At 40.0% G+C, this 288,358-nt stretch overlaps 14 protein-coding genes, 1 long non-coding RNA gene and 1 other non-coding gene across 27 annotated transcripts in view; 8 read left to right on the plus strand and 8 right to left on the minus strand.

Moving 5' to 3' along the window:
- Window positions 1-2,380, minus strand: part of gatad1 (GATA zinc finger domain containing 1) — a 3,784-nt gene extending 1,404 nt beyond the window's left edge. The window contains exons 1-2 of the mRNA XM_037795257.1: window positions 1,900-2,380; window positions 1-7 (exon numbers count right to left, since the gene is read on the minus strand). The exon at window positions 1-7 is cut by the window's left edge and continues 116 nt beyond it. Coding sequence (XP_037651185.1) covers window positions 1-7; window positions 1,900-2,076 — 184 coding nt within the window. The 5' untranslated portion in view covers window positions 2,077-2,380. The remainder of the gene's footprint in view (window positions 8-1,899) is intronic.
- A 1,871-nt stretch (window positions 2,381-4,251) lies between these two features.
- On the plus strand, window positions 4,252-7,570 carry chrac1 (chromatin accessibility complex subunit 1). Its single transcript, XM_037795262.1, has 3 exons — window positions 4,252-4,474; window positions 4,666-4,792; window positions 6,526-7,570. The coding sequence occupies exons 1-3, from the start codon at window positions 4,313-4,315 to the stop codon at window positions 6,606-6,608; spliced, it is 372 nt and encodes a 123-aa protein (XP_037651190.1). The 5' UTR covers window positions 4,252-4,312; the 3' UTR covers window positions 6,609-7,570.
- A 50-nt stretch (window positions 7,571-7,620) lies between these two features.
- si:ch211-57n23.1 lies at window positions 7,621-12,106 on the minus strand. Of its 4 annotated transcripts, none has more exons than XM_037795260.1 (4): window positions 11,967-12,106; window positions 11,379-11,556; window positions 9,356-9,914; window positions 7,621-8,153 (listed from the first exon to the last, which is right to left on the minus strand). In XM_037795260.1, exons 3-4 carry the CDS (start codon window positions 9,901-9,903, stop codon window positions 8,012-8,014), a joined length of 690 nt encoding a protein of 229 aa, XP_037651188.1. In that variant the 5' UTR covers window positions 9,904-9,914; window positions 11,379-11,556; window positions 11,967-12,106; the 3' UTR covers window positions 7,621-8,011. The 4 variants fall into 4 exon arrangements, with proteins under 4 accessions (XP_037651188.1, XP_037651189.1, XP_037651186.1 ...); XM_037795261.1 differs by having other exon boundaries at window positions 9,356-9,910; window positions 11,379-11,656; window positions 11,967-12,075; XM_037795258.1 differs by having other exon boundaries at window positions 11,379-11,656; window positions 11,967-12,074.
- Window positions 12,107-15,998: 3,892 nt separating this feature from the next.
- Window positions 15,999-33,470, plus strand: pip4p2 (phosphatidylinositol-4,5-bisphosphate 4-phosphatase 2). 5 transcript variants are annotated; one of them, XM_037795305.1, is made up of 8 exons: window positions 15,999-16,366; window positions 24,727-24,851; window positions 25,896-26,002; window positions 26,221-26,344; window positions 27,297-27,371; window positions 27,935-27,987; window positions 30,918-31,008; window positions 31,975-33,470. In XM_037795305.1, exons 1-8 carry the CDS (start codon window positions 16,261-16,263, stop codon window positions 32,116-32,118), a joined length of 825 nt encoding a protein of 274 aa, XP_037651233.1. In that variant the 5' UTR covers window positions 15,999-16,260; the 3' UTR covers window positions 32,119-33,470. The 5 variants fall into 5 exon arrangements, with proteins under 5 accessions (XP_037651233.1, XP_037651235.1, XP_037651236.1 ...); XM_037795303.1 differs by having other exon boundaries at window positions 16,009-16,366; window positions 24,703-24,851; XM_037795307.1 differs by lacking the exon at window positions 30,918-31,008 and having other exon boundaries at window positions 16,000-16,366; window positions 24,703-24,851.
- A 1,559-nt stretch (window positions 33,471-35,029) lies between these two features.
- LOC119503941 lies at window positions 35,030-37,484 on the plus strand. Its single transcript, XR_005210419.1, has 3 exons — window positions 35,030-35,299; window positions 35,549-35,550; window positions 36,576-37,484. It is a non-coding gene; the product is annotated as an uncharacterized LOC119503941 (long non-coding RNA).
- necab1 (N-terminal EF-hand calcium binding protein 1) lies at window positions 36,079-72,825 on the minus strand. Its single transcript, XM_037795986.1, has 13 exons — window positions 72,625-72,825; window positions 69,289-69,313; window positions 64,417-64,525; window positions 60,266-60,291; window positions 59,864-59,961; window positions 52,177-52,313; window positions 47,214-47,335; window positions 44,378-44,454; window positions 43,177-43,224; window positions 41,121-41,233; window positions 39,643-39,720; window positions 38,139-38,230; window positions 36,079-36,657 (listed from the first exon to the last, which is right to left on the minus strand). The coding sequence occupies exons 1-13, from the start codon at window positions 72,709-72,711 to the stop codon at window positions 36,629-36,631; spliced, it is 1,041 nt and encodes a 346-aa protein (XP_037651914.1). The 5' UTR covers window positions 72,712-72,825; the 3' UTR covers window positions 36,079-36,628.
- Window positions 72,826-76,467: 3,642 nt separating this feature from the next.
- tmem64 (transmembrane protein 64) lies at window positions 76,468-88,610 on the plus strand. Its single transcript, XM_037795613.1, has 3 exons — window positions 76,468-77,960; window positions 87,001-87,156; window positions 88,040-88,610. Exons 1-3 carry the CDS (start codon window positions 77,247-77,249, stop codon window positions 88,229-88,231), a joined length of 1,062 nt encoding a protein of 353 aa, XP_037651541.1. The 5' UTR covers window positions 76,468-77,246; the 3' UTR covers window positions 88,232-88,610.
- A 7,769-nt stretch (window positions 88,611-96,379) lies between these two features.
- tdp2b (tyrosyl-DNA phosphodiesterase 2b) lies at window positions 96,380-99,526 on the minus strand. Its single transcript, XM_037794036.1, has 7 exons — window positions 99,235-99,526; window positions 98,341-98,462; window positions 98,071-98,214; window positions 97,836-97,927; window positions 97,389-97,507; window positions 97,123-97,293; window positions 96,380-96,955 (listed from the first exon to the last, which is right to left on the minus strand). Exons 1-7 carry the CDS (start codon window positions 99,379-99,381, stop codon window positions 96,674-96,676), a joined length of 1,077 nt encoding a protein of 358 aa, XP_037649964.1. The 5' UTR covers window positions 99,382-99,526; the 3' UTR covers window positions 96,380-96,673.
- A 164-nt stretch (window positions 99,527-99,690) lies between these two features.
- acot13 (acyl-CoA thioesterase 13) lies at window positions 99,691-101,587 on the plus strand. Its single transcript, XM_037794039.1, has 3 exons — window positions 99,691-99,851; window positions 99,929-100,113; window positions 101,135-101,587. The coding sequence occupies exons 1-3, from the start codon at window positions 99,768-99,770 to the stop codon at window positions 101,292-101,294; spliced, it is 429 nt and encodes a 142-aa protein (XP_037649967.1). The 5' UTR covers window positions 99,691-99,767; the 3' UTR covers window positions 101,295-101,587.
- Window positions 101,588-101,591: 4 nt separating this feature from the next.
- On the minus strand, window positions 101,592-105,894 carry c15h6orf62 (chromosome 15 C6orf62 homolog). The gene is made up of 5 exons (XM_037794038.1): window positions 104,229-105,894; window positions 103,901-104,077; window positions 103,685-103,810; window positions 103,041-103,175; window positions 101,592-102,933 (listed from the first exon to the last, which is right to left on the minus strand). Exons 1-5 carry the CDS (start codon window positions 104,355-104,357, stop codon window positions 102,808-102,810), a joined length of 693 nt encoding a protein of 230 aa, XP_037649966.1. The 5' UTR covers window positions 104,358-105,894; the 3' UTR covers window positions 101,592-102,807.
- A 1,164-nt stretch (window positions 105,895-107,058) lies between these two features.
- gmnn (geminin DNA replication inhibitor) lies at window positions 107,059-112,933 on the plus strand. The gene is made up of 7 exons (XM_037794037.1): window positions 107,059-107,141; window positions 109,246-109,322; window positions 110,710-110,811; window positions 110,898-111,051; window positions 111,154-111,236; window positions 111,666-111,776; window positions 112,027-112,933. Exons 2-7 carry the CDS (start codon window positions 109,266-109,268, stop codon window positions 112,222-112,224), a joined length of 705 nt encoding a protein of 234 aa, XP_037649965.1. The 5' UTR covers window positions 107,059-107,141; window positions 109,246-109,265; the 3' UTR covers window positions 112,225-112,933.
- A 1,611-nt stretch (window positions 112,934-114,544) lies between these two features.
- ripor2 (RHO family interacting cell polarization regulator 2) lies at window positions 114,545-190,730 on the minus strand. Of its 4 annotated transcripts, none has more exons than XM_037794924.1 (23): window positions 190,594-190,730; window positions 143,802-143,922; window positions 139,074-139,229; window positions 138,634-138,712; window positions 137,396-137,419; window positions 136,865-136,918; window positions 127,342-127,491; window positions 126,919-126,982; window positions 126,511-126,554; window positions 126,130-126,255; window positions 125,195-125,343; window positions 124,269-124,398; window positions 123,684-123,830; window positions 121,852-122,613; window positions 121,015-121,199; window positions 120,496-120,658; window positions 120,253-120,385; window positions 119,490-119,651; window positions 119,049-119,222; window positions 118,572-118,771; window positions 118,357-118,440; window positions 117,969-118,059; window positions 114,545-117,228 (listed from the first exon to the last, which is right to left on the minus strand). In XM_037794924.1, exons 1-23 carry the CDS (start codon window positions 190,652-190,654, stop codon window positions 117,128-117,130), a joined length of 3,360 nt encoding a protein of 1,119 aa, XP_037650852.1. In that variant the 5' UTR covers window positions 190,655-190,730; the 3' UTR covers window positions 114,545-117,127. The 4 variants fall into 4 exon arrangements, with proteins under 4 accessions (XP_037650852.1, XP_037650850.1, XP_037650849.1 ...); XM_037794922.1 differs by lacking the exon at window positions 190,594-190,730 and adding an exon at window positions 183,752-184,106 and having other exon boundaries at window positions 123,684-123,827; XM_037794921.1 differs by lacking the exon at window positions 190,594-190,730 and adding an exon at window positions 183,752-184,106.
- A 6,605-nt stretch (window positions 190,731-197,335) lies between these two features.
- Window positions 197,336-197,407, plus strand: trnat-cgu. The gene has a single exon. It is a non-coding gene; the product is annotated as a tRNA-Thr (tRNA).
- Window positions 197,408-203,707: 6,300 nt separating this feature from the next.
- Window positions 203,708-223,462, minus strand: si:dkeyp-120h9.1 (uncharacterized protein LOC566469 homolog). Of its 2 annotated transcripts, none has more exons than XM_037795147.1 (12): window positions 223,181-223,462; window positions 220,599-220,821; window positions 217,569-217,744; window positions 215,881-216,023; window positions 213,926-214,051; window positions 212,934-213,078; window positions 212,457-212,580; window positions 209,937-210,040; window positions 209,704-209,800; window positions 209,417-209,566; window positions 208,083-208,266; window positions 203,708-206,650 (listed from the first exon to the last, which is right to left on the minus strand). In XM_037795147.1, the coding sequence occupies exons 2-12, from the start codon at window positions 220,725-220,727 to the stop codon at window positions 206,556-206,558; spliced, it is 1,473 nt and encodes a 490-aa protein (XP_037651075.1). In that variant the 5' UTR covers window positions 220,728-220,821; window positions 223,181-223,462; the 3' UTR covers window positions 203,708-206,555. The 2 variants fall into 2 exon arrangements, with proteins under 2 accessions (XP_037651075.1, XP_037651074.1); XM_037795146.1 differs by having other exon boundaries at window positions 223,137-223,462.
- Window positions 223,463-228,153: 4,691 nt separating this feature from the next.
- stmn2b (stathmin 2b) lies at window positions 228,154-239,701 on the plus strand. Its single transcript, XM_037795264.1, has 5 exons — window positions 228,154-228,329; window positions 235,403-235,498; window positions 235,583-235,755; window positions 236,374-236,565; window positions 237,960-239,701. Exons 1-5 carry the CDS (start codon window positions 228,311-228,313, stop codon window positions 238,017-238,019), a joined length of 540 nt encoding a protein of 179 aa, XP_037651192.1. The 5' UTR covers window positions 228,154-228,310; the 3' UTR covers window positions 238,020-239,701.
- A 3,031-nt stretch (window positions 239,702-242,732) lies between these two features.
- Window positions 242,733-246,327, minus strand: hey1 (hes-related family bHLH transcription factor with YRPW motif 1). Its single transcript, XM_037795265.1, has 5 exons — window positions 246,129-246,327; window positions 245,074-245,149; window positions 244,866-244,949; window positions 244,637-244,718; window positions 242,733-244,377 (listed from the first exon to the last, which is right to left on the minus strand). The coding sequence occupies exons 1-5, from the start codon at window positions 246,212-246,214 to the stop codon at window positions 243,710-243,712; spliced, it is 996 nt and encodes a 331-aa protein (XP_037651193.1). The 5' UTR covers window positions 246,215-246,327; the 3' UTR covers window positions 242,733-243,709.
- Between the last annotated feature and the right edge of the window lie 42,031 nt (window positions 246,328-288,358).

The raw sequence follows: 288,358 nt of genomic DNA on the forward strand, positions 1-288,358 counted from the left end.
GCTTGGACTGAGAGCAACACACACACACCAGGTATTTAAGCTGCAGTTCAGCACCATTTGCCGAGCTGCCTCCATTCACTGTTTATCAATAACAAAATTAATAAGGGCTGCAACTAATGATTATCAGGTAATTGATTAGTTACTTTGTCTATAAAATGTATGAAAAAAATAAAAACATTTTATCATAATATCATTCCAAGTGCTTGTTTTGACTGACCCATCATAAAAAACCCCAAATATATTCTATTTGCAATGATAAAACAGAGAAGGGTAGCAAATGTCCACATTCCTATTATGAGAATAAAGTCATAATATTAGTATATATATGTATAGTGGTATAGTAGTAGTAATTTTACAAGTTATTTTTTTTTCTCGTAAAGTTATGGCTTTATTCTCGTAATATTACGATTTTTTTTCTTGTAAAGTTATGGCTTTATTCTCGTAATATTCCGACTTTTTTCTCGTAAAGTTATGACTTTTTTTCTCGTAAAGTTGTGACTTTATTCTCGTAATATTCTGACTTTTTTCTCGTAAAGTTATGACTTTATTCTCGTAATATTACGACTTTTTTCTCGTAATGTTATGACTTTATTCTCGTAATATTCCGACTTTTTTCTCGTAATGTTATGACTTTATTCTCGTAATATTCCGACTTTTTTCTCGTAAAGTTATGACTTTTTTTCTCGTAAAGTTGTGACTTTATTCTCGTAATATTACGACTTTTTTCTCGTAAAGTTATGACTTTATTCTCGTAATATTACGACTTTTTTCTCGTAATGTTATGACTTTATTCTCGTAATATTCCGACTTTTTTCTCGTAAAGTTATGACTTTTTTTCTCGTAAAGTTGTGACTTTATTCTCGTAATATTCTGACTTTTTTCTCGTAAAGTTATGACTTTATTCTCGTAATATTACGACTTTTTTCTCGTAATGTTATGACTTTATTCTCGTAATATTCCGACTTTTTTCTCGTAATGTTATGACTTTATTCTCGTAATATTCCGACTTTTTTCTCGTAAAGTTATGACTTTTTTTCTCGTAAAGTTGTGACTTTATTCTCGTAATATTCCGACTTTTTTCTCATAAAGTTATGACTTTTTTTCTTGTAAAGTTGTGACTTTATTCTCGTAATATTCCGACTTTTTTCTCGTAAAGTTATGACTTTTTTCTCGTAAAGTTATGACTTTGTTCTCGTAATATTCCGACTTTTTTCTCGTAATGTTATGACTTTATTCTGGTAATATCGAGACTTTTTTTTCTCGTAAAGTTGTAACTTTATTCTGGTAATATTACGACTTTTTTTTCTTAAAGTTATGACTTTATCTGGTAATATTACGGCTTTTTTTCTAGTAAAGTTATGACTTTAATATTATGTCTTTTCCCTCACAAAGTTATGACTTTATTCTGGAAATCTCAGATTTTTCCCCCCCTCAATGTGGCCCCTACCTCACTGCAAATGTTTTGCAGCTCCAGACAGATTTTTATTTTTTTGCCTAAAATGTCTCTTTTGATAATAAAGGTTGCTGACCCCTGCTATAGCTGGAACAAGCAAATGTTAATTACCAAGATAGCTAATTTTCTGTTGATTGATTAATTGACTACTTGCTGTAGCCCTAGAATCTACCCTGAGCTTCAATGATTTTGTTAAATATATACAGACAATAGTCTTCCTAAAATGGAGCATCAACATTGTAATTGCAGAAAACATCCTCATCATAGCCCAGCAAAGGAATTTACATTATAATCCATTATGCTGCTATTCAGCTTGAGGAAGTACTTCTTCAAATTTACAAAACAATAGAGTTCACATACTGGTAGGTAGGTGAACTGTATGTGAGTGAGGGTAACCCACAAAGTATGTGTCTAATGCACATTTAAATACCCATTATATAACCAACCTGTTTCCCCCCTCCATTGCTGGGCTGGATGCTGGAGGACATGGAGGCTCCTGATGCTCCGCTGCAGCTCTTCCCTGTGCAGCTGTTGCAGAGGATCTCTCCCTGGTTGCCCTTCTTCCACATGGACGAGGAGTTCGTCTTGCAGACAGCACAGCACGGCTTCAGACCCAGCGGCATCGTTAATGCTCAGAGAGACGACACCAAGAAGTTAATATACAGAGCTGCTCAACAACGAGAGGATGGCTGCTCCTTCAGCTGCTGCTGAGCATCAACCAATAGATGTTTCCTTTCTGCAACAGAGACCTTGAACGCCTCGCTATGACATTCGATTACTTCAGATAATCACGACAGCTTCCTATTGCAACCTGAGTTGTTTATTTTTGCAGCCAAATCACCGCCATTGCTACAGATACAGTCCTTCTTCTTCTTTTTGCCTCTGTTGTTGACGTCGGCTCTTCTTCCGTGGTTGGTTGGTGATGTCAGTCAAGCACCACCTGCTGGACTGGAGGCATAAATAAACACAGCCTCCAGTCCTCCAGTGGTCCTGGTGTTACACTGAAATCTGTAACCAGACAAATCTGTGACCGCAGAGGAGCCAGCATCATGATGATGTCACCATTTGTGACAGTTGTGAGCCCACTGTACCTACTTTTCTTTTAGAGATATGTGAATATACCTTTAAAGTAAAACATATTTAAATACTGCCAAAAATTAACAATTTAGTTTTGTTTGTTTTCTGTCACATATTTATGACATATTACACAGGTCACAGGTAATGATGAACTCATATGTTGCTGGCTCACACAAAACACACAAAAGTAAATTGTTAATTTTTCTTTTTAATTATTCTAATATTTTTACTTTAAATATATACTCACAAAATTCTAAAAGAAAAGCAAAATATAGGTTCAGTTGGGTCACGTTTTCTGACGACAGCCGTCAGAAATAGTGACCTCCTGCACATTATTTTAGGATAGCATTCCTATAAGTAGAAGGGTATAAATATATGTATGTATACATCCATTTCTGGACGCATATGTACATTTATACACATTTATGTATACTGTATATTTGTTTTATCAACTTGTCCTACCATTTTACCACTTCTATTATTATTGATATGTTCTGGGATGTTCTGCTTTAGCAGTTACCATATTTTTTACTTTATTTATATGCTTTTACTGTCTTGTGAAGCACTTTGTAACATCTGTTTTGAGAAGTGCTATATAAATAAATGTATTATTATTATTATTATTATGATTATGATTATGATTATGATTATGATTATGATTATTATTATTATTATTATTATTATGATTATTATTATTATTATTATTATTATGTTGCTGGCTCCTCTGCAGGCTTTGTCTCCTAGCTTGTGGTTGTTATGGCTGACTATAGTAAATACAAGTAAAATGTAAAGTAGTGGTAAACATATGAAAATAATGATACTATTTGATTTTTTTGGTGATACAGGTGTGGCAGCTGCCAATTCTCTGGTGCTTGCTGTTGTTTCCCTTTTCCCTGGTGTTTTTTTGGTTGAGTTGCTGAGTGATTAGAGGGTTATTCAGTTCACCTGTTGCGCAGGGTGTGGGGACTGGCTCTTAAATGATAGTTGAGAGCAGCTTGGTGCATTCCCCTCTTGGCCAATCAGGGTGTAACGACGCCCTTTCTGTAGGGCTTAAAAGAGGAGGGAAACTGCACACCCAGTGTCATTCTGATCTCTCCTTCACTCAATGCAACATGTGTTATCAGCTTTACCAGAAACTCTGGTCTGTTTTGGGCCCTTTTGGGATTCTGTGATCTTTGTGTTTTGTTTGTTGAGAGTGTTGACTCTCCTAGTTGGGGAAACAAGTTAAGTGCCACCCAATTAGGTTACCTGCACTGGGACGATTAGGTGCTATTTGTGCAACGATCTGGCTTGCCTTACAATAGCCTAACGCCTGTAGGCTGTATTTTTGTATTCTATTCATTTGTTGATTTTCAATGAAACCCTTTATACCCATTTCTTTTAGTGTATTTTATTTGGGAAAACTTTAAAGGAGGGTAAAAGGAAAAACACAAACCAATATTTCAGTTTCCTTAATTGTTTGTTAATATAGAGGCATTTGTTCATTATTGAAGAGGCATTTGTTCATTATTATTATTAAGAAGGCATTTTATTTTATATTATTATGTGGATGGGAACTGTTTTTCAGTCTTATGACTGAACAACTAAAGTCTGGGGAACTCAGTACCGCCACACAGGTAATAATTGAACGCAAAAAGTCGTTTTCACCTGAAGTGCCTCCACTCCAGCAGGTGGCGGTAATCCGTCAACCTCTATTAATGTGTAGAAGAAGAAGAAGAGCTACGTCACCGTTCACAACACCACCACAGAGTTCCGCTTGTTTCTGTCTGGCTCCTCGTCCTCATGAAGATGTCTCACAACACTCCCGACAAAGACGACCAAACGTCAACAACTAACAAGAAAACCATCTCCCTGCCGATCTCCAGAGTGAGGCTGATAATGAAGAGCTCTCCTGATGTCTCCAGCATCAACCAGGACGCTCTGTTTCTCACCACCAAGGCGACAGTAAGAGACAGTTTAATGATAACCATCACCGGTTCACTGAGCTCTGCTAACTTCATCTGCTGCTGCTAGCAGGGGTTAGCGAGCTGCATGCTGCTAGCTGCCAGGATTAACTGTATTAACTGTAACTGTGTCTGTTTGAGCTCAACTTCTCCTCTGCTGACTTGTGTTGTTGTGTTGTTGTGTTGTTGAAGGAGTTGTTTGTCCAGCACCTGACTCTGGCTTCATTCAACAACGGCTCCGGGAAAGAAACCAACTCTCTGTCATACAGCGACCTGGCTAGCACCGCAGAGGGGACGGACACCTTCCACTTTCTGACAGGTGAGACCCAGACACGACCTCACAGACCTCATAGACCATCCACAACCTCATAGACCAGCACAACCTCATAGAGCAGCACAACCTCATAGAGCAGGGGTCTCTAAGCAACCTGCAGCTCTAGAGCCACATGTGGTTCTTTAGCTCCTCTCCAGTGGCTCCCTGTGGATTTATACAAATGCAAATGAATAACTGTTTTTTGTTTACATTTTCATTTTCCCTTGTTGTAGGTCTATGACAGAGGTCAGCAATCTTCACTATCAAAAGAGCCATTTTAGGCAATTAATCTGTCCTGAGCCGCAAAACATTTGCAGTGAGGTAGGGGCCACATTGAGGGAAAAACAAATCTGAGATTTCGAGAATAGGGTCATTATATTACCAGAATAAAGTCATAACTTTATGAGAAAAAGTCATAATATTAAAGTCATATCTTTACGAGAAAAAAGTTGTAATATTACCAGAATAAAGTTATAACTTTACGAGAAAAAAGTCATAACTTTACGAGAAAAATGTCGTAATATTACGAGAATAAAGTCATAACTTAACGAGAAAAAAAGTTGTAATATTACGAGAATAAAGTCATAAGTTAACGAGAAAAAAAGTCGTAATATTACGAGAATAAAGTCATAACTTAACGAGAAAAAAAGTCGTAATATTACGAGAATAAAGTCATAACTTAACGAGAAAAAAAGTCGTAATATTACGAGAATAAAGTCATAACTTAACGAGAAAAAAAGTCGTAATATTACGAGAATAAAGTCATAACTTTACGAGAAAGAAATTCGTAATATTACAAGAATAAAATCATAATTACTAGAAAAAAATGTAATATTACGAGAATAAAGTCATAACTTAACGAGAAAAAAAGTCGTAATATTACGAGAATAAAGTCATAACTTAACGAGAAAAAAAGTCGTAATATTACGAGAATAAAGTCATAACTTAACGAGAAAAAAAGTCGTAATATTACGAGAATAAAGTCATAACTTAACGAGAAAAAAAGTCGTAATATTACGAGAATAAAGTAATAACTTTACGAGAAAGAAATTCGTAATATTACAAGAATAAAATCATAATTACTAGAAAAAAATGTAATATTACGAGAATAAAGTCATAACTTAACGAGAAAAAAAGTCGTAATACTACTAGAATAAAGTCATAACTTTACGAGAAAAAAAGAAAATAACTTGTAAAATTACTACTACTAAACTACTATACATATATATACTAATATTATGACTTTATTCTCATAATACTACGACTTTTTCTCTTAAACTTCTGACTTTATTCTCATCTTTTTTTCTCGAAATCTCAGATTCTTTTTTTCTCTCAATGTGGCCCTTATACTCCGTTGTACCATAGACCTACAACATGGGTCAGCAACCTGCAGCTCTGGAGCCACATGCGGCTCTTTAGCCCCTCTCCAGTGGCTCCTTGTGGATTTTTAAAATGGAAATGAATAACAGTTTTTTTGTTTACATTTTCATTTTATTTATCATTGTTGTAGGTCTATGGTATGACGGAGTATTAGGGCCACACTGAGGGAAAATAATAAATCTGAGATTTCGAGAATAAAGTAATAATATTATGAGAATAAAGTCATAGGTTTAGAAGAAAAAAGGTGTAATATTATGATAATAAAGTCACAAGTTTAAGAGGAAAAAAAGCCGTAGTATTATGAGAATAGTGACTGTAAGAACGAGTTTGACACGGTGTGGTATTCTCTTTTTTTATAGATATCCTGCCTAAGAAGATCTTGGCTCGAGATTACCTTAAATCTTTGGAGCAAATGCAAGAAGAGGACAACGTCGACTTTTAAAAAGGATACTGGCTGTGTTTCACGTCTGGACAGATGTTATCACGTCCTGTCATTCATTGAGAGCACTGGCAGAAGAGACACCCTAAACTTTCTCAGTGTTTTTAAATACATTGACAGAGTTCAGCTGTAGGGCTCGTGGAAAACGTTAGTGGACATGGAACAGAAAGTAAAGTCACGTAGGGCAAATGTGAAATCAAGTGAAGACTCAGAGAGTGTTCAAGGAACATAGAAGTTGTACTGTATGTCTAAGATAAATACTTGATGCCACAAATCTTGTAAATCTCGTAACAATGGCCTAAACAAAGCAGCCTTAGATGAATCATAATGCAACTCAAGATTTTAAACAGTTTAGGATTTCAGAACAATATTGCATTTGGCCTGTATTCCTAGACTATCTTTGGAGGTTTTCTGGTTGCATTGTCTCATAAATTTTGTGCTTGTTTTGCATGCACAACAATCAGGAGGAGTAAATTGTTTTTTCTTAACAACTTGCAGGCCTGTATGGGCTCACTCCATGTAACCAACCTAGACATAATGAGACTCCCTGCCACACAGCTGGTGCACAGATGTCTCAGCTCCTGAGTTATTATTGCCTTTAAAATATGATTGGGTGAACACTTTACTTTAGAGATGCTATCAGACATTGATTTCAGAGTGAAATATTGCTGATGTTATTGATTCTAAGTTACAGTTTTTTTAAAGCTATTTTCATGTTTGAGTAGTTTATCATAAATACTTGAAAGTTGTTTAATCAAAAGTACAAATACCTCTTCTTTTTTCTAGCTTAACTACAAAGCAACTGAACATGCTGCGTCTTTCCAAATGAAAATTCACACTCAGCCTAATAGATGTGAATATTTAAAGTGTATATAACAGCTGACCACCTTACAATGCATCATCCTCATGCTTTCACAAATTTAATGTTTAGATTTGATATTAAAATAAAGATTCATGCTGTCTAACATTCATGTTGCACCGCAGGTATTTTACAACACAACCTCGGAGAGGGACGTAATAAGAAAATGCAGTTTATTAATGTTGAATGAAGTGTTAAACAAGTCAGTTATTCTGTTCCAAGCTTCACAAGTGTCTTGCAGTTTTACTAGAGACTGTTAGCAGGGCCGTGAAATCTCCATGTGGAGCATGTCTTCAAACTGGAAATATAAAACGTGATTTAACAGCTTCACGTTCATCAAATTTCCCTGATAATGTGAGGTTTATTTATCTCTGCTAATTCCAGTTAACACATGTTACTTTTTGGTGCGTTGATGACTTAAGGTGCATATCAAGTTTTGTCCTCATACTACAGACTAATATAATCCTGAGCATGCATGCATTTGCTACATCGTTGTACAATACATGAATACTGTATATAAATATAAGGCGACCGTTCTTCGTCATTGTCACTGCTGGATGAGTTTGTTGAGCCGAAGCTGCATGTTAAGCAGAGTGTTCTCTAAAGAAGAAAAATGGTTCTCCAGGATGTTCGCCATGTGCTCTCTTCCAGCTATGGCGTCCCTGGTGTTGGCAAGATGCTCCTTCATGCTGAAATGGAGGACAAACCATGAGTAAATGCCTGAGACTTTTTGACACATTCACACACTACTTTGTAAATTCACAAGTATTGGGTCTGTTCTTTCACATCTAATAGAGAGAAAACACTGAATTGCATTTATTCTCTGCAACTGTTTTAGTGCCAGAGCCTCGTCTCAGCCAGATGTCCCGACAGATGAGTGTTGGAAAACACTTGGAATGACTCAGCTGCTTGTCTGGATCCTGTTTCCACTCTGTCTTTTCTGGCATTCAAGCAGCATTATGTTTAGGCCAAACAAGCAACACTGTTCCAGGGTTACTGACTGCCTCACTAACAGTGATTTAGGAATAATCCCACAGCTGGTGGTCTTGGATCAGTGTTTTCCAGAAACTAAATTAATTTTGTCTCTGTACAGTGAGGATTGTAGCTGTTTTGTGACTGATCACTGTAAAGTATGGTACTAAAGCATGTATATAAATATAAATATGTAACAACAGAAAGCCAAACCATTGATATATGTAAGCCTATCTGCTGCTATACCGTTAAATAAGAAATCAGGGGGTACATATTCATATTATTCCCACTTCTTCAGTCACTACATCCATCCACACCCTAATCATTTTCACACAATCCTTTAGGTTATTTAAACCTGCAGTACGCAGAATATTTTTGGCATCATTGGGCAAAAATTCCATAATAACCTTTCAGCACATTGTAATTCAAGTGTTCTGAGAGAAAACTAGACTTCTGTACCTCCTCATGGCTCTGTTTTCAGGCTTGTGGGCAGTGCTTGGTATTTCCTCAACTGATCACAACATGGCTGCTGTGTCAAACTTTCTCATTTTACAGCTAAATGGTACACTACCAAGATGTTTCTGAAAACATTTGAGGCGAGAAATAGGCATTACAGTAACAGAATATTGATTCATATTTGATCAGCGCTGCCTAGTTTGACCATTTGATCGGAGTTCGCGAGTGATTGACAGCCGACTCAGAGACGGCAGGCTCCAGCTCGGCTCTGATTGGTCTATGAAATCTTGCAGATGCCATTAGGAGCACCGGAGGACAGAGAGGCACATCTTTTTTTTCAGATTACCTGTCTTGTGCACTATTGTCAGGATATAGTGACTGTTTTATAAAAAATAACTTTTTTTAATCATATTTGCTCCAATTCTACCTACTGCTGCTTTAATCCATCAAATTGACTTCTCACCTTGTGAGGACCCCCTGCTCCTTCCCTTCTTTCCTTGTCTCCTCCAGAGACACAAACACCTTCTCCATGGTCTGCATAGTCTCCACCACACTCAGGTGGTCGGAGTGGACTCCCTGGACCTCCTCTCTGGCTTGGTGTTCGTAGGGGATCCCTCCTTCCTCCAGCCCGCTGGTGGTGGACACGGCCTGCAGGGCAGCCCTGTTCTGGAGAATAAGCAGACGGGACCTGGCGAACTCCTCGGGTCCGGCTATGTTTTCCCAGCAGATTGCAGAGGACGGTGGCAACCAGAAGCGCTGGGTGCAGTTGACTGGTTTTCTTGGGGTCTCCGTTATGAAGGGGCTGTCAGCGGGGAAGCTGTGGAGCAGGTGCAGAAGAGATGATCCAGAACCCCACTCCCAATCCTCGAGGTTTGGCTCCCCAGACTCTTGTTCAGGGGGGGGAATAGGAAGAGGCCCCGCTGCTCCTGCAACCTCTGCTGGGAAGCAGACCCCCAGCATGAGGGAGCAGGACAGACAGAGCACGGCCCTGCTCACTGCCCCCTGGAGCATCTCCAAACTGGCTGAAACACGAAGGCTTGATCAGACTTGTGGAGCAGTATTCATACTGACACACACCCACACACCCACACATACACACACACACTCAGCTGTAATGGCTGGAGAAGCCATTTGTTGGCATCATGACAGACCTTATCCACTACACATTTTTTCCACTGTGGTCTTTTCCTGTAACAAAGCTATTGTTTAGTTCACACAAAAGATCTCCTCTATCTGCATTTCCATACTGTTTTATAAAGCACAGATTATTAATGAGCCATAATGATATCTAATCTAAATCTAATAACAAAAAAAAATATGTACAATACCGTGCACTTTCTAGACAGACTATATTGTGCATGTGAAGGAGGAATGGAGATTTTGATCTGTTAGGACATTTAAACTTATTATTTATAAAGATAAGAATAACTGAGACCTTTCATTGGCATAAAGCTGTGTCAATACAGGCAAAATGCGATGTTATCTTCAAAATAAAAGTATAAATTATGTCATGTTTAATAAAAATTACAAATTACAATTACAAAATTACAGCTAAACATACTTATTAAACTGAAGTGTATTCAAGTGTGCTATTAGTATACTTCTTTTGAACTTAAAATAAGAGAGTATACCATCAGTTTACTTTTTATGTACTTATCAGAGATATACTTAACAAAAGTATACTTGGCTCATACTGACAAGTATCCTTAAAAGTCTAAGTGTACTTGGTTTATACAGAAAAGTATACAAGTCTAAATATACTTGGCTTATACTGACAAATATACAGAAAAGTCTAAGTATACTTGGCTTATACTGACAAGTATACAGAAAAGTCTAATTACACTTGGCTTATACTGACAAGTATACAGAAAAGTCTATTTGGCTTATAGGCCTATTTACTTAATCTTTTGATCAAGATATACTTAAGTATAGTATATTAAAGTGTGTGAGAGTTTGTAAAGGGATGTTTTGATATGAATTTACTTCAATTCATCAAGTTTTTGGATAATCTATTCACCATAGAGGCATGTGAGAGAACAACACATTTAATACAATTTTAAAATCTCATCACAAATCATCAAGTCAAATAGCAAAAAGAGCAAGTCTCTTTATGTAATACATAAATCAAGTACTATAAGTTAAAGTATACTAGGTATACTTTTATGAACTAAAAAGCAGAGATGCCCACAAGTCCAAGTCAGGTTTCAAGTCTTTGCTGCCACATGTTTCTCCATCAAGACCATTATTTTTTTCGGTACAGTAATGTGTACAACTCTAAAAGGCTGTTTTTATTTCTTCTTATATTTTATCTCAGGAACTCTCATTTTGGTGACTTCAAGGGTTGCCAGTTTCTAAAGTAAAGAAGCCTCACAGCTAATCAACAACTCCTGACCACTGCAACATCTTTAACTCATACAAACATCTTTTTCCTCAATACTTTGCATATCTTTAACTCATGTCTTGTAAATGTAATAATGTCTTCTTACCTTGCAAAGAAAACCCCGTAGACGAAGCAGTCAGTCTGTGTATGTGTGAGATCTCTGACGCTCCTCTGGTGCCTGAAGTCGTCGGAAAAACTGAGTCGTTGACTGTTTCCTGGGATGTGAATCACTATTCACTGGCCAGGAACAGCAGAGTCAGGAGCAAAGGCTTTTCCCTCAGAGTCTGTGGAGTAATTGAGGGAAACTTACCCCCAACAAATACACTTGTAGTCTGGCTGGAAATGTCTCCTCCTGACTTCTTACAAGTGCAAACACCAGACAGGCTGGAAAGAGAAAGGGTCTGCTGCAGAACCTTAATGCATACTTAAAAAAAATAAAGTGAAATGAAGTCTCTATGCATCATTGAAGTGATAATTTGCAGCTTTTTATCCTGTAAAGAACTCAAGTGAGTGAGAATGCAGTAGGTGTGATGCTCCTAGAATTTATGAGCCATTTTACAATGTCCTAAACAAAACCAGGCTTGAATTTTAAACTCTAAATGCTCTAAACATCATGCAATCATAGCTGTTCATTGTAGGCTAAACATCTTGTTATCCTGCTCTTGTTTTAAGAATAAACACAAAAGGTTTTTACCCCAAACTTGTTTTGTCCCAAAGATTAATTCACCCCATCTGTGTTGATTTAGTGAGTCCATTGAATGGCCAGGGAATGAATTATGCAGCCTGAGGCTTACACACTGACATAACCAGCAAGGAATGGGAAAGACGTATTTTGGCACAAACTATCGAGGGTGTAGTAATGTTGTAGGGGAGGAGTGAGCATGAGGCGAACACCATCAATCTTAAAAAAGATGTGCTTTTAATCTCAGGACAAACTGTAAAACTTAAGTTTTGTAACTCTAAAGAAAGGTGTCCTTACAAAAAATAAGTTTATTCAAGTGTGCTATTAGTATATTTCTTTTAAACTTGAAATAAGCTTTCAGTTTACTTTTTATGTACCTATCAGAGATACACTTAACAAAATTATACTTAAGTATCCTTAGCTTACACTGAAAAGTATACAGAAAAGTATTTTACTACGCTAACATTTAAAGTATATTTAAAGTGTACTTGTATAAATTAAAAAGTGGGCCAATTTATTCCGAGGAAGTATTGAAGTGGTACATTGATATTAGTATACTTTTTACATACAGTATACTTGGGAATATACTTGAACTACACTTAAGTTAACTTTGTAAAATAAACTTGAAGTATACTTCTTTTTTGTAAGGGTAGGGATGTAAAACACAGATCAGCCTCCGAGCCCTGTCCACACTTTGGTCTGGTCTACAGCTGGTGGTTGCAGCAGCCAGATGTTGTTTTTAAGTCCTGCTAATGATTTTTAAACCATTTGGCACAAACAAAGAGAAGAAGTTAAGGTTAACAGTTTTTTTCAGATGATGAAAATCCCTGTTTTCGGTTCAATTGTGAAATAAATCAGGTGGGAGAGACCAAAAAAAAATATTGTGTTGCATTTGAAATGAAAGAAATGACTCAGTGTGGTTAAGGTGCCAACTTTCAGATTCCTGAACAATTACACTGTTTGGCCAGTCAGGATATACAACACATCAAACACACCAAAGAAACCAGGCTCCATGACAACAGGCACAATCTAATGTAACACACAACAACACATATAAAAAGCCGTAAATGTACACTGATCTCATAATAATGTGAATTGTATGTAACTGCATTAGCAATATGCCATTAAAGCTAGCATAATTGTCTACTAAAGTCTATTTTATTTATATTCAGTAATTAAAATAAAGCATTTGCCGCAGAGGGCTTTATAATCTGTTCAACACATACACTCTTTTAAAACCCTTCAGGTGGAAAAAAACCCTCGTTAATTGGGAAGAAGAAGTGACCCTCCTCCAGGATGGAAAAACATGCAAAAGTTGTTTTTAAATGTGAATATAAAAGAACCAGTAAAACAGAAAAAAGAGCTGGTGTTCTCTCTGTATTGGAATAGGCCTTGAGAAGTGTATCTTATAAATAATAAAAAAGGCTTCAGGATTTCTACACCAGAATTGTATTCCCTCAAGTGTTGTCCAATCAATCCAGATGCATTTGCTCTGTAAGCAGACAAAATGTCTCTAAAGCTAAAAGTTTGCACTTCAGCCAGAGAGGCAATACTTCATTTGAAATCCAGTTTGCTGCAGTAAAGAAAAATAAATGTCAATGTTTAGATACTCTCTTTAGTATCCATAGGGTTTGCAAGATGAATCCGAGGGGTTGTGCAGAAAAAAAGTATTTCTGCAACACAAAATCATGTTTCAGACTTTAATCTTTGTTTTTTCTCTTGTAAACATAGAGCCTACAGTAGCACAGTGGTGGTCAAAGTGGGGTCCGGGGACCCCCAGGGGTCCCTAGCAAAAAGGGAAATCATTTATTTTCAATATAATTCCATCCATAAGTAACACAATGAATGTCACATGCAATATCATGCGCAATATTACTTTTCTATTTTAGTTTACTTATTTTACTGAATTTATCTGACTTTTATTGTTATTCTATTAGGCACTGGTGTTTATATTATTTCTTATACACATTATATTTATTACTCTGTTGTGTTTTTATTCTTATGTTGTAATTTTTGAGCTATCTCTGGCAAAAGAATTTCTTTTGGTATTAATAAGGTATCTTATGTTATGACTGTTTTGGATGCTCCAGGTTTCTTCCCACTAATCGGGGAGTTTTTCCTGGCCACAGCGCGCTTGGTGGATCTTGTTGGGTCTCTAAACTATAATGTACGGTCTAAGACCTGCTCTATATAAACTGGAAAAACAAAGTTTGGAAACTTGTGTTTGGTGGATTATTTCTCTGTTGTTACAATGCTAATGGTCATTGTATTTTACATCGTTGGAAAGCCTGTTTATTTACCTTCGCAATGATGTCCCACTTGTAAGGATCATGCATTTGTGGGATGAGCAGCACAGCTGATTATGTGGGTAGCGCCCAAGAAAAATTTGCCAAAATGCTCTAAACAGTGTATTCTCATAAGGCTACCAGGAAGCCTGCAATGACTACCCTTCGCCGTCAGGCCCGTTTGCGCTGGTGTCGACAACACAGACAATGGAACCTGAACATGTGGGGGAATGTCATGTTCAGTGATGAGTCCAGGTTCTGTCTGCCAAAGTTGGACGGCAGGGTCAAAGTATGGAGACGACGTGGAGACCGCTATGCTGATTGTTGAACCGATGGAGTAACAGCTTTTGGTGGGGGCAGTGTCATGGTGTGGGGCGGCATCTTCCTCACTGGCAAAACAAGGCTTGTCATCATTGAAGGCCATCTCAATGCAGTGAGATATCGGGATGAGATTCTGCAACCAGTGGCGATCCCATATCTCCACAATCTGGCACCTAACTTCATCCTCCAAGATGACAACGCTCGCCCCCACAGAGCCAGGGTTATCACAGACTACCTCCACAATGTGGGAGTAGAGAGAATGGAACGGCCTGCCAAGAGTCCACACCTCAACCCAATTCAACACTTGTGGGATCAGGTTGGGCGTGCTGTACGTGTTAGAGTGACCAACACAACCTCATTGGCTGAACTGCAACGAATCCTGGTTGAGGAATGGAATGCCATCCCACAGCAACGTGTGACCAGGTTGGTGACCAGCATGAGGAGGAGGTGCCAGGCTGTTGTGGCTGCGTATGGATCTTCCACCGCTACTGAGGCTCCTGTCGGTGTATTAAATGAATAAAGTGTAAAATAGCCAATATGCCTTGTTTGTTCCTTGTTACTGATAGAGAGTTCAATCATCCAATCCACCAAACAACTCAAAACAAGAGTCAACACCAACAGGAGAATACACTGTTTACCATTGACGGCGCATTTTGGCAAATTTTTCTTGGGCGCTACCCACATAATCAGCTGTGCTGCTCATCCCACAAATGCATGATCCTTACAAGTGGGACATCATTGCAAAGGTAAATAAACAGGCTTTCCAACGATGTAAAATACAATGACCATTAGCATTGTAACCACAGAGAAATAATCCACCAAACACAAGTTTCCAAACTTTGTTTTTCCAGTATATAAAGCGTCTTGAGATAACTTCTGTTGTGATTTGACGCAATACAAAAATAAATTGAATTGAATTGAATTGAATTAAATCTCAGATGTTTTCCCCTCAATGTGGCCCTAATACTCTGTAGTACATTTACACTTTGGCCCTCACTGCATTAGACTTATATACTATTTACTTAGACTATAAACTGTGTTACCTTCATCACAATGCTCAAATGTTTTGCGGCTCCAGACACATTTTTTTTTCTTTATTTTGACTAAAATGGCTCTTTTGATAGTAAAGGTTGCTGACCCCTGGTTTAAGGGACCACACAGTAATCCTACAGTGACATCTAGTGGAGATCACTGGGATTTGCTGCTTTATTGACTTCTCACTGTGTCCCTCCCTCCATCATTAAAAACACTGCTGTTGGAGTCCAGGCAGGATATTTATATATATATATATATATATATATATATATATATATATATATATATATATATATATATATTATTTATGAAAATATGGACTAGAATCCAAATAAACCGGTGCACGTGATTACAGACTATAGTGCATTTAGAATTTAGAATTTAGAATTTCTGGACATCCTTTTCGCATAAAAACATTCCATCACAGTAATGTTGTGTGTGCAGTATTAAGAACCCATCATGGTCTGGGTCATGGTGGTGAGGGGCGGGGATTATTGGGGATCACCACGGAGCTCCTCCTCCTCCAGGCTGCCGTCACCGGGGCTGCTGGACCGGAGCGACTCGGCAGCACCGACACCGACAACCGGCTCCTCCGCGCTGCTTCACTGGGTGAAGACTCGGTGCAGCGCCGCCGTCTCTGCGCGTCAATCCTCTCCGGCAACGACATGGCCTCCGACGGCATGGACGAGAGATCTCCTCTGCTGTCGGGTCCCAACTCGGAGAACGTGACCCCCACTGCTCCTCCGTACCTGCAGGACTCAAGTCCCCGAGGTAAACACACGACATGTAGGCTACAGAGAGAGAGAGGGACCCGCTGCTCTGCTCTGGCTGCACCGCCTGGCTGTTTGCTGAATCATTTTTGGGCGTATCGAGTTTGTGCGTAAATAAAAACTGCAGCGATGAAAAGAGGCAATCAATCTGCAGCTGAGGAGAAAAAGGTGGAGCTTGCACTGTGAGAAGTGGAGCAGTGGGTTAGAGAAGAGGGGCCTACAATAATAACAGCAATGTTTTTACTGCAGAAATATATAATAAACATCACGACTCACTTTGGGCCTGCAATGTTTTGGGTTGTTGATTTGTTGGAGTCGTGATGGCACAGTGAGGCCTCATTGGATGGATAGTGGGCTCTAATGTTGCTCTAATGTTGTTGAGAAATGACCCACTGCAAGATGAAGGCAGCCTTTTGTCCTACAGCTGCAAAAATCGACAAATAGGCCCAGATGTGTCCTTGTTTATTTTGTTTATTTGTTTTGCACAATTTAAGACTATACAACATAACAAAACATAACATAAAAAAATAAATGAATAATATACAGTGCAGGAAGAGGCAAAAAAACCCCATTGGGCTTATCTGAAGCCTCCACCTAGAGACAAGATTAATATAAAGGAATAATAAGTGGTCCTTCGTGGATGGGATCAAACCTACAGCATGGCATGATTTAAATGTCATAAATTAATGTGACATCTATAGCTGCCAGTTTTGCTCATTTGCATGGACTGTAAACACCAAATATTTATCCTTGATCTTGCAAAGACAATCTATTCTAGCATCTTCAATATACAGTACAAAACATGTAGCCAGGAGACTGACACAGTGTTCACGTTTTGCTTAGTATAGACAGATGAATGTAGGTTACACAGCACTGTAATGCATGCAGTTGCTGAATGACCTAGGCAATTACGACTCACTGGGGCCTGCAATGTTTTGGGTGTTGGTTTGTTGGAGTCGTGATGGCACATTGAGGCCTCATTGGATGGATAGTGGGCTCTAATGTTGTTGATTGACGGGGGATGAAATGATCCACTGCAAGATGAAGGCAGCCTTTTGTCCCACAACTGCAAAAATCTAGAAAAAGGCCCAGATGTGTGTCCTTCGTGGATGGGATCAAACCCACAGCATGGCATGATTTAAATGTCATAAATGTGACATATAGCTGGCAGTTTGCTCATTTGCATGGAAATTAGACTGTAATCACTGTAAAGTATGGTTCTAATGCATGAATATAAATATGCAACAACAGAAAGCCAAACCATTGATATTTGTAAGCCTATCTGCTGCTATACCATTAAATAAGAAATCAGGGGGTACATATTCATATTATTCACACTTCTCCAGTCAGTACTACTTATTTAAACCTGCAGTAGGCAGAATATTTTTGGCATCATTGGGCAAAAATTCCATAATAACCTTTCAGCATATTGTAATTAAAGTGTTCTGAGAGAAAACTAGGCTTCTGCACCTCCTCATGGCTCTGTTTTCAGGCTTTACAAAATCTAGCCCATGACGGGAGACTTTTTGCCAATCACAGGTCATTTCAGAGAGAGAGCTTTCCTATTGGCTGTGCTCTGGCTGGTGGGTGGTGCTTGGCATTTCCTCAACTGATCTCAATATGGCTGCCGTGTCAAACTTTATCATTTAACAGCTAAACAGAACACTACAAGATGTTTATGAAAACATTTGAGATGAGAAATAGGCATTACAGTAACAGAATATTGATTCATATTTGACATGTTTGATCTGCTGCTTTAATCTATCAAACTGACAATCGGTAAACACCAAATATTTTGAATCTTTGTTGCAGTTTGAATCTATTCTAGCATCTTCAATACAGTACAAAACATGTGCATGAACAAGCCAGGAGACTGACACAGTGTCCACATTTTGCTTAGTAAGACAGATGAATGTAGGTTACACAGCACTTTAATGCATGCTAGGGCTGAATGACCCAGGCAATTACAGCTCGTAAATCCTCAGTCCACTCAGCCTCTAGGAGCCTGACCTTTGCACTGAATTTAATCTGATTCTGAATTTATATGGTTGAAGATCAAATGCCATTTTGAAGCTGATGATGAGACACATGTTTTCTTTTTATTTTTTTGCTGGAGGATTTACTTGATAAAATGTTCCTTCTTAGTGTTTCTACAAAAACATCCAGATCAGACTCCCATATCAAAGGATTATGTTTTGTTTTAAGTAAATTTAGCTTCAGACACTGAGCACAAAGTTCCCTCTGGTTGTACCTTTTTGTTATGGGCTCATAAAACAACATTTTTTTGCCTCGGCACTAGGGCTGTGTATTGGCAAGAATCTGGCGATACGATATGTATCATGATTCAGGGGTAACGATTCGATATATTGCGATACTGTAGGCAAGGCGATATATTGCGATTTTTTTCAAATCAAATTTTAGGAAAACTGTCATAGTATAAAGAACACACCAGAAATACACCATTTTAGAATAGGCAAAAATAACACATTTGTACTGCATGCAAAAAACTACATGTGATTATCATAAAGTGGGCATATCTTGAGGTCAGAGGTCAAGGGACCCCTGTGAAAATGGCCATGCCAGTTTTTCTCACCAAAATAAAGCACAAATTTGGAGTGTTTTTTAACCTCCTTCGCGACAAGCTAGTATGACAAGGTTGGTAACAACGGATTCCTTCGGTTTTTCTAGTTTCATATAATGCCAGTAGCTTCACTCTAGCTTTAAAACTGAGCCTCTGAAAGACAGAATAGGTTTTGGGTCAGATGGCAGAATGTGGGATTTTTAAGAGGTTAATTAAAAATAGTGTTTTTGAGAATCGATACAGTATCACAACACATAATATCACAATACTTATGTGATATTTTCTTACACCCCTACTCGGCACACACTGGTTGATCTCCTTCAAATGAATGGATTCATTGACCGTGTAATACTCTTTACAGAGAATTTCAGGGCAAACGGCTAATATTGAGCAAACACAACGTCGAAAAATGAATATTTTGTTGTTGTGAAGCAGTCTTAATCTCACAGAGTTCATATTTCACCACCGGATTATTCATAAAGACTTTAACGCTGGACTGTAATAACCTGTGAAGTGACAGCCTGTTTGGATGTTACGGCACTGACTTAGGGAAAAGCCTAAATGAATGTCAGTATATTTCGTGGCCTAGTTTCACCTCCCTCCCTCTCAGCAGTCTGGATTACGGCTAATTCTGGTTTCTCTGGGTTTGTTGAGTACTCCATCAGCCAGTTTGTAAAATGGATTAATTAGTCAAAGAAGCCAAAACTGAGCTGTTTGTTTCCCTGAATGACTGGGACGTTGCTTTCAATAATAATAATCAGCTGCATTTAGGAAACTGTCACTGAAGAATTATGAGTCTTTTACCTGATGAATGTCCACCATCCGTTTTTATTCAGCTGTATCAGGTAGAGCTTCACTGTATTCACAGTGTGGTGGTGGTGATGGCGTTGGTGAGGGGCGGAGACCAATGACCTTGGCTGCAGCTGAATGATTAGACCTGCACTGTGCTTGATGTTTTTGCGCTTGAATGGCAGAATAAATTGACTGCAACAAAAGGCGTTGCAAGCCTGGATGGTATTTTAATCTTGACAGTGATGAATTAATTCTTTACCTTACATTCACTCAGAGGCAGTGCTTTGCTGACATAGAAAAATATGTTAAAATACACATTTTTTCCACATTTTAAACCCGAGATTGTGACAAGGTATTCAAGCAACGTCATGCAAGGGTGGGGACACTAATCTGCAACATTAAGCCTCATATTGTACAGTGGTGCTTGTCAGGGAAGAGCCAGTTCTCCAGGGTAACTGGGAAGGATGAGTCTAGTGATATTCTGAATATTTTTTTATTGTCAACAAATCCCATGAAAATACCAGAACCAACAATGAGTTGATTCTACTTACAAGTGTTGTCTGTTTAGCTAAAGCCGGATTTATATTTTTTCTTTTGTGCCATAGACCTTCAAAAAGTATTAGAAACACATCAGTGAGCCACACTGTTGCACTGAGTGACATGTTCCTTCATTACAGTCAACATGGCCACTGTAGTTTATTTTGAGTCATGAAAATACCGGCATTCATGTTAACATGATACAAATGTGTTTTATTATCAACGATATTAATTAACGCCATGATTACATATATAGCAGCAACACACATAGGTGAAAACTGCGTTGCTGCTATACCCCCAACCAGATTGGTCGATCATCACTGCATCGTACGTTTGCTGCACGGTAATTAATCAGAGCTACATCTGTCAAAATAAGGAGAAACTTCTGAGCAATTTCAAAAATATTTTGCTATATCATGATATTATTTTACTTACATATCGCAGGGCTACACAATATGATGATATATATTTATATATATTTATTTTTTTCTCTATAATTTCACTTAAAACTGTAAAGTTGATTTTGCACTCGAGTTCTTAAAATGAGAAAAATACTCAGTACTTTTCATTCGTCAAGTATTTAATCCACACAGGAGTAAACATAAATAGGCTGCTTATGTCATATAGACAGTTATTTATTAAATCACCAGACAATATGCTATATCGTGACATATATTGTAATTGAGATATGAAATTACCTACATCGTGATACTCCAAATGTGTATTAATCCGCAACTAAAAACACTATTCACTCCTGTGTGCTAGAAACTCTAGCTTTTTGAGGAAATATAATGATTAGTGGGAACTAATGAGCTGAGTGAAAAAGAAACTACTGAGATGGATTAATTCATTGTTGGTTTTAATCTTTCCATGGGGTTTGTTGACAATAAGAAAAATTATAGGGCCTTATCCTTTAACCCTTAAAGAGATTTTTTTTATTTCATGCCACATTTATTATGCAACAGGAAACAGAATAAAAAATACAAAACTTCCCTGAGGAGCTTGTGTCTCCATATTAGCTTCTCAGTCAGCCATTCTTCACCACAAACCACACAATCACACAGTCAGTGATGGCACCAGCCTGGCAGGACGTGATGGTGGCTGTAATGTATGTGGTGCCGCTGGGGGTTGTAGTAGAGTGTCTTCTCGTCTTACCGCTGGCTCCGAGGACAGCCAGTGAAAACCTATAGCTGCTATATTCAGTTTCAAACATGCATTAGGAGAACATGACAGCAGAGAGAGGAGCGAGTAGGAACAGGCCTCTCCTGAGATTGTGATTGAGACAACGCGGTTGGATAACAGAGAGAAGTGATGACTGTATTTCAATTCAAGGTGTAGAAGTAGAAAATGCATCACACAGTAGGAGTGTTCAGTCTTTGGCATGCTTTGATTGAATTTCTAGCCACGTTTGCCCGGTTGTAGACGGGATGCCCCATCTGTCCCTGTGGTGTCAACTGTCGAGTGTCTCTAAATCTTAGAGCCAGGCTCGTTTACCCGTCAACTCGTCCCATTATCTCATTTAGAGGGAAGGAAATTGGTGATTTGTCAGATTAGATGCCTCCTCTGTGTTTGGTAAGTAGACTTGGGTCAGGCTTAATAAATGTATCACAAGAGATACACTGTAGATATTCAAATTAAAAAGAAAATACCACTAATTTGTGAGGGGAAATGTCTTTTATTCTTTGATTTTTGGGTTGCTGGATTTTGTTTTTATAAATAATGCCTGACAATGACTGATATATTTGACTTCAGGACATCTCTGACGACATAAATGCTTTAAATCAAACATTTTAAATCGCAATACATATCAAATTGGCACCTCGTGATAGTATCGAATCGGGAGATAGGTGTATCATCCTAGTAACACAGTAGATGTACTGTGTTGCAGTTGTTGGTCATTTGGCTACATCAAATTAGTATTTACATTATCAATTAACCTGTTGATCATTTTCTCAATTAATTGAATAATTGTGTGGTCTATAAGAAAATATAAAAATACTGAAAAATTACCGTCATATTTTCTCTAAACCCGGATTGACACATTTGAATTGCTTGTTTTGTCCAAAAAACAGCCCAATACTTGTGAGAGATATTCCGTTTTTTTGGGAGCATTTTTGTATGAAAGAGACTTAACAATTGAATGACTATCAGAATTGTTGAAGGTTAATTTTCTGTCGATTGACAAATGCTTCCAGCTCTACATTTTTCCCATCGCTGCCTGAGCTGTGCAGTAAATATGTACTTGGGGTATTTGAAGAATGTAGGTAGTATAACTTCAAACACACACATTTCACATGACGTTGCCTCTAATTTAAATGAATAGAAGTAGGGCTGTCCTCGACCAAAGCAATTCTTAGTCGACCAACACTCGTACGATTTTGTTGATTAATTGATAATTTGATTTAATTGACAGATCTGTAAAACTGAGTTTCTCCACAAAGAATCACACAAAAGCACCACTTTAGATCTTGTGTTCACCAGAAATGTGCTCATAGATATCTTGGAAATAAGTCATTCAGCATGAAAAAAAGCATAAAAAACGACTAAAGAAATCTTATTTGACTAAGACCAGAACGACCGATTAGTCAACTAATCGACGAAGAGGGGGCAGCCCTACATAGAAGTAATAATTTGATGTCATTTTCTGTATTTTATATGCAAACGTTTTTTATTTAAAAAATGTGCAGAGTCATTGCTGTAAGATGATCAGATATTTTTTGGTCGTGTCTAGAAGGTAACAAAAACAAATTACAAAAACTGCTCGACGACCTATCCTAACCATTCAAGGTCAAAGTCTAACGTTATCCATCTCATGAGAGTTTCGCAACTTAAATGGTTTAGTGGAGATTTAAGTATCACACAGATTGTAAAGTATGCTCCACTTCTACAATAGTAGTAGTAGTAGTAGTAGTAGTAGTAGTAGTAGTAGTAGTAGTAGTAGTAGTAGTAGTGTCTGGTGCAAATCTATGGATTTATCAAAACCCTGAATAACGCATTGAATGTAGACCAGGTACACAAGGTTAATGTGGGATTAAACAGTACAGAGTTCAGTTGAGTGGCTACTGTAGTTAGTTCACAATAATTCTATCACACATTAAGAGAAAACGCTAATCACACACACACATAAAACATTAATCAGTGGCCTGGCTTTTCTTTGTTTCTCAGCCAAAAATAATTAGAAGCTTTTTAGCCAACTGAACAAGTCTAAAACCCCATATGTCCATAAAATGTGGGTAGGTGGGATCTTTACATGTTCCTTTAAGGTCACAAGAAGTTAGATACTGTAATACATGACGTATTTACTTCTATCCATGCATTTATGAATGCATTGTATTACATATTACTTACAAATGTAGCTCAAACATTACATTATATCATATTAATATGTCCTCAAATGCCACAGCCTCACAATAAGAAGACCAGCTCATATATTACATGTTAACTATGTCTCTACGTCACCAGTTTTGTACCTAAAAGGGCCCATTGTTTCTTTCTTAAACATACAGAGTGGTGCTCGGCCCCCTGACAAAGAGAGAAGAGTCACATGTTGAGCAGTCAGTGTTGAGTCGTACACAGCGGGCTGTCATGGGTTTGCGTACAGTATGTCCAGCAGTGTTTCCTGGCTGCCTACCATACACTAGGTTTAATAGTTAATGAGAGAGGTATTGAATAACGTTTGTATGTTACATGCATTTTTGAGAATCCTGAAAATGATTCCTATTGGTGAGAATTGTAAAACACGTTAGACAACAGCTCCGTTCTATAACTGTAGGTTGTTTTGGGATGCATCACATGTTTGTTTTTGTGTTGTATATAGTAGTGGGTAGCTTATTATAATATCATGGCTGCAACTAAAGATTATTTTCATTATCCGTTAATATGCTGATTATTAAAAGCAGCAAATTCTCACATTTTAGAAGCTGGAGCGTTCAAATGTTTGTCATTTTTGCTCATTCAAACTAAGCTCATTTTCTGTTGATTGACTATTTGATTCATGTTTCAGCTCTTTATGAAATGTTTTAACACACATTCAAAGAGTTTGGACTTTTGGACAGCAATCTTCTTTGTTGTTTTGTTTGAGATCAGAGTCCTACACTTACATTATATGACTTTGTTTTGGTTAGATCCTCATCAGAAATAAGATTTTGTTGTGTGTAATCTACAGAATGCACGGTCAGTTTATTTCCAAAACATATTACACTGTTTAATGTCTAATGTAATGTCTTATTCTTGACCTTGGAAATATCAGTTTGACACTCACTAGATGTCTTCCACATCTTTCAGCTGCATCTTGTTGCTTTTATCAAACAACGACACATTCTGACATTGAATTTAGTTCCTGTCTGAAGCTGTCTGAAGTGTTATCGATGCATGCGATTAACAGCTGGCCGTGTGTTGTGTGCTTTGCCCTGCTCCTCTTTTCAAAGCCGAACTACCTCCTCCCTACACAGCCATCGCCAGCCCTGACGCCGGCGGTGTGCCTGTCATCAACTGCCGCGTATGCCAGTCGCTCATAAACCTGGATGGAAAGCTGCATCAGCACGTGGTCAAGTGCACAGTCTGCAACGAAGCTACAGTAAGTGGATTCCGGCCGGTGCCGGCTTTTATAAATGATTGCTGGTGTTGAGTCGTAATAGTTCGACTGTCGAGTTGTGTGAAGACATTAAGTCTTCAGTTTTATTTGAGCTGCTCTCCTCTCCGGTATTCTCAGAATCAATCTACCATTCATCTCTTTGGCAATCTAATCACACATGCACACGCCTTTTCTGTATTATTGCATCTCTTTGCCTCATAAAATATGGATTTTTTTTCTGGGCAATCATGAGAGAAACCATTTGATCTGGACATTTGACTAATTTCATCTTGGCAATGTCCACCTTTTAGAGCCTCACCACATGTTGATGTAGACATCTGTCACATCGATCAGTCAGTCCAGTGATAAGATGCTCCGTATGACTTGAATGTGTCGCTTTGATCGAGCTGTCAGCGGAGGCAGCGAGGAGGATGAATGGCTGTCATCACAGGCGCTCGGGTGGGAAATGCCATTTCCACTGGCTGATGTTTGTGGTGCTTGTAATACATCAACACATCCAAATGATTTTCTGTTACACCGGACCTAAACAGTGTTTGGCCTTCAGTTGTTGCATCTTATTTCAGCTCAGGTTCCCCAAACACTGAAGACATAAATCTAAAGCTGGAGCTGGATCAACTTCTCTAAATAAACTAAACATTTCTCAATACAATTGCTTCTGAAAATGTATATTTATTGTAAGCCTTAGTCAAATTTGTCTGCACGTGTGTATTTATTTATGTATGCAGTTTGGTTCATATATATATCTAGACACAAACAGCACAGAGTGTTGCATACACAGGCGTTATAAATGACAAATACAGCATGTCAGATGACATACTATGGACATTTGAAGCTGTTGGGTGAACCAATATATATTTCATAGATTAAAGGCAAAGCTATTGATTTTGCGCGGTACTTTTTACACCCTGTTATGTCTGAAAGGCTCTGCTGTGTCACCTCTACACTGTTTTAAACCAGCTGCTCTCCTCTTTTATGGCTTCGTCTTTACGTTCTGTATTAAACTGATTTTGACATGTTGCCTTCCAGCCCATCAAGAACCCCCCGACAGGGAAGAAATATGTGAGGTGTCCCTGTAACTGCCTGCTCATCTGTAAAGACACGTCCAGGAGGATAGGATGTCCTCGACCGAACTGGTAGGCAGCAGGGAGTCAAGTTCACTACATTTCTTGTACGTTTACTTCTTTTCTGAAGCCAAATTTGAGGCTCGGATAAAATGTTGGCACAGGAAAAGTCAACTTCTAGAGGGCGAATCAAGCTCTTTCTATTGTTCTATTTCATCAAAAACGTTTGTAAATCCCATCTTGGATAGGTTGTAATCATAAACTCGTCCATCTCTCTGTTCCCTTGACAGCAGACGCATAATCAACCTGAGCCCGGTGATGGTGATCCCAGAGGAGCAACCCGCCCAGCCGGCGCTGCCCATCCAACCTGAGGGGATGAGGGTGGTTTGCGGTCACTGTGGCAACACCTTTCTTGTACGTAAACCCACCAAGACAGCCAATCTAACCAATCACAGAGTTGTTCATGCAGAATAGTGTTGCTGTGCTGTTCTTGATACGTGCATATTAATAATCTTGAGCGTATTCTTCAGCGTTTGGAGAGGGCATTTTCTACAGCAGTATAGTTGCACTGTTGTTCCGGGTGGTGTAGCTTATTCAAGTTTGTCCAAAGCACGCATAAGAGCTAATAAGATGTTCGTCTCCTGTTGATCTTTAATCCGTGTTGAAATGAAAACACAGTATGATGTTTGCATGCTGCATGTTTCCTTTCGTTGCCTGGCTCATTAACAATCCCACTTGATAGCAGTGTGGTTGCAGCCTTTTGCAGAGTATTCCCATCTTAAATAAAATTGTCTTCCTGCACCTAGTGTTTAAAATCAGTATTTTTGACACACATTCACTTTCATGGAGGTTTAAATACCTTATACCTCTACAGTATTTGTCATACTACATATTGCTATATTACATATTAAACTGGCAATCTTGAAGATTTTCTTTAAAAAATATGTTTTTAAGTCACTATCTATCGCTGAAAGAGAGGTAACCGATAGTGATTGAGCCTTTGGCCCACTGATGAAAGTATTACAATATATTTGCAGTATTATGAACTAGGTGTCTGTGGAGACATTCTCGGAAAAAAATGCTGTATTACAGTTTTCCTCCTTATTCAGGTTAGTCCATAGCACACATAAGAGCTAACAAGAGGTTCTTCTCCTGTGGATCTTTAATCTTTGTTGAAATGAAAACACAATATGACGATCAACCAGGACTGAAATCTTAAGGATTGCCACTTCAATAAAAGGAACTGCAAAGTGTCTCATTGAAGGAAGAAGGTGCAGTACCTGAGGTTTTGAGTCAGTATGACAAAATCAAAATCAGTGGTATTGTCCTCTTAACGTGTGCACGTTGTGGCTTGCGGCGTCTGTAGGGCAGCGAGGACGCCAGGTCATCCCAGCCAATGTCTGCCCTCCCCAGCGATGGCTCTCCTCCAGCACAACAAGAGGTTGAGAACGCTGGTCATACTGGTGGACATATTAACAACAGCCTAACCTGCTTCAGTTCAATCTGCGGCCTTATTTACACTGGTGATAATGTGACTTTGTACACATCTGGCTTTGAAGAGAGCTTCAGAATAAAATTGGCTTTAAGACGGTTTGGCCTGAATTTCTATTGAATTTTTCAAACCTCCTCTGAAGCCAGATGTCAAAGGTCACATATTAAACTTGTGTAAATAGGACCTTTAAATTATGCTGCTTGGTGATGGGATAAACATTTTTGGTGTAACCCTTAATGAAACTATAGTATATTTACAATCCTAACTAATATAGGAGTCATTTTAGATGCTAATTTAGCCTACCTTTTGATATTCTCTCCAATACAGACATAATAAATACATTTACAAGTAGCAAACCATCATAACTGATCATCTAAAATCACTCCCAGTAGGTCTTAGGTGTTGATTGTTTTATAGTCCAGTCGGATTATAGTGTGTCGTTAACATTTCTGTGTTCACATGTGCATGTGTAGATGCTAACAGTGCTTTTTTCTTCTTGTGTTTCCTCGCAGTGGATGGAGCTTCGCTTTAACACGCTAGCCAAGTGTCCCCACTGCAAAAAAATGTGAGTCCATCAAACTTCCATTTAACTCCGTACACAAAGGTGGAAACTTAAATTACCGTAGCAGTTTTCAAGTTCTAGCTCCAACTCAACTCCAGTAATTTACATTATAGCTGTAAGTAAATTGATTTTTGTCAAAGTTACATTAGTGTTGTCTGGTTTTACAGTTAAAGAGTGATTCAAAATGTTTGTGTCATAGTTATAATGTAACTTGAATGGGCTTAAAATGGTCTTTAAAAAAAAAGACATACTGTACATTAGAGGAGCTTTAAAACACTGAAATCATTGACTTTCCCCTTCTGCACTGGCTTCAACTCTGTCTCATGTAGGTTTGTGGTTTGGTATGATGCAGCTTGACATAGATGTAAATACTTAAGACTTTCAGCTCTCGTTGCTGGAGAAGTTTAGTTTAGCTTAGTTTATGGATGCTGAGCTTTAGAGGTCTGGACTTTGTAGTTCTTGGACGGAGAGGGGAGGTGATGGAGGCTAATCTCGACGTGTGACAGGAATTAGAGCCTGGCCTCAATACATGTAATGGTAACGATGTAGGAGGGTCACAAGATCGAGAGGTGACCCCATGATATGAGCTGTATCTACAGCGAGACGACAGACAGTCTGCATCAGAATAACATGCTCTTGTTTTTGCCTCAATCTCTGTTTCTTATCTCTGCGTCTGTCTTGTTCTATACCTCTATCTCTGTCTCTGTCTCTGTCTCTGTCTCTGTCTCTGTCTCTGTCTCTGTCTCTGTACCTCTTCTGCCATCTTTCCTTGCATTTTATTTCATATAACAATATCTCTATTTACATCTCTCTCTGTCTTTTTCTTTGTTCACATCTACCTATCTTTAGCTCCAGTCGTAGTAGTTGTTACTTGTGTCATGCACATATACAGGCTCCCAAGTCATTAAATATATTGCTGCAGTGTTGAAGCAATGTTCGTCCGAAAAAGAACATGACTCCAAAAAAATATTACATTTCAAACTAAGAAGTTTTTGTCTCCTCTCACAAAGTTTTACAAATAAAACGTGTGACAAAAATGTCTCTCTTCTGGAAACTCAACTGAACAACAAGTCTTTTATGATAATCCGTTTGTAAGAAGTCAGGAGTGATGAAGGGCCAGGGAGGGATTTGACGGGGATTTCCCCCTAATGGTCTATGTATCCTTGCCTCTTCTGAATTATTTTTATCCCCAGTGGGGACAAAATGTATCCGCCCTCATAGTGATTAATGCTACTTCACTAAAATAAAAATATGTCAAAAATGTAGTTAACTAAAGTACTGTAACATGAGAACAGGCTCTAGTGCAAACAACAAGAAAATCAGAAATGGACTTTCACTGTCAGTGTTCACGCTTGTGTGACAATAGAGATGACACCACGTCTAACGCGATGAACGTCTCCACCCTGAACAGTCTGCTGTTCATCTTAGTAAATAGACCGGGCGTTTCCTCCTTCTCTGCCTGCAGATTTTCAGAAATGTGGGTGAAAGAGGGGCGACACGCTGCAGATGTAGAAAAAGAAGACCGTCACCAAAGCAGACTGTTTTCTTAGTCTGACAACAAGGCATATACTGTAGCCTATTTATTTTTATGTTGACAGCACGTTGTGTTATTGCATTTTGAGATTATTGTCTAAGTATTGAAGTTTATATATGTGTCTTTGGCACGCCTGGCTGAGTGGCTCTATCCATGTTAAATCAGCATTCAACCTTTTGTTTGTTGAGTATGATCACATCCCTTAGCTACATGTGGAAAGGACAATGCAAGTTATGCAAATATCACACTACTTGATAAATTTAATTTTAAAAAATGGATTAAAATATTCCTGCAAATGCAGAGGTTCAGTTCAAATTCTGAAATTGTATTATTTAAGTTCCCAATTACTCTATAAATGTTACTTTAACAGCCTAACAGGCTTCATAATCTTTATAGGCCTACTAAAAATGTTTCAAAAACATCCCCCTTTGTGAATCTTTCACCTCAGTGTCTGTTTCTGTCTTTTTTGTTCTCTTTCTTTTTCTTTCAATCCTTATTTTCTGGAGTCATGTGAGGATTTTACCTTCATGCTTATGAGGAACTAATACGTTTTTAGTATAGTAGTACTACGCAGAGGAAAGTCTCCCAATCACACATGTGAAGTGTTGAAGTAGGGCTGTTTTCTGTTAGTCAGACTGATGTACGGTAGATCCAATCTCTTTGCCTGATTCCTTCTTGTTTTGCAAGCTGATGTTCAGAGCATAACTCTTTAAAAACCTCCTTTGAAAAGAGGTCTGCTCCATATATGGTCACAGGTCAAATGAATGAGATGGTCAGGCGGCACAAAAGTAAAAGGCGAGTCGAACAAAGACAAAACGTGAAAGAGATTTTTTAAGAAGTAGGAGAAGGTAAGAAATCAGGTGACCGGGCTCCCATTAAGCCATCTGAATACCAACGAATCCTGAAGAATGCTTGAGTCCCGTCACATGAGAGGCATGTGAGAGCAGAGAGGGGGAAGAAAGTAAAGAAATGGTGAAGCAAAAAAAAAAAGAAAAGAATATATAACTGATGCCAGCTTGGTGCTTAAGGGCAGTGTGTGTGTTGGTATGCAGTCTGGATGTTGGGAGCTGCACATGTGACCGGCCTCCGGCGCTTTCGTGCTTTCTTAAAAAGAGGAAGAGAGAGATTTTTTTGCAGCTGTAGAGTGAGATCACTGGGAAAATGGGATGAAGTCATATCAGTCAAAATGTTAACTATTTTAACTGTACCACAAGATGTTTTCACTGTTTTCTTTCAATCATGACTCAACCATTAAAAAAAATATAAGAAAAGATAGAATAATGAAATGTTGTTTCTCTCAGGACAAACAAACCTTTAAATAATCTTAAATGTATTCAGTATGTTTATGTCTTTCTGCCCTCTTAACAGCTCACTTTCTCTTCTCAATCTCTCTCTGCAGATCCTCTGTTGGTAGTGCGCTCCCTAGGAGGCGCTGTTGTGCTTATATAACTGTAGGAATGATCTGCATTTTCATCGGAGTGGGTTTAACAGTAAGTACTGTCTTTGTCTTGGTAAGAAACATTTATCCATTTGTTTCCCTTTGTGTTTATTTGGTGTAAAGCATTTTTTGTACACTGGGTGGCAGTCACCTCTAATGGGACTGTATTTATACCCATTTATACAGGGAGGGTATGATGCAGCCAGGCGTGTTGCATGCTGGGTGAAGCATACAGTTTTTGACCATGACCATGGCGTCGGCAGGTTGCGTAGCAGTGACTTTAATTGGGTTAAGCTTGTTACCTGGAATCAAGAAACTTTTTTTTATGTGTAAGCAATAAATGAAGCGCAAAACAGCAAAGGTATAAACGTCTGGGCATGTTGGCTTGTGCGCTAAATTTCGCCAACATAGCAGCACCACAGTGACTTATTGGAAGCCACTATATACGGCATATAGTGCTTTCAAAATAAAAGCTGCAAAGCGCTTCACAATGAAGTCATTTAGCTGGAAATGTCAAACAATAGAAATGACAAAAGAGAAATAACATTTTTAAAAAAAGCAAATTATCAGAAAAAAACAAGAGAATATCGGTTTGGTCATGTTTTAAACACAACATGAGCCTAATGATAAATTAAAAACAGAAGGAATAAATAGAGAGATATAAAGTGACAAATCTTGCGTAGCGGTTTTAGTGCAAAATACACTTTGTCCTGTTCAAACAAAAACTGTATTTTTTTTAACAAACAACCAGATATTTTTCAGTTTTTATATCAGTCACATCAGACTTTCACAACTTGGTATAATCATATTAGATTAATACTCACTTAATATTATTTTCATGGGATTACAGTACCTTATATCTTAATTTAAGGTTTCTGAGTGCATCCCTGATTGTTAGGATAAACTAAGGTCTTAATTTTATCAATCTCTCTCCTGCAAGATATTATGAATGCATAAATTAAATATTCTTGGTGTTAATATTCCACCCGCCTTCTCCACCTCTCCTCTGTGTTAACAGGTTGGTACTCGGGACTTTGCCAATCGTTACAACGCCACCTACGTGTCCTGGGCGTTCGCCTACCTTCTGGGTCTCATCTGTCTGATACGAGCCTGCTACTGGGGTGCTATCAAAGTCAGCTACCCGGAGAACAGCTTCGCCTAGAGCGGGCTCGGCACGGCTCGGTTCAGCTCGGTTCGGCGTGGCCCTGCACGGCTGGAAGAACAAACCCAACATTTAGTTTTTTTTTTCCATCTTGTTCACATTTCAAACCGGTCATGTTCAGCTGAGGGGAGCGTCTGCAGAGCGTCTCGACAGGAGTGTGTTGAAGACGCGTTGTGTGTGTTTGAAGAGGTGTATGTTGGAGGTGTGTCTAGTTATCTTTGTGTATGTCGATCAGTCCTCCTGCTAGTCCACAAGGACTCAAATCCTGCCCAGGTTTTGGCAAAATCCTCCAAAATCCAGAATGAAGAAATTAAAAAAAATGATTTTTCTCGATGAATGTCTAAATTTAGATTTAAAAATGCTAGTTCAGCAAACTGGTTGGATTTGGTTTTTCTGGACCAGTTTTGTTTTTTGATTTCTTTTGTTACAGACAAGACCAAAATGAGACGACCTCCTGAGAACAGTTTGCCCATTGCACTACGATTATATGCAATTGTATGTGTTGTTTTTGCTGCTAGTTTAACTCTGGCTACAGAAAGCTGCGTACCCATACTGTATTGTAACCATTCACCATGCCTGTGTACACTGACATAGTATTGCTGTATGATTTTAACTCTCGAAATGATCAACTTTTAAAAGAAATCCTTAAATACCCATGTGTGCCAACTTTGCTGCCCAGTATTAGTCAAGAAGAGCAAAAGATCAACAGGAGCTTGTTTTTTTGTTTTTTTTTATCAGTGTTAATTTTTGGTGCCATACAGCTTTTAACTCACTACAGCAATAACCTGTTTATTTGAGTTACTTTGAAGCGAACCTCCCTGTGTGTTTCACTGCGGTTTCGTTGCCTTCTCAATGGTGGAAAATGATCCCAAAACATGGTGACTCATGTTTGCATGTTGACTTGTTTATGCTCCGTCACTTTTTTCAGTTTCCAGCTGAAGCTTATGATGCTCCTGTCTTCGCTCCTTCTACCTGTGAGTTAGAATGTAAACCCTCCTCTTCCTCTTCTTCTTCCTCTTCCTCTTCCTCTTCTTCTTCCTCCCTCCGCTTGTAATCGCCGCTCTCTGACTTCCGGTGAACTCTGTGCTAGCTAGCATCGCTATAGGCCAACTCAGCATCCTGTCTCTTGACCTTGACCTGTGGGCACAGCTCAAACTTCTAACCTTGTTTTGAATGTGATGATGATGATGATGATGATGATGATGATGATGAAGCAGAAAATAATGTTAAAAAATACTCTTTGTACATAGTTCAAATTCAGTACTTGGAAACTGTAGTGAGAGGAGAAAGGAGACGATGGCTCGTGGGTCTTTTTAAAAATGATAATTTATCAATAAAATGCAAAAACTGCCTGTATTGTTCTGCTTGCTCATTGGCTGTGATGTTTCCGACTTATACCACATTTAAAGACATTCATATAAGGTTCAAGCTAACGGGATGTACTTAAGTCATTTTGAGATACTTCTACTTTATTACATTTCAGGGTGAAATTTTGTGCTTTTTTACAGCCAGTTATTTTTTATTTTAATTTCTTTATGAAAAACAAGACATTCTCATAAAACGCAATACATTACTATAGAATAAACTATCCAACAATATATAGAAAAGTATTAGCTACAACATTAAAATGTTGCAATGTGTCATTAATAATAATCCAATAAAATAGTATAACACTTTGAAAGGGGACAATTTTCCTGATAGTATATCTACTTTTGACACTTTAAGCTTCACTACATTTTGCTGACAGTGCTTAAGTTTATGGACGCTTAAATTTGCTTAAACAGTATTTTTTGTATTGTTGTATTAGTACTTTTACTTAAGCAAGGGATTCAAATACGTCTTCCACTCCTGTTAGGTCCCCAAAGGTCCAAATACATAAGAAGCTTTACAAATACAACATATTCCAAAAAACGTTTTAGTTCACTTTCGCACGTGTACTTGCATGACAAAACACTAGTGTGCTCTAAAACATATCATTATAAGCTAAATATTAGTCCTAATGGAAGTCTAGTGACCACAAGCATGGCTTTATTATTAGATTAATTATCCTGAACAGTGAACAGTGCTGTTGCTTTCCATGAGTCCCGAGATAATTTTCTCTTAATAATAAAATATCTGCTTCGAGAGGAAAATTTTGGCCTGGGTTTAAAAGACTTAAAAACTAGTTTAGTTTCTTAAGATTTTCATCATTATTACCCTAAAATGATCTCAAGGTTACAATCCAAATGTAACATGTTATAGAAAGCATACATGCTTTTAGGGTACATCATCTCTAAATCTAAAGAAATGCAGTAAAACCACAGTTTTTAATCATTTACACTTCATAAATAAGGCATTGTTTCCTATCATAGCTTAAGTATCAATAAACACAGTTCTACATGTAGTATGCTCCTGAATGTATGTTTCCCCTCTGAGATTTTAAAGGATCTGCAATCTGACTCCTGCTTCTTTGTGTTCATTAGTTATTTTGCAAGAAACAAAGTGGATCACATTTCATAACCAGCCTGAAGATTAATTTGAGATGTTTAGGGACCCCAGTATGCTACCATACCATTTTCAGAATAGGAAAAAAATTACACATTTATACCGCATGCAAAAAGCTGAATGCTTTTTTGCCCCAAACTGCATGTGATTATCATAAAGTGGGCATGTCTGTAAAGGGGAGACTCGTGGGTACGCATAGAACCCATTTTCATTCACATATCTTGAGGTCAGAGGTCAAGAGACCCCTTTGAAAATGGCCATGTCCGTTTTATAATTGATTTAATTTATAATTAATGTATGTTCAGATATTGTGTGCACACAGAATCTTAATCCACTGCTGCTCATTATAGTGTTGAAGTCCTTTCATCTATCTTCTTCCTGTTTGTCAGCACAGACAGAATAATAACCATCAGGATGTGGCTGAGACCGTACAGTCAATAAAAACAGATGCTTCATTTCCTTTCTTTCTTTAATGAGACCAGTAATCAATGAACTGAGTGGGTGCTCTGAACCACACAGGTGTTTTCACTCATGTTGCCTAATTAGACCTCTTCTTTGGACTGTTGATTAACTACTTATCATCATTCTGATTGGTTGACAGTGTTTTGTAGGTAATCAGGTAATTCCCAGCAGCTCTGGTGTACTCCAACCTGATGAGATATCCAATCAACCAGAAGAATCGATAACGCCTGTGTGGGTGAGACATTTTCCATCTAGTTGTTGTCTTACAGACTTACTGTTTTAATGTGATTACTTTGTTTATAATAACATGAAAGATGAATGATAAACCTGTTATACAACATATTTTGTTTATTAGTGGTCATATTTCCTGTCCAATTGAACAGCCAGAGTGATTCTCAGCAGCTTGTTCTTTTATAGCTGCAGTACTGCTATGTGTCCACATGGTGCTGCCATTAGCAAACATTTGATACAGCACTTTAGTCAGCTGTGTTTAAGGCTTTAAGTGTGTGTGCTACAGTCTTAAACCATAGATAGCAGGAGGTGAATACACACAGAGAGGAGCAGACCAACAACGACATGTTATTCTTGCCTCTATAATTACAAGTTAAATCACCTTCGTGACTCTGCAAACACACTAGTCGAATTAGAAATTAAAGCAGCAGTGGGTAGAAATGGAGCAAATATGATTAAAAAAAGTTATTTTTTATAAAACGGTCAGTATATCCTGACAGTAGTGTCAGTGTGCCTCTGTGTACTCCGGGGTTCTCCGGTGCTCCTAATGGCATCTGCAGGATTTCACAGACCGGAGGAAAACAACCTCCGGTCTGTGTTTTGCCCAATGATGCCAAAAATATTCTGCGTACTGCAGGTTTAAGTATTCATCCCTGATACTTTGTAAGGGCATAAATTTCACATTTGAATCACCCTAAAGCTCTAAACACTTGTTCCTTGATCCTTTGAGATATCGTGTAAGCACACAAATAGACAAACAAATCAATAACCAGGGGTAAAAACATGATACACAACAATAAATCGTCTTTATTTAGGATCATCTTATTTGACACATTAAATACAGAAACGACAGAATAATGGTTTAATGAGCTCCCCAGAGCTGCTACAATTGATACAATTATCTGTCCTTCCCTCTCGCTCTCTCTCTCTCTCTCTCTCACACACACACACACACACACACACAAACAAACACACAGCTCGCTTCAGCTCTCATGATCTACCCTGGGCTGCAGATGATGTCACGTCAAACACAGTGATGATGTCAGATCATCAGATGGGGTCTCCGTCTGATGAGGTCATTGCTTTTAGGACGCCAGAGCGTCGTCTATAGGGGTGTAAACAAACACGTACGCGTGGACTATTTCAGACTACAACCTAAAACTATGAAGGAACATGGAGGTCTTAAATACTAATCACCATGACTTCACGAGTTGTGTTGTGTTAATGTGTGTGTGTGTGTGTGTGTGCTGCTGTGGACTTCCTGCTGTGCTGACAGGCAGCTCTCTCTCTGCACCCACCATGGCCGATCTGTGAAGGGTGCTCGTCCAGTCGTTCAGTTGTTGTTGAGGACCCACCATGATGCTGAGGAGGAGACGCAGAAGAAGAAAAAAACTGACCCTCAAAAATGACCCCAATCAACGAGACACACTCTCCTCTGTGGCTGTGTGTGTGTATTTTGTGCGTCCATGTATAAGCTATGACAAATTGATTCAGCAGTGCCCTCTGCGCTGCTTGTGGCTGGTTATGAGAAGCGGGTAATGATGCTTGTGAGACAGAATTAAGATCAATTCGATGTAATAATGCAGGGAAAATAACACAAAGGCTATTGCGTGCTGGATAAAAGCAGACTTATTACTAATGAAAAGGAGGGAAAGTCTGACATGGTGGTGATTATCTGACTGTTTAATGGTCTTTTACATAATTAGCTTCGAAGCTAGATGCAATATTTATCTCGACCTAAAGAGCAAAACAAACAAAACAAAACAAACACAAATCCAGACAATAAAAAAAAACTCAATGCAGGATCCAACTTGCTTGTTTCCATAGCTTTCAACCACATCTCATGGCCTTCCTCTAGAGTTGCTCAGCTGTCATGGTGAATGACAAAAGTTAAACTCTAATTTTAAAGTTATATTATTTAATTTGATAGCATAAATTTCAAGTTGGGGCGGCGGCGGTGCAGTGGTTAGTACTTCCGCCTCACAGCAAGAGGGTTGCATGTTCAAATCTGGCTTGAAGCCCTTCATGTTCTCCCCGAGTTAGCGTGGGTTTTCTCCGGGTACTCAGGTTTCCTCCCACAGTCTTAAGACATGCATGTTAATTGTTGACTCTAAATTGCTCGTAGGTATGAATGTGAGCCTGAATGGTTGTCTGTCTCTATGTGTCAGCCCTGTGATAGTCTGGCGACCTGTCCACCATGAGCGCAGTGCAGAGTGGTGGCTGTGAGCTAGCCAGTGGGGCATGCTCACATGCACGAACATGCACGGAGAAGCTCTGATTACAACACACACACAGAGAGTGACTTCAATCTCTGCTCAGGTAGACATTACCCCTCTATATCTATAGACAATAGTTTTTTGCTTTTACAGTATATTAATGCTCTGAATAATGAATTTAGCACCTTTAAGTAAGTTGGACCTTGTGTTGAGATTTTCTGTTCTTTAATTCATTTTTCTGGTCAAACTGTTTCCAAGGTCGAGAATGAACCATCAAGCTCAAAATTTATCTAAATCATACATTCTTTACCTGCTTATTCCAGCATTTCCTTGAAGCTTCATCACATTTAGAAGGTGAAATACTCAAATCAAAGATCTCTCAGCAAAACTGTGGCATCGTGACTAGAGTTTAAAACCAAGTTATTTTGAGGGTTTGAGGGTCGTTTGTCTGCACAGCGTGTCTTTGTGATCGATGATGGACGAAAGGGCACCTAAAGGCTGAAGAGTTTACCCTTTAGAAGTGTAAGATCAGTCAGGTGAACGTTTTCTTGATCTAATTAGATGTGATAGGTGTGAGTGTGATGTGAGTGGAGAGTCAGACAGGAGCTCTCTAATGAAGGTTATTACCAGGAACCAGCATGGTGGTGATGCTCTCAGGAGTTTCCAGGAAGTCCACGTTGCCCCTCTGGAAGGTCTTACTGTAGTTGGTCTGCAGGTGGCTGTGCAGAGGAAACAGGAGGATTCAGAACGTGGATACGGTGCATGAAGATTTCTATTTATTCATGACACCATTCTGCTCGGCTATTTGCTATTAACATGCAACTAATTAAAACACCTGAAACAGAAAAAATGACCCTAATTCAATCAAGTTTATTTTTACTTCATACTTAACTTTCGTATCTTTAAGAGGCAATTTGACGCAAGCTGGTTTACAAACATAGAAACACACAAAAACCCTGAAACAACTCATTAGTACACACATAGAAGCAATCTAAAAATATAAAATTGTCGCACCAGTAATTCAATCTAATTTGACCAACCTTTCAAGCAGAGTTTGTATTTCTTATTGAAACACTTTAAGCACTTTCTCCATCAGTGTAAAGTCAGAAAATGCTGCCCGCCAGCTGGTTGAAAGACGTCGTGTTCTTTTTAAAACTGGAGAAAGTCTAAAAAGAGGAAAATATCTATAGATCCTATTTTTGACTAATAGTGGCCCTTCTGTGCAGAAATTTACGAATTTACGAATTTACTTCACCTCTCAGTGGTCTTAATGTTACAGCTGATCGGTGTATATCTCAGCATTTTATTCATTTCTGTGAAGAGAACTAAATTAAATTGTTATTTTTAAAGTTTGGATTATTATTTAAAATAAAAACCGGATAAGGGCGCGGTGAAGACCTGAACACAAGAGCCTTCCCTCTCTGCTAAACAGCCTTGTCCGCAGTAAAAACAACCAAAGAGCTAAAAGAAAAATGATGAAGTGTCAGGGAGAAGAAAATGAATTGTCAAAAAAATACCTATTAAGTATGTATGATTGTGAAAAAAATAAATAATACAGACAAAGAATTGTATTAAAAGTTCCTAAAATAACAGGAACTCATCTTTGATGAAATTTTCACAGGAAATAATCTGCTTAAAGCTCATCCAAATCACTCGTTTTACACAAACGTCCTGTAGTTATTGTGGTCACTATTTGGGTTAATAGTACAGTTTACCAGTTGTTCTGTACTGTTATTGTTATACATTGAATATAATGAAATATACATAAAATATGTCACTTATTCAGGGGTCGTCAGTTTACTAAATGATAGAAAAAGGAGTCCTCTGGTAAAGGTGTGGACTAGACTAATTAACAATGCTCAGACATGAATGTAAGTCATTAAGACTTAAACCAGATGAATTCTTACCACAGTATTAAGTCTCATTACCATTAATTCCTCTCTGTATCTCACCTCCCACTGTTGTAGTGACACTCTTGTTTTCCTCATCAGTTTCATTAAAGCCTTAGCGAGTACATCACTAAACACTGTGAACGCTCAGTGAGTTCAAGCTGAGAGAGGAACATAATTTGGGGTTTATTTAAGCCCACGGTGCATTAGTCACGATGCATATGGTGCAGGCGAATACTTACTTCTTCCACACGTTGTTGTGCTCCCAGAATTCATAGAGAATGAAGCGTGATTCATTCGCCAGCCGCTGAACTGCAATGCTGCCAAATGCAAAAACAGGAGAGAGCATGTCATGCAATCACTAATTAGTGTGCTACATCGTGTCCCTCAGCACATACAAGCCTCTCTGATTGTTTCCTGCACTCCAACTGTGAATCCACCAAATATTATATTTATGTGGCTTCATCCTCAAATTATGATCATATGGTGTTTTAATGTCAGTGGTTTTAGTCTCATTTTAACTTGAAAATAAGCAAACATGACTGAGTATTTAGGGAAATGGTTTGCGACAAAGCATGTAAATGTCAAATGCCAAAAATTCTTACAGCCATTTCACTGACGTTTCTATTTTAAAGTTTCATGATTTATTCAAAGTTGCTCTTAATCTCATGAAGAATTCTCAGTGAGATTATGATAGAAATGAACCATTCAGAGACTCGGCACTCCAGATTTGTGATGTAATTCATATTAAAAAGCCGCTCAAAGCTCTGAGCTACAGAAGGGATTATGTAATTCCACGCAGATTTGAGGCACAGAAAAAAAAGAAAATGGCACAGAAAATGACATTTTCCTGAACAAGATGCTGCAGATACAGTAAGTTGAATGTGTTGTTTCTGTAAATGAAACAATTCCTTAAGGATTACAGACATCTTGGTAGTTAAAAGGTCATTCCTTCTATCTTTGTTCTCAGAAATAAAATAAAGGACAATAATGCTTTAGACTATGATGATTCTCACATACATTTGACAACTGATCATCAATATTTGAATCTCACTCACGCTATTGAATAAGACTGAATAAGTTAATTCCTGACTTTAGGATCAGTACATTTGACAAAATCGTTGTAACGCATAGGTCCATTTAAAGGTACATTGTGTAACATCTGGCAGCATCTAGCAGTGAGGTTGCAGATTGCAACTCAATCCCATGTGCCAAGCATGCAGGGGAACTACGGTTGCTGACATGAAAACGCAAATGGCCCTCTCTAGAGCTGTTGTAAGAGTAGTGTAGGTCATTTGGAGCACAGCCAGTGTGTACAGTGTGTGTGTACGTGGGAAGTGAGTGGTGAAACAAGAGAGAGAGAGCGGCGGCGAATATGTGTGAGCGAACAAATGAGCGAGTGGAGCTTTGAGAATATCAGTGAATGTTCAGTGGAAGTTTGTGCAGAAATAAATGCTGCAGCTCCTCCAGACCAACAGAGGTTTCCCGTGTCTTGTTTCCCGGCAGCTGAGTGGACTGACGGGGGGGTTAACGGTTAACACCGTGGTTTGGGTGCCTTCAAATGGGGTCGTGTTTAGCGTGTTCACGAGAAAAGTCCATATGAACGCCCCCCTCTTGTGGTACCACAAGAGCAAAAATGTTAAAAGCTAGAAATGACACAAATATCATGCAGTAGCCTAAATCCCTGACACAAAGTGAACAAAGAGAAAAATAAACTGACTGTAGACATCCAGTCTGGGCGCAGGCACTGTCCATGTACTGCCTGAGAGCCAAGCGAAACTCCTCCAGCTCCTCCTCCAGCACCGAGAGCTGCCGCTGGACGATCAGGATGTGCTGTGAAGACAAAGTCAGAAGGTCAGGATTTGCCTCTGGTGGAGAGACGAAGAGAGAGAGAGTCTGACGGAGCTGGAGGACGTTCAGAAATCTTCTGGCAGGGTTTCACGTCGGCTCAGTGAGTTAACAGAGAACTGATGCAGAACTGTGAGGTGAACACTGGAACATTTAGCTGTTAAAAAATAAAAAATAAAAAATAAAGCATCTGAATGTTGTTGCACAAAGGTGTGAACGGCAGGAACAAGAAACAGGACGACCTGCCATAATCATGACAATCGAAAGCCTGCTAATCATTTCCTGTGGCTGACAGAGGTTGAGAGGCTGACGGGAACAGGAAGTGAATGTTCTGCCCGTTGGCCTATAGTGTGTGTGTGTGTGTGTGTGTGTGTGTGTGTGTGTGTGTGTGTGTGTGTGCGTGTGTACGTGTGTATGTGTGTGTGTGTGTGTGTGTGTGTGTGTCACATAAAACGCCTCAGGACTTTTTTCTCAGTGGCTAATTTGGAGAAACACACTCACACACACAATAGGGGACACACACATTCTTAGATGCGTGCAAACACACACACCAACACACACACAGTCCTTCTCTCAGCAGTACATTTATTCCCAGTGACAAACACCAATTACATATTGATTAATTCACCCACATGTCTGCACGCTGAGACATGACAGCTACATGTAATATTCATATGCGTGGTTTCTTTGTGCTGCTGTGATATGATATGTCTGGTATACATGTTGTAATACTACAGTAACTATTGATTTCATGTGAGATTAATGATTCAATATGAACTTTTCTCTCCTTTTCTTCTCTTTTTTTAATGGATATTTTCTCTTTTTCACACATCAAACTGAATCTGTTTGGTTTTTGGACTGGTGGCTGGAAAAAAATTAGAGATTTGAAGATCTAAATCTCGTCATTACTTACATTTTATAGACAAAACTATTAGAAATGAATCAAGAAATCAGATTAATCAGTGAATGAAAAATAATTGTTGGTTGCAGTTCTAGAAATTCACATTTCACATTTGAAATGAACAGTTTTCCTGCTTTTGTGTAAGAAGATGCAGTGGCTGAAAAATGATGTTTGTAGGAGCCATGTATTTTATTTGTGGTATTTTATTTTGTAAGGTTTAAGGTGCCTCCATCACCAGGGGGTGTAAGGTGTAGGCAGAGGCTGGCTTCAGGTAGCTCATATAAGCCACATGCCAGTTACCTCAGGTTCGGCTGATTAGGAAAAGCAAACAGTTTTGTGCTTAGGACATTGTGTGCGCTATTGTTCTTTATTGACTAGCGCCCCCCAGAAGTTGGCGCCTATAGGCAACAGCCTATATGGCCTTAAGGCAGCCCTGCTCCCTTCTACTATAAATGTCCTTCTTCCTCTTCATGTGTCCATGATGCAGACACTCATACTGAAGAGAAATCCTCCTGCGAGTGTTTGTGTTGGTCTGCTGTGTCGTCAGCTATAGAGAGTCTTTCAGCCGTGAAATGAGTGACATGAAGCTCGGGCAGAAATAATAGTCTCTCTTTGCTTTGGCATGTGGACGCTGAGGTTAAACCGGGGATGATGACATGCACATAAACACTTGCACACTGTGGATGCAAAAACACATACACACTGTACACAAGCACAATGAGTCATTTCAGTAGGTTTACACACATTATCATTTGTTTATACTGTAAATATATAATTTAGAACAGACACACTCAATCTTCCTGAATCCCCATCGTGCCTCCAAGTCTAATATTGAGCCTTTAACAGAGAGAGTAAAGATAAAGACAGATGGAGCAAAGGAAGAAGGGAATACGTTTCTGTCAAGTTTCTGTCAAGTGCTGTTGCTATGACAACCGCTGAGTGGTTATTATCTTTCAGTTAAACTCCACCATGTGAGAACACAGTGGTCACCGCAGAACAAACAGTATAGAAAAGTCAGAAAACGCACCGATTTGCTCTCCAACACCTCCTCTTCAACGGGCTCCAGACGGATCTCCTGCAGAACAAATATACAATGACATGATGCCCTGACTGTGAGACGCTGTGTGTTCAACAACACATGCTTCTGAACATTAGGCACAATTAAGGGCAGCAGAAATGCGATCCATATTTTAAAGAGGACCTATTATGCTTATTTTCAGGTGCATACTTGTATTTAGGGTTTCAACTAAACATGCTTTATTGTTCAAAAAACACTTTATTACGCTCTAACTAGCTTTGTCTGAGGGCGAGCCAAACTAGCCGCTAGGCAGGTATTATGCAAATATGTTACTTGGTGACATCACAATGTAACGGAAAAAGGCGGGACTTCAAGCAAGGTGTTTCAGGCAGTTCAGGAGCAGTGTTTCTGTCGGGGAGAGTAACTCCCTTTGGTGTGGACTTTGGGCTTTATAACTCTGCAGACCTTTTACATGCACCAAAAACTATATAACACACTAAAGGAAAGGGAAAAAGCACAAAAGCATAATAAGTCCTCTTTAATATTAAACACCGATTAGCTGCTTTGCAGACTTATTGTGTTTTTTTAACTTTCATCAACAACTTTTTGGTTTGTTATCCTTTAAAAAACCCTTGTCAATTGCTTTTGACATAGTGGAATTTTTCGCTATATGAAAACATCTAATAATGAATAATAATAAAGAAGTACAACAAGAAACAAATAAAGATTAGAAGACAGGATGAAAAAGTAAACATAACTTTCTTTGTGTAGTAGAAATATGTTTTTTTTTTTTATACTTTCCTCTCATTACAGTAATAATCTCACAGACACTCAGATTTAATTTGAGTCCCTTGTGGGATCCCAACCCCTACTTTGGGAACCCCTGATTTACCATTTATGTGTGCATAATCAATAAAGGATCCAACACACACAGATAGCTCTGAGAGTTTGTGTGCCGCCGATATTTCCCTTATAGGCTACATATGTGTATGTGTTCGTACGTGGGCGGGTGTTGTTGGGTTGAGTTAATTTGTTGAGTCAACTTGCCATAATTTGTGGTTAATTTGAAAAAAACGATGCAAAGACCAGATGGTCGGGATGGTGAGAGGAGACAGACGAAGATGAAAATAACAGAAGCAAAAAGAAGAGAAGAAGAAGGTGGCAGGAAGGAGAGGAGAGAACGGAAAAGGGTTGAAAGAAAGGAAGAAACCTTTTTTTCTAGACGGTCGATGAGCCTCTGCAGTCTGTTGACCTGGATTATCCACTGGCCGTCTTCATCATAACCACCTGGAGACACAGGCAAGATGAAGAGTAAACAACAAAGATGAAGGGATGAAAAGTGCTGCTGTATACATCGACTGTATTTTAAACACATTTTCCTCCATTGATTATTTGAGCTGAATACCTCTAAAATAGTGGCGGTGTCCCAGAAGGCATTGCAAGGTTTCCTTTCATGTAATGCAACGCACAAACACGACAATCAATAAAAAGCTTTGAGGCCTGTAATCGAAGTTTATGGAGTCTCTGCAGCTGTCACAAATCTCCCAGCAACCACGGCTGGTGTCATAATGGAAAACTGACTGTGTGCAAACAATAGTTAAATACATACAACAACCAGACTGGAAATAGAAATAACAGGAACAACTGCTGTGGTGAAATGTAGTGAAGAAGTGAATCTGATGATAAAGTTCATTTGTCTTATCATAATGTTTGCGCTCTGAAACCTGTTATTTCCAATGGCCATGACGGCTTTTCGCTGCATCGAGCAAAGCCCAACATTGGGCGCTGCACGCTGTGGCGAGCGAAGCTTAAACATGAGCTCAAACTGCGCTGCGACACGAGCATAGACTGCTCTCTTCCGCCGGGAAGCAACAGTTGGTGTAGCTGTGGAGCAGTTAGAATTGATGTTGACTTACATGCATGTATTTTCCATTTTGATGTGAGCATTGAATGCTCAAAGGGAGGAAATGCGCTGGAAAAATACAAACATGCCAAACCATTCCTAAGGCCCTGACAGGTGTCTCTCATTGCCCTTGAAGTCTATTTCAGTTTCTGTGTTGTATTCTGGGTCAAGAAACATGTAGTGCTTATTTGATGATGGTACCTTAAATGGACAGAAGTGTCAGACAGAGAAGACTGTGAGATGTACGATTGTATGCAAAGGTATAAATACTGCTAGAATAGAAACTGTGTATAAATAGTGTAGCTATTTCACTAAAAAAATTATTATTGCACAAGTATGCGGTGTTTACTGTTTGACAGTGTTTAGAGTTCTTGTAGCCCAGGGAAAGAAACTGTTATCTGTCTGATGGTGCGAGCTCTGATGGACCTGTAGCGCAACAGGTTAAATAGGTGATGTGCAGGATGGGAGGAGTCCTTGATAAAGTTTTTGGCTCTGTTGAGGCAGCGGGAACTGGAAATGTCCTCCAGGGAGGGCAGAGGGCAGCCAACAATCTTCTGGGCTGAGTTTATGACCCTCTGGAGATCTCTCTTGTCCACAGCTGAGCACCCGGGGTGTCACACTGTGATGCCATACGCCAGTATGCTCTCGATGGCAGAGCGATAGAAGGCCACCAACAGCTTTTGTCCCAGTTTGTTAGTGGACCAGGAGAGCTCCTCCGTGATGTGGATGCCCAAGAACTTGAAGGTCGGGACCCTTTCCATGCAGTCTCCGTGGATGTGGAGTGGGGCAGGGTCCGCCCTGTGTCTTCTGAAGTCAATGATGATTTCCATTGTTTTTGCTGTATTGAGAGCCAGGTTATTGTCTGCACACCATGCCGTCAGTCGCTGGACCTCGTCTCTGTAGGCCGTCTTGTCACCTTTCAAGATGAGCCCGACCACGGTGGTATCGTCTGTGAATTTGATGACCGTGTTTGAGGGTGGGATGGAGTTCAGTCATGGGTGACTCGGTCATAGAGTGCATAGAGTAGCGGGCTCAGCACACAGCCTTGAGGAGAGCCGGCGCTGAGTGAGAGGGAGGAGGATCTCTAAAAAGAGAGACTCAGTGCTCTCAGCCTTGAACATCCAATGTTGATGGTTGTGTGCCCACTTGCAAGTGTGTGATAAAACTCAAAATGACACTCTCTTGTTCTTGAGTCCTTATTTAACAGAAATTGCCTCCACAGTAGCTCTATTGTCGACCGGGTGGAAACAGTAGGGATTATACACACTGTTCAGTTCCAGAAACAAACTAAGATAACGAAAAGGAAAAGAAAGTGTGAAAATTAGCCATCTATCGGGAGAAATACGGGAGAATTGTGACCTCGGGAGGAATATATATATAGTGAACCAAGATAAATAACATTGAGTTAATCAGAGTTACCCTACATATCTCTCTAGAAAAGTCGTAATCGGATCAGTAAGAATAAAATTCAAAAAATGTACTCCATTTGCAATCATTTCTGTATTCATTCAGGTTTAATGCTTTTCGCACTGCCCAATATTGAAGAAGTATGTGTACTGTGTGCAGCCCTGCATGAGAGTGAGAGAGAGAGAGAGAGAGAGAGAGAGAGTGTGCCTGCAAACGACTCAATGCATCACAAGTCAAACCAGCATCAACAAACAAGCGGCAGGCCGGTGCACTTGTGCATCACAAACCAGGGAGCGCTTGGCTGATTATCTAACTGTAGCTGCTGGTGTGTGATGTATATCATAAAGGGAGTTACTCTTTGACTCACGATGAAAGTGTATTCACACTCACAGCACACGGTCATCTGAGATTGAGGCCTTACATCTCCCCAACCTGCACACCTTCCAAAAGAGCACCGGCAAAGTGCCAGAGCGTTCAATGGCTTTGGATCGACACACGGGAGCACATACTTCAATCTCTCGCTGTCTCTCACTCCAGTCTCTCTCACACACCTACACGACCTCCCTCCCCTCCTCCTGTGGAGACACACCGACTCTGGTCGAGCAGCTTTTTTTGCTGCTGGCAGCTATGAGACCACGTAACTCAAGAAAAGTGGAGCACTACATTATGAAACACAACAGGATGCACTGGTTATTTATACAAACTCAGCATTAGACAGCAGAACATATGAACCCACCTGAATTGACGAGACTGAGGAGAGGGTTGTTGGGAGAGAGGCTGCTGTTCCTCTGGAGCCTCCGATGGGAGCGACGACCGGACCACTGGATGGACAAAACCTCTGGCTTCAGCGGGCCCTGTCTGGAGACAAAACAGGGACATAATTATCAGACATCAAAATATTTAAGCATATTTTCTTTTAACATTGTTGCAATTGACCTTTCGCTAAGTCCCGCACCTCGAACGCAGACCGGCGAATCATAGCATCGGCCAGCTCTGACCAGGGCTCGGCAACCATCAGGCTCTTGCTCCGTAGACTCTCATGCAATCGTTTCAGATTTTCTTCATTTTCAGGCTGGTTTTGTGGATTTAAAGCTAGTCATGGTTAAACGTTTGCCTGGGGCAGGTGTGATAGTGATAACTCAGAGAGGTTGCAAGTAGATATACATTTCTAAAACGTTATTTTTCTACATAAAAACCTGTGAAGCTGACTGATTAGTAGAGCGCGTTAGCACATCATTAAATGGTGGTAAATGGACTTGCATTTATATAGCGCTTTTCTAGTCATCCGACCACTCAAAGCACTTTCTACTCACTCCATTCATACACTGATGGCAGAGGCTGCCATACAAGGTGCCAACTGCTCATCAGGATCTATTCTAAATACTCATTCACACACCGATGGAACTGCCTTCGGGAGCAATTTGGGTTAAGGGTTAAGTATCTTGCTCAAGGACACTTGAACATGTGCCGGGGATTGAACCACCAACCTTCCAATTGGTGGACGACCTGCTCCACCTCTGAGCCACAGCCGCCCCCACAACTAGCGTTAACACTATGCTACGCAAGCTACTGAAGGTATACTGAAGGTATACACATGCTGCTTTTGCTTTTTAATGAGGAACAGTTTTGTTTCTTAATTTCATTGTCTTCTGTCTCAATCGCCATGATGTGATGATTCACTTTTACACTCTTTAGGCCTTCTATCTTTATTTTTTAACCCGTTTTTGCTCCTGAAACAGTTTTATATCCGGATATATCCTTCAAATGCATATTGTAGACCCTTCTATCTGCCTCTCTCTGAAATATTTTTTTAGTTTTTCCAAAAATTAGATGATATTTATGTAGGGAGTGCAGTTAGTGACAGTGTGGGTTCTACGGTAGCTCCGACAGCTTGACGGAGTAGCAGCGGGGGCGGGGTTTAGCAAAGAGTCGACTGCATTACAATTAAAAGTCGTAGTAACATTGACATTAAATGACCTTTTGTTCTGTGTTTTTTTGTGGTGCACTGCACACACCACATAACAGATGGGTCTCACAACATTTTGTGGCTTGGATTTGGGCTCCGCTGACTCTTAAAATAAACAGAAAATGTGACTTTGTAATTTAATTAACTACATAAAATAGAACTGGAGTAGGAAGTAAAATTTGAGCAACTTATTGTATGAGCTCATTTATGCTACAAAAGTGAAAAAGAAGAGGGACAACTTGTAATTTTCTTTCATTTTTGTTTTGCAATTTAAGACGGCACCAGGTGAGCGGAGCACACAGCCTCATGAATAGATGTCTCAGCTTGAGCCTGAAGTCGTCCGGGCTCATGTTGTATTTGCATGTTGTGTTGGTCTGACGGTGATGCTAATGCCAGTGACAAGGTACATGCAGCTGCAGGGTGACATGGCCTAAGATTTAACTTCGAGCTGTCAAGTTGTTCGGCCCCTTATTTTGAGAAGACCTCAGGGTGTCTGTGGGGATGTGTGTGCGTGTGCAGGTGAATGCACACGTTTATATGTATGAGTTTTGTGCAAACGAAAGAGCAAGTTTTTCAGACTTCACATTGATATTTTTGTACATCTTCTTTACAATGTTTAATAGTTCATGTTTTAGGTAAATGTGTTGCCTAAACCTAACTGCAGATGTTACGGTAGTTTTGTTGCGTGGCGTACAAATGACAGGCCAAAAGCCTAAAATGTGTCTTCATGACACGCGGATTGTCCTTGTAATGTCGTGCTATTTATATTTCTTCCTGTTGCATTGAGAGTGGTATCAATTTTCTCATCTAACTCTCTAAATGTCAAACTATTCCTTTAATCCACTAGTCTTTATTCATTACTTGGCTTTTTACCTTTAACTATACAGTACATCTTATATAGAGTGAGGTAACTAATCTAAATGGGAAGTTCTGTGACTATGTGTTTTTCTTAAATACTAAAATCCCAATCAGCGTATTCAGAGTGATCTCCTTTTGTTAAGAAGACTGTGGTTGCTTCATATGACACCGCTTCCATAATAAGTATAATAGATTTCAAACGCTCCCTCCCACATCTGGGAGAAATGCAGTATAATTAATCCACTAGTCAAATGTGTGTGAGCTTGATGTATGGAGGAGGTGGCGGGTCCCTTTTGGTCTTCTAGTGAGTCATACTGTATTCTCGGCTATGCAGCAACTTTAATAGATAAAACCCGCCTGAGATCAGTAATAGGGGAAAGATCAGCAGCCTTTACATTGTCATGTTTCTTCCACAGCGTTCATGACAACTGAGAGGAAGGAAGAAGAGGTTAAGAGCTGAAGAGCAAACTGTGTGTAGTCATAATTAGCAGAGGGGCAACCAGATCCAGGACCGTTATGTCCATATTTCACCTATTAGGTTTCCAACACAGACTGGGATTTAAAGCCGGAAAATTATTACTGAAATAATGACAATGATGATGCAGATTAATGATGCATCGAAGAAAAATGAAGGTTATCTATTGGGCAAATAACAAGAAATTACCAAGAGGAAAGTTATACTATGTTTGCTCTGAGTCATACCGTGCATCCATGAATGTCAGCTCTTGTTTGTCCTCTTCACACATAAAAAAAACTGACCACAGAAATCAATTTAAAGCCACCAGAGAAACAGCCAGATCCTCTAGATAGCTTGGAAGAACAGAGTGATAGCATTCAGATGCAGAGGGGAATTAATTCAGAGACGGATACTGGAGGAGAAGAAGCTGCTTTGGGAGCTAGGGAGAAAGAAACATTTAGAGGAGGTGAGGAGAGGAGAGGAAAGGAAAGTGTTGGTGGAAGCCTCTCAGATGTCAATTATCCGAGCCCATCGTGTTCTGCCTCTGAGAATAAGTGCAAACATGGTGAGAAAAAGGGACACAACAATCCTTTTAAACTGAAAAACAAGTCAAACTGGAAGAGGTTGGCAGCAAATCAGTGCTCGGTTGTTGAAGCTGCAAAGAAAGTGTGAACACAGACAGGTGACAGGACGCAAAAAGAGCGTGCGTCATCGCCTGTCCTTTAAATAACCTATACCATGACCACATAACCTGCAGGGGAGAACCCACGTACATACTCTCACACACACACCGTATATGAAACCGCGTGCACTTGTGTACTGATGAGTCATCATCACTAATGAACCGAGCACGCCTGAATTGATCAAGTACTGCACACACACACAGGTTTAATCAACTGTCCTGACAGCCAGCGGGAGAGTGTTTATTATCCGTCAGTACATTTATAAACATGCTAATAATTAAATCATAACCACATTAAGGTCATATTCTAATTGTCGATCTGTCATGCAAATACCTTAAATCTTAGCATATGTTAGTTTAATTAGAGACAAAGCTGCGGGAACACATAATGTGATTAGCAGACTTAAATTATTCATCAGCGGCATTAGTCTGGTTTCCGTCAGTGTTTTGATCCACAAATAGCGGATGGCTTAAGGTAGTAAAAAAGTCATATTTTGCATATTTTAGGGCTGAAGAACACAGCAACATAGCGACATGACCCATGTTAAACCTGCATTAATTGATTTTTTTTAACAGTTGTGGGCAGCACAACAAGCTGTAAACACAACATTTGACATATTGAAGTTGATATGGCGAACACGTTAGCGAACAGTCCCCTATTTACACATGCAGCAGATGCAGAGCAACATTAGCATTGATTCGGAGTCGTATTTGTGTCTGCCTGATGAAGTCTGATATTCACTTTCCTTGCAGTTGTGCAACGGTTCACATGATATCTTACGAAGAGTTATCGTTCATAATTTTTTGTGCATTTTCCTACGAATGTCCGGCAACACGTGACACATGTGTCAATTTCCACTCCAGTCTTTTCAAAATAAACTTCCATCTTCAAAGGAAGTTAGTTCTTTAGCTGCTAATGCTCCACTATGTTCACAAGCTAGTTGCTCACTTTATCTGTTTGCCAGCTGCCTGCTGTGACTGGAAATGAGGCTGATGAGAGTGAGAGTGAGAGTGAACCAAAGTTGTGGGTTGTAAAATCAAAACAAAGTTGAAAGACACTAAAACGCTCTGTAAAGTTGAAGGGAACTGCAGAGTTGTTAATAATTCACGGTAGATTCGTCACTACGAATGTCACCTTTCATATTATAGAAAGTCAGTTCATTCATTCTTGATATAAAATATTGATAGGGGCAGCTTTAAAGTACCAGGTTGGTGATTCATCAATGTGAAAAGGTCCTTCTGTTTTCCTTCTGATATTTTGTGGTGCAGCAGGTTCTTATTTTCACCTGAAATGATTTACGACTATCCCCAATAACTTTTGATATACAGTACATGCATTTTGATTTCAGAACACAATCTTTCCATCTATTTGGTTGTGTTCTTTTGGCCTCCATGTTTTTACAATCTCTCTTCAAAGTCTTAACAATCCCTTCTTAATTTTCTTCCTCCATGTATATATTTCCCATAGGAAGGTTACATATAAATAAAGGATTATAGATAACTGCTGGAAGAGCGGGTAGTCTTGACAAATACAGGGTAGGAACCTGTGTTGTTGCACAGCACCTTGGATGAAAGCACCATTTAAATCTTAAATGTGGGATGTAAATTAGTGTGCGCGGTTTGGACAAAATTGGCGCACTTTAAATGTGAGAACTGTGATTATAGGTGCCACTGTACAATACAATTTGTCCGTGTTTTAAGGACTAATTGCATGTGTGAGAGAGATTTGTTCTTACTTCTCCTGGCGAGTTTGCTCGGCTGTGGTTTCCATGGCGCACTCGAGAGAGCTCTGGAGTGAATGAAGCTGATTGGTCGTCTCCTTCAGCAAGAAGCGGGTCACAAACTGCTCCAGGTGGGTGGACTCCTGATAATCCTGCCAATCAAGAGGAAGAAAGGGAGGTGGAGGAGTTAGAGTGGGAGGAATGATAAAAAGAAAGGGTGATAGAACAAGGAGAGCAGTGACAAGTTTTACACGCCAGTCAAGAGTCACTCGATGTCCAGACCTCCTCTGCTAATTAAAAGATGCCAGCAACATCATTCATTTAGGAAAGATGACATAAGACAGCTGCAGGAGAGGAGAAAAGAAGAGGAAGAAGAGCATGAACAATTATCTGCTGAAACCTGCCTCTTAAATTGAGTTTGATCAATCTTAAATGGATGATAAGACATCAGAACAATGCAAGTTAAATAGGGAAGAAAGAAACTCTAAATATATGCATGCATGCAGGGAGGGGAGATTTAAATGTGTCAGGCTGGTCTCATACACTGTTCGTAGCTAAACCTATGAAACGCAATGCACTGTAATTCGTGTATATCCCACAAAATGAATTTATATGTAATCCACATAATTGTGAATCAGGAACTATAAAGAGCGACAAACGTCACGGAGGAGGTTGGGCTGGATGAACACCACACTTTTGCCCAGGAGACCGGTGTTTGTGTCCCAGATGTGAAACCAGAAGCCATCGTTGATGTATTTGTCACGTAACGTACGTACTTAAGTTACGCCACTCCCAATTTAAGCCAAATCACAATCTTTTCCTAAACCTAAGTAGTTTTGTTGCCTAAACCAAAGGACGTTGTTTCCTGGGAAGTTTATTTTGGACATAAAAACAAAAGAAAAAGGATTTTTTTTTTGTAAGATATCATACAAACTGTTGCATGAGAATAAGTTGCAGGTGTACGTTATAATAACAGGTAAAAACGAGGAGGGAGTGTGAGTTTCTATTGCATTCATCCATTTTACTCTAGAAAAACATATAATTCATTCAGGTCATTAATGAATCATAGATGTGTCTGTGTGTCAAACTTGCCATCACAGTTACCCCTTTAAGAAATGTTATGAAATAGGAACTAAGAATAACAATATTTTTTGCAGAAAAGCAGATAAAAGGTATTATTACTGTATATAAGAAGTGGACGTAGTCACCGTGACGTCACCCATTGATTTATGGACTGCAGTTTTGATGCCTTGAGCTCGGCATTTGGTTGGTATTTGGCCGTTGCCATCTTGTTTTTTTTTCAACCAAGACTGCAACTAAGTGACACGAGAGGGCGGAGCTAAGTACAACTGACATTTTTAGGTGATCAAAATGTTACAATTAACTTTCATGAACTGAAAACACACTGTGAAAGGGTTAAAGCTGTAAGTAGAAAACACGAAAACAACTCCCAGACCGGACAACGCCGTGGTAGCGACCTGTCAATCACAAGGTAGCCACGCCTTAAAGCATCCTCTGCTTTATCCTCTATTTGACTCTAAATGGGACCATAATTTACTAAATGAACATCATACTGTATTGAAGAAGACTTGAAACTAGTGATTGAGATCATAAACTAATGTTTACAATGTTTACTGAGGTAATAAATCAAGTGAGAAGTAGGGTCCTTTTCTCATAGACTTCTATACAATCAGACTTCTTTTTGCAACCAGAGGAGTCGCCCCTGCTGGCTGTTAGAAAGAATGCACGTTGAAGGCACTTCAGCATTGGCTTCACCTCTCAGACCCGAAGGTGACCCACTGATCATAATGTTTTTCAATAAAAGAAATTTCACTGAGTTTCAATGACGGGGTCTTAAAGAATTGATTCTGGTGTTGTGTTTTTCATGTGAAAAACCATAGCTATACGCAACACATTTTCACTCCCAACTCGTCAAACACGGGTTGCTATACCACTGGCCTGATTGTGTTGAGTCATGTTTTAGATCGATGCAACAGGTATCTGCATAAATTTTGGTAGACGACGTGTTTACATAAGATAACAATAAAATAAGATAATCCTTTATGAGTCCCACAGCAGGGAAATTTGCAGGATTACAGTGCAAACAACAAGAGATACACGGTCGATGTTGAAAAAGATTTTAAACATAACATCAAAAACGTGAAACAGTCATTTGCACCGTCAATCAAGAAGTAATTTCCTCCACACTGAGTATTTCAGGCCGAGGAACAATGTGTAATTTTTTGAATCAAGGGTACATTTATTATTTGTTTTGTTTGCTCACAAAGCTGATGGGGAAAACAAAATCAAACTGAATGACATTTCGGAGAGGCGTCATTTGCGATGCCTGGATCGGAGCAGGAGGGCTGAGTGCTGTTTTCTAATCAAAGGAGAACGAATGATGCTCGGCACAAAAGGGTTTTTGCTGTTTGCACGCCGGCTCCCACAGTTATGAGCACTGCGGCTGTTTGTACACTCGACTAACAATGAGGGGTTTGAAGGGAAACGCTAATGCAAGTTAGATTAGAGAATGACTAATGTAGGAATGTGTGTGTGTGTGTGTGTGTGTCTGACAGAAAGAGAAAGAGGGGGGGAGACAGGAAATATATTTCAGTGGTTTTGTCTGTTGGTAATTACTGTTTTCAAAAGTACAATGAAGATGGCTTGATTTTAAAAGCTAGATTTGTTTATCAGACTGTGGAAGTGCACACACACACACATCCTAATTACAGTATGTTAAGTCTTCTCGCGACAGAGCTGAACTCTTCTCCAGAATACAGAGCAGATCATTAGACTTTTCCCATCGGTCCTATCCAAACGCACATCAGACTAAAGATTGAACAGCTTGTCCTAAAATGTGAGAATTAACAACCTTAACTCTGTTATAAAAAAATACCCCAAATCTCTGGTTTCTGCAGTGTTGCATTTGAAAAAATCCAGAATCGCTATCGGTCATAGGTATTGTTTGATCCCCTGACATTCTGACTATCAACACACACACGCACATTCACTCAGTGAGAGTGAGTCACGACAACACTGGTAAAGGTCACTCTCCTGTCTACCATCTGAGCATAGATTACCTCCTGTGATTTCTACCTTTGTGTGTGTGTGTGTCCACCTCACCAATCTGCAGTCATTTTAAACAGCTTAAGGTCTGCCAGATTTTTGCCTTTTTGCCTTTCCATTGATCTTTTATTTTCAGTCGTACAAAAGGTCAAATGAGTTCTTTGTTGGAGGCGAAGCGCTGCTGTCTATTATACACAGCAACGGGCTGCTATAAAGAAATAACAGACCGTAGAACGCCGTGATTGACCAATCACAATCGAGTATTCAACAAAGCTGTGTAATAATTATAATTGAAAACCTTTTACATTATGAAAAAAACGTATTCCACCCCTACAATATACTGTGCAACTTCCTCTTGCTGCAGGTGAGAAACACCTGAGATCTGCAAAGAAAGGTTTGGAGTCAACACTAAAGGAGGTTTGGTATGTGGAGCCTGTAAATAGCTTTGGCAGGAATATCTGTGCGAAATGAATCCCCGAGTGTCTCAGCACAGATATAGGTATAGGCCTACGTGCCTGGCTCTGATTCCGATGCACAATCTTGTTCCAGCTCCCCCGCACATGTGCATGGATGTTAGATGACATGGAAGCGCACACACACAATCAAGCACATTAGCTTGTGCATACGTAAGCTCGAAAAAATACACATCAATTATCTTCCAATGCAAAAACACAAAAGAGAAACACCTCAACAATGCACACACATGCAGCCAGCCCCCTCACTCCCACCCAGAGCCAGAGACCACCCACTCGAATACATGTACAGTCCAACAGAGACGGCCGAGGTTTAGTCTGTGACTAATTCAGCATCTGTTCTCCTCCTGGCTCAACCAATACCAGAGAAATGCAGCTCATCATACGTGTCTTTTCTCTCGTTTATGGTTCTATGACGCATTTTAAGGAAACAGAAATAATTTATGGCGTCACACACGCTTGGTATGGTTGAAAACTATGAATTAAGCTTCAGGGAGTAAACATCAGCAGTTCACAGTGTTGTGTTGTAATTTGATTTCAAAGTTATTGCCTTGGTCAATAAAGTCTCAATTCTGTCCAATTTGTGCAGAGTCATTCTTTTCATTTGACCTTAAATATCCATTTCATACTGTTGAGAGAACAAGAGAGTGTTAATGGAAAAAAACAAACTGATTTGTGGGATTGTTTTTCCTGTGTACTTCATGCGAGCTGACCGAAGGCTTTTAAAAGTCAACAACAAGAGACCGGGGTTGGTTGGCACAGTTTTCACTCTCTGCCATATTTCTCTGGCATAATTTATGTTAATATATTCTAACCAGCAGCAAATGAAAGGTTTAAGGTCGGAGTTATAACATAAATATGTTTTAATGTATACACATGTTTTCTAAAGTTAGGTGATTCATGATTAAATCACAGCGTTGGTTGGCACAATGTTGAAATGCTATAGTTACAAAAAGTGAAGCAATTTGAACATTTAATTTAAACAACAACCAGAAAACATGAACACTTAATAGAATAGCTGCCCATTTTTAACATTTTGAAGCAAATAATCACTAGGAGTGTCTAATTATTTTTGCCATTGAACTTAATAATAATAATTAAATAACGATATAAACATTGTTTTTATTATTTTATCTTTTAAAATAGTTTTTAATCTCTCAAAATACCCCAACAAAATATACATTAACAGTTACATTAATTGACACGTGCCAACCAACCTAGCTCACATTTGACCCAACCCATGTCAGCTACCATCATTCATTACATACTCTCAAATCTTTAATCAAAATATAGCTGATTCCTATGTCTATTAACTAGAATAACACATTTCCAATACCTTTATTTAACACAGTTTTATAATCTGTTTAGTTCACAGACCACTTTTTTACTTTCGATACTATAAAACCGAAGTGTTACGCTCACCAAAAAAGTGACTTTCAGATGTTTTAACACAGAAGAGGAGTTAAGGTTAACACATTTTGATGTTCCATTTTTGTTTCTGCGACCTTCAAAGCACCAGAAAATAGCTGTGCACCAACCAACCCTGGTCTCCATCTCATCCCTTTTTCGAATGCCAAAACCTTAAAATACACATCCATGCTGCCTCTGCTGCTCCTGTTCTTTGCTGTCTCACTACCCGCTCTCGACTATTCTCTTGGAGAACAGAAAACGATCTGAGGTGCAATTTGATTTTTGCACCTCATCATAGGTCGGCACAAGTTGAGCGTCTATGAAAGATTGCAAAGGGACGGCAGAAGTATCTGTATGTGTCATTTCCTTTGCAGAAATGAAGGCACATGTAGTTCACTTCTGTGTTCCTGCAGGTAAAACCTTTTTGAAATGTCAAGAAAAACACATTTCAATAATGTGCAACTCATTTAGCGGGCAATACGAAAACCTTACTTGGGTTTTGGCCATGTTGTATACTAAGTCCTAAAGGCATCCACGCAAATAAGCCACGCTCAGAGGTAGTGACGTAGAATAAAAAGCGAGAAAAGACGCTTATGGTGGGCGGGTGGAGAGGTGTAAGGGTCCAACAAACACACGACTTTGAAACAGGAGGCCAGTGTTTTGTTTTTTTAAGTCCCGTTAGTGACGTTTGTGACGTGTTTTCCGTGCTTATGTTACGTTGTTTTCGTACGTATTTTACTTAGTTTATGTACATATTTTAAGCCCAACCATGACATTTTTCCTAAACCTAACTAAGTGGTTTTGTTGCCTCAACCTAACTGCTGACGTTACTGTAGTTTTGACAAATGACACGCAAAAAGCAGCATAAAAATGATGCACAAAACAGCTAAAATGCCTGCCTGTGAGACTGGGTTGACTTCATAGTCTATGTTTGCTTATACGTATCTGTTAAAATCATGTATTATTTTATACATTTATTAAAAAAGTCTCCCCTCACTGCCGTCTTTTTTCTGTTCATTAAGTGTCCAAACATTTACCAGACCAAAAATCTTTATCTGCCATTGCAATTTATCTTTGTCACCTCAGTTTTTAGGTGTTGAAGTTGGATGTCATCATGTGTTAACCTCTCTCTGAGCAAATTAACAGTTTGACTCCCACTCTCTGTTTCTGAAGCAGCCAGAATGAGACGCGTCTGCTTCAGTGCAGATCTGAGGGGCGATTTAAGCATCGTAGCGCGTGTCATATGTGCCAGATGAGATACTGCAAAGACAGAGAGGGAGAAAGAAAGAGAAGCTCGGCCTGCAGATCTAATACGCCACCTGTCCTCCTCATCCTAACATTGTTCTCCCATTTTTCTTCATCATTTGTCCCTTCAGTCCTCTTTTTTTCTTCTGTCATCTGTGTCTCATGTTTGTCTTCCTCTCCTTCATCATCCCTCTTCTCCTCTCTGATAATCTAAAAGGTACTTCTACCACAGCTCTACAGTAAGATCGAGAGGACGTAAAGCTTTTTTTTTCCAAAAAGCATGATCAAAAGCGGTATTTGTTTGGTAAACCTATTAATTCCTCGTCTGTGTTGGCCTGAAGTACAAAAAAAATCATAACATGTTTTGTTCTGGGGGTTAATTAGTAGCATCCTGGCTCGTCCTTTCTGGCTATGTAATGGAAATCTGACTAATGGCAGATCTGAGGAAGCCCGTTGGGCAGCAGTGGAGCATGCTGGGAGAGACTGGAGAAGCAGCGTGGAGTTTAGGTCACGCTGTGAGTAAATCAAACATCTCTTATTATTATCATTATGAGCACTGCATGAGATGTCAAAGTGATGTTCACTGTGTGGAGGAGTGTGTGTGTGTGTATGAGGGATGCAAATTTTAGCAGATTGTTTTTCCACAATTTTCTTTCAGCGACCAGATTTACACAATTTGCCACAAACGTCACACCCCTTCTTTTCAGTCAGATCAAATGGAAACATGCACACATCGTACACCACCGCTAACCCACTCTTTACAGTTGAGTCAGGAGCTCCATCAAGGATAAATGTCTATAAATCCATTTAGAAATTAAATACAGTATATTGATTGGGGCTCATCAGACTCAGGATCTTTCTTAAGTATTTAAAAGTAATCTAGGTGGTTATTGTCTTTTAAGTGTGAAAGGAAACAGCCAAAGCAGCAAGATGTAGAAAAAAATGGAGCTGTGGATAGTTTTAAAGTTAGATATTTAGACATTCATGCTTGCTTCATGGTGCTGGGGATGACAATGTAGATTGGGCGGTCCACCACTTTGGGGTTGTGTCTAGAAGGGAGCCTGTAAAATGCGAAATCTGATCTGAGATCTGCAAAAACTTGCAAAAACTCTTTCTAGACTCGCTGCCCGACGACCTATCCTAACCTTAAATATTTAAGATCAATTAACCGTTTCCCCAACTTGCGGGTTCCCTTCTAGACATTACCCCACTTTGGTCCAGGCTGAAATATCTTAACAAAGATTTGATGATTTTGCCATGCCAAATTTTATAAAAATTTCATTGTCCCCAGATTTCCAATAACGTTGATTCCCTGACTTTTGTTCTAGAGCCATCAGTGGATTGACAGTTTGGGCTTTTAGTGAAATATCTTGACAACTATTGGATGGATTGTCATGAAATTTGGTGCACATATCGAGGGTGAACCCTTGTGACTGTAGCTTTGCGTTACAACCCTAGTGTGTCATGTTGAGAAAAGCAGGTTTATCTTTACAGTTTCATCATCTAACCTTCTTAGTTTTGTCCATCGCCTTCAGGATGGACATATTCAGATCTTCTAAGGCAGCAAGGACATTCTCATATTCACCGAGGTGCTGGGAGAAATACTCTTCACAGCACAAAGACAACAAAAAGAAAGAAACATTTGGTGAGTTAAACAACTCGGACAGGGCTGTAGGTGTTTTGTTAAAGCAACACTGTGCGACACCTACGTCACACAGCCTGTAGGGGTTTGGTCAAAGTGCATGCGACCACATCTTACATGGTTCTTTCCTTATATGCTGGGAAAAATGTCAAATAGCATTTGAGTCTAGGATGCTCCTAACTGTGAGGTAAAGCAAAATAAAGCTAGAACAATACAGCTCATTACTGATATTAAAAGTTGTTCTCATGTAGGTGAAGGGTCAACTTACCACAGAGTTCATCAGTGTCCACATTGCTGCAAAACAAAAAATGAGAGAACAGTTTCCAAGTTTAAAGGATGTGACAGATTCATCTTTCATCTCTGCAAAAACTTGTCCTGGACTATGATTTTATGAATCAGTGTATGTATGACAAATAGGAGCGAGCAAAGTATGTCATGAATAATAGAAAAATTGAGTTGTTTTTCCCCCCAAGAGGTGTGCGTTAGAGTCACAGGTTTGTGATTAATGTCCATGCATGAGAAATATAGCAAAGAGGTGAAGAGTGTTTCACATTTCAACATTTTATTTCTTGCTACAATGAAGGAGGCTGCATGGGAATTACATTGGTTTTTAACTCTATTCCACTGTAGCTGTAGCTGTTGTTCACAAGGGAGAAAGTGCAGAAGCGATCAATCAGTCTGAACAGGAGAAAACACTTAGAGCCACAGAGGACAGAGGAGGTGAACCAGGGGTCAGACACTAAACTGAGTAACTCAATAAAAGGCTGTTTCTTGTGTGGCTTGAAACTTGGCTGTTCTGAGGTACATTATCTACTAATGGACCAGGCACAGTCAAGTACTGAATACATTCAGTGTTCGACATCAACCTGAGCAGCCTGTCACACAGACCTTACGGCTCATTGACTCGGTCTTTAATCAATACAAGATTCAATTTGAGACTTCCAATTTACTTCCTAACTTTGCCATCTGTGAAATGAACACAGAGGGAGGCACATGTTTGTTTTGATTTAACATGGAGTCCACTGAAATTCTCAGTGATTTAGCACAGGGCGACGGTGGCTGCGATGATGACGACGATATGTCAGCTGAAGATGCAAATAATATACATTTGTTTGTTTATCTAATTATACTGTTGACATACATGTCATACTTTATATAGCACCACCATTGTTGACAAAGCTTTAGTGGCTAACTAAATCGCACATCTTACTCTCATAATGAGGATAACAAATGATATCATGGGTAATGAATCATTGGCTGTGATGTCTCATCTTTAACCCTTTGACTGCGGAAGCATTCAATCAGCGGTAATACTAAACTGTGGAATTAAACACCATGACTCCTGATCACATCAGCAATGAGAAACATGTTAAAGGGACAGTATGTAGGATTTGGTGGCATCTAGTAGTAGTTTCAAAAGATTTTTTATTTTATTGATTAATGCAGGCATATATTGTAATAATGTTTCAGCTTGTTCACCAACAATAATACATATTGTTTTTTAAAAGATGAGTAGAATTTTCATAGAATATTTTTGGCTTTTACACACTATTAACCTGGATGTATAGATATATGAAAAATGACAGTAAAAAAAGTTTATTTATTTGTTTGTCTTTATTGAAAGCAAGCAGTTTTCAGTTCAATTCCACCTGAAATCACACTCAGCAGACTGAAATATTGACCTCTGGTCTGAGATTGTTGTTACATTGACAATAAATGCTTATGTTTACTGACTTAATTGGAAGTGGATCAAAATTAGCAATAAACTTCCCAGCGTTGGTCTGTGGATATTCCCGGAACCTGTAACAGCGAGTGCCAAACTGAGTCCAACCAGAGGGACATCTCTTAGAAACACAGGGGTCACCTACAACAAAAGGGTCATGTTAGAAAGAAGAAGATGTAAAAGGATTCAGTCTTGGATTAGAAATACTTAAACTAACCCTGACTTGGTGGTCGGGACTCTCTGTGCGTGCAGCTCATTAATAATGACTGAATGAACATCCAAAACCAATGCAAGTCTATATAAGATATCCTTTTATGTCAGTCCTGCTTATGGATGAAAATAGCTGCCCAGCTGGAAGCACTGTGGAAATGGTAACCTAGTTCTACAAAATAGGAATATTTTTGTTGGCATGGCTGGTTTGTCTGTGAGCATTTGCTTCTATGTGCACACTTATAATCAAAATCCCTGCAGGTATTTGTAATGTTATTGTGTATTTAAGAGGCCAGCTGTTGTGTTCTGCAATCCTACCCAACGTGCACTTACCGTTCTCGTACTTCTTGTACTTGTAGCTTGAACATTTCCTTATTTGTTTTAGATCAAAATAAAATATACAGATTTTATTTTCAAATATTGGTTTATAAAGAAAAAAATTTAAAATAACAATGATTTTATGACTAATACTATACTAATCTGTGTAAAGATAAAATAGTAAAGAAAATACAACACGCTACATGGTTGCAGTTAACTGTATTCTCACTTCTAGGAATTTAACTCTCAGGGAGAACTTGCTGAAATAATAAGTTATATTAAGGACTTTTTAGTCATAAAACCAAACAAAAAACAGGTTATTTTCAGTGGTGGTGGTGATGTAAGATTTATTTTTTCTACATTTGTAAGACAAAACATAATAGCATAGGCAGCGTTACCACTGGGCTCCTTTAAACATGATTTTGATTCATTACGATTAGAAATGTGCACTGAAGACTCACGTAAGCAGGCTGTAATGATGGACAGATAAAAATACAATATGTTTTAAAATCAGGGCATGATTTACTACTTGTTTTTATATCTGTCTACAGTGACCAGCAGTAATAAAGAAAGAGAGTGAGTTTTGGAAAGTAAATGTCAGAATTAATGTTAAAACATGATAACAGCATCGCCTGGAACTGTTAAAATATATCGTTTTAAGATTCAATATCTTCAAAATATTCAAACAGTCTTACCTTTGTTGTGATGATCTGATAAGGTTGCACTTGCAGCAGCAGGTAGTGAGTTATTGAGGGAGAGGAGAGACAGTCTTTATGAACCTTCAGCTGCTGTGGCTCATAGCGTTTCATTCTTTGGCTGTAAAACACTGTTTAATTACACCAATGAAGCACATAACGCCATCGACACTCTGCCTTGTGTTAATAAAGTCGAACAAGACTCTTTGACTCAGATGACACAGATGGCAACTATCATCCTGCTGCTGCTACTATTCATCAGCAGCTGAATGAGGAAGATACTGACTATACTGAACTCACTAAGTGGATTCCTAACACTTCAGTTTCACCTACCTTTCTGCATGGACATCATATGTTTCCTAAAAATAACTCTGATAATGATGAACAGACTATTGAGTTGCATTATGGGAAATGTAGGATGTTTTTGGAGCTTGACCTATACTGGGGAAAAAAAGGATATTTTGTCCTCTGCTGCTTCGACTTTGACCATTCTTTTTTTTATAATAATTTGTTAAACTGTCTCTTGTAACAAACAAACAAAAATTAGGATAACCGCCTTGCGGTTGTACGCCTCTGTCAACCAGTCAAGTTGCAGTTTACATCCATGTCGGTAAAAAATGCATCACTTCATCATTTTATCCTATTAAACAGTTGTGTGAAGTTGTCATAGTTAGCATATACATTCTTGACCTTACCTTTGACCTTTCACCACCAAAATCCAAACAGGTCATCCTCGAGTCTGAGTGGACATTTGTTTTAAATTTAGAGTAATTTGCTCGAGGCGTTGTTGAGATATCACAAGAAAGGGACGGGTGTGAGTGACAGTGACCTTGACCTTTGACCACCAATATCAGCACCATCAAAAAGGTGATATGATCAGGACTGATGTGTATGATTCTCATTGCTGATCAGAAGGCATGGTGTTTAGTTTTGAGTTTTTTTCCACAAGCCATCATTATTATTGCAGTACATACAAGAATTATGTATATTATAAATAGTGGACTACGCTAAGGTTATGTTTATATTTGCTAGTATTCTTTCTTTAAGTAGACACATATTTTTGCTATATACAACAGATGCTCTTTGGCAGGTTTAGTGCACATGGGTAAAGAAGTTTAAGAACATTGTGGTGCTTGTAAGATGTAGAAAAGTCTGCATTACTTTGGATGGAAACAAGCATTGTATTGTGTCGTGTAATTAGAACATAAGGTCGGTAATGGACTGGTCTAAGATGTTTCCTTGGGATTAGAATAATCTGCTGTGTGTGATTTCCCTGCTTCCTGGATGTGTGAGTACACTGGGTTTTTCACTAGAAAGTTGTAATTCAAGTTAGAACAAAAGTTAAAACAAAGATACAAAAGGCTGAAAGCTGCCGTTACATCATCGTCACCTACCTCTCCTCCATCATCCATATCTCAACTCTGTCCTCCATGGAATAAAATACTGAATAGATAGAGCAATGAATTGACTTACTCTGTGTTGTGAGTGTCAATTGTGTGGAAGAGCTCCTTCAATTCCTCAGCCGTCAAGACTCCATCAGAGAAGTAGGATTTGAACTCATCGAAGGAGAGCTTTCCATCATCTGGGGACGGAGCACAAATGCAACTTGTCAACATGGCGTCAGGACAGCAACGTCCTTTCGAGGTTTCTAAAAGACTCCTTATTCAAGAGGCACCCCAGGTGAATTAGATTAAAAGAAAAAACTTAACTAATAGATATCATAATGAAACTTCCCCAGTTGATTACTTACATTAAGACAGTTATTTTTTTGTATTGCAAGTTTTCTGAAAATGTATGTTTAAATATGCAAATGAGACATTATCTAAACAAATTTGTGCTAACTTGCATACATTTCCATAACAGAAATCTGAACGTAGGATAAAGCCAGGTTCAAAATGATTGTTTCATTTTGTTGACATATTAGAGTCAAAGGTTTTTCCAAAGGGGATTTTGGATATCTCTTTTTATCACTACATAGATCAGAAAATACTGTGAAAAGCCATAAAAAAGTATATTTTTACCATGTTTGTAGGAATAAAATGTTCTATAAATCAGGCTATGAATGATTTATGAACAAACCCCTCTGTCTTGGAATATAGATAGGAATGAAACTGGAAAGTTTGGTGTATGTAAGTGATACTGAAGTGGAGATTTCTGGCTCAGAGTGAGAAAAAACTAATTTTGAGAAAACGGCCTTTAAAGATATGGATTGTAAAATTCACTACATTTTGAAGACACTACCGGTGAATGGGGTAAAATTGTTAACTAATAGATATCACCATGAAACTTCCCCAAACTGATTACTTACGTTAAGACAATTATCTTTTGTATGACAAGTTTTCTGAAATGTTATGTTTAAATATGCAAATAAGGCATTACTTAATGCTAACCTTTGATGAATTTAGGAGAAATCTACAGATGCAAATAGACAAAGTAGTAAAATAAACACCTAAATGTGTATGTTGGGTATTTTCTTTCCACTAGTCTGAAAGAAGACATGCTATGGAATAGCTCAAAATCAAAAAATTGATCAGTGCATGAAAGACAGTGTTTTTGCCTGAAGTGTCTCCTCTTAAATCAAAGACGTTTTGGTTCAAATGAGCGATCTGGTTTGTATCTGGACATAAAAAATGTAATGAAATGTATCACGTGGTGAAACGATTAGAAGGTGGTCAGTATAGCACAGATTTAATTCCTCATCATCCCATAAGAAAATAGGTGTAATAACTTTTATTAAGAATTAAAGTCCACCTCCTAAGCCGATGAAACTGCGGGTGATAACTAAGATAAGATGCAATATGTTATAAACTACAGGGGCTGAATCAAATTCCCTTCACAATGGAAAAGCAGTAATAAAACAAAATAACTCCACAGTGAAACATTCTTCCTTGTTTTTATTATTATTATTATTATTATTATTATTATTATTATAATAAACAACAAAGGGTCATCACTGTTTGTTCCATCAGACCAACTTGATGGTAATCTAAAAGAATCAGTCATTTTTAAGCTTTGAGGCTCTGCAATTATGCTTAGAATAATAAAAAAGGCCCAAGCTGTGTGAAATATTCATGAGGTGAAAATAAACAGAATTGCAAAATGAGGAGCCCCAAACTGAACATCCTGCAGCAAAATTAATACAATCAACCACAGACGATATATTCTTCCACACAGTTCTGGCCGCAGTAGTTTCTGTCTGTTTGCGTGTCGTGAGGTGGCTGATCTTTAAGTGTTCACTGTTGACCTGCTGCTCTGGAGGTCAATGTTCAGTCTGTCATGTCACATATGTGAGCAAGAGAGACGCACAAAGACAACGCACATAAATCAAGCACACAGTGAATCACTTGATGACATATAAGTGCTGCTGTTTGCAGTAAAATGTGGGATGGCTTCTTATCTTGCTGCATGACAAGACCTCTGATCATTCACAGCGAGGGACGGACATTTAATGAATAATGCAGCAAATCACGCCTTGTGAATAAGGATTTCTGATTAGCTATTATTGCGTGTAGAGAAAATAATTTTTGAAGTCATGCAGTGTCTCCAAACCTGATTTCCATTTGTTCCTTAACTAAAAAAACACTCAATTTGATGTGGTTTGACCGTGTGACACCAGCTTGTGTGAATATTCAGCATGATGTGTGAAAGTGTGTCTCAGAGGGGTTACAATTTACGACACGTGTTAACTTAACACAAAAAGATCCTGTCAGTGTGCTGTCGTACAAACACATGGTGGTCTCATCTCCAATCTGTATGACATACTATATATATATGTGCACTTTGAGGTTCCAAAATTAAATCAGCACATTGTTGTTTTTACCCTCCTTCTGTATGCAAATGAAAAGAGAAAACGATGGACCATTTTGAATTTGGGATTTCAGTTTTCATTACATAAAAACGTTCATCAGAGCGTGCTTAATGTGCCTAGCACAATCTTGCTTGGGCAGAGTGTGTGTCAAGATGAAATGATCCATAGAGGCATCTTGTCTCCCTCGGATAACATTTCTTACTGTGGTATTACAGTGTAACTATGCTTTTATTTGCATTTCAAGGCCATTAATGAAAAAATGATATATTTAAACTAGAAAATGCATTTCCTGCTGAAAATGCGTGGGAATGCTGACAGCTGAAATTAATGCAAAGCATTGCTGAAAATGCAAAAAATGTGAAATAACTTGCCTAAAAATATTAAAGCTCAAATGCATTGCACTGCACTGCTGAAAACCCTAGAAGATGAAATGTACAACTGGCAGAGTTGGAAGCTGAACTGCATTAGCTAAAGAAGCTAAAAGCTGAAATACATTGCTAGAAAAGCTGGAAGCTAGAGTGTAATACTGTCAAAAGTGGTAAATTAGAATTTTCCTGAATAGGCAGAAAGAAGAAATGCTTTGTATGTATATCACACAGATGAACTGCATTGATAAACACAAAGAGAGTGAGAGAGAGAGAGGAAGAGAGAGAGTAGTATTGGGTGAAATAAACCTTTAAAACTATAAGTGCTTGGACAGAAATTGTATTTTCACTGAATGAACCTTTGAAATGTATAAGTCGTTACACAGAAAGTGGTATTTGGGTGGAAAGTAGTAGTAGGAGTAGCAGTAACAGTAGTAGTAGTAGCAGAAGGAGCAGGAGCAGTAGTAGTAGTAGTAGTAGTAGTAGTAGTAGTAGTAGTAGTAGTGGTAGTAGTAGTAGTAGCAGTAGTAGTAGTAGTAAGAGTAGTAGTAGTAGTAGTAGTAGTAGTAGTAGGAACAGCAGCAGGAGCAGTAGTAGTAGTAGCAGTAGTAGTAGTAGTAGCAGAAGGAGCAGGAGCAGTAGTAGTAGTAGTAGTAGCGGTAGTAGTAGTAGTAGTAGTAAGAGTAGTAGTAGTAGTAGAGACAGTAGGAACAGCAGCAGGAGCAGTAGTAGTAGTAGTAGTAGTAGCGGTAGTAGTAGTAGTAGTAAGAGTAGTAGTAGTAGTAGTAGTAGTAGTAGTAGCGGTAGTAGTAGTAGCAGTAGTAGTAGTAGCGGTAGTAGTAGTAGTAGCAGTAGTAGTAGTAGTAGTAGTAGTAGATAAGATCGATACCACTCTCAGATTTATCTGTACATTAAATATGGAGCAGCCAGTGAGCTTAGCTTAGCATAAACACTGGAAAAAGGGGGAAACAGCTAGCCTGGCTCTGTCCAAAGATATGTATATATAAAAAAATATCTTTCTACCAGCACCTCTAAAACTCACTAATTAACTTGTTTGTTCAATCAGTGAAAAGTGTAAAAACGATAATTTGCCGTTTTACAGGGTGTTATATGCTGGACTATTTCTTGGCAGGGAACAGTTGCCAGGCAACCAGCGGAGGCTTCAGGAAGTTTCTGGTCCTGGCCAACAAATATGGTCCGACACATAACCTCCTGTGAAACTGTGAATTGTATTATTACACTTAAAAAAAAAAAAAATGACAGTTAAATTGTCAATCAGTCAGCTGCAGAGGTGTATTTTGTTGCACATGTTTTCAGTCTTTATGCTAAGATAAACTAACCAGCAGCTGGCGATAGTTCATATTTACTGTACAGACAATATGTGTGGTATCGATCTTCTCATCTAGGCAACAACAGTATATTTCCCAAAATGTCAAACTATTCTTTTAATTGATTCATAGAGGCAGAAAAAAAACGAAGTGCATCTACACTTTTATTTGTATTTCAGTGCTATAAATTGAATTATATATTAGTTATTTAGATAATGTATCCATACAGTAGGTGTACTGTATAAACAGAAACCTATATGTGATCTTTGTGATTCATTACAAATATAACATATTTAAAAATGTTATTACTGTAATTCAAAGGAATTTTATTTCATTTTTGACTGCACACAAACAGTCTGGTCAGACTGACTTGACTGAATAAATCAGACTCAGTAAATTATAATGCAAGGCCTGTGTGCTAAGATAGAGATTTCCCAGATTCAGACTCCTGCTATAGTAAACAACAAAATAAACTATGTATTTTTTTATGTTTATATTGCATATTATGATAATGCTGCACAAGATAGTGGAGGTGAAACGATAGCAGAATTTGCCGTAAACCTCATTAAGCGTGAACTGCCATGATAGAAATGTGTAACTGATACTTCTTTTTTTTTTTTACGACTTTCTTCCTTAATGCTCTGATACTGAACCTCAGTGGGCATGGTCAATATCCTGTTTCCATGGAAACTGAAAGAGTATCAGTAGAGAGACATGATCTGAATTTCATTGAGAAAGTAGGTTTTCACACACGAGAAAGAAAGGTTGAAGTAATGCCAGAGACAGCGGAGAGTGTGTCTGTGTGTGTGAGAGTCTGCAGGGAGCCCTTTGGTGCAATATTTACCGTTTTTATCAGCTCTCCGTAAAATCTGTAAAGAGAAAAGCAAAAAAGAGGGATGTCAAAAAGGGTTTCATATCATCAAAGTTAAAATAAGTGTGTGTGTGTGTGTGTGGGGAGGGATCATCGATCACACTCTCAAAAGCAGTGTGTCATTAAATTATTGATAGTGCTGTCCCAGAGTCCAGACGAGATGAAAGGCAGAGTGGCAATGACCACATCAGCTTTAAAAGGCTCCAACCACCTCGAAATAGCACTGCCTACTTTCTCTTCTTATCGAGTTTGTACTTGTGAAGAAGATTCTGAACCGTCTTTGAGTCTATTTACACATTATCACTATCTAACACTGAATGTGCAAAGATCTAAATTTTAAAATGCCATCCTTCCCTCTTTGGACTTTCCTAGCTTGGGGACTTCAGCTCTGTGTCACAAAGGGGGTAAAAATACTCGTGAAAAATATCCACCCACCTTCTTCTAGCTCTTGGCAGTCTGTCGTGTGTTCTGACTTACATAATTTGTTCTAATTTTCCTTCCTGCTAATCAGTCTTTGTCGCCTCTTCTGCTGTCCCCAAATTCCATCTGCCTCGATCTCAGTTCTACCTTTTACTCATCTCTTGTCCGTCTCTAATTTCTAGGGCTGTCCTCGACCAAAGACATTCTTAGTTGATTAACACTCATATGATTTTGTAATCGACAGATCTGTAAATCTGAGTTTCTCCACAAAGAATCACACAAAAGCACCACTTTCTTCAATCTTGTGTTTATCAGAGATGTGCTCATAAGTTTCTTGGAAAAAAGTCTTTCAGCATGAAAAAAGCAAAAAAAACAACAACTAATCAACTAAAGAAATCTTAGTCGATTCAGACCAAAATGACCAATTAGTCGACTACTTTATCTCTGCAAGGCAGGTGTATGCAACAGCAGTCTTGCCACCCAGGTCATTAAATACATACACAAATAAGGGAAAATGGAAAAAATACACAAAGTTAAAACAATCAATCATCACTTCTCCATGCCTTCGTATTAATAATTGATTAATGAAAACAGTTTTTAAGCACAACAAATGCAATGTTTCTGCTTCTCAAATGTGAGAATTTGATGATTTTCTTATCTCAAATTATAGTAAATTGAATATTTTTGGCTTTTGAGCTGCTGGTGTGACAGAACAAAGTTAAAACAAACATGTGGGATGACTTCTTATCTTGATGCATGACCTCAAAGACCTCAAATTGTTTACAGCGAGGGACGGACATTTAATGAATAATGAAGCATAGCACGCCATGCAAATAAGGAATTCTGAAGCGTGCCAAGAAAATAATTTTTAATGTCATGCAGGGTCTCCTGATTTCCATTTGTTCCTTAACTAAAAACACTCAATTTGATGTGGTTTGACCGTGTGATTCCAGCTTGAGTGAATATCTTGCATGATGTGTGAAAGTGTGTGTCAGCAGGGTTATAATTTACGACACGTGTTAACTTTACATGAAAAGAGTTAGTGTGCAGTCATACAAACAAATGGTGGTCTCAACTCCAATGTGTACAATATACTATATGTTATGTTTCTGCTTCTCAAATGTGAGAATTTGCTGATTTTTCTTGTCTCAAATTATAGTAAATTTCAGATTTTTGGTTTTTGGGCAGCTGGTCTGACAAAACAAGACAATCTATGACATCACCCTGGACTTTAAGATAATGCAATATGACTGTTTCATGTTTTTCTGATATTTTATAAACCAAACAATGAATCGACAGACTAATTATAGCCCTGCTTTTATCTGCTCTCCAAACTCTTCTACAGAGCATCTGCTCTTTCTGTTCGTATTAACTCATGTGTGACATTCATGCAAATTATATTATTGAAAATCAGTTATAAATTGTGGGCTGATTGGATTTGGTCATTCAGATACCAGCTCACACTGACAACTCCGGCTGGGTCTAATCATCTCATCATCTCATCCTAATTAATAATTTACATCTGATGAGTAAAAATGAATTAATTTAACCAAGAATAGAAGTCTGATGGTCCTTCTGGATTGTTTTCCCTCCCTGTATTGTCTGTTAACAAAGTGGACGTCTGGCACCACAGCAGCCTCAGAAATCACAAAGAAAAACACACATGGAGCACATCTAACCTGCTCCAGGATGAAATGACTGTTTGGAGTCAGCATGTGTGTTTTAATGACACACACACCCAACTGAGGAGATGGGAGATGTCAAGAAACAACAGAAGCAACACTCTGACGACCAACTCGCCTCTGAAGACAAGCAGAGGTTTTATTCCCTGCCAGAAGACAAAGAACCTGTTCAACATCAGTGAGACATTTGATGTTGTACGGCTTTCCACCTTTAATAAGTCGTGGCTCTCATGTGTGCATCCATCCTCCCCTGTCTCTCTCTCACACACTGAAGGCAGCCAACAGGTTTATAGTTGAGACAACACAAGCCAATGAAAGAGTGGAGGAATGAGGGAGGAATATAATGAGGTGGTGGGTACCCAGGCAGAATGCAGTTCCGTGATAGGAAACATCATTAGCTGTATACTGATGCATATAAGATGTGATTTTAATATTTAAATCCTCATCATCTGAGGGAGATCTATAAGTGTTGGGAATATGGTATTCTTCAACATTTTAAAAACATTTTAGATTCAAAAAGTTCTGAATATCAATATGTTTTTGCCTAATTGAGCTACTGTAGATTTGGCTGTGGAAGGTAACACCCTGGCTTTTATCAAACCATAAATATTTCATCAACTTGACCACTGACATAAAAATGGATTGCCAGCCTTTGAAATCCTTACATCATGAAGCCAAATTAAAGGTCAGCCTTGTCATATTAATTAATTGTATAAAACAAGAAAAAAACTCTGCACCATGCATGCATATTGGTGATCCAAAACATACAAATCATTGAAACATAAATTGGAAAATGAAAATGCATCTCTTTCTTATAATGCAATAATAAAAAAAAAATCTATAAAAAAAATATTTTTTCTGGCTATATATTGCTTGGAAAATTATAATATAGTCCTGCATTATGCTTAAGGTTTTTTGCAATAATTAAAAAAAATATCAAATAATAAAAAATCTATAAAAAAAATATGTTTTGGGTTAGAGATTGCTTGGAAAAATTATGATATAGACCTGCACTATGCTTAAGTTTTTGCATTAATTTAAAAAAAAAAAATCAAATAATAAAAAATCTATATAAAAAAAATGTTTTGGCTATAGATTGCTTGGAAAAAATTATAATATAGTCCTGCATTATGTTTAAGTTTTGCATTATTTAAAATGAAATACATTTGGTAATATAAATAATGATTAAAAAAATGTTTTTACTTACATCAATGAAAATCGACATTCCCTTCTTTAGCTCCATTTGAGCTGTTTGATCCTCAGACACAGACTGAACCTCCTCTGAGCAATCCATCTTTAGAAATGTGGCTTCAGTTGTGATCTGCGGAGGAATGTGTCGGCTTGAACCTCTTATCTGATGGCCAATGGTCAAAAAGAGCGACTCCTCAATGCAGTCAAGTCAGCTGGAATGAAACAACACAACTTCCGGATTAAAAGTTTCACAATTCATCCATTGAATGTTTCTTTCCACTCTCCTTTCACTAAACATGTTTTTTTGCTCAAACATGATTTCAAATGTTCGGAGGATACTTTTGCATTGCTTCTAAACACAGCGACCCTTTTTCTTGAATATATATGCTTTTATTTTGAAATAAAAAATCACTACACTTCCTGCCATATAGTGGCTGTCTCTGTCAGTCTTGACTCAGCTGCTGCTGCTATGGTGAGTCCAACCTGCATCTCCGTTGGAGCAAGCAAAGTGTCACACAAATGCAAATTTCCATTCCATTTGGTACATATATGCTAATTAACTTCCTCTGAATAGGCTACTCTATCAAGAAAAAGGCACAACTACAAGTCAAGTATACATCTCTGTAGGCCTATAAGGCAAGAATACTTAATTATAGGCAACTTTTTTTAAGTAGCCTATATCTCGATCAAAAGATTAAGTACAAGTTGGCCTATAAGCCAAGTATACCTATACTTTTCTGTATACTTGTCAGTATAAGCCAAGTATACTTAGACTTTTCTGTATACTTGTCAGTATGTGCCAAGTGTACTTAGACTTTTCTGTATACTTGTCAGTATGAGCCAAGTATACTTAGACTTTTCTGTAAACTTGTCAGTATGTGCCAAGTAGACTTTTCTGTATACTTGTCAGTATGAGCCAAGTATACTCAGACTTTTCTGTATACTTGTCAGTATAAGCCAAGTATACTCAGACTTTTCTGTGAACTTGTCAGTATGAGCCAAGTATACTTAGACTTTTCTGTATACTTGTCGGTATAAGCCAAGTATACTTAGACTTTTCTGTATACTTGTCAGTTTAAGCCAAGTATACTTAGACTTTTCTGTATACTTGTCAGTATGAGCCAAGTATACTTAGACTTTTCTGTATACTTATCAGTATTAGTATACTTAGACTTTTCTGTATACTTGTCAGTATGAGCCAAGTATACTTAGACTTTTCTGTATACTTATCAGTATTAGTATACTTAGACTTTTCTGTATACTTGTCAGTATGATCCAAGTATACTTAGACTTTTTTGTATACTTGTCAGTATGAGCCAAGTATACTTAGACTTTTCTGTATACTTGTCAGTATAAGCCAAGTATACTTATGTATACTTTTGTTAAGTTTATCTCTGATAAGTACATAAAAAGTAAACTGAAAGTATACTCTCTTATTTTAAGTTTAAAAGAAGTATACTGGTAGCACACTTCAATAAACTTATTTTTTGTAAGTGAGACCATTGAAAAATAGGTCTACTGTGACCGATAACATCACTGTAATCAATTAACTCTCAGTGCAGCCAAATGAGCAGCACGAATAGCATATGTGTGCCCAGATAGTAATACTATATATAGAAGTATAGAAGCTTTTGTTAAAAGATACAAAGGTAATTTCAGTTTGAATTAAACGAGTTGTCCTAATGTCCTCTCTGTGGCTTCAAACATGAAACGGTAGTCTTAAAAAACGTGATCAGTAATTTCTGACATATTTTTAAATTGAAAGGTATAAAACTAACTGTAAATCTTATAGCTTGGCCAGACTCTTAAGGGTTTCATTTCCAAATTGATATGTGCTGCTCCTTTAAATTGACCATAGTGGTTGGATTTTAGTTGACATGACATTTCTAGTTGGTCATTATTTATGTTCGTACTGATTTATTTCATCAAGATGTAACATCTACAGCACCATAACAGCATTACAAATAGCATTTTGCACTCCTTCATCAGTTTGGTAGAATAATATAGGAAAATACACTTCAGTGAGAAACACTAAAGAGACACACAAATAGCTTTGCTTGTGAAACAGTTTGTCCCCAGGTGTAATATACCCAATAAAACCTGATGAATTGGAAGTGTTAAATGTTTCCACATAAATAGAGTAATCTAACTCATAATTAAACCCTCCAAGGTATTTGGATTGGTTGTAAAACGGTGTAACAGTTCCATCTAGTGGAGTGTTAGGCTCCAACAGCACTGCAGTCAATCTCACCATATAAACAAACTATAACTACATGAGCATCTGTACATGTGAAGCATTTAATGTAATCTATGTCTAGCTACATCTAAATTCAAAATGAAAGCCTTTGAGAAAGTGGAGGCAACACAAAGTGTTTTGAGGACTACTACTACAAAAACAAACTTTCTTTACCCGCAGCTGGGTGAACGGTGGTAGATGTATGAATGCACTTATTGTCTGTTTCACTCCCCTCATTATGAATTTATGGTGAGCACGCCAAGCAGGAGATTACCTTCAGGCTACTATATATTATACTGTATGCTATACTCCATCTCATCCACTAAAAAACTGTAATGCTGCTTACAGAAGAAGTATAAACTTATTTAATCCCACCCCTTCTCCATAAATCAATTATTAATTATTAACCAGCTTCCTATTGAGCCTTACATGTATACTCTAATTAAATGTTCCTAAAAATGTCTAACTATAATTATTATTATTTATAATTATTCTAACTATAATTATTAACTTTAATCTGTGTCATACAGAAATATAAATTAATTACTGATATAATTATCCTTATCAAAATATACATTTGTTATCAATCCAGAATACCAATTCATTACTTATAATATAACTTAATCACAATACCAATTCATTACTTACATATTTAACTTAATCATATTGACTATTTGTTATCTTTTCTTATATGCGCAAATTATTATTTATAATATACAATTTATAATATACAATATGCACATACAATACAACATACAAAAGTCTTTTACAGTCTACAACTACACTGCACTCTGCACTTTAGACTATTTAAAAAAAAATCTCTACCTCAGTTCTCATCCCACATTATATTCCATATTTGACATGTCTTAATCCCCTGGTCTCTACTGTATATCTCCTATATTTTATTATTCAGCACTTTATCACTTTTTGCACTATATTCACTTCTTTAATAGTCCTGTATCACAGCTGTTAACCCGCACTATATTCACTTTTAACAGTTTTCTTCATCTTCTTGTATTTTTAAATCTGGTATATTTTTTTGTACTTTGTACTTTGCACTACTAATTTTTTTACTGCCTTTTTACTAACATGTTTTGCACTATGGAACTGTGATGCTGGAAACTTCCCTCGGGATCAATAAAGGTACTATCTATCTATCTATCTATCTACACTTATTAAACAGATGCATTAACATTAATGTTAATGTAGCTTGTAGAACTGGAGCTGTAATGATTTTCCAGACTGTTGGGTTGTTTACCTTTTAACAAAGCATCATATTATATTAATTTGTCATATGTTCTTATATGCGCAAACTATTATTTATAATATATAATTTATAAAATACATATGCACATGCAATACAACATACAAAAGTATTTTACTTAATGTATTACCACAGTCTACAACATGGCATTGTAGTAGTTTGTAATGCTTATTGTGGTAGAACAGTGGCTGACAGCAGAAACCATCATGTATAATTAGATAATTGATCCAAAACAAACTTGTAATTTGACAGTGAAACCCCACAAAGAAGGAAATCTCGCGATAACACACCGGAGCGCTCTGATTGGCTGAGAACAGTCAAATGGCCACGTCACGTGGTGCTGGGGGTCACTTGGCATTCTGGGACACAAACAGTGGGTCGGTATGAAGAAGGTATGAATATAGCTTTAACAGCTTTAACGGCGTCAACAGCAGCAGTTTCCACTGTGGAAGGAAGGCGACGAGAGAAAACAACAACCTGCAGCCGACACAGAGAGGAAGAGTGAATTTTGGACTCCTGCGTGTCGTTTTTGTCGCTGATGATGATGAAGAGGAGGAGGTTTAGTCTCTGAGATGCAACGGAGGGACTGATTTATGCTAGTGCGTTATAACGTTAGCTGGACGAGGCAATACTGGCTGCTGGAGTCATAAAAGTTGTTGCACCACTTTGGTCATCTCAGTGTGAAGAAGAGTTGGATTGTTTTGTTTTTTCCTCTCCATCCATTGAAGTCTACTCAACTGTCCTGAGCTTGAGAGGGGTGCACAACTTTGATTGAATATGGAGAGTGTGTCACACAGAGACTGCACAACTGTGTGTTTTATTCAGTCATTGGACTGGCACATGACCCAGCTAGTATACCCAAGATAAATGCATTCATGTAATGGCCAAGGAGAGTGACTGGATGGATTTCATGTGTGTGTCTCACTATATGGCTGCTCTCAGAGTTGCATAGCTATGGGTCACCACTGCTGAAGCCATTCAATTCATAGACCTTTGATATTGCTAGACATGGACTTGAGCTGGATGTAAAAAAAAGACTGTCTGAAAACCTGATTTGTCAACAGCTGTCTTCCAGGTGTGACAGGTCATCTGAGCCTTTGCTGTTGTTGGTCCCCTCAGAGCTTATTTGAGGGCCAACATGTCAATGTCAGGGTCCACGACTGTGCAGCTGTTCACCAAGCTTGTCAAGCACGCGGTGGGTAAAGCACAGATCCAGCTGAACCGCTGGCTGCAGAGGACTGCCACAGATGAGTGCGACAAAATCGACATCCTGATATGCAGCGCCTTTGACGAGACAGGGGCCAGCATTGGGAAGTCAGATGGAGACCCAGAGGTCATCAGTGACACGGGAGGAACGACCTTCAGCAACAGCAGTGGAGAGTTCAGACACCCGTGCTGCATCACCACCTTCTGCTTCAAGAGCGCCCTGCTGGCATGCATCCTGACCGCTGTGTGCTTCTCCTCGGTTGCACTGGTTCGCCAATACCTCAAGGACCTCCTGCTCTGGGTGGAGAGCCTGGACAGCCTCGTCGGGGCCATGCTGTTCATAGTTGGTTTGATTATCGTGTCGTTCCCGTGTGGATGGGGATATATTGTTCTTAATGTGGCAGCTGGCTACCTCTACGGCTTTGTGCTGGGCATGGGACTAGTTATGGTGGGAGTTTTAATAGGGACCTTTGTGGCACACCTGGTGTGCAAACGGCTATTGACTGACTGGGTGCTGAACAAGGTTGGAAACAGTGAACAGCTCAGTGCTGTCATACGAGTGGTGGAGGGAGGAAGCGGACTCAAAGTTGTGGCCTTAGCGAGACTCACCCCCATACCATTTGGGCTCCAAAATGCAGTTTTCTCGGTGAGTATGAAAACACTATTGCCAGCTTTTCCTTTTCCCTTTCACAGGACATTAGACAGTCATGTGGGGTCTACTGTAAACTCATATGGGTTTCAGCATAAAGGTCACAGCAATGAACCAGCCAGGAGGAGAGCTCATTAACCTACTGGAGGACGGTTCAACAAACCACTTGCAGTCATGAGAATCAAATCTGTGACCTTTTTGATTTTAGAAGGAAATGATTTTCTTATTGCTCGGCCATCCTACCACACAGGGGAAATCATAACCAGCTGGAAACCAGCCTCAAGGAAGAGACCGGGAGTAGCGTATGTAAATGTTTATCATTTTAGTTGTGATGAACGTCATACATTGAACAAAATAGGTGAACTGCTACTTCACTATTTCACCGTCTAATGGCAGGAAAGAAAATATAAGCCAGTCCGTAGAGAACGGAGACTGATTCCTCTTGTAGATAGAGGAAGCGCGCCCATGAAACGGATTCTATTGTTGCCTAAGGACATCAATTATTAGTTTAAACCATCAGTATCACATTTTTAAGTCTTAGTTTGGGGTTTCATATTTGGAGCAATAATGATCTAGTGATTTTTTTTCTGTAAGGTAAATCTGAAGTCATTGGTAAAGGCAACAAACACCATGTGACCTACATTATGAAGCTATTGCTTTCAGCTGCACTCCTACACTTAACCTGAGGCCCTTGACCTTCATATATGGCATGAATAATTTATACTCTCTGATAACCCTTCTCAGTCAACTCATTGATACCTCCAAATGGTAAAAGCCTTGAGGTGTTACTGTATTGTAGGAAATCAGCTGGGAGGTCATGCAACATGAAAAATGTTACGTCAGTCGTAATTGAATGATTAATGGAGCTGAGGGTGAACTTGATGTTATGTAGCCATTCAGTCTTAGATCTCCAGAGTATTTCAAGCCATACTGCTGCAACAAACTCTAATCACAGTCTCGCATCAGATTATACAATATCTAATATATAATATACCCAAATGCTTCGAAGCTTCGAGCGTTGCCATGGTAATCAGCCTCCAAATCACTCCTGAATGCTTTTTTTTTTGTTATATATAAGTATGTAATAATAATGTATAAATCCCAATATAGCCCATGAAGTAAGCAATAAACCCACAACATTATTCATTATTCACATTCAACATTAATTATTATTCTCAGACGGATGTCACTGTGTGTGTACAGTTGTGCAACAGCGGCACTGTACCGAAGCTTTGAATAATAATAATAATAAATTCAACTTATATAGCGCTTTTCACAAACTCAAAGATGCTTAATAATATTAATTAATAATCGAATACCTTCGAATATTTCTCACCAAAGCTTCCAAGCCAAAAATTTTTATTCGGGACAGTCCTAATCTCTCATATGGAGCTGGACGTGCCTCACTAGTGTCACATTTTCAGATTGATTCCCTTCACATAGTAGCCTAATTGTCTTACATTAGCCTGTCTCCTAAAAAATATTCACAGTGTTGTTTACACTAAATATATTAATAATAAGGCTGCAAAATTGAGAAAATATAGCTTAAATAGTTGAAACTTCAGTGTACTAGAGTACTAACACCAAAACAATATCATGTTTTTTACAATAGGAAACTGTGTCTCAAGTGGTTGCCTGCTTGTATCCTCTATAAAAAAAAAAATAAGTGCAGAGTTTCAGTTTGTTAATTTGCATGGCAGGTTGTAACGTATACTGGTATCAAGGTTTACCATGGTATGAAGGTTGAGGGTTATCATACTGTGTACATTTGCTTATCTACAATACCGAAAAAACGGGCATAGTGAGTGTGTGTCTGTAGGTTAAAGGTACAGACAGGAGCAGTCTGGCTGCACTGTCGCACACCTACAGTATATGTTATGTGTTAATAATCATTGGACATTATTTTAAAAGCTGATTTTATTTTTCATTTAGTATTTTAGCATGCTGTAGTGCTGCTAACATGTAAACTAACATGCTTTAGTTAACATGTTATAGTAATATGCTATTTTTTTATTTGGTTTATAATTCTGTTCTTATTCCTTTTCGGGGCATTATAACTGATAATAATAATAATAATAATAATAATAATAATAATAATAATAATAATAATAATAATAATAATGATTTCAGAGTCAGTGTGCAGGTGTTTTTCATCAATACCTATATGCAAGCACAAATTTTCTGATTTCAAATATAGGGCTGGTCAAATTGACTCTCAAACAGTATATTAGAATTACTAAAATATAACTAGCATAGAAATGTTTCCAAGGATGAAGTCTGCCAAAATTATATATATATATATATATATATATAATTAGACTTTAGCCTATTTAAATAACATCTCATTTCAAAAGCAGAAATCACATTTTAAAATTATTAAAAAGCCAGAAAGCAGCTGGATTAAAATGCAGTCAAAGTCCTCATCATGCCGTTTCATTTCATAGATTCTGTTTAAGTGAATAGCGACATTTCCATTCCCCCTAACTTAAGCTGTTTTGAATATTGCACCGTGTTTATGGAAAAAGAATCTGGCGAGGAGAGAATCAAAATAGTGTTGAAGGCAGAAACCAACAGTAACACAAACATCCAGAAGTGGATGGGAAGAGGGTTGCTTGAAAGGCATTCATAGCTTGAAGCATGAAGGAGTTGATGCTCAGGCCTGAGGCAGGAAAAGGACAAATAAGATGACGTAACTGTGAGATTCACAAGCACAGTAATTGCATGTTGCAAAACCAGTAAGTTTTCTGGGATGACTGATTTACTTAGACATTTCTCGGTTGATTGGGCATTTGGCTTTTGACAGCTCTATAGACGCATCACAACCACCCTACAATAAACACTCGCTATGTGAAACTCAAACTCAAAACATTCTCGAATGTGTCAGAGATGCATTGACCCATCTCTTGTACATTCTGAGGCCATAATTGGTAGAAGTTTTACATTTGATTTCATTATATTGGAAGCTGTTTCTAATGAGTTGTCAGCCTCCATATACCTTTATGGGGTGCAAAATATTTGAAACTTTGTTCAAAATGATGTAACCTAAGATAATAATACCCCATAGCGTCCTAAATTACTATAGAGTTGAGTCGACAACACTGACCTCTCTGTTGACAGTGTGAACTGAAATTAGAAATACAATTATTGTAGCTACCACATAAGCATTATTACAGGGAAATTGGATTGGGTGTCATTGCACGGGTGTAGATCAGATTCCTGTTATGAGTTATGATGCATTACTCTAATTGTAGTATGCTAGCATGTTGGGCTGCCTTTTCCAAAATGTTTTTGTCGTATGTTACTTTAAAGAGAACAATGTGTTCATTTGTAATGTATTTATTAAATAGTACAGTACAAACTAGGCATGTCTCCATATACCGGTATTGATAACCGTGACATTAAAAAATGAAATATTCATATTATGTAAATAATACACATATGAATATCGTGCAAATAATCCAGCACCTCGTAAATCACTTTATATATAACCTACAGTTATGGTTATAAACTCTCTCTCCAGTCTCTACCTCCCTACGCTTGTATTTTAAGTGTAATTCTTTTGCCAAAGCGCACAATAAACAAAGTTAAAGATGAATTCTACTGATAGCATTATTAGCTTTTTATAGCACGATAATGTCGAGACAGCCCTAGGATGAACAAACAGCTTAAGGACCCCGCTTCATGTTGGAAATGGTTTTGTCTTTACATTTTACCTTAATGACAGTTGCAGGGCTGCATTATTTTGCTGACCCATTCATATTTATACCATCTCAAACCCTTAGCCTCTCACACTCAACTATTTGCCAGGTGACGTCGGTCAACTCCCCGAGGGTTCAGGGCTTAAGACCTTAGGGGGGACATTGGGATTGGGCCTTGGTGACTTTCTTGCTAGATTTAGGGACATTTGGAGCCAGTGCTGCTCGCGACCTTCATTGGAAAAGAGTTGGCAACACGGGGCTGGGTTTTTCGGTTGGATAATTTTTACAATCTAGTGCACTCTTGCTAGTTTCTCAGCATTACCCACCCTACCTGTAAGGTGTTGGCGTCCCAACTCTATCTCTGTTTTAAATTTCGTGTAGTTGTTTTTTCATGCCGGTGTGATTCTTCTGTTTTAGTTCCAGGCTGTTCTCAGCAGTTCACCTGTAAAACAGGTTACGAACAGAACAGATGGTTCTCTTTTGCCTGACTGACTTAAACGGCTTCTGTTTGTCGTCTGTTCATACTTTGGGCTCCATGGTTGGGACATACATAGCTCTTTGTTCAAAGGTTGCGGTGTCTCACTTCAACAGTAGTTACAACATTGACCTTACTGTTCCACTCTGCAGACGTGAAAACGAGGTGTCAAAGTCAAAGGGACAGACCGTTTACACTGTGTTGCCCAGCTGCTGCCACTGTCACTGGCATTATTGGTGCTCCACAATCAGCTTGCCAGGGTCAAATTAAAAGGCTGGCTAATTGACAGCCTTGTAAAATACTGTTTTTGCTGCTGCTTGCTCTGGGTCATTATCTACTGGGGAAAACAAACAAAACACTTTTATGTAAAAGGATGGCTGCTACAAAAGTGGGTCATATTTGGTTGTATGCCAGTTTGAATTTGTCATATTACCCTTGGGTAGTTTCAACTTTTGACAGCTGTTTGTCTATGAAAATGCAGCTGTCTGTATTTGACTCATTGTCATGTCTTTTGAGATAGCTACCTTAGACATATTTTAGGTTTACAGATTTATAGACAGATTGTTTTCTTTTTACTAATGCACCTGCATTTTGGGCGAAGGTTTGTCCTCATTTGGTTCACTCTCACCGCTCTCATAGCGTCGAGCATTTAACAGCTACAGAGCCAGATATTTCCCTCAGGAGTTGGTAGAGACCAAAAACACTAATATAATAATTAATTACACTCATTGCTTTGTTGAATACTCAATTCTGATTGGTCAATTACGGTATTCTACGGTCTGTTATTTCTTTATAGCAGACCGCTGCTTTGAATAACAGATAGCGTTGCTATGGACGCAGTTCTGATCTTGAACTTTGGAGGACCATTTTTGTTTTGAATTTTTTTTAGACCCGTTTTGTCTTTTTTAGGAGGTACAGGGGGTCTTTCGGGGGAGATAGCAGGTCAACAGAAGATGTCACATAGAAGTGGTGTACATCATCTGAAAGCTGGGAACCTGAAGATTAATTAGATGAGATGTAGCACTGTGTGTCAAGTTGTTCTAGTCATAAATCATAAATCATAAAAAAATGAATTAGTTAATTAATTAAGATAAATTGTGAAAGTGTATAAGGGCTAAGAACATTGTGACAGAAGTATATGATAGCCATCGCCATGCTCTATTATGTCTCATAAGTTGTTGCAGCAATTTTTGGGTTGATAACATTTGTTACACAGATTTGGTACTACATTTAACTATTTTTTTTACCATTAGAGAATTGATAAATTATCAATAATCCTTCCAAAATACCACATTAACACACCAAGACCTTGAGTAACACCATAGAAAAGGTTTTGCTGTGATTTGGTATCAAATACTTTTGACATTTGGAGATTTCTGCAAGAATTGCATTTTTTGGCGATTAGATGGCGAGCACTTCTGTTCTGGAAACTGCCCAGAAACCCCGTTATTATCAATCTACCTAGAGAAGCCATCCATCCTCTGAATGCCCTAGGTCTCTAGTTTATGGTCGTGAAGTTTCAGGAGGCTGTGATTATCCTAGAGGTCACCACAGGTCATTTTATACAGTGACGTTGTGGTCTCACTACAATAAAGGGTTTCCTAGATTCATATGATACCAGTACCTTCATTCCAGCTCTAAAACTGAGCCTGCTACAGTCTCTGAAAAAGTAAAGTTGGCCGAGCCTTCAAGGAGTGGATGATGTTAAGTAAGTAGCCGTGTAATAAGCTGGATAATGTACAGGGAGCGGGTCATTGTTGTGAAATAAACTCCTTCAGGGCGATGCAAGACCCCTCCGCCCATCGCCCTGTCGGGTTTCATTTCACAATAATGACTGGCTCGCTTTACATTATCTCTTACGTAGCTCTACTGTAGCTGCTGGATGTGGAAATAAGCCACTGTTTTCTGACAACTTAAGAAGTATAATATGTCAATGTTGTGTCTCAACTAGTTTCTGTTGCCAACAAAATCAGTTATTGCAAGTTTAACAAGTAAACCATCATTCAAAGTCGGTGTGACTGGAGAAAATCAGGCTGTTGACTCCTCACACACAAACCTCAGTCTGATTTTTTTTATTTTTTTCCAGCTAGAGAAGTGTAGGTCACGTTACGTGAGGAGTTTAGCCGTTCCTGCCAGAAGGAAGCCAATAAGCTGAATCCCCCAGTTCGCCTTCCTCCTCTGCTACATTTTCACATCCCAGCCCGCAGGGGTTTCCAACCCAGCTCAGTCTCCTAACTGTACATCTTGTAATTCATCTGGTGGCTCGTTAGTAAGCCTAGCTAATATTGTATCTTATTCTCCTCAATAAAAGGTGAAAGTAACAGTGGGTGGGTACTTCTAGGCCCGTGCTGGCTCACGGTAGAGTTATGTGTTGTCTTCTCTGCCCTTGGTAAGCACTTTCTGTGGATGAGGCTACATTTCACCGTGCCCCCCTCGCTCCTTTCTGCTGAAGTGGATGGTGCTATATTATAGCGGGTAACCTAAAACGACACCAAGACTGCAGTAGTTAGCAAAACAATGGGACAGCTCAGGAAAAATGTTGTGAATCCTTTGTGTACGAAGTGGACACATTCAGGTCCCCATGTGTATTTTATTACATTTCATCACTGCTCGTTGGCCCGGCTCCATCCCTCACTGTCATAATGAGCTGATGAAGCGATTGGCGAATACCTCATGTGATTTATAGGACCATAACTACAGGCACACATGCTCGTGCAGCCTTTAATTACGCCCTGTACTTCACCCTTCGCTACAAAGGGTAAACCCTGTAGCAGCGTGTCCAGATAAAAAGGGCAACAGCATCATAGAAGCAATCCTGAAATTTACTATGCAATCAAGATACTTCCTGTTTTGTTTACAAGCACAAACTCAGACCTGCATTGCTGCTGCTCCGAATAAATCAGGTCAAGCCTAGGATGGGGTGTGTTTTTCACTTGAATTTGCAGATTATCTTGATACATGAGTTTGTAGAAGCGGGTAGGTGGTTCAGTGGGAATTCTCTGCGCGGTTATAAAAATACAGACCAGCCCTTCCCTGGTCGTATGTAAGACAGCTGCATACGCTACATGCCTGGGTGGGAAGAGACTTCAGAGGACACGTGCGTCACAAGTCAGGGATGACGGCTGAGAGAAAGAGAGTGCATTCCTTTTCTTCTTGTGCAGCTCTCATGGGCTCACATGTCATGTCTCAGAGATCAGCTGTAGGCGTTTTGATTGTGTTGACACATGGTGTGGACACATCAGTGCCTATCTCTCAAGGAGAAAGGCCTTTTACACGATTGTGTGGAGGAAAGAAATGCTCAACTGAACACACTGAGGATATACAACTTGACAACATTAGCTTGATTAACCGGGTTTTGATAATGTCAGCGTCCTATGAAGTGTAACTCAGGCTTTTATCAGTGTGTAATGTGATAACAGGGGAGGGTTTAGGATTTATCTCTGCGAGGAGACACGTGGGCTGGATCTATACCATAAATGCTTTCCAGCCCTGATAGCGTTTTGTCCCAGGCAGTGTCTTGCAGCAACACACCACGCCGCTATCAGCCACCGTGTAGTCACAGTACCAAGGTCACAAACTCACATATCGGCTTATGTCATCACTTAATCAAGGGATCAAGGGTGACAGCAAGGCAGACACTTGTTTATGTAGTGAGATATGTCGTAGTTCAATGTAGATACACAAGCTAGTACAAGGATCTTGCAGATTTTTGTGTGGTTCAAAATGAATACATTTGCAGCAACTTTTCTAAAAAATGACATTGTAGCTGCGATTTTTTTGTTTATTTTTTCCAAAAGTTGTGGTAGTTTAAGTCACAAAGAAAATATATATATATATATATATATATATATATATATATATATATATATATCAAAAACACTTGGAGACAAGAAAGTCATTCGGTTACAGGGCCCAACACTAACTTTTAGAAGTGGTAGCCACACTTACAAGCAGTCATCAGCTTTTGGTTGCCTGAAACTGAAAATATGGTTTCACAGTGATACTCTCACAACCCCTTTCCTTTACAGTGGTGTGCTTACGCTGTCTTGAACTACGGACCCGGTTTTGTTTACCACGCTTTGTGGATGTGACTTTTATTTTTGTAGGTTAGGGTTATCACCATTCATATCTATACAACCAATGTGTTTATGATTAAATTGTTTACAAGTTCTTCATAGATCTGGCTTCTTAATTTTGCTCTGAAAGTGCACCAGATTGATGCATTTAACTTTAAAATATAGGCTACAGAATTTTCTCTCTAAATTCATGATGTTTCCAAAGTCAATGAGTAATCCTGTTAAATCATTGTGATCTCAATATTGACCAAAATAATTGCGAAAAAAGCCCTAAAGTTTGCCATTTTTAGTCGCCTTATATTTTGAGTAATTAAGATATATAGCTTAAAAATGAAAATGTGACATAAAAGAATAAAAGCTTTATTACAGTTACCTAACACATTTTGTTGTAGTTTGTGTTTTTTATTCAACTTCAAATCTTTTGGCTCTTGATGAAACTTTTATTTTATTTTCTAATATTATTATCAAATTGAAATGCACAAAACAGTGATGTAGTTATTTAGCTTTAGTTTTAACTCTTTGAATATCAAGTATAACTTCTTAAATATTGTTTATATCTTGTTATTTTTCATTGTTGAAAGATAAACCTAAATATATTCAACAAGGGTTGTACGAGGACATTTCATTCAGTAGAAACGATGATGCAGGAAATGCTATTGAACATTAACCTTAGTCTTATATATGAATGTGTATGTATTGAATGAAATATATTTTCTCATGTCAATGTAGAAGTATAGTATAGTTTTTCCTTTTTTTTTTAAGTTTGTAAGCTGTTTCTCCATTTTAAGATCACAGACGTGTCCTTGCCAAACTACCTGGTGGCCTCCTCTGTGGGTCTGTTGCCCACTCAGCTTCTCAACTCCTACCTGGGCACCACACTTCGCACCATGGAGGACGTTATCGCTGAGCAGAGCGTCAGCGGCTACTTCGTGTTCAGCCTGCAGGTGAGCTGATGGTGATAAAACATTAAGTGTGAAGATGTCCTGAAACAAACCCTGGATTTGGTCTTTAAAACTCAGTGTTTAGAAGCTTGTCTTGGTTTGACCCTGAAAGTTAAGTGACATGTTTTGTTGGTGGATCAGTGCTTTTCCCTCTATTATATTGAAAATATATATATTGTCTACATAGCTTGTCAAGCCTTATCCTAGTGCACAAGCATTGACATCGGCCCCTCCCTAAAGTCTTTAATTACATAAACGTCCAGAGGAGGAATGCTGAGCCATGTAGATATGCCCACACCTCAGCTCACACAAAGGTCATATGAAGCTGTCACCACATCTCCAACACCTGTTCAGCTTCATTTAACCCTCACAAATGCTAATGCACCATGGGTTCCTTCCTAGTGCAACATTTGACAGGTTCACAGAGGTCACGGGTCAGTTTGAGATTAAGTAGGTATCAATGTCTTATGCAGAAGTGAAAGCTATTGCTCCAGATTGACAGCTGGCGTTAATCACACAGAAGCCTTTTTAACACTTGTGGTGGGAAACGCCATCTGGAAGAGCCCAGTTATCTCTGACTGTTTTTACCAACCACGATAAACATCATACATACGAACTAGGGCTGTCAAAGTTAATGCGATAATAACGTGTTTAGATAGATTGTGTACGCACGTATATCAGATGTTTATTGTCTCGCCTACGTGTACTTTTATTAGGAATGCATTATTCACAGTCGAGAAAATATTAAACACACCTCAGAATATAATGGAGTTCAGTTCACCACCACAACAAAAATTAAACCTCAAAAATTACTATAAAACTAAATAAACAAGAAATGACTGCTGTGTGCAGCTAACGCCGTGACTCTCTCCTCTGTCCTCTGCAGATCATCATCAGCATCGGCCTGATGTTCTACGTCGTGCACCGGGCGCAGGTAGAGCTCAACGCAGCCATCGCCGCCTGCCAGATGGAGCTGAAATCGTCGCACATGAACGGCTCCTCCACCAATCACAGCGGCTTCACCTACTGCAGCAAGAGGGCGACGGCCGGCGGTGGAAACTGCATCAATGTGGTGTGACCGCAAAACCGCCACACAAGGCAGTAGCTCGTACGACTTGGTCGCCGAATTGTAAGACTACAGAGCTTAAGGGAACCCGCTGAGTTTAGACACAGTCTGAAGGTGGCGTGGTTTATAATCTCCAACATCATATTCTGACCGCCTTTGTAAGGAAACCCTGAAAGCGTACGTCTTTAGTCGGTACAGTGTGAGACCACGCACCTTTTTGAAGAAACGGTGCTGATGGGATTTGTTTTGCGGTACATCATCTTGGGAGTTTTTTTTCTTCTTTTTATTAAGGTACTTCTTAACCTATTCTTAACTTAAGTTACTCTGTTACAAGAGATGTCAATGAACTGATGATGTTTAGAGGTATTAGAGGTGAGTGAGTGAGTCATTTCAAAACAATAGCTAGGCATTAACTGCCTGCTAACACTATGAATGTGCAATCTGGAGCTTTCTAGAGAACCAAGGAATTGTCTTTCCATTTCAGTGTCAAAAGAATGCCAACCTATGCACCTTTCTTTCATACTACATCTGTTCTGTTTAATCCTAAGAGATTTATGATCTGTCTACATCCAGTGCTAACTCACAGTACAAATAATAAGGGCCTTATTAATATTTTTGAAAGATTTGGCTTTTTAGTCCAGCTCATTTTTTAAAGTGTCTTATTTTTGGACTATGGAGAGAGAGGGATGGGGGGGGGGAGTTGGAGCTCTCACCGAGCAGTAACTGTGTGATTTCTGCTGGCTTACTACCACACCAGCTGAATTGGCCTCATCTGCCTGCAGATCTTTTTGGCACTTCTGCGGTTTTGATAAGAGCAGCTGGGGAGGAGGGCAGATTTCACAGCAGGAAACTCAGGAACGTTTCTGCCAGGAAAGTTGAAGTGCGGTGTGATCGGCTCCTCGGTAGCACAGCCACGTGTTCTGCTACAGAAAGATTCCCACACTGAGCTTAAACATGAGATGTCAAGCTTTCCTGTCAATGTTGAGAATTCATTTGATTTTACATTTTGATTTTGTTTTACTTTTTTTTTTATTTGGCTGTGAGATTATCCATTAACAACATAGTTTTTGCATAAGATGGTGGTTTTGACTATTCTGTGCAATACATCAAAGAACGGTGACTAAATGGCATGAATGTCATATTTCAGTGCTGAAACCAAACTAATCAGAAATGCTCTCACGCATCAAAGTAACACAAACCTGAGTTTATTTAAGGTTGTACTTATATTATAGACGAGTAAGCTAGATGAGATAAAGAGGCTGTTATTTTTCATGTGCCATAATTTGATGGAGCTTATCAGATGCCATGACACTGGCCCCACCTGAACTGAAGCTTCATGTGACTTATGACTGATTTTATTTTATTACTTAATGCTAGTAATTATAGAAATTATCTGTGAACATTTTTTTTTTGTGTTTTAGCTCTTAATAATACAACGAAGCTCTCATGCTGTAGGTTCTCTTGCACAGTCCACTACAAACATTATTTTCATACAGATAAGTTAAACTTGGAAGGGGTTTGGTTGGGCAAACGTTGAAACTGATGTGTCTCAGAAGCCGACAATCAAACACTACATGGACACTAAGTGATGAATGTGATAATATTTTTTATTTTTACATGAATTATTGTGATGCTGCTCCTCAGACAAAGTCTGGTTGAGGAATAATAAGGGCTCCTATATATAGAATATTCATCTCTATGTCCCTGTATTTGTAATACTGGCACAACTTTTTGTTTTTCATTTTAATATTTGTACTAATGTTTGTTTGTTTTCTTTCCTCAAAGCCAGATTTAATGTTCGCCCTACACATTCCATACTGTCAGTCCTGTTAAAAGAGTTATTTTCATGCTAAATGTTGGTTGAAAGGGCCCCTTCCTGTCTGAATTCAGCAATAATGTTTGAAAGTCAAAAGCAAAAAAAGATCCATTGCCAAGTGTTGGGAATAGCTGTTTACTTCCGATGTGAAAGAGCCGCTCGTAAAACATGTATTTTTCTTTCAAAAGTGAACAAAAAGTGCTTTTGAATTGTTAGTCGAGCCATGTTCCACTGTAAGATTGAGTATTAATATGTACAGGTCTGTGTTTCAGTGTTCAACCTGCCTGTTACCTCCCGCTGCCTCTGACGGACATTTCTGCGCTGCCAATGATGTGAAAGAGACACCAACGTCTGTGAGCAGAACAGCTTGTTCAGATTTGTAGCACCTTATTTGGTGAGTCCCTAAACCTGCTGATCGCTTATTGATGTTTAGCGATCATCAACCTCTCGCTCCTGTCACGTGAAAATCTTCTGAATCCAACCCAGACACATTTTACAGTTCCTTACTTGAATTGAAAGTTTACGTAAAGAGAGATGGGTACATTTCATGGCTGCAAGATTTATAAAATCTACTCACAACTCAGTTTCTCATTTTAAAAAAAATATTTTTTTTTACAGGTGTTGGATTTAGATTTTTTTTCTAAATACTAGGGCTGTCAAATGATGAAAGTAGTTTATCATGATTAATTGCAAATTAATCAAATTTTTTATCTTTTCAAAATGTACCTTAAAGGTACATGGAAGTATTCATTTGTCAAGTATTTAATACTCTTATCAACACACGAGTGGGAAAATATTCTTGTTTTATACGAATGTAAGTTTATATTTATTATTGGAAATCAATTAACAACACAAAACAATGACAAATATTGACCAGAAACCCTCACAGGTACTGCTTTTAGCATAAAAAAAATAATGCTCAAATCATAACATGGCAAACTCAAGCCCAACAGGCAACAACAGCGTCAGTGTGTCAGTGTGCTGACTTGACTGCTGTATCTTCAAACTGAGCCCGCTACAACCTCCGAAAGATCGATTGCGTCAATTTGTTAAAGAAATTAGTGGCGTTAAAACGTATTTGCATTAACACGTTACTATCGCGTTGACTTTTTACAGCCCTACTAAATACACAAGGCTTTCATCTGACAGCAGTGACATTTTTTTAGGGAATTGTCTTTACCCTCCAAACAAAGTGCGATTTGATGAAGCTGTTCTGCTCAGAAGTGAAAAAGACGTGGACGATATACCATGTTTAATGCAAAAATCAAATACATGAAACTTTGTCGGCCACAGTGGACACACTTCATAATATTTTAGTCTCTCAACGGGGATTTTGAAAACTTGAGAGGGAAAATGAGCAGTTTTACAGTAAAGGCATTGGTTCCTCCTAGGTGGGCTCTACTTAACTTAGATATAGTTATGCAACAACTGATTCCTAAGGGAAGTATATTTCATAGACACCCACACAAGACCTGAATCTGGGATGTAACTGCACACACAACTGGACTGTTAAAGAGGAGTACAGTGTGACGACATTAACTTAAAGGGTCACGTTAAGGGTCTCGTTTGGTGCTATGAAATGCAATACTTCCCATCTGTGTCAAGTGCATTACACATATACTGTATTTTGTAATACAGAGAATTTTACAGTGTATAAATATTGATATTTATCGCTGTACGATGCTTGTTCAGTGTTATTTATGAGAGAGAGAAAATAAAACCGGTCAGACTTTTACACAATTTTTGTTCCGTTTTTTTACTTGCTTAAAGTCTTTTTTATTACAAATATTTGAAAAACTCACTCTTTATGAAAATGTACAGATTTATAATCACTTATAGTTTTAATCCATGTTAATTTGCAGATAACCCAGTAATACATATTAATCAAACCTGATCTTCAAGGAATAATTCAACATTTTGGGATTTGTTTTCTGGCAGAGTTGGATGAGAAGATTGTTACAACTCATGTATGTACATTAAATATAAAGCTTCAGATAACAGCGATATCAGCAATGTTTACATGAGAGTGATATCAAACTTCTCATCTGACTCCGCCATAAAGCATAGAAGCGTATTTCCCAAAATGTCAAACTATTGCTTTAATGTTTTGTATCTAGTCCATTCCTCTTTTTGTTTAATAATTTACAACTCAGGATCCCTCATGTAATACTGAGTCAATCCCTGTCCTTGTTTGCCTTTTAATAAACTTCCTATCAACCTTGTTATTTAAAGGGTAACCTCGGTATTTTTCAACCTGGACCCTATTTTCCCATGTTTTTGTGTCTGACTGACTAATAGGGACAGCAATTTCTGATACTGGTCCAGTATTGAAGGAGAGTGCTGTAGACGGCAGCTGCTCACAGGCTGCAACATGGTGCTAATGGGGCAAGCTGGCGACGTCATTTAAGTCCAGTAAAAGTGCTTGTTTTTGCCATGACAGGCTCTGATTGTTATTATAAGTGTCTAACATTATGGAAAGAGTCTCTCGGTTGAATAGTGGAATACATCCGTGGTGGAAACACGAGTGTTTGTGTACAGAAAGCGTAGCTTAGTGTTATCTAAAAGATTTTCAGTGTCATGGCTGAATATTTAGATGATTTCCACAACGTGGATGAGGTATTTCTTTTGGCCAGAGTATACGGATATTCGCATTTCACAACACTTCACTTCTCCTTGAGCAGGACTTGGATACAGTAACAAACAGATTGGATCAAGCGAAAGGTAAGAAAAAGGTTTTTATTTCTTTGTAGGATCCTTTCCATAATGTTGTCAGACACTTAAATAACAATCTGAGCATGTCAGTGGAAAAAACAAGCACTTTGTGTTGTCCCCATTAGTCATTTAGCCACAAAAACATGGGAAAATACTGTAAGGTCCAGGTTGAAAAATACGTTACCCTTTAAGATAGCAGCCTAAAGTAACTGGTATCAGTGGGGAAACTGATCTCAACAGATGTTTTCCCAGAAATGTGTTGCTGATTACATTTCAGCTCCATACTATCTTTGTTGAGCTGCCACATATTTCATAAATTCCTTTCCCCTCCACATCATAACCTCTCCCAAATCCCAGCATGAATCCCCTTAATATTACCTGGCTTCATCCTCGACCCTTTCAGAGTGATGGGAGACGAAATGTTCTCGTTCAGAAGGTTTCCCCTTATCTTGCAAACCTCTAAATAACTGTCAGTCCTCAAATATGCAGCAGCAGCAGCACTGTACGGCCAGAAATAATGCTGGCTTCTGGGGCAGTTTGTCACAGCAATTTTGAAGGGAAGTGGTGATGGATGTGGCGGTGGTGATGCAGAGCACCGCTTATGCTTGCCCTTGCCTTGCCTGTGACAAGCTATCTGTACAGGGGGAGGTGGGTGTTTGTGTGGACAGTGTCTGACAGACATGGTCCAGATAGATCCTGCTTGTGAGCAGTATTGTGCCCATGTAACCACGCACACACTCACAACATACAGTGGGAAAGTTGCCCTCTGCTTGCACCCCAAATACAACAAAAAATACAAAAGCCCAGAGAGAGCCCAGCCACAGCCTATCAATCAAACCGTAGCAGACCACACTCCTGTTGCATTTTATTTCTCCATCTGTTACCAGGAGCTGCAGCACACAGATTTGTCTGCAGCTCTTCACACAACCCGCCGATCTCTTCCGGGCTCGGGTCAGATCTGTGTCCGATCCATCATCATCCAACCCTGCCTCAAAGGACAAACCTCATCCCAGAGCCTCTCCGCCAGCACACGGATACGTCCACACAAAACCAAGAACATTCATTTTGACGGGCCTCAAATGAAAGCCCTAGTTCTTACTGAGGGCTACGCTTTTGGAGGAAAGCTCCAAAAATACATCTGTGAGGCTGTTGGTGCTTGGAAAAAAACATCTCAGAGTGAAATTGTAAAAGAAAAAAAACGGGGTGAGGGAAATGATCTTGGAATACATCTACGCAGCCTTCCAGAGGGAAACCTATGGCGCGGATGTTAATGGATTTGTGAAGGAGGGAAACGCTGATGGGCCTCTGGCAGAGGGATCCCGCTCAAGGCAGATTGATAGATCACATGACCACTCTCTTGGCCAGACAGCTGTTGCCTCCATCTGTACCATATATGACCTGCTAATGCTCTCCTCCTTTATGCTGACATGCTCAGTACACAAATAGGGCAAAATAGTCCACCTCTGAAGGACCATGAGAAACAATTTTACTCAGATTTCTGACAATGCTCCGCTGCTCATCATCCTGTACTGGCTTGAAGCTGAAATCAGTTTATTGTTATTATACACCCTCGTCTCTGGCCATGCATGCTGACCCTTAAAGGAGCATTATGTAGGATTTGGTGGCATCTAGTGGTGAGGTTGCAGATTGCAACCAATGGAAACTTCTCCCGTATGCTAAGCATGTAGGAGAACTATGGTGGCCTACGCAAAAAACAGTTTTTGGTTTGTCCGTTCTGGGCTACTGTAGAAACATGGCGGCCGGCTCCGTGAAGAGAGGACCCGCTCCCAATGTAGATATAAACAGCTCATTCTAAGGTATCGAAAACCCAATGATTCATACTTTCAGGTGATTATACACTAATGAAAACATGTTTATTAATATTATATTCAATTTATGCCAATAGATCCCCCTAAATGTTACACACACAGTTCCTTTTATCTATTTTTATGAGTTAATTGCACTACGGTATTCTGGACTTTCACCAAAAGAAGTCTACCACTTTAACTAAATTTAATCCTAGGACTGAAACGATTATTTAATCGAAAAATTATTTGCAACTATTTTGCTTATTTTTTATTAATAATTTTTCATGTAAAAAAAGGTCAAAAAATGTCACTGGTTCCAGCTTCTCAAATGTTAGTATTTGCTGTAGGGCTGCAATTAACGATTATTCTCATTGTAAATTAATCTGTCGATAATTTTCTCGATTAATCGATTAGTTGTTTGGTCTATAAAATGTAAAAAAATGGTGATCAGTGTTTCCCAAAGCCCAAGATGACCTCCTCAAATGTCTTGTTTTGTCCACAACTAAAAGATATTCAGTTTACTGTCACAGAGGAATAAAGAAACCAGAAAATATTCACATTTAAGAAGCTGAAATCAGAGAATTTAGACTTTTTTTCTTTCAAAAATGACTCAAACCGATTAATCAATTGTCAAAATAATTGGCGATTAATTTAATAGTTGACAACTAATCGATTAATTATTGCAGCTCTAATTTGCTGCCTTTCTGTCGAATGTGAAGGTAAACTGAATATGATTGGGTTTTAAACTTTTAGTGGGACAAAATAAGACAATTTAAGACATCACTTGGGATTTAGGATTTTTTTTTTTAAAGTAATGATTATTTAAAAAAAATTAATATTATCTGGGTTTTTTCAGCCCTAATTAAAACTGAAAACTACCTACCAAATCTCGATTTGTTTTGCAGGTGCATACAAACCATGGGTCTTTCAGAAGGTTCAGCTCCAGAGAAAAAAAATAGAAAATTGTGTAGATTTGTGGCACAGTATGTTAAATTACCTGAGCTTGTATGACAAGAATCAGGCTCAGATTAAAAAAAGACAAACCTCATTCTTAAGGTTTATATGTTTTAGGCTTTAGGTGAACTCATTAATAGAGCTGGACAGACTTAGCTCATATGTCCTTGCTAATCAGGAACCAGTGGGACGGGGGACAAACGGGGGAGGGATGCCTGTTCTGATGACGCCTGCTCCCAGGGAAGAGTCACATCTGTGTCCTCTCCTAAGGTCAGCGCTTCTTCACTCTGTGCTGTAAAAACAGTGCTGTCTGCTCACATGGAAACACACTCTCAGATCTGAAGGGTGCATTACAGAGAGAGGTGAGGGACGCGTCTTGACAGTGTGATGGCAGAGACTGCGAGGAGGAGGTTACATATGGTTTGGGGTAAAACAGAGGTCATAATGCAGAATTGTAGATTCTAGGTGCTAGTTAATCTTTACATACAGTATCATTCTAATGGGCCTTTTCCACAGCACACATTTTACATGACAGCAGGAAAACCACAGGCGCATTAATAATATAAATAAGGGCTGCACTCATTTAAGCTTCACTGGTTTTGGACCCATGTTTCAGTGGGTTAAATTAGCTGCAAATGCATTAATAAATTATGTGTTTAAATCTTTGTGTGCAATTGTGATGAATTTGCTGTTGTGTAATGTTTCTGCAGCTATAGCTTAAAATACAATAATGTAGTGGTAAACAATGTATTTTTTTTGTGTAAATGACACTTTTTTTTAACAATTGCAATTCAACTCTGTAGTGCTCTCTAGTGGTCAGATGCCAATGCTACATATACACAGTGCAACAAACTGATATTTTAACATTTATTGGTGCTTTCTACATTTATTTGAGCAATTTTACAAAAAAGAAAAAAAAAAAAAAAAGCGGGGAGAGAAACTAAATCAAGAAACACATTAGAAGATAAAACTCATCGAATCAAGATATCAAATTTACAGGCAACCAGATGAGGTCAGAACATCTTCTTTCACAGAGAACATATTTCTGTGGTCTGAACCCAGCACTGAGGAAGTCTGCACTGGGACTGTAAAACACAACAAAACAAACTAGACCAGCTGATCTAAAACTTGAACTGGCCGCATTTTAGCTTGTTTTGTGCGTTTCTAAGCAGCGGAGAAGCTACAGTAGATTCCCCAGTGATCACTAGTGAAGCGCCCACAGTCCAGCTTCTCCAGACCCAGCAAGGCCATGTGGTCAGGGGCCAGGCGTGGGGCGCCTTCCTTGGTGGCCGGGCGCAGGTAGACCCGGTCGAAGCGGCAGCGACTGACGTAAGGAAGAGTCTTGTTGTTGTTGGCTTTGGTGTCCCATGTGTAGCGGCAGTGCTCTTGCTTTCCCAGTCGCTCCCACACATCGCTGACACTTGGGGGAAGACCCACCTTGGCAACCTGAGATGGAGCCCAAGGTACTAATTATTAAAGGAGGTACACTGTGTGAGTGCATGTATGGGGATAATTGATAACCAAAAATGTAAGTGTTAACACCATGCAGACTTTACTTGGGGAGTGGATTACCTTTTGAGCCATCACACATGATGTACAGACAAGTGACTGACCTCAGAGTCCCTCAGGTTTGTGTCCCCTCCAAACAGGACGGTGACATCGTCAGGCGCCTCTCTCATCCTCTGCATCACCACTCGCAGCTGTTTCATGCGTTCCGGTGCGCTAGCTTTACAGCTCTCGAGGTGGGACGTAATAAGACACAGCTTCTGGCCTTTGAACGTCACCTGATCTCAAAAAGAAAAAAATCCAACTTTGTATCAACTAAGGTGAGCCGAACATGGCGTTAAGCATTTGGAATGAACTCTTCGTGTGCACAAACCTGAGCTACAAGCAGATTCCTCATCATTTGAGTCGTGGGGTACGTTACTATCTGGCTCTCCAAAAATTTGACCCGCGTCTTCTTCAGCAACATCCCAGTGAAGTAACCGTCTTCACCACCTGGTCAAGTTAAGAGGAGAGTTTATACTGCTGAGATCAGCCACAGTGTATTACTTTTAGTTTTAACATTTAAAGTGAAAATACCTACATCATAGGTCTTTTCCACAGCAAACATTTTGACTTGTCATAGTAGGAAAAGCCCAGGTGTTACTAACAACATAAACAATGGCTCTGTTCTATTGAAGTGTCCCAGTGAGCCAGCATGCACAATACCAGAACCCTGAAACTGAAGCAGCTAGATGGAATTCAGTCATTATTAACTGTGTTATTTACACCTGTGCTTTTTCTACTGTGACATGTCAAAAGGTATTTAGTGAGCATACTGTACCTTCAATGAATAGGTAGCTGACAGCCCGTTTCTTCAAGTACTGGACGTAAGGTGGGATGAGCTCCTGCAGGAACACCACGTCAGGAGTGTATCTACATGAAGACAAGATTCATTTTTCAAATATAATCTGCATCTTACACTTGATATCAACAGAGTTTAAGAAGTTTGGGTTACCTGTCACAAAAAATATCAAATGATGCCAACAAAGTGTAACAGTGTATATACACAATCTTACAAGGCTAAGAAGGAGCACAGGCCTCTGGCGCGCTCTCCAAGGTCGTCTGTATCAAGTCCATCCACGTTCCAGGAGATCAGTGACAGTTTATTGTCGTCTTCTTCTGAGGGCTTGGAGGCTGGACTGTCTCCAGTCAAATCTATACTGGAAATTTTTAAGAGACTGTTAATTAATTTGTAAATGTAGTCTGGCTATAACAGGAAGAGTAGTGGCTAAATCTCACCACACACACAGTAACTTGGACAAAAGGAGGGAAGACAGTAGACTTACCAGTCTGCTGGAGGTTTTTCCTCAACTTTCTGCCTCTTTGTTTTATGGGTGGTGTCACTATCTGGGAAATCTTCTTCAAATACTCTCTCCAAATCAGCCTCAAAGTATGAATTCAATGCTTTCTGAAAGACAAGTGATGGGGGTAATGTACATCAGGGTCAACTGCCTGAAGGTTTCCATGCATAACAGATTTTTTTTTTGCTCAAAGTCTTTTTATTGGTATTCAATAAATCCCCCCCCATCCCTATAACAATATTACTGCACCATTAAATAAGCAGAGTTAATTTCATAAACAATTACATTTATACATATAAATGAATTAAATCCGATAGCGACATAAATGAAACACACAAAACAAACAAAAAAAGAAAAATATAAGTAAATTAAAAATAATAATAATACATTAATTAAAAATTTAAAAAAACTAAAAAAAGGGAGGGGAAAAGGAAAGGACCAAAAAAATTAAAATATAAGTAAATTAAAAATAATAATAATAAATAAATTTAAATTTAAAAAAAAAATAAAATAAAAAAAACCCAAAACACTTAACTATAAATTGTGAATTATATGTAATATGGGGTCAGCAGTTTAAAACTGCAATGTCAGTTGTATCCTTTTTCTATATAGATTAAAAAGGGTCTCCATATAGCATAACATCTCTGAGCACACCCTTCTCACACCATCTTCTCTAATACTAAATGATGCATAACAGATTTTTAAACACATGTTGGCACTTTTTTTAGCCTTATGGGCTGATTAATGCAGTACAATAAGATGCAGCAGTGTTGAACTGGACCACAACGTTTCCACCAGCTGTTTCATCCTGCCTCTAGCTGCAACAGTAACCTAGTAATGTAGTAATCCCATCTCAGAGGCCTCAGATGATAACTGTACCTCCATCTCCCAGTCGTTCTCAGCCAGGTAGCCCTGAGCTGCAGCGATATCAGTTCCTGTTACAGCTGCAAACTCATCGCAGAGGCGACTTCTGTTTGCTTCCACATTAGAAACCGACGGCTTGTCCGAGTCGGATGCAGAAGCCATCTTTCCCAGCCACTAGTGTTACTTACAGAGTCACACAGGTAGAATAGAGTTAAACGCAAACATGTTTATCTGGGTACCAGGGTGTACATGTGAAAGGCTTCCGGGTGAATCTGACAATTAGCAACAAATCTCAGCGCAGCAAACTGTTCTTTGTTTGATTAAAGGTAAACAAATATATATGTACAGTCACCAATAAATATCACCACATATTGTTATTATTGCGGCACTGTTTACTTTCTTAATCGAATTTACAACACATCTTGGTCGAAACACAATGTAGCTAGCTAGATTAGCTTAATGTTCCACCCGGACGATTTATAGAAGGCGACCGTTTCCGGTGTGAAGTAAACACAAGTTTGACATTGGCTTCATTTGACTCGTTAAATATGGTTTCTCTGTCTTTAAACTCGTTAAAACAAATAATGAGAGCAATGGTAGATAATCAGGGCTTCGACAGAGTCCTGAGAAAGGTAAAGACACACATTATTGGACATTTCTTGACCGTTTTTAAGATGTATTTATGTGACTGCCATGTGTTTATCCTCAGGTGGACGTTTTGTCTGCGAGCCCAGGTAAGGTGGTGTGTGAGCTGCGGGTAGACGAGGAGCACACCAACCGGGGAGGGACGCTCCACGGCGGGCTGACAGCCACCCTGGTCGATGTCATCTCCACCATGGCTATCATGTACTCTGAGAGGGGAGCACCAGGAGTCAGTGTGGACATGAACATAACGTGAGTCCATGAACAGTGTGAGAAACACCTGAACACCTTCACCTGTAGATTAACCTGTGAGATATAACTGGACATTTGAGCTCTCAAAAGGACAAATGTAACCACAGATAACACTGGTTGTAGGGTTCATAACTTCATATATTATGCCTAATCTTCACATATTGCACTAAACGTGGATCTGAGACTTACAGTAACCACTTTGAAGACTAATTATTATTTTTTTAAATATATTTTTATGAGAGCTACAGGTTATTTTACATGGTAATGGAGCATACATACTGTATGTTTGTATTCTGGGGTATCGTTCCTATACAGAGGGTAGTTTAGTTTATTTATTGACTTTGTTTTAATATTTAATTATTGTTTTAATTTATTTATTTATTGTTTTGAGTTGAATGTGCTACTTATTTTGTACTGTAATTACCTTGTCCCCTTTTCTACCTTTTCTTTTCGTAAAGCTGACTTGGTGTAAACTGCTCAGAATTCCAATGTACTTATTGGTGCAAATGGCAAATAAAACTCTTGTATCTTGAATCTTAATTGCACAATTTTTTTGAATTTATTTCCTCCAAATTATTCTTGTAATTTTATGTTCAGGTTTAAAAACGACTTAATCTTACATGATTAAGGCTGAATCATATTCTACAGCTTTCTCATACATTTTAGGCTTTGCTGTAGTTAGGGTTTTAGAAATACTGATGTCACCAAAAAGAAAATCCCAAATGTTTAAATTTTTTTAAATCTTTCAGTCAGCAATCAGATTTTCTTAAACTACTTCAGTCAGTTTAGAAAATACCACGATATTTAAGGTTTTAGTGGTACAATGTAAACCTCATGTTCCTAAAAAAAACAAAAACTAAATGCCCCCCCAAAAAAATACAGAGGGCTCTGATCTCTGTGTCTACAGCAGCACACACACACCCTGATTCCAGTCCCTGACTGTCAGTGTGTTAACCAAGTCAGGTTAAAGTTTAACTTCATAAACTACAAATGACGGAGAACAAATGTTAATGTCTTACAGATACATGAATGCTGCCAAGATTGGAGAGGACGTTCTCATCACTGCTCAGGTTCTGAAGCAAGGACGGACGCTGGCGTTTGCCACCGTCGACCTCACCAGCAAGGCCACAGGAAAGCTCATAGCACAGGGGAGACACACTAAACACCTTGGCAGCAGCTAAACTGTCTCGCCGCAGGTGCCTGTCTGTCTATCACATATCTAACTGTACTGTCAAAACAAGGGACTAACTAGTTTGCAAAACCACTGACTATGTACAAAATATGGCGTTAACAGTGGTGAGTGCAACAAATCCTTCTCACAGTTACTTACTTGATGAGTGTTGTTACCATTGTACATATTTGTCGTCGAACAGATACAGAGAAACTACTAGCTGTATGGTCAGAATCAGTCCTGACCTAACTACTGTATCAATTGTACTGTTTCATGCACATGCAATAAAACAAATAGACAAGAGTTATGCTTTCAGAATTTGCATTGTATTGGGATATGCTCAGCAGTATTGATTTGAGAATCAACAGAAAAAAAACCCAGAAGTTACACGCCTTAAACTCTTTCAACTGAACACACTGAATCAACAAGGAGCAAAATTATATGTACTATGTACTTCATATTCTTTGACAAGCAAGCCTGCAAAACCCAATTTTAATTTGATGAGCATGGCAGCAAATTATCCTCATTTTAGTAGGTCAAATTAAACACAAATCAGTTAGCTTTCAGCAACTTTTGTTAGGCAAGTTAAACATTAAGTATGTCACCATTTCAGTTTCTCACCAACCCACATCCCAAATAAAACAAAACATAAAACATCAGATTTCAGTAGCTTAAATGAATGGTGCATGAACGGCTTGAACTGTGACAATGACCTTCAACATCTAACCAACATGTCTCAACTTTGTGTACAATGCCTTTCAAGTCACTCAAAGATTTTAGCAAAGGCCTGCCTAGCATGTTTCAGAGGAAAGCAAATGACATCAAAACATTTTTTAAAAGTCCAGCAAAAAAACTAAGGCGGTTTTTAAGAAGCAATACCTACACCATATGATTTGACAAATATTGTTCATCTTGTTTTCTTTGCTTATGCAGGTGTTTTAACACCTATTCACACCTGTCCTTGGTCAAAAGATTGTGTCAAGTTGTTCTAGAAACCCCATTGACATTACAAACAAGCTTTAACAATCCTTTCTTATGACAACAAGGATATAAAACACGTCCATCTGAGAACCACCGTGAAGACCTGTGTATTGTTTGTTCCTGTTTTGATGCAACATAAAGAGTTCCTTCAATGACCGGTGCTGTTGACAGTGCGGCTCCAAGAGAACAACCAACCACTCAAAATCAATGTTCGTGCAGGTTCAAATGAACAAAAATGGATGAGTGAGTAGGAGGGAATGAAGAGGGAGTAAAAGAAAAAAAGGGGGGAACCAATCCAAAAATGGCAGAGAGAAGAGGAGGAACATTGGGAGTGTGAGGGGAAAAAACAAGGATGGGAACTGAATCAGCTTCAGGTCAGGGAGGGGAGAACGAGTAGGTAACAAAAAAGGAGAGATCCAAGCACAAGTTCAAATCTTTTAAAAGGAAACGGGTGGAGATGAGTACATCAATTTGCTTCTGAAGGCTTAGGCAGGAGGGAGGGGAAGGGCTTTTCCCTATGTGGCTGGGTGATGCAGGAAGCCTTAGTCAGGCATGTATGGGCGGAGGTGATCCTCGATGTCTCCCACACCCCAGCAGGTCAGCTGGTCCTGGGGCAAATACAGGCAGAGGCTGCACAACTTGAACACTGTGGCCTTGGTTTTAGGAGTCTGCAGGAGAGGTGGACAGAGAACATTATGGTGAAGTGTGTTAGGACGCTGTCTGAGGTGTCAGTTTGTCAGATCAGTAACGTTATTATTTCAGTGGACTGACTTACCTGTAAGTGCTGTTTATCCATGAAGAGAAATACAGACTGAGTTGGGTTGTTCATGACCATTCCAGCCTTGTCTTTACGACCCAAAGCATGCAAGAACTGCTTCTCGTAGTCTCCATGATGAAATTCAAACTTGGCCTGTAAATCAGAGGAGAGACTTGTGAGCAAAGAAGTACATTTTGTTACTATCGACTACGGCAGTGTGATACACGGATCAGATTAATTAATTATAACATGTATATTTCTTGGTACTACACAATGTAAAATATCTACATTTTGAAAATCAAGTTATTACAATGTGCACAAAAAGGTTATTTTCATAAAAAAAAATAACTTCTATAATTCTATCATTATATCTACTATTGCTTGAGTATTTTATGCATGTAGGCCTAAAAAATATATATAGTTTTAGACTTGCTACACTTTGCAGGGGGAGATAAACAAATAAAAAAAATTTTTAAATCGTCCCCAAGCTTGAAAAAGGCTAAGTCGTAATTTACTTTCTTTGGGTTGTGTTGGTTGGTCGAAATAGGACATTTGAAGATGTTACCTTCGAATCTACTAATCGGTATATTAATTGATAATTAGAATCAAAATAACAACAGGCTTCAACATTTACAGCCTGAGTAACCTGATCAGATTCTGACCTGAACAGGCCTAAAGGGTTCATCATCAGCCCCCTTCCATCTGGAGAACAGCAGACAGACAATCTTCTCAATATCGTTGCGTGGCCAAAGGATGAAGTCCATCTCCTGTGTGCAGCCTATCACATCCTGTGCAAAGAGAGAACAATGTAAAACACATCTGGACTTTGTCTTCTTCGAGCTACCCCTTACTAAGATAGTGCACTGACTTTGACTTACCCTTCGCATTGACTGGTATCGGGGCGCGTGCAGTTGCACAACATCTTTTTGCAGGAGTTCTATCGAACTCTCGAGAGAGTAGCTGGAATCTCGCACACCTCGTAGGATGTTTTCTTCATAGTTGTTGGTCATCACGGGCACCACTTCAGCTACCTCAAAAAGTGCAGACTTCTTCTTCTGTAATGACAAAACACAGATACAAACACATACTTTAAGTCATCGGTTCGCTGTGACTCATATAGAAGGAACAAGTCTGAATGCGACATTTAGCGCTGGAGAAAATGATGTCACGGTATGAGAGAGGATTCTTCCATTTTTACTGACAAACCTTTTCTTTGAAAACGAAGGCTATATAAATCTTGAAGTCAAACTGATCAGCCAAAGATTCCCTTTTCTTCCGAAGTTGAGCTCGTAGTCGATTTCTTGTTTGATTTCTTCGTGAAGTTGGGTCCCCCATGGTTAGATTTTTTGATGGTAGTGTCTTCTTCCTCTTGTGCAGAATATTTTTTGGCTACACTCTCTACTACTTTTTTGTATTTATACGTTGGATAAAGGATGGAGCTAGCTACCCTTTGCAGAAACAACGCATCAAACAACTCTATAGGCTAGATCTGTAAAAACACCCCACTAACTACCAACTGAGAAGGTCAACAAATCAGAAACAAAACTAAGTCATTTTAATTTTTTTTTTTGTAAAAGGGCAGTGTTGAGGAGGGGAATGGTCAACAAGCTAAGACTACATCTCCTTATTACTTGAAATCCATCATTTAAGACATGACTTTTAAGCCAAATGGAGCTTTTTGTTTTTCAACCTGCCATTGACAAAGGGATTCACAACAGAGATTTAAATGAAAGAGCAACTCAAATTTGACTCATCTGAGAGTGTTACTGAAATAAACACAAACCCATACTGACAATATATTTTTTTTTTGCTAGTGAAATTGAGGACTACAGAGGACTAGCAAGCAGACAAATATTCTATTACTTGGGTCATTTCAAAGTCCCTCATCCATTGCTATGTGTTGGTTTCTCTGTTAGAGACAGCGTTATGTGCGTGTTACAGGCGGGTTGGGGATACAGACGAACATGGCAGGTAGTAAATACAGATGCCAGGAGATATTGGCAACCAGGTAACAACATCGAAGACTACTGCGAAAGTACCACCTTGACATTTCCTTGACTTTTAGTTTGACTGCCTCTCACGGCCTGCTGTGCTGCTGCTGCTGCCACCGATAGTCATGATGTGGGCGTATTTTTAGCACACTAGCTAAGGTGAGCTAGTAATCTAGGCATTCACTTTTCCAACACTAACTAGTAGTGAACCGACGATATAGCTACATCTTATCTTCTGACTGATTGGCTTAATTGAGGCCTATGTGTGTGTGGTGAGCTATAGCTAGCGTACAGTCATCTTTCTACCTGTTTACATCTTCTCTCTTGGTTCAATGAGACTGCCAGGGTGCTGTGAGAGTCGCGAGACCTGCGGCAGAGAAACTAACTGGTTCTGCTTTTGCTCAGCATGTTTAAGCTGTAATCTCAGTCGTGTCTTGTCAACAACTTGAAGAATCAATAGCGTGAATAAACGTCAGCTAAACAAACACAATCCCCCCCCTTTGTCAACGCCTGAAGTTTGTTTTCTTTCCTCTTCTTGTCTCCTTCAGTCGTCACAGCCTCCGACTCGCGCCGCTGCATGCCATGTCAAGATAAATCGACAATCCAGCTGAAGTCCTCCGTTCTCTCAGTCGACATGTGGAGTGTTCTGTCTGCCGGCGGGCCCATAGTTAACGGCGGCTGTCGTCTCAACGTTCGTCCCGTTTGGTTTCTTTGTGTGTTGTGTTGTTTTTGCTGATAATGGTACAACACCACACACACACACACACACACACACACAACGCTAGCTCCGGTCGACAGCCGAACCCAAAATGGCGGAGACACAGTCAACTACAAAGATGCGTGACGTGTGTTGACATGTGACCGCACGAGGAGGGGAGGAAAGAAACAACACAACGTCATGAAGAGCTGCGGCGTGATTGGGCGCTTTTTATCTAGTGATGGGAATTACGGATCTTTTTAGTGAGTTAGATCATTTGGCTCAGTTCACCAAAGAAGAGCCGGCTCCCAAACGGCTCTTCTTTTTACCACTTCTGCCTTTTATAATTCAGCCACATTTAGCGCTGTTTTGACCTATGATTAGTATGTGTGCACATATATCAATTAAATTATTCAATATAATTATGCTAAATCTTATAATTTCAAGAATATCATAATTTTACATGCTGCTTCGTTTCCGACTGTCACTCATCTTGTCTGCTATTCGCGCACCGCACCTCAGCGCACCGCAACGCACTGCAACGCATCGCAAAGCAAAGCGGAACTGCAGTTATTTCATGATGGTTACGGCTGTCAGTTGTGCCAACAACACAACATTAAACTTAAAAATAAAACATTGTTAAAATGTGAAAATGTTAAAATAAAAAATAAATATGAAAACTAAATAAAAACTAAAAAAAAATTAAAAAATAGAAATGGAAAATAGAAAAAATAAATAAATAGGGCGCCTGGGTTAGCTCAGTTGGTAGAGCGGGCGTCCATGTATCAAGGCTTGGTCATGACCGCGGCGGCCCGGGTTCGAATCCGGCCTGTGGCCCTTTCCGCATCCACTCTCTCTCTCCCCCCTTTCCAAGACTCTATCCACTGTCCTCTCAATAAAATGGAAAATATCCCCAAAAAAATAACTTTAAAAAAAAAAAAAAGAAAAAATAAATAAATAAAAACAAATAATAAATAACTACAACTGGAATTCAAAAACCTGTTTTGCTGCTCTCTGGCACAAAAGACAGGAACTGCAGTTATTTCATTATGGTTACGGCTGTCAGTTGTGCCAACAACACAACATTAAACTTAAAAATAAAACATTATTAAAAATGTGAAAATGTTGAAATTAAAAATAAAATAAAATAATAATAAAATAAATAAACAAATGGAAAATAGAAAATATTTTTTTAAAAATAAAAATGGAAAATAGAAAAAAAAAAATGAAATAAAAAAATGCGTTTTGCTGCTCTCTGGCACAAATCCCATCGTTCATTTAAAAGAGCCGGCTCTTTGAACCAGCTCGTTCGTGACCCACACATCACTACTTTTATCACGTGACCGGAGGAGGCGTATTTAAGCTCCTGGCGCGAGATCTTCCGAGAGAAAAGAATAGGCAGTTTAAAGCAACGTGTAGTTCTCACCAACGGTAAGTCGTTTTTAACGTTTATCTACTTTAATATTGTCTTAATTTATATCTCTCTACATCTGCTGCTCATTAGGGAACTGCTAACTTCAGCTACATTTGTGCTAGCTTAGCGTTTGTCTCTTAAATTAGCGTTTTTAGCGCTAGGAGAGTCAGTTGGCCTTTCTAACGTTACCAACGTTTCCTACGGCGATGACGTCACCTTAACGATAAGCTAATGAGCTAGCATCACAAGAAACACATTAATCAATACATGTGTTGTTTAAAATCCAACCTTACTAAGCTAGCTTATATACCTTATATTTATTGATTAACGTGTTTCTTGTAATGAGGTAACATTACAAGAAACACATTAATCAATAAATGTGTTTAAAATCTAACCTTACTAAGCTATATACCTTCTGATTGTTTAACTAACAGCCTCTTATTTTGGCAGTTTTTCCATGTGTAACTTCCGGTATACTTTTATTTTGTTTTTTTTATTGAAGATAATTAATTTACAAACATTAAGGCATTGTAATCTAAACTCAATACTTCTAACATACAAGGCACAATTGGATCGTAAAGATAACTTAAATTATAAAAAATAATATAACAAAAATAAAAGAGGGTAGAAAATAATTAAATAAATAAAAAATAATAATCCATAGTAGCTCTAGGGTTCATCATCATATATGTTCAGTTCTTCAAAAGCTCTGAGAAGAGACTTTGCATGTTGTCCTTTCATTAGTCTTAAAGCACTGAGATTATTGTCCACAAGGTCCCTTTTGAAAAATAGGGGCTTCATTTTCCTCCATTTGGATGCATGTACGAAAAAATTTGCCAGCAATATCAAATTGTCTAATATCAAGTCACTCTTAGTAACCTTCATTTTAATACCACAAATAACACAATTTTTTTCTCTTGTGAGAGGAGCAAGTAGTTGGATTTTGGTTGACAGCCAGTCCTGCAAATCTTCCTAGAATGATGCAGAATATATACAGTGGTGGCAGTTTCTGTTAAAACAAAGACACAAGCCAAGGTCACAACTTGTCTTTCAGGTAAATTTAATAAGAAAAGCATAATTTAATAAGAAAAGGCATCTGCAGATGGACTCACGAGCACAGCCACTTGAGTGTGCTGTGGCAAGTGAGCCCCAAACACACAAAAATAGTCAGGCCTTTATACATACTAATACAAAACACACAGATAAGTGCAGAGTCATGCAAAAATGGTAAAGTGAATCATTATCCTTAAGTCAGAACAGACAACAGTACATCACAAGACTAGCAAGTACTTCAGCCCTCTGTTGTTTACAGTCACAGAAGATAAAACTGTTGGGTCTCTGTTTTAATGCTTATAGTGACGAAGTCTGCTAGATGTGAAGCCCTGAGATTCTCTAAAGGTACATGGTTAACTTTGGCCTACTCGGATATGAACATTTCCATTACAGAACATAGAACAAAAACGGATAATGCCAATGGATCAGAGCACTGACAGAAAACATAAATCAATTCATAAAAAAATTGTGTACAGGGTACATAGATTTATGGTTTTGATAGCCTTTTCTATTTTCTTAGAATATAAGATTGAAGCCATGTATTGTTTGAATTAATTTTCAAAGATGAAAAAATATGGTTTATGATAGGAAAATTCACCTTTATGAATGAGGTTTTGCAAGTAATATGATCAGATAAATAATATATTGATTTGCTTTGGTAGAAGGGTAAGAAAAGAAATGTTTTTTTCCTTAACTACTTATGTTCTTTGTATTTGCTTGTCTCCATTTTTGTTGGCCCTTAGTTCCTAGTAATCTATCCATCTATCCATCCATCTATCTGTCTATCTATCTAGAGACACACCCCACAGAAGTCTGTATCACTGACATGCACATGCTTCCTAGTAAAAATATTTGCAACAGAAAAGAAGCCAAACAATACATTTTCATAGGAGAGGGAAAATTCTGAATCAATAAAGTGTAAATGTGTTTTCAAAAAAAATACAAGAGTAGTTACAAGACCAAAAATAGGTAACCTAAATCTTTCGGAACTAGTTGACAAAATGAGCAGTCCACAACAATGTCCCTCTGTACACTTTAATGTGTGACGTTATGTTATTTCCCCATCAGGTCTCTTGAAAAGAAAGAAAATGAGTTTCGGTGGAAAGCTAAAACACAGCTACCAGAGGTCTAATGAGAATAGACAGGTGAGTAATTCAATTTGTCCTCTGTCCATGAAATGTATTTTAAAGTTTAGGGTTAAGGTTCACAGGGTAATACACAAGAAGGGTAATATCACAACATATTGTGCCATCGTTGTTATGGATGATATCGTCACACACGCCACTTTACCAGCTGTTAAATTACATGTCAGATTTCATTATATTTAGGGCATAGACCGGAAGTATATACCTCCTAAAGGTCAAATGTATCAGAAAAGAGGAATCACTTTTTGTTGCCTTTTTTTCTCAGCAAATAGTGGCCATGATATACTTAAAATTAGGGATGCACCGACTCAAATAGCTGGATTGGATATCGGTGACAATGGGGCAGATCTGTTCAATTCATGTTTATATACTATATACAGTACATTATTGACTGGAATTTAAGTTTTCACCAATGTGTTGCTGCATTAAATATATTTACACTTGAATTATAATTCCTGTTAATTAAAAAAAAATTAAGTTATTAGTGTATGATTTATTTGAATAATAATTCAGTAAATATTTACGTGTGTATATATTTGTTACATTTTGTTTTACAAAGTTGAGAAAATAACGTTTAAGTCGAGCCTGATGTTGCCTTACACATAAACAAATGATTCTAGTCACTTCCACACACAGTGAGGCATACAGCTTATTAATTAAACACTGGTATCTGATCGGTACCCGGTAGCAGCAGATACCCAAAGCCCTGGTATCAGTATCAGGACTAAAAAAAGTCGAATCAGTGCAACCCTACTTAAAATACAGATTTCTATAGATGGTAGAAATGAAAATGTGTGCGTAGAATGGAGTTTTTTTTATGCAAGCACAGCAAAAAATACTTGGCTTATGTAGCTCCTGTGTGATTTTGATTTATATGTGGGTGTAGTTTCAGACATTGTCTCCCCCTCAGCTCAAAATCAGCAAGATCTTTTCTTTTTTTTTAAACTGGCATGAAACACACGAACAGTGCTGTGCAGTTGTGGCCAAACATTAACAGAGTGAACACATTGGCTGCTCTGTAATGAGCCTTGAGGAGAAACTTTCCCACGGCTGTTGAAAGCATTTGCGCCCTGCCCCTGTTCCTACACCTGTGGGCCTGTTGCACATGGCAGCAGTGTTGTTGGTGTTGTAAGCCACCTCACTTATGCCCTCTCCCATGGTGACAGTGTAACTAAAGTAAAGCATGCAAAGCGATGCTAAGCCCTGGTGAATAGGGGCTTTGAAAATGAGAACACAGGTCATGTTAGTTTCCCGTGTGACTCAATGTTGTTCTCTAAACTCATCCGGGAAGGGTTTAGGATCTTGCCTTTCGTTAACCATTCTCATATCTGCGATATGTGATCGGCTCAGCTGTAAGGTAACACTTGTTTTTGTCTTCCACTTGTAGACTTTTTTCACACCATCTCAAAAGGCGATGGGACCCCCCAGGCAAACTCGACAGGTCCTCCAACCCTCGGCTGGTAACAAAGATTTGGGAAGGTCGGCTCAGGTATGCAGTGGCTTGATGACCTTCTTTGTGTTTTTTTAACATTTAAAAAAGCTTCTAAATAAGATGTGTTTTTGTTTTTTCTTAAGGTGGGAAAGGTCATTCCCAAACGGAAACAGTGGAGCGCAGAACAAACTAGAGGTCCAAAGAGGGTGAAAGCAGAAGTCAAATCGACACAAACGGAAGAAACTCAGTGTTTGACAGATGGCATGTCCAATGAAGCATATGAACTTATGGTCGTAGGTAGGGATTCATAATCGATGCACCAAATACTACAAAATTATGGACTATATCCCCAAAATTATTCCCACTTTGTCTTAAGCTTAATTTCTGTCACTGTTTTAGAAACACCCCCTTCCACCTACTGGAAAGAGATAGCCGAGGAGCGTCGGAAGGCCTTGTACAATGTTTTACAGGAGAACGAGAAGGTGAGTTAATCGCTAAGAAGACGGCTAATGTTTAGCGGTTAATTGAGTTGTTCCGTTGTTCCCACGCTCCCACTGACTGAGTCAACCTTAGCTGGCTCCAGTCCAGCTGGCACTGGATTTTGAAGAAACCTTGCACCTAAATGCACTCATTGAAATCAGTTTATTTAACTTTGAGTGTACAGGTTATTACAGGATTTGCACTTCTGTAGAATTTCTTTCTGAATTTGAGATGGATGATTTGGAAATATAAAAGTTAAAACTATTCCCAACAGATATTTTTTTCTGACTCATTTATCCAGTGATTTTTAGTGCTACATTGTCGGTAAAAATGATTATTTTGAATCTGTTGATTTATTTAAGCTTGGGTTTGGTCATGATTCTACTTTTGTTTGCCTTTTTTAAAGCTTAATGCGTTTCTTTTTTTACCAGTTGCACAAAGACATCGAGGCCAAAGATGAACAGATCACGCAGCTGAAGTGTGAAAATGAAGAGCTGCATGACCTGGCACAACATGTACAGTACATGGCTGATATGATTGAGGTAGGCACGCTGGTGTTACAAGTCTGTGGTGTGACTTTGTGCCCACAGATTACCTGGTTTAAATTCAAGCCTTGCTGCATGATTGCATTCTAACTAAACATTTCTTAGTTCTTTACCCTTAATTTCTTTATATTAATGTCACATGTACAGATGCGACCATCACAATAACCAGCATAATTAAGTAAACTAGACTACACTGACAAATCTACTTTTATGTAATATTTGATGTACTGTGTCATGTTTTTTTTAGAGGCTGACTGGGAAGAGCCCTGACAATCTGGAGGAACTGAGGGACATTGCTCTTGATGTGGAGGATGATGATGAGGACAACGACAGTAAAGTGGCAGGTCAGAGTGAGGAAGAAGACGCTGATTACAGTCAGAGTGACTCAGAGGAAGAGGAGGCCTCAGACCATAACCAAGCTGGACCTTCAAGAGAGCAGGATTAACAGACGCAACTCGTGTATGTCATGGGACTTTGACCGGTTTATACAGGTCAGCAGATTTTTGCAAAAGTGTGCTTTTACAGCAACAAGTGACACTCCATTTGACTGAATGCAATTTATGTACTTCAAGCCGCAATCATTTTGAAATAGCTGCAATTTTATTTTGAAGCCTTGAACAGATGGGCTGGTTTTAAAAATTTTTTTCTCTGTTCAAGTAAAGAGGTGTTCAAAACTAGGCCAGTATAGGCCTTTCTCACTGCAGACATTTTGACAAGTTTCACTAGGAAAAGCACAGGGGTGGTTAATAAAATGAATGATGGCTGAATTCCATTTAGTTGCTTCGGTTTCAGGTTCCTGGTATTTTGCTTACTGGGGCTCTTGAATAGACCAGAACCGTTAATGTCACGGCACAGAGCACTGCAGAAATTATTTGTTGCATGTAGGAATTAACGCCAAACCAAAGCATCTCTACCATCAATAGAAAAAATTACCATGTGCTTTTCCTACTGTAACGAATCAAAATTTGTGGTTGTGCTTTTCCCACTATGACAAATCTAACTGTTATGAAAAAAGGCCTATTGATTTTGCTACATTCACTGCCAAATGTGGCCTAAAGCATGGCCCGGATGTTTTTTGTTTACACTGTAAAATTGTGCAATGTTATGACACAGTTTTGTATATAATGTAAAATAAACTTTTAAGAAGAGAAAAATCTTGTTTCTTCTCATTGACAATCTGAACAACTCCAAGGTCTTAACTTGAATTAATGGAGTGCAGAATGTCTGCTATATGAAATGTATCTGCTGCAGAAAAGCCTTCAGTCTCCAGAATTACTTCATATTGTGTTAAGGTGAAAATTAAGGTATATCTTCAATTTACAGATAAATAAGTATGTGAAACCTTTGCTGTCATGGTAAAGGTGTGACAGCATTGCAGGTGTATTTTTATTTTATCTATTTAAAAAGACAAATGGGCAGATAAGTTATAATAGTTATTTTTATTTATTTATTGCATTTTTTTGTGGAAAAATTTCATGAAAAAAAGTCATAGTATAGCAGGTCGAAAATTTTCACCAAAAAAAGTCATAGTCTAGTATGTCGAAAAATTTCAACAAAAAAAAGGCATAGTATAGTATGTTGAAAATTTTCACCAAAAAAAGTCAGTCTAGTATGTCGAAAAATTTCACAAAAAAAGTCATAGTGTAGGATGTGGAAAAATTTCATGAAAAAAAGTCATAGTATAGCATGTCGAAAGATTTCATGAAAAAAAAACGTAGTATAGCATATAAAAAAATTTCACCAAAAAAAGACAAAAAAAGTCATAGTATAGTATGTTAAAAAAATTCACCAAAAAAAGTCATAGTACAGTATGTCGAAAAATTTCACCAAAAAAAGTCATAGTATTGCATGTCGAAAGATTTTATGAAAAAAAGTCATATTATAGCAGGTCGAAAATTTTCAACAAAAAAAGTCATAGTCTAGTATGTCGAAAAATTTCAACAAAGAAAGTTATAGTATAGTATGTCGAAAAATTTCACCAAAAAAAGTCAGTCTAGTATGTCGAAAAATTTCACCAAAAAAAGTCATAGTATAGTATGTCGAAAAATTTCACCAAAATGTCACAGTATAGCATGTCGAAAAATTTCACCAAAAAAAGTCATAGTATAGTATTTCGAAAAATTTCACCAAAATGTCACAGTATAGCATGTCGCAAAATTTCATGAAAAAAGTCATTGTATAGCATTTCGAAAAATTTCATGAAAAAACTCATCGTAAAGCATGTCGAAAAATGTCACTAAAAAAAATCATAGTATAGCATGTTGAAACATTTCATGAAAAAAGTCATTGTATAGCTTGTCAAAAAGTTTCACAAAAAAAAATCATAATATAGCATGTTGAAAAATTTCATTAAAAAAAGTCATAATATAGCATGTTGAAAAATTTCACCAAAAAAAGTCATAGTATAGCATGTCGAAAAATATCACCGAAAACAGTCATAGTGTAGGATGTGGAAACATTTTTACCAAAAAAAGTCATAGTATAGGGAAAAATGTAATGAAAAAAACATAGTATAGCATATAAAAAAATTTCACCAAAAACAGTCATAGTACAGTAAGTGGGAAAATGTAATGAAAAAAAGTCATAGTATAGTATTTCGAAAAAAAGCAAAAAGTCGCAATATAGTATGTTGGAAAAAAAAGTCATTGTATAGCATGTCAATCTTTACAAATGTTAATACAATCTTAACAAAAATGACAAACATTGGTCTTGACCGACATTTAGGCCTAAGACTTTCAGTATTAAAAAAATCCACAATTTTATAATTGTAATTATGCAAAAATAAACTTTATTGTAACTTTTGATGAGCAGAGGAAATACTGCAAACCACAACGGAGAAGTGTAGTATGCAACTAAATGGATCAATAAGCTTTTGACCACAGAGATGGATCAAGATCAATTTCAGCAAAGTGTACCAAGTTATTCTTAAAACCAGTCTCTAAATAATTAAAGATGTGCACATTTTGACAACTTGTACTTTGTGGTAATTAGGAATTGAACAGCCAATGAATCAACTGGACTTAACACTGGTAAACTGCTAGTTTGTAAAACGAAAGTAGCTCACTCAAAAAGAAAATTAACAAACACTGAATGAGTGGATGAATTAGATACTTTACCAAAATACTGTAATGCTATTCACATCATGGAAGAAATACAAGTAACTGTTACTTAAATATGGACCATGTTTTGCAAAAGGATGTATAGAAAAAAAAACTGAACACTAGCTTCAGCTTTTAGTAAGAACTTCACACATTTACAGATTATAATACAAAAGGAAAAATACATTTCATAAAAATATTACCACATGCTTTTAATCAATATGGCTTTTGGACTGTGCAGTTAGAACCAAATAACAAGATTCATATATTATGGGTTTGTCTTATTTTTAAGTTGTGCTTTAAAGATAAGTCTGAGTATTCTGGCCAAAATGCAAATGTTGTATTTAAAATACATTCTCCTTTATGAATCATGAGCTCTTATCAAAATTTAAAAATTGATTATTCCTTTGGTTACAGTAAATCTTCTAAGTAATAAAGTAAAATTTCTGATATATAATATCCCCTTATGTTTGGGACCTTTTAGGGAAAAGAAATTTAAGATTTGCTAATAGTCTAATAATATTATAATCTTCTCCAAAATAATAATTAATCTAATATAATTCATTCAAAATAAACTCCAATTAAAGTTAAGCATGAGATCATTTGCATGATAATAACATGGAAGGTTTTTTTAAACAAACAATATTTAAAATACTAGACCTGATCCAAAATAGAACATAAATATACATTTCATTTACATAATAATGTCTTCTGCACTATTACAGTATAACTCCAAAGAATATTAGAATTACAAGTAAATAATAAATAAGATGTGTGAACAAAATGTGAGTTTTGTCGTTGTGCACTAGCACAAGACTCAGTAGTACAGTTACAATGAGAAAAGTTGGTATTAGGCGCTTACCTCGGGTCGGTTTTCCCACATTACAGTTAGGATGAAGGGAAATAAAAGAGACCCAAAACAAAACACTGCATTCAGCTTCTCATAACAAAAAGCATAATTTCTAGTCCTGCCATTAGCTCACATACTGTATGAATGTGCAGTTAGGCAACTTTATTCGGCCCAAAGTACCCTCCTCTCTTTACAGTTATTGAGATAATACATGATAATGATCCCAAACCAAATGCATTGCCCTGGTCTTACTCCGTACCTGGTCTGAAAAATACATTAACAAAAGAGTGTATTTTGTGGAAACCTGCCTCCTCGACCACATCAAGGCTCAAATGGTCAAAACTGACTTTATCTGATGTCAGCTAGGTGCAAAAGAGTCACGTATGTACAGAAAAATTGCACTTGTTCAACTGCAAGTATGAGAAAAGTCTGATATAAACTGCTGAGTGAGTGAAACTGTGCTGACCTGTTTCACCTCTATCCTTCAGTTTTTCCTTTTACTCCGAACTGATAGCTCTGAGGTCAAAATCTGTTGAAGACCGTAAACTGCTGTTAAAGTAGGGCTTTTAAACCACAACATTACTTCCTCTTAGAAAAGCCATTCTCAACTTATTAATGGTCCTCCCTGCCACACAATGCACATCTTTCAAATCGTACAAGAATCCCTGAAACTCAAAATGGAACGTACTAGAAAACAGAACTTGAATACAAGCACATATATTACACCAGCTGTGTAAAATATGCCATATTTACATGCCTTACAACAGTGCAAATCTTCCAAAAGCGCCAGGAAAACATTTCTAATGATAGACAGTGAATATACAGAGATAATAGTTAGTATATTGCGTGACACAACTGACTCTGGGTGATGATTACTCGGTGAGTAAGTGATACAAGCGTTGTGTGCGGTGGTTTGTTGACAGAGGTTAGTGAAGAGTGAAGATGCATTGCTTGAATTCTAGTGTACACAGTCTTTGGAGCGTCTTTCAGTGGCTTTGTGTCCAGTCAAATTCATGCTCTCCAGTTAAACTCGACGTGACCAGTCTGCCTGGCTCAGAAAGCAGGGGGGGGGGAAGTGTAGGGGTGTCTGAAAGTGGAGGTGATGGAGGAACGATGAGTGCAAGTGTGTGTGCACAGGAGTGGTATTAGGTTGTGTGTCTTTCGTAGCTAAGACAGTTTGTTTGGTGTTAGTTCCTTTAGGAGGCAGTATCTGTAAGAACAGTGATCTAATGTGGCGGTGTGGAGATCCATAAGTCTGTGCCAAAAAGCAGATCAATAAAGTGATCAGTCATTAACAGCCCTGTGAGGTGTGCAGTGCGGGGTGTAGCTGAGGGAGGGGCAGCGCTGTCCTCGGAAGTCAACTCAAATGTTATTTTTGTGATGTTTTTGGTGGCAATGGCTCAGAAGGCAGTGGTGACGGCGTTCCCCCGCCGTGTGCCCAGGCGTATGATTTCCCCCGGCACCGTGTCGAGCTGCTCGTACGCCAGCCGCCCCTCCTCACCTGCGAAAAACACAAGGGTTATCTATTAACACTCAAGCAGTGATGACAAATGACTTGCTACTTCTCAGATTGCAATGCAGTCAGAATAGTTCAGCTTTAATTTTTCCAACCGGCCACCGTCAGCCCAACAACCAGCGATTATCAATATACCGTACCAACCTCATGTGACCAAACGGTGATTTGTGAGAATCAATAACTAATTTAAAAACTACATTAGGCCATTAGCAAAGTGGAATCTTGTACCTACACTTAAATTGAAGTGTTGTTGACATTACAGAGCTGTCCGCCGCAGTCTTTTATGAACGTTGTCTTTACTATCGCATTGCATTGTGGGATATTCATTCTGGCGTAGTGTCCAGTGTTTGCATGCTGTAATATTTCACCAGAAATAGTATGCTATTCACGTACTATTGGTTTCACATACTAAAAAATCTCACATACTGTTTTAGCGTACTAAATAGCATGCTAGTATGGAATTTCAGATGCAACCCATGACTTCTGTATGACACACTATGCTATGACTTTTAATGGTTTACTGTACTATGGCTTTTTACGTCGTAGTACACTATGATAATATTGTGTAAATAATCCAGCACCTCTTCAATGGTTACAGACTAGGCGTGAGGTACTTTGTGGCAGCTGAGTATAAAACACAATTCAGAAATAATAAAGTGATTTGTAGAAGTGTAGCAAAAGAACAAGCTGAGCAACATTTGATTTTCCAGTAATTTGTTACTCACCAAATGTGAGCAGGGTTTCTATGGCAACATGGCGAAGCTCTTCATCAGCTGAATCACACAGTGCTACCACCGCCTTGATGCTCTCTACTGCCTACAGACAGACAGACAAAAAAACAATGGGCTGATTTAGAATGATTTCATCTTTTTAATAACATATACATAATGTCAAGTCATGCTAGTAAATGATTGCTTCATGGCAAGTAAACAGAGGAGGAATGATTACAATGGCCAACGTACATATGACACGTTATGACAGACTTGAAAAAATGGACCCATCTTTGAAATAGCATCTCTCACAAACTTAGCCTAAATGAACACAAACGGAGACCTAAACTAGCTCCAAATCTCCCCAGTATCACAACTGTAGATGATGTAGGAGGCCACTGACCTGCAGACAGCTGAGAGCTGAACAGGCCGCCCTCTGGCTCTGAACTCCAGCCTCTGACAGTGCGTGGGTGTAGCACTCCAATGCCTGTAGACACACAGATAAACATTCAGACATGGCTTGTGGCATCTGTCAACACTATTTAAACTGTTGCTTGCCTCCATATACACACACAGACATATCTCTCAAACATACTCGCTCCTTTCATTACTACTCACTCTGGTCCTGAAGTGGCTGCGTGATGCAGAAGAGAGGTAGTCGGCTGCTGCCTTGTTGACCTGAGGGTCATCTGCAGTGAGCAGGGAGGCCAGGGCCCTCAGGGTGCTGTTTCTAGGCCACAGCGATGACACGGGCACCTCCTCCAGCTCTGCTAGACACCGAGAGTAATCCCTACTGCACAGAGCCTCTGCGAACACCTCTGGGGATGGCAAAGACACATTTCAGAGGTTTATAGATTATATATCTTTTAGAGCGTAAAGTATAGAGGCCTTTTCTGTAAACCTGATCTGATGAACTTTGCTTATAATTGATATCTTTCGAGGAATTTATCAGTCTTACACTCTTATGTAAAACACAAGCTAATAAAATGGTTTTTTTTGTTGGTGAAAATCTGAACATTATGAATGATTGTAGTGGATGATGTAGTGTCAGAAAGGTGAAGATCCGTGTTGTGAGTGTCACCCCTTTTTGTTCACCTTCTCTGGCCAGATGCAGGAGGTGCGTCTCCATGTCCTGCACTTCATGTTGTAAGATGTAGCTGTGGAACTGAAACACTGTCAGGACGTCCTGGGAGAGCTCAGTGGCAGGAGGACTGTGTGCCGCCACCAGATCGCTCCTGTCAACCATCTCGCTCACTACGACGCCAATCACTGGAGATGAGAGAAAGAAATTGGAAGTCAGAGGAAAATAGTTTAGAGCCAACTGGAATTACATTTGCATTGTGAAAGTCTACAACATTTAGTCGCTTTAATTTTATAGTATTCTGTTTTTAATGTTTTTTTCAACCACATTATATTCTTAGCAGCTACAGTAATCTAATTTTCCCTCAACAACAAGCTTGTGCTGCAAACAAAAAACATGTAATTTCAAGTGCAACCTTTGGCCTGTTTGCATAAAGATAATGGGGATGATCCAACCTGAGTCAGCGCTGTGTGGGTGCCTCTCCTGCAGCACTGCTGTGTAGCGCTGGTTCATGTGTTTGAACACTCTGTCCAGTGTGGTGTGGAAAAGTCCTGCAGACCCGCTGCACTCTGACCACAGAGTCATCAGCTGTGGGCGCTCTGCGAGGCCCGGGAGGACTGAGAATGACAAAACAGAAGGTCAGATGCTACAAACCCTCAAACCAGAGAGTCCCTTCTGTTGCATGGTAATAATTTCTCATAAAATACTTAAATAATAACACACAGATATAAGGTATAAACTGCAAGATTACTACTCTTGAGATACATCTTTGTATGGTAAACAGTAGGACTGTCAAAGGTAACGTGTTAATAACGTATTAACGCAAACGGCACTAATTTCTTTACGCAATTGATCTTCCTGAGGTTGTACCGGGCTCAGTTTTAAAACTAGAGTGAAGATATTGGCATCATATGAAATTAAGAAACCTAAGGAATCCATTGGTACTAACCATGTCATACTAGCTCATTGAGAAGGAGGCAAAATAATGCTACAAACTTACGCCACTTTGCCCACTCCCATGTTGATAAGAGTATTAAATACTTGACAAATCTCCCTTTAAGATACATTATGAACAGATAAGAAATGTGCCATTAATCGCAATTAATCATGGACAATCATGTGACTAATCGCGATTCAATATTTTTGTTGATTGACAGCCCTAGTAAACACACATAATACACCAATAAAGCAAAGTGGTTTTCTCTTGTTGGTACCTACCATCAGCAGCAGATGTAATTGCTCCCAGTCTGTCCACGCTGATCTCTGCTAGCTCCTCCAACAGCTGAGTCTGACTGGACAGTTTGAGGAGAAGACTGCGGCGCTGCCACACACCCAGCCCACTGGTCAACAACTGTCATCACAGGAAGAAACAAAAGGCATGTTGCAGTAAACTGTTAATGTTGACTATAACTATTAATTTATCATTTATACATCAAAGCATGATGTCATGAGGAGCTCTACCTGTATGAGGTGATTACAGTACTGCAGGTGAATGACGATGGCCACGTCCAGGTTCTCGTTTCCAGTGGTGAGCGGCAGGGGGCTTCCTGCCACGCTGTTGCCCACCCCGGTGTCCTCTGTCAGGGCTTCACTCAGGTGTCCTCTGGCTTCTGGATGCTGGCCACTGAGAGGCATATACCCAGAGTCACCACAGAGTGGCAGCAGCATCACACAGAACAGCAATCTACTGTACTTATGATAAAATGGATTTCAATTGGATTCTGCTATGACGCAAGATGTGTTTCATGTGCTTCATGAATTAATAGCTGAGCATTAATTGACTTAAAACCAAGCATCAAGAAGTATCTTACTTCGGCTCTTTTTGTGGTTTTTGGTGTTTGATGCCTCAACAACATCATTTTATTTACCATTTTCAGTGCAGACACTTCCACAGTTAAACGCCATGATACAATAACAACATGTGCGTAGTGTCGATGTCAGCAGACACAAAGTGCCTCCGTCCATCCATCTCCTACTCACCCGATCCTTTCTCCGTCTGTATCAAAAAGCGGAGACCTCTGTGGGAGGGTACAGAGAACGGCGTTATCGTCTCCAGTATCCTCGTCATCAAAGTCAGAGGTGTTGAGGAAGTCGAAACTCTCCAGGGCACTCTCCACCGTCAGACTGAGGCTGGATGACCGGCTCCTGTGACCCGGGAGACGGCACTGTGAAGAAGAAGAAGAAGAAGGGAGGAGATAGTGGGTCAATAACCCTTTACTCTTACAAATCCTTAACCTGCCACAGTCCATTCCAGTAACTCCAGTACTCAAATTGCTTTTTTTCGATTTATGTACTCAATCATAAGTCTTTTTTAATTATTTTTTTTTCTTTCTTACAAACTTTCTTACTTATTTTTTATCGTCATTAGAGAACAGATATTTTCTAAATATTCTGACAGTGCGTCAGCTGCACTCCAGATTGACCGCCTCTTCAAAATAAAAGCCCCATGTACAGTGGAAGGTCTGTTGATGTCTGTTACAAAATGATGCATTTAGTTTTCTAAAGATTACCCAAACAAATTTTAAACTCTCATAAGCACTTATATTTAGTCTTCATTCTTTTTGCCTGCCAACTTTTTTCCTTGTTTGACTGATGAGGAAGTTAAAGATTTATGGATTATGTAATGTAATTAGCATAGAAATAAAATAGAAAAAAAAAATTCTATGGTAATTAGTTACTATTTTGGACAGTAAAATAAATAATATAAAAAATTTGGTTCAAATTAACATTCCCTGATTTTTTTTTTCATCCTATGTTCTTTCCTATATAACATACAGTACACACATAAATCAGAAATGAAGTCAAGGGTTCAGTCACCTTGAGCAGGTCCTCCAGACGCATCACTTCCTGCTCCAGGTCCTGCAGCTCTCGGCAGCGGTGATTCAGAGACTCCAGCCTCATCAGCAGGCTGTGGATGGCCTCCTCCAAGCTGCTCTCCAGGAAAGCCCTGCTCCCCTCTCCTGCCCAGCTCAGACTTCCTCCTCCCTCCGTTGAGCTCCCACTTGGTGGCACAATGTCCGAAGAAGTCAGCCTCTTCACGAGCTGCCTGGTCAGGCTGCCCGCCTCCTCTGTGTCCAGCTCCACGGGTTTCAGTTCATCAGAGTGGTCTAAGAAAACATCCTCTGGAGCCACAGTAGACAGGTGGCCGTCAGAGCACAGGGACGGGGCGGCTGAATCACAGTTGGAGCCAGAATTTCGCTGGGACTCTGTTCGCTCCCACTCAGAGTCCTCTGCCACCTCGGCTTCATCACTGGCAAGGCTGGCACTGGTTCCCCTACTTCCTCTACTACCCGTCTCCCCATCCTCTTCATACTCCTCCTCCTCTTCCTCCTCCTCCTCTTCCTCCTCCTCTAAATGCTCCTCAGCGATGGAGTCCTCCCTTGTTGGGAGGATTTGTGTATGTGACAGGTCCATTTCTGGGGGGGTGACTGTGATCTCAGGGTTGGACTGGCCTGGGGAGTGGGAGCTCGGGGCGGGGCTGGGCGAGGAGCCAGAGGTGTCCGAGAAGGTGAAGGAGAGGCGCTTGCACTCGGCCACGCCGCAGCCACCGTTCTCAAAGACATCATCTGGTAAAGTGGACTGAAAAGAGAGACGGGGCGGTAAATATGTGAAGCAAAAAAGATGGAGGAGTAAAGCTACAGTTGGTAACTTTGATTAAAAATAACTTTTTTATCATATTTGTTCAAACTGTCACTATATCCTGACAGTAGTACATGAGACAGATAATCTGTGAAAAAAATCAGGTTCCTCTGCCTCCTACTAGTGCTTCTAATGCCCGAGTGAAAACAACCAACAAGAGCCGAGAAGTCTCCAAAGCAGCTGTCAATCACTTCTCGCAAAGCTCATGAACTCCGATAAAACTGTCAAACTAGGCAGCGCTGATGAAATTTCTCGTCTCAAATGTTTTCAGAAACCTCTTGTAGTGTACTGTTTAGCTGTAAAATGAGATAGTTTGCCACGGCCGGTGGGCGGTGCTTGGTATTGGCTCAACTGTTTTCAACATGGAGGCCGGTGTCACAATTTTTTTTATTTATTTGATCAGCGCTGCCTAGTTCGACAGTTGATCGAAGTCAATGAGCTTCACGAGCTGATTGACAACTGCTTTAGAGACTGCTGGGCTCTGATTGGTTGTTTTCCTGTGTGCAAATGCCATTTAGGAGCACTAAAAGGAAGCGGATGAACCTGTTTATTCACAGATTATCGGTCTCATGTACTACTGTCAGGAGTATATATATTATATATATGACTATATATATATAGTAACAGTTTGAGCAAATATAAAAAGTTATTTTTAATCAAACTTACCAACTGTAGCTTTAAGACTGAGATACAGCTTGAAATCAGTGCACATAAGATGAAAAAGTACGAGAAGGCTCCCAAGTGGAAAAAGAGAGGCAGACCTACTTAAAACATCCACTCTAACTCTTTCTTTCTAAATTCTTATGATAGAATCACAGTAAGGAAAATCTGAATAGAAAGACATAACACATGCAAATAAACATGCAAAAAGCCAAACATGGCATTCTGCAGATCACAGAAAGGGACTGGACTAGCCCAAGTGTGTCCACACCAGCATAGGAATACATCCCCATCATGTCAATGAGGTAGAGGTCACACAAAAGTCAGGTGAGGGGCCACAACACACTCACATAGACCTCCAGACTGGATTTGGGCCTTGGCCGCAGAGAGGCCAGGTCACCAAACGAGCGACTGCGCCTTAGCTTCTCTAGCAGGGTGTCTCGGAGCATGTGCAGGAAGGAGAGGCGCTGGCGCTCCACGGGATATGGCCGCCACTTCTTTACACAATGCACGCAGGCAAATAGGACAAGGTGTTGGGTATTCGAGTGGTGAGTGAGATGCAGGAGGGATGGGTAAACGTGTAAAGTGGGACAGAGTGTGGGTAAGGGGGGTGTTGACGTGGAAATGCAAAGGAGAGGAGGATAGCAGGGAAATGGGTGAGGGTTAGTTTAGGGGTAGCACTGGCGTTGCTATCATAAGCATGATGCATCAACACAAAAAAATGTATGCAATATCATGGCGCCATGATAAAATAAGCATAGGGTGCAGACAGGTTAGTGTGCAGGGACTAGGGAGGTGAATTCACCCGTTTTATGCCTATAACAATTACGTTCAGATGTTTTTCTAGCCTAGATGGTGACGTTTCTCAGCTCTACAAAAACTACTGTTTCCCACCACACTAATGAAGCTAAAGGAGGTTTGTGTGTTGGACTCACAAAGAAGGAGGTGTCCTGGAAAGTGGGGGTCTCCGGTGTACCCTGGCTGTAGACTGACACTCGTCTCTGGAGAGCTGTGGCTTTGCTGACGTTACCAGATGACAGAGTCAGGTCCTCGACATCGAAGGGGCTTAAGGGGGGAATGAAAACAAGACACTTATTGTGATTGCTCTACTGTATGTGATTTATCTATGCCTACCTACATGTACTGTATACATGATTTCATTCATTTGGTTTTGTCATAGAGGAGGATTTAGTTGCTTAAGTAAACTTCCATGACTTGTAATGACCAGGTTTCTCCACCAGATGGCCGAAAACCACAAGTAATGAATTTAAAGCTACCACATGAATAACAGTTACTGGTGGTGTTTACTGGTAACTTAACATAGGCCTGGGATTGAGATACTAGCTATTCGACATGTCACTGTTGAGAAGCACACTTGTGAGATAAAATCATAATGTTGAGAGGCTCTGTAGAAATACCTGTCTGAAACACTGCAAACCCAACGTTTATCCCTGTCATAAACTGAAAACAAAATATACTCACCCTAGAGCTGCAACAATGAATCAATTAATCAAGTAGTTGTCAACTATTAAATTAACTGCCAACTATTTTGTTAATCGATTAAATCAGTTTGAGTATTTTTTTAAGAAAATAAAGTCAAAATTCTCTGATTCCAGCTTCTTAAATGTGAATATTTTCTGGTTTCTTTACTCCTCTATGACAGTAAACTGAATGTCTTTGAGTTGTGGACAAAACAAGACATTTGAGGACGTCATCTTGGGCTTTGGGAAACACTGATCGACATCTTTCACCATTTTCTGACATTTTATAGACCAAACAACTGATCGATTAATCGAGAAAATAATCAACAGATTAATTGACACTTTATTGAAACTTTATGTATGTATAAGAGTCAACTTACTACCACGTCACCTCCAGGTTGAGTTTGATGGTCCCCAGGTCGTTGACGTCCACAGCCACCACCTGAGGCATGGCGGTAAACAGCTCCTTGGTCTCACAGATGACGCTGCCCACCAGCAAGTGAGTGGCCAGGCCCTTCAGCTCCGTCACCTGATTGAGGCCAAAGACAACATTTATTTACTACTTAGGTTCTTCTGACATCGTGACATGAGTCAGGCGATTCTTTGATGAATTGTTTTCCTACACCAGCTGTAATTAAATATGATCATGATCTATCAGAATTATCACCAATCTGAGGCCTCGAGTTTGGCTTTTTGGCCGTCGTCATCTTGGTTTTTGGCCGTCACCATACTGTGTTTTTGCAACCAGAAGTGACGCAAGAGGGTGGAGCTAAGTACAACCGAACACTGAATAAGAAATTTTTAGGTGACCACAATGTTACAATTAACTTTCATGAACTGAAAACACACTGTGAAAGGGTTAAAGTTGTAAGACCAAAAAATAAGGACAACTCCCAGACCAGACAATGCCGTGCTAGCGACCTGTCAATCACAAGGTAGCCACGCCCTAAAGCATCCCCTGCTTTACGGTCTATTTGACTCTAAGTGGGGCCATAATTTACTAAATGAACATCATGCTGTATTGAAGAAGACTTGAAACTAGCGATTGAGACCATAAACTCATGTTTACAATGTTTACTGAGGTAATAAATCAAGTGAGAAGTAGGCTCATTTTCTCATAGACTTCTATACAATCAGACTTCTTTTTGCAACCAGAGGAGTCGCCCCCTGCTGGCTGCTAGAAAGAATGCAAGTTTAAGGCACTTCAGCATTGTCTTCACTTCTCAGACCCTGAAGTAGCCCACTGGCTTCCTTTACACTGCACGGTGTTGATTTAGTGAAGTACAAAGTTAGCATATCTGGATTCCTTCAGTACCTTGATGTTGATGAGGTCAGTGATGAGAGGCATGAAGACCATCTCGTCTCCATCCCAACTCTGTCTGGAGTTCACTTCAATTCTTCCCTTCAATTTCCACCGCTGGCGACCGTACCGCATAAAGATCTGAAGGAAGGAAAGAATGGGAAGACAGTGTTAAAAAAAGAAAGAGGTGAAACCTGAATAGCACATACTCTATAGCGACATTTTTTAATAAGACAAGAAGGATATCATTTAATCATTTCATTCTGCTGGAAAAAGAACTTAAAAGTATAAATTTTTCAGTCCTAACTGGTTGTGCAATATTTCACACCCAGATTTCAATGTGAAAGTAGAGTTGTTTTTAACAGCCCTGTGTTACATAAAAAAAGAAGAACTTGCCTCATACTGGTCTCCAGGACAGAGCCGAGCGAAGCCTGCCAAACCTGTCAGAGAGAGGAAATTGATTTTTGAAAAATACTTTTTTTACAGGATATGTGGGGGAAAAAAACAAGCCAAATAACCCGTTTTGTTTTTAGGTAATTTTAGTATTTAGCTGGGTGATTTACAATATAGGTATTCGGTGTCTTCTACAGTACACAAACATGGCGTAGATGGACATATAGATCTTGATTCTGTTACAGGATAAGGCTTTCCCACATGGTTAATGACGATGCTCCATACTATGTTGTCGTGAATACAGCATGATGATCAGCTCATCCCCAAAAAAAATTCTTCTCACATCAGTGGATTAATGCCTCTTATTTCAGGTATCAACATCAGTGTGTGAGTGGGCTTCATTTTTCTCACCTTTCATTTTGATATGAAACTCCCCGAGCAGGTTCTCCAGTTCGCTCTCAAACGTGCTCATGTTCTGGAGAAGATAGAGAGAGATAATACTGATCACATAAACAGCCCTTTGTTACACAAGACTAGAACAACAATAGTAATCAAGTTATCTCGAGAGACTTTGACAAAGACAGTCAACACTAAACAGGACGGCTGGTGTATACGCCCTCAGGGCAGGTGATGACAGGTGTGTGTGTTATTGGGATTTAAATGGTCATTCTGTAATTATGTGACAATACATGTGTTTACAAATGACAGTGTAATTTGTATTAGATATTTAAGTATATTGTGGGTGTTGTCAGCTGTGATTCAATGTTTAATACCTGGTCATTTATTAGATAATTGCCTATGCATACTTTATATGACTTTGACAAGGGCCAGTACCTCGGTGTATTCCTTGTAGCGGCGGTTGACCTCTGCGATGCTCTCCTTTGTGCCTTTAGTGGAGGGAGAGGCGGAGAAGGCCTGCTTCATCCGACTGGCACCGTCCCTCAGACGGCTCTGGATGCAGAAGGCCTCATACAGCTCATCCACCTGAAAGCAACACACAGAGTCCCTCCATCTTTAATAAATGCTCCACAAGGACAAGCATGCATTCCTGCAAACTTCCACGTTCATTAGTGCACACGCATACACACACGAAAAGAGAAACTTCAGCACTAATGAAACGAGGAGAGTCTTTGAAGTTTGAAACCCTCCATACGTTATACATCAAAACATCCCTGGGCAGGAGGCAAACTCCCCCAAAAAAACTTCCAACTGCCATCTAAATTATTCTGGATGTGTTCACATCTCACTGGGATTCATTCAAGGATGCCCAACACAGCTTTAGGCTCGAGCAGTAGTCGGTAACATTTATCAACGGGTCTTCAACAACAGCAAAAAGAAGCATTATTGAGAATGAAACACTGATGAAATGTAAGAAAAGATGGTCTAAATAACAGGTTTAATGTGTCTTACACACACTTACACTTACACACTGTAAGAATTTCTTACAGATTCCAGAAAGATGCTGCAAAGGTAGAGACAATGAAAGAGTTGATCTCATCAAGAGAGAAAAGACAAGACGGAGACAACCAGATAAACTGAGGAGAAAAGATTCTGAACTGAGCCGATACAGCTGGTACGTATCAGCGTGACTGTATTCTCCATGGGCAGACGTCTGTGCCGTCCAAGTCTGCGACCCCAGTGGGACACTCCCAAAGAGGGGGAACAACAGACGGCGTTTAGAGCTCATTTGGAGACGTCTGCCCGACTTCAGTTTGCAGCACCAGACGGATCTAACCCAAACCCACAGGGAGAGGGAACGGCTCCACCGACATCCTGCTGCCTTACTGTGAGCTGAAATGAAACCTTCAGGATAAGATGATGTTGTTACCACATCAGTAATAGCTTTATTGAGCCCAATGGTGAGACATCTACATTTCTGGAAAGCCAAAGGTGATGAGCTTGTTGGCTACTTTCCTGGTTTTTACAAGGTACTTTTATATTTCTGCCCATTTTGACTGTTCTAACCTGTTTTGTTTTAATTATTTTCTTAATTATTTAAGTGTTTTTTTGTATTTTCTATCTTGTTTCTTGTCTTCTCATCTCTTTATAATACTTAAGCAAATTTCAGGATTTTTGAGGTGGTAAGGCAGATATGTCAATCAGAACCAGATGTTAACCTCATGGTGGTGCTAGAGGAAAAGTGCGAAAATCACCAAAATCAGGATGATTAATCCTCTGGAGACCATGAATGTCTGTGCAAAATCTCATGGTAATCCATTGAAATAGTTGTTGAGTTCATCCCATGCCATTAGCATGGCTAAAATAGGCACAAAGTAGGCACAATGTATTATCAAACTACACCTAATTTCAATTTATAATCTCTCAAATGAAAGTAAAAGTCCATCAATTCTTCTTAGATGCTGAAAACAAAAGTGCACTTTTGCTGAGTCACTCAAAGTAATTTCTCTCAGAAACCACAATTTACCAGCAGACCATATTGTCAGCATCCTGTCTGTCTAATTTCCTGCCTTCCCCGAATTCACATATGATCGGAGTGGCAGCCGGGCAAAACAAAACACCTCTGGTGAGCCTCATCAAAGGGAAGTACTGCAGCCTGGTTGACGAGAGCGCTGAAATATTGATGCCTCGCGCTCTTTATGGCACTCATTAGGGAGAAGCGGGAGAAAATGGGCCATTCTGGCTCCTGCCGTCCTAACAGCTTCTCCGAGTGTTTGTTTGTGCATCTTTGTGTTTGAACCGCACACTGCCAGCATGTTTTGTGTGAGCGGACTATGTGACTGTGTATGTGGACATGTTTACATGTGTACAGAGAGCATGTAGTTGTTGTGTCGGGTGGCCACATGAGGGTTTATGGTAAAAAGTGAAAGTGGGATGTTTCTGTTCTACAGGACGGGTAGCCTGATGACGTTATAATAACTTATCTGGGCACAAACACATCCAGAAAGCACCCAACCCAATTCCTCCAACTCCACCTCAAACCAACCCCCACCCCCGACTGGGACCCAGCCCCGTCTGTCTGTCTGTCTGTGGTATGTGGTGTATGCGGCGGGGCTGCAGCAGCTGAGCTGAGCCAGCTATAAAATACCCTCCAACCACCACTGTTATTCTCAGCTCTCAGATTCACGTGGAGCTGAATCAGAGCCAACAATCAAAAAGCTTTAAAACATGTTTGATTACAACAAAACACGGGAAAACATGAACAGCGGACTCCATTTTTGGTTGTGGATGAAGCTGAACATTCATCCAAGTGAATTTTTGCACTGATTGAGTCAAGAAATAGGACATTATTGTACTCACATAAATGAGTAGGCAACTACAAATGAGTTATTCATTTGGAGAAAATGATGTGTAACAAAATAGGGCCTTCACAAACTGGGGCTGATGAATAGCCATCATTCTTCTCAGGCAATCAGTAATCATATCATTATCAGCTAATTAAGCTAATTTTTGTCCCCAATTACAATAGCCCCTCTCTGCCTTCAAGGAAATGTCCTTGTGAAGGTCAGCCAAGCTCCACCCCAGAGGACGGCCGTCGGCATATTGCTGCACCTCGGGCGCATTTCACCCCAGAAAAAAAAGAAACGTTAAAGGCAAAACACAAACAAAGAAAGAAACCACAACACAGGAAGACGGATAAAATGTGTAATAAAATAAAATAAAAAAAACATATACACATGTATTATATAGAATATTATATCTAAAGCTGTTCATGACTGTGTATTTAATATTTTCTCTCCGTTCTCTTCCGGAGTTTTTGTGTTAGTGAAGACATTGATCTTAAAAGTCACGCAGTAACATCATCAAACAAAAAAATAAATAAATTAAGAAATTAAAAATCAATTATTAGTTTCAGTCATGTTGCAAAAAATGCCATAAACTCTGGTTCCAGCTTTTTAAATGTCATTATTTTCCATGATAATAAACTGAATATTTGGGGGTTTTGGACTCTTACTTGGACAAACACGTCACCTTGGGCTCCTGGGACTTGTGATGGACATTTCTTACTACATTTTGACATTTTATAGATTAAATGATTAAACAATGAATCAATAAAATAATCAAAAGGCATGGATTAATGTACAACTATACATCCATAACCTTCCTAACAAATAATCAATTATTATTATTTCTTTTTTTTACTTAATCAATAGCAATAATATTCTACAAACAATAACACAAAATATGGCACCATCAGTGTGCTCATTTAAAAATCTATTTCAATACAAAAAACAAACCTGCTTTAAAATTCCTCCCATAAAAAAGCATCTGAACCTTCTTAATTAACTCTTACCAGATGCGAACAGATATTAAATGTAAATGTATTCTACATTGAGTCCTCTATTGGACTCAGAGTCCCTGTATTAATTACAGCCATGACAAAACCTTAATGGCTCAGAGACCCAGAGAGGGATTATGGGAAAATCTTTATTGGGAAAATCAATTATGCCCAGGGCGAGGATAATATTGTGTTCACATTTATGAAGGTTGAGATATCCATTTTACCTCTTTTTTTTAAGTCCCTCCCGAGCTAATCCTTGTAAAATGACTAAATAATAATACTTGTTTGGTGGTTTGACACCACAGTCGGAGGTAAATGTGGAGCTTTTTTATTAAGTATCACTGGGAGTTTTAAAGGATTGTCTCTGTATCTACTCTATATCTGACTTTAAACTGAGGGATTTAAAATATGAGCGGAGAATCTTTAGGATATAGCAGCAATCCTCTTAAGATATAGCCATTATCCTGGATTGTATGTGAGGTGCACACAGACACACACACACTTTCTGCCAGAGGGCGAGTTATTATAAGCAGATTAAAATAGGCGGGCCGCATCAAACACCATCAAACACACTGTGGGTGAGTGGGTGTGGGTGTGGGTGTGGGCGTGTGTGTGTGTGTGTATGTGTGTGTGTGTGTGGTGGCTAGATTAGCATTCAAGGGAAGAGGGGAAAGCAAAATGGCCCTATATAAAAAATAATCACATGCAAAGTATTTACACTCATTCTGGATTGAATTTGGCACCATTAACACACAAACACACACTTTCTTTCTCTCTAGGGGGAAGAGGAGGCGCCTGGCAGCCGCTCTTCTCACCTTCAATCTCTGTCACTCATCTCCTTAATGATGCCTTGCTGAAACTAGCACACACACACACACACACGCACACACACACACACGCACACACACACACACAACATAGACCCTCTCCCATGCAGGACATCATAGGGGTTGCATTGGGCCACCTGCCTCCTCCATGTGTGCAAATTACTGCTCGGACATCTGCAGGCAGCCAGCAGCACGAGCAGGAACAAAAGACCAGGCTGATATGAGTCACACAAACACACACACACACACACACACACAAACACACACATACACACATACACACTAACAACTTGCTGATGGATGATTGTTAAGTCATCCCTCACGGCAGCTGTCCTGCACAAAGAGAGACGCCTGCGCCGCAGCACAAACGCTGACAAACACGTACCCACCTACTGCAGCTCACAGCTGCTGAATATATAACTGAAGATGTTTTTTATTGTCCTGCTCTGAGATGAGGTAAAGTACATGTGCTGCTTCTTTCTTTTTTTTTACAGTTTTATTCATACTGTATGTGCCTGACAATTTGTTTAAACATCCAATCAATGATGTGTATACTGTATCTGTAAGACACTAAAATATACTCTGCTTAATGACAAAATACTTAATGATGTTCATTTACACACGTTCATTTTCATAACAGCATATTGCTCTACTGAGGGAGCAATTTCTATCTCTGAGATAATCATCACTCTGTCTGATGGTACAAATGGAAACAAATAAAGATGACGGTGTCCTTTACGAGCCAATCAGCACTACTGCTCTCCTAAAATACAATTGTACTTCGTGTTTCCATCTTGTAGACATGGCTGGGCCACAATTAGCATACTGAAAGCTTCATAAGGCCCGACATCGAACGACAAACACACTGATACGATATATCTGCATGCAGCTTATGGTTCCCTCCCCATTTTTCCAGCCTTTGCTGAATCAGTTTCCAATTAGGGGAGGTTATTTAAGAGAATGGGAGTGTCGGATCTGTTTGACTGATGAAGACACACTTGGCGTCGAAACGTTAGTCTAATAAAATTGACTGTCTAAAATCTGTGTGTTCCAGTGTGTGTTGGACCTGGTCTCTGAAGTCTCTCCTGTTACAATATACAGTATCTGCAATAAGCAGTCTAGCTCAACAAAACATATTATATCATATTATATAACTGGATAATAGATATACAGTACACTTATCTTTCTGAAAGGAACTGATTGATAATTGATAACTGAATAAACACATAGCTAGCCTCCAAACATTTCATACTAACATACTAACATGCTATTTAGTACGCTAGAACAGTATGTGAGTTTTTTTAGTATGTCCGAAACCTTTGTATGAAACCAATAGTATGTGAATTGCTTACTGTTTCCAGTGAAATATTACAGTATACAAACACTGGACACTATGCCGGCATAAATATCCCACAATTCAATGCGGTAGTGACGACAACGTTCGTAACAGCTGTTGACAGACAGCTCTGTAACATCAATAACACTTCAGTATAAGATTCCACTTTGCTAGGCGTAATATATATTTTAAATTAGTTCAGACTTTTATTCTCACAAATCATCATCAAAAGATACATACTACTGTTTATTCACACAAAAGTACGTTGAATGATAGTTCACATATGGAGTATGTAGTGATTAGTATTTTGGATGGAGTAATACAGTATTAGAGCTCTGTCAAAGGCTAATTATCAACCTACTGTTAGGAACACAGCATCAGTTCACAACTAGAGCCACTCTTTATATACAGTATGGATGAGGCCAACTCTTTGTGCGTGTGTGTGTTTTTTTAATTTCCTGACCACGATGCTTTTGTGGTTGGCCGATTCTCTTAGCTCGACATTCAGCAATTGATCGCACTCAATAGCTATCTGCTGATGCTGAGGTTTGGAAAATTAACTGTCCTGTGTGTGTGTGCGTGTGCGTGTGTGTGTGTGTGTGTGTGTGTGTGTGTCTACGGAGCAAACGGGGCATCAAGGGCTCCTAGCTGACTTGGCATTGGCATAAGTTTTATTAATGAATCCAGCATGCATTTCCTCTTCCCTACTTAACTTTATACTTAAATTAAAATTCACTTCAAATGAATATTATAAGTCTAATAAAGAAGACTTTATTGAATTTTTTTTACTAGGGCTGTCAATCTATTAAAATATTTAATTGTGATTAATTGCAAATTAATCGCACATCTGTTCAAAATGTACCTTAAAGGGAGATTTGTTAAGTATTTAATACTCTTATCCACATGGGAATGGATAAATATGCTGCATTATGGGTCAAGAGATCCCTTTGAAAATGCCAGTTTTTCCTTGCCAAAATTTTGCGCAAGTTTGGAGCGTTATTTAACCTCCTTCCCGACAAGCTAGCATTACATGGTTTAACATGTTAAACATGGCAAAAATATGCTCAAATCATAACATGGCAATCTGCAGCCCAACAGGCAACAACAGCTGTCAGTGTGTCAGTGTGCTGACTTGACTATGACTTGCCCCAAACTGCATGTGATTATCATAAAGTGGGCATGTCTGTAAAGGGGAGACTCGTGGGTACCCATAGAACCCATTTTCATTCACATATCTTGAGGTCAGAGGTCAAGGGACCCCTTTGAAAAGGGCCATGACAGTTTTTCCTCGCCAAAATTTAGCGTAAGTTTGAAGCGTTATTTAGCCTAGTAAGCTAGTATGACATGGTTGGTACCAATGAGCCTGCTACAACTTAAAAATCAAGTCCTCTGAAACTGATGTTGTACAAGGCCATTTCAGGTTGACATTAAGAAGTTACATCCAACATTTTCAGCGCATCATACTTCTGCTAGAAGACTAGAAACTGATCATTTCAAATAATGACAAAGAATTGGTGAAAATAAATAAAATTTAAACTATTTCAATTTCCAGCCTATAACCTGCACAAAGTCAGACAGTCGATGAAAAGACAAGGGTTTGGCGAAGGAGCGCTGGTACACATTTAGAACGAAAGAGCACAGGGAGTGCTAGATTTAGCTTACTTTTTAGTTATGCTTTGACTTTTGAGGCTTTTTATTTGCCTGAAAAGATAAATCAGTCACTCCTTCAAATATTTACTAGTGCATTCAAATCTATTTTTGCACAGAGCGTGAAAGAACAGAGGAGCTTCAGAGTAATATTGGATGCCGAGTAGAAAGGCTTTGAGTGTGTGCTTGTTTTAACTGCATCCTGTGACAACCTCACAAGACAGAACAAGCATTGAATCTGCTTGTGTTTTCTCTTTGTTATCGAGGTCAAAGTGGAGCACGCCTGCAGATATATTTCCTGAGTTTCTAAGACAACATCACCTATTTTCAAATGACTCTCATCAGACCTTTTATTTTTCCTATGTTCCCTCCATTTCCCTCCTCTCATTATTCTTCCTTAAAGCACCCTGACAATCACTACAGCCGACTAACTGCCCTGACCCAGATTCACTGTTGACTTCAACCCTTCAGAAACACTTCCACAAATCTGTCCAAGGACTGTCTCTTTGTCTCCTGTCGTATTGGCCATGTCGTTGGACATCTTGAAGGTGAGGTTTTTTTATAGTCTGTCAGGCCTGTATGTGAACATAAAGGGTTAAGGTCACCCAATAGCTGGCTCCTCCGTGCTCCTCAAGACTTCAAAGGCTCCGTCTTCGGGTAACCATGGTAACCTTCGGAGCGGCGCTGTTGTTTCGGTGTGTGTATTCTGATTGCCTGCTGTCACGTCTGATGTGACGCACAGCGAGGGAGACTATTACAGGACTACAATAAGGGGATGTGGAAGAAAAGTCACAGAGCTGCGCAACCTTGCTGGGGATTAATGTCCCCAACTGGCAACCACAGAGGAGACTACAAAGGAGGATACAGCAGGGAAAAAAGTTTCCCTACCTGGCAACCTGTTGCTTCAACCATTAAAACAGCTGGAAACTTCCCTAATACATCAACACATGAACCAGAGAAGAGCAACAATACCACCTTAACCTGACAGCAAAAATCCTTCCTGAAGCCAACTAGACGAAGTCAGTAGAGCGTGGAGTAAAAACTCAACACGCAAATGATCAGTTCATCAGAATGATACGTTGAATAGATACTTCAAGATGTTGGGAAATGTGCTTATTTTGGTTTCTTGCTGGGAGTTAGATGATTAATATGTTACATCTCATTAGCTTAATCAGTACAAAAAAACAAAGCTTTAGAGGTACTGGTATGGTGGATTTGTTTTACCTTTGCACAGAGCCAGAGCTTGTTGTTCCCCTTGTTTCCAGAGTTAAAGCTCAGCTAATTGCTGGTAGGCAGCTCTATCACTGCACAACCAAGATATAGTTGTTTTTACACTTAAGTCTTTCTACAGATTAAATAAACAAGATATAACATTTTAATTAGTGAGTTTAAGAGGTGCCTTAGGACAGAGCAGGGCTATCCGTTTCCCCATGGATGTATAAAGAGAGCTGGATACAGCGTTGTAGGCAAGCTCCCGTCCATTCCTATGAGAGTTGCTCAGTGGCTCATGAAGCCAAAATGGCTCGACTGCCGAGTGATAAAGTACCCGGATCATCCGGTGATCTTCCGCATCCATTGGGCCCATAGAGCAGACGCAGTAGCGTTTCCTTTAACCCTGCCTCCCAAATTTTGCCTATGACTTGCTTTTTTACATGAATGCAGGAAGGGAAAACACTCTGGATTCTGCTATTAGTTAATTTTAAAACTTTTAGGACCTAATGATTTAAATAAGGGCAATTCAAGTGTTCATACTGGGAAGTTGATTTACCTAAAAAAAAATATTATCTGCTGATTTACAGATGTCTCTTTCCCAGTGTAAATCTATGGGGAAAAGTCTTTTTTGGGCCCAATGGCATCACGTGATGGACACGGAAGTTGTAGTACCGCTGTTCGGCCACTGTGTAAAATTTGCTTCAAAGTCTGGCGCTCTTCCTGGGGGCTTGGTTTCCCCTTGTCTCAAATCTTGCTAAGTCATGCTTAGCTAAGCTAACCAGCTGCTGGCTGTAGTTTCATACATAACGGACAGATATGAGAGTGGTAGTGATCTTCTCTGATCTTCTGAGAGGCGGAAATATGCGCCAGTATTGTGGTTTCTGAGTGACTGTGTGGGTGTTGTGTGGAGAGGCTTAAAGTGAAAAGAGGTATTTAGATGTGAAATCTTTAACAGCCCTTGATGGATGCTTTCCGAGCATAGCACTTGAATGCAGAAAACAAATGAGACTAAAGACTCAAGAACACAACACCAACAACTTGTGATGGATACGTTGAAAGCACTGGTTGATATCAATCCATCCCATCAGTTCTTACCTTGCTCATGTGAAACTCCAGACGTCTCATGTACCGTTCAATGGTTTTGATTTGCTGCAGAAAGACAGACACAGCACAAGAGTTTACTAGTACCTACATCTGGTTTAAATCTGTAAACATAATGATTTGTATGTCCATACTACAGGATATAATGAGGCACACTTTACAAGCCTGTCAAAACAATGATTTAATGATCATTAATGATCATTAAATGTATGTCACAAGTTGGCAAAAATGTTTAACTAAATGGGATCTGTTGGTTTTATATGCAAATATCTCACAATTAATCCCTCTCAAGGCTGTCTCTCCTGTCCCATCACACACTTTCTCTCTCTTTCATCCTTTTTCTTGCATTATTCCTCAATCCCTTCACTTCCACTCTGTCCTTCCTCCCTCCTTTCTTCTGCCTTAAGCAGTTTTTTCTTCTTCCTTCGTCTCAATTTTTTTTTTTTACATCAAAGATTTGCCCCCCCCAGCACACGCCAAACTTGGAGCGGTTGTTACAGCAGACCCTCCCCTCCATCAACTCACCTTGTCAAGATCATACAGTACTCCCTGGAGAGACACAAAAACACACACACACAATCACAGTTAGTACAGAAGGACGGCACAGCTGAGGCTGCTTAAGAAATGCAAAGTAGGCTATAGTATAAAAAAAGATCCTGTTAAACAGCCTTTCCAGTGGCAGCCTTGACTCTGTATGTGTACAATATGTGTGTGTGCGACGTGAATCTGTGATACTAAAGTTGATATATTATTATTGCATGTGATGCATCATTAAAATGAAAAATAAAACAGAGCTGAGATCTGAGATGATCCCAGCTGCCAAAACTTGTTCTTGCTGCTTTTTGTGAGATATAAGTAACCGTAGGTATAAATACCATGATGGAAAAAACACTGTGATTTTGGCCTTTAAAGGAATATTCTGAAATTTTGGGAAACATACTTATTTGGTTTCTTGTGGAGATTTAAATGCACTCTCATGCATAAGTAAATATTTAACTCAGTCAGCAGATGATTAGCTTAGCGATTAGCATAGCATCCCCGCAAACAGGGGGAAAACATTTGGCTCTGTTCAAATTGCCTGCCTCCGCCTACTATGCAAGTTGCAGTTTACATCCGTGTCTGTCCAAAATGTCATCACTTCATCATTTTATCCAATTAGACATTAGTGAATTTGTCATAATTAGCATATGAATTCTTGAGTTATGGCCAAAAAACGTGTTTTGTGAGGTCACAGTGACCATGACCTTTGATTACGAAAATCTAATCAGTTCATCTTTGAGTCCAAGTGGACGTTTGTGCCAAGTTTGAAGAAATACCCTGCAGGCATTCCTGAGATATCGCATTCACAAGAATGGTACGGACGGATGGACAACCCAAAAACATAAAACCTTCCGCTGTCACTGGAACGGAGGCATAAAAACATCTGCCGACCAGCACGTCTAAAGCTTAATTTTTACACTTAAATGATTGTATGACTTAAACAAAGATAATACTTGTTACTTGGTGAGCTTTAAAGGTGCTTGTAAGCAGATTTTGTTACCTTCAGACAAAGCCAGGTTAGCTGTTTCACTGTTTCCTGTCTTTATGCTAAGCTAACTACGTCCTTTAAAGTACAGACATGAGAGTCATATTGATCCTCTCATCTAACTCCTGACAAGAAAGCGAATAAGCGTATTTCCCAAAAATGTCAAACTATTCCTTTAAGATGTGACTAAGATGTGATGTGTTGCTTGTATGTAAATTAATATATGGTAGCTTCTCACCAGGCGAGAGTTCCTCTTCATGTCCTTCATCAGAGACATGAGTTTGTCCAGCTCTGTTTGATGAACTTCAAGATACTCACTACGGGACGAAAAGGGAAAACACTTGAGAGGTTGATACAAATTCAAAAAGATTAAAACTTTATCAATCTCTGTGGTAGAAATGAATGTATGCATATAATGACGGCAATATAAACACACTGGTATACAAACATATTTGCAGTTATGTAAATATATACAGCAGAAAAAATGGATCAAACAGGCTGTAAATGAACACATTAAAGAAACAGATTATGGACATTTACTCACAGATGTCTTACTAACTTATAAAGAAATGATTACTCTTGAACATTTGATTAGTTTATGTACTGAAGAGAAAGATATTTCCATTGCTTGACTGGAGTGTGTGTATGCAGTGCAGTATCAGTGTTTGGGTTACTCACTCCAGGCCTTGTTTGAGTGCATTGTAAACTTCTTCCACTCTTTTAGGCTGCGGCTCTCTGGAGCTGCTGCCTCCTTTGTGTCCTGACAGGTGGGGCTTCTTTGGCTTGGACTGAGGCTTCTTCTGCACTGCCGAATTCCCCATGAAAGAGTTACACCTACACACACACACACACACACACACACATACACATTAGTGAGTGCAATAGACTAGAGGCTTCCCTGTGTGCAGGAATTTTCTTAATCTCCTGTGCAATGATGGAAAAACATATTGTGTTTCACAATGTTTGCAAAAGTTTCATAGCAAACGCAGGATACAGGAGGACTATATCTTCGACCAAACATCTACTAAGAACTAAGAAGTGCAGATAGTTCAGCGCAAAGGTTTTCAAACTGTGAGTCACGCCTAGGAGAGTTGAAGGGGGGGCGCAGAGGGAGAGATGTGATCTGAACACACATGATATGAATGTTTTTAGATTCAGAGTGTCTTACACTATTGTTATCGCCAAATAAACATCAATAGATCTGCTTAGAAATCATAAAAAAGATGCTTCTTACAACCACAGAGCTTGCCTGAGAATCATCATGTTTTAAAGTGTTTTTCAGTATCAGAATAATCCAGTGATAGTTGTCTGTACATTCGTAGGTACATTGCAAACAGGAACTGCTTATAGATAATTAATAATTTGCCCAAATGTAAAAAATACAGGCAAAAAAGGGTGTCAGAGATAACTAACTGATTGCATGGCAACATTATACTTCCTGTTTACATCTCTCAAAGCCCACAAAATTATAAAAACTATGGTTCCACAACTTGATGATTATACGCCAAATAGCAGTAAAATAGTCATAACAGGACCGATGCTGAAAACTCCTGGTTCAGACTAACTCATGCAGACACAACATTACATCTCATATTAAATATTTAGCATGGGATTTCCACAGTATTTCAGATAGCCAGGCCTGCAGCTGCCTATAATAATGTAGCGTTAGATGAGATTTCTGTATTATTACAGCATGCTGAACATGCCCTAGGGCCAGCCTCAGCATGAATTCATCTCATCTGTCCGACGGGGAGGGCTCGTCGAGTCTGTTCACACTAAGATAACTCCAGACTGACACATTTAGCCTACATGTCATTCAGCAAAAAAAAACTGTCAAACGTGCAAAACTCACAGCGTAACCTCAGAGGTGAACGTTTTCATCGATCACAGGGGTGTGCTAAATCACAAGTGTGTGTGCACATGCAAACATGTGCTTCCCACCCCCTACCTTCTGTGTTTGACCTGAGTAATGCTGCCATTTGTCTTCTGCTGGAGTGAACTTACAAACACACACACACACACACTGAGGCACAATCACACTCCCGGCAATCAATGACATTCAGTGTTCTTCACTCTCGCTTCCCTACGGACCAACAACAGTGTGACTGACTCAAGGGGGGGGGGAAGCCAACACATGTGGATACGTAGAGTTAAACAGAGTATATACATATTTATATAAAAAGACAGTGACACAAGCTCCTTTAAATTGTATCATGTGTGTACAAAAGGGCTGCAACCACCATCATATGTCTTGTTTTGTCGGACCACCAGTCCAAAACCCATAAATATTCAATTTACTACAACATAAAGATAAAAAAAGCAGCAAAAGCTATTCAATTAATTATCATATAAAACAGAGAAAAGCAGCCCATCTTCACATTTAAGAAGCTAAAAATCAATAGTTGCAACAATTAATCGATTAATTAATTAGTTGTCAACTATTAAATTAATCGCCAACTATTTTGATGATGGATTAGTCGGTTTGAGTAATGTTTTAAAGAAAAAAAAAGTCAAAATTCTCTGATTCCAGCTTCTTAAATGTGAATATGTTCTGGTTTCTTTACTCCTCTATGACAGTAAACTGAATATCTTTGAGTTGTGGACGAAACAAGACATTTGAGGACATCATCTTTGGCTTTGGGTAAAACTGATGAACATTTTTCCCCATTTTACTGACCAAACAACTAATCGATTAATAGAGCAAATAATCGACAAATTAATTTACAATGAAAATAATCGTTCGTTGCAGCTCTAAAAAAATCAGCATATATTTGCCATTTTCTGCTTGATAAATCACTAAAAACAATTAATAGATTATCAAAATTGTTGATGGAGAACTCTATTAATGATTTCGGCACCATGTATAAACCTAGTTTCTATGCTCACATAAAGAAAACCTCAGACGCCTTTCTTTCCTCACATCAACCCATTTTAGGTCACTTTCATCTTACCCGCTCATGCACATTTCAGCTTTTAAAACCATTACAGATTTAGCTGACAAATGACATTTCCCCTGGACTTAATGAAACGATCCCAGAGTCGTCTCGGAGACCCGGCGACAACCAATTCCAGCGCTCGACAAGTTGGAATGTGCCACGTCTTGCTGCGTGCGTGCCAGGCAACGCAGCACAAGTCGAGCTAAGCTGCCACAAATGTAGGGCACCGCTGAATGGGAGCGCTGCGTAGCCTTGGGGTCACGCAAGCTGTAGTGTAGAAGGGTCTCTTGGCAGGGACACACACACAAAAACACACATATGCATAGATGCTAACACTATTCCATACCGACTTATAATTGTGACACAAACTGCAAAGTCTGCATGCATGCGTAAATGCACATACATCATGGGTACACACGTGGAAAGGCCTCGCTGGATGACACTTACAAACTGCGGTGGCCTTAGAAGCCACATCTCTGCAGCTTTCCACCTCGCTCATTATCAGAAGGGTAACTTGTCAGCCGCTGTCAGGCGCCCACACACCCGAGTCATTCCAACCAATTACCCCGCTCACTGTCTGAGCAGAGGGGAAAGACGGGAACAGCGTCTTCAAATAGGTTCTCTCAGCAGGACCAGGGGCTGCTGAAGAGGACCAGGCGTCAACAGCCCAAAGATCGTAAGAGATATTTCTGTGAGTGTGCGAGGGCTTTGTCTCGTGATGAGTGAGCGAGAGCCGTCATGGATGAGTCAAAGAGGAGGGAACGCAGATAAGATCACTCAAGAACTTTAACGATCTCATGACCAACTATGAATGAAACCATCACCAGGAAACTGAGTTAGCTGTGCGGTTGTGCAACAGAGTGCTGATCATCCCTCAAGAATTCAGTTCCTTTACGGGATCTTGAGACTTGCTGTGGCTCGCTGAACACCACGACGGTTGGCACCAGATTATTGAGCTCCTTCTTTGTCTGTGAGTGATGTTTGAATCTGGTTACAGTGATGTTTTTCTGAATGGGACATTTTACAAACAAACAGAAAAGTGGCAAGCAAATAAAGGTTTTGAAGGACTTTGTGTAGATGCCAACATCATCTGTTCTGCAGGAGGATGCAGGGCAGAGACTCAATAAATACATATTTTCAGTACCAAGACAAATAATGAGCAAAATATTAAAGAATAGTTTCCAAGAAATGAGTTGCTGCAATTTTCTTAAAATGTTAAAATGTTGTCTCTAGGCTTCAATATCATCGTTTTTCATGTGTTGTCTTTTCCATCAACATGTCCCCTACAAAATCACAGATTTTACGTTGATTCAAAGGGTGTTATGTATGTACTGCATATGTTATGTGAATGAATGCCAGTGAAATGACTATGGTTACTGCTCTTAAATCAGAAGATTTCACATGTCACGTCAACTTATGTAACAGTTATGTAAGGTTTACCTTAAAGAAAGAGGACTTTGTCTCACTGTCTTTAGTAGGGTGACGAGGAGTCTCGCTTTATGAAGGACAACACAGCATTTTTATCCCAGTTGTCCCACATACCACATACTGAGACGATGTCCCACATATTTCATTGGCTAGTTTTCAAAAGTCAAACCACTGCAGGAAAGACGCTTTTCTAAAATCTGGCTTTTATCCAATGGCTGTGAAAAAAGCAGGGATGACTGTCATCACTGGGCTGTGTTTGCTGTCAATCAAACTGTGCACATGTGCAGGTTAAGTGCAGGTTAAAATGTCACTTTCTTTGCTACGCTTTGCCCAACGGGGAAAATTGCAAGTCACCAGAAAGTCACAAGCTATGAAGATGTAGGTGGAATATAATGGAAACTACCACAAAGAAAAAGAAATGCAGCTACAACAAAGACCGGTGGAAGGCGATTCTCAGAGTTTTTTGTGAAATTTGCCAGTTATTTTTCAATTTCACACAACGGGAATACGACATGAAGCGACAAAGTTCATGTGAGTCTCAAAAGAAACGTGTGGCTCAAAAAGATCTACGGATGCATTCGGGCAAAGCACACAATAATGTCTTTATAAAGTCTGAGAAAACAACCCTGATGATGTCATCCAGGGTTATTCTGGATTGGGTTTCAGGGTTCACACTTTGTGACAGAAAGCATGGGTTACAAAACGGGGATGTAGGATTTGAAAGACATTGGGCAGGGACGGTCTAATGAAAAAGTTGCATTATGGGGAATGTAGGCCAGCATCTTCTGGGGAAGTGTCTTCTGCTTTGATTTTAATCCGTCTCTCGCAACTCCCCAAACTTTATACCCCTTTAAGAATATAATGATAAAGCGACTCTTTAATGCCTGATCTACTGTCAACTAATCATTAATCAGCTTCACCTTCAAAATCAATAGTTTCTGAGGATATGATTTACTCTTGGCGTGGAAATCAATTTGCCCCCCTGATCTTTCAGATATGAGTAACATCAGCTGATCACAGACTGACAGCTTTAAAGACTTACCGAGAGCGTCGCTCCTGTAGCGTGCTGAAGCCGGCGAAGGACTGACTCCGGATTATGCCGTTGGGCCCTCCGGGGGAGTGGGTGCCGGCCGCCATGATCTCCGGGACGCGGGACGACACTCCTGGAGAAAAGACAGACACACAAATCCATTAAATACAAACCCATTGACAATACGTGGACACAGAGTGATGGATTCAGGATCAGGGTCAGTAATGCATCTTGGGTACAACAAAAGCTTCCCATGAACTCAATTAACACCCAAACCATGTCGACAGAAAGGTTGTGTGCGATGTGGACGAGCAGCATTCAGATCCTGCGCTAACACGTCTCAACTACTCCGGCCTACCTGTCTCCACTCAACTGCAAACAAACCTCAACTGATACATGTTTTCCTTCCTCAGGCAGGTGTCATAAAACACGACTCTTGTCACTTCCCGTGTTTGTTCATATTTCCTACCTGAACTAAGAGGTCGACCTCTAAAAAGGCATTTCCTAGACTTGACAGCTGTTTAAAAACCACAGCAGAAGTCACTACATACTTGAGGGTTACACCACAGACCTGCTGTAGCTTTAAAGGCCATGTTTTGCCTTCTAGAAATCTAATTTGTGTGTTTCCAAGAAAAAGACAACCCAGGCCGTCCGATGGATGAGTTATCTAATCAGCTTCTCCCATAGTTAAGACATCCTTCATCACTGCGTCTATTAGCAGCAGCAGCCTGTCAGATTTCAACCTTTTTTTTTTTAAGATGATGTGGAGTGCAACGCGGCTCACGTGGGCACTTGGGGAACGAGCTGAAAATAGACAGAAACGTCCACGTATAGCTGTCAGATAATGATGTAGCAGAGATTAAGTGCCCAGAGGGAAGAATCCACAGAGATAACTGAATCACAGTTTCAGCTAGCATGTTGAGATTTTGTCCAGATCACGATGCCGGTGGCAGCAGGATGGTATTTCAACTTAAAAGGGCAATTCAGTGAGTAACTGTTTAATGACAGACAAAGCAGGGATGCACAACTCTGCTGCAGTTTGGGGGCCCAATACTGACCTTATTAAGTAGGGTTGGAAGAAAATATTGAGTATCGCAATATTATGTTTTGTGATACTGTATTGATTCTCAAAAACACTGTAGCGATCTTTTATTAATAGTTTACATGCAAAGATCAACTCAGTCAATACTTAATTCAATTTGCAAAGAGATGCGCCCTCTCAAAGTAGTGCTATGATGTTGGATGTTACAGAGACTGTGATGAATACAAATGCAGATCCCACTGTTCTGATTGCATAAAAAAAAAATATTTTACTCAGATTTTATGCATATGGCAGTGTATTCTTTACACTATGACAGTTTTCCTAAAATTTGATTTTGAAAATCAAAATACATCGCCTTGCTTACAGTAACAACCAACGAGGTCGTCCAGACATATTATTACCATCTGAGAAATATTGCCAGGATACGACCCATGCTGAGTTTTAATGACACTCAAATTATCATTCATGCTTTTATTTCTTCACGGTTACATTATTGCAATGGTCTTTTAATGGATATGAATCAGAAATCAATAAATAGACTCCAAAGTGTGCAAGAAGCAGCAGCGAGATTTATAACAAAAGTCAAGAAAAGAGACACTTCACTCCAATTTTAATGACTTTACGCTGGCTGCCCATTGGTTTTACCAACCAGTGCGCAGCCTGAGATCCTCAGGCAAGAACTTGCTGACTGTTCCCACATCACGCTTAAAAACGAAAGGGGACCGATCGTTTGCTTTTAGGGTCCTCGGCTGTGGAACGACCTGCCTGAGGAGCTCCGGTTTGCGACATCAGTATCTTGTTTTAAATCACGCTTAAAGACTTTTCTATATCGAAAGGCTTTCCTATAATTTTTTTAACTATTGATTTGCACTGTACTTTGTTCTTGATGTTATGAATAGGGTTTTAAGTTTATCCCTCTTTCTCATTGATGGATTGTGATTATTGTTGTGTTTTATGTTTATTGTAAAGCACTATATAAAAAAAACTTTATTATTATATTATTAGTAGTATCGCAATATATCGCAATATATTGAATCGTATCCCCTGTATCATGATACGTATCGTATTGCCAGAGTCTTGCCAATACACAGCCCAAATATTTAGCAGGTCAGGTATGCAACCGCTATCGGTTACATTCAGTGAGTCACGGCGGGCTGACAACAGTGCCACAGCAATCTCTGGCCTCATGTTACTTTTAATAAAAAGACTTACAGTTTCATGCAGTGAAATACACACCAAATCCAAAAAATGCATCAGTCAAATTCCGAGATACCAGAATTAGGAGAGTGCAACTGACCTAACGTGCTGATCTCAATGTTAACACTGTGATGACTGTAGCAAAGAAGTGTCATTTACTGTTAATCAGTATCACTTCACAACTGAGCTAAAAGGAAAAGTATGGTGAACACACACAAACGGCTGGAGGAGAGAGAGACAGATTTGTCAAATCAAATTAAACTCCACTGACAAGCAGAGGAATCATCATCAGTATTCAGCTCTCCTGTGTGCCTGCTGCTCTTCCTCACACAAACAAGATAAACCGTCCCGCAGCGTTACCAGTTAAACAACTTTGAAATACGAAGTGATTGCATTTTTGGTCGGTTTCTGTGTGTGTCACTCTGTTTGTACGTGACCTGTTTCTTTTTCCACTGATGCATCCGTCTTTGTGTCTCCAAAGGACAGACTACCTCATTTCGTCATACAAATGTAAGCATGTACACACACCACCGTCGTCCACAGACACCTCAGTGCTACAAGCGATTGAGCAACCTGATATCCCCTCCTTCGGTCTGTGTGACAGACAGAGAGCAACACAAAGATCCGGCACGGGGCCCGAGGAAAGACTAGAGCCTTGCTTTGCGGCGGGGGGGACAAAAGGCCGGTGAGACGGATACTGTTCAGGCTATTAATAGCAGCTAGCTCACTTTAACACTGAGGACCACTGATGGCTGTGACTCAGTAAATGAATCATCAGGATGAAGGTCTGTTTGATTGGAGAGATGGAGCCAAAAATACATCTCAATTGCTTCTACGGACTAGTTTATCTATAAAAACAAAATATTGTTTGGTTTTAATTTTGACTTGTAGGCTAACACAGCTGGTGCAATGCAATATGGTTAAAACTAATAACAAAATAGTATTAAAGCTTAGGCAATATAGTGATATTATATTGAATATCGTTATATGAGACTAGATATTGTCTTAGATTTTGGATTTCATAATATGCATGTGTTGTCTTTTCCTGGTTTTAAAGGCTGCAATACATTTATACATATTACAAGATATGTCATTTTCTGAACATACCAGAGTGTTCTAGCTGTGCTACTATTTGCCTTTACCCACTTTATCATTGAATCCACATTACTGATGATTATTTATTTATCAAAAATCTCATTGTGTAACTATTTGGTCAACCCTAAAATATCATCTCAATATCGATATCGAGGTATTTGGTAAAAATATCGTGATATTTGATGTTCTCCATATCGCCCAGCCCTATTAAAGCCGCAAAAATCAATATTCTTTATAGTAATTTTGTTTTTAGTCACAACTCAGAGTTGTTAATTTGGACGTCAGAAATTAGCCGGATAAAATTTGTACGATCACATATGATTCTACTGAAGTACAATAATCAGTCGTATTGCATTATCGCCTTCCCCTAACACCGTTGGTAGCAGCTGAAAGACCAAACAGGAGAGCAGCAATTTGCCCGAATGCTCTGAAGCATTTTTGGTCCATTTTGGTCTCTGGATGCTCAACAGCACCGTTTTCTGCCTCGCCATGTTTGCCTCTCTGACTTTCTGACTCACTCTCCTAAAAGAAGAGCAGTGGGTGGCAAATGGTACATTTTGTTACCTAATGCTCTCTGGGTAATCACAGAAACTGGATGGACGCTGCTCCCTGCACTTTCCCGAAGATTTCCCGTAGATATAGACGAAGGACGAGAGAATGTGGGCACTCGAAAACTAAAAAACTGTCCATAATGATACCAGATGGTAGAAGCTGTTTAGTTTCAAGTCCCTTCAGTACCCCGATATTCCCAAATGGTACGAGCAGGTAGTTCTGCCCGTGATGAGGAGCCGAGGGAATAAGAGTACTACGACTTACAGTCAGCAGAGAATAGATGTGAAATAACACACAATTCAAACAGCTTCATATTTAGAGTTACACAGTGTGCTCACTAAAATCTAATGCTGACTGTGAGACGGAGACTGTATGAAATTAACTCAGTGTTTGTCCCACATTCACTTATCAGGGACTCGCCCACCCACAGCATGATAAATGTGACACTTTATAAAAAGATAATCATCTTCTCTCCCTCAGTAACAAAGCCAGTACCTGCTTTTTAACATCAAGCAGCTTCAATTTCCAGCTTCTCAAATGTGAGGATTTGTTGCTTTTCTTTGTCATATATGATAGTAAACAGAATATATTTGGGTCTTGGACCGATAGTTGGACAAAACAAGACATTAAGACGTCATATTCGGTTCCGGGAAGTATTCTATTAATGGTTTAAGAGGAACACATTTGCCATTTACTCAAAGTTATAGAAACTATAGCCCGTCTTTACCCTCTTGATGTGTTTTTGCAGTAGACATTTTGCCATGAGTGGTATGCTAAACGTTCACACTCACATCCAGGCTTCTGGATTCTCCCGAAACCTTTCCCAGCCTCAGCAAACCCCCTTCAAAACAAACTCCAACTTTAAATCAATGGTCCCCACGTATAAAGACACACACATACACACACATACACAAAGAGTTGAGTTCAGCCACTGAATCATAAAAACCTTTCCTCTGCACCTCTTAGTGTCAGCGCTCATCTCGTCTAAAGAGCCTTTCAGAACGAGAACAACAATGCCAACTCTCGCAGTGCGTTCTGGTTCGGTGCCAGCCGTTAGCCCGTGTTGAATGCGGCCGCCATTCAGTCCATTCAGCGGTCTTTCTTCTCTGGCGCTCACACGCTAACAGCCTGAAATGCCCTCGACGAGGTGTGAGAGTGTGTTTCTTCTTTGTGGAATATGTGAACAGTAGATTGATCAGTATGCTGAGCTGCGGCTTGGCAAGATGATACACATGGGGGGGGGGGGACTGATGGGACTAATGTATTAAGGCACATGGACGGAGAGCTAACAGCAAATTAAGATTACATCAGGTGCTCTCTCGTGACAGTCAGTGCTCTGTGAGTGCTGGGGGGCGAGGAGCAGACTGGATAAGTGCATGAGGGATGACAGAGCGTCTAGGAAGACACAGGAGCCTCTCAACAGAGCACTGCAACCTGCAGGGCGAGGGTCATGTGACTGATGGTGTTCAACCGAGATAACACTACTGCTAGTGAACTAATTTTTTAAATGGATACAATTCAGCAGCAATTTATCATGTCTGAGGTCTTTTTATCACTTTGGCATTGTGCCGTTTGCTCCCTATTATCGGATATTCCTCCTGCAGACGTTGTGAACAGAGCTGAAGGGTCTTTTGTGGAATTTGAGGGAAAATTCTGTGATAACATAAAATGTTTAAAATAACATTGAAAGGATCCTCAAATGTAGTTTTCCAAATCTGATTAACTAAAACTCCTGTTTGCATGAATATTCATGAATGATGTATTGTAGGGCCGACCCGAATGCTTAGAAGCTTTGACAGTTGCCATGGTAATCGACCTCCAAATCAGTATTCGGATGCTTTGTTATTGTTTTTTTTATATATAAGTATGTCATAATAAAATATAAATCCCCAAATAACAACAACATTATTCATTATTCATATTCAAAATTCATTATTATTAGCTATTTTCAAATGGATATTGCTGTTTGTTTTGTGTAGAAGCGGTTTTGTGTACATTCCTGCGTCAGCAGCACTGAAACGGGGGAGATGGAGACAGACAGACAGAAGAACACGTCAGCCTGCTGCGCCGCGAAGCTTCCAATACCTTGTATGTATACCGAAGTGCCTGCTTCGGTATGCTGATGTTCTAGTTTGCTTTTCTAAAATCAGGGTTTTCCCAGCCATTACAGCGCATTTGTTTGCGCTACGTAAAACAATGAGGGGAGCATCCGGACGAGCCGAAGCACGGGACGGCACGGGGGAGCAGGGTGAGAACGATGGTGCTGTAGCCTCATCAATACAATATGCACATCCTGCAAAAAGCAGAACATAATATCGCTAATGAGAGCAAATCACCGATCAGACATTCTGTTAAAATGCTGGGGCGACTGGTTGTTTATTAATGCGCGATGTTATGCAGTGATGAATCAACGTTCACTTGAATCTGCTCTTTTGATTTACAGAATATGATTTTACAAGGCAAACATTGCCAGAAGATTTAAATGTTAAATGTTATCTATAGCTAGTAATAATACATCATTGATCATCATCATGACATCATTATGTAGACTGACTTTCTCTCAGCACCTCCAACTCTGACTTAGACAAACTAACAACGCTCCCCGACGCCTTCTGCTGTCTCCGTAGGTCACGTGACCTGCACCTTGCAGGTCGTAGAGTTCAGTTTGGAGGGGTTGTTTACAGGTGACTAACACATCTGAATTGTTTTTCTAAACATTTCTCCCACCGAGGTCACCTCTTGTTTCCTCCTCAATGACAGTATGACTCACTTTCTTCTTCCTTTGTTTCTTCTGCTCTACCCACTCTCACTGTCACTCTTTCATACAAATGCATATTGATTGTAAAACATGTCCAAGACATTTCTTCTTTCCATGATGCATACTAATGACGTAAATTCTTACTGATTTCTTCTATCAGTTTTATCAGTTCTTCTTTTATGAAGTTTGCAGCAATCACAAAAGAAGTGACGGAGATGAGGAGAAACAGGTGTATTTTTATTAGGGCTGTCAAAGTTAATGTGATAATAACGTGTTAACCCAAATTATTTTTAACGCCTATAATTTCTTTAACACATTAACGCAACTTGCAATTTTAGGTTGTAATGGGCTCAGTTTTAAAGCTAGAGTGAAGATACTGGTATCATATGAAACTAGAAAACCTAAGGACTTCAATTGGGAAATGACAACCATGTCTTACTAGCTTGTTAAATAATGCTCCAAACTTGGCAAAATGTTGGTGAGGAAAAACTGGCATTGCCATTTTCAAAGGGGTCCCTTGACCTCTGACCTCAAGATATGTGAATGAAAATGGGTTCTATGGGTACCCACGAGTCTCCCCTTTACAGACATGCCCACTTCATGATAATCACATGCAGTTTTGGCAAGTCATAGTCAAGTCATCACACTGACGGCTGTCGTTGCCTGTTGGGCTTCAGTTTGCCATGTTATGATTTGAGCATATTTTTTATGCTAAATGCAGTACCTGTGAGGGTTTCTGGACAATATTTGTAATTGTTTTATGTTGTTAAATATAAATATATACATACATTTGCATAAAGCATTATATTTGTCCACTCCCATGTTGATAAGAATATTAAGTACTTGAAAATCTCCCTTTAAGGAACATTTTAACAGATACAAATATATAATATTTTAATCAATTCACAGCTCAAGTTTTTAGGTTTTAAGACAATAAAATTAGCAAAATAGGCTGCAACTCAATATCAGGAACATGTGTAATATTTAGCATATTTAGTGTACGTAAACAAACTGCTGCATCTTTAAAGTCTTCACACTAACAATCATATCAATCATTCTAAGCTTCTCGTCTGCACAAAACACACACTCACATTTTGCCCACCTCACTCTCCTCTTTTATACAGGAGTCTCTCCCAAACTCCCAAACAGCTGCACACACACTTAACTCTTGAATAATCCTCTGAGAGTGTGTGTGTGTGTGTGTGCCCATTCCACGAGTGTGTATTTAAGTGTAAAAGAAACGGCGTCAGCCCGCAGAGCATGTTAAGAACAGGAGCCTAATTCTTAATGCCTGTATAAATTAGCCTCACCATGGCAACAGCAGACAAAATGGGATGAAGTGCGTTACGTAAAACAACGGTTATGAGCCAACTGCCAAGAAGTAGGACACACGCCCTCGTGTTACGGGGCCGAGGCTTTTAAAGCACCAATCCTTAATTTGGAAAAGGCGTATTTTTGATATTCTGATCTCTTACAGATGCTGCTTCATCAAAAGCGTCCCTAAACGGCCTTTCATTCCTTTCTAATTGTGTTTCTTTGTATTTATTGTGGCAGGAAACGCAGATAAAAATAGGAAGACATTAAAGAATAAAGCAGCCGGGAGATGAGGAGAGATTTGACAGGAGAAAAGTGTATAAAAAGATGCAGCTGTCCGATTACAAGATACAAACACCCAGGCCTCTGTTGAAACAGAACAAATCCCAGAGATCATAGTGATGGTATAGGGTTTGTTTACATGACTGGAAATGGACTGACATGTTCCAACACGCCCCGCAGGTTACAAGCGCGTGCCTGAAAGCTGCTCAGTTATCCCTTGATGAGTCCATGTCAGTGTGTGAACTGGTTCAGACTGCTGGTGCAGCTCCAAACTGGGCTAAAACTGGCTGCAGGCTGCCATCCCTGAGCCAAAACATACTACATTGTTCTTTTCTGTCTTTTTCTTTTTCCTGTAATCCTGTGCAAAACTGAAAACAAGAGTGAGGAACCCTGACAGAGCTCGGTTTTGTTTTACATGAGCACATCGGGTTGTTATGGACCTCTCAAGTGTCTCAAAGTCAAAAAGAAACTTTGGTCTACTCAACATGCTCATATTAAACTACAAAACCAGTGCATGTAAATTTCCTCAGATATTCCCTCAAAAAAAACAAGTTAAGATTTAAGACTCGCAGCAAGACATCCTGAAATTTCAACTCTTTACAGATTACCGACTGTCTACATAATTTCCTGCATGCATAAAGTGCATAAGATTAATTCTAAGATGAAAGGCAGCATGTTATAATCCCACTTTCATCACGTGTCCCATTAACCATTGACCATTTTGGAAAGAACATGTTTTAAATCCAAAAGTTCCCTGCAGGTAAAGCGTGCAACATTGACAAATCTGCCTGCAGAACACACACAGGCACTTAATCACTGCACAGTCATTATGTTTATGAAAGGTGACACCAGAGTGCTGCGCATGCAAATGTGATTCTGCACAGCAGAGAGATCATGATATTGCTTCTTGACTGACTTCAGGATTTGGCCATTTATAGCTACTTTTACGAAGCAAAATGACTCCAGACCTCATTATCAGTGCTGAGGAAAAGTGCAAGTTTCTCCTGAGGAAGGAGCACTTATTCATCTTCACTAAAAGGCTTCTCATAAAAGGTGCTAAAAGGACAAGAAAGGAAAAGGAAAAGGGAGGAAACTGTTTTAGGATGGCAGTGCTGAGGAGAAATATGCTAAGATCACCTTGTGAGGTGGCGATGAAACACCTTTAATGATAAAGATGGTTCACAGAATAGTCAGCTGTGTTCACTGCCGGCGAAACACTTTGACTGAGACGGGATCAAACATGGAGGAAGTTTGACGTACAGAACGCTCATTATGTGAGACGCAAGAAATTAAAACGGCTATTATCAATATTTTTATATTAACAATGGATTAAATGACAATGCATGAAATGTGTTGCTTGTAGTGACAAACCCACGGATAATTATCACCCAACTCTGCAGTTCCCCTCAGGTCTGCTGAGCTTTTCAGCATATTAAAGCTCATATTTTTACGGTTTTCACTCTCATCTGAAATGTTTTCGGCCGCAGCTTTTCATTGATAAAGCTCTACACATCCACTGTACATCGGGCTGGCCGGTATGGCCAAAATCTTCGTTATAGAGATATGAAATTACCTACAGCATATCGTGATAGAAGATTATAGCCATTCAGGGTTTATGTTCATTTTTGCTTGAAACGTAAAAACAAGAAAAGTATATATTATGAAGTGAAATTAAACCCAGAAAACAACCTCTTCAAGTAAAGTTGACCCGAATGCTTCAAAGCTTCGACCATTGCCATGGTAATCAACCTCCAAATAAAAAAAAAAAGTATTTGAATGCTTAAGTTTTGTACGTGATAATAAAGTATAAATCCCAAAATAGCCCATGAAATAAGGAATAATCCCAAAACGTTTGTTGTATGTAGAGGTGCGTGTGTGTACAGTAGTGCAACAGCGGGACAGCCCTATTACCCTAAGTGTAAACTAGACTCCCTCTGGTTACCAGCATTCAAAACATGCATTTCCTCTCCTACACACACACACACAGAGGATGATGTTGTAACTGAACGAAAGAGTCAGGAATACACCAAAGCTTTGAACCTGATAATAGAGACCCTGTTATGGCTGCAGTCACCTGTTGATGAACGGTAAATAACATTTTTACACTCTGACTAAAGACTTTGAGTCACCAGCTTGTGCTTCCAGCTATCCCATCACACAGACTAAACACACTAATGCAGGTATGCAGGTATCATGCAGGTATGCAGCGATGACACTTCAGGTACAAAAAGAATCAATAGGTTGGTCAATAGTCATCTCTAAAGATGCGAACAATGCCTCTTTGTAACAGTCATTTTGAATGCACACAACGGTGGAAAATTCCTGAAGGAACGCAAACATTTGACAAAACAATGAACTGACACGACCGCAAAGACAAACTGAAACTTGTACGACTCCAAACAAATGAAAAACTTGAAAGGGCACTCAGAGAGCACAGACCTCCGCCAAGGCTGTTTCTATAAGTGAAAAATAATAAGTGTATCCGCCCCCTGATTCGTATCTGCACCAAAATTTAATGTGTTCTTCCTTGGCCCACGCTAAACCGTTCCACCAAGTTTCATGAAAATCAGACCAGGAGTTTTTCCTGTATAATCCTGCTGACAAACAGACAAACAGCACACTGCTAAGTTCGAAGATGTGAAGATTTCTCAAGAACAAGTTTGTTAAGCCAAAAACAGATGAGGGAATAGTTGACATATTGTCTTTCTTGCCAGAACTTAGATTGATACTGTTAGATCGATACCGCTCTCATATCTGTACGGTTAGCTCAGCTTAGCATACAGAGTGGAAACAGGGGGAAACAGCTAGCCTGGCTCTGTCAAAAGGGAACAAAATCCACCTACCAGCACCTCTAAACCTCACTGATTTGTTTTATCATATTTGTTTTATCCCTGTTTCCAGTACTCATACTAAGCAAAGCGTTACCATTATTCAGAATATGATAATATTCTGACTTTAATGTGGGTCATGTAAACAGCATATTCTGTTTGGATATTCTGAATTAGGCTTTATTTCGAATGGAACATTTTCAGATAAAGACATGTGGGATATGATGATATTATTCAGGTTTTAGGAGCATTCTTTGGACATGGATACAGCGCATTCAGAATATGCGTCTCATTTGGGGTTTTTCACGGCAGTTTACTACACACGGCCTCTAGCCTGTTTACGGCCAACTCTGTGCGTTGTACACAAACAAACCAGCCGACAGTTTGCAGAGATGCATGCCCAAAAGAAAAGAAGAAACACACCTCCTTTTAAACATTATGAAAGACTTGGATATCAACACGTTTTTGGATATGAGCAAATATCACAACGCCAACCTTTTCAAGAAGGTGGTTGAAGGAATGAAAGAGGGAGGCTGGGTTCACACGGTCGAACAACTCCGCCACCGGTGGAAATCTTTGAAAAAAAACATATTTTTGACGCAAAGAAGCATTATGTCACAAGCGGCCTCCGCCGTTCCATTTTTCTATATTTTGACATGATAAAAGACATGTTAGGGCATCGATCCCTGTCAAACACAGCTGAGAGTGGCGTTGACAAGGGATTCATCGGCCCCGGTGATGAGGATGCCCTGACTCCTCAAATGAACCAGATGAGGATGATGGTAAGAATAAGGAAAAAGACAACTAGGTGGCCAGCTGACTTGTTTAGCTAAATGGGCTGTTTGTAGGTCAGCATGACGTACAACATGGGGACGTTGAGTATGCACGGCTGCATGTAAACTAGAATATTAGTGGAATATTCATGTTCATTAGTCATGTAAACAGATTAGTAGGAATAGTGTCTTTTTAGGAATAAGGGCAAACAAATTATGGTGCATGTAAACAGAATCATTCTTCTCATCCAAATCTTAACCAGAATGGAAATAAAATTACAGTTTGAAAGAATTTGTTTTCGTTCGTATATGCTTCATCCTGTGTATCAGGACCTTATCTAGACAAAACTAATCAAGCTGCCTGAAAGCCTGACCCAAATAATCCAAATCTTCTGATCTCAGACATCCCCCCCATGGCAAACGATTTCACAAAAAACAACCAAAGCTTTATTAGGTCAACATTAATATAAACTACAATCAGCTGATAGTTAATTCAGTCATCTGATGTGGTTTATTAACAGACAGATTGGGAACTGGATCTGTTGCAGAGGGGACGGGACTGTTGTGTGACTGCCAAAGTGTGGGAATTGAACAGTGCGGTGTGTGTGTGTGTGTGTGTGTGTGTGTGTGTGTGTGTTGTGTGAGAAAGGAGGCCAGCGCCGGCTCCATCACATGAAAGTCGAGACAGTTCAGAAATGTTGCCAACACGCTGCAGAAACACGCAAACATTAAATCTGACGTCTAATTTTCAGATTTCGAGGGCAGATATTTTAGGCCAGTGTAAGAATTATGTGTCACCTCAATTAGTACACATCATTAGTATTCTTTATATCCTTCTTTTAAGCCACCATGTTTAACAAGAACCAAAGCTTGTTTCTGTCCACCTCTGTGACATTTCCCCAGCGTTCAAAGGCACCTTCTGCTCTTTACACCTCAGTGTGTGTGTGTGTGTGTGTGTGTGTGTGTGTGTGTTCATTCACATTTCCCCACTTTATCGTTATGTTGCCATTACAGTCACTCAATTCTAATTATAGGTCATCAGTGTCCTCGTGAGGCAGCGAGTGCATGAAGTGAAAATTAAGGCCAGGATATGAAGTGGCATTTAAATGTACAGATGACCAGATTAACTGAGGCGTGTCTGAGATGAAGTTGCATTCAAGCAGCTGCTGCTGCCGAAGTCTGAGCAGCATGTAATCACTTGTGAGAACTGTAAGCCCTACCAGTAAATGCACAACCCAGATTAATGGATTTATTTTGATGACATTTTTAATACATTATTAGACAGCACAGTAGAAAGCAGCAGCTGAGAGACGGGAGCTTAAAACACAAGCACATGACACGTCTGTTGCTGACTTGAGTGTCAACACAAAGTCCTTAAATGCTGCAGCCAAAAAAAGTAGTCTCATGACAACATCATCACCAGCAACTCTGATACCGCTGCACATCCACCGCCACCATGTCACCAGGAGGATCCACTCAGTATCAATGCTGCTTTGCGGGGATTGTAAACTAACAATAACTTCAGTTTGTATTTGAAAGCCTGTAGACTCGTTTGTTCTAGGGCTGTCAATCAATTAAAATATTTCATCGCGATTAATTGCAAATGAATCACACCAGATATTCGCCCAGGAGTTATTCTAACTCAAACCATGATATTTTCCTAAATCTAACTAAATAGTTTTGTTGCCTAAACCTAACAAAGTTGTTTCCTGTGAAGATTGAAGTTTATTTTGAAAAAACTGGGGCAGGAAATTGACAAGTGCATCACGTATTGCTGGACATTTGTAGAAAAACGCACAAAAGATGAGGAATAACCTCCTTTTTTTTAACTGTCCATCGTGAGCTGCACTGGAAATATTAATATCACATTGTTTATTTAGAAAATTACACCAACAAACTAGAAAACAAGCTCTGATACACGTCTGACTGATATATTAGCATCCCCCCGCATTTAGGCCAGCATGAGAACCAGTTAGCTCCTCTTCTTTGATTTGTCCATTATGCGTGACTCTGATTGAACGTGACCACCTATGCTGCAGCGCTGGAATGCAGTTACCATAACAGGATTTCGCTGGTTATTTCAGCTCCATTTGTTATTTTTAGCAGGAAAAGAAAGACGACATTCTTTCAACTGATAGCTGCTACTGTGATAATAAAAGCTCAGAGGGCTGTACAGCTATGTGTGAATTAGCCGACCATGGGAAAACAGCCAGCTGTTGTCACAACTCATAAAGGGAAGGTGGCAGGACTGTGAGGTGAGCTGCTGGGCAGCTGTACATGGCAGACATGGAAGACATTAAAAAGGCACAAAATATGTGTGAAAACTGCACTATTGACCATCTTTGAATTCAGGAAACAGCAATTAATGCTACGATTGTATACGTTTTTTCAATGACAGCAGCAAAGTAAACATACTATGGCCTACATCCATGATCCACGTGCTGCATGTCTTTTATTTCTAATGCTTTTCTGATTATATCCATTTCACAGTAGAGCCATAAATGCACCCTCTCCCTCACCAGCAACACATTAAACACTGTGGGTGTGATTTACAAACAGAAGTCACGGTGGATTTCAGTCCCACTCATTCCTCCCGCAGCCTTGACTAAGCCATTACCATAATGTTAACAACAGAATAACAATTGACAGAGTGGCTGGGCAAAAAGAAAAACCACACAGCTGAAGCTAGAAAGGAAAAATGACAGAAAGAGAGACTTCCACATCTTCCTGAGATGAGCTCTCCCTGGCAGAGAAATACACCGGAGGGGATAATTGTTCCTCTTCTCCCTAAACTGTGGTTTCACAGTTAAATACTTCAAGGAACTGCGGAGATTATCACGCTGTTTGGGGTAAAGACGCAGCAGGGAGCCGGGCACTGAAGTGCATTTCGAAGCTCTGCTACCATGGCCACTTGTGGAGCATTAGACCGCAAATTAAACACATTAATACATCGACGTTGCACGCAGAGACAGTACAGAGCACGGTCACCACTTAAAAGTTCAAATAATTGGTGCTGATGATTATTTTTGATTATGGAAGTAGGCGTAGTTCTATAGAGAGTTTTGATGTGAAAAGAGAAAATGAAACGGCAAAAACAAAAGACACAAACAGCGACCGTAGAGACGAGTTGGAGAAAAACAAAAACAGAAACCAGGATGATTCAGACCATTAAAGAGCGTGATCGATGCTGCAGATAAGCAGTAATACGGACACTGATACATGACATCCATTGCGCCATTTAAAAAGCAGATCATCATGTGAACTCATTCACCTGCCTGCTCACTAACCCCAGCCTCTTTACACGCTCAGCTGTTCACACATTTCACATACACTGGTAGCCCACATCTGGTCCCACTGAGCTCTTCTGTATGGATTACTGCCGTGCTTTATTCTATTTTTTTATGGCTTGTCAGCTTTTATCTGCGGTGTAAAACCGAGAGCGAGCAGGGAAGATGAGAGGCAGAGAGAGGAGAACATGCAGAAAAGGTCAAGAGACACTCAGAAACACACCGTGCTCCCAGTGTGATGTAAGCAAAAGTGCTTACCAGGGACATGCAGCTGAATCACTTATTTCAGATCCTAATAAATAACACAAAAAGGCAAACCGCTCACCTGCACTATAATTAGGGCTCAGGTGAATCATGTTCAACATAATCCAAGTCTTTGGTAGCCAAACAAATAAATTCTTGGTCCAAAAGTTTTATTTATCCTAGAGCTAGCAGTGCAGTGCTGATAATTGTAAAAGTCTAGAAGAAAGGGGAGATTCTTGGGCCGGACTCGCTTAAGTTTAAATGCCGTTTTTATGAGTACAACTGAATTTTAAATTTGACCTTTTCCTTTACAACACAGTTAAAGAAAGACGTAAAAAATTCAATCATCCAGTCTGATGTGACATTTAGTGATCCCAAGCCATCAGGCAGTAACACATCTAGGGCTGAAATTAATCATTATTTTCATTATCGATTAGAAAGCCAGAGCCAAAGGTGTTGTCCAGCAATTGCTTTTTTTTTTAGTAGCTATTAGTGCACTAGTAACATGACATAAATAGAATTTAATGTAGTTGTACTGTAGGCTATTTACTAACACGTAGGGCAAAAGCACAGGACACAGCCTCTTATACATATACATGGTCTGTGGTCTATTGGACATCGCTTTTGGAGCTCCTTGACATGAAAAAGTTTGAGATTGCTCTCGAAATCATTTATGTCCATCGCTCACTTTATACTCCTCTGGGAAGCGGCCGAGCAAAAAGTTATATAAATAAATAAGTAAATAAGTAAATAAGTAAATAGTTATAATAGTATGGCGGAGGCGTAGATCTGCTGCTGGGCGCTGGAGTTGCAATGGAACGTATAATCGACTTTCACTTCTTAGCAATATACGTTCTTTGTATGGGTCTATCTCCAAACCGCTCGATCTTACTATTCCCATGATGCAACTTCATTTGTCATTGGACCCTTGTAGTCTCCGTAATCCGATTCGTAGTTCTGAGCCCCTTGAAAACAAGAAATCAATTATTAACACTAAGGGTAGACTAATTTTCTGACTTATAAATTCAGCACTGACCCTACCCGCTGCATTTCCAGCTACAACAGTGGCATTTTTTTGGTTATGACGGTACCCAAAACATAAACGTCACAACGGGCAGCTGTGACCTTTAAGGACATTGTTGCAGGTGCAGAAGCACAGTTCAAAAAGAGAGCATCATCCTGGCAACGACTCCCCTCACGCCAAAGGAGTAGTGTCATCCCTTCCCTCCTCCTTACATCATCACACGGCTGTGTCACGGCCACTCCGAGGCAGCTGGGTAGCGGGAACACCCACTTCCCTGACTCCGAAAAACTCAACTTTGTGACAGAAGAAAACAAAAGGTGCAAAAAGTCTCCTCTCCACGCAGACATGCAAAGGTGCTTATCACAGCGCTGAAACAGCGCTCTGTATTCTGGAGAAGATGAAGAGTCAAAAACAACATCAGCACAAACAGCGAGGAAGAACAGCGAGCGGCAAACAGAGATAACAACCAAACAAGCAGAGGCTGAGGAGACAGGAGCTGGGAAGAAAAAGTGATTGTTGCAGAGAGATCCAGCACGGTGTTGACAGCACATGTACAACTGATTATGAGAAACTATGAAAAAAACTGTCAAGACAGCTGACACTGGATCTGTCACACACACCAACACAGACGTTGTTGTCATGCTGGCAAACAAAGAAACCAACATAAAACCATGGTGACACACACACGTCAACCAATAGTGTGTCTTCCAGCTGCTGGACGCTGCAGAGGGAGCGCACTAAATACCAAAACAGACAGATTATCAGCTTAAGACCCTAAAACGCTTATGGCAATCACAATGCCGCTACAGCTCCCAGATGCTCCGTCCAGAGGTGTGTGTGTGTGTGTGTGTGTGTGTGTGTGTGTGTGTGTGTGTGTGTGTGTATGTGTGCCAGTATGTCAAATATCATGTGTCGTACATGACGTCTAGTGTAGAGCTTGTGCCATGTGGGGCATATGTGTCCCCTCATATCGTGGTCACACAGTTGGAGGAGAGGATTAAAGGAGAACACCTCCACACACACCAAGAATGCAGCACTGATCTGCTCCGAGACAACAGGGGAGCGGGGTGAGGACGGGTTCAAACCCCCTTCCATAAATTCTCTGTCTGTATCCAAGAGGAGAGTAGAAGAAGAGGGGGGTGGACAGATGGGAAGGGACTGTAAGAGACGGAGGAGGGAGGAGGAAGGAAGGGAGGGAAAGTGATGGAAAAAATAAAATAATAAAAGATGGGTGGACTTACAGTAACCGTTCACATCGAGGGATGCTCGTTAGTCCATTAGCAGCACATTATTGTTCCGGTTATTGATTCTCATACATCACTGCCTCTTACTCTTATTGTCAGCAGAGAGGTGAAAACACATGTACACACTTACACTTTGCACAAACATGCATTTGTGTATATATATATATGTGTTGTCTGGATATACTGACTTTCATGTGATATATACATATACTAACTGCCAGTAGGCTATAATTAAGATTGTCCTCGATCAAAGACATTCTTAGCCAACTAACACTTTGTAGAGTAATCGGTTGATTTAGAGTTTCTCCACAAAGAATCATGCAAAAGCACCACTTTAAATCTTGTGTTTACCAGAGATGTGCTCTACAGATTGTGGTTAAGCAGCAGCACTGCCCTCAGTAACTATTCTATAGGTTCATGCTGCTGTAGCTGCGCTCACTGATAGACGGCCGACAGTACTGGTTGCATAAGAAGCCAAGGTTCCTGTGAGGACAGCTGAGCAGATGCAAGATTTTGTAATCTTTCAGTTTTTCATCTCACACCTAGAAAAACAGATAGGAGTCTACAGCCACTATAGCAGCTCTGTGAGGGTGTCGTGTCTAGAAGGTAACCTCGCCATATGGTTAAGGTTCGGCATTGATCTTGAATAGTTAAGGTTAGGATAGGTCGTCGTGCAGCGAGTCTCGTGAAGTTTTTGCAATTTTTTTTCAGATTTCAGATCAGATTTCTCAATTTGCGGGTTACCTTCTAGACAAGACACCCTCTGTGAGGCCACAGGCTTTGAGTTGAATGCTAAGGTCGGCATGGTAACATGCAAACAATGACAATGCTAACATGACATGTCAATGTTAAGAAGGTTTACAATGTTTAGTTTAAACTTACTTTAACTTCAGTGTCAGAATGCAAACGTTTTCTTATTAGCACTCAGCACAAAGAACAGCTGAGGCTGATGGGAATGTCATTAGTTTTGCAGGGTTTTGGCGCTGGATGAACAGTCAAGGGGGGTCACCAAAGTTGCAGGTTCTTTCTCTGGGGACCATGAATGTCTGTACACCCAAAGGGGTTCTTCATCTCTTCTCTTCTTCCTCCAAACCGTCTCCCCTCCCCTCCCCAGAGATCCCTCCTCCCACCTCCACTGTCCCAGTCAACCCTCCACTCCCTGCCTCTGCCCCTCCCTCCACATACCACTTAACCCCAGTGTAACAACCACAACCCACCTATTTGACACCAGAAATTCCCAACACACATAAAAACACCTCCCACCCCCTCTGCGGAGGCTGTGATTGTAGAGTGGGACATGTCGAGACAGGCGAGCAAGGCCAGACCATCATCTTGAGACCAGATAACCTCTGACTCAAAGCAGACGGGACGGCCTCTCTATCAGACTCTGGTGTCACTAAACCACAATCTAAAACTCTGCACATGATGAATCACTTCGCCCAAACAGACTCGCTCCCAACAAGAGATGTGTGAAAAGTTGAGAACTAACTCGGTTTCTAAAATAATACCAGTTTTATGTGCACTGTGACAGACGTATCAAAAACAACTGTCTTCTATATCTGTGAACAGAGTGACCCATTTTTCCCAAAGGGAACCTTAAAGTTTCATCAGAGAACCAGAACAAAATCAACTTCTTGCCAGTTCTATCAAAGCAGCTTCCCACACGCAGACTAGGGGTCGAGTTAAATTTGGATGTCTGGATCATGGAAACTCAGCAGGAGATTTGACTTCATTATTTAAGCCGTTTTTTTATCATTTAACTCTCGCAGTGCATCCGAGTGAAATCATTTCTCTCCCCATCCCAAAGGAGAACTTTAACATTCAGCAGCCTACACGCCTCCTGAAATAACTATCAGCTGTGAAAACTTTAAGGAGGCACTCCTCCTGTAAGAATGCAAGGCCTCCGTTTCCCCCCAAAAACCACACATAAGCACACAGATGGAAAGACATATGTATGAGCATGCAACACATGCTGCACACAGCCACCCACCCACACACACACACACGCACACACACACAGAGACAGGCAATATTCCCAACAAGTGCAAGTGGGTGTTCTTGAGGAAAGGAAGAGGTCAAGTGTGTGTGAGACGTCAATAGACTTCAGAGTCTTTATCACAACACACCTCCAGGTCATATTTTTGGTTCGCTATTTACATAGCCTTCATAATCTTGCTTCTATTGAATTAGCTGTGTGAGACGTCTACTCTACAGCAAGGGTGCCCAAACTTTTTCCCTCGGAGGGCCAAAACTGGAACTCAATGGTGGTCCACGGGCCAAAAGCAAACACCTATTGTATTGTTAAGATGCAAAAATGGTACCAGGATCCCAGGTTCCCCTAATTAAATATTATTTTAGCTTTTACATAGTTAACCCCTTAAAACTCGCCTACTGAATACGATGGGTTCATTTCCAGTAATACCCAATTTATGCATTTCCAAGACTGTTTAGGGACCCCAGCACGCAGAAATATTCAAATACACCATTTTAGAATAGGCAAAAATAACACATTTACACTGCATGTGATTATCATAAAGTGGGCATGTCTGTAAAAGGAGACTCGTGGGTACCCATAGAACCTGTTTTCATTCACATATCTTGAGGTTAGAGGTTAAGGGACCCCTTTGAAAATAGTCATACCAGTTATTCTTCGCCAAAATTTAGCCTAAATTTGGAGCGATATTTAGCCGCCTTTTCCGACAAGCTCACACGACAGGTTTGGTATCAATGGATTCCTTAGGTTTTCCAGTTTCATATGGCACTATATGAACTTCACTCTAACTCTAAAATCGAGCCTGCTACAGCCTCCGAAAGAAAGTAAAGTCAGTCGGGATCGCCGGTGATCCGGTGGGCCTTTTAAATAAAGAAATATAAAAATCGCTAATATCTAGCGAACCTGATGGCAGGCCAATTTTGGCCCGCTGTTGCCACTTTGGGCAGCCCTGCTCTAGAGCAATGGCGCTAACGGAACAGTCAGAGGATCACCAAAGTCATTAGGATTCATCATCTGGAAACCATGAATATCTGTGTGAAATTTCAAATCAATCCATCCAATAGTTGATGAGGTGTTGATATTTCAGTCCGGACCAAAGTGGTGGACCGATTCTTGTGAATATTGTTGCCATGAGGTAAAAACTGAGCAACCACAATCTCTTTTAAAAGGCGAACTAACTGGAACTGAAAATGATTAGTCAAATAATCAGGTAGTTAAAATTAGTGGGCAACAATTGTGATACTTGATTTTTTCAAGCAATGATGCCAAACTTTCTCAGATTGCAGCGTCAAAATGTGCAGATTTTCTGCTTTTCTTTGTCTTATAGCCTAGGATAAAAAACAGATCTTTGGGGTTTGGACAAAACAAGATATTTGAAGATGTCACCTTGGACCCTAATTTTTAATTATTTGCTGACATTTTATGGACAAATAATTGATAAAGTAATTGGTAGATTTATCGCTTAATGAAAATAATCTTAGGTTACTCGGTTAGGTGATGTTGACATTCCTAAAAACCACATTCAGTTCACGTCAACATTTGCAGTGTTGTGTTTAAGCAGTTTGGGGTTGAAAGCCCAACAAGGCGTCTGAATTTCCTCCAAACCACACAGTCATAATTCCTTTAATGAGACTTTGGAGAGAAAGAGGAGGAAATGAGTGCATGTGTGTGTGCTTGTCCCTGCATGAGTGGAGACAGAAAAAGTGAAAGACGGAGAGAAAGAGAGAGTGAAAAGGAGGAGGGAGAATAAAGAAGGCCGAGACTGAGGGAGCAGATGCGGCGAATGAAAAGCCGGCTGGGGTAAAGTAGAGAGAAGGTGAGCGGAGTCTGGGAACAGACGCTGGTCTTTGCATCTCTGCAGCCCGTCTCGGCTTGGCACAAACACGCTACCCCCTCATCTCCAACCCCTTTCAAACGGCTTAGCCACGGCCCAAACCGGCTGGCAGGGAAGCAAAGCACTTCCACTTAACCATATCAAAGTCAGCCTGGCGCTGCACTGAAAGAGCATTTAGCCCTGAAATAAATGACTTTTTTCCCTCAGAACCAGCATGAGCAGCCGGGGGGGGGAAAGCCTCGCTGCAAGCTGCATGCTTATTTGGGCGGAAGATTTTCTTGTTGTTTTTATTTCCTATTGGAACTGGCTGAGAATTAAGGACTTGTGATAGCTTGACAAATTGTTGCGTTTGATCAAACTTGGGAGGACATGCAGCTTGAAAGATAACGTCAGCTCAGTTGGCAGGCTTTTTAAAAAAGGAGGGGAATTTAAAATATCAAGGAATTTACACTTGTCTCTAGAGTGGTTTTAAAGCCTAGAAAGCAAGAAGAAAAAAAAGATATTTGCAGACCATCTGGCAGGTAGAAAGCTTCTAACAACTGGAGATATCTCCTGACAGAACAGTCAAGGCTGCTGCTCACTTTGCTGCTCTGCTTCCGCTAGCAGATCCACTGTGGGTGGTATCAGTGTACAATACAGGACAAAAGACTGATGCCCTTTGACCTCCAGTCCAAAACCTGGAGGGGCATTTTTAAAATCACTGACCTGATTCTGTCACGTTTCACACACACACGTCACAAGTGTGTCGCGCACTTACATGCATGGATATACACACATAAACACACTGACAGAAGCTTCACAACCACATTTACCCCCAATTTAAACTTGTTTCACATGTCTCCAGGAAACACAAAGCAACTTCAAAGCCAGATATTACTCACAAAATGAGATCACCATTATCAAAACACATAGCTCATTTAGAGGGTTTGGAAATGCTCCAAATCTCTGTAATTCACAGTTTTGCTATTTTGGAGTTAAATTTCTTCATAAAACAATTCCAACCTGTATTTTCAGAAAAGAATCCCCAAAACAAGATATATTAAAGGTCCCATATCGTGCTCATTTTCAGGTTCATACTTGTATTTTGTGTTTCTACTAAAACATGTTTACATGCTGTAATGTTAAAAAAAACAACTTTATTTTCCTCATACTGTCGGCCTGAATATGCCTCTATTTACCCTCTGTCTGAAACGCTCCGTTTTAGCGCATTTTGACGGAATTGCAACAGAATTGCATTGCTAGGCAACAGCTTGGGTCCATGTGTACTTCCTGTCAGCTGATGACATTCACATACACACTGAAACCAGGATATAAACTGTGACTCATTTAGAATGTTTACGTTTAAAATTGTATCAAGGTTCTAAATATTGTATATTCGTGACATCACAAATGGGCAGAAATCCTGACAGCTTGTTTCAAATGCAGAGTTTCTGAATACGGGCTGTGTGGATTTCCCTGTGGATTGAGCGTTTTGATACTTTCACAGTATTTGTATAGGACTTAAGCCTGCTTTATAATAAAAAAAACATGAAAATCTCACTTTTTTATAATATGGGACCTTTAACCCTACTGACTTTGCACTATCCAGAGATTTAGGTCAAGAAAACATGACAACATGGTGGTTTATTTGGGTTTATCCTCCAATGAGTTGCATCTATGGTGTGATCCACTAACCTACTGCCCCAGAGAACAAGCTTTTCTACCCACATTTCAGAGTTATTTTCTGAATGAGCACCACACAATCTTATGTTATTGACTGTTTTTGAAGTTGCACTAGTCGATGCTTCAACTCACCTCTGCAAAACTTCACGAGCTGCTCCTCAGTGTTGTCTACCTGCGCCTCTCCATCCCATGCGTAATTACAAAAGGAAAAAAGTGCGCTCTCGTTTTCAAAGCAGATGTGTTGCAGCTGTTCGCGCTGCAGATTAAAGAAAGAAATCTCCCACAAAAGAAAGAAGCAGCCGCCCGGATGAGAGACGGATGGTCGTCGTTTGTTCCCGGTGAGACTCGACGCAGCCAGCGGCCGTCCAGACAAACAGTGAGCCGAGCAAACACACTCCTCTCCGGGTCTGCTGCGCTCCGCCTGAACCACGAGGAGCCAATCAGAGGAGGAGGATGGCACAAGGAGGGCGGGGTCAGGATTTATTATGCCCCAACGCGCCCACACAGTGTGTGTGCGTGTGTGTGCGTGCGTGTGTGTGTGTGTGTGTGTGTGTGTGTGTGTGTGTGTTGGGGTTGCACCGTGCACGTGAGTATCTATGTGCGCGCGTCATGGAAGCATGAATAAAGTCTCTTTGTCTGTCTGTCTGTCTCTAATATCAAATCAGAGGAGCTTATTGGTATGAATTGTTGGTGTAGCAATACTGCCAAATATAGATTTAGCTGCATATTACCATATTAAAGATAAAATTAGAAAATAAAACTAAACTAAAACCAGAAGAAAATTAAGATTTTAGATGTAAAAGCTTTCATGTACAGTCATTAATTCATGGTTTATTTAATAGGAACCAATACAATGTACATAGACAACTTAAAAACAGCTATCTGATGCCAGTATCATGGTGCTTATGGTGGATGCTAATTTGCAACATCTGTCCCTAGAAGGGCTTTTTGTGAAAATAAGAGATTAAAACAGGAATGGGTACAGGAAAAATAAATAAATACAATAAAGCACACATTTAAACACATTATATGTAAAAACTAAACATGAGTACAGGTTTGTTGCTGAATTAAAAAGGATTTGGTTGCTCTCTTAAAGGTGGTAAAGTTTGCAGCAGATTTCAAGTGATCAGATAGCGAGTTCCAAGACTTTGCTCCTTTCACAGAAAAAGCTGTCTGAGCAAAAGATGTTCTGCAGAATTGAACTTTACAATTGTCACTTGAAGCTGCTCTGGTGGATCTGCTACAGCTCTGTAGTCTCATGATGTATTTGCAGAAATGCAGAGGAGCAAGTCTGTTCAAACATTTAAACACAAGCTTTACATAATGAAAATCAATAAAGTTTGCAAAACTTAACATCTTGTATTTACTCAAAATGCGGCAATGATAGTACCTTACTTGCTTTTTGTCCAAGATATTCAGGGCCCTAATGTAAAGACACTCTATGGATTTTACTACAGACTGGTTGGCCTGGGACGAGGCAGCCAAACCATAGGACAGATGAGTTTAGAAACAGCAAGGCACAGTCAAATGTCAAGCAATTTCTTATCATCCTAAAACAGTCTGCAGACGATGATGGGTGAGGGATGTCAATTGGCCACTACGACTTTTAAATATTCCTACTTTTTCTTTTTCATTCATACATTATTTTATAAGTTTTTAAAATTGAGTTTTTGTTTTATCTTACATTCTAGGGCTGTCCCAAATACCAATTTTTTGGGCTTCGAAGCTTCGGTGAGAAATATTCGAAGGTATTCGAAGCTTGGCGGAGCTGTCTCCATGTCCCCTGTTTCTGTCCCCATGCAGGACAATGTCGCTGTCGCACTACTGTACACACACTTCTCTACACACAACAAACAGCGATATCGGTCTGAGAATAATTCATACATGATAGTTAATGTTGAATATGAATAATGTTGTGGGATTATTCCTTATTTCATGGGTTATTTGGGGATTTATACATTATTATTATTATTATTATGTGGCAACGGTCGAAGCTTTGAAGCTTCAAAGCTTGAAAGCATTATAGGCTCAGCTCTGTTACATTCATATTTTAAAGGTCTTATTGATATCATTTTTATGTAGATGAATATTTGCAGAATTTGCTTCTTTGCAAATGCAGTTCAACTTTGGTGATCTTTCCGGCGAATCACCCACCTGCCTTCGCACAAGTGTGACCGTGCCCTTATAGACTGTTTCAATGGAATTGCATTGCTAGGCAACAGCTTGAGTCCATATTTACTTCTTGTCAATTTATGTAATTTGCATATAGTGCAACAGGAAAAAAACTGCGACACATTTGTAATGTTTACAACTGTGAAATGGTCTATAACTGCAAAATGTGTAATTAACTGTCAATTAGAGAGTGTAAACTGCATTTCAGTGAACTCAAACCCCCTAATCGTCATATCTTGAGTCATAAATATGAAGGACATGACCTCTCTACAGCTCTACACACACATACAGTACATTTGTGTTGTATTGCTACAGGCATTAGCTGGTCCTTCTCTACTCTCTCTCTTTGCACGCCAGTCCGGCCTTCAGGGCGAATCTACGCCTGAGCACCAGATTTAACCAGCTGTCACCTTATGAACTGTCTCGAGCATTTCTCTTTGCCCTTGTACTCTGGACAGCAGCAGCGAGAGAGAGAGAGTAGATACCTTTTCAACCTGTGGGTTTAAATTTAGACCTTTCATGTTCACTTGGATGTTAAATCAAACTTCTACAGGGGTATAGTACGACCTGCCACTTTCTGCAGTGTTTCACCAGTGCATGAAAGAAGTTTTATTTGTCCTCGTAAAATGTATTGACAGATTGTGAAAATGACAGTGTGATTATCTGTGATTACACAGCTTAACAACAGGGGCTTTTTCAAAATTACCTTTCCAATCCGTTTCGCCTCTAGTGGGTTTACAGCGATTGCTTTCCCTCCGGACAAATTGAATTACATTGAGGGGAACCATGAAAAACATAAACACCTCCGTCTTTAGGGAGCTACAAACAGCGTGAAGCACACAGGTGCTGCTATTTGAGGGCCGAGGGAAAACACATTTCTGTGGGACGACCTGGCTTTATGTACAGTGACTCGTCTTGAGGGGCTCCTGCCAGCATAATTGCCCTCTATAAGTGGATATGCTGTTCCGCTGAGTCCATACAAATCCAATTCAGCTCGCCCTTCCAAGAAGCAAAGGGAGCAGAAAATGGCTTGTCCCTTTTAATCCATCAGTTTGGTATTAGTTAAGGAAGGGATTTCATAATGACTCGTTGGTATGATTAATCTTAAAGGGAAGGTTCAGGGATTTTTCACCTCTTGTTCTTCTTCTTAAAGCTGAAGTAGACGAGATTGGATACGATTAAAAAAAGTTATTTTTATAAAACGGTCGCTATATCGTGACAGTAGTACATGGAACAGGTAACCTGAAAAAAATCATGTGCCTCTGTGTCCTCCGGTGCTCCTAACAACATCTGCAAGATTTCACAGACCGGAGGAAAACAAGCAGTAAGAGGTGATCTGAGGTCCGCTCTCCAGCTGCTGTGTATGAGAGCCGGCTGTGAATCACTCGTGAACTCCAACCAAATGGTCAAAATAAGGGCGTGTCCAATCCAACCCCACTTCCTTTTCCTTCCAAAGTCCAACCCCTCGTCCTCGCCGTGGGAGATGGAAACAGGCAAAGTACAAGATTGCCAAACAGGGCGATGTATGGTTGCCAGTTTTCTGCCCGGGACGTTACAGTTGCCGTGAAGGCCTGTTATAAAATAACAGGGAAACGCGCTGGCTAACGGGGCTCTGGTGAAGCTGGGTAGGTCAATCCCCCACTGAGTGGATAACGGTGATTACGGAAACAATCACAATGACCCAGATAAGAAAAAAAAAGAAAAGCTGGCAAAGAAAACACAAGCTATATGGCTTCAATGCTGGGAATTTAGCTGTTGTGAGATACTGTATATGTGCTGGAAGACGTACATAGGTTACATGATGACAAACTTCATCCGCCGAGGTAGAACAGGAGATGTAGATGAAATCTCTGGAAAAAGCTAATTGGACTTTATTATTTTTTAATTTACAATTTTAAGAATGAAAGACAAGGTTGTAAAGGCATAAAAGTTGTAAACCAAATGCTCAAAACAACGAGGCCTCCCTCCCTTAGCTTTTTAAAGGAATAGTTCGACATTTTTGTGAAACACGCTTATTTGATTTTTTGCTGAGAGTTTGATCAGAAGATTGAGACCGGACTATTTCCTGGAAGGGCACAATCACTTCCTTTAGTCTCCACTGGTTGCTTGGCAACCTCACATGGATGACAGGACTCCAGGAAGCCACAAATCAAGTAACACGGCACATAACCGCCCGTAAAAAACACAATATGTCGTATTTACACTTAAATTTTGTATGGATTAAACAAACAATACATATTGTGTTATAGTGGGCTTTAGAAGTGTTGGAACAGAGCCAGACTAGCTATTTCTCCCTGTTATACTAAGCTAAGCTAACCAGCTGCTATATATTGCTTTATATTTAACAGAAAGGAGTGAAAGTGGTATCGATCTCCACATCCAACTCTCAGTAAGAAAAACGTCTATTAACAATTCCTTTAAACCAACTTCAACAAAATAGCAGTCTACGTTTGAGGTCCTATTCCCTCCTCATAGTCCCTTAAAGTTAAAGAGCAGCAGCTCCACATGTTCTGCATGTTCTTCCACAGCAGCCACATTTATTCTGCCACACACCTCCACCAAACTGACCAAATACCTGTCCTTTTCTGTCCCAGTGTCTTTCTCTAACGGTGACTCTGATTGGTCCACTGTTAAAAGATCTTTTGGGGACTCATACTTCAAACATTACTTTCTAAAAGAATGTAAAACCACTCTGCATCCTACTTTCATATGTACATTTTACTATGAAATGCTGGGTAGAACACATTATGGGAACTCTGTAGGGTTTCTATAAGCCGCTCAGCAAGCGCTAACACACACACACATACAGACACACCCCTCTCTCTTCCTCCTAGACTCTCAGCTGCTGAACAGCTCAGCCTGTAATTATGGCTGTCATCAACAGCCCCTGACTAGCAGCTATATTTACTGAAGAACCAGCACGCACACACTCACGCACACAAAGAGAAGACCTACACACTTGCACACTGATACATAACCAGCTATTTATAGCAGTTGCCAATCAAAATCACAGCAACAGGTAATTTAGCATCGAGCTAATCTGCATCATCGGCTCTAATCCTCTCAAGAATTTTCTCAGGAAGCAGAAATTTCACTCTGGCTCATGAACAAAGTATTCTTATTAACTCAAGACCAAAACTTTAATGTCAGCAACTTTTATTGTCCAGCTTTCCTTTTGTTGTACGGTCCAAAGATGTACTTAAAATCACACAAAAGTGAAATATTTATATTGTAATATAACAACAATATGTGTTGGAAATGCAATATTCTCATTGTTACATAAACGTTCCTCGATAAAATTATTCATAATGAACTTAAAACATACTTTTTAAAGCTGAAATACACTTAATTTGGTCTCAAGACTTAATCGAAATGTTGTTCACTTTTGCAGAATATTCATGACCCTCAGTAAAACCCACTTAGATCTGTTTACTGCTCATAACTTCAGATCATTGGGTATATATATATAAATGTACCAAGGTAAGTGTGCCCATTCATAAACACATTCATATACAGAAGATGAAGATGAAACCAACATCCACTGACCTCCCAGCAGAGAAGTTCCTTTCCTTCCGTACTGACCACAACTGCTGCTGGTCACCACCATTGACCTCCTGCTCTGCATGAAGCGCCGCATTGCAACAAACTCTGTGACTCGCTCTACCACCAATTCTTCTCCGTGTTATTCAGTTAAGCATTTATGTCCTTCATCTATAATCTATAATCTTACTACTTTTCTCTGTCCGTTTCTCTAAACATTTCCTTCGTCTTTGCCCGACAACTTCCGACCACTAAACCAGGATGAGTCAGAAAGGCCACATGACTGGAGGGCAGGAAGGTCAAGGCAAAGGGATGTACAGGCACAGCTGACGGTGTATGTGTCAGAGTGAGAGTGTGTGGCAATGAAATGTCAGAGGAAAATGCTGCCTCCGCTCCCATTACTAGCGCCGTTTAGGTTGACTCATTGTTGGGCTTCCGTATTTTTAAATGCCGAACTTGAATCAAACTAAAATTCAGACATTGTAAACAAAACAGTATACTGTATGTGCGACTGCAGCTCTGAATACACAGGTGTGTCTACTGGATTGCTTCCTAAATATTAAATTAAAAGCTTCTATACGTCTGTAAAAAGTTGCATATTATACTGTGTGCCTCTACAGAGGTGAACCAATAACAGGCTGTATGCTGCCCTGAGGCACGGCTCCAAGATGTGGCTCCTTTGGTCTGTAATGACAGGTTGCTTGATGCAGGTAGAGCCTCTGCCCTGAGGGGCTTAGGGACACGTCACAGGTATGCAGACTGCAGGTGGGTGCTAACAATATCATCTCACCAGTGACCTCACAAAGCGAAGACATGTGATATAGGATGCAATATTCATAATTCCTTCCTTCTTAAAGGTATTTTTATTAGTTTCTGACTACTTATATATTTTAAAGCTGCACTAATAAGCAATGGATCAAATGACTAATGTGAAAGGGGTCGCTCATATCAGACAACTCTGCAGTACCCCCCCTCAGCTCTACAGAGCTTTTTAGCTTTTAAGCCAAAGCTAACCAAACATTTTGTTGCCTAAACCTAACTAAGTAGTTTCGTTGTTTTGTTTTGATTCATGACATTAACCACGTTTTTTAAACTGTTTAAAACTGTGACCGTAATCTGGAAGAAAATACGTTTGTTCCATTCAAAAGAAATTGCGAATGCAATTTAGTTGTATTATGAGAACGCAATTTTGCACGAGACAGGATTGTCAGAAACACAACAACAAATGAATGCTATTGTTGCGCCATATCTACTTGATGTGTTAAGTTTACGAATAATTAGTAAACCATAACAAGTTTAAATGTGATTTCCTCGGCTCCCAAGTAGCCAAAAAAATCAATTAATGCAGCTTAAAATTCCAGGCTCATTTTACAAATAGGTGAATGTACTTCTGTTATCTATGATTTGGCATCACTATCTTAACTATGCAGACTAAAGAGCTGGACTTTTTTATAAACATCTTACTGTTGGGTGAATGTCAACTGAACAATAGTGATGCTGGTACAGAGCACGAGTCTTACACAGTCAACCATCAATTATGAAATTTTATAATTTGCCCATTAAGGAGCAAACTTCCCCCCTCTGTGAAGACTCATGGGTGGTCTTTTACATTTCATGTTTTGAACAGGATTACCTCATTGTGAGAGACGTTCCAAGCCACTAAGTGTAAACCCTGCACGCCCAGTGTTGCCCGCAGCACAGATTGTCATAGTAACCACATGGGAACTGTAAAGGAAAGGTTAGCAGCACAGTGAAACTGCCATCTTAGATATAAGCCACATGTAAACATCTGCGACCAAAAAACTGAGACGAGTTTACACTTATGGCTGAGACAAAGAAAGAAAGATTTCTCCTCTTGCATCATCCGGCTTACTGAATGTTGCACCATTAAAAATTCACCTTATGGGTCCCAAAAATCTCTTTCTCTCCTGTCAGTGAAAACTGCAGAAAAAATAATAGTAGTTTGAGTCTTTTGGCCAAAGTAGGTCAGTGGAGCCAACTGTCAGAAGCAGGAAGAGGGAGATGCGGAGCGGTAATATTCCAGCCCCAGTAGGTCCCCTCAGGTCACAACTATTCCCAACACATAGCGGCCACTGACGTACAGAACTGTCGTGTTCTTCAGTGTGTTGTACCGCTGTGGACAGAGACGACATCTGTGGCCAGACAGTGGAGGTGTATGTGTGGGTGGACAGTCAGTGTGTGCATGTTGAATATGAAAGACAAAGCGTGTGTGTGTGCGAGGTTGCAGAGGAGTGGGTCAGTGCATGTGTTTTATAGTAGGGTAAGTAGATCAAGTCAGTTTTAAATCATTCTCCAACCTCCAGCAGTAACCTCTTTGGCTCTAACGCCGCCTCTCCTGTCCTTTATGTCCACTGCAGCTCAGATATGCACTTCGACATTGATCAAATTATTCCCTGGTCAGACTGCGACACTGCAGGACTGAAACCACTGCTCTGCCGCAGGGAGTGTGCATTAAGTTAGCTATGATCATGGCACCCCAATGAATTGTAGCTAATATATTCTTCATATGATAAAAGTAGAGTCATGTTCAGAAATATAAGAGCTGGCACCTGAAAATATGTGCTTGGATAGAAAGGTATTATATGCTAAATTCTCAGTGTATACAAGTCCACATTTGATCTTGAGGTCATTATTAAAGGTGCTCTATATGATATTCAGAGCATTAATATAGTATCAAACTGTTGTCTATGTACATATATAGGGGAGTAATGTCTACCTGAGCAGAGAATGAAGTCACTCTCTTTGTGTGTTGTAATCAGAGCTTCTCTTTGCATGTGAGCGTGCCTCACTGGCTAGCTGACGGCCGCCGCTCTGCACTGCTCTCATACGGCCATTACAGCTGATGCCGTCGTGGAATTGTAGCACCCACCTTCTGGTTCCCCCCAGATAAACACTGTTAGCTCTTTGAGCACTTTCGTCATTGTTTCCATTGTTAACGATGTTAGCACCATTAGCTAAGAGCCATCAGCTCAGCTGTCACCATGTTGAGAGCCGTGGGGAGGCAATAAAATGCTCCTAATTTCGCATTTAGCACCTTTAAAGAGGGTAAAGATCAAACAAAATTAAAAATCCATGTAGCATTTATGACAGATGTTTCCTTTAATCTCTCTAAAGTCAAACAAGTCAATTTCCTAAAACCCAGTAAACAATACTTTATCACTTTAGCAAATCATTCTTCAGTACTAGGAAATAGCCGTTACTATATTTCCTCAGAAATGTTTTAGTTTCTGTTTTAGTGGGTTTTAAACTTGACACGCCTAGACAAGACAAGACTTACAATGCAGTAAAGTGAGCCACTAGATATCAAGATGCTCGTCAATACTGATACTAATCTGGATTGAGATGCACCAGCGGTGTGTAAATCCATCATTAATTTCTTAGAAGTTCTTAGCAACTACCAGCTTGCAACTACAAACTACTGATTTGACTAAATAACTGCCAAAAATAACAGTTTTAGGGGGACAAACAATAACTTAGCTTTAAATCCTTTGTAAATGTAGGTATGACTCTGACTCATTGTTTTATGTAAACATGGAAAAATATGTGTGTTTCAGAGTTTGCAGTATAAATTTATAATGAGGAGGAAATAAATCTACATAATCTAGCATGTTGTTGGGTCATTTAGTCTAGTATGTTTGGCATAACATGTAATTTGAAGTGTATTGTGTATTTTTGTGAAATGCAATTTAAAATCTTCCCAGTTTACATTATTATTATTATACAGCATTTTAAGCAGATATTTTCACGATGCTACCGAAAACAATGAGAAATGCAGGTTGAATGTTTCCAATACCTTCTAATTATTTGTCACACATCTTTTCCAATTGTTTCTTGCATCTCTCTATATGAATACTAAGCTGTCAGATGGTTCTCTATGCAGATAAATCACCTCCCTCCCCTCTGCTCATTGTGATCCTGAGCCTCGGTGGGCAACATGTGGGCTCAGAGGATACAGTTTCCTGGGGTTTGCCTCACAAGACAAGTACAGACAAGAGACGGAGAGAGAAATAGATTTGTGAAATCTGACCTGGCTTCTAGTCTTGCAGCCTCCGCATGAGCTCTGTATATCATGCTAATGTCTTGTGTTAGAGTGTGTATGTGTGTGGTTGGGCTGCATCCTCTGTTTCACCCTCTGGACAAGAGTTGAAAGCTTGTACTGTAGAAGTAAGATAGATATCATGTCATCAGCATGATAATATAATGATATCTCCTCAAAGCTCATGTTTGAAGTTGTGATTTAATTATAACATACTCATGACTCCATGAAATTAAATACAGATGTGATTATGTGGCTGTAATGTAGGCTATAAACTCTCACTTTAATATAGGCAAGAGAGCATTTCATCATAAGATACACTGAAGTGTCAGTTAGATGTTTGTCGGTTAAGGCTAACTGTTATGTTAGCTGGTGAATTGATTAAACTCCGAGCTAATGTTAACGGTCAACTGAAAATTTCAAGTTCCGGTAATGTAAAAGCCGTTCAAATATATACGAGGTTGGTCACCAAACAACATATTGCACGTATGTAAATTGTATTCAGTGGGCAACCTTAGTTGATAACATTTTGTTCCCCTAAAAATGTCTTATTCAGCGTTCGGTTGTACTTAGCTCCACCCTTTCGTGTCACCTCTGGTTGCAAAAAAACAAGAAGGCGACGACCAAAAAAACAGATGGTGACGGCCAAAATGCCGAATTTGAGGCTTCAAAACCATAGTCCACAAACCAATGGGTGATATCACGGTGATGACGATCACTTCTTACACAGTCTATGATTCTAGCTAATATTACCAATTCCCGTAAGCCAGCATAGCTGGATGCTACATTGGTTATTCCTTAATTTTTACTAACTTTTACATGTATAACGTTAATAAAATGAGGCGTATTCGGCTAACTCTGCTTAAAGACATAAAACATACATAATTAATGCTGCATTTACAGGTAATGAGGCAGACCGTAGATGACAAACCAGATATCATTTTAGTGGACGAGCAGCAGGATGGTAAAATTAGGTGAAGTTTTTGCCGTATTTACAACTGAATGTTACGTAGGTTGCTCACAAGGAGAACATTTTTTAAGTTTGCAATACTATATTAAGAGAAAGCTGCATTTTATAGCTACATGCATTACTAGAATAATTACATAAAATATAAAAACACAAAAAAATGTAATTAAATTGTATTTAATATATTTTATTCCATTCTTTGTAAACAATACAACATCACCATAGCAACATTTGTTTGGCGGTCCTGACATTTGGCCTGATTCCTTGTGAATGTAGCATAAAGCTATTAATGTTTGGTCATATAGCTATTTGCCAGGGGTTGACAAACCTATAGGCCCTATGTGGCTCAGTTTCTTTGTTTTAGTGTATCTTGTTTATTAGATTACCAGAGGAATGCTGCCCTTCTACTGCCACCACTTGTTCCAAGAAAAGTTCCTGTACAAAGGAAATGAGACCTAAATCATTTTTTTGTGGTATGCGCCTCCTTTGAAATAAGCCTGCATGTTGTGGCATGCCTTTCCATACTCTGGTTTATTTGTTCCCTCCTTAAATCTCAGGTGTTGTGTAGCTGAGAACATTAAAGAAGCGCCCTTTGGCAAAGTCTGGAGCGAAGGCTTAAAGAACGCAGGTGAAAACACTACATCAGAGCTGTTACATACACCCCTCCCCTCTGGATTTATTTAATTGCACATCTAAACTACATCTCTTTAAGAAAATCTCAAAATCTGTGGAGGGACTTAGGCTGAATGGAAAATCTCCCATAATATCTGAGTGATTGACATGTCATTGTGCCAAAAGAAGGTTTCAAAACCCAAACTAAAAAAACAAATAAACAATAGCTGTTGAGCCCAGCAATTAGTGGTTTTGTCATGTAATTGGTAGTCAGGGGAGGAGTGGAAACGCATCCTATTGCACAAGAAACGGGAACAACACTAAGACATTCCTGTGCCAGAGCAGATAAACTCTTCTCTAAGTCACAACTATGTTAAATGACAGGGATTTTGCTCTGTTTTAAACTGCAAAGCAGGATCATACAACACATTTAAAAGTCAAGTCGGATGTGTCAAAGGAAGAGTTATGTCCTTAGTGGTTCTTGAGCGTAAATATAATTCAAGCTGCTCTCCAGAAGCTCCTCACTTGTGACTGAGGGCAGCTCTGTCAAGCTTTCTGACCTGACCCAGTTAGTCAAACACGGGTTTATTTAGACACCAAACACCAACGCTTCAATCCAACCATCGATCTCATACTCAACTATATTTTTACTGCCATTAAAGCCCTACTACTGCGGCTTTCCTCCGGGACACACTACTCTCTTGTACTATGCTTTTGCACGCTGTTTGCTACTTCGCTGCCAACCACATGAGTGGAGTAGCAGAGCAAAATCAGGCCCTTTGAATTACTCATAAGGAGGAAGAAGGAGTTAAAGAGGCCATTGTGTTTATTTTGGTCTCAATGAAGCTGTTGTGCACTTTAACTGATATCTTGTTTTCATTTCACGCAGCCATTTTTTTTTTTCTGAGAAAGGGGTGCTGTGCGTGTGTGTGGTAAAGTGTGATAACAAGGGAAGAAAGCAGAGTTAATGTGTATGTGTAAAACCGCTTAATGGCTCTGGCTGCAGTTTCTATAAGACCTGAATGGAAGTGTTTGTGTGGAGGCAGAGGTGATTCTGCAGGGGCTTGTGGGTAATAATCAGGGGCGACCTGAGACCTTATCATCAAGTCGTCATACAGCATGGAACCTTTTGGGTTGCATGTGATTTATAGCTGCTTTTTTCAACGGTAATCATTGTTTTATTTTGTATTGTGGCTGAACACCCCCTTTAATCAAGACAGAAACCCCCACACCTACTATTAACTGACTACCTCAGTGTACTCAGACCCTTGTGGTGAAATGTGTATGTATGCGGGAGCCACACCTCTAAATACAGAGGGTACGACCCGGTCAACATGTGCCCCAGATTTCATGTCTTGACCAACCTGTCCACTTTGAGTCACTTTTCGTGTTTCTGCAAAGTAACTGCTTTGTGCTTTGACTAAAAAGAGGAACCACTGACTCAAGCTAAAACACATTGTTCCCACCGAGCAAAGCTTTTTGCTAATTCATACGACCTGAACTGGACTCAGTGAGAGTGTGAGTGAGGAGGAGAGGCAGGAAAGGCGCTTGTGGCTGTGTATCTGCTCTGTTCAGGCATCTCTGCTGTCGGGGCTAAAAGTAGAGATCCTCTAGTCATAATTCAGTTCTTCACAGCACAGCCGCAAAAGAACGACAAGCTAGAGTAACCATGCTTTATAAGACCTATTGTCTCTGGGAGTGCAGTGATGACAGCAAAGACATCTTATACATCCCTTTTTATTACAGGAACTCTGAGGTCAGTGCCACATTTTGGTTATGCTTGTAGTTGTAGTAATACAAAGTGTGATATCTGTTACTTGCTTTATGGCCTTTTCATCTTTCACTTAATATTTTATTTCATGCATTTTACAGCTATTTCTACACTGCCAAGAACATTATCACATGACATAAGATCAGCGGTCCTCAAACCTTTAAGCCATGTGTGGCTTTATAGGAATGGCAGTGTTGGCCAGTCCTCCACTTTTATCCAAACTGAAATATCTCAGCAACTGTCGGATGGATTGCCATGAAATATTGTACACACATTAGTGAGCTACTGACTTTTTATCTATAGCACCACCAAGGGGTGGTCATCCAGTGAAATATCTCAACATCTATAGTAACAAAATTTGACATTCATTGTTGCAGATGACTTTGGTGATCCTCCATGAGGTTGACTTTTGTGGTTTTGAGTGAAATATTTCAACAAATATTGGCTGGACTGTCATAACATTTTGTACAGATATTTATGTTCTTGTATTGACTTTGATGATCGCTTAACTTTTCCTTAAGCACCATCATCAGGTCAAAATTTAAATTTGTCCAATACAGGTTTATTACCATAGACTGTATATAATAAGTGGATGTAGTTGCTGTGACGTCACTTATTGGTTTGTGGACTGCCGTTTTGAAACCTTGAGTTCGGCATTTTGGCCGTCATCATCTTGTTTTTTTGCAACCAGAAGTGACAAGAGCGGGTGGAGCGAAACAACTAAACGCTGAATAAGACATTTTTAGGCGACCAAAATGTTACAATTAACTTTCATGAACAGAAAACACACTGTGAAAGGGTTAAAGTTGTAAGACTAAAACACAGACAACGCCCAGACCGGACAACGCCGTGGTAGCGAAACTAGCGATTGAAACAATCAATCAATCAACTCATGTTTACTGAGGTAATAAATCAAGTGAGAAGTAAGGTCATTGTCTCATAGACTTTTACATAATCAGACTTCTTTTTGCAACCAGAGGAGTCGCCCCCTGCTGGCTGTTAGAAAGAATGCAAGTTTAAGGCACTTTTGCATTGGCTTCACTTTTCAGACCCGGAAGTTGCCCACTGTTTCTGACCAAATACAAGTGTACAAGTGTACAAGTGTACAAGCAAACCTAATGACAGCCTCAGCTGTACTTTATGTTTAGTGCTTAATGCCAAATGTTAGCATGCTAACACGCTAAAATAAGATGGTGAACATGGTAAACATTATACCTGCTAAATGTTAGCATTGTCATTGTGATCATATTAGCAAGCAAGTTGCATGCTGTAGACTCTTAAGGGAAATATCGGCAGCAGAAATATGCAACAATTAGAGAAAAGCCACAAAATAATCAAACTATTATGTATTTCCTGCTTCTCTAATCATCTGGCGACCTCTTTAGATTAATCTTGTGACCTTTTGTGGGGTTCAGACCCTCAGGTTGGGAACCACACCACATAAGACTGTTGCAAAATCACACAACGCCAAACTTCAAGCTGAGTTCATTCAACACTGAATTCTAATTTTGTGGGTAGAAGATCTCAAAGATTTGCAAAGCCACTACTAATGATGAAACTAATGATTTACAAAGAAAATAGACCAGCGGTGGTAAATTTGCATTCAGCACCAATAAGAATGAAACACTTGAATATTCAACACAGAACAATTAATAATTTCCACCACTAACCCAAAGAGCTAATTAGAACAGAAACTATAAGTGATCCAACCTTCAGCTGTGTCTGTGAATAAACACACTGATGCCTGCTGGCCAACCTCTGCATGAATCTGAGCGCTGTGATTGGCTGGTTTGTTGCAGAGAGTCATCTGGCTGCGATCCTCCTGGCGGTGTTGTTCAAAGGGAACATCACATTACCATCGGTGTATCTCAGTCAGAAGTGGGTCAGTGGAGGCATTAACATACATTACACACCAAATGATGCAATATGAGGGAATATCCTCCTGCTCACTGTCCACTCATCTTCAGTGGAGCTGCTGCAGAGCACTTTGAGCCTGTATGGAGCTTAAATATGTCTTATTAATACACTAGTGTTAATGTGTACAATGCAAGCAGTTGGTGTGCAATTAAACACTAATATAGGCAGTTTAAAAGATAATACTGTACACTCCGAGAAAATACCGTAAAAATATGGGCCAATGTACTGTGTTAATATAAAGGAATTTTCTGTATTGATTTTTCACATTGATTTAACCTGTTTAAAGCAAATAAAAGTCAATTAATGCACTTTTATGAATTTATGTTTACAAGAGGGGGAAAAAAATACCTGAAGAAGAAAAAATAAACATGTTCAAGTGTATATATTGTGGTGGATTTATTGGATCATGTTGCTGTAGCCTAATAGCTGTTCAACTAGTTATTTCATCACATTAAAAACATTATATTGATCTGGTGATTATTGTATTTTAGAATCGTTTTAGAGTGGAAGAAAATAATGTAAATTTACCAGAAAATGTAGGCTACTATATCATTTTACATTTCAGCTTTGATGAAACTGTGCATAGAAATGCAGTGCAGATTTAATTATTAATTTATATTTAATTAATACCATTTATAATGGAGCTCTGAGCATGTTTGTGTGTTGAGAAATTGGCTTAAATTGGCTTTGTGTTTGTGTGTGTATCTTGTTTGTTTACTCCGTACAAAAGTGTAAAAATAATAGTTTGCAGTTTTACAGGGGGGTTATGTGCTGGACTATTTCTTGGCTCGGAGCAGCGGCCAAACAACCAGCAGACAAATCTCTGACAGAACTGTTCGTGGTCCAGTTGCATTGTGGGTTATGTAGTCGCCAGGTGGAATAAAGTAAGAATATTGCATCAATTTTTTAAACTGTGCATCGTGAGTCCAGCAACGTTACAATGCTAAATTGGTGGATTACTCTTTGAAACACAAAAAGCATTATACTGTATGATTCACAGAGTGACATGATAAGTACTCAGCCAATCTATGAAGCATCATTATCCATAATGCTTTAGCCACAATCCTGGTCAGAGATTATTTTTTTTAATGGCTGTATAAACATTTGAACAGCAGTCAATTATTATTCAACCTGATAGCAGTTTCCCCTTTTTCCTCTACCTCTGAATGATCATCAGTCAGGTCCTGCTGAACGTAGGTTATGATTACTGCTAGTTTTTAAATAAATAAAAAGAAAACACTCACACAAAATACATGTTGAAAAGATTTTCTTGTGGTGCATAATGTTTGCTTTAAAACATCTGCCTGTTACACAAGAACGCCCACACTGCAGAGGGAAAGCTGCTCACGGCTTTCTAAAAAGGGTAAAAGTTGAAAAATCAATGAAAAAACTCTGCACAGAGCTCCTGCAAAGACGGACAGCATGAAGTTCTCGTTGGTCAAGTATTCATTACACTGACTAATTATTACAATCATTGCAACTAACTGGTTATGACTTTAACTGGTGGCATGCTGAAGCTTTTCTTCCTCTTAATATTGGTAACCTTTTAGCCTCAGTGTGTATCAGAGCCTACTCAACCATGCAGCAAACAACCCCACCTACACAGCTGAAGAGATCCCTCTGGGCCACACTTCAACCAGAACTTTTGCCCTCTTCTTAACCTCGATCACAACCGAAAGTCACAAACCAACCAGCCTGACCTCCCCGTCGATCCTCGAGCAGCCGTTTCGGCGCTGCAGCCCACCTGTAAGCCCACGCCTGCTTTCACACTTTACAACCGACCCTTGGCAAGCCTTACCGTCCTCGAAGAAGGCATCCTCCGCTTCTTCGCGCATCATCTCATCCAGGTCATCCTCCGCAATGTCGGTCATAGCCATCACTATTCCTCTTCTTCCTCTCCTTCTTCTTCTTCTTCTTCTTCTCCTCTCCCCCTTGTCTCCCTCGGCTGACTAATCGGAACTTCAGAGAGAGTGACTGGGCTGTAAAATTGAATCAACGCCGGCTCGGCCTCTTCGCTTCAGGCGACAGTCCGATCACCGGAAGGCTCCTCACTCGAGCAGCAGAGGACTGGGACTGAGCTGAGATTCAGCTCTCTGCACGAGGATGTGTGTATAAGTACCAGGTGAAGTGTGTGTATGTGTGTGTGTGGGTGAGAGAGAGAGAGGACTCCCAGCGACCTTCACTAAGTTTCTGCAACAGTGCCGATTTCATAATATCCTGTGCAAAGCTGAAGTGAGAGTGTGCTATTCGGAGAGCACTTGTATGAGTAAGTGTGCGCATGTGTGTTGTACGGGGAGGGTCAGTGGTGTGTGTGCATGCATGTGTCCATATGCACAGTATAGCGCTCTACAATGAGTCAGCTTGACTAGTGATATAAACAGGAATAATTAGATTTTGTATTTTGAGCCGATGCAAAAAAAGGTGTGAAACTGTGTGTGTGAGATTGTGTGTACGTGGCATGGCGTGAGATGTGGCTCTACTTGTCATTCCTTCACAGCTCACTAGGAATCATGGGACCAAGCTGATTGCTCTCTCTATTTTTTCACTTGGCCCACATCGAGGGAGGCCTCAGCAGAGCTGATAACGTCTGCTGCTGCTGCTGAAAGTCTCCATGGTGCCGCTCAGGACGCAGCGCATAAACACACACACCTGCTCTGAAGAAGACAGATTCAGACACTGTGGGTGGCTTCATTTATACCTCTCTTATAATCATCGATTTTACGTTTGGGACATCTGCCTTGATGGTGACATTTGAGTCACAGAGCTACAGTAAGCATCTTTTCCAAACATGGATATGAGCCAAATTTTGCAACAACTCTGCAGGTTGTTTGGCGCCACATGCTGCTGTTTTTGGAGATATTTCCAAAATCAGGAATGAGTCCAAAAACTCAGAAATGAGTCAGTAGGTTGTATGAATGGGTTTTTAGTTAGATGCCTAAGCGACGAACTCGAGGCTTCAAAGCGGCAGTCCATAAACCAATGGGTGACATCATAGTGACTACTTCCACTTCTTATATACAGTCTATGTCCATGACATTACAAACACGACTAGAGGTAATGCTAGCAGCTCTGTGAAGCTGTACTTAGGCACAGTGGTGCTTCGGGCAAAATGCTAACTCACAATGACAATGCTAACACATTGATGTTTAGCAGGTATCATGTTTACTATGTTCACCGTCTTTGTCGTTGCTAACATTTGCTAAGGCAATAGGCTGATGGGAATGTCATCAGTTTTGCATTCATGTTATAAACCAAAGTATTGGACGAATCAAAGTTTTGACTGGATGAATGAAAGAAATTTCATTCAACACATATTTCAGAACCAAAGTGATGGGCCGACTCACAGTGTCAACACTCGAGCCATGCCGTTAGCTTGGCTATAAATGCTGTTGTAACAATGCTGCATATATCTTGGACATATAATGACCTCAGCTTCAGCCACTGTAGCTCAGTCATTGGGACATGTTTGCTACATCTGGGCACCCAAAGCAAACTGGGTGCAACTTGTGAACTAAACTTCTTGTCACATGTAATGACAAACTTTCCATGGGCAGGGTGAAATACTTTTCATCCAGCTTTTTGAGAGTTTTGCACCATCCCCAGGAGGCCCCTTACCAGTGGCTCTCAAGCAATTCATGTTCAGTCCCAAATTACTGGTAGCATGCAGTCTTGTCTCTTTTTGACCTTTAATTTATTCTAAGATGAAAAAAAGTAAAAAACAGCCAGATACAGAATTCCTTCCTCTGTCTCACACCGTGTCTCCATCTGTCTCCGCTGTGCAGTTTCTCTGACTCACACCCCATTTACACAAACCAATTCCCAACCAAAATAGAAACTAGGCCTCAAGTCAATTCATTATCACTCTTCCTTTAGACTTCCTCTCCCCTGCCACTGCCTGCCTTTAAGGCCAAAGCTCAAGGGACCGAACCTGGAGACAAACTCATTTTCACTGAGGCTAGTCCAGACAATTCAGATGCTTCACATCTATCAGGAGGTGGGATGTGGGGTCTGACTACACATGAGGAACATGTGACTGAAAGTTGCTTTGTGTAACTTGTTGGTTTAACAGTGATGTTTACAGATTTATAGGATGAGAGGATTTCTTATTTGTCTGAGGTCATTGAGGAGGAAGATTTGAGAAATAGACTGGTGTTTGGTTATGTGTGTGAGACAGTGTGTGCACATGTGTTTGCATGTTTTTCTGTAGTGACGCAGTATTCTAATACGCTTTTAACTAGGGAGTAACATCACTGCTGAGCTGTCAACAGTGCTTTCAGTCACCAGTGAGCTCCATTGCTAAAAACCTGCTGATTAATTTGGTCATTCGGTCAGTGGTGACAGTGGTGATTCAGGTATAATCAGTTCAGTTTAGAGACTCCGAGGTAAAGATTTGTTCATGTACATGTACTGAACAGCTCTAGTTTTAGCTTATAAGTGGTGCAAGAGCCTCTTGGTATTACAGAAGAATCATGCAAACTAATAAAAACAATCCTATAATCAATTCATCCTTTAAATCATTTATATAGCAAAAAAGCCAAAGATACGCTGGTTCCAGGTTCTCCAGTGTGCTGATTTGCTGTTATGTTTTGGTTTATAACACATTAAACTGAATATCTAACATTGGTGAAATACACTTAGCAGAGGTAATTTCCAAATAGGTGTATTAGTCGCTTGCTTTGACATAACCACGAAAGCAAAGTAGAACATGGATTTAATTAGTGGAGGTATTTTGTTGGAGGTAACGTTATTAGAGTTATGAGTTAGTATCAAGTCTTACACCGGAGAAATACAGTTTTACTCAAAGGGGAATAACACACAGGTTGCGGCCGAACATGTGGCTGTTCAGAGCGAGCTGACTACTTGGACCGCTCTTCACCTGAAGTGAAGAACAGTTGGGTTGTAACGTTTGGTAGTAACGTTGAGCATTCACGTAGCGTTAGCAGGCTATATCCAGGATCCAGCAGCAAAGGTGACCGCTGCGGACGACATGCTCGTTTCAATTGCAGAGCCCTGAAGCCACGCCCCCGCTGCTGAACAGAGTATTTAACGTGTCGCGTGTCCAAATTGCACCAAATTCAAAAAAGTACTCTCTTGGGTCCCCTGCAATTCACCCGCCAAGTGTGATGTCGATCGGATGAGCAATTCTTGAGATATACGAATAACACACAGACAGACAGACAGAGAATTGAGTTATATGATTTAAAAAGTTAGTTGTAGTTGCTGCCCTATTGCAAACACATATTCACACACAAATACACTCACACACACACACACACACATGCAGGGCAAGTCTTTTGAACTGGGTGGAGCACAGCAGTTTGAAAACACCCTGCTGACAGTATGGAAAGAAACAATATTCATCGATTTGACCAATCCAAAATGAGAAATGGCAGAGAACAGCATATAGGATGCATCTTAAAACCAGTGAAGGAACAACTTTAAAAGTGCAGACACTATTGAGGATATCACGCAGGTACAAACTTCAACGTGAAGGAACAACTCTCCTAACAGCAACAGGAAATTACATAAAGTTGTGAAATAAATTGCATAACGGAACAATCTAGAAGCAGGAAGATGCATAAGAACCACGTGAAGCAATCGCAAACACTGACTTTAAATAAAAACATCCTCTAACCAATGCCACAGCAGACAGCAGGAATATGTTGACTTTGTGCTCTGATCCTAGAAATGGAGAATCACTGGTCATGAAGGCAAGTAAACAGAAATACAGAGCCCTGACACAAGCCCACTGTCTTATGCAGATCCGTCCCACTCCCATCTGTTCACTGCTATAATCATCACAACATGTCCTGGTGACTGTATCATGCTTTATGTGCAAAACAGTTCTGAGATTAAACCCAGAGTTATTCACAGCAACAAAATGGTGCATGCAGTTGTGAAAAGTTCCAAATCCGATCATTCACACACATTTCAACAACTTTTTTTTCTCTCTCTCTCGCTCAGTAGCAGCTTCTAAGCTACTTTACAGGCAGCAGCGCCACAAAACGGGGTCACGTCTGGGCTGAATTTGCCCTGCTGCTGCATTTCAATGACTGGGTACATTGTTGTCACCAGCAGAGAAAACCCCCTGCTTCGGGAAATGCAAACGCATGCTGCTGGGATGCAAACACACAATGCCACAGACACACACACACACGTCCATATAATAATTCTCAACAATGCCACCAAAACACTGCACAGACAAACAGGCAAGAACACACAGACACATTTGTTACTCCAGCATTGCAAAGAGTAGCACAATCAGACCCGCGCGGTACAATGGTGTTGTTTGAATGGGGTCAAACAATGGAGCTCTTTGGCATCTGAATCGAGCCAGATGATGAGTATCCCAGGAGGATGAATAGGCGGCTTCAGCCTCCTACACACTCGCTCCTCTGGCCCTGATAATAATGCATCAGTGCGCCGCCTGTTACTGTGGACTAAAATATCCGTTATTAGCATGGAAGCAGCAACTCATTAGCATCCAGGCTAATTCTATGGTGCTAGCTAATTTGCAAGTATGCCGCCTCTTGCACAGATGTTACAACGGCCATAGAAATGTAGAGAAAGCGATTAGCATCAGACAACTGTATTCCTACATTAAACATTTAGGAGTTTATTATTTACCCAAAACGTTTGACTGGAAGACTTATAAAACATCTTAACATAAAGCAAAGTAAACAGAACATTCAATTAAGTCAACTTTTTTGCAGATTTATAGAAAAAATGGCAACTAAGCTTAGAGATATTTTTAAAAGCACAGTTTTACAACACAGATGTTTTGTTTTTTTAAATAATCCTTCCCTGATTTAACATCAAAAGCTATTATATATGTGTTGTGTCAGTTCACCTAGTTAAGAGAAGAGTTACTGTAGGCGTACTTGTATGTGTCTAAACTGACTCATGCATGAAAATGATTAATGTTCACAGCAGGTTATTCATGCTAACTGTTGCACTCCAGGGCAGTGGCTACCACTGAGGTCACTGAGTTCGTGCCCTGGATTTTTTTCATTTAAATTCTACAATTAACAGGCTGAATTATTATTATTATTTTTTTTACATCTGAATATTTAAATTTGGCTACATTTAGGCCAACATATAATAAATAAATAAAGCTTTCAGCCTTCATTTTACCATCAGAATTTTATTTCGAGCAGTTTAAATGAAAATTAAATCATTTAGATTTATCATGTTGGGAAATGAAATTTATAAACAATAAAATTCAGCAGCTAATTTAAGATTTTTTTTAAAAAACGACAGACTTTATTTTCATGACGAAGTGTGATTTCAAGCCAATGCTTAGGCTAATACTTGCTGATATAATAATAACAAATTAAATCTATGTATAAAGCACCTTTCTCTACAGGACTGCAGAATATGAATCTATAAAGAAACAACGAAACATGCAATAAAAATCAAAAGTGTGAATGAAGAGTGAAAAATGTTCCCGTCACACAACAGGATATTGTTGCAACACAAAAAGCCAATTCATAAATCCTGTGGAAACTGGATTTCCGGGTACAGGGATCTTGAGTAACAGCGTGTTGTAACAGCATGCAGCCTTTCCAGAGATATCAAATACACAGAGAGGCGAGCCGGTGGGAAGTTTAAGGAGGAGACAGATTGCAAAACTACGGGAAAAAAGTTCTACATGTCAGTTTGTCTTCCTCTGCCAAACCATGACAGGTAAAGTGAGGAAACGGAGGGAGGACAGAAATATAGTATATGTCCTTTTTGGAGGATGGAGCAGTAATTCCCACAGATTACTGTGAGTGAGAGTCAGAGAGGATGATGGGTGGAAGACAAAAACAAGAAAAAAAGACATCATCTCTTCTCCTATCGTTCCCTCCACCCAGGCCTCTGCCTCTTTTTCTCTCCCTCTGAGAAGGCTGACAAAACGGGATGATTGTGAAGGGGCGCCTGGTTACCCTGGTTACAATAATGAGGGCATTGCGTGGTAAATCCAATTTGCCATGGCACTCTCTGACTCATTTGAGGTGCACGTGTGGTGTGTGAGTTAGTGTTTGCGTGCGACGCACTGTGGCTTCATGGGTCTGATGGAGAATGACCACAATGTACCACACTGTAGCCCACATACTCATGCATGTAGACACACTTAAAGACAAACACATCTTTTCTAGGTCTCTGTAAACTGTTCCAACTGGAAGAAACAACAACAACAACAAACTGGAGATCACAGAGTAGATCATGATGCTACTTTCCTACAAGAAGTCCAGGTCATAATCACACCAAAAGACACAAGCTGGTAAAACCTTAATTTTTCAAATGTTAGACCCGAGAATGGGTATGATGAATACAAACGAGAGCTGCTACATAACACAAAGTGCAATCACCGCTGATTGAAATACCACATGAATACCTGGAGTCAGGGGTGCGAACAACAGAACATCAGACGTATGAACTTGCAAATGAGTCCTGAATTTAAAACAGTTTTAGCTCAAACTTCACAGATTCTCAGCAGCATCAACTCTTACATTATTCAGGCAACAACCACCTGGACAAACAGGCTGCTTGTAATTGTTTGCTGCCTGGTTTAGTGTGAAGTAGGAAGCATGGTGAGATGACAGAAAACAGCCAAATATGTTAATAAAAAGCAGGAACAACTGTTGGTATACCTACTGTAAGCATATTGATATCTCTTCATCTGTATATGGTTGTATGTCCTGACTCTGCGGTACATTATGTTAAAGAATAATCCCAGCAGACGCCTCCTTGTCAGTGTGAAGCCTACAACTCCTTTTGTGCTGTCACCAATATCCTATTTTCGTGCTCTCTCCCCGTCTCTCCCTGTCGCTATTGTATTTTGTCTTTCTCTGTTCCACAATTGGATCCTTTTCTCTCTCGCTATTTTACTCTTTGCCTTTCTGTCTCCGTCCCAGAGTGCACAGAGGGCATCAGACAATGGCAGCAATACAGCCGCTGCACGCCAGCTGTGCAGACTGGCACCGCAGTGATGGGCCGTGCCCGTGTTGTGCCCCGCTGCTACTGCCGGCTACACCTGAAGGGAAGAGATAACAGGCAGCTGAAGCACTCGACCAAATGAACCGGCAGACCACGGCCTTATATCTGTTCATTTGTTTCTGAGCCTCAGTATCAAATTTACACGGATGTACTTGAGACAATCTGGAGGATGTTGTAGCAGCAAAGTGCTTTTTAATGTTTAGATCAGGTATTGATAGGATGGATTTGTTTAAGGATCAATCCAGTGCTGAAGGGGTGTGCATGGGCCTGTGCAGCAGCAGTAAAAGTGATATTCTGTATTTCAAGACTTTGGAGGGTGGCTTCTTTTCTCCTTGCCTTTCCTAAATCAAAAACAAAACTGCAAAAGTGTGAGAAACCGATTTAACAATATCTTTATCTGCTCTTAAGTAGTAAATAAGCATCACTTTCAGGGCCAAGGAGCACATCATTAACTTACTACATTAGTTTATAACACCACTTTGTGGAATACTCGATTCTGATTGGTCAATCACAGCGTTCTACGCCATGTAGAACAGACTGTTGCTATGGGTGCAGTTCTGTCGTCGGACACTGGCAGACCGTTTTTGAAAACGTAAGCCTACTTAGGACTAGAACCAATGCTGTTTCTTTTTTCAACATATCTTCATACAACGGGTTGTATGATATCTTACAAAAAGTTTTTCCTAATTTTTCTTGAGTTCTCCCATGAATGACCAGCAAGACGTGTCAATTTCCGCTGGGTACATGCATACAGTCTTCAAAATAAACTTCCCTCTTCACAGGGAACAAGTTTAATTTTACAACCCTTTTTACAAGATTCTCGTTTTAAAACAAGACAGCGGAAAACATTAAGAAAAGTCAGCCGGAAAGTCAAGCTACAGCTGATCAAATCTGCCAGCGACAGTTGTCATTTCACACGGCAATGTCGTTGGCGTTTGTCGGCTACAAATGAGAAGCTCTGTTGGAAAATCAATGACTTATTGTTTCACAAATTACTAAGAATTTCAAGAGGAGAATCTTCCACCGTTATTATTTTAAACTGCTTGCTCTGTGCGTAGCAACAGTAAGAGGAACTCAGAGTTTATGAAAGTACACTAGTTATGACTGAGCAGATTTCTGACTGTTAGTATCTACCCGCACAGCCCCAAGCAGTTCATTAAATATTGCATAATCTAGTACTATTTTTGACAGGGAGACATTTTCCTGTTGGGGAGATCCAGAAGACAGATAAGGAGGGTTGCAGCAGGGTGGGGTCATAGTGTGGCAAGAACTCTGAAAACCACAGTTTCCTCTCCCACGCCACCCAGCACATCACCGTGTCCTCCAGCCAACACCTGCTGGGCGGCTACAAGGGGAAGTCAACTTTCAAAACTAGAAAACACAAGCAACTGATGCAATGTGCTCTAGATGGGCAGTATTACCCGATGATATGACCTTAGCTGCAAAACGCATGGCATGATGCGGAGTAGGCATGTTGCACTACCCCTGTGGTGTACACACTTATAAACATCTGGATTCAAGAGAGCAGGCAGTGGTGGGATGCATTGATAGATTTAAACAAATTCTTCCATGTGAACAGGAAGGGAGGATATCTCAATACGGCTTCTGAGAAATATAGGGTGGGGACGTGGAAGGAAGGTTGGGCAATAGTGTGTAAAATACCATTATGAGGCTATTGCAGCTGTATTTTTCTGAGATTACAACAGAGTGCACATGTGGCACAGTAGCCATTAATAGTGTCATGGTTAGGAAGTGGGTGGAGGATTTATTCGGAGTCGGAGGATGACAGAGCTGGTCACTGAGAGTGTTACACATGTAGCCTTTCTGCCCCGATGGTTAGAGGAACAGGGCCAGTGGGAGCTGGGCTGGAAACTGTAGTGACAGCTCATCATCACGCATGAGGGCATCTATAAAACCAACTAAAGAAGCTCTGTATGTGTGTATGGGAGTGTGTTTTATCGGTGCCTGGCTTTGCATCAAGTGACTCCAGGATGATGACATCTGCCATGACTACACATCTGTCCTTCACCCTGGAGTATGAGAATGTACTAGTTACACCAACCTTACATGACCTACATACATCTACATTTTTGTCAAATAGAAATTTGTTTCTGAGACTAGGTTAAAGCAGCTATTTCATGCAAATCCTGACATGAAATAATGATGCATCACGCTTAGATAAAAACAAAGAAATATATATGTTATATGCTGATGATGGCATGATTTGTTACTAAGGCTAGGTATGATTTAACATTTTTTAAAACTGGTTCCAATAGATAGATAGATTGACTTTATTGATCCCTGAAGGGAAATTGCAATGTTACAGCAGCAATTTACGCAGATCACAAAAAACGTGCATCTCTCAACAAGACACAAAGTAGGAACAAAAAACACTGTATTTACAAAGCTCTATATAAATGTTCATACCAACTGCAAACACACAGCAGTTATCAATGAAGCTTATTTTGATAAAATACTGTCTTAAAGGTGCAGTGTGTAGGATTTGGCAGCATCTAGTGGTGAGGTGCAGATTGCAACCAAGTGAAACTTCTCCCGTGTGCCAAGCATGTAGGAGAATTTTGGTGGCCGACGTGAAAACGCAAATGGCTCTGTCTAGAGCCGGTGTTTGTTTTGTTCGTTCTGGGCTACTGTAGAAACATGGCGGTGCAACATGGCGGACTCCGTGAAGAGGACTCGCTCCCTGTGTAGATATAAACGGCTCATTCTAAGGTAACGAAAAAATCCTTATTTTCAGGTGATTATACACTAAAGAAAACATATTTATAAATATTATATTCCATTTCTACCGATAAATCCCCCTAAATGCTACATGCAGGACCTTTAAATGACTAAAAGTCTGACTCGTATGACGATTAAATAATAAATAAACAAGATTAATGTGACCAAGCATACAATGTCAGCTTTCAGTATTTGACCATTTTGGAGACTCCATGCTGAAGACACAGTGTGTTGGTACTCAGAAAGTACTAAGGTTTGACACCCAGCCCTATTGGTCACAGCAAATATATTTAAAATTTGCTTTAGCTGAGAGAGACAGGCCGAGACTCTTCCACAGCATTAGAGGGTCAAATCAAGTCCGTCTTTCCGGTTCATCAGCATTTGAATGTTTCTTCTCATCGGTGAAGCCAGCATGGGTTTAACTAAGGCCAGCATCTTGCACGCAAGAACACACACACAATTATGTTCGTCTGGCATCCTTCTGAGGGGAATGGACACTCAATAAAGCCACATCCTGGCCACCATGAAAACCCAGGAGTTCTACTGAGAAGCACAAAGAAGAAACTGGCAACCCGGTCCAAACCCAGTGACATGGGAACCATGAGCTCATGAGCTAGTGTTGCCATATACTCAGAGGATGCCAACTCTTCCAGCTTTGGCCTTGAGACTCTGAAACTTTTGATCAGTCAGCCTGATGCTATTCAGCAAGAACTTCTCATGTGTGTCCATGTGAATTGAGTGAAACGATGAGCTGGTGGGAGGGGAAGTTTTGGTAGTCTATTGTGTTTGATGTCCGATAGCAACATGAAGACCTGACAGAAAGTAAGTGATGATCTGGCAAGTACACAATGAATCCTGCGAGAAAAATGTGGACACACATTGAAAAGAAGAGGAGACAGAGCCAACAGATATCAAGAAAAGAAAGAGATCATTTTATGTTAATAAATATGAACTAATTTGTCCTGCTATGCTCCAGATCAACTTCATGTATTTGTTTTTTATAGCAGTCCAGGTATATTGTTCTGCTGCAGTGGGATATTAAAAGAAACATGAAAAATACATAAAAAAACAACAACCTCATGTGCTCATTGTTTTCATCACACCATGTTCTTTTCAGCATTTTACTGCTGGTACTGACCATGTTGTGTTTTTCCATCATGAAGCGCTTTCTTTCAATCATTGTACCTTGTGAGTCATCACGAACAGCCAGAAGATAAGGTCAACCTGAACTTTTCTTTAATTACCTCTGGATTGTGACAAGAAGAACGACAACAACAAGCTACTTTGTCGATTCTATTTGCTTTTTCCATTTTACAGAGATGTCGGAGGTCAGGCTTGGCTACAGTGCAGTCCTCCGGAGGCTGGCTGCTCGATGGTGCTTCAGCAGTTTGGGTGTTGTGTGGCTGTTAGAAGACTTGATTTTGAACTGTCCTGACATTAAGCGCATTTTTCACCTGTTTTTATACTGGTTTTCAATTTGCGCATAAAAAAATGAGCAGAAACACTTAAATTTCTAAACAGTGAATATCAAAAAATGTTTTGGTTCACACACACCACTCTCATTGTGTCGTTTTTCACCTCAGCGGGCCGCTGTTTTCAAAGAAAAAGCTCTGATAAAACCAGTCAGCACCAAATGTCAGACAGACCAAATTGGAAACTAGCTTGTGAACATAGTGGAGCATTTAAGAGGAAGATATTTCTCTTAGGAGTTGGTGGAGATTAAAATAGAGCTAAAAAGAGATATTGAACTTAAATTCATCGGTTCATCCAAAACCATCCAAAATCATCACCGTGACGTCACGTATTGGTTTGTGTACTGCCGTTTTGAAGCCTCGAGTTTGGCATTTTGGCACTTCTCAGACCCGGAGTTGCCCACGGTTGCTCCATGCCTGCTAGATGTGTAAGTAATTGTTAATATGCTAACCATACCAACTTTAAAGGTGATGATTATGTCAGTGTTGTGTTTACAGCTTGTTTCTGCTGCCCCCAAGAGGGAACAAAAAAGAAGCATCTATTGCAGCTTTAAAGAGTCAGTTCATATTAGTGGTACCTTTTTTTGTTATTTAGATGATCAGACAATTTAAACAATTTTTTATTTATTTTACTAATATATTTTTCATAGATGGAGTATAGTATAATGACAGCATGTATGAGTTTATAAGCATCATGATCAGTGAAAATAGTGGCATATATGGAAGACTTGCTGTCAAACACAAACAGAAATCATAGCCACAGCAGAAATAAACACGTGCCCTTCTTCTTTGGCAAATGCAGTAAGTGTTTTATTTTGTTCTCTCCTCCCTCCGTCTCTCACTTTCCCGTTGTCTTTCTCTTTTTCCATTAGTCTTTCTCTCTGTGTTCACAAGCAGCCCACGCAGCAGCCCTGCTTGTTGACTTTATTGTGTGAAATTACAGAGAAAGGGCCGACATGATTCCACGCTCTCATGTGCCCTGTGAATTGAATTATTTTCAGAGTGAGAGAGGGATGGAGAAACAATGCAGATAAGCAGGACAGAAACGGAGAAGAGAGACAAGGAGTGTGCGAGAGAAATAAAAGAGGAGGAGAAAGCACAAGTGAGCAGCGAGAGAGAATCATTTCCAGCTACAGCTGACAACTGGAAAATGAGCCGAGGCAATATGTAATCTCCTCTGATGTAGTTTTGCCTCCCAACGCCGCCTCCTGCATCAGCGGCAGCAGAGGCTCCAGCAGTGAGGAGGCGCGTTGCTATGGAGTGGGAAGATTTTCAGAGTGTGAGCACCATTACAAATCTGGTTGGAGAGAGGAGGAGAGGAGAGGAGAGGAGAGGAGAGGAGAGGCAGGGGGATAATGAAGATCAGGAGTGGAGGGAGGCAGAGAGGGAGGTCGCAGGGCACGGCGACGATAAGTGAGAAGAGAGGCTGAAGGAGGGATGAGAAAGAAAGCAATAAAGCAAATGCAACGAGGGCAGAGGTGAAGGGCAGAGAGGTGCAGAGAAGAGACAACTGAATAAAGGAGAAGAAAAATGTGCAGGCAGGTCACAGACACAGAATAAAACAATCTGGTAAAGTGTTTTAACCCCCTCCATTGTGGCCTCGGCTCCATTTAAAGTGAAAAGTTGACGGCCTGACAGATAATTAACGGGAAACAGTTTTCACTGTGCGTGTGGTGTGGTTTTTTGTGCCAGAAGAAAGCGAGTATTTCTCTTTTTCAGCCTTTTCATTATTCATAACATCAGTCAGATGATCCTTTGAGTGGCTCTGCACTTTGCCCTCAGCGTGGCGCCAGAAACGGGAAGAATAATAAATTGAAATCTTCAGAGGAGGAAGAGACGTTTTCATCACACTGCTCTCACTACGACATTGTTGAGTGCAATCTTTTGTGTTGCTTCACTTCCCTCTGAGCTAAGTAGAGGAACATACAGTACTGTGTGTGTATGAGTTGAGCTGAAATGAAGACAGTATTCAGCATTCAGTCATTATATTATCAAACTGTGTGTGGAGGCCCCCTACTGGTGGCTACTGGGAACATGAAGGTTTTAGTCAGGATGAAAACAGACACAACAATGGGGACTTTTTCTTAATTGTTAGAGAGAGGAATATTATAAATACATATCATGTCATTTTAAAAATGTACATGGAACTATTTAAGAGTATGAATGTATTTTGTGACTTATGCAATATCGGCGTGGTGGCCAAGTGGTAAGGCGTTGGTCTCGTAAACCAAAGATCATGGGTTCGATTCCCATCCATGCCTTTAAAATGCTTCAGATTTCTATCTGTTTAGGAAGTCTCATGTGCATTGCACGTCTATACCAAACAAGTTAAAAGTGCCAACTTGCACAAAAACAAATGTAGAAAAATACTTGATGTAACTTAAATACCTAAAACAAATACATAATCTGATTTGGTTCATGATTTACAGTCTTTTCCACCATATAAGCATTCAAAAGTACTGTAGCTGCCAGTGCACACATAAATGTCTCTTTCAAAACAACAGCCAAATTCCTCATTTCCTAATATGGTGAATTGTATCTTTGTTGCCCCATTAGATATTCAGTTTATTAAATTCTTTGTTCTTTAGTAAATAGTAAATAGGTTTATCATTATATTTAAATCCAATATGGAGCTTTACCTGGGGGTTACTCCCCTTTTTGTTCATGTGTCCCCTCTACCACTACTATAGTAGGGCAGGGAGCCAGAGCTCTTGTGGGCCCCAGGGAGAGCGGTAACACTGAATTGTCAGTCTATCATTTTATTTCCATCCATCCATTATCTGTAACCGTTTATCCCATTCGAGGTCGCAGGGGGGCTGGAGCCGATCCCAGCTGACATTGGGTGAAGGCGGGGTACACCCTGGACAGGTCGCCAGACTATCACAGGACTGACACATAGAGACAGACAACCATTCACACTCACATTCACACATACGTGACCTTGAAAACCCACGCTAATACGGGGAGAACATGCAAGCTGGGTTTGAACCTGCGACCCTCTAGCTGTGTCGCCACTGCACCACCAGTGCCGCCCATCAGTTTATCTATAGAACTTTTTTTGTTTGTTTTGATTTATCAGCAAGCTATTGGGGATGTTGTAAAAAAATATATACTTTGCTTTCATATTAAATGTTGTTTATCGTTTAAACACGCAGATCTTTGTAATCTTTGTTTGGGCTGCAATTCCTAAACCTGTCTAACTGCATGCATCACTCCCGGAGTCTCCAGGCAAGTTTGGATTGCCTTTATAAACCCAAACTGTCCCGTCTGTGATAAATCACAGTGTTAGAGACAGTGACAAAATTAAAATATGTTTAAGATAGCTTTTATTCACAGCTAAGGACAAATTCGGTCTCCCACAACAATGTTACATTACATTTATTTGGCAGATGCTTTTTGTCTGAAGCGACCTACATTACATTCACACATCTGGAGGTCTTTGGGGTTCACCGTCTTGCTTACGGACACTTGGGCATGCTGGGACGGGGTTGAACCACCATCCCTGCAATTAACACTCAAAACTCAAGCTACAGTGGATCTACGAAAAAAAGAAATACCACGCTCAACACTGCGTTCATTAGGGAGATGCTTTTGTTCAGGACAACTTTTCTTCCACACACATACATCAGGAGCAAGTTGGAGTTCAGCGTCTTGCTCAAGGACACTTTGACATGCAGAGCCACAAATCTAACAACCTTCCCACTAATGGCCAAGTCACTGCTGTGTTATATAACCACATAGTTATATACCAGTGAAACAAGATGATGTAAGATTAAGTAATTTTGGGGCGTTAGAATTTAATTTTTCCAACTCATCTCCTCACTCTTTCCACAACAACAGTGGGATGTCTGGCCTGACTTACTGAGTGACAGTATATATCAGAATACAGTGGATAACAACCATAATACAGACAGTCCTGTAGGCAATAACAAAGGACAAGCATGCTGTCAAAGTAGATATGAATAACTCACACTGCAATGGTCAGAATTAGTTATTTCAACCAAAATTATAATTAACTAATATCACCTACTTCAGCTTTAATATTATATTCTACCAATTTACAACATAATGATTGTAGTTTTTGTCCAAATTCTATTACCACTAGTGAGAGTATAGAGGGGGAAATCATGCAGAACAGCAGAACATGGCAGTGCTCTTTGTTACTTTCCAATTTCAGCAATTTTTTGTACATCATTTCTATTCAAATTACAAGGTGTTGTTAGAAAATGATTGCTTTCCTTCTTCCTGTGTGGCGGCAGTCTGCTTTTTCTCTTTATACATCCTTGCATCAGAACCCACCTGTGAGAGCGTAATGGGTTTCAGCGCCTCAATTAGACAACATTGATCAAATGCCATCCAGACAAATTGGATTCTTACACAGGACATGCTCTCTTAAAAGCATCAGCTTTTCCTTGTCATAACCACTGGGTCCATCAACGACTACCCCTCCACACTGTCCCGCCGCCACCAGGCTGAAACAACCCAATGCTAAGCACACAATTATCAAGTCTATCACCCACAATCACGCGCACACTCTCTAGACAAACAACCAAAGCTTTCATGCTTTGTGAAGAGAGACATTTTACTGATCCCCAGAGAGAAAATTAAATACTAAAGTATGCAGAGAAACACATTCTTCTCTCTCACTGTCCTCATCTTGGCTTCGAAAACACCCTCATAAAAAAGTGCTGACAGGATGTTGGATGAGGACAAAACTGCAGTTTGCTCAAGACGGGAGGTGTCGCGACTGAATCCTTTCAGCTCAGCAACATTCAGACAACAGCGGCCAGTTAGTTTCAATAGATCCACACTGCTAATGCACCATGGTGGTATGCACTTACTACACACATGTTCTCCCTATGCATATGTATCCATAGTTCATATTTGTCAGCAATAATCTTAAAAAACACAGAAAGAAACAGAAAAAAAAAAAAAATTCCCAGGACATTACAGTTTGTAAGCAACACCAGATCCAAATATTACACCACTAGACCCACTTGGCTCGGCCACGAGTGCTGTAATTCATTCTCCCGACAATCTGATCCCACACAATCAACACAGATGCTATTTCAATTAAACATTCACTGATTACGTGTGATCAAATAGACTGCAGTGTCAGCTGACCACCATCTCTGAGGTTGCTGATGGGATTTTATTAAAAACGTTTCATGAAAGTTAACATGAAAGAATAAGTTTTGATCATCCAGAAGTGCTTCAGTAATACTTGGATTACAACTAGAGACACTTCCTGCCTGCCATTAAACAGGTGTGATGGGTGGTTTGCAAAATCAATGTTATAAGTCCACATTTTATGATTAAAGCTGCAGTGGGTAGAATTGGAGAAGATATTATTTAAAAAAGTTATTTTTATAAAACGGCTAATGGCATCTGAAAGATTTCACAGACTGGAGGAAAACAACCAATCACAGCCAAGCTGGAGCCTGCCGTCTCTGAGCAGCCGTCAATCACTCCAGCCATGTTAAGATCAGTTGAGGAAACACCAAGCCCCGCCCACCAGCCGGAGCAAACTTTCTCATTTTACAGCTAAACAGTACACTACAAGATGTTTCTGAAAACATTTGAGGCAAGAAATAGGCATTACAGTAACAGCATATTGATTCATATTTGATCAGCGCTGCCTAGTTTGACCGTTTGATTGGAGTTCACAAGTGATTTATAGCTGCCTCTGGTGAATGAACAGCCAATAGGAACACTCTCTCTCTCTGAAATGACCTGTGATTGGCCAAAGTCTCCCGTCATGGGCTAGATTGTTTAAAGCCTGAAAACAGAGCCATGAGGAGGTGCGGAAATCTAGTTTTCTCTCAGAACACTTGAATTACAATATGCTGAAAGGTTATTATCGATGCCCAATGATGCCAAAAATATTCTGCGTACTGCAGGTTTAATGCAGAAGCTATTAGAGGGATTTAACTTAATGAAACTACATACAGCCAGGTGTATAATTTCACTACGAAACTGAGACATTTCCCACACAATACCAATCTTATCCGACACCTAGTCCGCTGTGGGGGATGTAAAAGGCGCCTGCTTGGTGGAAAAAGAGAGAGTACCACTTACTGAGTCACATTACTAATTTAAAACGCAAAACCTGGAGGAGCAGTATATTTACATGCTTAAAATCATCAAGTTCCATCAGAAACAAGAGATAACGGCGTCTATCATCCAAAGCGTGAAGCACATATAGAGCAGCAGCAACAAATGGTCTGTATGAGTCACTAATCAACACTTCATTTGACAAGACAGATGACTTCACTGAGAGCTTCTCAGGTTAACGGCAGCACTTAGACAATTAAGGTAGACAGAGAAGACAGACATTTTGAACAATACAACATGAGGACAGAGAAAAGCCAAATTAGTTCAAATCAGGACTAGAATCCTCTCATTCAACCGAGACACTTACGGTTGAACTCCCTGCGGCAGACATGAGGCCTCCAGGGTCGGTTTCGTATCCAGTTCAGGCGTCGATGCAGCTCCATGATGCCCAGCTGGTGCCAGTGTGTAACGGCCGCTCACCCATCGAAGAGCAGCGACCCGGTGCTTCTGCACATCCCCAGAACAGATACTCCCTCCAGAGCATCAGTGGTGCCGAGTACCACCCTGAGCAGCCTGGACCTTTTTAAAGCTAGTAATTCACTTTGTCTACTGAGCGGTTACAGTAGCTGTTGTGGTGCTCGGCTGCATTTCCCCCTCCACTGCTTTATTTTTTATGCATGAGTCAGTGGAACCCAACTCCCTCCACTCCTGGGGAGGGACAGAGGCAGGTCTCTCCCCAGCAGCGAGCGCCTATCGACAGGCAGCATCTGAAGCAGACAGTGCACACCCTGCTGAAATGTGATGCCTCTGCAGCAGCGAGCCCACGGGGAGGCAAGGTGGATGGATGGACGGACAGGAGGTGGGGCTTGGCCAGCCACCTGAGGAGGCTGGGAGGAAGACGGGCAGTCAAAGACGCCGAGACATGGGGACAGTTTCTGCGTGTATACAAAAATACACAGAATCAAGTGTTCACAATATAAACATCAGTCTAACTTTGACAGTCTACTGAACCTACTCTTACAGCTTGGTCTTTAATTCACTGCCACCCTTTGTAGCAAACTGTGAATCATGTAGCTATGAAACAAGACGTTCGTTAAGCATTATTTTGCTCACAAACAAGGAGGTATAAATGTAAAATCCACATGCTGATAATACATTACATTCAAGATCCTGGTCAGGAATCATACCGACTCCTCTTACTGCCAGTGGCTCCCAAACTTTTTTCTTAAGGGGACCCATTTTCTATCATTGAATAAACTGACGACCCCTGACTAAGTGACATATTTGATGGTATTTCATATTATATTCAATGCATAACAATAACGGTACAGAACAACTGATAAACTGTACAATTAACCCAAATAGTGAACACAATATCTGCAGGAAGTTTGTGTAAAACGAGCGATTTGGATGAATTTTGAGCAGATTATTTCCTGTGAATATTGCATTAGAGATGAGTTTTCCTGTTTTTTTAGAAACTTTTAATACAATTCTGTAATATGTATATATTTTTTTTATTTTTATTAATCATACATACTTAATAGGCTTGTATTTTTTAACAAATTCTGACGCCCTGACGCTTAGCCATTGTTCTATTAGTTCTTTGGTTGTTTTAACTGCGTACTGTTCTAATGCAGGACGAGGCTGTTTAGCAGAGAGGGAAGGCTCTGTGAATATAACTTGTGTTCAGGTCTTCACCGTGCCCTTATCCTGTTTATATCTTAAATAATAATCCAAACTTTAAAAATAACAATTCAATTCAGTTTTCTTCACAGAAATTAATGAAATTCTGAGATATACTGTAGGTCAACTATATATTTTTCGAAAAAGTTGTCTTACACCCCTTAAAATAAAGAAGGCCTCGTGACCTCCGTGAAGCTGTGGTGATCCCTAATGGGGGTCGGGACCCCCAGGTTGGGGACCAGTGATATATACTATACTATTAACTATACATTGTGTAGTCCATGTTTTTACAAATCATCTTTCACTGGAGAACTGCTAAATTACTATCAGAACAAGATATGTTGTACTGCATTTACCTGCTGCGGCATACCTGTATTACAGTTTTTTTCAAAAGTAACTGCATAATATAATGTAAGAAAACAGTGCGGCCAATCAATTTTTCATCCCAAAATCTGCAGAATCTCAAAGTGTTTTAAGAGAGCTGGTTTGCTACATTAAAAAAACACACTTTCCGAGAGCCTAAAGTAAAATATTCAAATTAATTTAACAGTCCAACACCTAAAGATATGCATCATGTCTGTACGGAAAAAAAGGAATATAGAAACAAATTCTGTTAATCCTGAAAATAACTTTGTTCCACAGCTTCAATGCAGGTAATGGCAACCTAACAAAACCCCAAAAGGTGCCTGCCGGAGTTAAATCAAGTGTTACAAGATCATGACCTCTAGTGGCTGTGTGCTGCCCGCTGCAAACAGAAGTTCAAGATATCCATGTTTCCAGTTACGGTAGAGGACAGTGGATAAGAACAGTCAAAGTCACAGAAACACATTCTGTACTCGCCTTTATTCAAATAAAACAGTACCTTCCTGTCTCGGTTTGGACGAACAACACTTCCTCCAATCTACTCTAAGCATCTCTTACTGTTTGGTTTGTCCGTGTCCAAAATATAATAAATAAAAACAGTCGACAAAGCAAGCACTTAAGACACAAGAACACATCCCAACCAGAAAACACACATTCAATATTTGGTACCCAATGAAACACATCAAATATACTGCAACATTCAAGTCCTGTGATTTCTGAGTATATAAGAAGTTTATAACATGACGATATTTGGAAATACATTGAGAATATGATGTGTTTTACTGCAGATAAATGGTGTTTTTCTTCTTAACAACACACACAAAACTAACTAATTTGGTTTAACCCTCTGAGACCCACGATCCCGACTGACTTTACTGTCTTTCAGAGGCTGTAGCAGGTCCGGTTTTAGAGCTAGGAAGTTATAGATATCATATGAAACTAGAAAACCGAAGGAATCCAGTGGTACTCAAATTAATCTTCAGGTTCCCAGCTTTCAGATGATGCACACAACTGTGTGTACCCCCCCTAAAAAAAGACAAAACCAGGTCTATTGTGGGTCTCAGAGGGTTAAATGATGACACTGACCCCAGAGAGAGCAACATTTAACGGATATCTGTGTGCTTCTGTTGGCTGGTGTTGTGGAAGTGCTTGAGTCAAGACGACACCACACGTGGTTCAATCTAAGGCCTGATTACTTCCAGCTGAGAGTTAACTGACCTTCACTACAACATCTGAAGCTGCTTGACCACCTGAATAATAACATTTGGCAAAAAACCTACAGCAACGTGTCATGATTGTGCTCAAGACGGCGTACACAAGAGCTACGTTACAATATCAGAAATAGACAGGGCCTTTGGCAGCCCACACTCACAGAAGGCACATACAGTTCATCAGGACTACAGTAGAGCACAGTTTGACTCGTTTCTACCTGCAGTTCTACACAGTACAGCTATCATTTTCTCACTAGGAAGCAGAAACACTTTGCTACGGGCCCGCTGCACCCTGTGAGCAGAAAAGATGGTCCAACTATCAGACCGTTTTAAGACATTTGGCTATGCACGGTGAATAGTTGGTGATATATATTCCCAAGGCAACATTACACTAAATATCCCATTTCTGACACAAACTATTAAGACAAGAGTGAGTAAGAAGAGACAGATCATAAATATCAGCAACAACGTGTGCACATCAGCATGGTTTGTTTCTACAAAGATCCCATTCTGTAGACGAACATTACCCAGAGGAGTCCGGCAGTTTGCTTAATCCAGAAACAATCACATATGAGTTTAAATACTTTAAACCTATTTTGATATCCATAATACTTCACTTGAAAAGAAAGCAAGATGACGTGATGAGAGTAAAAACAAAAAACATGCAAATTGTAAATGGACTCCTGAATGAGAAAATCTTATAGCTTGTACCTGGAATTTAATATTAGCTACCACTAGGAGGCACCAGAAATCAAATATAGCCCTGAAGATGCATTTAAAGGATTTAGAAAAGAGAAGGAAGCGTCTTTAACATGCATTACTGAGGCGGGAACAAAAGCAGGATGCACATAGTGACGGATTTATGATCATATTCAACGGACACGTCAACAACAAACTGCAAGAAATAACAGCACTTTTGTAAATAATCTCTTGTACCTTCTCAACCAGCTAATTCTAAACAAACCATCTACATCTGTCCATTTGGTCCTTTAGTTCGGTAATAGATCAGAATAAAGCTTTTTCTATAACCAACAACAAAACAGAAAATGAAAATGTGATGTGCAAAATAGCTACTGTTTTCAGAGGTCTGTCAAAAGGCGTCTGGCTGCGACACCGATACAGTTGACGATTAAACGCGTACTTAAAAAAAACAGAACTGTAATACGTTTACGAGAACCACACGCTGGTTTGCATCAACATCAGACCGGCAATTTACCATTCAGATCCTTTACACACAAGCAGTGGGACGGTCTTGAGGTCTGCAACTTTCAGCATTTAAACCAGTGGTCAGGACCCACCTCATTTTGATAAATCGGAGGCGTACCGTGTAATCAGACTTAAAAATATTAATTTTTCTAACTTTTTCTAATTTGTGCTTTTTGCATGTGAATTACTGAGTCATTTTATGATCATAAGGCCCCTAAAAATGTTCAAATAAAAAGGAAAATTCACTCTGTTTGGTTGAATTTGCCACCATCCTGTGTCATTTCGTAACCTGTGATGAGGAAGCGTCATTTTAAACAAGGTTTGAACCCTTCAGGCTCAGTGAGCTACAGTAACTTACTCTGTTAACATGGGAGTCGTGATGCAAAGCAGGCAAGGTGTTTTCAAATCCGCCTGTGTATTTTCTGTAACAACTTGTAAATAAATCACCTCAGGCATCTTTGCTGAGTCAATTCCTTCCGTATCAGGTCGTTCATTTCCATTTGTCGCAGTGTCAACCTAAGGAAAACGGTCAGCTTATGTGCGTGTGTGAGTACCAGTGGTACGGGCACATGTGTGGAGTTGCACAGTGTAATAGCATGTGAATGTGCTCAAGTCCCGCTGAGTTAATCTGTACAGTGCTGTTTTGTTGGAGGGTTATCGTGTACAAAATGTTTATTCATCCCGAGTAAAATCCTTCTCCTTTATTCGTATGGCTCGTGCGTGAGAGAGAAGAGGAGGTGTGTTGAGCTCACCTCTCCAGTTTCTTCATCCTCCTTCAAATCAATCGAGCTAATCTAAATCCTGATTGTCTGCAGCTCACAGCTTCCTTTGTGTTCATTCTTTCTCTTCCATCCCTCCGTACAGCATTCCACACAAAGCCTTTGTTGCTCCATCATTCGATCTTCTGTGGGTCGATATTGTCCAGGTCGATATCGGTCGAGGCCACACAACACATGCACAGCTTCTGGGTGTACAGAGAGAGCCGATCTGCGGTGACAGGGAAAAAAAATAATCAAGGGTTGCATTCCCGAGATCATCTTTGATCAAACAGCCTAAAGCATTACTACTTTAAACATTTTAGCATAGAATTAACAGTATTAGGAGGGGATATCTTCAACTGCAGGTTTTATACTTGCACTACAGTACCCTTTACAGTATGTGGCCTCTATAGGACACTGAACTTTGAAACACTAATCTCAATCACTCTTCAGCTCTTAACACTAAGACAAGGAGTTTTTACATGTGCCAGTGGTCTACATGCAACTTACAGTAAGACTAGTAAGCTACTTTAAGAGTTAATCCATAGTAATAACATGTACATTCATGCACGGGGAAATATGACAGCTTACGTCCCAGGACTTTTAAAGTTATTAATCAGCCAGGCCAACATATCGGCCGCAATTAGTCGATTGCAGATGTATCTGTGTATCGGTCGGTCGAGAAGAGAGAAGATATCACAGTACAGAAATGCCAAATTAGATGAGGTAATTTGGAAATGGTGTCATCCTTACAGTTTATCCACCAGAGAGCACTGACGAGTTGATTTTTTCAATTCTAAAATGTTGTACGCTCAGTATGCATCTTGGTCATAATTCTCTTTATCAAGATTGTATGTGTTTATGCGTTTGTTACAATAAATTACTATTGGTCAATATATATCGTAATCAGATCTTTTAAACTCCCAAATATCGATATCAGTCTCAAAAATCCAGTCCATCTCATCGCATTGGCTCTAAATTCAATGTTAAATTACTTCTTTATGACTTCGTAAGGAAATTGGAAAAAGGGTTTTTGTGTATTCTGCACCGTCGGCATGGAATATGATGCAGAAGGACTTGAAACTCAGTGAATTGGTCTCGTTGAATGCTTTTAAATCTAAAATGAAAGAATTTGAAGCAGATTCCTTAAGATGTCAATGTTTTTAAATTTATCTATATATGTTTTTTCAGGTTAGTCTCCCTTTGTCTTTTCTGTCCGTAACTGTTTTTGTGCTGCTGCCTGTCTTGTTCAGGTCGCCCTTGAAAAAGAGATTCTTAATCTCAATGGGTTTCACCTGGTTAAATAAAGGTTAAAATAAAATAAAAATACATTTGTACTAAAGTAGCGTTGAAAGAGGTGTTGCACCTTTCAAACACAAACTCAACCCTCGGTAACGGCTTAGAAAAGTCAACCTCTGAACCTCCAGTCAGCTGCTCGGGGATTAACCTGCCATGTTTTCTCAGTGGTGTTGGTACGCATGCATATCAGTATGATGGTTGAATGGTCATGAATTCTGTCATGTGCATCTAAATTTAAAAGTGAAGTGATTCCAGCAAAAAATAATGTTGTTTTGAAAAGCAGCCAAAGACTATCAAAGGAGTACGAGGCTCTACCAAGACAAACATGATCACTGCTACGCAACGCAAGTAAAGCTTCTTACCGAGCATTATTCCGAGGAATGCCGGTCTGGAGCTGGGCGGCAGGTAGATGCAAATGTAGTAGACTGGTACGCCGGACAGCGCCACAGCAATTCCCACCAGAGAGTTGATGGTGTCGCTGTAGAGGGGAACCACTACCAGGAATATGCTGCATAAGCAGTAGACGATCGGAAAGAACAAAGACAGCTGCGGGGAAGAGAGAGAGGAAAGGCAGAGGAGGACAACAAGGGCAAAGCAGAAAAAGAGAGGGGAGAAGAAAAGTAGAACGATTAAAACTTGAAATAATTACATTAACAAATATTTTTAGCTTAAACCATATTCCTCTGATGATTTAATTGCGTCTCTAATTGCAGTGCAGTCACTTTTACGAGACTCCAACAAACCGAGTGATTAGATTCAAAACATCATGGGCTTTTAACATTGTTTTCATAACTCAAAGCCATTGCTGAGGGTGGCCAGGCCTGCAATGGAAACACTGTTGATGGGTAAACCAATGTAAATAAAGGTCTAAAATGCACGTTATCTGTCTGATCATATTAGTTTAGAGGACAGATAGCAGCTTCTTGTATCGTTTACTTTTTATGTTTATAGAAGTGTTGTTTTATAGAAGTCTATGAGGAAATGAGCCTACTTCTCACTTGATTTATTACCTCAGTAAACATTGTAAACATGAGTTTATGATCTCAATCTCTAGTTTCAAGTCATATTCAATACAGCATGATGTTCATTTAGTAAAGTATGGTCCCATTTAGAGTCAATTAGACCATAAAGCAGGGGATGCTTTAGGGCGTAGCTACTTTGCGATTGACCGGTTGCTACCACGACGTCTGGGTCTTGTCGGTGTTCTCGTTTTACAACTTTAACCCTTTCACAGTGTGTTTTAAGTTCATGAAAGTTAATTATGACCCGTTTTGGTCGCCTGAAAATGTCTTATTCAGCGTTCGGTTGCACCTTCTTGTGTCACTTCTGTTTGCAAAAAAAGAAGTTGGCGACGGCCAAAATGCAGAACTCGAGGCTTCAAAACAGCACTTCACAAACCAATGGGTGGCGTCGCGGTGACTACGTCCACTTCTTATATATAGTCTTTGGTCCAAGTGGACGTTTATGCCAGATGTAATGAAACTTTTCTCACAGACACATAATGCACAACTTAATGAACATTTCTGATGATGCATTTTTTCATAGTAGCTGTGGTAACCTGTCTGACTTAAATTTCAAGTCTCTACATGTTTCATACCACACTGATGTGTAGGGAAACTCGTGTGTGCCCGGAAGGCAGATTCATTATGATCCTTAAACATAAACGTCAGCGCTCATGCTATATACATTTTTTTACCTTGATAGGCCGGTGCATATCAGGAGCTTTGAAGCGAAGGTAGATCTGGCTGGCTATTGACAGGCCGATGAACAACCAGTAGTTGAAACTGAAGTAGTTGATCAACTGGAAAACGTCAGGCACAGACAGGTAGATCAGAGACATGCCACCCTGAAAAGAGAAGATCAAACGCACACAAAAAAAACATTGAGTTTGGTAACAAGCTTGCATCAGGGACATATAGAGGTGATCAAAACAATCAAATACACAGATTAAATTCAAAACCCACAAAAACATGTGATACCAACATTGAAAAGCAGGGCAGGAATTGGGGTGAAACGCTCTATGTGGATCATGCACAGCACATTAGGTAGTTGGCCTTCTCTGGAACCAACAAAAAACAACCTGCAGGAGAAACAAAATGGTGAAAACACGTTATATGTTTATATATGTGTATAAATTCAGATCATTATTAGGCAGAAATTGGATTTTGTAGAATAGCGAGGTAAATTTGCATTCAGATGTGCTTGTATGTACTCACCTGGAGGCAGCGATGATGGAGGAGTTGAGGCCTCCGTAGCAGGAAATTGCCACAGACAGAGGGATCAGCCATCGACCCCAGCCCAGCACCTCATCTGCAAACGTCTGAGGAGACATTCAAAAAAAGTTTCTTACTGCTCAAATCAATTTATTGGTAAGATCAGTGACCTTCAACAAAAACACAGGATTAGAGTGTAAATAACAGTAAAAACAGCTGATTTCTCTGATGAGACAATCTGTGAAACACAACTCAAATTTAAAGTTTAGTAATAATGTGACATACTATAAGTGTAAACTGATTTGCACCAATGATTAAAAGATATTTTAACTTTAACTTGCTGATCCAAATACGTTAACACCCCAACGTTTAGTTCTGCTTTTAATCTCCTACAGTTACGAATGACGGCAAGAAATAAAGTCAACTTCAGTAACAAAAAAACGTTAATGCAGCAGCCCAGTGTGATGTGTGGGAGAAAAACACCATGTCCCTTTATGTATCATTTGTGTACTCAGATAAATCTGAATGTTCTGGGAGAGCACAGACTGTCCTAATGTGTAGTTACATTTCTTCTCCCCCTCGTACCTGCACTCTATTAAAACTAGCTAATCACAAATAACTCCCCTTGCATGAATAGACAATGCTTTCTCACACAAGCAGGGTGGAAGGTGTGGGCCACAAGGGGGGGAAGGTTAAATCAAGGTTTTAAAGAATGCTGTAATGAGGGAGCTCTTTGTCTTTTACACTGACTTTGTCTGCTGTATGGACCCAAATGCATTTGCTGAATAAATTGTAATGCTTCTAAACTGAATGACCAGACACTGTTTATTAAAATACTTTCTCCAACAGATAGTATAAATTATAGCAGCTGTAAGATAGAGGGTAGTTTTGCATGTGTGGATGGAATTACCGCTACAACAAAGACATTTGGCAAAATGTTGCACTGCTGTACCATTCTGTGACTCTCTGTGTCTTTGGCTGAGAAGAAGCTAAGGAAATTGTTAAGCAGATTTTGTTACTTACGAAGTATAACTTATCTCTAATCTCATACTTTGACAAACGCTATTCGGCTGTCTGCACATGATAAGAAGTCAGAGCTTGACTCGCTGGGTGGGTACGAGGGTGCAACACTGATGTGTCATAGTAAAATGTATTCAACGACTAAAAGTTGATACACACTGCTGTGCAAATAAGAGTAATATCCCCAAAAACTCAAAGAAGCTTTCTTGATATATTTGCTTCATAAGTCAGGACTCTGAACAAGGATGTGCTTTAAAATGCCTCTGCTAAGCAGCTGAAGTTAAAATATTATGAACTTTCAGTGCAGTGCTGACGTGTGACGTACGTAGTGCACAATGACACAAGGTTTAACATTCCGTTAGGAAACGACACATGCCGTCGGAAGAGGAGCGGCATACCGCTCCAGGGACCGGCTTATGCCGCTGAACCACAGTAGCGCACCATCAGCAACTTTTCAATCTTGGCGGCACTCACTAAAGTTCAAGAGAGCACACAGCCCATGGCTTGTTGGAACATTAGTAAACCATTACAATGACTACACAAATAAACTAGGATTACTGCCTCGGGTTGTATGCCTACGCCAACGAGTTAAGTTCCAGCTTACAACCATGTTTGTCAAAATGCCATCACTTCATCATTTTATCCTGTTAAGACATTAATGTAAAATTGTCATAATTAGCATATGAATTATTGAGTTATGGCCAAAAATGTGTTTAATGAGGTCACAGTGACCTTTGACCACCAAAATCTAATCAGTTTATCATCGAGTCCAAGTCAGGCAGCATTGTGGCAACCTCTGGGTCTGAGAAGTGAAGCAAAAGTGCCTTAAACTTACATTCTTTCTAATGTCCAGCAGGGGGCGACTCCTCTGGTTGCAAAAAGAAATCCGATTGTATAGAAGTCTATGAGAAAATGACCCTACTTCTCACTTGATTTATTACCTCAGTAAACATTGTAAACATAGTAATCTGTGACCACCAAATTCAAAATCACTTCATCCTTGAGTCCAAGTGGACGTTTGTGCCAAATTTGACGAAATTCCCTCCAAGCATTCCTGAGATATCAAGTTCACGAGAATGGGACGTACAGACAACCTGAACATTAAAAAAAGATTATCAAATACCAGTACAACTCTTCCTCCTCCAATGCACTAATCACATCAGCAACTTCCCCATGTTCCTGTGTGGGGCGCTAACCACTTTAGCTAAATGAGGTTCCTGCCATCATCTCGACTCCTACAGTCAGAGATAACCAAAAGGGAGAACCGAACCAGACACTAGAGCCAGTGGCTGCCAGCCAGACTGAAAGAGACGACGGCAGAAGACAGGAAGGAAAGATCAAAACCTGCTGCCCCTCTATGAAGCTGAGCAGATGCTGTCAATTTGGATAAGTCCTGTGACGTACTAATAGAGTTTACGGGTAGACATTAGTATGCACACGATCAGACTGTCGGATGTGGTTACTGCTCATATGCAGCGTCTTCAGTGCACTAAAGTTACTCACCACAGCAACGGCTTCGCTGTTGAGCACTTGGTCTGCGTCCATGACGACGTAGTAAGCTACGTTGGTCAAGATGTAGATCACAGAGACAATGGGCATGGAAATAGCGATGGACAAGGGCAAATTCCTGAAAAGGAGAGAAGTGGTTTTCAGTAACTTTGTAAACGTTGTATCTTTAATATTTACTAAAAAGTGCCAAGAAAAATAATTGCTACAACACACACACACACACACACACACACACATAGTACTAAAAGCTTCAGGTTGAGAATCAAGTTATCACAGTTCATTTGTAGCTGTGGTGCATACCGTTCCTACTGGGTAAAATGAGGGCATGATGACTTGTGAAATTCACAAGTAAGATTACTTACTTTACAGATTTACAATGGGTAAAGTTATGTGTTTAAGTAAAAGCAATGCCATCAGGAATGAAAAAAATCAATCGCGCTCGTTGTAAAATCTTTCTGAAACATCTCGTACCTCTCTGGGTTTTTGATCTCCTCTGTGATGAAGTTGAGTGTGTCCCAGCCAGAGTAGGAATAGAGTGCTGCATAGAGGGCCAGGGTCAGGTCACCAGGGTTCAGTTTGGAGCCTTTAAATGAGTCCTCAAAGTTCTGGTCAAAACCTACAACAGCGACACAGGGTTGTTACGTGAGCCCAGTACATTGTGAAGTGTTGACATTCTTTGCTTTCATCATCCAAGGCTAAATAATTCCTGAGTATTTAAATCAATCATCTTAATTATTTTTATTGTAATATTAAGTTAACTAGTATGCCATGTATTTTATATACACTTAAAGAACACACATGCCTGAAGAAGTTTAGTAATGGGAAAGGACAAAAACATACATTCCAATCATAAATCACAAGTACCACAAGTAACACTTAAAAAAACAATAAAATGAGAATTTCAATATTGTTATTTGTATTCAAGATGCCTAAAATGTAGAGATGCACCGATCAATCGGCAACTGGTCGGAACCGGCCGGTGATCAGCTCATTGGTCATGACCTGTGACCGGCCGTCAGTCAATTTCATTTCATTTTCAATGAAAGAAAAGTTACATACATGTTTGTGTATACTGTCAATTATAGTTCTTAGAAATAAAGAAAATCAGAATCCTTTGAAAAAAGGAAAAAAAAAAAAAAAATCTGGATCAGAAAATTGCAAAGTGCATCGCTAACAAAACATATAAATAGTATTTTGAGTGAGTTGGTCCAATGTCAAAATTGTACCTATTGGTTAATCAGTAAAAAATGCAGAATATGCCCAAGTTGTATCTCAATTGGAGCAGATGTGCAGCAGGTATAATATTTACATTTGCACTGTTTTGAAGAAACTGATATGGTGTACAACTGATTGAATGAAAGGGATGTAATCTTAAAAAGTGCAGTAGTCCTTCATTCCTTATATTTTCAGTCAAGTAAGAGCAGTGGTGTTGGAATAATACAGAGCTTCTATATATATCCTACCTTGTCCAAGCTTAACCAGGCCGGTAATGATGATGACGATGAGAGCGAGGACCTTGGCTACGGTGGAGACGACCTGGAGAATAGCACCCCATTTCACTTTCATACAGTTCACAACAGTCAGCAGACCTGATAAGAGAGGAAGAGGAAGAAAACAACAGTTAACGAGAAGTTAGTGGACAGAGGAGTAGATAAGCAGGGATTCAAATTTAAAGTCAGTTTGATTTATTTAATTTCTGCAACATGAAATCTAATTCATTTCCATAATAAACTCAATGAAAAGAGGACTTGGATATTCAAACATACACTGAATACTTGTGTATAAGTGGGATGAGGAGGGTGTGAGCAATTTCATTCATCAACTAGAAACATCTGTTTATATGTGGCAGTAGCACAAACTGTACTGATCCAAGGTGTTGTATCTAGGCCGTTAAGAAGTGGAAGAAGGATTTCCTCCTTCAAGCTAGTTAACGTATCGTCCGGTTGATCGGTTGACACCCTTACTGAGTTTGAAGCCCTCTGTCGCACAGATCCTTACTCAGTGATCAGTTAGTGCAACAGCCTTGGCACATGATTGTAGATTATATCTAAACAGAACCAACAGGTTTTAGAAGGAAAAGCTGTATTGTCATAGCAGTAATTCTTCTTGAATGCCCCTTTATCTTGAAGCATCACAAAGCTGTAGAGTTGCCATTCACTAAGCACAGTAGAGTTGAGAGGAAATCAACAGGTATTAAGTGTAGTTACACACATATCCCACTAAGTGCAATGGAAATAAAGACTGAATTAAGCAGCTATGTTTGGAAAAGTCCCCAAGGCTTACTACATTGAAGTGTCTCATCTAATTAAATGCAGCACGCATGGTTTAACCTGTACCAGTAGTGCTGCTAACAAGAACTACAGAGAGCAAATTAACACAGCGTGCCCTTAAAATACATGTAGCTGTTTCCTTTCCCTTTCAGCTACTGCGAGAGATCAAACATTCAACAGTTTGCCTAAGGGCTTAAAGCTTCAGTATGCAGAATGTTTTTGGCATCATGGGGCAAAAATTCCATAATCACCTTTCAGCATATTGTAATTCAAGTGTTCTGAGAGAAAACTAGACTCCTGCACCTCCTCATGGCTCGGTTTTCAGGCTTCAGAAAATCTAGCCAGTGACGGGAGACTTTGGCCAATCACAGGTCATTTCAGAGAGAAGAGTGTTCCTATTGGCTGTTGATTCAACGGAGGCAGCCGTCAATCACTAACGAACTCCGATCAAACGGTGAAACTAGGCAGCGCTGATCAAATATGAATCAATATTCTGTTACTGTAATGCTTATTTCTCACCTCAAATGTTTTCAGAAACATCTTGTAGTGTACTGTTTAGCTGTAAAATTAGAAAGTTTGCTCCGGCTGTGCTTGGCATTTCCTCAACTGATCTCTACATGGCCGCCGGGTCACAAACATTCTCATTTTACAACTAAACACTAAACAGAAAACCTCACATTAAATGAAACCGTCACGGTTGCCGAAACAACAGTGCACAACCGCGGGGTGCAAAAGAAAAGGCGATTTAGCAATACATGCCGAATACAGTCCAACACCTGAACAAATCAACTGTAACTGATTGTATTTGAACCTGTGGTTTTCATGACATCTTAAAGCACCGACTGTACTGGACTTGACAGTGATGTGGCAGCCAAAAGTGCAGTTAAACAGTTGGATTGCATCAATTTGGTGCACTGAGCCTTTTGAAGTGATGCTGTTGGTTAAAATGACATTTGAAGATCAGTATTGTTAGGAATGAAGAGAGGCTGTCATAATTCTGGTCAAACCTTCCAACCATAACAGCTCCACAGTACCACTCCTCTTACTATGGATACACACACGTCACCCGTATCCTTTCCCCACTAATGTAAACACATACACAACAGGTTAAACAGGTAAGTGTGTGAGTAGTACAGGGAGAGCCTTACATATGATGGCAGCAGCGAGGAGGCGGACGGCGATATAGGGGGCTTGACAGGTGCGGTAGAAGGGCTGGACCAGGTAGTTGGAGAAGGTCAGAGCTATCACTGCCTGACAAGCTGGCTCAACTATCAACAACGACGTCCACAGTCTACAGAATTAATAAGTCTTAATTATAAAAAGGCATAAACATAACATATCTTTTGTTATTAAAATAACAATGAATAATATCAGACTTTATATATCTCTACCAATTGGGAAAATGGCTTTCCTAATTTTAAATTCAGTACTGCACAAGCTTGAATAATAATTATCTCTGAGGTTAGTGAACTGCCTCCACTGATGTCATAGGAAATTAACACTTTCATGAAATAGAATGTTTTAATATAGCAAAGGACTTAAGTGTAATGTGTGAGGCTAATGTTTAAATCATTACTTAATTGAAAGGATGAGATGCTGTTAAGACCTAGAGGGGAGACTAATCAGCTGCAGGGGGAAGCTTTTGCATTTTATTTATTTATTTATTTATATATATATATATATATATATATATATATATATATATATATATATATATATATATATATATATATATATATATAAATAAAAAATATATATATATATATAAAAATAAATAAATAAATAAATATATATATATATAAATAAATAAATATATATATATATATAAATAAATAAATAAATATATATAAAAAATTAATAGGGCTGTCAATCAGATAATAAAAAAAATAAAAAATGTGTGATTAATCCCAATTAACTTAATCGGATAATTGCGATCAATAATTGAGATTAATCGCAATTATCCGACTGAGTTAATTGTGATTAATCACACATTTTTTATCTGTTCAAAATGTACCTTAAAAGGGAGATTTTTCACGTATTTAATACTCTTATCAACATGAGAGTGGGCAAATATGATTGCTATATGCAAATACATGTATTATTGGAAATCAATTAACAACACAAAATAATGACAAATATTGTCCAGAAGCCCTCACAGGTACTAAATAAAAATAATGCTGATAATATGATTATCATAAAGTGGGCATATCTGTAAAGGGGAGTCTCGTGGGTACCCAGAGAACCCATTTTCATTTACATATCTTGAGGTCAGAGGTCAACGGACCGCTTTGAAAATGCCCATGACAGTTTTTCATCGCCAAAACTTAGCTTAACTTTGGGGCGTTATTTAGTCTCCTTCCTGACAAGCTAGTATGACATGCTCGGCACTAATGGATTGTGACCTAAAAATCACAAGTTGCATTAATGCGTTAAAGAAACTGGTGGCGTTAAAAAACAAATTTGCGTTAACGTGTTAACTTTGACAGCCCTAATATACTGTACAGTATATTAAAAATATTGTGGTAACACACTGCAAGTAATAATGTTAGCATGAAAGTGACAATTGGGCACAGAGTTCATTTATATGAGAGATAATCACATCTGTACTTGCTAACAAAAACAGCTGTCAAAAATGGACCAGGCATACATAAAGTACAAACAGTGCACACATATTCAATCCATATGGACCAAAACTCATTTTAACCACACTCTACTTTATGTTTGATAGACTTGAAAGAAAGTGGTAGAACAAGTTTTGAGTTTCTGTTGTGGGTCGTTTCCAGGACAACGTGTTAAAAGAATGTCTGCGGACAGAAAGAGTAAAACGTCTACATACCGAATAAAAGCCAAGAAACCTCCAAAGGCCTCCAAGATGTAGGCATAGGAGGCTCCAGATTTACGGATGGTGGTCCCCAGCTCAGCATAGCATAACGCTCCAAACACAGAAAAGATCCCTCCAATGGCCCACACTACCAGGGAAAGGCCAAATGAGCCAGTGTACATAAGAACCCCCTGTAGGACAACAAATGAGAGCAGAGAATATAGAGCATATATACTGTATAACATACTATATATACAAGAAAGTATCACATGACCAAAAAAAAGAAGAAGAAAAACACATGAAAGATTGACATTACACACATCAGAGTTATCTCGTGTGGTGGCACTTTAAAGATGAATTCACAAACAGCGAGTCTGTCCTTTTAGAGATTACAGTTTTATTGCCATGAATAAGGTTCTCATTTGCACATGTGGATCTCCCAGTTGGCTGGCAAGAGAGAGAGAGAGAGATAAAGCAGAAAGAATTTCAGTCACCACTACTTGTACAGGCAGGCATACGTCTAGTGCTGACAGATAAATCATTGCGTCATTAAACTAAATGATTAAATCAGTCATTGTGATATGAACACGCATCGCAAAAAGAATGCCTGAAATTAATAAGAAAAGTCAAATCACTGCTGTTTGGAAAAGTCCCCAAGGCTAAATACTAAATACACAATACCGTCACACAGATCCTTACTCAGTGATCAGTTAGTGCAACAGCCTTGGCACATGATTGTAGATTATATCTAAACAGAACCAACAGGTTTTAGATGGAAAAGCGGTAATTCTTCTTGAATGCCCCTTTATCTTGAAGCATCACAAAGCTGTAGAGTTGCCATTCACTAAGCACAGCAGAGTTGAGAGGAAATCAACAGGTATTAAGTGTAGTTACACACATATCCCACTAAGTGCAATGGAAATAAAGACTGAATTAAGCAACTATGTTTGGAAAAGTCCCCAAGGCTTACTACATTGAAGTGTCTCATCTAATTAAATGCAGCACGCATGGTTTAACCTGTACCAGTAGTGCTGCTAACAAGAACTACAGAGAGCAAATTAACACAGTGTGCCCTTAAAATACATGTAGCTGTTTCCTTTCCCTTTCAACTACTGTGAGAGCTCCTCGTAAACTCTTCCTCAAACATTCAACAGTTTGCATAAGGGCTAATAGCGGATTGTTACAAACAAGTGTAAGTTATTTTGTTGAGTTGCCTCTTAGTGAAGGAACAGTCGGAGTAATAAAGTTGTTGCCGTCTTGGTGCAGACTACGGAACCTTCATGTTATGTTATGTTAACCTTCATGCACTTTTATTCCTTGGCTTTTGGCTCGGCATGAGAGTCGACTATTTTAATCCTTTTTCCTTTCATATTGGTCTTAACGCTTTTATTATTTTAATGTCCTGTTGGTTTAAAGTTGGTCTTAGTGTTTTATTGAGTTGTTTGTATGTAGTCAAACTGTTTAAAAGTAATTCGCATCAGCAGAGTGAGGAGGACGGAGGACAGGAGGAATGACTGATACTGACTGATGTCTGTGTTCTTCATGCTTTCTAAGCTACACTCAGTATTTTCATGTCAGGAATAATGATCTATTGTATTGACATTTTAGTTTCCAGTCAGATATTAATGAGTTTATATAGTGACTTTGCGGTTGCTGCTCTAGAAACAACATTCAGCCTAGTTATACTGTATATCAAATATTCAATTCTAATCCGGTTCTGAATTCTACTTCTTTTTGTCAAACTTCATTAAGCAAAATTTAAAAAAATGGTTGATGAATAAACCAGGTGTGTAATATAGTCTTATGCTTGCATTACTCTGCTTTAATGTGTGTCTTAAATCCTTAATGTTAATGTTTGTGTACATTTAAATATGCCTCATTGAACAGGCTTTTTTACGCATCCGGGCTTCCCCTGGTAACCGTGGTAAACCCATGTTTAATGTCACAACGCTATGAATTGTGGATAATTCCCTCAGGCAAAGTCTGCAGAAATGTGGACTTGCAGGGAGTGTTCAGAAAGGGCTCAAAATATCTGCGAGAGAGCCCCTCAAGGAGTTGACGATTTGACAGTAAGGCGGCCATAAAACCTCACAGAATTTGCGAGACAAGCATCAAAGTCTGTGAGTGTGGACATTGGGATTGGTCTACAGAGTCCTGCCTGAGGACTACCTGAGTGGGAGATGCCAAAGATTAGAAATCTCGCTTCTGGTTTCCTGCCTAACTTGTTTGGTGAGGTTCAAAGTAAATCCAGAGCATTTGCGCGCTCGTTTCAGTTGGGTTAGAGTGCTGTGAAAGCTGGAAATCTGGTGCAGACCAAACAATGGCACCGAGACTAAAAAATAAACCGTAAACATTATTCAATAAATACTTCTTTCAGATTTAATAATATATTTGAATAATAGTGCGCATTTTCCAATCAAAAATAGCAAGAAACTTTTTTCATTTGTCGATTAATGAAAGACCTAGAAGCAGAGTCAATCGGGAGCCGTCTGTGTTTCTGAATATTTGCACTTTAACGTTGGCTTCAAACACTTGATTTTAATGTATTTTGTATGATGATGTTATGCTATGTATTTATTTTGCATTTGTTTTATGTTGTGGCGCCTGAAAATTTGATGTATGTTTAAATGCTGCTGTCTTGGCCAGGTCTCTCTGGCAAAAGAGATTCTTAATCTCAATGAGTTCTACCTGGTTAAATAAAGGTTAAATAAAAATAAAATAGGAAAAGAAATTTAAATCAAGGCAAATACATTAATTGGGCTAACAAAGCAGAGATGGTAAATGGACTTGCATTTATATAGCGCTTATCTAGTCTTCCGACCACTCAAAGCGCTTTACACTACATGTCAGCATTCACACACCCATTTATACGCTGATGGCAGAGAATGCTAAGTAGCCAACTTTGCCTTTAGGAGCAATTTGGGGTTAAGTGTCTTGCTCAAGGACACATCGACATGTGACCCGGAGCGGCCGGAACCACTGACCTCCCGATTGGTGGACGACCTGCTCTACCCTCTGAGCCACAGCCACCCCAGAGACTCTTACCTTAGGTGAGACGAAGATACCGGAGCCTATCATATTCCCCACGATGAGACAGACCCCATGGAGGAGGGAAATCTCCTGCTTCAGCCGCACACCGCTGCCCTGAGATGCTGCGTCGACCTCAGCAACCATTGTGACGGATTTAAAGCCTTCAGCCTCAAATCAGAGGAGGTGACGGGGTAGTGATGAAGACGTGGGACTGATTCCTTCCTGGCTGCACCGCACACTGAGACGAGATGAAAGAACAGAAGAATTTAATTAATGGGGCCAAACTGCACAGACTGGATTTACATACATACAATTACACCTGGCTGAGTTCCAATTAAATGCCAGCAAGCTCATATCCGCACCCACCACACCTGCACTTCTCATGTTTGAAACACATACATAGAAACAATCACTGTGATGCAATTCTTCATCTATATTTTTCATCTCTATTCCTCTCGCCTTGGTCAGGGGGGTCAGAGTGTCCCTCGTGTTGACATCACTGGGTTGTATTCCTGTCTCGGGGCGCCACTGTACAGCTGTATCTGCAGTAGGGACAGTGGAGCCCGTCACTGGGGCAACCAAGGTCACAGAGACGCAGAGTCTCTCGTAAATCTAAATTACGTCATTATGGAATTTTGGCCCACTGATGCCAAAAATATTCTGCCTAGTGCAGGTTTAAGAGATGGGATCACACTGGACATAAACAAACGTCTTTGCTTCTAATAAACCTTCTGTGAACAGCCGAAACATCATGGAGGTGTACAGACAACTCTGGTTGGTAGGTGTATACTGCACAGCAGGTTTCTATTAACAGTATACTGCAATGGCATTTTAATCATTTCCTCAGGGACTGGAGCTATGTTACATCCAAACCCCTCTGACTAAATGTGTTTGACAGGAATGCTCTTTTACAACCAGATAGAGCAAATACCCTGGAAACAATGCAAACAATGTAATTAACCATTATGGCTGCACAATTCTATCTTGTTTAGTTAATACATTCTGAAAAAGTCAGCTTTTTTTACAAACCAACATGGCTCAGTTCAAAAAATGTTGTTTCACAACAAACTCCTCATCTCTCCTCTGACATCAGATGATTTGCTGCCACTTACACTTCATAGTGTTCAAACACAGAGAGAGACTGAAGTCTCATCTGTCACAGGATTTAAATTAATGCCTATAAAATAGGCAAAAAATAAAATAGTGTCCAGGCAACTAAAATGTATTAACTAATTAAGCATTACATCCATTGCTTCCAATTCACCTGTAAACTGTCTGAACAGTCACGGAAATTTGTATGGCGCACACTGTAACACCCAAATAAATTATTTCTGATGGTAAAGTTCACTTTGTGCTCCATTTTTTGTATCATAGTGTAGTGTAATGTGAAATAATCACACATAATCCAACTGTTTAAGTGTTAGGCCTAGATGATGATTTAAAAAAAACAAAAAAACTAGATTGGCACTTATTGACACATTTAAGGATGATCTGATTGACCTTAAAATGCCAGTTTCACAACTTCCAGTCATTCAATGATACACACACAAGCACTGTAATCATCTGATGGAAGCTGACTTTAATTTTTTTTTTTTTTAATCATTCATCAAGTAAAAAAGAAAGACCCAGGTGCAGATTCACAGCTACTAAGATCTGATTACTTTGTGCTCCTATTTTTGTATCATAGTGTAGTGTAATTGTGAAATAATCACACATAATCCAACTGTTTAAGTGTTAGGCCTAGATGATGATTTAAAAAAAAAAAAAAAAAAAAACTAGATTGGCCTTAAAATTCCACAACTTTCAGTCATTCAGTGACACACACACAAGCACTGTAATCATCTGACAGAAGCTGACTTTAATTTACTAACTTTAGTCATTCATTATGTAAAAAGAAAGACCCAGTTGCAGATTCACAGCTACTAAAGATCTGATTACTTTTCTCTGGTTCATGTTTGCCAAACACTAGTGACACAAACACAGTGTGTCTCTGTGATCCTCACAAGCACCATGTGTCCTACTATTACTTCACCAATGAAATTACGCCAGCAGCATCTGCTCTGCATGCTGAACGCAATATGGCTGCTCAAATGATACATCTCTGAGGAGGACATGCTCATATTCTCCACGTGCACAACTACAATTCCTGTTTACTCACCCCTCCTGTTCATGCACAGAGAAGTTCATTAAACTAGCACCACGTTTTGAAACCCTATAGGTCATGCAACACATCCTCTCATGTGTCAGAGACACGTTGAACAACTGAACATACTACAGGATGTGGATGAAACGTGTACACGGACGGACTACTTTTGTGGTCTCTCAACGTTTAACTACACGTCACTCGTATTAATCCGCCACCAGAAACCAACCGTTTGTCGTTAATCAGCGGATTGATCGCCTCGTTAGCTCTGATTAGCCTGATCACTCAGAAAGAGGATCAGTTAACACCGTGTTTCTCTCACAGGTTTCACCACGTTAACGTCAATTCAGCTAGCTAACACTGGTATCCATCTATCTGTGCGGCGGCTAAATATAAGAGGAAGTAGTTACCTTTGTTGTGTTGTCTCTAATGGAGCAGCAAAGCAGCAACTCATGTGTCGTGTTTTCAGGTTTGTGAGGATCAACTTCAGCTAGTTTAGTCCAACATCTGCAGCTACTAGCTCCTCCTCATCTTCATCATCATCTACCGCTATAAAAGATGAGTGGCACCACCCACTGATGGATGAGTATCCTCGAGGAGGAGGAGGAGGGAGACAGATCACTAAACTACCATTACTAACACGAAGGCTTAACAAATACTTTATCTTTAAGAGATGACCGCGAGAGTGACGTTTCTTCCAGCTCGCTAGAGATACACACACACACACACACACACAGACTAGTGATGTGTAAGTCGCGAACGAGCCGGTTCATAGAGCCGACTCTTTTAAAGTGGCAGTAGGCAACAATATTTTGGCATAATTTGGCAAAAATTCCATAATAACCTTTCAGCATATTGTAATTCAAGTGATCTGAGAGAAAACTACACCTCTGCACCTCCTCATGGCTCTGTTTACAGGCTTTAGAAAATCTTGCCCGTGACGGCAGACTTTGACCAATCACAGGGCATTTCAGAGAGAGCGTTCCTATTGGCTGTTCCACAAAAGGAGATACGCGTTCACGTCTGGTCTCTGCAGATAGTGAAAGCCTCGGTCAATGGCGGAACAACCTACTGGAAAGCTTGCTATTCCAGCATTGGCAGCAACTGCCTACACCTCAAAACAACCCAAAAAAAGAAAGACAGACTTTCAAAAAGACAGTCCAAACTGTTGATGTCGTTAGAAGGTAATGTGTAGCTCGCTGCGGTAGCCTCCTCAGATGTAGCGAGCACGTATGAAGCGCGTGCATATGCCTGTTCTCGTGTGGGGGGAAGGGCTTCGGACAGAGAGGGGAGAGCGGAGAGAGGAGAGAGAGGAGAGAGCAGCTCGAGGGGATGCAGGATTTTGCGTTTTCCGGATTTCTACGCACTGCAGCTTTAAGTGAAGATAAGAGCCGGCTCCCTTCTGAGAGGCAAAGCAAGGCAGCTTTATTTGTAGAGCACATTTCAGCAACAGGGCAATTCAAAGTGCTTTACATAAACATTCAAGAACATTGCGAAAAAATTGCAAAAGAACATTAAGACAAAATTAAAACAGTTATAAAAACATTAAAGGGACTGTTTGTAACTTTCAGAAATGCTTGTTAACAGCGATACTTGTGGCCGTTAAGTCAACGAAAGTCAGCGTCGGGCTCGTGCTTGCTCGCTCTACATAGACGTGAACGAGCATCGCTCAAAACAGTGAGGCGACACACATCAGCTAAATCCACATTTCACTATATTTCACCTGCTTGGCAGTAATGTTAGCTGACCAGACGAAGGTCTCTCCATGAATCAATGCTGATCCTAGTGTTGGCTTCTCCTGCCTCAGCCTCCCTACCACGGTCGGAGGGAACAGGGGAGACACCGGCACCCGGTCAGAGACGATAAAGTTTCTCTCTGCGGAGCCCCGTCACTTCACAAGACACCGGAAACCTCTGTTGGTCTCGAGGAGCTGCAGCATTTATTTCTGCACAAACGTCCACTGTTCATTCACTAGATATTCTCAGAGCTAAACTAACTCTTCTGCAGTGTGTAATGTGCGTGCACGCACGTGAGGTGGAGCCAGAATTTTTTAACAATCAGACGTGGGCCTCAAGTTACGAAAGGTTGAGAACCCCTGGCCTACAGCCAGCAGTAGCCTCAGTAAACTTTTAGGCTATCTCCTGGTGATCTCCATCCAGCCTGCTGCCTCCTTATTTAGGTGTTTTTAGTGAAATGAGGAGATATTGTAAAGATAACTCCTCACTTCATCTAAACTAATCAGCCATTCCTCGTACGTAGCGATGCTTTCACCGCGAGCAACAGGAATAAATAGAAACAGGGCGTATGACAAATGTTCAGCTTGAAGCCAGTTAGTTTATTCCAATAAAAAAAAAAATGCAATCAAACTGATTTTGTCACTGATGCTTACTTGCGTTGCATTCTGTCTGTAGGGTGTAATATGTAGGTTACACACATCCCAATACATTAGACCTCTCTGCGTTGTACACTTTATATCCCCTCTAGATTTTTTTTTTGTGAACCTTAACCTTAAAGGTCAAACTGCACCTATGACCCTAACCCTAGCCACGTAAACCCCAACACACATCAGACGTCACATTGGGTTTAAGACAAAAAATATGATTTTTATTTTCATAAATAACTGTATTTATAATATAATATAAATAAAAAATCGCTCCCTGATATTATTGGCTTAAAAGTGTTTAGTCAGTTTCATTACAACGAGAGTTACAGGGGTGAAAAGCGTCTTTCATTATTGTTAAACTGCACTTTATTTTTATGTTGTTTATCTATAGCCTATATTTTTACAGCCTGATCTGGTTCTTGGTTGTCTTTTGTGAAGCAATTTCTGTTTTGAAAGCTTCTATTTTTACTTGTACCCCAACTTGAATTATGTTTATGTGCCTGTTCTTTAAACACGTTTTTAGTATTGCGTTTCTTAAGTCGTTTTTTTCATGTGCTTATTTGTTCTTTTATTTCCATTTGTTGACCTGCACTTTATTTGTATCTTGTTTAGCCTAGCCTGGTTCCTGGTTGTCTTTTGTAAAGCAATTTATGTTTTTGAAAGCCTCTATGTTTTTTTTCTTCTACCCCAACTGGAATTATGTCTATGTGCCTGTTTTTCTTAAATGTTCATGGTGTATCTACAGCCTTATTACAAACCACAACTAAACACTCTGTTCTGGTTAATCAGTGACCATTCATAAGTTGATTTTGGCGTTGTGTACAGTAGCCTACAAACTGCCTTATCTATGCAAACACACACCTTTTGATAAGGAACATGCCGTTGGAGCTGGTATGAACTGTGGTTGTAGCCTACTTTGTGTTCCCTATAGCCTAACTGCACAAACCTATGAATTAAAGGGAACCTGTTTGCTGAGTGTCTTTGAATGGAGCTTGGCCTGCACACATTGAACGATTGTGTGATGATACTGTGTTGTGAAAGAGTTTCTCTCAAACCATGTATTCCTCAAGCTCGTAGCCTATAAACGGAGATTTGCTGCCACCTAGTGATTGTTGTTTTAATGAATTCCACCCACTTATTTGGTAGGTTATGATTTGACCATCAGTATTTTCTGCTGTAACAAAGAGGTGATAAATGATATTTTGACTGTTTGCATGGATTATATTGGGTGCTTTAGGCTGTGGGTGTCTTTTAATATGAAACATGAAAACTGTAATTCTGCGTCAGCCTAATTCACTTTGCTCGTTTAGGCTTGCAAGGCCTCAAATTAAAATTGTATGAAAATGTATGAAAAATAAAATAATAATAAAGAATGTTAAATCTAAATAAAGAGTCATTTTTCCAGAGAGTGTAGCTGTTGTGTTCCCGCTCATCAGCACAGAAACAAAGAGGGAAACACCCTCAATGTGGAGGAGCTGAACTCTGCATTACAAGGGGACATTGGGTTTGTCAGGCCTTTGGTTAGGAGAGGCTCGTCAAGGGAGCATGGAAGCTCTAGGAGGCATAAACGCTCATTATACTGACCCAGTGTCAAACCAATCAGATTAGATGTTCAGACTTCCTGTTAGTCCTTTCACAATAAAGCCTTTTTAAAATATGGTGCATCTTAATGTGGATCAAGGTTTCCCCAAGATCAAGATAGGTTTTAGTAAAGAGGGCACTAAGTCTTTGCCCAATCAATCTGTTGATTATTTTCTTGATAAATTGTTATAGGCCTACAGGCTATAAAATGTCAGAAAATAGAGGAAAATATAGGCTACTCCTTATATTTTCTCACAGCTCGAGATGATGTAGGCTATTCTAGTAGCGTTCTTCAACCTTGGCTTTATTCAACCAAAACCCAAAGAGATTCTGTTTATTATCATATAGGTAGGCTATGACATAAACATCAAATCCTCACATTTGAGAAGCTGTAACCAGGGAATTGTGTTTTGCATTTATCTTGAAAAGAATGACTAAAACGAATGATAGCTCTATGAGAATAGTTGCCCACTCATTTTCTGGCAATTTATAAATTGAGTAACTGTTGCAGCTAGGGCTTTGCAATATGGAAAAAAGTCAAATATCACAATATTGGGGCGCCCCGGTAGCTCACCTGGTAAAGCCGGGGCCCCATGTACCAAAGGCTGAGTCCTTGCTGCAGCGGCCCGGGGTTCACATCAGACCCGTGGCCCTTGGCTGCATGTCATCCCCTCTCTCTCCGCCTTTCAACACTATCACTATTTCTATCAAATAAAGGCAAAAGCCAAAAAAAAAAAAAAAAAAAAGATCACAATATTTTTTACCAAATACCTCGATATCAATATTGCGACCATACATTAGGGTTGGCTATTGGTGCTTTCACAAAATATCTACACAGCGCTCTTCCCTGCAGGCTTGGTCATAACCTTGACCTTTGACCCCTCTGAGCAGAGGATTGTGGATCAGAATAGCCAGAAAAGCATCTCTGGCTTGCATACTGCAAAATGCGACTTGATGTAGTAGGACATCCTGTGTAGTTTTTTGGCAAACTGAATTTGACATACTATGTATTGGGACCAGGGTCTGAAATTAAGCTTTTTCCTCTCCTGCTGCAGTGGCAGGTCCCTGAACATTTCTACCGGCCACTCAGTTTTTTTGTCTGCCACTTCTGAAATCTACAGTAGGTAGAACACTTTAAAATTGTAAACACTGAGTCAGTGGTACCTTAATTCAGTGTACTGTTTTTAATTCAGGTTACACCTTAATTTAGGAATTGCTTTTAAAAAATAATATTTCTTAATATAAGGAAAACCTGTTTTTTTACCTGCCACTGCCAACATTTACCCTGTATTTGGCAGGTGGCAGATGCTAATTTCATTCCCTGATTAGGACATACTAAATCTTTTTTTTTGGCATACTAAATAGTATGTGGGAGTTGGAAAGCACAGTAGGCTTTGTCTTTTATTCTGAAGGCTAAGTCGACCCACTTCCGGTTGTGTTCCACTTATTTCCCGCGGACTTGACGCATCTCCTCACAGAAACCACCAGGCGCACCGGCAGTCCTCGTCTCTGCTGACTCAGTGCCTTACCAGCAGTCCCTTCAACACCGAGATACCGCATCCAGCAAACAGACGCACATCCTCCGGTCAACCCACCACCAACACCACCACCAGTACAGACATGGCTAAGACAGCAATCGGTGAGTTTTTGCACATTATTTTTCTTCTCTGAGCAAAAGGATGCTGAGGATGCTGAGAGGATGCTGTGCGTGGCGACACCCATATGGCACAAAAGGATGCTGAGAGGTTGGATGATGGAGAGGGAGCGGCCAAACTCCTCATGACTGCAAAGTCACTCCTTTATAATGAAGTTGCAGAATTGAATTTTTAATCTTTGTTTTTTTAAAGAGTCATTTTTGTGCTTATTGATCATAAATCCAAATTATAGTGCAGATCAATATGAGCTAGTTTGGGATTCAGTTGGTGACGCATGTTTTTTTTTTTTTCAAAATTTCCTTTAAAGCAAGAAAATGAAAGAGATTGAATTCATATCAACATAAAAAAAATGTTGATTTTATTCCCTCACACAGCAGCAGCATTGTGTCGATGCCTGTCTGCCTGCTGCACCTGACTCACAGCCGAGCAGCATAATGCAGCGACCCCACCCAACATCTCTGGTCTCTCTCTCTCTCAGCATCCCCCTCTCTCTCTCTCTCTCAGTCTCTCTCTGTCTCTCTCTCTCTCTCTCTCTCCAGGGTGTGAAACATCTCACTGTGACAAATCTCCTTAAGAAAAACTGGGCCATCCTATAGTCTGTAGCTGTTGGTGGTGTAAAGCCTGCTTAAACCAATTTTGTGGGTGACCGCTAAAAGGCATGAATGAGAGAGAGATATTAAAGAAAAAAAAAGAGCATCCCTTTTTTTCCAGAAATGCTTTGCAGTCGAGGGAAGAATTTACGACTGGCAATGAAAATTAATGTCATAAGACCTCAAATCCTATTAGGGGAGGTTGTAGACTGCAAAATGTGGCCTATTATGTTTGATAAGTGTATTATTATTGAGGCTTTAGTAGCCTATAATGTGGCAGTATTGGGTATAAAATCAAATTGCATGTTATGCTATGGTCAAATTTCCATATCAAGGCTTGATATTTTTAGTATTTATTGATCGTATCACTTGTGAGGCCTGTAAACACTGGATGTGACCCTCAAAAAGAATCTGACATTAAGGAAAGCGCTTTAAGGAGCTGTAAAAGTGCAATGCGTGTGTGTGTGTTAGGCCAGTCTAGTCTGTTTGTTTTCTGGTTGACTAGGCTCCTGATGGATGGAGGGGCATGCAGACAGACAGACAGCGGTATAAGGGGTCCTGCACGCTGTCTGCTGTGCTGAGGGACACCGGCTATTACACCCTGACCGTTAGATATTTATTCCCCTCTCCTCCTCCTCCTCCTCCTCCTCCCTTTTTTTTTCCTCCATGATTTGAGCTGCGGACAGGCAGGATGGGATGGGCAGGGAGCAGACACTCTGAGGAGAAAGCAGTCAGCAGGTCGTTGAGTTCACGTCGTCGGCTCTATTGTACAGAAACACGGTGGCACACTTAAAGAAAATAAGGCAGGATAAATACACCTGAATATATGTGAATGTGTGGGATGTTAGGATGGAGACATCATCAAGCCTCCACATGTATCAACTATCCAGGGCCGGCTTATTAAGGCATATAGGCCATATAGGCGGTCGCCTAAACGGTGTCACCTTCAGGGGTACATCCAGTTCACCAGACTGACGCATAGAGACAGACAACCATTCACACGCACATTCACACCTACGGACAATTTAGAGTCAACAATTAACCTGTATGTCTTTGGACTGTGGGAGGAAACCGGAGAACCCGGAGAACACCCACGCTAACATGGGGAGAACATGCAAACTCCACACAGAAGGGCCCAAAGCCGGGTTTGAACCTGTGACCCTCTTGCTGTGAGGCTGCAATGGTAACCTGCACTCCAGTGCAAACTGCACCACCGTGCCGCCTAATAATAATAATAATAATAATAATAATAATAATAATAATAATAATAAAGATATTATACTACTACTACTAATAATAATAATAATAATAATAATAATAATAATAATAAAAATGATAATAAAAAATGCCAGTGGGCACCCTTCCTCATTTTCTGCATTGAGGTAATAAATGAACAAATAAATAAATAAATAAAGAAACACACTTTTCACCCCTGTAACTCTCTTTCTCTCACTTTTTCATGCCCTGCCGCATTTATTTGTTAATAAAAGTGTAAATTGTAGTGAAACTGACTAAAGCCAAAAATATCAGGGACCAAATTATTTATTTATATTATAATAAATACAGTTATTTATGAAAATAAAAATCTTGATTTTTGTCTTAAAACCATTGTGATGTCTTATGAGTGTTCCGGTTTACAGGGCTAGGGTTATAGGGTCTCGGGGGTGGTGGACCCTAACCCTGGAGCAGCATAGGCGGGAGGGCCCTAAGCGAATCTGGCCCCAGGGCACCAAAAGAGCTCGAGCCGGCCCTGCAACTATCCTACAAACAGAACCACTCCCGTGTGCATTAAGGCCTCCAAGCCCTTTTCCTGAACCTTATCAGGCACACTTGTCAAATCCAATTAGGTGTGGCCATTCAGCCGGTTCCCTACAAATCAATTCCTTTGTGTACAGAAACAGAAGCTTCTCAGACGACAGCACCGTCGATTTCAAGCAACTAGTCACGTCCAAATCCAGCTACATTTCTCATCTTATCGTCTGAATCAAGATTGTCGCAATATGCCGTGTTCATGAAGCACAAAAGACTCATAATTCATGCTGATTTATCGCCGAGTCTCGTTCATCGATCAATGCAGCACACACACTCCCATTACTGGTTCAGATGACTGTTGCTCTTTTAAAGGAAGAGGTGACATCAATCCAGCAGTGATGGTACGCCATCGTGATCTATCTGCTCATCGCTTGTAAAAGAAAATCAACATCTGGATGAGACAGCTTAGACATTTTAAGCATCGTAGTTTGGCAAATTTGATGTTATCCTCCTCAGGTGTTTTAAATAGTAGATTCTGGACATTTTCATAGAGCTATCTCTTTGGTCTGCATCTTTTTTGTTACATATATTTATTGATATTATACATTTAACACATTGTACATACAACACAGAACCATCCCCCAAATTGAACATATGGCAGTGTATAAGATAATAATAATAACAATCAATTGAAAATAAATAGCTAAACAAAAAGTTTAAAAGGATATACATTTACAATGAAAATATAATGAAGTAAATAAATTAAATTAAAAAATGAATTAAATTAAGAATACGGTCACTAACATAAAACAGGGTACAGTGGTCTGCACTTTTAATGCACTGATCTGGAGCTGTAATTGGTTGATTAATCAATTAGTCGATTAGTCAGAAATTTATTAGGCAACTATTATGATAATTCAACAATCATATAAGTCATATTTTAAGCAAAAATCCATAAAAATCTCTTGTTATAGCTTCTAAATTGTGCTGCTTTTCTTGGTTTTGTGTGACAATAAACTGAATATCTTTAGGTTTGGCCTGATTCTCAGACAAAACCAGATATTTAAAGACATCCTTTAGGAAACAGATGTGTATTTTTCCGCAATTATCTGACATTTTATAAACCAAAAGGTTAACAAGTATTGAAAATGATCCTTAGCTGCAGCCCTACACTGATTTTCTTGGATGAACACAGGGTGCGGTTTTGGAAAAAGCCCATCATCACTCCGACAATAAATGACTGGACCTGCCGTTGATCATCTGGGTACCATATTGTTTCATTTAATAGCCAATTTCGCCGTGGTAATACCTTCATAATTTCTTGGTTATATTGTTGCCAGGTGGCACAGCTGTAAAGGGCCAGTATGTGCCGAACACAGATACTGCTGCCAGGTTATATAGGACCCAGGAAGGCAGTAAACGCTGTGATACACAGGCTCACAGTTTGCTCATTGCCTCGTCAACAGTATCTTGTTTTTCACTTTGTGCCTTTTTGCTCAAAGTGACTCTTTTGCCTGTTTAAGTTTTTATAGCGGGGGGTTGGGCATTTAGGAGAAGAAGGAGGCAGGGAGGAAGAAATAAAGGCACCAAACAGAGGGGTGGTGGTTTGTGCTAACGCAGAATTGAAGCTCCCATGAGATGCAGAGAGTGGAGGGATGGAGAGAGCGAGAAATACATACATACATCAGCAACAGATGAAACGGAGGAGAAGGTGCTGGGGAAGAGGGATGCAATGCGGGGGAGGAGGTAGAGTAGATAGATGGTGGCTGATGGATTGGAAGAGGAAGTGCTGGCTGTGTGTCTGTGGTCGGGACAGGAGAGGCAGTTCTCTGAGAGGATGCAGAGCTGACTGGTTGAAACCAGCCTGCTGGAGTGGGAGTGGGAGCATTAAAGTGGTGTCATGTCTGTCTGAAATTATCTCAGATTGACATACTTGGCCCAGCGTGTCTGAAACTCAGCCAGTATCTTTGAACAGACACTGGTGTGTGTGTGTGGACACTTCCAGCTGTGGATCGTCATTCTGGCTGATCCAACAGGAATGAGCTTATTACTGCAGCGGTTACAGAAGGAAAATATATTTTCTCTCAGGAGAAATACAATTTCATATTTTTGCACAATAGAGAATCTCATCTATTTTTGATTAGGGATATGAAAGAAAAATCTGCAGGACTCTGGTGGTTATCTTCCAAGAAATTAGATTTGCTCTGATACAGTACATAGTAAAAAATAACAAGCTTACTCGCCTCAAATAGAGCTGCAACTAATGATTACTTTCATTGTCCATTATTTTCTCGATTAATCAATTAGTTGTGTCAATAAAATGTCATAAAATGGTGAAAAATGTCCATCAGTATTTCCCAAAGCCCAAGATGACGTCCTCAAATGTCTTGTTTTGTCCACAACTCAAAGATATTCACTTTATTTAAGCTGGAATCTGAGAATTTAAATTTTTTTTTCTTAAGAAATTACTCAAACTGATTAATTGAAAATAGTTGTGATTAATTTAGTAGTTGCTTAAATAGCTAATTGATTAATCATTGCACCTCAAATAAAACAAACCAGAATAGTGCTGCCACGATTTGTTGATTAATCAATTAGTTGATCATCAGAAAATTAATCTACAACTATTTTTGATAATCGATGAATCCTTAGTCATTTTTTTAAGTAAACATTTGATGCTTCCAGCTCCTCAAATGTGAGGATTTTCTGTAACCAAAATAAGACATTCTTATGAGCAATGGGGAAATTGTGAAGGGGATTTTTCACACTTTTTTTTTATATTTTATAGATCCAAAAATAAACCAATTAATTGAGAAAAAGAATCATCAGATTAATCCATTATGAAAATAAACTAATGAAATGAAAAGCATTATTGAACACAGAAAAGGCCCCACCCAGGACCTGGCAACCACTGAGCTGAAGAATCTCTGCTGATCTGCTCCAGAAGCTCTTAACCCAAATTACCTGCTCCACTGAGTTGTTAACTGTTCGAGTCTTCAGCTGTCGATTGGGGTTGTGTGCGTGTGTGTGGGAGAAAATGGCTTCTGGGGTCTTGACACGTACATGGCACTTAATGAGCCTGTGACAACCCTCCAGAAGCTCCATTCCTCCCCTCCCGTCAGCAGAAATGGTACGGTCCGCTAATTACAAATTTAAGTGCTCTCCACCTGAGGTGGCTGCTTCCATTAGGCTGTCCTCGGGGCAGTTGATGGCGGCTGCGAGTCCCACTGGGAGCTGTCCCCTTTACTGGTTTTTAATCCTCCTGTCTGGGATTTCTGTTTATATCAGAAAGGTTTTGCCATGGCGGTGAAGCCGCACCCTAACAGCCAAACATCTTCCCCATCTTCCTCCACCCTCTCTTCCCTTTCATCTGACAGAACTCTCACTATTTTCTACCCCTCTCCTTTTTCCCAACCCCTTCCACGCTCCCCACCCTGTCTCACTTCCTCCTCAGGGAAGGGGTTAACAAGGCCATCAGAGAGTTAGAGAGAGCTACATCTGAGAGTTGATCACATTACTGTGGCGTCTGCCAGTCTGCAGGGCAGAAAGCGAGACACAGAGAGAAGAAGAGGAGGAGAGAGTGAGCAGGGGGAATATGAGTGAGGAAGAGGATTTGGATTAATCATACTGTACACCGTACCCCACCGTGGAGAAGCTCTTTCACAGTAAATCTCATTTCTGGCTTTGCTACTGTAGCCCTGCGCTGCAAATAATGAATCAACGTGGTACACTTCAGCCCTGCAGGCCTTGTGCTCTGGGTGATGGATTATTCCATAATGTGACAGCCGGCATGCAAATCTCCACCGTGGTGTACCTCGAAAGAACACTGTGCAAAAAGCAGAATATTTCACAAGCTGTGGCGCGTTGCAGATATTTTTTGCCGTTCTCCCTGCAGGGACTGCTGCTGAACTCTGGGCTCACATTACAAAGTAGTAGATGCCAAAAATAAAAAAAATAATCAAGGTTAGACAAGGTTGGGTGTTCTTTTTCTTCTCTGCTTTTTCACCAGCTGCCCTTTGTCTCTCCCTACTGAGCAGGGCGCAGGTTGCCAAATACGACTAGTGCGATTTGATGCCAGCTTTGCTTCAGTGTTATTAACTTTTTGGACCATAAACGGACCAGGGGTGGACAGACATACTGCTGCGTTATGCTGATAAGCTAAACCCTCCTCTATTAGCCTCTATCCACAAGCCACAGACAAAGATCAACCCAAAGATTATCCCAACATTTAGAGTAAATCCTGGTTTCTGTGCTTTTCTGAATTACCTGAAAAGCATGATGTCGTTTGGTGAACGGCTGAGCAACAATAGGGCGTTGGTCTGACAATGTTAATAAATAATACTGCATAGCTAATGATGTGTGGAGAATCCTATGGGGACGGCAGCATCTTGGCTTTTGGGGAAATTAGGCCAAGTAAGGACACATCAAATGAAAACAAAGACTGAAAACAAAGGCCACAAAATGCCGACAAAACCCAGAGCAGCTCGGCTCCACGAGATATCCTTTGATGAGGTTTTCTTTTCGGAAGACTTGATGAATAATTATTCCTCTAAAAAAAATCTGGATATGTACATCAAGGACCTCCCGTGGAGATGGAAGTGGGTTAACGATGTTTCGTCTTTTTTTGTATGTTAGTGGGTTAATGATATTTTGTTGCATGTGTGTTTTAGCAGTGCACTCATACACGCAGTCATGTTTTGAATTTTCCTCCACAGCGTACAAAGAGAAGATGAAGGAGATTTCCGTCTTCTCGCTCATCTGCTCTTGTTTGTACCCCGAGACCCGCAAAAACGTCATGGGTGACTTTGAAGGTAATCAGACCTTTTATCTTCTTTGTAAAACATGCTTGAATTAAAAGTCATACAGAGACAACAAAGGCTTTTTCTTTCGTGCAGACATGGACATCAAGCCCATTAACAAGCGAGCCTCGGGCCAGGCCTTTGAGGTCATCCTGAAGCCGATCTCTCCCGTGTCTGACGCTGCCCACTGCGTCACCACCCCCCCAAAGAGGGACCTCTCCCTGGAGGACATCCAGAAGAAACTGGAGGCAGCTGAGGACCGGAGGAGAGTAAGGACGCACCCAATCATTTTCACTGCACCCAGCTGCCACACATCACTTTCCTTCAATAAGAGCCGCAAACAGCTTTTTGTGATAGCCAAACTAAACCATTTCTAACCCAAAACAAAAGGAGAAATTCAACCATAATGCTACTGGTATGCTAATGCTGCAATGACTTCCCTTGACGTCTGGATGTTTGGTCAATCATGCATCACATTGAGCTGCAAAACTGCCTGAAAAATCTAATCTGACTCTGGCTAATTCCTGCATCTCATTGATTTGAATGTCAATACAAGCAGCTGACAAATCCAGCAACCCACCAACAAATCAATTATTGAATCAATAACACAGTTTGACAATTGTTTTAACACCAGATGTCCACTGCTGTTGGTCAAACATACAGTTTATTATTTAAATTATAGTTTATGCCAATAGATGATGAATGTGGTGAGGAGAGAAGTTCTCTCACCTCCAGACGTTTGTGTGCTTAACATTAATTTGTGAGTCTGATTGCAGCTCTGACTCATGCTTAAATCTGAAACCAAATCAATGAGTGGTATTCATTAAATCACTGTCTCTCTATCGACCCTTTGCTCTCCGACTCATTTCCTCTCCGTTCCCTCCCAGTCCCAGGAGGCGCAGGTGCTCCGGGCCCTGGCTGAGAAGCGGGACCACGAGCGCGACGTGCTGCTGAAGGCCATGGAGGAGAACAGCAACTTCAGCCGCATGGCCGAGGAGAAGCTCCAGGTGAAGATGGAGCAAAACGAAGAGAACCGGCAGGCTTACCTGGCCGCCATGATGGAGCGCCTGCAGGAGAGGGTGAGGAGCCGGGACACAGCCATGATTTTAGATATGCTGAGCTCATGAATCCAAGTCACCTCAGACGCAAAAAAAGAAGAACAAAATCTCACAATTATTCAGATTATTTGGATTTTTAACATTCATTTATTTATTATGATCATATTTATTATATATTATTCATTATTTATTCATTTAACTCTCCAATGATATTTTCTGTACAGTAAGTTTTATTAATTCCTACTAGCTCTTTTCAAATTATTGATTTACTATTGTAAACTAGGTTGCAAAATTAAAATGTAAAAAATATCTAAGCTAATGTGGTAGTTTGTAAACCAGTTGCTAGAAACCAATATTTAGCGGCGTCCAATCAAAAGCAGTCAACTATGTAAATAGGAAGTCACTGTAGCGTCACAAGATGTAACGTAGCACCTGTGCAACTAACTAGGACTGTTTTATTTATATATGGATACACGTATGAATATTTCAACCTGCTCTCACAGGAAGGTGTATAAATAGCACGAAATTATAAGGACATTCTGTGTGTCATGAGGACATCTAGGCTTTTTGCGTGTCATTTGTACGCCACAGAACAAAACTACGGTAACGCCCGCAGTTAGGTTTACGCAACAAAACTACAGGTTTCGAAAAAACTTCATGGTTGGGCTTAAACTAAGTATGTAAACTAAGTAAAATACGTACGGAAACAACGTAACATAAGTATGGAAAACATGTGGCAAACGTCACTAACGTAACTTACAAAATAAAACACCGATCTCCTGGTGTCTCCTCCCATCCCGTCCGCCATAAGTGGTCTTTCTCGCTTTTTATTCTACGTCACTAGCTCTGAGCGTAGCATATTTACGCGGATGCATTTACATTGTGGTCAGTACAGACTACATGGCGTACAAATGACCCGCCAAACACAAGAAAGGCGTTCTTATTGCTCGCCAAATGCCTTGCGCATTATTGTGGCTTTCATACGCCTTTTCGTGCGAACGGACTGAGCTATAAGTCTGAACTAAGGTAGTGCTGGTACAACTGGCTCCTGGTGAGGAGGGGGAGAGAGGAAAATTGATAAAAAATGACAGGAGAATGATGATAAAAGAATGAAAAGGTGGAGACAAGAGGAAGAAAAGGGTAAGGAGGGCTTGTGCACCTGCTTGACCTCCGTAAATGGAGCACCTTTCGGAGAAGATTTAGGTTTGATAAAAAACAAAGATAGAGTCTTGCGCTTGGAAGGTGGGAGATAAAAGAATTAAATGACAGGAAGCAGGAAAAGGAAATAAAGTAAGTCTTCACTGCAAAGGTCAAAGATGAAAAATGATGAAGTGAGCAAGAAGCAAAATGTCAGGAGAAGGCCTGACAGCAGAGAATAACATGACATCCTCAATCTGTGTGTGTTTTCTTTCTAGGAGAGGCATGCTCAGGAGGTACGCAGGAACAAGGAGTTGAAAGAAGAAGTGACAGCGTGAGAAGCCCCAACACGTCCCACCTCCAAAACACCCCACCCACCACCCCCCCTCCCCACCCGAGGAACACCCCTCTCCCCACCTTATCCCACATGTCCCCTCCGTCCTTCTCCACCCCTCCGCCATACTCCCCCATACTACTATGAAACTACCACAGCCTGAGACGCCACCCCGAGACAGTGGGAGGTTCAAATGGGGTTGGGGGTGGAAAACAAAAAAAAGCAAAAATAATTTAGAAAAATTAATGTCTCCCCCCCCCACTCTTCCCAAAAAAAAAAAGAATGTTTTTGCTCCGTTTCAAATGAGAAGAAAAGAAAAAAAATTGACAAGTGACAAGTGGGTATTGGTTTCTGTAAATACTTCTTTTTTTGTTATATACAGTACGATACAAGCAGCAAAAGTATTGATTGCAGTGTGCCATTTTTTCTATATAAGTTTCCTCTCCCTGCTTATATATGGATGTAATAATTCATTTTTATGTTTTTCTTCTTTGTTCATTTCAGCCTGAGGATCATTTCAGGCGTAGGTGTTTGTTGTGAGTTTGCCAGATAGCTGATGTTTGCCGCGGCGACTGGTTTGCGTTCTCACAAGGCCCGCATGCTGGCTCCGTTCCCTCGTCCCCTCCGAGTGGGCGCTTACTCATTTGACCCCTGCAGATCTGGAAACAAAAAATTGGATCTGGCTGGAGTGATTTTCCATCCAGTTTATTGCCAATGTACCAATTAGTGAGGGAAAGCTGGCAGAAGGAAAAGGGGACAGTTGGCTTTCTGTGGGGACCGCAAGCCGTCGCTGCACATCCACTCCTGCGAGGTAGATGGTGACTGTACCGCAGGAGAACACTATAGCATTTAATGAGCCCATCCTCATCCTCCTTCCCTCCGTCTGCAACCTCTTCATCTCTCCACATACTGTAGAAGCACTCGCTCGCACGCTCTCCACTTGGGCAGGCATTTAGCCAATCATAGCGCAGAGCTCAGGAGGAGCTCGCTAAATTTCTGTCCCATCTGGCACCGGAAAGCTCACGTAACATCCCTGGCCGACGGCGGGGCCTCTTATATCCCTCAGAAACAAGCTTCCAATCACGCGTTACTGTACTATACAACACAACTGAGGTTATCTCAAGAACGCTGGAGTGCAACAAAAACTTGTTACTGTGAATCTTAAATCGGAGAAAACACAAATAAACTCCACCCTTTCTCCATTTCATCGAGGTTAGAGTAGTGCCCAACATCATCTGGAGTCATCGCACTTCACTCCAAGACACTGTAAACGCCACCGAAAGGTCGGCACCAGAAAGATATTTAAGCCATAACAGGTACAGCTGCAGCAATGATTCATGAACACAGTGTTTCCATCTGTAAAAGGTGTACATGAGCGTATTTTAAAGTATCAGGGTGTCGGTAACACACGCACGGTAGGCCCGTAGATGTGTGTGAGTGTGTGTGTGTGTGTGTATTGCAGATAATGGCAGGTAGATAACAGTGTTTTGTGATATTGATCCGGTGGAGTAAATAAACCAACACCGTTACAGTGTGTAACAACAAGTACATCACAGACAAAGACTATCCTACCTGCCTCTCTCTCTCTCTCTCTCTCCTCTGTCCATCTGTGTGTTTCCCTCCTCTCCACGTATATCTTTGTGAGCAAGCAGTGGTTAATAAAGATTTGGGGTTCAGTGAATGAAACTGGCTTTGAGATTGACTTCTTTCCTTCAGTAAATCATTTGCCCCTTATTAGACTTTGTGGTATTAAGTAACACAATTATGTTGAGTAATACCTCTGAAACTAAGATACGGTGGAAAAAAATATGCTTACCTTTGAAAATTGTAGAAGCAGAGTGGAGGTTTCTGGCACGACTTCACCTACTTCCAAGGTGCATTGAAGGGAAATAGTCTGAAAACTCCAGCAACACTTGTTTAGTAGTATAAATAACAACTTCATTGTTTAGACCAACGCGTTTCAGCTTGTGGTTTCATCAGGGTTATCATAAAATTACAAACAACATTTAAAGCAAAGATAACCAATCATATACACCCACACACATATCAGCCAATGGCACACTTGTAAAGGTGGGTTGGGTATATGGTCATGTGGCTTCAGGCCAATCGTTGTCCCAGACTGGCAGGGAGGCAAGAGGAGTGATCTCTGAATTTTAGTCCCAATTCCAATCCGCTCTTTTCACCCTTCCACTCTGTGGTGGAACTGTGTTTGTAATCAGCTGGATGAAGCACCCTTCTTTAATGTGTAGGGTATATTGAGTTACGTTACAGTTGTTCCCATTTTAGAATAGAAATATAAAACATTTTATTTACACAATATATAAAAAAATATAAATTAGAAGTATGTAAAATATATATAGGCCTACTATAATATATGACAACAGTGCAAATAATAATGGTAAAATAGGATCTATGATAAAGTGTGTAAAAATGCAAGAAATAAATAAGAATATTATTTTAAATATACAGAATAAATAAATGCAGTATTAATGCCGGAATAAACCAGAGTATTGCACAGTTGAAGATTATTATGGGGTTGTAGCTGCTGATATGGGTAAAAAAATAATAATTAAATATATATATGTTGCAAAACAACCTTTGGTCAGTCATCTTTTTCAGTAAAAGGAACACATTTCTGGAACATCCTACCAACTTACAACCAAATAAAAATACAACCTGACCTGAAAACATTTCATGAAAAGGTGGGTGAAACTAAACCAAACCTGTGATCACTGATTACTGATTGGGGACATACATGTGTAAATTGATTGTAATGTACGATGTTGTATTATGTGATTTTATGTATGATGTGCTATTCTGTATTTTTTTTAAAATTTCTTTTCTTTTCTTAAAAGCCTAACCAGGGACAAGGTCTGCTATGGCCAGAAGTCCTATATACGTTGCATCGGTTGCACTTTAACGAAGTGTAACAATGCCTACGCCTATGTAACATTCAAATGAATGCAAAGTGTCTACCGTTTTGTAGCCTAGACAAGTGTAGGCCTATATTTGATCCTAAATAGGCCTACAACATAACCTTTAAGTTTTTAATATCCGTATGACAATATTAAATGTCTTGTGAGGAGGCGAACAGAAAAGGCGGGCTATTTAAAGACACAGCAACATCTAGTGGACTTCTTTAGCATAACATACCTAAACCGAGGTCAGGTTGAGATTATAGTACCTCAAAATGTGCTCTACCAAACAGTCGAGCAGAACATTAAAGGGTTGTGACAAAAGTTTATTCTGATGTTTCACAGTGTAGAAACTTACAGCAGATTCAAATATAACATACAAAACATATGATCAGTTTATAAAATATGATTCATTGTGAAACATGAAACAGCCCATCAGGAAATCTGCATCAGGATAAACCCTTTGAAATGTATCATCTCGTTTTCAACAAAACAAATAAACTAAATATCTAGGGAAGGGAAAAATAAATAAATATAAAAGAAAAGAGTACAACCTTTGACTAGACACAATCAAACGAATAATTATCAATCTCTTAATAGAGAGAGGAACAGTGATGGCATTAGCATACTGAAAACATTATGACATGTTTTAAGATGAGAAAACAAATAATTTTAAATAAGCAAAATGATAACAGATATTTAAAGGTAACTTATTCCAATCAGAAGGAGCCCCATATAATTAAAGCTTTTTTTTAACAACATGTTTAGATACAAAGGGAACTATAAAGAGGATCTAATCAGAGCGTCTTGGTGAATCATTTATTTAATTTACTAAATTATACAGCAGTGTATAAAGTAAGACATTGAGCTACAACATTAAAATAATGCTTACAAGTTAATGCATCAATAATAGTTCAATATACATAATATAACACTTCCAGGGTTGAAGGCATCATTCTGCTTTAAGGTAAATAAAGTAAGTAAATAATGTCCTCTCCATGGTCCATGGTCCTAGTTGATGAAGTACCACTAATGACCAGCTGGGGGAGACAAACGACAAGTTGTCTCGACTAACCATCTCACTGACCTTGTGGTGTTTTGGCTGCAGTGAAGCTTACATCACCACCTGGCTCTGCTGCATCATCCTCTGTAATAAAAGAAAAAGGTTAAGGGGAATGACGACAGACAGACATCAAAGGGGGAAAAAGAGAGAGTGTACATTTTGGAGAAATGGATGAAAGAGCAGGGACGAGGGACATTTTGGCGAGCGAGTGAACTTTCTGAGGTGACGGCATGCAGGAGCTGAGAACAGAAGGTGCAGCTGGTGCGAGCTCAAACGATGGCAAAGGGACAAAACTGTCCACACACTTCCTTTCTCACACTTTTTCCTCTCCCTTTCCCTCTCTTCTTCTTCTCTCCCCTTTGATCCCCCTGTTTCTTTCCCTCCATACCCCACTCTATTCTCCCATCCCTCCTTCCTTTCCTTCTTCATCCTCTTCCAACCTTCCCTCCCTCCTTCTTCCCTCCTCATCTAGTTCCCACGCAGCACACGGGGGCCAGCCGGGCCGCTATTGTCCAGGATATCCCCTCCTTGTTAATGGTTTCCTGTGCACACACAGAGGGCTGCTGAGAGAAACAAGCAGCCTCATCTGATACCAGGCGTCACCATGTACTGCACACACACACACACACACACACACACACAACTGCAGGCATCAATAAGCAAACACACACATTCACACGCACACTTGGACAAACAGAAATGCAAATGAACATAAAAAAGACGCTGATAAAGCCACGGGTGATTTAACAGAACTCTTTTATTACTTGTCATTACCAACCAGCAACAACAACTCTGATGAGCTGAGAAATCTGATTTGTCAGTGCTTGCTTTGTGCTTTGTACAACCAGAACATATACAAACTCACAGTGAGGATTAACCAGGAGACACCGAAATATCAGGAGGAAAAAGCAGGAGATTGAATTGTATCGCCTTGTTTTACTGCAACTACAAATGAGCTCCCTCTTGATAATTACAAATCCATAACGCTGCCACTTTGAAGGGGAGAAATAACTTGTGGACTAGGCGATATAAATCATTTTTAAAACATTAAGAAAATGTGAAACAGCTGGTCGGAACTGGTAAAACATATGTGAACCCGCAGTTCAAAATTTACTGTAGAGAGGAAACATAACTTAGGGAAGCTTAAACAAAGGAGCCCCATACAAACATCAGAACTTGTGGGTAAATTTATTTCAACCAAGCTGGTAGCTAACTTCTGCTCCCAGTATTTAGTCAAACAAACACCTGGTTTCGGTTATTCCACCCCATAAAATGCTGTTAAAAGGGGGTGACTCTCAAGCACCTCAAGCCCTCTTTTGACACCCCTCCTCTCTGTATGGAACCAGGGCACCAACGCTGGGAGGAAAACAAAGGGGGGACAGTTTCGCCCAGGAAACTTGACAGGCGGCGACTGCTTGACCATCTGGAAAAGCCATTCCTGATCTGTGGGTGAAACTTCTAAAAGGAGGGGCGGGCAGGAACAGAGATCAATCACAATAAATCACTTGTTGCTTTTTAGTCGTGGTCCCCCTCCTCACTGTTTTTCTCTTCTATACAAAACACAATACATTGGCAAGAAAGATCCTATAGCTAGGTGTTATCCTCTGTAGGACGTCATAGAAAAAATAGCACTTTCTTAGCTGGGAAAATAAAAAGTCTTGTCCTTGAAAAGTCCAGCTCAGCTGGGTCGAGTCTAGATAGTGTTTTTCATCTGAGTCAGAAAGCTCCTATCTCCATCCCCCAGGGTCTGTAGGGTTTGCCCACGCTGGATGTCGGGACCGGGGCGCTGATGGCGCTGGTGGGGATGAGGGGGAAGGCGCTGAAGGGAAAAGGGAACGCCGAGAGGGAGGAGAGGAGAGGAGGGGAGAGCTTGGATGCTGACGAGGAGACCAGGGCGGGGTGTGGGACGCTGGAGGGAGCCGCGGTGGTGGTGGTGGGGACTCGGATCGGGCCTTGATCTGAGTGGGGGGTGGCGCTGCCGCTGCGCCTGCCCGGGACGTGAGTCTCTGCAGCCGACGAGGATGACGAAGAAGAGGAGGAGGAGGAGGAGGAGGTGGATGCAGATGAGAGAGGAGTTTGTGGGCTGCTGGTGGCGCTGCGGGGCAAAGGCGCCAAAGGTGCCCCTTGTTGGTGCTGGAGGAGGAGGGGGTGCGTGAGGTGGGCGGGAGGGGATCCGAACGCGGAGCCCCACGCCAGGTGACTGAGCCCAGAGTGAGCCTCTCTTTGACTGGCGTAGTTGTTGAGGTGGGAGACCAGGCGGATCCGCAGAGGGTCCGTGCCGTCCAGGCCTTCGATGATGCTCAGATAGCGGGCCGTCTCGGCCAGGCACTCCCTGAAACCCAGACCACGGTAGTCCATCGCCAGGGCATGGGCGTCGAAATAACCTGAGGGGAGAGGAAGAGGATTAGTTTAAAAAAAAGGTTACCTGAGCTGCTACATGAATCAATATGCCCCTGGTTTAGAGAGTGAAAGAGCAAATAATCTGTCCAAACAAGACAAACCAGTTTATAATCTAGACACTACTTTTATTCATTTATGTGATTATTTATTTCTCTAGAGAATGACAACCAAAAGTATTCAAAGTCCAGTTTTTGCCCTCTTTTGCATATGAATATGGTGTTTTTTTCTGGATCCCACACATACCTTTGCCTCCAGCAGCGTGAAGCATCTTCAGATGGTCGACTGTCATCTGCAAAATCTCTGCTTTCTCCAGTTTAGCTGAGCCCTTCAATGACAAAAAGGAGCCAATTAGATATAGATAATAATCCACAAGAGCACAAGTGAACAAAGTGGTTTCATAGTTTTGGATTTAAAAATGTAAAGTACATTTCTATATTATATAAGTGATGTTAAAGTTGACTGTTGCTTATACCTGTTTCTCAAAGGCACTGGGGACCAGCCTGCGGAGCTCACTGAGGCTGTTGTTGATCCGGTCACGGCGTCTTTTCTCTATTATCTGAGGAAAGACAGAATACAGAAAATTGGTTAATTTCTGAATATGATCATGCAAAGATATGGACATCATGCACAAGGTTTCCAACTGCAGAATTTTTTTTTTTCTATTTAATAAATGTACTTACTCCTCGACGCCTTTTCCTCGCCTGCACCTGAGTGGATGTAGTGGGAGACATGGAGCCCAGAGGAGAGCTCATGTTCCTGAAAAGAGACCAAACAGAGAGCCTCAGTCAATATCTTTTTTATATATATTTAGAAGGGCTTTTTGTGAAAATAAGAGATTAAAACAGGAATGGGTACAGGAAAAATAAATAAATACAATAAAGCATAAAAACATTTAAAAACATTACATATAAAATCTAGGCAGGTTTGTCACTGCATTAAACAGGATTTGGTTGCTCTCTTAAAGGTGGTAAAGTTTGCAGCAGATTTCAAGTGATCAGGTAGCAAGTTCCAAGACTTGGTCCTTTCACAGTTTTGCAGAATATGAGGAATACATCTTATAAATTCCCATACTGAACAGATCTCCCTGGAATTGTAGATGAGAGCCTCAATCAATATTTTTTATATATATATATATATATATATATTATTTTTTTTTTCAGACATAATTCATAAATATTAAAGCTATTTCATTAGTCTGAACTACTTTCTAAGAGCCCACACTTCAGAGCCAGCTTACAAACTTATAAAATTACAAACTTATAAAAAAAAAAAAATAATATATATATTTTTGGTTTTTAGTTTTTTTCCCCCTGACATAATTCATAAATATTAAAGCTATTTCATGAGTCTGAACTACTTTTTAAGAGCCCACACTTTAGAGCCAACTTACAAACTTATAAAATTACAAACTTATAAAATTATTTAAAAAAAAAAAAATATATATATATATATATATATATATATTTTTATTTTTTTCCTACATAATTCATAAATATTAAAGCTATTTCATTAGTCTGAACTACTTTTTAAGAGCCCACACTTTAGAGCCAACTTACAAACTTATAAAATTACAAACTTATAAAATTACAAACTTATAAAATTATTTAAAAAAAAATATATATATATATATATATATATTTTTTTTTTTCCTACATAATTCATAAGTATTAAAGCTATTTCATGAGTCTGAACTACTTTCTAAGAGAAACTAGTCCACACTTCAGAGCCAGCTTACCCATTCTCATCAGCACTCTCCTTCTCCACCTCTATAGTCTCATCCATCTCGCTATCCGAGGAGCTGAAGTCGTGATTCCTCTTCATGATGATTCCTCCACAATAGTCCTCTGAGTTCACTGAGCCGGTAGTTGTTGTGTCCTCCAGTCGTGCGTCTGTGTGTCTGCAGGTTTGTGCAGAGAGCGTCTCTCGTTTGAAGCGCTCAGCTTTCCCACGGTGTCATTTCAACGCTGCTGCCGGCCAGCGGGGGCGGGGCCTGCGGACCGAACAGCCAATCAGAGAGCGGCCGTGGGTTTGAGTGACAGCGCAGTTGGCCCAAGCACATCCCAGTGCGCTTTGACAAGTCAGAGAGGAGGAAAGAAAGTGAAGACATCTCACTCTACCGGTGTTACTGGAGGCTGTGCCAGAGAAAAAGATCCGACTTCAAGTGTCTTATTATGAAAACACCTTCATTTAAAACTATTATTGACATCCAGAACTCTCAAAATCTTTTGAGGAGTTCATAAGTAAATTAAAAATTGTAGTTAAAGGGACTGTTTGTAACTTTTTACACGTATAAATCAATCCGGGTCGGTGTCCCAGGCGCGCTCGCGTGTGGCTACGCTGTTCAGACTCAGACTCCAATTCAAACTACACGGAAGCACCAAAACCACAAAGTTATATTTAGTGAAGCCGTTTTGAAAAACAGTGTTGGAGGACGCGGGGGAGACCGTAGCTTTGGTCTCCAGGGCCGGAGTCTCTGCTGTACACTGCTCCGCTGACTGCCTGCTTGCACGCCATTCTCGTTACTCGCTCAGCTCGCTCCACCTCTACACATGCATGCGCGCACACTACACACTGCAGAAGAGTTAGTTTAGCTCTGAGAATATCTTGTAAATGTACAGTGGATGTTGGTGCAGAAATAAATGCTGCAGCTCCTCCAGACCAACAGAGGTTTCCCGTGTCTTGTGAAGTGACGGGGCTCCGCAGAGAGTTACGTTATCGTCTCCGACCAGGTGCCGGTGTCTCCCGTTTCCTCCGGCCACCGTCGGGAGGCTGAAGACCTTCGTCTGGTCAGCTAACATTACTGCCAAGCAGGTGAAATATAGAGTGATATTGTAGTTTTAGATGCTCGCTCACATTCAGGTAGGCGTGTGCACACGGGCGAGCGCGAGCAACCGGACGGTGACTTTTGTTGACTTAACGGCCACAGATGTTGCTGTTACAACCAATTTCTGATTCTTACAAACAGTCCCTTTAAGTTTTTAGGTTATGAATACTCTTACAAATCCCCATACTGAACAATGAAGACCGGTCGGAGACGATAACGTTTCTCGCTCCCATGAGCGCGCATGGGACACCGACCCGGATTGATTTATACGTGTAAGAACTTACAAACAGTCCCTTTAAATGCTGGTTCTCAAATAGTGTCATGTAATTATTTTCATGCCTTTAGTTTCTTATTACAGTTTTTCTCAATTGTTTACACACAAATACTGGTACTTGACACACAATGACCACAACATGTAACTCATGCACCAACCCCCTGAACCAATTCTGCTAAACTACAAGCACAATTCCTGCTTTACACTCAAATTGCAGTTCTAAAACACACTTTTTTCAAAACACTACACACAATTCTCTGCATTTGGCACAATTTTCATGAAGAAAATCTCGTTTTCACAAGGAACACACTGTCATTCAAAATTATAAAGTCAATTGCCCTACTATGCACACTGACTCATCACATGGGCAAACACCTGTCACACAGTGTAACAATTAGCAATCAGAGCTTTAGCATAAAAGGGAAAACATTGCTTGTGATGTGGATGAGGTGCTGTGGCCAGACCGAAACAGAAGAGAGGATGCAGCATAGTTTTTTTTTCCCGTTTTTTTTACTGTAACTGTATACAGTAAATTCCTCTGTTGTTTTGTACGTAGACCACTGTATGTGCAACTTTGTGTTGGTTGGGATGTACACTGTGTACATTGTTTTTGTGGGGAAAATAAAATATATTTGTTACCGTGTATTTGTGTGTTCTGAGTATAAAAACAATATTCTAAAATATTTTACAACACACTTATGTATGTACTGTCTGTAGTAAGTGTAACACTGAACAAAAAAAGGCCTAAGTCACTATGATGAATGGAGAAGAAGTGTTTTCCATTCATCATAGTGTTTTACATTGAGCACATCAGTGTTCAACTGGTTCTTATAAATGTCTATTCATATGATGGTGTGTGTGTGTCATTTGAAAACAAAATACCATTTTGAGAAGAAATAACATTGTTTTGAATGTAAAGTTTCATTTTGCAGGAGAATTGAGGGGTTTTGCCCATTGTGTGTGTGTTTTTTGATTTGTGTGTAGAGTTCTGAGAGTATGAGGCATGCTTTCAGAAAATGTGTGTAAACAATCGAGAAAAACTGTAATTCATCAGCTTTATATAATTTCCTCCTTCCATGCATCAGTTGCCTTTTATGCCCCTGGGTTTCTGACACTATAGACATTGGGAGTGATTCATCTTCCCAAACATAGAGGATCTTTGGAGAAACTTTGACATTGGTCCAATGGACTTTCTGTCCGTGCCTCCTCCTCTCCTCCTCCTCCTCCTCCTCCTCCTCCTCCTCCGTGTGTCCCGGTGGTGATGAGGAGTGGCTGGCCGGCTGTCAGCACGCGCTGGCCGTGGGAAAGTTCCCTAACCGGCGCTGATAACCAATCAGAGGCCGGCGGCCGTCTCCGGCGCTGGAATGAATGGAGCAATTGGTCGGGGCGACGGGCGGTCTGCGAGCTGAGCGTGTGAACCTGTAATCCAATACTAACTCAGCCCGGGAGCACAGGGAGAGACAGGGAGCACCACCACAACCAGAGGAACCAGAGGAAGCCACCAAGTCTAATCTTACCCCACAGAGAGACCTCATGCACCGTAAAGACGCTGTGGGGACTTCAAGTACTTTTCAACAAAAGACCATAATGCAATCAAAGCAGGTTCCCTTTTTACCCCCTCGAGTCTCCACATCATCACCACCACAAGACTGGTGGCTCCTATAATGGTCACACACTCCACCAAACCATTAGACAGAGCTGCTGGTGGTGTGTGTTTGTATACATGGAGGGCTCCTGTTACTGCATGTGGAGCTCTTCAGAGGAGGGTCTCCTGCAGGGAGCGGACTGTGGCATAGTATAATAACAGACTGACATTCAATAGAAAAAAGGATGTAAGATAGGCTATTGCATCACTTCAGTCACTTTACATCAACATGTAAAAGCACTTTCTACTTTGAAGGACCAGTGTGTACGATTTAGGGGCGTTTATTGGCAGAAATGGAATATAATATTCATAACTATGTTTTCATTAGTGTATAAATCACCTGAAACTAAGAATTGTTGTGTTCTCGTTAGGGGAGCGGGCATGGATGCTTAAAGGGACTGTTTGTAAGTTCTTACACGTATAAATCTATCGGGTCGGGATCCCATGCGCGCCCCGCGTGTGGCTCCTCTGCCTGCTTGCCTTCACTCACACACCGCGCGCGTTCTCGCTGACTCGCTCCACCTCACGTGCATACGCGCACACTACACACTGCAGAAGAGTTAGTAGCTCTGAGAATATCTAGTGAATGTACAGTGGACGTTTGAGCAGAAATGAATGCTGCAGCTCCTCCAGACCAACAGAGGGTTCCCGTGTCTTGTGAAGTGACGGGGCTCTGCAGAGAGAAACGTTATCGTCTCCGACCGGGTGCCGGTGTCTCCCTTCGGTTGGAGACGATAACGTTTCTCGCTGCGGAGCCCCGGAGGCTGAAGCAGGAAAAGCCAACACTAGGATCAGCAGTGATTCATGGAGAGACCTTCGTCTGGTCAGCTAACATTACTGCCAAGCAGCTGAAATATAGAGTGATATTGTGGTTTTAGCTGACGTGTGTCGCCTCACTGTGTTGAGCGATGCTCGTTCATGTCTATTTAGAGCGAGCAAGTGCGATCAACAGGACGCTGACTTTCGTTGACTTAACGGCCACAGGTGTCGCTGTTAACAAGCAATTTCTGAAAGTTACAAACAGTCCCTTTAAAGGGAAACTGGAGTTTTGGTAGGAGACGATAACGTTACTCGCTGCGAAGCCCCGTCACTTCACAAGACACGGGAAACCTCTGTTGGTCTGGAGGAGCTGCAGCATTTATTTCTGCACAAACGTCCACTGTACATTCACTAGATATTCTCAGTGCTACGAAGTCTTCTGCAGTGTGGAGTTTGCGCGTATGCACGTGAGGTGGAGCGAGCTGAGTGAAGGCAAGCAGGCAGGCAGAGGAGCAGAGGAGCAGAAGAGCAGAGACTCCGGCCCTGGAGACCAAAGTTACAGTCTCCCCCGCTTTCCCGACCGCGGCCAACACTGTTTTGCAAGATAGAACTTTGCAGTTTTGGTGCGTCCGTGTAGTTTGTGTTGGAGTCTCGTCTGAACAGCACAGCCACACGCAAGCACGCATACGCGACCGCGCATGGGACACCGACCCGGGTGATTTACACATGTAAGAAGTTACAAACAGTCCCTTTAATTAAAAACATATTACTGGTAACAAATGAAATATCACTTGACATTAAGTACTTTATATAAGAAATAACTACAGGGAGAGAAACCACAAACATAAAATAACTTCATATATTTCATTCATTAAATTAAAATGTAAATTGATGCGCATGATTTTAAAAGCACTAAGACCAAAACAGTTTCACCAACATCGACTCGTTAACGCTGTTTTTTGCAATCCACATTGAAACCAGTTGATACCGGCAGCACACTGACATTTGGTCCAACCTGCCCTACCGTCTGAAAAGAAAAACTACGTTTTAAAAATGTCAGTAAAGGTCACTTTCTTATAAATAATGCTTCCTGCAAAAGTGAAAGGCTATGAATCAGGCAGGGAAATATGCACTGCTGTATGAACATGCAATGAGGAAATCAATAATAAAACAATAATTGCAACATGAATCAAACACACCGCCGTTCATTCATTCTCTGGGGGGGAACGTACTGTTTCTGATGTTTATCTTGTGCTAATAAAGAATAACACTAAATTATGGATCGTTAGTCATGACTAACCTCCACACACACACACACACACACACGCACACACACACACACACTGATATGGTGATCGTTATCAGTGGGGGCCGAAAGCAACCAAAGGCGTATAATAGTCATCACAGAGAGAGGAGGCTGCCTTGTTTGGTTCATATGAATGAGAGGAAGCACTTAGGGCTGTTTTCATCTTATTGTTGTCGTACAAGGCTGCAACGCTCATAGCAGGACACACACACATTCATCCTACTCATTATCTCTGTGTGTGTGTGTGTGTGTGGAGTGGGAGTTGCGTTCACACACGTCCGAGTTCATGCAACCTGAAGCCTTTGTCACAATAAACACAGGTGTGCATCCACATTAGTTTCTGACTGTGTGTGCGTGTGCGTGTGTGTGTGTGTGTGTGTGTGTGTGTGTGTGTAACGAGGGAGAGTGGGAGGGTGGGTGGGGGAGAGAGGAGGAGGAGGTGGGGGGTGAGCCCTCTTGTTGTATTTCAAGTTCACCCAGAGTTCCCACGCTGTTATTTTCTGCACGGCTGTCTTTGTTCTACCGGTCTCATCACATGTTGTGATTAGTAGGGCCTTTCAGGGGCCGCCCTTTGAAGGTGAGGGCCCGCTACACGACATCATCAAATCCCCACCCTCCTCCTCCTCCTCCTCCTCCTCCTCCTCCTCCCGCCCTCCTCGTCTCCCGCTGCAAATCAGGCCACCAAACCGACTCAAACTCGAGGCCAAAATAATCAGCTTTTCAGTGACGGTTCACCTCCGTTGCTCTCTCTCGTCTTGTATTAGTTTCTCTGTTTTCTTTCATGTGTAATTTCCTGTTTTCACATATTCTCCTTGTTTTCTTGAATCGTATGTCCTCGCTCTTTCTTTTCTCCCTCTCAATCAGTACTGAGATTGAACCCCACAAGGTAACTTTGTCTCCAAACTCTCTCTTTAGCTGCCAAATCCTCTCAAACACTGAATATTGATACACGTGGTTAAGGGTCAGCTCATAGGGGGAGACATTTATTTAGAAAGTTGGATCGTGCCGACATTTTGGCCAGAAAATGATACGTTTCCACGTCTTCAGCCCACTCGCGCTGCGCAATCAAAATGGGTTTCAAATCTCAGTTTATTAGTAAGCCACAAGTGCATTTTTTGTCAGCAATAACATGTCATCAGTGCAGACATGAATTGGGTCTAGACTGTCTTACCAGAAGGAAATGGTTGGAGTTATGCGTGCACGCTCAGGCTTTGAAGTAGGCAGATTTCACCAATAAACTCACTTCAGTGCCGTCCGTATTTTCTGCGTTAAGTGTAATTACTTCTGCTGTACATATTTACACAATGGTCCACATGTCATCAGGTGTTTAACTGTATGAGTTTGTTTAGTTTTGATTTCCTGCAAAGAGCTTGTGTGGATGTACATGACTTCAGTGAGTGTAAATTAAGCCGGGCTGCAGCGTTGACGGAGTGACGATGATGAATGATGTTGATGTATTGCGTTCATGAACTCTCGGTTACTCCTTAACCAAACAAAGTCGCTGTAACTGTTAAATGCTGGAAATATTCTCGGTGGTGTCTGCCTCTTGATTTTCATCATCAGAAATAATCTTAACGGACACAAAACGCAAATAAGTAAGGCTGATTATACAATGTACAGTAGGATACAATAACTGTGCTTCTTGTCAGGGTCAAAATGAGTGTAAACCAGTATAAAGGAAATAAATGTCTAGAGGAATAAACAGAACCAGACAACATGTGAACCGGCTCTGAATAATAATAATAAAGTATCAGTTAAACGTGCTCACCACTTCCTCCGCTTTGGTCAAATGAATCAGATCCTGACCGACTCAGCTGATGACTGATATTAAAGGATAAAGATTTATACGGTATATAATGTTTTTGTACTGTGTCCAACTTTTTGCTACAGTATAAAACATTTTTTTTCGGTTTCTTTTATAAACCCCCCCAAATCACAAACTTGTCTCAGGGCTTTACAATCTGCAGCTACAACATACAATAACTTCTATTATTTTGGAAAAACTTCACTAAAAAAAAAAAATCTTTTGTGTGATCATATCATATATACAGAGTACATTACTTGTTTACTGATTTATTACATGTTCAATAGACATGAAAACCACTTGAAGAGTTGATAACAGTTTAAGCTAGAAGGTCTGTAAATACAAAGCCTTCATTTGATGATGTCATAGTTTCAGTTTTATTGTTGTTTCATCGTGTGATATAATAAATCAACTGACATCTGTCAGGAAACAATAAATAATGTTCATCGTCAAATACATTTTTGTCTTTGGATTTGAGTCGTGTTTTTTTCTCATTTTAATAATAATAATAATAATAATAATAATAATAATAATAACAATAATTTAGTTAAAGGGTCTTTAAATGTGATAATAAAATAATTGCACAAATGTAAAAAAAAAAATTTAATTGCAAAAGGAATTTCTAAAGCAGACAGAAGTTGTAGAAAAACTGCAGTAGACTTGGTTCATTGTGTCAGCAAATACATCTACCTCGTGTCAGTACCATGAAACACACTGAGGCAGGTTTCCCACACCATTTAAAGATCCACTCCAGACATTTTGAATTAATGCTTCCTATTAACTTGTTAAAATGTCTTAAAAACATATTTAATCCCTCATTGAAAAACCCATAATCAATGAATATGCAAATATTTCCATTTCAAAAGTTACACAAGACTTCACGGAGAAGTCCTTTCTCTCTGTTTGTGCGCGGAAGGCTTCAAGTTCCCACGTCACACTTGTGTAAGTTGTATATTGGACCATGATTGGCTTCCAGTTGTGATGTCATAACATCTTGCTCATATGACTTTCCTTCTGCAGCAGATGAATGTGAAAACAGCGTCACAACATCCACTTGAAGTAACAATAAATTAAACCACATTTTGAGCGAAGGTGGACTTTAAATATTTTGTTACATGTGTATCTCTGCCTTTGCTAAAAAACAAATAACAGTTTTTGAAGGTGTGACCCTCAGTGAGTCACGATGCGGCGTCTGCAGGTTAGCCGCAGACAGATGTTCGTCTGCTCGATAAACAATACGGCGAGGCGCTCTCTGGTGAAACCCTGTGGAGGGCGAGCCTTGTTATTGTTTATAAATAGAGCTGTGTGGACGCTGAGGAAGGCTAACTTTGTTTCCCCTGACAGGGAGAGGAAGCGACGGCTAATTCTGCTCCAGACGTGTGTGACACCCGACCATTGTGCCTTAGAGAGAGAGGGGGAGGCGAGGGAGAGAGAGACATTGTTTATGAATGTGTGTATTTAGGAGGTTGGGTGGTGTGTGTGTGTGTGTGTGTGTGAGAGAGAGACACGCTAGTATTGTCCTTCAGGAGGGTGGGGGTTTGAACGTGGTTTCATTGTTTGCTCACTGACAGTCCCCTGTGAGTTTTGTTAACGGTGTCCTCTCCTTAACGTTGGTTCTACACAGAACAGAGTGAGCTCTCAGTGTGTGTGTGTGTGTGTGAGTGTATTGAGGAAGTGAAGGATGTGTCAAAGTTGACCCACTGACACTCATCTCTGTCTTGTCTCCCCATGGGAAGTGTTCAAGGACCTCCCTCTGTCAAACACACAGAAACACACAGACGGAGAAACCGACCTCGGTCTCGATGACACAAGACAAATGTCTTTTTTTCTCCTTTTGTACTCTGAATTATTTATTTATTTATTTATTATGTTAATTACTTTATTAAATACTAATTATTTTTTCTAATGAGCCAAACTTGACTCACAGTTTGGTTTCTGTTAACTGCTTCGCTGACAATATTATTCATTAATTGCTTCGTAAAGCAACTTATAATGCTGTTTCCTAGGAATTTACTAATTTGCAACTGTCATTATACTTGCATATAACAAATCCTGGTCTTGCTCATTGTAGACTTGTAGATACTGTAATGCATCTGGTAAAAGTTAGAAAAACTAGAATGTCAAAAAATGGAGTTAAAATACTGGAAGTAGAAGAAGATAACAAATAGTGGTGCATAATTTTAATTGGTTAATTCTACATTACATGCAAATACCATAGCTGAAAAGACCAAAACTGTTCCAAAACCAATAATGTTATTTCAATGTTTTCTCATACAACGGTTTGTATGATATCTTACGAAAAGTTTTTCCTCATTTTCCGTGCGTATTCCCACGAATGTCCAGCAACACGTGTCAATTTCCGCTCGTTACATGCATACAGTCTTCAGGACAATATCAACTTGGTTAGGTTTAGGCAACAAAACTACATAGCTATATTTAGGGAAAATTGTGTTTTGGGTTAGAATAACTGGTAAGTACGGAAGTTACATGAGAAATAATTCAACGTCAACTTCTGGTTTCACACGGGGTACAAACACCAGTCTCCTGGGCGAAAGTCCGATGTTTTTTGACCCACCCAACCACTCCGACCTCCTCCCTATGTTTTCGCTCTTTATACTTCCTGGTTCACGTTTTTGTGGATTACATCCAAATTGATTTCAGGGTATATACATGAATTACAGTGCATTCGTTTTCGTAGGTATAGCTACGAACGGTGTATGAGAACAGCAGCAAGCCCATTGGTTCCTCCTGAAGATATATATACTGTGGAAACAGCTTACACGTGACGAAGGCGGCATCAACCAAAGGTGCTTTCCCCGTGCACATTCGTTTTTCATTCAGAGAAAATTACTTTCCTTTTCCTGTCATGATTTCAATGTGCGCGCAGCACCAGCCTCAGGTATCCAGCTGGATAGCAGACGGTCCGTGAGGCAAAGTATCAAGGTAGTAAAGTAAAAAACAAAACAAAATTCAATTAACATTAGTCTGACGTAGTTTTAAAATGTTTTTCCACTGCATGAAAAGACCCAAAATGAATACTGTAAGTGGAGTACTTGATCACTATATGTGAATTATTTAAACAGCATTTGTATAGGAATGATTCTGTCCCAATCGTTTTGATCCATATAAGCGGTTGATCACTGTACCCGTGATCACTATGAGCGTTTCCACTGTATTTAAAAACAACTCATAAAAATATATAGTTTCATTTTTTAAAAATGCTCAGAAATGTCGTAAAACAGCTGAGTACTGTACTGGGTACATTTGTTGGGGGACTATTTTCAACTGCGGATTAATACACATTTGGTGCTCTGGGGAATATCGGCATCAGGACGTGTTTGTGGGATTGTCTCAAATAAACTACAGTACCCATGTCGATTGTAATGAGAGAACATGTCACCCAGTGCAACAGTGTGTCTCATTTATGTGTTTTTTAATATTTTTTGGACACTAATGGAGGTCTACGGCACAGAGGAATCAGATACATCAGGCTTTGGCAATACGGACTATTAGTAGGATCCATTAATTGTTGGTCTTTTCGTGGGATTTGTTGACAAGAAAATTACAGAATATTGCCAGCCACATCCTTTAAAACAGAATAATAATTAAAAGTAGGATAATTAGAATACTGTACATATCTACTATGCGGTTAGCATTAGTGTAAATGAGTTTAGCTGAACAACTTCAGGAATAATCTGTTCTTGAGTCGGGGTGTGAGACACCTGTAGCCCTTCCCAGACATGCAGAGTTGATGGACATATGTTGCAGAGATCACGTCTGTGATTTTTTTTGGCTACAGGAAACTCAGACGACCTGAACACGCCCCCTTCATCTGCCATTCTTTGATCTCCTAAACAGTGTGCTAATCCTCAGTCTGGTACATGTGATATCTACATTCAACAGGTGGATAGGAGGCAGAGCTTCGACTCCCATTTGTTGCATCCATTCAAGTCAAATCCAAAAGACTGAAGTACCTGCTGCTGGTGAATATTCACAGGATGTCTTCATCAGCGCCGTCTGACTTTAATCTGGAGGTGAAGTGGCAAGAGGAGTGGCTGGTTTCGTGGGGGTTTGGGTGTGACTCATGTCTGGAGTCAGCGAAACTCCTGGTGGGTGGTCACTGTGAGGAGCGAGAGAGAAAGTCAGAGAGAACAAAGGCAGTTATTTAACTTTCATCTCAGCTTGAGGTAATTATTCGCTTTGAGTTTGACCCAGTCACACTTTCAAACTGGCCTTTAGCCCTTGGCAAACTGGGAACTTTGTCCTTTTTTGACATTTTATATAATGAAGAGTATATAGGGCAGAGGTATAACCTGCTGGCATGCAACAGAAGTCACGAGTAGCGCGAGAAGTTCATGGTTTGTGCCCTCAGATTGCCTCAAATTTGATCCTTTGATATGGTTGCAGTGTGATCTCTGGGCCTGACAGGAAGTTATGTCGAAATTGTGAGGCGAAAAACAACATTGGTTTCACGCATTTGTCAAACACACACACTCCTAACAGCACACAAACTTCTAATCACTCATCTTTACCCACTAATTCGATAACGAGCCTGAACAGTGGAAACATGTTTTAACGTTTGACATTTGGCCTCAAGAAAAAAAGAACAAAACGAGCCTCCCTTCAGTATCTTCGCAGTCTTGGGAGTGAGCAGCCACTCCCCAACCCCCCTCTCCTGCTACAGCGAGGGGTTGCTGGTCCTCTGACCCCGGTAATGACGGCGGGTCAGGAGTCAGGTTGTGTGAAGGAACCGTCTACGTCTGCAGAGCGCGTGAGGAGCGCCTGGGAACCAGAGCTCGCCGTGTGATCCCGTGAAATTGATCCCTCCAGAGGGGACCGGTGGTGTGTATTTATTTTAATGTGTGGTGGTTGTGTGTGTGTGTGTGTGTGTGTGTGTGTAGGAGGGGAGCGACCGCGACAGGAGACACACCAGCGGAAATGGTAGATCCCAGTGGTTGGCCTGTCTTGCCGTGACCAGGGTGCCCTGTCTGCATGCCTGTCTGCAGCGGGAATGACAGGAGGCAGTGGAGGGAAAAGTCTGAGACGACTTTACGCTTCGCTGTCTCCTGAGACAGAGTGAAAGAAGCAAATTAAACCCTAAAATTGGCATTTCTCATGGTTAAAAATAGTTAAAGGCAGCACAAGGCTATCAATCTCAAACAGCCAGCAAAGCAGAAAGAAATTGTTTGACATTTTGGGCTAGAACATGACTAGAAGGTAACACGCAAATTGCGAAACTCTTGCGAGATCGTTAAGGTTAGGCATTGACCTCGAATGGTTACGGTTAAGGTAGGTTGTAAGGCAGCGAGTCTCATGAGAGTTTTTGCAAGTTTTTATAGCTCACTGATTAACACGTTAGCCTCTTGTTTGTTTCATCCAACCAAAACAAGTACCAGTTGCTCTTTTGCCGGTGTTAATGTGCTGGACTATTTCTTGGCTAGGAGTAGTCACTTACTGGTGGACTTTATTATTGGACGGAGGCCGGCTAGCTGTTTCCCCCTGTTTCAAGTCTTTATAATAAGCTAAGAAAACCGGCTGCAAGCTGTAGCTTCAGGACAATTATGAGAGCAGAATCGATCTTCTCATCTAAGTGTATTAAGTAGATTTTGCTGTTACAAAGTATTTATAAGGACGTACTTTCACTAAAGTAAATTTGCAGGTCTTTTACTTGTAGTGATTTTTTTTTGCAGTCGGCTATATTATTTTTTATTTCAGCTGTTTTCAAGATCAAGAATGACCTTTCAAACTCAACGTTTAAGCCAACATGGATGAAATTTAAACATCTACATTTCCATCAAAACTGGGACAATGAGTTAATCTGCTGAGGAAGATCATTCGATAAGATCAAAAGCTCCAGAACAGCTACTAATGAACCTCGTGAGATTGAAGTATACTGTCTTCTTGTTTTAACTTTGTAAATGCATCGTCTAATCCCATTAAAGCACCTTTAAAATGAGTTTAGATCAGGAAGAGTTGTACGTTAATACGTTAAAGAGAGCAAGAGACACATGAGAAGAGGTTGTTTTTATGTGTGTGTGTGTGCGTGTGTGTGTCGGTATCTGAGAGAGACAGACCCCTCCAGTGAAGGCCTGGCTGCTCTTTCATCTCCAGCATCTGCTATTCTTCTTAGAGCTCTCGGCCGCTGTCTGTCTGCTCTGCCTATTTAGATGCAACCACTTCAGTCATATCTGCAGGCTCGTTATGGCAGCTACAAAACCAATCCCTCCTCGTGCTTATTCAATCACAGAGGGATCTCGTGAGCTTTTTCTTGTCTGTCTGCTCCCTCCCGGAGGCTTTGTGCAGACATTTCGAAACAATCAGATCTATTAGTCGGGACTTGTGATGTCTGATCCCTCCGCTGCGCATGGGGCCTGAGTGGAAATGCGGCGCGCCCCGTTCACAAATTCCTTGAGGTTAGCGAAAAATGAAAGAGAGAAATTTTGTCATGAATTGACCACACCTTTGAAGCAATGCCACGGACGTCTTTAAGAATTGATATCTGTTGTGTTGCAATGTGAAGGGTGGCGATGGTAACAGACCAACTGGGAGATATTAGCACATTGCTTTCATTAAGAAAAAATGCAATGGAGGAGGAAAAAGTAAAAATATAACAATGTGTTTTCCTTATGCACAATATGACGCAATATATACTGTATACCACTTTCCAGTATAGAAAAAGGCTGAGCAGTAGTTCTAGTTCGATATTATTGTTTATCATCCATCAATAGATTCTATTGCGATTAATAACAGAAAATATCTTTATTAATAAATAAAATTAAACACTTTATTTTTTATAGCTAAGGAGTGAGCCAATCTCGCTTCCTTCTCATCTCTGCTGAGAGTTGCACATGCGCAGTACCGATCGGGCACTTGCGAGAAAATAGCGGCCGGTAAAGACAAAGTTTAGGAGCTGAAGTACAAGCGAGCGTTTTAATAATCCTGGAAACAGGAGTCTAGTTGGTTGGCGTTAGGAGATGTGGGTGAAACTCCAGATTAATTTTCTTAAATAAAGATTAAATATGACAGTTGACTTGAGTCTTTGTTGTTATTTGATAACCGCTAACAAATAAAACAATTTCTTTAGGGGCAAGTACAAATTGACTTCGGGCAAGTCAATTCCTGACCCACTTGTGACCCATTAGTGTTGAACCCTGATTAATATTGTGTTATTGATTACTATCTGGCCATATTACAGTATGCAATATAAAATTTAGTAGCTGTTCTTATACTTTTTTTTATCTCATTAGAACATTTTAATTAATGAAGCGCTGCCTGGTCTTATCAGAAGCTACACATATGGTGAACTGTTGACCTAAATATGAATAATTGTCTCTTTTCAGGTTGTTTAATTGATTAAATGTAAGATAACAGTTTAGTCTGTGAGATAATAAAAGGCAAAAATGTTGTTTAACAGAAATATGTTGTAAAATTGTTGACATTTTTTTTTTTATCCTTCAGTGGATTAGATACAACAATAACTTTGTATGGATGGTATGAACTGTAATTGTAATTTCGATGGTTCTTTTACCATTTAAAAGTTTGGTAATCAGCAGTGATTGATTGTGATGGGAACTCTGTCATTTCCATGATTTTCCATGATAAATGCATTTTTCTGTCACAAAAAAAATCACCTCTCAACTTCCAATTAATGAAAAGGATTGCTTCATGAAATGATAAACAACATAATGTAAAACAGCTGATGATATAACAAAGCGTGATATATGAAATAGTGTTTAGTTAGCAGATGACATGCTGGTGTTTTGTGCCCACACAAGTCAACTCCAGTGGGTTTGTGGGAAGTCACACACTCACCGGGCTGAAAGAGTCAGACCTACGTGTTGTCATTACATCACTCAGAGGCCAGATTCAAAACATTAATTAGACAGACTTCCCCGGCTTGTTTGCTTTTGGACTTGTGAGTGACGTGTGTATGCATTCGTGTGCATGCATGCACGTGTGTATTTGTGCGTGCACACACATGCATGCTGTTCTGTGCTTTGTGTGTGGTGGCTATGAGTTGAGTTCGGGTTCGCTCACCAACTCTTGGCTTGGCTGTGTTTGTGTGTGTGTGTTTTGTCGCAGAGTGGTTAGCGCAGCGCTGATTGCTGTTTATTTGGTCTGTGGGTTGACACAGAGCCTAACAGTCAGGAGCGCTACTGACAGCTCTGTTTTTATTGGGTCCCTGAGGCCGTACCAACACTAACACTGGGGTCGCGCTCTTCCCTCTGTCCCCCGTACCTTGAGACTCCCACACCAAGCTTCCTGTCTGTGCTTCGAAATAACATACAGTAAATCATTATGATTACAACAAGATCTTTTCTCAAATTGTAGAGGAAAATACTGAGAAAAATTCTGTTTCAAAAAGGACGTTAAACTGAATCACGGTGTTACTGAGACAAAATGTGTGGCTGATTATAAAAGAAAATCTAAAAGAGCTTACAATTAGGGCTGTCAATCAACTAAAATATGTAATTGCCAATAATCGCATGATTGTCCATAGTTAATCATGATTAATCACAAATTAATCACACATTTTTATCTGTTTGAATGTACCTTAAAGGGAGATTTGTCAAGTATTTAATACTCTTATCAACATGGTTATGTTATTAAATCTTATCAACAAATATGCTTGCTTTATGCAAATGTCATAATAAGCCTCTAATGCTCAAAGTTGTATTTTTTTCACTTAACAAGATGCATTGTCTGAAACAAATCCCTATATCTCACTCAAATGGTACTTGTTAGGTGATTGTGTTTGCATTATAATAAGTGTTATGACTAGTAATTAGACAAATATACTTGGGAAGATTTTGCGTTTTTGCAGTGGTGGGGAAAGAAACCAGGAGCAAGCACTCTTTTGCATGAGTGCATGGTATACAAATGATAAGTTATATGATACAACACATAAGACAAATAAATGATAACATGCACAAAGATATCGATTAAAACAGTCACATAAAAAAGTGTTTAATTTTACTTCCAAATAAGTGGCCGAGATTTGATTTGTTCACGACGTGTGTGTGTGTGTGTGTGTGACGTTCTGACCGCTTCATCCACTGTTATCATAGCCAACAGGAATGATGGCGGAAACTATGAAAACAAGAACCAGGTTGTAAAAGAGATGGATTTTCCTTGAACTCTCCAAGTCTACAAGTGTTGAATTGACCATCTAACCATCTCCGCCCCTGCACACACACACATACACACACACACAGATAAACACATACACATGCTGACGTGCTCAAGATGGTGTATGGTACATGAACACTTAGTCAACCATGTAATGTGACCCTGTCTCAGCCAACACACACACACACACACACACACACACACACACACACACACACACACACACACACACACACACACACACACACACTAGTAAAGAGGTCACCGCTTTACCATCTGGTGGTCAAACACATACACACACACACACACACACAGTCACACATAATGATATAATAACCTGTACTGTCCTACACACTGGACTACCATGTCTGTCTCCTCACACAACCTCACCACTGACCCTGTTACACACACACACACACACACACACACACAGCTGACATCTCCCTTCAGTGAGGAGAGCATCGGGGGAGGAGGGAGGAGAGAGGAGGGAGGTGGGATGCCGAGATGGGACGGCTGTGTGGGTGTGTGTTAGTGTGTGTGTGTCCCTGCTGTAACGGCTGCTCCCGGCCGTCCACACAGCTGTCTGCGAGACACACTCACACACACAAACACACGCACACACTGGGCGGCTGTGAGAGTTCCCCCCCACGACTGCTTCCCAGGCCTGTGACTGAGAGAGAGGACAGGAGGGGAAACGGCTGGAAAGGATTACACACACACACACACAGACTTACACAGCAACAACCATACATACACACAGATATACACAAACATGTTATCTTCGAAATGTTTGAGAATTGAAAATTTTGTCTCTGATGTGTCTGAAAAATTCGTTCAAGCAGCATAAAGACTCTTTTATAACAATCGTGTTTTGCAGTTTTGGATTAAGTAATAACTGGGAACACTGCGACATCTGTACAAAGAGGGACGACAAAGCAAGAAAAACAATTGTTCAGACAATCCGACAGGTTGTGAACGAGCCGACGGATTAGCGAGATAATCTAATAATTCACTTTATTGAAAGGTAAAACCAAAAGTGAGCACATCTGAGATTGGTGATGATGCCTCGTCGCACAGAAAACTACAATACAGATATATAAAAGTTAGCCAGGAAGTTGATCTGTAAACTGTGATATGAAATGTTTAAAACGGACATTTTGGGTAATGATTTAACTGTTGGTCTGAGTTTTGTCTTCCAAATAAATCTAGATAACTAACTAGAAGTTTGTTTAAAACTGCCTGATCATCTGACTGCTCTTGTTCCTCGCCTCATCGGACTTTTTAAAGATGTTGCTGCCTTTGCGGATCTCAGCAAAGTGCTATTATCATCTATAGAAATTTCAAAAGAAAGCAAAAATAATATCTCCTCCAATATCCACTTATTATATATTATAATATAAGAACTTGAAAAGACAAAACTACCCTTTAAAAAAAAAAGAATTCCCCAAAAATTGGTTATTTATCAAAATGACACATCTTTAGGTTTAGTTGCAAAAGCACAATTAGGGTGAACTTTTATTTTGCTGCAAAAAGAAATCGATGGATGGTTGGGCTCACTACTTTGACTTTGAGATCACAGTTGGCGTCACAGTTCTTCTGTTAATCATGAAGGCGATCTTTCTCTAATCTTATCCCTGACCATGAACATTCACTAAATATAGTTCAAATTGCCTAAAGTGAACCACGCCATTAGCACAGGTAACGTAGATCTGAAAATACACATTTAGGTCATTTTTAGGACAGTGACAAACAGCGTATTTGCTGTTCATGGATGAGGAACTGTTAATGTTCGAGTCTTTTCTGTTTGGACTCGGCTGTTTGTTAAATTCGTTAACGAAAACTATGACGAAATATGTTTGTCAATGACACTAACTGTGACTATATCAACATGCAATATTACTGCCGAAAAAAGACGAGACTAAAATGTAGTTTAAAAAGTAAAAACTTTACCAAAATCTCTCTTTATTTCCGTTGACAAAAAAGAGGAGACAAAATATTATAGTCTGTTTTTTTTCCAACGCAGTAGCTCCGTTTCCTGTGTGTGCCATATTACACCAGCAGCACACAATGAGCACACAAACAAAGGTTTGTATGATATCTTTTGAAAAGCTATTCCTTATTTTTCATGCATTTTTCTACGAATGTCCTTTCAAAATGTCTTTTCAAAATAAACTTCTGTAGGTTTAGGCAACTACTAGTCACGGTTTTCTTCATCTGGACTTTTAATCAACTCAAACTTGATTAAAAAAAAACAGGATGAGGTTGACATTTGACACAGGACTGAGACTAAATAAAAAAAACAGCTGACAAAATTAACACTATTTAGAACAAACTCCACGCCATAACACTTCAATAAATGTCGGCACAGCCTGAGCGGGCTCTCCACCACTCTGTCACCAGGAAATTGTTCATAGTTAACAGGAAACGGGACCACAGTCTCAACAGGAAGAAATGGGCAGCCACTTTGGTGAAACCAAACCTCATGGGTAAACTTTTACGAAGCATGTGTCCATTTAACACATCTTCCTTTCAACGGATAGAAAGATGTGTCGAATGGAAACACCAGTCTGTGTTGTCCTAACAAGACAAACAGATTTGTTATGTAAATGGTCACATCCTTTCATAGAGTGTAGCTTCTGGAGATGTTTTCATTGCAGAAACTGCTATTTTAGTTATTTGTTGAGGGCCTCATGGTATTTCGGACGTGCCATGTGAAAACACGCGGCGGACTCAGGATTATTCCCCGTGTTTATGTTTGTATCGGGCGCTTTACGCCGTGTTTGTTATCCCTGCAGATGGAAATAGACAGAGGCTGGAGTTTCACAGGCACAGGAAAGGCTTTGTTGGCAACCAGGGCACTCAGAGCCGTCACTGCAGGCGTCAGTATCTGGAGATCTGCATCGACACACTGAGGCCTTGATGGTGATCAGGTTCAGTCGAGAGGTACTGGATGTATTCAGTGGGTTTTAATGAGAGACTACTGTAAAAACAAAGAAAGACAGAGCGAAAGAATTAAAGTCACTTGACAGGATGAGGCTCCATGAAAATCAAAGTTGTGACATCCCTGCAATGATTCCAGACCCCAGATTTAATGCTTGGTGTTCACCACACATATTTGCTTTGTAGCCTTTTAGCAATTCTCATGAATATTTGGGAGCGTGTTGTTTAGGCGACAGCGGGTTCCTCTCTGTGTATGTTTGCGTGTGTGGTGGTGGTGGTGTGTGTGACTGAGCACTGTTGTGGTTATTGATGCATACTTCTTATGAGGCACGGCATTACGAGCTGGGCAGAAGTTAAGAGGGTGGTGGTGTGTTTGTTGTGTGTGTTGAGAGTGTGGGAGCGAGACAGAGAGGAGAGACAAAGACACTGAGACAGAGGGAAAATAAGAGAGCAAAATGAAAGGTTAACGGAGAGAGACACTCACGCCAAAACATAACGATTGCATGTGTGTGATGCATGTAAGAGGGCAAAGAAGAAAGTGTGTCTGTGTGTGTGTGTGTGTTTCCGTGGCAACTTGATCCAGTGGGAACAACGTGGGCCGCGCGGAGCCATAAACATAACAACAGGAAACCATGAGCATATACATGATCATCTCTTGGTATTGTACATAACCAACCCTGTCTCCTCCTAGACATTACGTCTATATACAACCAACATGCAACACAAAATACGTGGGAACGTAATGCTGACGGATTATATATCTTATTAAGATAATAAAGAAATGCTGTTAATTAACGTGTCTACCGAGTTGCAAATTATTGAAAGTGAATGCATCAGTAAAATGTTCACTGACAGCGTCTTTCATTTGTTTTCCGCCAAAATCTCGAGATCTTGCAATTCAATATCCGCTGGTAGCAACTTCACCATTGTTAAACGTTTTTATGGTTATGTTCAGGCACTTTGTTAAGTTTAGGAAAAGATCATGGTCTGCGAGATTGGGATTCTATTGCCTCCACACAGCTCTCAAAATAGAGGGAACCGGAGGGTGGGTGCTACGCTTCAGCAACGGTGTCGTCGGTCGGGGCGGCGTTATCAACTGTAACCGCCATACGAAAGCAGTGCAGAGCAGCGGCCGTGAGCTAGCCAATGGGGCACGCTCACATGCATGAACATGCACAAAAAAGCCCCCCAGGCCGGCACGGCTATGTAAACAAAGCAAGGAGAAACTCGGATTATAACACCCAGAAGGAGAGCAACTTCATTCTCTGCTCAGGTAGACATTACTCCTCTTTATCTTTACATAGACAATAATTGTTTGCTGCTATATTAATGCTCTGGATATCATATATAGACCCTTCAAGTACAGAAAAAGTCCGCAGTGACGAGACCCAACACGTTTCTTAAGATTTAACTAAAGCTATAATCTTTCCTTAACTAAAGTGCTTTTGTTGCCTAAACCTAACCACAGACGGGACTCAGGATGGAAACCCCGATCTCTGCGGTCAAAGTCCTGCACTTTGTTCGCCCGCCATCCACCCCAACGACCTACGTATGACTTAAATGTAGCGCCTTATTCACCTCGAAATATGAATTCATTATATATTTTATTTTGAACCTTATTTTTTGACAATTTAAAGACTAAACTGCAGATGATGTAAAACTAACAATTTCGTACTCATACTGACAAGAAAATGATGTTTGATTTATTACGTTATTTTAACAAAGTGGACAATGGTGAAGCTGATTTACAGTAATTTCTCTAAGTGTGTGAGCATGTGTGAGCATGTGTGTGTGTGTGTGTATGGGTGTATGTGTGTGCTCATGGGTGTGGGATCTGCAGCACCAGCTGGCGGATTATACAGGTCTGATGTGTCCCTCATGTCCGTCAGAAGCTGCCGTCATGCTTCCTGTATTTTGGCCAGTAGTGCATGATGTCACTTCCTGTGCTGGATTGCGTATGTGTGTGTGTGTGAGGGTGTGTATGTGTGAGGGTGTGTGTGTGAGGGTGTGGACCATGCTGGGATCCAGCTGCAATGGGTTATCTATCTAACAATCTGTCCCAAATGAATATTACTAACACTCACAGAACAAAGGACAGACATCATTACAGGAATCCGAATTTATCCTAAAAGCAGACACGTTTCTTACACACTGAGTCATCGTTCCACCTGTGTTATAGGAGATGATTTTAATCACTATTTCACATCCTAAATATGAGACTTAACCAGGTTGCTTTGGGAAATCGATATCTCATAACTGATTTGGTTATTTTACCTCAATCTGTGATCTTTTTGGTGTAATTGAATCTATTCTGATATTTTTATAGCAATGTTTTACCATTTATTTCACTATTTATCACATCTATGCTGTAATTCTGAGAACCATTATAGGTTCGTTTGAGGTTCAGTGGAAGCTGCCACAAGTGAAATACCTCGGCTTTAAAAGGTACAGGTCAAGAGGTTTAGAGGGTATCGTACTGTAGAGTTAATATCTAATTTGAGATTACATACACAACAGTCAATATTTACCACACACAGTTGGGCAGACCTAATATAAAGAATGACGTATAGTCTATAACAGGATTTATGTTCAGTATAGCTCTGTTTCAGAGGAAAAAGTATATTAACTACAATATGGGTTTAAGTGAAAAAAGATGGAGATCATTGTCAGATGATGACTTGGTTTTGTGTGTCTTTATGTGGCGGTTGTAAGTTTATGTTGTGTAGGGTGACCATATTCTCAAACCCCCAAATTGGTACCCTTAAGTGTACCACACATTCATGCATGCGCACATGTATGCGCTTATACACGCACCAGGCGTGCCATTGTATATTGTCATTTGGCCGTCTTCATAATCTTTTATATATATTTATATATTATATTTCCACCGTGCGCGACTGAAAATGTGTAGCGTACTGCAAACGCCATAGCAACAGCCTTGACAACGACACATTTGATTGACTGACACACATACAAACAAAGTAGTGTTGAATTCAGACGCGTGGTGCATTGTTTATGTTTTAATATTGGGTTAGGTAATAATGAGTGGGACAGAACAAGATAAACGTTTATATAAACGCTGAAAAGCATAATATCATCATTATTTTAGGAGGAAATCTGGAAAATTTGATGATGTCTGTTGAAAACTGGGACATTTTAATGTTTTACAGATATTTGTCGGGCCTCGAGACACCCAGTTTGACACCGGGACAATCCCGGACAAACCAGGACTTCTGGTCACCGTAATGTTCTGTCATCTACATAATATGTTAAATATACAAATATAGTATTTTGAAAGACGTATTGAAAATAAAGTAATTGAAAAAGATCTAGATGAGGGTGGTTAAGCATAAGAGGTGCATCTTCACAGCCTCATAAGTTCATTGCACATCAAAAATAGATATACAGTATGATGTGCAGATGGAGGATGAATGTTTCCTTCCGGAGGAAGGAGCCGAGGAAATTACATGAAGGAGATGAGCAAGAACTGAGAATAATGAAAGGACGTCATTATCGGAAAAGGACTGGTAAACTGTTATTATTAGACCATGTGTTTCACATGTATGAGGGGTCTGTCTGGTTTTGGCAGTAATTATGAAACCTTCAGTTCTTATTCCATCAGCTGATTCAAGGAAGAGAACAGGACAAGATGTGAAGTTAGTTTATAAACACAAAGAGTGATATTGAGATCGCGGCGTGAGGTGGGCCTAATGACATCATAAAAGATATTACCCACCCTAGGCGGGACATCATCTGCTTAAGCTTCTTCCATCAGGCATGCGCTACAGATCAATCCGCACAAATAGACTGAAAAACAGCTTCTTTCCAAAAGCTGTGGCACTACTGAACTAAGACATCTCCTCAGTCTGACAACACTGATGTGCCGCCACACTGAACCCTGAACTTTTGCTGCTGACGTTTGCACACTCGTTAGTTGTATTTTAGCGTTATTGTACTTTTTATCGCTGATATTTACTACTAATCTTTTATCTCATTCGTGCCTTATTCATTCCTTGTAGATTTGTGTGACGTCTTTTAATACAATGCACCATTTGAGGTTGACGCAACTGCAATTTCGTTATGCTTGCATAATGACAATAAAGTTCTTGATGACGATGATTGAGATTCTTAACAATAACAAATAAATGTATAAAAATCTGGCAAACCAAAATAACTTCCACGAGCTATGCTGCTTGGATTGAAAACTCTTTTTTTTTAGTAGAAACTGACATTTTAATCTTCATTTCTCAGAATAACACGAAAATACCAAAATTAAAATAAAGATTCCAACATTACAGAGTGGTGCAGGGATGACGTATTTTTGTGCGCCAACCAGGAAGTTGGCATCACCCTGTGTTCCCTCGACAAAAAGCAAATGAGATTTTTTCATTGGGTTTTGGATTATTGCAAGAAAATAAACTCTGTGGCAAACAAACGTTTATGAAACTTACAGTAAGTGTTCAACAAGATAATCTTCTCAAATTAACGACACTTTTATGATTTTTGAAGTGTGAATGAAATCGCCAGAAGTAAAAAGCTAACATAAGGCTATAAACAAACTACACCTCGGCCACATGAACGCAAGTATACACAACAAGGCTGCAAAGGCGGACGAGTCAGCTTGATGACGTTTAGTAGTCTCATTTAGCCACTTGTTAGCAACCGCCTTTTTTAAGATACGTAAAGGCTTCAAAATTCACAAGTGGGGTATTTATTGATTACAAAATATTAAAATCTCTTCAGCTTGTGTTAACCACAGACCTTACTTCAGGCATCTTACTAAAAAAACATTGACTTCCAGACGAGGGAACTAGAAGTGCTGAAATGCTGACTCATTTCCAGGTTTCAGGACTCATGCCTGTAGCACTCTATTGAGTTAACTTTAACTGATGAGGTAAAGTCACATGTTCATCCATGAACCCTATAGGAAGCCCAGACATTTCAGATCAAAATATCATCATCTTCACACGTTTACATCCATCCATCCATCCGCTCCATGATGAAGCCATTCCTCCCTCAAACATTCCCTTTATTCTCTCCTCTGCCAGTGCATCCATCCATCCATCTGTCCATTCCTCCATCCTCTCGTGTCTCTCCTCTCATCTATTCGTTCTTGTTAGTGTGACCCCGTTTCAGAGTCTATGGTTGGCAGCCGGGCTGCTGGGACACGTGGTTCATTGACTGGGAAGGTCTGGCAACACACTCTGTCTTTCCTCTCACACCATTTATTATCTGGACTGGGAGACTCCCAGGACCCGGGAGCTTGTGCTCACATGAACACTGACACACACACACACACACACACACACACAGAGCAACATTCAGTGTGAGAACTTCGGCGAGGTCTCTTCACCCGAGTCACACAGATGTTCCTCTTGGCACCTCAGCAGGTTATGGTGGGGTGGCTCAGGGGGCCTTTCTGGGGTCTGGGGGTGGGGGGGCCGCTGAGGGCCAAATAGGGCCCCAGAGCCTGGATGAGAGCTTCCTTTGTGGGACACAAAGCATTGTCTGTGCTGGGAAAGGCCATGGGGATGGGAACACCGCCCAGAGCTGGACACTGAGCAGCGATTCGAGCTCTGCGAGTGTGTGTGTGTGTGTGTTTATGTGAGACAGAGAGACAAGGAGAGTGAGTCTGAGTGTGGGAGAGAGAAAGAGAAAGTGTGTCCTCACATATGACATATGACGGGTGCTGTGTGTGTGTGAGAGAGAGAGATACGTCAGACTGCTCCATTAAGAGACGTACAGTGAAGTTGTGTGAAAGTCTGTCTGAGAGTGTGAGAGAGCAGCTGGAAGGACAACGTCAGAGTATTTTTCTGCTCAGCATTAAGATCAGATGGCAGCAGAAAGTGGCACAGCGAGTGTGTCTTCACTAGTTGGTGAACTATTGCATGATAACGGCCCAGACTCTGACCAGCTGGGAACATGCTAGTGCTCTGTCACAATAGCTCCTTCTTTCTCTCTACTGAGCCGTTTACTACCCTGGCATTGCGTTCTCAGGATTGTACAACATTTCATTTAATAAAGACTTTGTTGAAGGGGGATAAAAGTTCTCAGCAAACTGTGAGTTAGCAAAGAGTCTCCGTCCCTAGAGAGGGCAACGCGAGCACCAAGCGGCGAGGTCACCCCAGGCCTTTCCAAGCTGACTTCCACTACTACAGAGGAAATACGCCCGGCGAGGGCCAGCCAGCGGCAGGGATAGTTCCCACAAGGGTATCCTCCCATGCTGACTGGCCGTTCCAGCTTGCTGGCCTTAAATGTTACTTTGTATTCTCTTAAAACTGAGAACATAATAACGACAATCAGTGTTTATACTTTTACTGCCCCAATGAGCTTTACAGCACTGAATACTAAAAAGTAATCACATGAGAAATATTGAAGCAATATAAATGTTTCAACAACATCAAATGAACCCTGGGATAAAGCTGTGTTACCATGGCAACAGACAGCCTAACAAGCAGCCGCACCCAGCTTTTCTTTCAAATATGATAAGATATGGTGCTGATGAAGGACCAGGAAGCACGGCGGTTATTTTAAGACTTCGGGGACTGTCGCTTACGAAGTTAGAAGAAGTTGGCATGAACCAAAAGAGTGAAGCTTGCATGTGTGTGTGAGCGTGAGTAACGGGGTGGAGGGACGGGTGGGGGGGGGGGTTAGGGACGGTGGGAATGGATGAGGAATGTCAGAAAGCCAAAGAAGGGGAAAGAATGAAAACAAAAAAGCAAAGAAGTGGTTTATGCCCGCAGAACAAAGATGGAGAGAGGGTTTTTTTTTTTATAATTGGCCTTTTCCTTCGGGTCCCAGACTCACTGGCTGAGAGGAGGAGACACGGGGGGACAGAGGAGTGCATGAAGTCTCTCTCCAACACACACACACACACACATTCACACACACACCGACGACCACAAACACAGTCCAAACTGGAGAGGACTCCAGGAAGATATTAGTAGAGTTTGGGACTGAGGTGATGTGGGAACCTTGATAAACCATCACCGTCTAATTACTGTCGCCACGGCTCTTTTACTGGCCAAGCACATTACACCAAAACAAAACAGACACACAAAATCACTCACAATGTGCCACACACTCCCAAGCTGATACAAAAACGCCTGCACACACACACACACACACACACACCGCTTTACTTCAGCACATGTGAACATCAGAGCAGGTTGGCCTCAGGCCCTGAAGCTCTCTGTGGGTAGCTGTGTTTTACATAAGACAAGCGTGACCCTAATGCACCATGGAGAAATGTGTGTGCGTGTGTGTCCACTTTGCAAACCACCCTGGAAAGCCCCGCTCCTCATGTGGGTCTGCAAACCCTGCAGAGCTGCTGTCTCATAGTTTATTCAGCTATTTTTGGGAGCCCGTTTAAAAAAGCAGGAAACCTGAGAGAGTTTGTTCGGAGGTTTACTTTCTCACAGGGAGGTTGAAGAAAATTGAATGTTTTGGTTTTGTTCTTGGTATTGTTTTTTTGCAATGTTTCCAGTGACGAGGCTCATGCAACCCAGAGTTTAAGAGACAAAAGGCATCAATTATCTCAATTTACTCTCATAAAGTATTTACAGACATCTATATTCATATTCCAAAAATATGACTATTTTGTAAGATGGAAATCGCAGTAATGTGTATTTTTCTTTACCAAAAGTGAAGCCATATTGCAATATTTCCATAAAATGTTTTCTTCAAATAGTCACTGACACTTGCAGGAAATCTGTGAAAACAAAATACGCTTCACACAAGAATAATACAAAGTCATGTAAAAAATGTAAAACTAAGCATCAGTGTTCCAAAATAAAAAATCACAATTATGAAAACACACATTTTCAACTTGAGAAATGAGAAAACTACTGCTTGCAATCTGAGGATATATATAGAGAGAGTGTGTGTGTGTGCGTGTACAGCCTCTGTTGTTTTCTTACAGTCTACAGAGCTACAACTGAGGAATAAAGTCTCATAATTTTCCTTTTTTTTTTTACCGTGGTATCGAATTTGTATCGAGAATCGTGGAAATTCACTGGTATTGGTATCGACTACTGGATTTCTGGTATCGTGACATCCTTAATTCATACTAAAGACATACATCTTTAAAAAAAAGGTCTAAAATATATATTTGAATTTTAAAAAACAACTAATTAATTTCCTAAAAACAGCTGGGAACTGAAGTCTTTAGCGAACGCTACTCAAACAGGAGTAAATGGTGCATTTGTTGGGGACTATTTTTGCTGCGGATTAATACAGATTTGCTGCTCTAGAGAGTATTTGCAGCAGCTTGATGGTGTGTGTTGGATTGACTCCAAATAAACTACTATGTTCATTGTAACGTCCCCGCAATAATTAATTTTTCTGCTGCCGGGAGGCGTGTTCATGTGTATCAGGTAGGAAGAAATTCTTTGTAACATAGGTCAATATGTCACAGGAGTCACAGGATCTGTTTACTGATTTGTTGCGGGTGCTCTCTGGCCGTACTTCGCCGCTAAAAGTTAAACTATCAACTTTTAGTTTGGCCGCACTTCTCCGCAGAATCAAAAAGGCCGCAGCTCGCTGAGCTCGGAGTGGCCGCCGCAGCTTTCTGTAGCTATTACATTGCAACTCGCCGCAGACCGCACTTCGCCGCTGCTCTGGTGTGTTTTCAGCGTGATGAAGAAAACTGTCACAGAGTGCAAGAATGTAGCACACTGATGTGTTTTTAATATTTTTTGGTAGAGCTGCAACGATTAATCCATTAGTTGTCAACTATTAAATTAATCAGCAACTATTTTGATAATCGATTAATCAGTTTGAGTAATTTTTTAAGAAAAAAAAGTCTCTGATTCCAGCTTCTTAAATGTGAATATTTTCTGGTTTCTTTGCTCCTCTATGACAGTAAACTGAATATCTTTGACTTGTGGACAAAACAAGACATTTGAGAATGTCATCTTGGGCTTTGGGAAACACTGATCATCATTTTTCTCACCATGTTCTGACATTTTATAGACCAAACAACTAATCGATTAATCGAGAAAATTGTCAACGAAAGATGTGTCACATTGTTGTTTACTGCCAAATACAGTTTTTTTTTTTGCCTTAGTTGCTTCGGTTTTTAAGCATGTAAATATAGAGAAAATGCACAGACGACGCAACATGCCTACACACACATACATACACACACACACACAGAGAGAGAGAGCAAGTCAGACATTCGTACAGTGGACCTTCCTTCCGTCACTGAGCCGGCTGCAGTAGCTCCGGTGGCGGTGTCTAGTTTCCACATGATGAGAGTGTAATCCTTGCAGGTTCCTGCCTGCTGCTTTGTTTTCCCCGCTGTCTGACTCATCCCTCCAACCTGTGGGAAGGAGGGAGAGATGGACTATGTCACTGTCATAACATGGGATTACTGTCTACAATACACTTTCTCAAAGGGATGGGAAAGATGCCCTGGAGTTTCTTTCCTCTCCTCTGTCTTTGTCCTCTCACTTCTCTCAGATTGCACTTTTTGTTTATCGCCTTTCCTTTTCCTCCTTCTCCTCTCCTGTCTTCCAGAGTTTCCTGGTTTACATTCATGAGTATACAAAATAAATGAAGGCTTTTATTTTTAAATCTTTTCAGCAAGTAAAATGTTTTCCTTCTTAATTACAACAGAGTTGTCCAATTATCTCCTCTTGTTACCGAAGACTTTAAACGAGTGAAGATGATCACATCCTCTAATATAATACTTAAGGGCGAGATCATATCATCGCTAAATTGTTTGCAAGGATTTTGTGTTGTGTTACAGTTATGTCAGCGACTCAGAGCCTGTGTGATTGTTTTTAATTTTAAGTGCCGGTTGCACATTTAAATGTTCTTGACACTCTCTCTTAAAAGCGTTGGGTTTCTGCCCCCTGGGGGTTTCTGTCAAGGCATTTTTCTTTTTGAAAAATATTGGTTGATAGGGCTCGTGGAAATAGAGAAGAGAAAGAGAAGAGAGAAACTCTCAAGTGATCACATGTTTAATCACAGGTATGTCTTGAGCAGGAATAGCCAATCGGAGACAAGGATTTACCCTGCATTCTGCCCTATTGCTCATTCTTTTCCAAATAAATCCTTACACCCCTGAAAAATGCAAAGAAACAAACAAAAAAGTGGTGTAACATTTTAATAGGTTAAAACTACCCTACTTTCAATTATACATATTGCTTCAGCCAACGTACTAGGACCAATAATAATTAGGATAATCACTTCAAAACATGTCTCATAGGGTGTGTGCCTAAATTAGCGAATTTTAAGTGACATATTTTTAGCAGTTTGAAAAACACTGGCCTTGATCTTAATTATCTGAGTGAGCTAATGCAAATACATCCACACACAATATAACTTTCTCTCAAGACCATCCCGTTCTTTCACTCCCAGCCCTCCTACGTTCTCATTATCTGTGTGAATCCCAGGTCTTATCAGCCGGCACCTGCACCGCTGCTCAGCTTCAGCGGACTAAATCCAGCTGGATCAGAGCTAAACACTGTGGGATTACAGGACAGTTTAACACTGAGGCATTGAGACTAAGGCCTGAAAGCCTCTCTGAAGCTGCCTCCCCACATATTAACAATCAACCCGTTTTTCACCCGTTCATTTTGACGTGTGGTGTGGCTTTGCTGCCAAAAGCCACCTGTCCCTCAAAGTCTTTGGTTTGATAACGTGATAGAGCAGCCATTTAACCATTCACACCCATACTTTTTTATCTAATGTTTTATCAAAGGGAGTTCTATCCTAGGGCGATAAATAATATTTTGTTAAATAATAGAAATGCAGCCTGCAGTGATACTTCCAGTCCTCACTTTTATACGCTTTGGCAGCCCCAAAGAAAACGATTTCAAACTGATTCAAGATCCTACTTGCAGATACGATGGAGTGGAGGTGATGGTTTGCCCGTTGGGTGGAGTGGCAACATCAAAAGCTCCACACACAAACTGCTTTCCTGGGTGCCAAAAGAGTTTAACAAAGCACACAGAAGAGCTTAAAACTCAACCCATGCAGCACCAACATGCTGCCGTCCAACTGGCAAGAAACACAGTAACGAAACCTCACCTGCACCTGCGGTGAATATCCGCCCTCACCAAGTCCGTTTCAAAATCTTCCCCAACGGAACGGAAGGAGAAGTGAAAGGAGTTCAACTGTGCCGTGTCAAGTCTGCGATTGACGTGTGTTTTTGAACTTTGGGGTTTTTGAAATTGTTCTTTCGCCTCAGTAGTGGAGATGTGGCCACCTAAACAAGGCTGGTAAGAAAAACAAATGAAGGTCGGCGTATTTTCATCTGGAAGAAAAGCAGGAAACTTTGAAAACCCGAATGCCAACAGTTCAAAGAGCTGCAGGGAAGGTGGGGAGGGTACGTACACACACACACACACACACACACACACACACACACACGCATATACACACAGTATGTCATTCAATTTAAACAAACAGGAGGCCTCATGGACCCTCACAAGGCCATGCTCATGGTTACTGAGGCTACCAGTTGCCTTGCACACACACACATACATGTTCGCACAACCTTTGCAAGGCCTGGTTTGAGTGAGTCATTGTTGTGTTACATTCACACACACACACACACACACACACACTCACACACAAGGCCCCTCGTTGCCTCTCCTGTTTCAGCCGCATGCAACCAGCAATGCGCACAGCCACACAGGGGAGGCCTTGTGTGCGAGGGGTCGTAACAACTGCGGCAGTAGCTGCACGGTGACCTTTGACCCGCTGACAGCATGGGAAAGTGGGCGCACTCAGCTGTCAGGACCCCGGTGGGCCAGTTACCCCCCTCGGTAATGGTTAAATGATGATTAGACATCAATGGGAAGACACCCACAACGTTCAGCGAGGAATGTCGTAAATGCACGTAAACGGACAAAGTGGACAAACACACACACACACACACACACACACACACACACACATGCATACACTTCATAAGATCATTGTGCTGACCTCTGCTGTAATGATGAGTTAGTGTTGAATATGACAAAAGACACAAAAAGGGAAAAAGACTACACTCATTAGTCTAATTGACCTTTCTCTAAACCCCTCCTCCAAAGAGCAATTGACCAATCATAGTTTAGCAACCGTAACTAGGCCTGTCAGGCATTAAGTAAAGAGACTCATCATCTAAAGAGTGTTTGTGTCACAAAGACAAAAACAAAAGAGCAAAAGTAAGGAATGGATTAAACAGGTTGGTTATCTGCTTTAACATGAGCCGCAATCATTAGCATGTCCAGCTAGAATGACTACCACATCCGGTGTGTGCTGTAGTATTTCCCCACTGTGTGGAAGACAGTCATGGATGCTATCAGTGTTTATGGTAAAGTTAGCATGTCAGTCCTGTTTTTCTTTGGATATGGAGAAATTTACACTCCAGCAAACCCAGCTTACATTTTTCCAAGATAGGGTTGCATTTGCTAAAGACATCAGTTAGTCCCCATCCTAAAAGACAAGTCAGCTAAACAGGATTTGGTAACTAGCTCTACACTGCAATGAGAACAGTTTGGTCTTCTACATGGATTCTGCATGGGGCATCGGTGCATTATTTGTGACTCCTTTACAGGAAAAGCTGATGTTCGCCAGCTAGGTAAACCTGGTTTTGTCTACCACTGTCTGAAATCAGGACCTATGGTTTAAAAAATGTCTAAGTATTTCGGTTGGTAAATCCATGGACTGTATATAAGAAGTGGACGTAGTCACTATGATGTCACAACATTGTTTTGTAGACTGCCGTTTTGAAGCCTCGAGTTCGGCATTTTGGCCGTCACCATAATATGTTTTTTTGCAACCAGAGGTGACACAAGAGGGTGGAGCTAAGTACACAACTGAACGCTGAATACGACATTTTTAAGTGACCAAAATGTTACAAATAACTTTCATGAACTGAAAACATACTGTGAAAGGGTTAAAGTTGTAAGACGAATACATGGACAACTCCCCGACCGGACAACGCCGTGGTAGTGAACTGTTAATCACAAGGCAGCCACACCCTAAAGCATACCCTACCTTATGGTCTATTTGACTCTAAATGGGACCATAATTTACTAAATGAACATCATGCTGTATTGAAGAAGACTTGAAACTAGCGATTGAGACCATAAACTCATGTTTACAATGTTTACTGAGGTAATAAATCAAGTGAGAAGTAGGGTTATTTTCTCATAGACTTCTATACAGTCAGACTTCTTTTTGCAACCAGAGGAGTCGCCCCCTGCTGGCTATTAGAAAGAATGCAAGTTTAAGACACTTCAGCTTCACTTTTCAGACCCAGAGGTTGCCCACTGTGCCATGTGAGAATGGAAAGTGTGACGGGTGTAGCAACAGTAACCATGGGGTGGGACAAACAAACAAACGCACATCTACACACGCATCTACGCACGCAAGCAGTCAACTGAATACTTGTGAAAAAGTCCACACAAACTGTAGCCACAGTACTACACAAAACGGACAAACACACACTCACTTATGCATAGCGTCTCTCATCTACACACACACACACACACACTCTGCATCAGTTCTTCCAGCCTTTTAAGACCTAAGAATATTTCTGCCCATGTCTTTTGGTTCTCACAGTCCTCAGTCACTGTAGGAATGCTAAGTATCCAGGAACCCCCCGGCTGAGCAGCCAGTGGTTAGGCCTGTGATTTAAACCAGCCCCGGTTGTTCCCATGTCACACGCTGTGAACGGGGGCATGTGGAGGTACGATACAGTATATGCCCTCAGCCGTCAGCTCTCCATGTGGCTTCACATACTCTTAGTGTTTTTTTTAGGTGGAGCGGAGCCGGTCACCTTGGGTAGCTCCTCACCACTTCAAGGGACCATAACAGTGTGTTTTATGTTTTAGCCCATTAACTACAAATTGTGAACATTACGGCAAACCAATTTTCCAAAGCATGGCGCAGGTTTTTGTAGTGACAAATGTGTTTTTCCAACCTTCCAGTCAGCCACAGCTCATGTCAGCACATTTTTTAAAGCCAACTCGCAGAAGTGTCAAACTTGATGTAAACCAGTTGAAACCAGCAAACATTTTAATGTAAGAAACCATTGAGTTCATATCATCTATGTTGCAATGTCCATGTTTTCTTGCTGTTTGACAAAACCAGTGAATGTATTTCCCCCAACATAAGCAGCCAATGTAAACTGAGGATGTTGGAGCTCACACAAACGTATCGCCAGACAGGAACGTTGATATTGGATGATTCTACAAAACCTCTGATTATGTTTAATGAGAAAAAATGTTAATGTTAAATGTCAGTGTTTTTAAATGTCTTTCTTCCGATAATACACGTACAAAAGCAACTACGATATGGCCTCGGTTAGGGAAAGAAAAAAACAACAACAACACTGTGGCTAAGGAAAGGCAAAATAAATAATAAATAATAAATAAAGGCAAGTAAATTAATTGCAATTTTAATTGCAGGTTGAGACGGTAAACAAGAGTAGGACATACTTCACACTTATCCAACACAATGACCTCCACCCCTACATTATACTTTGCTAAACTTTGTCTTCTGCGTCTGACATTGGCACTAAACATTGGCATTGGACGTAAATCATCAGGTGTGAAATTAGATTTGGAATATTAACATTATTTCTATAAATATTGGGCTGACTTTCCCACAAGCACCTGAACACCAATAAGTGTTATTACGATAGAAATAAAACAGGAATAGAACAGACTTTGAACTGTTTTTTTGCGTCGTCATTAGTACAAAAGACAAAAAAAGGCGATTGTTGTTAGTTGTTATAGTGACAACAGAACACACGTCAGTGTGGTCGTAGCTTGCCAAGAAGATAACGGACGCAGCTCTGAAGATAGCTCTCTATGCTACTCCAATGCTCGTATAAGTCATTACTGCAAAACCTCACCTCAGTCAGTCCGCGACTTTCCCAAAGTTGGTTTAGTTTATACAGTAGTTAGCCCGTTACAACGCTCGCTCTGACCATCCTGCTATGTTGATTTGAACTGAAATTACTGTAAAACTACACCTGCATTATTCAACGATAAAGTAACTTAAACAAATATTGGTTTAAATCTCACATTGGTATCAACTGAAAGCAGTGCCCCCCCAGCAAGACTTTAAAAGCTTGGTATGCTTTTATAAAATGGTCAGCAGTAACGTAAAGATTGTGCAATTTGTGGTTGAAAAGAAAAGGCATGTCTTTGTTATGGCAAAAAAAAAAAATCACTAGTTGTGTTTATGTGAGAATAAATTCTGTGGTTCATCAGATAGAGAGAAAGCTCAGCTGATATTTTAAATGTGACATGTGACAAGGCGTAGTGGTGTTAGGCTACAGTGAAGACATATACGTCTTTACTCTCATCAGGCTGGTTATAATGGGTCAATGAACACACTGCCCTCAAGGATTCTCCTTCGATTGTTATAATCCCTCAGACAGCTGCGACCCACAGACTCACAGATGCCCAGGCGAGAGGAGTTGAGACTGATAAGGAATGGAGGGTGTATGTGTGTGTGTGTTTGTGTGCGGTGGAGAACCTGTTACTGATATGCATGTGAATGTGTACATGTCTGAGCGATGCAGGTTTATGTGTGCGTGTGTGTGTGGCGTAGAGGGTTTCATGCTCTACATCCTTTCCTTGTCAGGTTGGCAGCTGACTGTGATTAATATTTCACAGCTAACAAATGGAGAGCACAGGCAGGCCTGTGTGTGTGTGTGTGTGTGTGTGTGTGTGTGTGTGTGTGTGTGTGTGTGTGTAACCTTGCCATGACAGCAGTATAATTGACATAATTACCCACCCTCCCTAAACATCACACACACCCTGTCAGCCACAAGCACACACACACACACACACACGGACAGCGCTCTACACCTTTCACTATATGTTCACATGTCTAAACTGGTAAATGTATAACGGTCACATGCAGAGGAGTGACCACATTACACATTAACACACTTTAAACACACGCACACACACCACCGTTTCATAATGTCACTGTGCATAAATAAATAGTGTAAGAAACAGTGCCTCTAACTGAGATAAATATGTAAGTTTAACTTTTACAGTAAGCTAAACTGTGTAATAAATGACAAGACAAACATTTAACTGATGATGTAAAAATTAACTGGAACAATATTTATTATTATTATTAGATATACTGCATCGCCCCACAGTCATAATCGCAGGTAAATGTAATGATATGATGTAACTAATTTAAAGGTACCCTATGGAGTTTTTGGCCACTTGCAGCGCTATTGAGCCGCGTTTTTAGAAACACAGCAGTGAAGAGGACTGCACAACAAGTAAACATGTAATCAATGCACGATTCAAACGTTTATAAAAAAACTGACTTTGCAATTGTTTTATGAGGAGGGAAATGCATTCAACCCGCTTGTTAGAGCTCCAGGATACACAGTGCATTTTGGTGAGAATCACTGGGTGTAAACATAACTTTTGTTTTTGTTTTTAAAGAAAACCCCAGAAGGCACATTTAATTGACATCAGTGCATTTTAAATCTGGGACATTAATTCGATATTTTATTACATTTTAATGAGTTAATTTGTTGTCCTTTATCTATCTATTACCAGTTGCGGCAGACTTTGGCAGGCAAGTTTCTTTTTATACTATTACCACTACAACACCGGAGTTTTGGCACTGACTTTGATGCCTTGCTTTGAGGAGTATAAACATTTTGTTTTTTCATTTATTAAAAGAAGCAAGGCTTCTAAATATTAAATGTAATGAATGAATAAAATACAGTCTAAAACTGTCAAAATTATGTAAAAATAAGTAAAAAAAAGACTACTGACTTGACTTCCAAAGCCAACTTTTGTACTTTGTGTAATGCTCTGTGCTCAGTGGTCGCATTTCAGTTGGTTTAAGACCCGGGGATAAAAACAACAACACTGTAAACTTCATTTAATTTTCAAGTCTCTTTCTTCTCTTTACAAGACGAGGGCGTCACACGTTTCAAACAGCAGATAACTCAGTTTGGAGTGAACATGAATGCCAAAGTTAAAACAGTTTATCTTTGTTGTTTTTCTGTACGTGAAAACATCAAAATAAAATCTGTATCCCATGTGAAAGTTCTCCCTGATGAGACGGCTTTGATGAGGCCTTTGAAGTGGAGGAGTCGTGGTAATAATGGTGATGATGGTAATTGATAACTGTGAGCTGAATGGTAAATGGCTGTTCATCAGGGGATAGGAAGTGCTGAATGGAGGCCAGACTGGATGCAGCCGAGCCTCGGGCTGTGTGATAATAAACGGGAGGGGTCGAAACGCCGGTGATAAGAAAAAGTGGCAATTGTGTGTGTGGTTATTTTTGTGTCTATGTCACTTTGTAGGAGTGTGTGTGTGTGTGTGTGTGTGTCTGTTTGTGTGGGTGTACACTTACAGCACGAGTGTTTTTGTCAGTGTTTTGTGCACATGGTGTGTGCTGGTGGCGTGTAGGGCTTGTTGGGGGGGGATTGGGTGAATGTCAAAGCGTTTGTGTGATTTTGGGGGTCGTAGCAGGTGGTTGAATGGAAGCAAACCAGCACACACTGTCACTCTGATTATACGGGGTAAAGTGGATCAGTGGGAGAAGAGAAAAATAGAGTGTGAGAGGAATAAGAGCGAGATAAATAGATTAAAAAAACAAGTAGGATGCATGGATGGACAAGGAAGTGATTAATCCTGTTAAGACTCATCATTACTGCCTTTACATATATGATGCAATTAATCAAAAATGGGCTTGATTGCCAGAAACAAATGCAGTATGAGATGGATTCATGAAAATCAAGGAGATTCTCTCATTCTGTTTATGCCTTTTTAAATAATAACCAGGGCTGTCGTCTGTCTAATAAAGGCATACAACACGCCAAAATGATCTTCTGAGTAATTCTGTTTAATCAGTGCTTTTTGTTGAGTATATTGGATTAAACTTTTTGGCAAACAGCAGCACAAGTTTACTCGGGGATGGGAATCACCAGAGGCCCCACGATACGATATTTAAGTCACAATACGATCTTATTGCGATATTGAACATATGCTGAGTATTGCAAAAAGATATATTGTGATTTATTACCTTTATTCAAATGCAAATTATGCAGTTTGTCAACATCTGTTTTATCTAATAGGATACAGTTTTCACTCTGTTAATCTCAGCGTTCTCATCAATATACTGTATGTTGAGGTCAAAGGTCAAAGGTACCCTTTGAACATGGCCATGCCAGTTTTTCCTCGCCAAAATTTAGCGTAAATTTGGAGCGTTATTTAACGTTCTTTCTGACAAGCTTACATGACATCATGACATGGTTGGTACCAATGGATTCCTTAGGTTTTCTACTTTCATATGATGCCAGTATCTTCACTCTAGCTTTAAGACTGAGCCTGCTACAACCTCTGAAATACATATTAGCGGCTGGGCACGCTGGCGGGTCGTCGGATTGTTAAGAGGTTAATAGTTTATGTAATAAAAGATTGATACTTGATGTCTGTGTATTGATACAATATTGCCAAGCAAAATATTGCGATACTATGCTGAGATATAAAACTTTTAAAATTATTTTTTCAAAAAAGTTACAATAGTGCTAATGTGGCATTTTCAATAAAGACATGTAATGTTGAACGGAGACTGGATAAATGGCCAAATGGACTGAGAGAATTCATTTTATTCTGAAAACAAAGTTAAAAAAGGGAGAAGCCGCAACAAATAGGAGGAGAGCATGTCTGAGCAGCCTTTATCTTGCCCTGTGTGTGTGTGTGTGTGTGTGTGTATGTGTGTGTGTGTGTGTGTGTGTGTGTGTGTGACTGTGCTGTAAACTAATGGAGCTGGCAGGGCGGAATCAATTACTGACCAGCAAGGATTTTCCCACCAACTCGAGCTGGTGGGAAAACAGGAGCTCCTCAACATGCATCTGTACGTGCATGTGTATGTGTGTGTGTGTGTACCTGTGTCTGAGCAACGTGGAAGTGCGTGTGTGTGTTCGCACGTCTTCTTAGCTGCTATCAGAGCATGTCTGCATTTGCAAATGTGTAGGTGTGTTAATGTTTACTTCTGTGTGTGTGTGTGTGAGGACAGCTAGACGCTGGGAGAGCAGCCAGCGGACCTTCAGAAGAGAAACAAGTTGACTTCTCAGCGAGTGACTCAGTGTTCAGTTCAAACCTTGTTATGTTTTCTGTCTCCTCTGTCGCTCCCAGGGGAAACAAAATAAACCCTAACAAACTTCATTACATGTGGCTTTTGATTTCACCCAACACTTAATGCGACTGTCTGGCTGACTGAAACACGTTGAAGTTACACAGTCTGTTTTCCAAAACAACGTGTAACCAACAAAAATGTCTGAATTTGCATGAGAAAACATTATGCTTACAAAAACCTTTTATCTGCCAGTGACATTGTGGGCTTTCTTTGAAAATTAGTTTGGAAACATACATTTAATATGGAGGAGAATCTCATACCTTGGCTTTGTGATACTGTAGGCTACATTATGTTAATATTTTGCATGTATTTGTGTGTGTTTGATGCGTTGGTGCTATTTTAGAGACACTCTGAAAAGCACTTTTTCTGTCTCTCTCTCTCCTTCTTGTGTGTGTGTGTGTGTGTGTGTCAGTATTTGTTACACTGAGATGCTAATACTTCTTTAACATGGACGTATCCACACTTACATATTAAGCATTTACCTGTTAAGTGTTTCACTTTTACCATGGTGAAGGATCACAGCATTCACACATGTTCACCTAGTGTTCTGCAATGTAAACTGAAAATAAAGGTTTTATTAACAAGTTATGAATCTGTCTATCTATATCTACATGTATATAGATATAGATATAGATAGAGAGACATAGGTTAGTGCTGCTAACAACTCACAGTTTCACACATACTCCTATCAGCATCACTCTGCCTCTTTCCCCCCTCTATCTTTTTACAAAGCAGCCTATCACCATGGCAACTGATACGACCAACCAGTCACTCCAGTCCCAGTTTCTATTATAAGTATCTCCAGTATAAAATCTGATTCAAAACTATTCTGTCAAGTTAATTGGATTCAAACATCTGAATAAACTAAATCGGTGGAATTGACTTAAAAAACATATTTAACAAACTACAGTCCCAGTGTGTGTGTGTGTGTGTGTGTGTGTGTGTGCGTGTGTGTGTGTGTGTGTGTGTTCATACATCAAAGAGAGAGTCTGTGATGTTCGTGTTCTTACTCAGAGGAAGAAGGCAGCAGCAACAGCTTCACATTATTGTTTACCCATGCCTCTAGCGTGAGCGTGTGTGTGTGTGTGTGTGTGTGTGTGTGTGTGTGTGTGTGTGTGGGTGTTGCCGGCTTTTCATTTCTTTGATTGTTCTGCTCAATAATCGACTCCACATTGAGTGGCCGCTGCTCTATAGTGAACAAATGCAGCAGGAAGCAGTGCCACGCAGGATAACATTGGGCTGAATGAAGGGCTTGGTGACCCAGGGGATACTGAGCCTGGCGACTCTCTCTCTCTCTCACACACACACACGCGCGCGCACACACACACACACACAATTGAGAGCCAATAGGGCTGGACAACAGTCTCTTGGGTGGGTCTTTTAAAAACCAATCAAGCAGACATCTTGGCTCTTGTCATTGTTGGGTGCTACAGTAACGTCGCCTCTGTGACCAGATACAACTGCAATTCTCTACACACACACCGACACACACACATGCACACGTACACTAGCCTGCACCTTTCATGAAGGATACTAAATAACAGTGCCCACTGTGGCCAAAAGTGGGAATTACAGGATCATGGCACATTGAATTTGCCTTCATTTTCCAACAATCTCTTGAGTCAGTTGCTTTTGGGACATATTAGCCATGTTTATCTGTGACATGTTAGTGTAACAGATTTGCATATGCATTTAGCATAAAAAATATGCTCAAATCATAACAGGGCAAACTGCAGCCCAACAGGCAACAAGAGCTGTCAGTGTGTCAGTGTGCCTCTTAGTGAGTGCAGGGAAGGTTAGCTGAACATGTGAAAATGGGATATTTGTCTATAGGCAAGAGTACAATTCAACATTAATGAAAAATAAAGTTTCTACTGAATATTTGCTTGAGTTTAATTGACGATTTACTTTCGAGGACATTCAGTTTTCCCGTATAATTAGTACCAATTACATAGTCCTTCCAGGGAAATTCATAGGAAATCACGGGCTTTAAAATTAAACGTCAAAAGTCCAGCAACAGTTGCAGTATTGAGAACAACTTTGACACATTTGTAGCCAAAAAACTTCACACGGGAATGAAAGTTAAGGGAAACAAGGCCAGCGGAGAAATGTCTGAATGTTAGATGTCACAGTTCAATGCGTGTGTATACGTAAATGTGTCAGCAGGCATTTTGTTGTGTTTGGGACTAAGAGTGATAGTCTTACATAACAAATGAAACTCTGTGTGTGTGTGTGCGTGTGTGTGTGTGTGTGTGTGTGGGAGGTGGAACGGAGTGGACGGATGAGATGTTAACAAGACCGACAACAACAACAACACCTTTAGCCACAGTAGCATCCCGACAGCACACACACACACACACACACACACAGTTAACAAGCATTCCTCTTGCCTGGTCTACCGCATGCTATTCAGTCAGTACACAATACACACACGCACACACACACACACACACACACACACACACTTGCATGAATACAACAATAACAAAGTGTTGAATGCACACCAGTGACTGTATAAACACTTGACCATTAAAACTCCAGCATTTGCATGAACATTGCCACGCACACACAAACACACACATTTATTATCACAAAAACACTCCCACATGCTCTCAGCCGCACGCACACGCACACACACACACACACACACACGCACGCACGCACGCACGCACACACACACACACACACACACATACACACACACACACACACACGCACACACACTCCCAGCCTGCCTGATCCCTCGTGATGTTTCCTTTTAATGCACACAAACACAGACACACTCTCACACGCTCAGCGCTCCCACATTCACTCACATCTGTTTGGATTTGTTTTCTGTCTGAAGCAGCCCCCTCCCTCCTTCTTTCCCTCCCTCCTTCACTCCCTCCCTCCTTCACTCCCTCCCTCCTTACTCTCTTTCCTCAGTAGCCACAGCAGGCCAAAGGAAACGTTAAACAATTCACTCTCTCTGCTGTTGTTGTTGTACCTCACAATGATACATATTCTAAACCTGCTCTCAACATTTTGTCACCCGTCCTTTCAGGTTGGCTATTCCATCGTCCTTTACAGTAATATCTTAAAATCCTTTACTATACATCACTCGGGCCTGGCTGTCCCTGTAAATTCTGCAATAATAAAACTAAATTCAGTTGTTAAATCGGTAGCATAAGCAATATCACCCACTGAGTTGTCTCAATATAAGAACATTTTGGACGAGGTGGAGACCATGAGTCATAGTGAAACGGTGTTTCCTAATCCAAGCTGATTATTTTCTACACTGGAACCCTTTATACTTGGTAAACCCCCAAAGCCCTTTGAGTCAACGTTTTACAGAAAGGACGAGGAAGAAAGCGAGGAGTATCCTGGCAGCATCCTCTCCTCAGCCAGTTTGAGCTCCGGGAGGCGCTGTAGAGTCCCCCTGGTGACTAAAAATGTGTTTAAAACAAAAAATTGATTCTGAACTAGTTTGATGCCTTTCAATATATTACAGTAAATGAAAAAAATACATCAATGTACGTTGTATTTTTGCACCCATGATGCAGTTTGATTTGATAGTAGAAGCAGAGACAACAATATCTCCTTAGAGAGTAACAGAGCTCAAAAACCATTATCCTGTCTCACCAACTGCCGATGAAAAGATAAAATCATATCTTAAAGATTAACATTTAATTGTAACAAATTACACACAAATAATAGTAATACACAAAGAGAGGCAGATTTATGTATAACTGGGCTGATTCATGAAGGATCTTTGCTAACAAGACATTTCTTCCACATTTCCGAAAGTGTCAGTTCAACACGTCTTTATCCCTCCTTTACTCTTAGCATGATGAAAGGACGTTATGTCATGTCATGTCTCATCCCACAGGAAGACCACACACACATATATATATATATATAATGTATATACACATATATATATATGTGTATATATATTATACACAAACAAACATGCACACACATCACCAGTGTCCCATAACCCCCCTTATGTCTGAATGGTAGGTATAAGGTGTCTATGTGTGTGTGTGTGAACGTGGCTGCTGCTGCTGCCATCAAGCTCCTGGCGTTGACACAGTAAACTGATACCAAGGGGTCTGAGAGGGGAAATGTCTCCCCGCCACACACACACACACACACACGTATATAC

This window comes from Sebastes umbrosus, chromosome 15, assembly GCF_015220745.1.
Source record: "Sebastes umbrosus isolate fSebUmb1 chromosome 15, fSebUmb1.pri, whole genome shotgun sequence".
Classification (NCBI taxonomy): domain Eukaryota; kingdom Metazoa; phylum Chordata; class Actinopteri; order Perciformes; family Sebastidae; genus Sebastes; species Sebastes umbrosus.

What these genes read in the sequence shown, in the direction of transcription:
- si:ch211-57n23.1 (XM_037795260.1), bottom strand. Translation starts at nt 9,903, where the DNA reads ATGCTCCAGGGGGCAGTGAGCAGGGCCGTGCTCTGTCTGTCCTGCTCC. An exon ending in GAGCAGGGGGTCCTCACAAG is followed by an intron (nt 8,154 to 9,355) that starts GTGAGAAGTCAA and finishes CCTCCATTTCAG; the next exon opens with CATGAAGGAGCATCTTGCCA.
- tmem64 (XM_037795613.1), top strand. Translation starts at nt 77,247, where the DNA reads ATGTCAATGTCAGGGTCCACGACTGTGCAGCTGTTCACCAAGCTTGTC. An exon ending in TCCAAAATGCAGTTTTCTCG is followed by an intron (nt 77,961 to 87,000) that starts GTGAGTATGAAA and finishes CTCCATTTTAAG; the next exon opens with ATCACAGACGTGTCCTTGCC. An exon ending in ACTTCGTGTTCAGCCTGCAG is followed by an intron (nt 87,157 to 88,039) that starts GTGAGCTGATGG and finishes TGTCCTCTGCAG; the next exon opens with ATCATCATCAGCATCGGCCT.
- c15h6orf62 (XM_037794038.1), bottom strand. Translation starts at nt 104,357, where the DNA reads ATGGGGGACCCAACTTCACGAAGAAATCAAACAAGAAATCGACTACGA. An exon ending in GATACCAGTCAATGCGAAGG is followed by an intron (nt 103,811 to 103,900) that starts GTAAGTCAAAGT and finishes CTCTTTGCACAG; the next exon opens with GATGTGATAGGCTGCACACA. An exon ending in AACCCTTTAGGCCTGTTCAG is followed by an intron (nt 103,176 to 103,684) that starts GTCAGAATCTGA and finishes TCTGATTTACAG; the next exon opens with GCCAAGTTTGAATTTCATCA.
- stmn2b (XM_037795264.1), top strand. An exon ending in CGTCATGGGTGACTTTGAAG is followed by an intron (nt 235,499 to 235,582) that starts GTAATCAGACCT and finishes TCTTTCGTGCAG; the next exon opens with ACATGGACATCAAGCCCATT. An exon ending in TGGAGCGCCTGCAGGAGAGG is followed by an intron (nt 236,566 to 237,959) that starts GTGAGGAGCCGG and finishes TTTTCTTTCTAG; the next exon opens with GAGAGGCATGCTCAGGAGGT.
- si:dkeyp-120h9.1 (XM_037795147.1), bottom strand. Translation starts at nt 220,727, where the DNA reads ATGGTTGCTGAGGTCGACGCAGCATCTCAGGGCAGCGGTGTGCGGCTG. An exon ending in GGTTTCTTGGCTTTTATTCG is followed by an intron (nt 216,024 to 217,568) that starts GTATGTAGACGT and finishes TTAATTCTGTAG; the next exon opens with ACTGTGGACGTCGTTGTTGA. An exon ending in ATATGCACCGGCCTATCAAG is followed by an intron (nt 208,267 to 209,416) that starts GTAAAAAAATGT and finishes TCTTCCCCGCAG; the next exon opens with CTGTCTTTGTTCTTTCCGAT.
- hey1 (XM_037795265.1), bottom strand. Translation starts at nt 246,214, where the DNA reads ATGAAGAGGAATCACGACTTCAGCTCCTCGGATAGCGAGATGGATGAG. An exon ending in GAGAGTGCTGATGAGAATGG is followed by an intron (nt 245,150 to 246,128) that starts GTAAGCTGGCTC and finishes GTCTCTTTTCAG; the next exon opens with GAACATGAGCTCTCCTCTGG. An exon ending in CGAGGAAAAGGCGTCGAGGA is followed by an intron (nt 244,950 to 245,073) that starts GTAAGTACATTT and finishes GTCTTTCCTCAG; the next exon opens with ATAATAGAGAAAAGACGCCG.
- gmnn (XM_037794037.1), top strand. Translation starts at nt 109,266, where the DNA reads ATGAGTTTCGGTGGAAAGCTAAAACACAGCTACCAGAGGTCTAATGAG. An exon ending in ATATGAACTTATGGTCGTAG is followed by an intron (nt 111,052 to 111,153) that starts GTAGGGATTCAT and finishes TCACTGTTTTAG; the next exon opens with AAACACCCCCTTCCACCTAC. An exon ending in ACATGGCTGATATGATTGAG is followed by an intron (nt 111,777 to 112,026) that starts GTAGGCACGCTG and finishes TGTTTTTTTTAG; the next exon opens with AGGCTGACTGGGAAGAGCCC.
- acot13 (XM_037794039.1), top strand. Translation starts at nt 99,768, where the DNA reads ATGGTTTCTCTGTCTTTAAACTCGTTAAAACAAATAATGAGAGCAATG. An exon ending in TCGACAGAGTCCTGAGAAAG is followed by an intron (nt 99,852 to 99,928) that starts GTAAAGACACAC and finishes GTTTATCCTCAG; the next exon opens with GTGGACGTTTTGTCTGCGAG. An exon ending in AGTGTGGACATGAACATAAC is followed by an intron (nt 100,114 to 101,134) that starts GTGAGTCCATGA and finishes AATGTCTTACAG; the next exon opens with ATACATGAATGCTGCCAAGA.
- chrac1 (XM_037795262.1), top strand. Translation starts at nt 4,313, where the DNA reads ATGAAGATGTCTCACAACACTCCCGACAAAGACGACCAAACGTCAACA. An exon ending in TTCTCACCACCAAGGCGACA is followed by an intron (nt 4,475 to 4,665) that starts GTAAGAGACAGT and finishes GTGTTGTTGAAG; the next exon opens with GAGTTGTTTGTCCAGCACCT. An exon ending in CACCTTCCACTTTCTGACAG is followed by an intron (nt 4,793 to 6,525) that starts GTGAGACCCAGA and finishes CTTTTTTTATAG; the next exon opens with ATATCCTGCCTAAGAAGATC.
- necab1 (XM_037795986.1), bottom strand. Translation starts at nt 72,711, where the DNA reads ATGGATTGCTCAGAGGAGGTTCAGTCTGTGTCTGAGGATCAAACAGCT. An exon ending in CCTCAGTCTCGTCAATTCAG is followed by an intron (nt 44,455 to 47,213) that starts GTGGGTTCATAT and finishes CTGTGTCTCCAG; the next exon opens with GTGGTTATGATGAAGACGGC. An exon ending in CACCACCATGCTGGTTCCTG is followed by an intron (nt 36,658 to 38,138) that starts GTAATAACCTTC and finishes TCTCCTCCTCAG; the next exon opens with CATCATGGTGGGTCCTCAAC.
- tdp2b (XM_037794036.1), bottom strand. Translation starts at nt 99,381, where the DNA reads ATGGCTTCTGCATCCGACTCGGACAAGCCGTCGGTTTCTAATGTGGAA. An exon ending in GAAAAACCTCCAGCAGACTG is followed by an intron (nt 98,215 to 98,340) that starts GTAAGTCTACTG and finishes AAAAATTTCCAG; the next exon opens with TATAGATTTGACTGGAGACA. An exon ending in GGAATCTGCTTGTAGCTCAG is followed by an intron (nt 97,294 to 97,388) that starts GTTTGTGCACAC and finishes TTTTGAGATCAG; the next exon opens with GTGACGTTCAAAGGCCAGAA.
- ripor2 (XM_037794921.1), bottom strand. Translation starts at nt 183,830, where the DNA reads ATGGCTATGACCGACATTGCGGAGGATGACCTGGATGAGATGATGCGC. An exon ending in GCTACAAGGAATACACCGAG is followed by an intron (nt 126,983 to 127,341) that starts GTACTGGCCCTT and finishes TATCTTCTCCAG; the next exon opens with AACATGAGCACGTTTGAGAG. An exon ending in GTCCTGGAGACCAGTATGAG is followed by an intron (nt 126,256 to 126,510) that starts GCAAGTTCTTCT and finishes TCCTTCCTTCAG; the next exon opens with ATCTTTATGCGGTACGGTCG.
- pip4p2 (XM_037795303.1), top strand. Translation starts at nt 16,261, where the DNA reads ATGGCCTCCGACGGCATGGACGAGAGATCTCCTCTGCTGTCGGGTCCC. An exon ending in GGATGTCCTCGACCGAACTG is followed by an intron (nt 26,003 to 26,220) that starts GTAGGCAGCAGG and finishes TTCCCTTGACAG; the next exon opens with CAGACGCATAATCAACCTGA. An exon ending in TGTCCCCACTGCAAAAAAAT is followed by an intron (nt 27,988 to 30,917) that starts GTGAGTCCATCA and finishes CTCTCTCTGCAG; the next exon opens with ATCCTCTGTTGGTAGTGCGC.